The 288358-nt window shown below is 36.1% G+C and overlaps 2 protein-coding genes across 7 annotated transcripts; one reads left to right on the forward strand and one right to left on the reverse strand.

Moving 5' to 3' along the window:
- The first annotated feature begins 31710 nt into the window (after window positions 1-31710).
- Window positions 31711-163511, forward strand: ZC2HC1A (zinc finger C2HC-type containing 1A). 6 transcript variants are annotated; one of them, XM_056824130.1, is made up of 12 exons: window positions 31711-32021; window positions 56031-56089; window positions 56568-56684; window positions 111428-111504; window positions 112352-112468; window positions 117779-117920; window positions 126094-126242; window positions 133328-133427; window positions 134727-134826; window positions 150221-150337; window positions 153902-154012; window positions 160347-163511. In XM_056824130.1, exons 1-12 carry the CDS (start codon window positions 31972-31974, stop codon window positions 160507-160509), a joined length of 1302 nt encoding a protein of 433 aa, XP_056680108.1. In that variant the 5' UTR covers window positions 31711-31971; the 3' UTR covers window positions 160510-163511. The 6 variants fall into 6 exon arrangements, with proteins under 6 accessions (XP_056680108.1, XP_056680109.1, XP_056680111.1 ...); XM_056824131.1 differs by having other exon boundaries at window positions 31713-31769; XM_056824133.1 differs by having other exon boundaries at window positions 31748-31769; window positions 56535-56684.
- Window positions 163512-172913: 9402 nt separating this feature from the next.
- Window positions 172914-223691, reverse strand: IL7 (interleukin 7). Its single transcript, XM_007486920.3, has 6 exons — window positions 223505-223691; window positions 201771-201916; window positions 184361-184435; window positions 182869-183009; window positions 175634-175702; window positions 172914-174501 (listed from the first exon to the last, which is right to left on the reverse strand). Exons 1-6 carry the CDS (start codon window positions 223569-223571, stop codon window positions 174382-174384), a joined length of 618 nt encoding a protein of 205 aa, XP_007486982.1. The 5' UTR covers window positions 223572-223691; the 3' UTR covers window positions 172914-174381.
- Window positions 223692-288358: the final 64667 nt, after the last annotated feature.

The following is a 288358-nucleotide window of genomic DNA, read 5'->3' on the forward strand; positions in this document are numbered from 1 at the left end:
GTAGTGGATTAATTAGACCTATCAATGGCCACTAAATTTCCAGCTTAGTCAGGATAGATTTAATCAATGAAAAGATGGTAAAAAGAGAAAGGAAACAAAAATCTAAATGGGTAAACCTAAAATTCAGATTCAAACAAATTTTTATTTCAATATGTAGAAAGGAATTTGTGGGGTGGGGGGGTCACCATTTATTACTCCTTAGTATTATTTTTTTATAAACCACCTTTATTACTACAGAGTTTCATCTAGATTAAAGCAAGTATATAAACAGCCAGCTATAGGGATAGATTAGTAAGATTACTAGCCACTGAAAGTCATAATATATTTACAGGATGAAGGGGGTCAAATACAACGAGGGACAATTTTTTACATTTGTATAAGTTGTAAACAGAGAACTCCCACCTATGCTATAACAGGCTCAAGTCACATCATGGATATCAGTTATCCATTTAATAGCTCACGATCCCCCTCTAAAGAGTTTATTTTACCAAACTGCTAATGGAGACATTATTTCAAAGCAACAGACATTTAAATAACGAGATGTGTGATAAGAAAGATTTGTCAGCCTAAAGCCTACCACACCACTTGGGGACAGAAGGAGGGCAGGGATATGCTTTGTCCAGTACACACATGATGCTGGGAAAATTCATGCTTCCAATATAACAAAGCAGCTGGTGGTTTCTTTGCTGAGCCAGAATTCTCTTATTTCTGCTGCCTTTGGTGGACACATCCCATGTTTGATGTCTCCTGAGTACATATAACTATCTTCAGCTATGTAGACTCCACACCTCTGATGCCATCCTCAAGGGGAAGGACTCAGCTCTTTTTGCTATAAATTCTAGGTTATAGCCCAGGTTCTTGTAGCTGCCCTTGGCCAGAGACTTAGCAGAAAGCAGCAGAAGCCTTAAGACTAAGATTGCCCTTTTAGAGTAAAGGTTCACATCGTCTAGAAGTTAGTAACCCAGAGAAAGCACAATTTTCTAATGGGAGTGGAACATGGTGTGTGTATTTTTCAGTACAATCTGATAAGCTTGCCCAGAGCACATATGCCCATTAATTGCATCCATGGCTTTCTTTTGAATTCACTTCAAGTTATTTATATATTTCACATTGAAAAGCTCAGAATTAGCCTTAGATGTCTCTAACAGGAATGATGGAAAGATTTTATAGTGCCATCTTTTTTTCAAAATTAACATTACAAATTCACCTCAATGCATTGCAGTACATTTTTTTTTTTAAATCTACGTTGCAGAATCATGATCTCCCATCATCTCAAGATCCTATCCTGGGTTTATTGCTCTGGCTGCCATCCAATAATAGACCCCAGATTCGAAAAGAAAACCATTTCCTATTTAGCTGAAAGAGAAACCTGTTGTTAACACCAAAGAATTTAATTTTGATTCATTTAAAAACTGGTCCAGCACATAGATCTCAATTCTTTAGGACTCAGAGCAAGCACTTAACAAGTTGTGTGTGGTGAGCAAGACTTTTGTTTCCACAACTGAGATTTTATTTCTCACAGTGTTTGCTGTCCCAGAGATGATTCATTCTATGCAGATTCCTCCAATTATTCTGGTGAAGCAAATTGGAGGCCTGAGCACAGTGTGGGAGTTAAGGGTTCTGTGTAGTTCCCATTTTTAAATTATCAGGAGAAATTGAAGGTTTCAATTATTAGATAAACACCAATAAGTGGGAACTCCTAAAAATGTCTTAGTTAACTAATTTGTGGTGTTAGAAAACATATAATACATATAAAAAGTCATGGAAACATACTACTTGTGGCAGGAGTAGATCATCACCTATCAGCTCCTAGCTGCTTCTTTCAGAGATAGCCTTTGCAATTTGTCTGCTTCCAAGATAATATGTGTAAGTACCTAGAACACACATGTTGCGTACATAGAACTGAGTCAGGCAGACAAGGAATCCCAAAGCAAAAGTTGCACTTTTACAGAAAGAAATAGAAGCCATCAAACTGACATTAGATTTTCTTTTTTCTTCCCTTTACTATAGGAGTACTAGACTCTAATTTCTAAATGCATAAGACTGCTTGCTTCTTAGTATGTGCTTCAAATTTAGTCAAAGCATTAGCATTTATTTTTTTTTAACTATTGAGAGGAACACACTCCTGCCCCCATCCCATTAATCCATTAATAGATTCTCATTGTGAGAGAGGAGTCTTAACATCTTTGTTCTCAAGTGGCTTTTGGTACCATTAGGGAGATAAAGACATACATGTACACATATGTATGTATGATTATACACATGAGACTGAATAATGCAAGATAATATGTAAATATACCCGTTTTTAATTTTTTTTTAAACCCTAACCTTCTGTCTTAGTATCAGTTCTAAGACGAAAAGGTGGTAAGGGCTAGAAAATCAGGATTAAGTGACTTGCCCAGGGTCACACAGCTAGGAAGTAACTCAGATCAGATTTGAACCCAGGTCTTCCTGACTCCAGGCCTGAGATTAAAATTCAATAGTTACCCTTAGGAAAGATGTTTTCTTTCATCCTGAAATAGGATTCTACAGAGCCAGTCCTCCTCCTGGTCCATCAAATAATGGCAAAGAACATGGTTTAGAAAAGAACCCAAAGGTGGCTTCTGCATGCTTAGAATAAGATTATAATAGACTTCAAAAAATATAAACTTCAGGAACAACTTTCTCATGGACAACAGTAGTAATATAAACACATGAAGGCTCTGTTAATAATTCTGTTTTTGAAGAGAGAGAGAGAGGGAATCTGAGTTTGATTGGGGTAAGGATTTAGAAATCTAAAGAAAAAAGTCTAGAAGGAAGGTTGTGGACACTATCAAGAACTTACCAAGAAAAAGATAAAATAACCAACAAATATAACTAAAAGACAACTTCAAATTTAATGGTAAGACTCCACAAAGGATCATTTCTTTGCTGTACACTATATTCCCCTGGCAGTGTTTTGTATTCGAGGATTGGAGAAGATGATACAAGTGACCATAACCTGGAGATTGACTGAACAGGGCAAGTCAAAGTTCAAAGGGAATATAAGAAATTTGGAGTCTGGAAAGAGAATGCTAAAACACATAGTCTTCCATGTAGTCTAGCCCAAGGAAGAAAGGTATCCAGTACCTTTGCTTCTACTGCACATATTTTAAAAGACCACCATTTTTGAAATGGTAACTTTGGTGAACACAAACAGGATTGAACAGACCGTACTACCATAACCTTCTCTAAAAACTAAAAGCTGTTTTGCTTTTACACAGTTCAATTTTGAATCCAAGACATCTAACTACAGTAGTTGCTAGTTAATTTCTATTAGAATATATTTTTATGCTATAGCAGCAAAAATTCACTCTTATTCAACATTCCTTTAGTAGAGTGAAATGCCTGGATGGCCATCCCATAACATGTTTCGAATTTGGATGTCCCATGTCTCCATTTCAGTTCTCCTCTGGTGTTGTCTCATGGCATAGAGGTAATAGTGGAGGGAGAGGTGGGACTCCTGTCGACTCTTGTAGGGCAGGTTCTACGATGATGGAAAAAAACTAATACTTAGTTTCAGTTTCAGCCTTTAAATTTATAGAGATACCAACAAAAAGGATCTCCCCCCCCTTCATTAACTATCAGAGGAAAAGCCTGGATGTCAAGGATGAAAAAAGATCATGAGAAATAAGTGAAACTATATTTCCAAATAAGAGGCTTATTAAAAAAATTTATAGACCTACCATACTGTACTGAAAGCAAAAGAGACCTTCATTTGGAATGTTCTCTCTCTCTCTTTCTTTTACACACACACACACACACACACACACACACACACAAAGGGCTTAACTCAAAGCATACAAGGATGGAATCATGGAAAGAGAGGCAGATGGAACAAGAAGGCTGCACAAGGAGAGCACTTATCCCCATCCTCCAAATGGAGAATGAGGAAGAATAAGGAAGAGAGATTCAGTGAGAGATATTGACAGAACCTCAGAGTATGATATTCAAGATACATTTTGAGGATGTAATAATTGAATTAATATTTCTACCCAGATATATATTTTATAAAGTTTATTAGAAAGGATAGACAATCATAGTTTTAAATGTCATCATTCCTCTAAGTAACCTGCCCACAAAGTGCCTAGCCTCCCAGTTCCTTCCTCCTTCCCTTTTACCTGCCTGCTCTGTTCCCTTTCTTCTTTCTCCCCCCAAAAGCCTAAAGCCTTGACTTTTATTGACATACAGCACGTATAGGGACGCAAAACCTGGCACAACTGTTGTGTGAGGTCAGGCTACTCAGGAGAGGGAGGGAATGAACTTCCTTCACACAAGGAGACAAGTCTTGTGAGAGGCCACCCTCTGAATTTAGTCCATCTCATCAAATTCTCACCATTACACTCGGGTTTTGGGACTGCCAATCCTGGCTCCATCATCACTCCATGTGTCAGGGCAGCTCAGAAATGCTAAAGAGGAGCAGGCATCTTATAGGGAAATAACTTTGTTACCAACCACAACTCCCTCTGGATCATTTACAAATACAGTTCTAGCATAGCTCATGTCCTGTCTCCACAGCTGTGGGTTAAAGGGTCCTTAGTTGCAATACTACAAACACTTGGTAATAATGCATACTGGATAAAGGAAAACCTTTATTTCACCCCAAAGAAAGTATAGAAAGCATAAAGAGTCACTGCCTATAAACAATACAATTCCTGTCCTCCTATGCTGAGTAACAACTCTATTCCAGGAACCCATACTCCCCTCAGATTCATAGTATCCTGTGATTTGGATTTCCCTTGGAAGGAAAGTTGGCTTGGGGTTGCTTGTGAGGCAACTTCGCAACATTCGGATGAGCCCTACTTTTATCCATTCAGTCATTTTTCAGACATATGCAACTTTGTGACCTCATTTGAGGTTTTCTTGGCAAAGATCCTGGGGTGATTCGTCATTTCTTTCTCCAGCTCATTTTATATATGAAGAAACTGAGGCAAAAGAGTTAAGTGACTTGTCAAGGGTCACACAATTAACAAATGCCTCAGGTCAAAAGAGGAATCTTCTTGACTTCAGACCTGGCATGTCATCCACTGTGCCCCCTAGTTTCATTGAAAAGATCCACATTGTCATCTAGGCTTGCTGATGATAATACTTAAAAGTCTGTTGTTCATTAAAAAGAGACACTGATTAGTGGTTGATAGCTAACTCCTAATCTTATATGTCTCATTTTCACCTCCAAGACACATGCAGGCAACCAACTTTGTGATACTAAAAGCTTGAACTCCCTACCATGAAGGAAACCATGAAGGAAAAACATGCTTGGGTTTGCAAAAAAAGAAGAAAAGGCCACACCTAAATAATTCATAGCAGAGGACAAAAGAGTTCAGGACTTTTTTTCTTTATCATTCATAGTTTTAATTCCTTATTGTTCTTCACTTGTGGGAGCCACCTATATAATCCTATTCCCCCAAACAAACTGGAATTGCCCCCAAACTACCACATTTTTTAATAGAAAGCTGGAAGTCAGTAACTCCTACAGCTTCATGCTGTTTTTCTACTCCAGTAGGGTTTCTACTCTCCTGCTACATACTTCTAACTACCCTCTTTCCAAGATTAGGGTCAGCCATTCAGAGTATAAGAATTGCAGTTGCTTCTGCATATTCTAAATATTGCACACTACTGCCCTAGCAGCTTCCTTCCCCTTCCAGCTCTGAATATATGATGCCTGTAACTTCGGGATAGATTTGCTGTGGTTCTTAGAGTTCTTGAAGTGGAAAAGGGGGAGCTAGTGCCAATATACAGTTTCCCTGGAAGACCAAAATTGACTGGTGATAGGAAAGATGGAGAGAGCAAAGGGACCAACTTTTCCATTTATCCTTTTTTTATAGTGGCCAACACAAATGAATGGTGGCTCCAATCCACATCAGTCTGAGCAAAATTGCTCAACCACAGTCTAAAACAGTCCATGAGGATCAATTGATCTCCAAATAGTGATATAGAATCAAGGTTCCAAAGACTCACCACCCTGTAAAATCTTCAAGATGGTCAGGGAAATTCCCTTTTTCAACTTCCTGAAATTAAAAGCAGACTAGTATGTGGCATGAGAGAGATGCAAGGTCATATAGGGTGAGTAAGAATATGTCAGAGAGCTTAGCCTACTTTTGAGCAGTACCATTTGAGGTGGGTCTAGAAATAGGATTTCAACAAATAGTGAAGGAGGTGAGACTCCAATGTTAGAAATAGTCTGGATTAAGGATTAGAAGCAAGATTTATGTTCAGGGAAAGGTGAGTAGTTCAGCTTGACTGAAGCATAGAATATTTAGGAAACTAAAAAAAGATAATCCTACAAAGATAGATCAGGTTTTGAGCAATAGAATTTTACTGGGAAGCTCCAGAGAACCAATGAAGATATTTTAACAAGAAAGTGGGACTTCCCGTCAAGATGGTGGCTTAGAGGCAGCAAAAGTTCAGACCTCAGAAAACCCTTCCTTACCGATCACAAACTGAATGCTCCTAGGGCATCAAAATTCAAACTGAACAACAGGACAGACCCGGGGAACCCTCCTTCTGGACTTGGATCAAAAGGTACGCCCCCTGAAAGCCAGAATCCTAGATTACTTGGATATAAGGGGACGGCAGAAGGAAGGTCCCAGGACCCATTCCCCCAACCCAGAGCGCTGAGCCCACAGGGCCAGCTATTCTGAAGGATGCACCTTGAAAACAATATGGGCCAGTCTCGGGAGCACCCAACACAGATGGCAGGGAAACAGAGAGAGACAGGGGAAACCTGTAGCCCCCTGGCTGGGTCCTTCCATCTGAGTCGGTTCCTGCATCCATTTGAGCAGATTCCTGCTTCAGGGCACATTCAGTCCAACACAGCTGAACCTAATCCCATCAGGAGCCCTCAGAGCTTCTGAAAAGACAGAAACCTCAGGGCGTGCAAAGGGGTTGCTCCAAAGGGCAAAGGGCTTACCTTGAAAGTAACCTGGGCCAGTCTCAAGGCATCTAACACAGACTGCAGAACTGGTTTCCTTGCTTAGGGGCTCATTCAGCCCAACCCAGCTGAACTTAATCCCATCAGGAGCCCTCAGAGCTCAGGGAGGCCATGACCCCTTACCCCTTAGAGTGCATGGTCTTCCGAAAGAACAGAAACTTCAGGGATGGCAAAGGCATTGAGGTACCTTGCGGACAGTGCTGTGCCAGGCTCAGAGCATGGAAGTAAGGCAGTGGAGAAGCAACTGGAGGGAACTGAGAGCAGTAACACCCAAAACACTGGCAGGCAGGGGAGGGCAGTCTCTGGGCTTCCCCAGGAAGACAGAACAGCTGTGGAGAAAGGACAATCTTCCTGGGACTAAAGCTTCAGACCATCAGACAGATACATGAAGAGCCAGTCCTCCTCACTCAGATAGAAATGGCAAACTCCACAGAAGCACAAAAAACCCAAAATTCCAAAAAGAACAAGAAGAAGGGGGCGACTTTGGTCACATTTTATGGAGCAAAAATACAAAATACAGAGGAGATAGAAGAGAAAACACAAGCAAATGCTCTGAAACCCTCCAAAGGAAATGGAAACTCTCCACAAACTCTTGAAGAATTTGAATTGGAAATGATCAAAAATATGGAAGCCTTCTGGCAGGAAAAGTGGGAAATAATGCAAAAGGAAATCAACAATCTGAAACGCGAAAAAATGCAACTACAGAAACAGTGTGACCAAACTGAAAAGGAAAACCAGGCTTTAAAGGTCAGAATCAGGCAATTGGCAGACAATGATCTTGCAAAAGAGCAAGAATTAATAAAGCAAAGCCAAAAGACCAAGAAATTAGAAGAGAACATAAAATACCTCACTGACAAGGTGATAGACCTGGAATAGAGGAAGGAGAGACAATTTGAGAATAATTGGCCAGAACTAGCCAGAGAAAAGCCAGAAATAAATAATAATCTTGACCTCATAATAAAAGATATCATCAAAGAAAACTGCCCAGAGATTATAGAACAAGGGGGTAATACAGGCATTGAAAGAGTTCACAGAACACCCTCTACATTAAATACCCAAAAGACAACTCCCAGGAATGTAATTGCCAAATTCCAAAGCTTTCAAGCAAAAGAAAAAATCTTACAAGAAGCCAGAAAAAGAAGATTTAGATATAAATGAATGCCAATCAGGTTCACACAAGACCTTGCAATTTCCACTCTGAATTACCGTAAGGCATGGAACATGATTTTCAGAAAGGCAAGTGAGCTGGGTCTTCAACCAAGAATCAGCTATCGCTCAAAATTATCTATGTACTTCCAGGGTAAATTATGAGCATTCAACAAAATATAAGATTTCTAAGTTTTTGCAAAGAAAAGACCAGAGCTCTGTGGAAAGTTTGATACCAAAAAACAAAGAGCATGGAATACCTGAAAAGGTAAATATGAAGGAAAGGGAAAAGGAGAAAAATGTTATCTTTTTCTTTTATTCAAACTTTCTTCTATAATGACTACATTTATACCAATTTATATATATTAATATGTGTGGAAAATGTAATGTGTAACTCTCAAAAATTATATGTATCATTAGAGTAGTAAGAAGAATCATGCATAGGGTATGTTTGGAGCATCAAGATGATATGGAGAAAGAGGGGGATAGAAAGAAAAAGGGAAGGGGGAATTGTTGATGGTACTAAGATATACTCCAAAAAATAGGAAGGAAAAAAACTAAATAGAATAATCTTTTTCAAACAAAGACACACATGGGAAGGGGAGGGGAAGAAAACTCTTATAAGAAGGAGATGAAGAGAGTTTTCACTTAAACCTTACTCTCAGTGAAATCAACTCTGAGAGGGAAGAGCATTCAGATCCATTGGGATCTTGAATTCTATCTTATCCAACAGGGTAAGGGAGAAGGGAAAACCAAGGGGGGAGGAGGGGGGAGGGAACACAAAAAGGGAGGGAAGGAGAGGGGGGAGGGGGAGGGAACAAAAAGGGAGGGGCTAGAGAGGGAAAAATATCAAGGGAGGGGATTAGGGGAACTAATTTAAAGTAAATCACTGGCTTAAAAGGTTATAGCTAAAGAAGAAAGGTCAGAATTAGGGGAGTTTATCAAAATGCCAAGGAGTCCACAAGTGACAATCATAATTTTGAATGTGAATTTGATGAACTCACCCATAAAACATAGATGAATAACAGAATGGATTAGAATCCAAAACTCTACCATATGTTGTCTTCAAGAAACACACATGAGGTGGGTAGACACTCATAAGATCATAATTAAATGATGGAGTAAGACCTTCTGGGCCTCAACTGATAGAAAGAAGGCAAGAATTGCAATCATGATATCTGACAAGGCCAAAGCAAAAATAGAACTGATTAAAAAGAATAGGGAAGGTAATTATATTTTGTTAAAAGGGACTTTAGATAATGAGGAAATATCACTAATCAACATGTATGCACCAAATAGTATAGCACCCAAATTTCTAATGGAAAAACTAGGAGAATTAAAGGAAGAAATAGACAATAAAATGATTTTAGTGGGAGATTTGAACCAACCACTATCAAATTTAGATAAATCAAATAAAAAAATAAATAAGAAAGAGGTAAATGAAGGGAATGAAATCTTAGAAAAATTAGAGTTAATAGATATATGGAGAAAAATAAATAGGGACAATAGGAAAAACACCTTTTCAGCAGCACATGGCACATTCACAAAGATTGACCATACACTAGGTCACAGAAACATGGCATACAAATGCAGAAAAGCAGAAATAATAAATGCAGCCTTTTCAGATCACAAGGCAATAAAAATAATGATCAGTAATGGTACATGGAAAACCAAATCAAAAATTAATTGGAAATTAAATAATACGATACTCCAAAATCGGTTAGTTAGAGAAGAAATCATACAAACAATTAATAATTTCATCAAAGAAAATAACAATGGCGAGACATCCTTTCAAACCTCATGGGATGCAGCCAAAGCAGTAATCAGAGATAAATTCATATCTTTGAGTGCATATATTAACAAACTAGGGAGTGCAGAGATCAATCAACTGGAAATGCAAATAAAAAAAATTTGAAAGAGAACAAATTAAAAACCCCCAGAAGAAAACTAAACTAAAGATCCTAAAAATTAAGGGAGAAATTAATAAAATTGAAAGTGATAGAACTATTAAACTAATAAATAAGACTAGAAGCTGGTACTTTGAAAAAACAAACAAAATAGACAAGTACTGGTCAATCTAATTAAAAAAAGGAAAGAAGAAAAGCAAAGTAACAGCATCAAAGATGAAAAGGGGTACATCACCTCCAAAGAAGAGGAAATTAAGGAAATCATTAAAAACTATTTTGCTCAATTATATGGCAATAAATATACTAATCTAGGCGATATGGACAAATATATACAAAAATATAAACTGCCTAGACTAACAGAAGAAGAAATAGAATTCTTAAGTAATCCCATATCAGAAAATGAAATCCAACAGGCCATCAAAGAACTTCCTAAGAAAAAATCCCCAGAGCCTGATGGATTCACAAGTGAATTCTATCAAACATTCAAAGAACAGTTAATCCCAATACTATACAAACCATTTGACATAATAAGCAAAGAGGGAGTTCTACCAAACTCCTTTTATGACACAAACATGGTACTGATTCTAAAACCAGGCAGGTCAAAAACAAAGAAAGAAAATTATAGACCAATCTCCCTAATGAATATAGATGCAAAAATCTTAAATAGGATACCAGCAAAAAGACACCAACAAGTGATCAGAAGGGTCATCCACCATGATCAAGTAGGATTTATACCAGGGATGCAGGGCTGGTTCAATATCAGGAAAACCATCCACATAATTGACCATATCAACAAGCAAAGCAACAAAAATCACATGATTATTTCAATAGATGCAGAAAAAGCCTTTGATAAAATACAACATCCATTCCTATTAAAAACACTAGAAATCATAGGAATAGAAGGGTCGTTCCTAAAAATAAACAGTATATATCTAAAACCATTAGCTAATATCATCTGCCATGGGGATAAACTAAATCCATTCCCATTAAGATCAGGAGTGAAACAAGGATGCCCATTATCACCTCTATTATTTGACATTGTATTAGAAACACTAGCAGTAGCAATTAGAGAAGAAAAAGAAATTGAAGGCATTAAAATAGGCAAGGAGGAGACCAAGTTATTGCTCTTTGTGGATGACATGATGGTCTACTTAAAGAATCCTAGAGATTCAACCAAAGAGCTAATTGAAATAATCACCAACTTTAGCAAAGTCGTAAGATACAAAATAAACCCGCATAAGTCATCAGTATTTCTATATATTTCCAAAACAGCTCAGCAGCAAAAACTAGAAAGAAAAATCCCATTCAAAATCACCTTAGACAAAATAAAACACCTAGGAATGTATCTCTCAAGACAAACACAGGAACCATATGAACACAACTACAAAACAGTCTCCACACAACTAAAACTAGACTTGATGTGAATCTTGAAATTTCTCAGACTTGTGAATGTTAAAAATTTCCCCATCGGGGAATTTTCAATTGGAACAATTCCCTACTGGGAAGATTCCACATTTGGATGTGAGAACTCTACTTGGATCAGAAATGGGAGGACCTCTTCTCCACCCATACTTAGGACTGCTTTAGGGAAAAGACAAAAAAAACCCTTGCTAAACAATGAGGGTACTTGGGCCCATACTTATAGTGAGGCAAAAAGTTCTTTAAGCCATGCCTATTTTTAGAAGTAATACAAAGGGGTGCTAAGTACCTATTAAAGGTCAAGCAACTTGTAAACTTGCCAGGAGCAAAGAGGTGAAAACTTATTCAGAAGTTTTTTTCTGGTTCAAACTTACTAAAGGGATTAGTCAACGCAGCAGTGAATTCAGAATGGGTTGTCCTTTGGAAAATGTCTACTATGATTGGTAGATGTATGGACTTAGGGGAGGTGACATAAGAGAAAACCCCCTATATAAGAAAAAGCAGAATCTCTTATGAGAATCCTTTTGGAGAATCTCTTGAGAGAGGCTCTGGAGAAGGGAAGCTCTTGGAGGACAATCTCTAAGGAGGTCTCTCTGGAGCTCCTCTGAGGGGACTCTGTCCCTCTGGAGGCTCTTGAGAGAGGCCCTTTGAAACAGTCTCTGGCTGGAAAGCTCTTTGAGGAGGACTCTGGCTGGAACTCTCTCTGAGGGGACTCTGTCACTAGAATCCTTGCTTAGACAGACCTTGTGGTGAGTGATAAAAGACTGACTGACTGATCTCTCTCTCTTAAGACTCAGGTCTAGGCCATGTTGGCTTAAGACCCTTCATACTTATTTCCTTTTTCTCTCTTTCTCTCTTTTCTTTAATTCCTCATTGTATTATTAATTAAATTCTCTATAAAACCCAGTTGACTTGGGTATATTCATAATTGGGAATATTTCCCTGGTGACCACCTTATATTTGATTTAAAACCAAGACACTGTAGTGAAACATATTTTCTGTGGTCACAACTTTATTCACCCACTCTTATATCTATCACAATTTATATCTTCAACTATTTTACTCACTACAGTTTATGAACCTCAGCCTATTTTAACTGCCACAGTTTATGGTAGACACTCTTTTAAATGTTACACTTGAGCAACTGGCAAAACATTAACAGCTCATGGGTAGGACGAGCCAATATAATAAAAATGAACATCCTACCCAAACTTATTTATCTATTTAGTTCCATAGCCATTGAACTTCCAAAAAATTTCTTCACTGATTTAGAAAATAACATAACAAAGTTCATTTGGAAGAACAAAGCATCAAGGATATCTAGGGAAATCATGAAAAAAAAATACAAAGGAAGGGGGCCTTGCAGTCCCAGATCTCAAACTATATTACAAAGCAGCAGTCATCAAAACAATTTGGTAATGGCTAAGAGACAGAAAGTAGGATCAGTGGAATAGACTTGGGGCAAGTGACCTCAGCAAGACAGTATATGATAAACACAAAGATCCCAGCTTTTGGGACAAAAATCCACTATTTGATAAAAACTGCTGGGAAAATTGGAAGGCAGTGTGGGAGAGATTAGGTTTGAATCAACACCTCAAACCCTACCCCAAGATAAATTCAAAATGGGTGAATGACTTAAATCTAAAGAAGGAAACTATAAGTAAATTAGGCAAACACAGAATAGTATACATGTCAGACCTTTGGGAAGGGAAAGACTTTAAAACCAAGCAAGACTTAGAAAGAGTCACAAAATGTAAAATAAATAATTTAGACTACATCAAATTAAAAAGCTTTTGTACAAACAAAACCAATGTAACTAAAATCATAAGGGAAGCAACAAATAGGGAAACAATCTTCATAACAAAAACCTCTGACAAAGGTTTAATTACTCAAATTTACAAAGAGCTAAATCAATTGTACAAAAAAATGAAGCCATTCTCCAATTGATAAATGGGCAAGGGACATGAATAGGCAGTTTTCAGATAAAGAAATCAAAACTATTAATAAGCACATGAAAAAGTGCTCTACATCTCTTATAATCAGAGAGATGCAAATCAAAGTAACTCTGAGGTATCACCTCACACTTAGCAGATTGGCTAACATGACAGGAAAGGAAAGTAATGAATGCTGGAGGGGATGTGGCAAAGTGGGGACACTAATCCACTGCTGTTGGGGTTGTGAACTGATCCAACCATTCTGGAGGGCAATTTGGAACTATGCCCAAAGGGCAATAAAAGACTGTCTGCCCTTTGATCCAGCCACCGCACTCCTGGGTTTGTACCCCCAAAGAAATAATAAGGAAAAAGACTTGTACAAGAATATTCATAGCTGCACTCTTTGTGGTGGCCAAAAATTGGAAAATGAGGGGATGCCCATCAATTGGAGAATGGCTGAACAAATTGTGGTACATGTTGGTGATGGAATACTATTGTGCTAAAAGGAATAATAAAGTGGAGGAATTCCATGGAGACTGGAACGACCTCCAGGAAGTGATGCAGAGCGAGAGGAGCAGAACCAGGAGAACATTGTACACAGAGACTAATACACTGTGGTACAATCAAAGGTAATGGACTTCTCCTTAGGGTCAATGCAATGTCCCAGAACAATCTGCAAGGATCTAGGAGAAAAAACACTATCCACAAGCAGAGGACAAACTGTGGGAGTAAAAACACTGAGGAAAAGCAACTGCTTGACTACAGGGGTTGAGGAGACATGTCTGAGGAGAGACTCTAAATGAACACTCTAATGCAAATACCAACAACATGGAAATGGGTTCGAATCAAGAACACATGTGAAACCCAGTGGAATCGTGTGTCGGCTATGGGGAGAGGGGGGAGGAAAATAAAATGATCTTTGTCTCCAATGAATAATGTTTTGAAATGACCAAATAAAATATTGTTTAAAAAAAAAGAATTTGCAGGTTAAAAAAAAAAAGAAAGAAAGTGGCACAATTACAGCTGTGCATTAGGCAAATTAATGTGCCAGTAATTGTGTAAGATGGATTCAAATAAGGAGATAGTGGACATGGACTTATTTCAGATGAATGGAAGTGAAGAGCTAAATAATAGAGGCACATATGAGATCAGGCCTACATGTAGACTGCTTACAGAATATAATTTGAGGGTTGCCGTGAGCCTATCCCCCAACCCTGCCCAGTATTCTTGCCTTTCATATTACCTTTTCATCCTGTCTGATCTGAAATCCTGCCATCATTAATCTGGTCAGACAAGGACAAGAACAGAATATTGTCTCCATGGAAACACTGTTAAAATACAAGCATTACCTAGGCAGAGAACAGGAGATAGTTGTGTAACCTTCTCAAAAAGCCCTAACCAGTTTAGATTAGATTGCCAAATGATGCTGTCATTTTAAATATGGCTCAAGTTAAAAGGTACCTAAGAGATAAGATCTATATCTAAAAGGAGGTGGAGATAGGGCTGAGAGGAGGAAGGCTTTAAACATAGTAGAGGAGCTCAGAGTGGGTGGTGTAAGGTAGGAAAGGAACAGAAAAAGTTCTAGAAATTGGCATTTAGAGATTTTAGAGAACATTTGACCATTCTTGTTCTATAGAAGAGGCAATTGAAATTGAGAAGATGACTTGGTCAAGGTCTCACAGAGAGTAAGGAAGAGATTCAAGAGTTGAAACCAGGTTTTCTGATTCTAAAGCCTTTCTGTTATCTCATGCTGCCTTCTGTGCTTCTCTCAAAATTTTGCTTTGAGACCTGACTCTGGGTTGAGGATGTGTTTGCAGTCTCTTGGGTCTTTCTCAGATTGAACTTGCAGAAACAAGACTACTCAGACATAGAGCTACACTAAATGCCTTTAAAATGTTAATGTTTTGAGAACTTTTGGAATCCTGAAATTCACCTGATATGTTCGTTTTTCCACTTACTTTTGTATCATCTGGAAATTTGAGAAGTATCTCATCTATGCCTCTTTTTCCAAATCACTGATAAAATTGTGAAATAGCTCAGCTAGATCCTAAGAAGGAGGCAGCTAGATGGCTCAGTACCTAGAGTTCTGCACCTGGAGTAAGGGAGACCTGAGTTCACCTTCAGCCTCAGACACCTCCTAGCTGTGTGACCCTGGACCAGTAACTTAACTTCTGGTGGCCTGACAGAAGGATCCAGTGGGTACACTAGAGAAGGAAACAACAAACCGCTCCAATATCCTTGCCAAGAAAACACTATGGATTGCTTCGGTCAATGAGGTTATGAAGAATTAGACATGACTGAAAAACTGATCAACAACTACTATAAAGGCCCCAAATACAGATCCTCAGTCTATTCCATTAGAAACTTCCTCCCAAGCTGACATTAAAGTATTAACGATTCATGATTGTGTATGGCTAGCCAACAAAATCTAAGTAATGATATTTTGTATCTATTTTTCATGCTTTTTCTTTAAATATACCTATATTTGTATATGTTGTCCTATTAGAATATAGACTTCTAGAGCAGGGTCTTTCCCTTTTGTCTTTATATCCCAAGAATGCAGCATACTGCTTAGCATTCAATAGGTGTCTAATCAAAGCCTTCTGAAAAAATTTCTGGTTTATCATAACGCTAAATGTTCATTAATATTATTGTAATAATCACTATTATAACAAACATTCAATGCACCTATTTTCCCTGTTCTTTGGTTTATACTTTTTCCCCCCTCTTGATTATTCAAAATAGATGTTATTTGAAAAGACTTTATTTTTAAGGGCGTCTTTATCTTCATTGTTGAGCCTGCAGTGAAAATGAAATACAGCTTAGTAACACTGCACCAAATTGTTTCCATGGAAACAAATTTGACCTAAGGAAACTCATTACAATAGGCTCTCCAGGAGCCAATTCTCCATAGCAGCATGGAATGGAGAAGAAGAACAAAAGTTCTTAACTTGAGGTCCTTGAACTCATTGAGAGAGAGAGAAAACTGTTACATATTGGATTCTTTTGTTATCTCATGTATTTTGTTTTAGACCTTTAAAGACTTTTGGAGAAGGAGGGAGGTAAGAGAGAGGGAATGAGGGAGGGAGAAAGGAAAGTAGGGAAGGAGGAAAGGAAGGAAGGAGTATATTTATCAAATACCTACTATGTGTAGGTATATACACTGAGACATATACATAAATGAACCAGGCCCTGTGATAATCATTTAAAAAATATTACCCCAACTGATCCTTCCAACAACTCCTGGGAAATACATATTGTTATTATCCCAATTTTACAATTGAAGAAACTGAAGGAAATAGATTTAAGTGAATTGCCCAGAGTCACAGAAATAGGAAATGTCTGAGAATGGATTTGAACTTGGATCTTCCTGTCTCTAGGTCTAGCACAATATCCAGTATATCACCCAGGTGCCTTTAGAAGGATACTAGATATCCAAAAGGGTCCATGATGCAAAGAACACTAAGAGCTTCTGGATTAGTCTCGTATTTCTATAATACAAAGTAACATGATTTCACTAAAGAAAAAGACAAAAAAAGAGAAAGTGGACCAAAACCAGAAAGTATTTAGATGTGATTTCACTTTATTGGTTTAGTTTTCTTATTTTCAAGTCAAAAAGCATTTATGTCAATAAGTATTCCTTAAGCACACAATTACAAGATTCAGCAGGTACAAGAAATAATTTCTTTCACATCTATGAACAAAAAGCATTTCTAAGCATTAACCGTGTGCCAAAGCACTGTTTTAAGTGCTAAAAGGACAAATACAAAGCAAGAACGCCTTTAAGAAAGTTATTTCTAATACAGAATACAGCTCATTGAAGCCAAGTAGTGACAAGGAAGGGTGATTGTGGTGTGGGAGTTCCCAAAGATGGTGAGTGGAACAATAATAGGATGGGGGGCAGGACAGCAAATGGCTGAGGTTAAGATGAGGCAGCAGTGGACCCCAAGGAACTCAAGGCTCTATCACCTAGCTCTTCCTAGACCTTATATTCTAGTTTGGAGCGTGAAGCAGCAGAGACAGGTCTATATGATGCATGATTTATGTCCTTTCAGTGTAAGTGCACAGGCATATATAGGTATCTAATCTAAGGTTCTTGGATTCTTTGGTGAGAGGAAGAAAAGTGATTTCAGCAGCCATGCCGTCAGGGGTTCTGTCAGTGTTCTAGTTCCAAAAGGATCTAATGACTTGTGTTCTTATAGTACATGATGCTTCCAGCCTGACTCTTTCAAAGCTGGAATTTAATTTAATCGTGGAATTGCTAAGACCACTCAACAGATATGAATAGCATCAAACCTTTAGTGACCAGGCTAGACTATATTCTACCCAGATATAGATTGTTTTTAGCTCACTCAGAGCTATAACTAGGATAGGGCTAATTGAGCTGTAACAAGAAATTAAAAAAAAATACAACATTCCTCTCCCCAGTGTAGTAGGAAATATGCTCTCCCCTCTGCATGGTCCCTGGAGAAGTTGGGCTCAAACTTACAGTTCTTGCTACAAGATATTCTGCCCCCATCACCACCTTGATGTAGAAGAGGTACTTCCTGGCTCTGGGAGGGATGCTCTCCCTACCAAGCTTACTTCTGAGTGTAGTATAGCCAGCTGTCATGTCACTCTCCTGCTCAGATGCACTAGCTCTTTCCTGAGCTGTCTCAATAATGATAATGATGATGATGAAAATGATTTTTATGGTGTGTGTATATGGTGCTTACTCTATGTTAAGTACTTTATACACCTCATATAATCCTCATGACAACATTGGGAAGGAGGTATTATTATTATTATTATTCCCATTTTACAGTTGAGATAACTGAGGCAAAGGCAAAAATTAAGTTATTTGCCCAGTCACACAGCCAGTAAGTGTTGGAGGTCAGATATGAACTTGTCTTCCTAACTTTGGACCTAGATGCTTATCCACTTCACAAAGCTACCCTGCCAAGATGGTTTCTAGTAAGGGCTGCCTTCTTAGCCAACTTGAGTGTTCTGGTGACTGGCAGAGTCTGCTTTTGGTCCCAGCCTCAAGACCCTGATGACACTTTCACTTTTTAAAGTGTAAGGGGGAAAAGGTTTTTAGAAAAGGTTGGACTGGATTATTTAAGAATAGGGTCGCCAGGAATTTTTATGAAATTCCCAAAAAGGATTTATTTGAAATTTATTTACAAAATATAGAAAGAGTGAAGTAAGAAAATCAGAAAGAGGATAAGGTAAGATGTTTAGCCTGAGCACTAAGTAATTTGCTCCCAGCCCTGGCTCAACCCGGACAGGGAGAGTTAGTTCTTAGCTGGAGAGGCCTTGGCAAAGCCTAGGACCTGGAGATGTCTCTCCCAAGAGGTAGGTCTCTCCTGAGGTTGATCTCTTCAACATATCCAGGAAAGGAGTCAGCTTTTCACTCATCACGTGTCAGTCCAAAGGGAGAGATTTAAGAACAGTCGCACTAAGTCTCAGGTCCAGTAAGCAGATTCTTCACCAGCCTCCAACTCAAACTCAGAACTCCAGAAGAAGCCAAAGTCCTCTCTGAAGATCTCAGACAAAGATCTAAGACAAAACTCTCATGAATCTCAGATGCATTTCCTCCACAGGAAGTTGTAACTCCCTTTTAAAGACACTTTCTTTCACATCACTTCTTGTGCCTTCCTCCAATTTTTATGTCTACCAATCACAGTTGAACTGCCCAGGATTGCCCAGAGGGTAGTCAGTTTAATTCTGATTTGTGACTCACTATTGCACACATGGGTCACAGATGTTCCCACTAAATGTTTAAGTGGGATTTTTACACTTTTGGTGATTAAATCTAAAAATGGGCAGGGGAGTTAATTTAATTTTCAAAATCAGGGAGAATTAATTAATTTAATTATCACAATCAAGGGTGAGTTATATTTAATATTCACACAAGGCTCACAAAGTTCTACTCTGTTACATCTCTGGGTGCTCATTCGTTGAAGATAAAGAAAGAATAACTTCAGAAACAAGAAACAGAAATATCTTGTATTCACAGACAGACACATGGAGGTCTAGTGGGGTAGGATTCTCTCACCCAACAATTCTTAACAGTCCTTGCCTCACTCAATGCTTTGGGAGAAAGATTGATTATTCTCAAAACTTTTGTATACAAAGGCCCTTTTTGCTCAGCAGCTGACTAAAAGTATCTTGTGTCACCACAAGAGAAGGTGTCAGAAACATTTCAGAAGATACTTGAATGTACTCTGAAGTAGAGAGAAGGACTCCTTCATTATATACCTGGAAATAGGCTCACCAATTCTCCAAATGGGTAAGAAGAGTTGGAGACAAAGGTTTTAATCCAGAAATAAAATACAGGAATATTATACAAAGAAAGAAGGAGTTCAGGACTGGATCATCTGGGAGGGGCTGATGTGAAGATCATTCCAGCCATTGGGCTTGACTACCTGGGATACAATGGGAGAAGCTTCTAAGACAAAAGGGTACTCCATATTTGATCATTGGGAACTTTCAAAGTCTAAGAACAGATCAGTCTGGGACACCTGCTTCAGGCAAGTTCCCAAACAAACTCCAAAAGACCCAACACAAAGCACTTAAAGCTGTTAAGACCATCTGCCCTGTTTGAAGAAGGAGGGAATAGGGTAACCTTGTAAGAGAAATGGATGGGGTTTGGGGGAACCATCTTTTAGATATTAGATTTTAGATATTAGATATTAGAAAAAAAACGCTTAAAAATGACTCTTAATAACTTGAGAATAATATACTAATTTCACTCCACATAGTGCGGAAAGGGAGAAAGACCTTTCTTTTGGAAGGGTGATTGAAAGTGGTAGAAGTAAAATGTTATCAATAACTGCTAGATGGGACCAAAGAAGGTCCTGGAGAGAAACTGGACTTTTTTTGTCACCCAAACACAGTACTTGACCCATAGTACCTACTTAATAAATGCATGTTGCCTAATTAACAAAAGAGATGAAAATGTGTTGACTATTCTCTTAGCGTGCCACCTGGAGAAGTCTTATAAAAGAGAAATAATGCTCCCTCAGAAGAAATTCCAGCAGCAGAAGATGGCAACAAGCTCAGTTGAAATAGAGCAAATGATTGCAGATTACAGTCAGTAAATAATGATTTACTAAGTACTATTAATTGGGTTTGGGGGAGTCTCACAGTTTGCTCCTATCTCTTGAGAAATTGCCTTGGGAGAAGTCCCAGACTGACCTAATCTCTGACTAAACAATAAACTTTAAAGTACTTAATAATTCCAGTTCAGTGAGGACTAGTAGATATAATAAATTCTTAAGTACCCTTTTTGTCTTAGAAATTTCTCCCATTGTATCAGAGACCTCTCCCAGATAGCCCAGCCCCTGGTTTGAAGCATCCTTTTGTATCCATTGCAATTTAGGACACTCCCTAATATCCCAGCCTCCAGCTATAGCCTCTTTCCCAAGACTGCTTATAACCAGTCAGTGTATGTTTTCTGTCCTTAATTCCTCAAAAGGTGTGTAAGACCCCTATGTTCTATTATTCTTTGGAAAATCATCTTTGGCAGTGAATTTCCCAGAGATACTGTCCCCACAATCTCATAGCTTTGGTTCTGAGTGGTATTAAGTACTTAAGTACCAAATATTAATGACTGTCTTTTATCCTGATTAAAGATTTGTTTTTATGACTACTTTAGTGATTCCGTGTTTTTCAAAGTTGACATAAATGGAGGCCCCAGCAAGATTCAGAGTTAGGGCTGCCCAATTCACCTGCTAGCTGACTACAGGCATGTGGTACCCACAGGAACCCATTGAGTTCCAGTCCAGACTCAACTTAGCAGGCTGGCTGGATAAGTGGAAACTCTCAAACAATAAACTCAATCTCATGAATTTGGGGAAAGTGAATCTCTCTTTAATCAGGGGTTACTGGGTGAGGATGGTTTCATATAGATCCAAGTGATTCCCCTGTGGGGGACTGGGTCAGAGTACCATGTACCTGTAGGGGTTTGGATCATGGGTATGGAGAAAATTGGCCTAACAAAAAGTTTACAACTCTGACCTTAAGCATTTTTGGTCAAAATGGAATTCAGTTTCAGGCTAGCTGTGCAAACGTCATACTTATGTATGTGGGGTTTTTGTGTGTGTGTGTGTGTATGTTTTGTGTATGTATGTGAGTGAAGCAGCATCTCTCCCTTACTTTTACTCTATTGGAAGAAGGAGTGGGGTTGGTGTGGTTCAGATTAGATAAAATAGCAGTGAGAAAGAACCTGTGTGTAGAGATGGCTGAAACTTTTAACAGGAAGCTGAGCTGGAGTATTGGAGCCTAGGTTATTAAACTAGAGTGTTTAATCAAAGTTTTGGTAACTGCCTTGGATCAATTAAAATAGAGGAAAGTTCCTCATGGCATGAAATGTTGTAACTTAATGCTTTTAATGTTTGTAAATTCTTGGTGAAAAAGTTTCTCATAGAGGCTTGAGGACTTAAGTTCTGTATTTCTTCTATATTACTTCTGAAATCTGTCTATATTATATTTCTAATGTATTTCCCAGATGGACTTCTCTAATAATAACCTTAAAGGCTTGTGATTTACATATTAGCCACTAATGTCTAAAGTTGTACTGACAGTTGATTCCTCCCCAAAACCTAGTTAACAGTGTCTATTATGTTTCCAGCACCATTCTAAATGCCAGAAATACTATCAAAATATTAACTGTGAAAATAACTGTGGAGCAAAATCTGACTTAAAATCAGAGGAATTTATAGAGAGAAAAAAGTTAAGCATGCATGTGGGACTAAGTTTCTCCCAGAATAAGAAACCACACACTGAGGAGGCTGGGAGCAGGACTTTTAAAGGTTAAAACTATAAGCTAGAAGGGGTGATGGGCTCCTGATCAACTTGGGAAGATGTTGGAATGTCTAAACAGGAGCAGGGAATTAGGAACTCCTTTACATATCAGCACCAAATGTTGCTTTGTATATCAGCTGTTCGAGGGAAGATGTCTGCAAACATTATGACTTTCATTAAAAATCTAGTTGGGCATTTTCTGTTTAATTATTCTCATCAGGGTAGCCAAGAGCTTCTATAGCTGGATTTAGCTGAGGGAAGAGGTGAGGATTCATGATGATCATACTTTACATTATTATAATTCAAATATCCACAGTGGTTGCACCATATTATATTTCAAATATCTACAGTTAACAATAATAATTCATTTCTAAGAGATAAAGCTATATGAGATAACAACTATAAGAAAACACTAAAAGTGTCGGTAGTCTGAAGGGTGTTTCCTTTGCCACTAGTATTAGAATTCATGGAAAATTTTATATCTTTGTCTGGAGTTGGGAGGGGGTTGAGTCAGAAATGATGAGAAGCAACATGATACAGTAGAAAGAGAATTGGTTTACTATATATGATAACAGGTTATCGAGTCACATAACCATGTGTGGGTAGGAATTATTATTATCCTCATTTTATATGTGAGAAAATTGAAGCTGAGAGGTCTTTCTAGCTCAGCTATTTCTCCCAAGTGTATCTATTATAAGTCATAATGTTTCTGGGCCTCAGTTTCCACATTTGCAAAATGAAAGTTTGCACGAATTTAGGGTTAGGGTTAGGAATACTGTCTCTTGACATTAAACTATAAGTTGCAGAGAAATTGCTGATTTGCTCTGATAGAATGAATATCCTCATTTGGGAGTTCCTTATACCAATGAAATCACAAGTTTAGTTCTTAAACCTATTTTTTGCTATTTTCCTTGCTATTTTCTCCTAATTAATTTTTCCCATTTGGTTTATTGTTTCTGCCTAATCTGTTGGTAAAGAATGTGCTGTAGGATGTTCATGCTATATATGCATAACTGTAATTATCCCAAAATTCCTACACTGTGCTTAGGGAATAAAGGGTTCATGTAAGAACTATAGAAAATTTGCCCTGAAACATAAGATTAAATAAAATAGAGCATACTACCATAGCTACAATATTATAAGTGGTACATACAAGCCTGAGATGAAAATTCTCACTATAAAAGCTTAAAATAGGTCTTTCTAGCAACCTAAAACTACAACCAGGAATTGAAATATTAGGGTCCAGCTGAATTTAGCCAAACATCATTGACTGACAGAGAGCACAAATAGAATGTAGGAAAAAAAACAGCCAGTAATTATAACTTTTTGAATGTCAATGGAATGGATTCATCCATAAGAAGGAAACAAATAGTAGAATGTATCAAAAACTAAAACCCAACAAAATGTTATTTTACAAGAAAAACATTTAAAAATGAGAAATTCTCACAGATTAAAACTATAGGCCTGGGATAGAATAATCTTTACTTTAGCTGATACAAAAAAGCAGGTTTAACAATGATGATTTCAGACAAAGTTAAAGCTAAAATAGATTTAAATAAAAGAGATAAATGAGAAAACCATATTATGTTAAAAGGTACCATAGGTAATACAGCATGATCAATACTCAACCTATATGCACCAAATGTTATAGCATCCAAATTTTAAAGGAAAAGTTAAATGAGTTAAAGTAGAAAGAGATAGCAAAAGAGAAGTAGTGGGGCATTTCAACCTTCCCCTCTCAGAACTAGATAAATATAACTAGAAAATGAATAGGAAAGAAGCCAAGGAAATGAATAGAATCTTACAAAAGCCAATGATAGATATTTGGAGAACTATACAAGAAGGGAATTTATCTTTTTCCTCCATGGTACATACTACCTTTATAATAATTACTATATATCAGGGCAGAAAAGCTGAAATATTAAATATATCCTTTTCAGACCATGATGCAATAAAAATTTTATGTAATAATCAACCATAGAAACACACAGTAAAAATTAATTGTAGATTAAATAACTCATCTTTAAGAATGATTGGTTTGAAAAACAATTCATAGAAACAATGAATAATTTTATTTAAGAGAATGATAATAATGAGATAACATATCAAAACCTATGAGATACAGCAAAAATAGTAATTAGAAGAAAATTTATATCTCTAAATGCTTATGTCAATAAAATAAAGACCAGATCAGTGAATCAGGAATGCAATTTTTAAAAACTAGAAGATTAAATCAAAGCAATTATTGGGAATTATTTTCTTCAATTATATACCAACAAATTTAAGAATGTAAATAAAATGGAAGAATACCTTTTAAAAAATGGAAACTGCCTAGACTATCAGAAGAGGAAACAGAATACCTAAAATATCTATTTTAGAAAAAGAAAACCAACAATCCATAAATGAACTCCCAAAGGAAAAAGCATCAGAATCAGATGAATTTGTAAATTATTTCTATCAAACATTTAAATATTAGCTAATTCCAATACTTAATAATTTGAAATAAAAGAGAGTCCAACTAAATTGTTTTTATGAAACAAATATGATGCTGATACCTAAATTAGGAAAAAGAAAAACAGAAAAAAATTTAGAACTTATTTCATTAATGAATATGGATGCAAAAATCCTAAAGTAATAGCTAAGAGACTACAATATATTATAAAAATTATTCATTGTTATCAAATAGGACTTATATCAGGAATGCAGGCAATGGTTTAATATAAAGAAAACTTTCAACATAATCAATTATATCAATGATGAAAAACATATAATTATATCAATACATGCAGAAAAGGCTTTTGACAAAATACAATACTCATCCCTATTAAAAACACTTGAAAGCATAGGTATAAATGGATTTTTTCCCTTAAAAAATACAAAGAATGTAACTAAATCCATCAGCAAATATTATTCTTAATGAGGATGACCTAGAAGTCTTCCTAATAAGACCAGAAGTGAAATAAGAATGGTCATTATTACCAATATTATTGTATTAGATGTTACAAGACTATTATACTAAAAATGCAGACAATAGCAATTTAAGAGAAGAAAAAGAACTGAAGGAATCAGAATGGGCAAAGTGGTAATAAAACTATCTCCTTTTGCAGATGATATCATGGTATATGGGGAAAATCCTAGAGACTCATCTAAAAAGTTAGTTGAAAGCATCAGTAATTTTAGCAAAGTAGCAGTGTATAAAATAGAACCACATAACTCATCAGAATTTCTAAATATCATCAAAATCCTATAAGAAGAGACAAAAAGAGATATCCCATTTAAAATAACCATAGGGAGAATAAAATACCTGCAAGTATACCTGAACTACATGAACATAATTGCTAAACACTTTTTACATAAATAAAGTCATATTTGAATTAATGGACAAATATTCATTGTTCATGGGTGAACAGAACCAATATCATTAAAAATGGCAAACTTACCAAAACTAAGTACTATCCCAATTAAAGTACCAAAAACTTTTCTTAGTAAGCCAGAAAAAAATAATAATCAAATTTATTTGGAAGAAAAGGTCAAGAATATAGAAGGAATTCATGGAAAAAATGTAGAGGTTGAGCAGTATCAGATTATATTGTAATTATATATTATATTATAAAGCAGTAATTATGAAAACTATCTGGTATAAGGATCAGTGGAACAGAAAGAAATACAACAAATAGTAATATGAGATTATAGCAACTTTGTATATGACAAAAATTAAGTTTTGGGGAAAAGAATTCACTATTTGGTAAAATTGTTGCAAAAATCAGAAAGGTGTTTGACAGAAACTAGGTATAGACCAACATTTTACCCTGTTTACTAAGATAAGCTGAAAATGCATATATGGCCTAGACATAAAGGGAGATATCATAAGCAAATTAGAAGAAGAAGGATCATATTACCTATCAGATTTATGGATAGGAAAGGAATTTGTGAATAAACAAAAGAGAGATAATTTTGAGTTGTAAAATGGATTTCAATTACTTCATATTAGAAAGTTTTTATACAGATAAAACCAATATAGCCAACATTAGACAGAAAGCAGAAAATTGGGGAAAGAATTTTTTATAGACAATTTCTCAGGGAGAAGTCTCATCTCAACAACATAAAGAACTATGTCAAATTCATAAGAATATGATCCTTTCTCCAAATGATAAATGGTCAAAAAATATGAACAGACCATTTTGAATAAAGAAATCAAATCATATAGGCATATGAAAAATGTTCTAAATAATTACTAATTAGACAGATGCAAATTAAAATAACTGAGATAATATTTTATACTATCAGGTTAGCTAAAATAATGAATGAGCAAAATGATAAATGTTGGAATGGATGTGGGAAAATGGGGACACTGTTGGTGGAACTGTGAAATGATCCAAGCAGTTTGGAAAGCAATCTGGAATTATGCTCAAAAGAGTTATAAAACTGTGTACGCCCTTATCCCCCACAATATCACTGTTGGGTGTGTTTCCTAAGGAGATCAGGAAAAAAAAAAAGAACTTATATGTTCTAAAATATTTATAGCAGCTTTATGGTGGTAAATAACTGGAAATTGATGGGATGTCCATCAATTGAGAAATAACTGAGCAAGTTGGGGCATATAATTGTGATTTAATTTTTAAGAAAAGAATTTTACTTAGTGAAAGTTTTAAAGTCAATTTGCCCTATAGTAAAATAAAACTGCATTAAGAATTGTACAAATGTCTAAATCATTTGTGAAATTCAAGACATTTTAAAATAATTAAATCTTTCACAAATTTCAAATATCACAGTAAACACACACACACACACACACACACACACATATAATCTAAGACCAGTTCTATTACTTCTTTAGATCTTGATTTCATTATCTACAAAATGCAGAATTTGTACTAGATAATTTCAAAGGTTTCTACATCTGAAAACTTGCTGATTTTGTTTCTAGAAATTGTGATAATATTAAGCAATATGTATCTGCCTCCTGGTGGCCATCTTTAGTTCTGTAAGTAGATATAATTTCTATTTCTTGTTCTCAAATTTTTCTGATAAACTTAGACAAAGTTCTTCATATATGTTTTGTATTGGTCAGAGAATTTAAAAAGCAAACAGTGTCAACCAACAGGTGCATTATATCACTATAACTTTAATGGATCATCCATCAAGTAGTCATTCCCAGTACAATGCTGTACACAACCCATCTATGCCTTCTCAGTCCTATGAAACTCTTGTTCATGTTCTCCCATAAATCTTCCACAGACAGTACATTTGGTGTGTGTATGTGTGTGAATTTCTTCCAGGGAGAGTACTTTCAATATTACTACAATCTCCCTTTTATTATACTGGATTATCTGTCAATATATATCAGCTAATTTGAGTCCCAATGACTCTTCTCACCCACAATAAGAAATCACTTAATAAGTTTGACCTTAGTGTTAGAAGTCATCTAGTTCAACATATTCCTGACTCCTATTATGATTTCCAAGAAGTGGTCAGGTGGTGGCAGGATAACTTATTACCTAACCCATGAATTAGCCCTCTATTTTTGGAATACTTACTTTCCCTTGAAGTAAGCTGAAGTCTTCTTCTCTATATATTCTCCATATTAATCTCATCTCTTCCTTCTGAAGTCAAGGAAAATAAAAATAATCTATTTTCTACTTGAAGCCCTTTCAAATATTAATGCCTAACAAGCCACAAGTATCACCTGTTGCCCCTTTGCCTATTGTTCAGAAACTCATTTTGCTTCTCTCTCACTGGCTTTTAAAGGTCTGGTTGATCAGATAGATCTGCTTTAATTAGAAGACTTAAAAGTATTATTTCTCTTAGAGCAAATTAGTGTTGAATATTGGGGTGATTTCTTTAGAAAAAAATATTACCTCTTCTAGATTTTTGAAGCAAATACATTAAAAAGAAAAGGACTTTAAAAATTCTAATTTAAAAAATATGCTCTAAGGTTTATAAAATGTTTGAATGCAGATATTAGAGAAGCATTAGCAACCTAGTAGACAGGTTAGGATAATTAAATGGATTATATAACGAATATCCTGACCATATTCTTACGAGTGTATTGCTCAGGAGTTGGATTGTCTGTTCTCTAAAGTTTTTGAGTCTCCATTCTGGGATGTCCCCTACTTACTGTTAATTGCCATTGTTTAATGCCTTGGCTTCAGCTTTCTTTCCAACATTTTATTTTACCAATTACCTATAATAACAATTTTTAATTTATTTTTTTCTGAAACTGCGAGATCCAAATCATCCCTCCCCCTCCAAGAAATGTAAGCAATTGTATCTGGGTTATACATGCATTATCATGTTAAACATATGTCCATAATGGTCACTGTTATAAGATAATATTCAGATGAAACCAAAACCCCAAAATAAAAATACAAATAAACTAAAGTGAAAAATTGTTTGCTTTGGTCTTCATTCTGACCATCTCTTGCTCTGGAAGTGGATAGCATTCTTTGTCATAAGTTCTACAGAATTGACCTGAATCTTTGTATTGCTGAGAGTAGCCAAGTCTAAAAGTTGATCATTTTACAGTATTACTGTAACTATGTACAATGTTCTCCTGGTTCTGCTTAATTCACTCTGCATCGGTTCATGTAGGTATCTTCCAGCTTTTTTCTGAAATCATCCTGTCAGCATTTCTTATAGCACAAGAGTCTTCCATCAAAATCATAAACTTCAGTTTATTCAGCTATTCTCCAGTGGACAGACCTCCTTAATTTCCAATTCTTTATCACCTTTTGAAAAAAAAAAAGCTTCTACCAATATTTCTGTATAAATAGGTCCTTTTTCAAACCTTTTTTCCCTCTTTGAGATATAGATTTAATAGTGACATTACTGGATCAAAGGGTATGCACAGTTTTATAGACCTTTGGGCATAGTTCAAAATTGTCCTTGAGAAAAGTTGGATCAGTTCACTACTCCACCAACAACTCTTTAATGTCCAAATTTTGCCACATCTCTTCCAACATTTATAATTTTCCTTTACTGTCATATTGTCCAACCTGATAGGAGTGAGGTGGTACCACAGAGTTGCTTTAACTTGCATTACTCTAATTAAGACTGATTTAGAACAATTTTTCATATGATTTTTGATGACTTTTATTTCTTCATCTGAAAACTGCATGTTCACATATTTTGACAATTTGTCAACCAGGAAATGATTTGTATTCTTATAAATTTGACTTGGTTCTCTACATATTTGAGAAATTAGACCTTTAATCAGAGAAAACTGATACAAAATTTTTTCCCAGTTTTGTTGTTTCCATTCTAATCTTGGTTACATTTCTTGGTTTCAGTTAAACAATTAACATCAATTAGCTTTTACAAGCTAGCACTTCCTCCCTCTGTGCTTTGGGATAACACTTTGGGATAATGTGGGTGGGTGGGGGGAAGGGACTCACCGACAGCTTGAAATTGCAATCTGGGCATGTGAACTTGAAAACCTTTGCCAAAGCTGCCCTATACCATCTTGGTCCCTGAAGAGAGTAAACTCGCTTAATTTGGTTTCTACATAGCAAATTAAGTTCCAAAAACAGAATGTCTGATAGGCAGATAAGTCTACAAATTTATTACTACTGAATTGGGTCAACCAAGACATTTAGGACTTCAATCCTCACAGTCTAGCTTCCAGCAAATCCCAATAGAGACTCTAGATCCCATATTGTGGTGATTATCCTTTTTGACCTTTTAGAGAGTCATAGCACAGTGCCCAACACATAATAGGCACTTAATAAATGCTTATTGATTTATCAATTGAGGTCCAATCTCCTTTACTTACAATAGGGAGGAATAAATGTAGAGGAAAAGGACAGAGACTGTCCTTTACTGGTGGGTCACACACTGGCACCAGATGTGAAGGACCAGAGGCTTGTCCCCTTCATTATTGTTTCTCTCATTGGGATCAAAAAACAGATAAACAGACAGATTCTTACCTAGAACCTTTTAAATTCATTCAATAAGACCACAGACAAGTCACTATACTTCTCGGTGTCCCGAGTGGGCAGCATATTAAGAAGAAAAATTTCTACAGTGGGATTTCCTTGTACTAATGAAATCACAGGTTCATACACAAAAAGAAAAACAGAAGCTTTGAGATATTCTTTCTGAATAAAGACCCTATTTGTTTTCAAGTAAAACCTTCTAAGTAGTTTCAAACATGTTCTGATATGAAAACCACATTAGTTACTATATTTACTATAATGTAAATGCCATAGATGCTACTAAAATGCTAATTTCCTGATGGATAATTAATAAAATTATTCCAAGTAGTTGCCTAATTTGCTCCTCTAATAAAAGAAATAGAAATAACACTAAAATATTAGACTTCATTTTGTGAATAGGAATGTAATTGTTGCCTATGGACATCATATTGGCACTGTGTAGAAATTTATTTTTTATCTTGAATCATGTTCAGACAGAATGTAAAAATGTGTTTATGGCATGAATATGACCAAGCCTTAAATTTGACTTTTTTTTCAAAATGGTGTTTGTGAAATGAAGTGCAGCAAAGGAAAAGAGTCTATAGTTCATCTTTTGGTGAGTTTATAGCACTTAGGTCATGAAAATTAAGTGGAAACTTAAATAAAGGCCAGTGAAGAGAAAACTAGTGTCAGAGTCAGAAGGGCTAAGTGGCCAAGTCATGCTTCTGACATAAATGGTCATGTGACTTCAAACCCCCTAGACAACTACATGAATTTTATAGAACAGTTGCCTGTTGTCACTGGAAGGGAAATTTCTTCACCAAGAATTCTTCATATTGGCAATTTTCAAAATGTGGTTTGTGGACCCCTTAGGGCTCCCTGAGTCTCTTTCAGAGGGTCCTTGTGGTCAAAACTGTTTTCAAAATAACATTGGGACATTATTTATATATTAAAATACTTCTTACTTTTCCAACTACATGTATGAGGATGGATTTTCTTCTTATTCTTCAATCAAATTGAATTCAGAAGCAGATATGAGAATCCAGTGACTTTAATTAAACCAGATATTTAAAGATATTTGCAAAAATCTCTAAACCAATACTACTTACTCATTATTAGCTTTTTTTATTTTAGAAAATATAATTATTTTGATAAAAATATACCAGTCCTATTAACATGTTATGGGTTTTTCATTATTTTTAATGAATATTTTTAAATTTATCAATTTTAATCTCTAATACAATTAATATTGATAGCTAGAACCCACACCAACAAAAGCTTTTTGAGGTCTTCCCAAAAAAGTTAAATGGAAAAGGAATTTTCTGTGATTAAATGCCTTTTCTGAGAAAAAGGCAGCAAAGATGCTACACTTTGGCTGTCCTAAGAACAAACAAATGAATGACGACACTATATGAGACTTGTATGTTTTGAAATAACAGATTAACTAATCTGGCCAAAGTTTTCTGTCATTTTCTAGGTAAATAAATTAGTGAGTCAATTGGAAATGTATAATAAAAGTGCATTAACACATCTATTTTAAAACCTCTTTATTAGTCTCTATAGTATAGCACTTTTTAAACCAGAGTCCTAGAGAGAATACAGATAATGTAACTATATCTTTAAGAATCAAATGGAATATTGAGAAAAGTACTAGGATATGACAGTTTGTATTCAGTTGAAAATGACTTGCTATGAAATGCTTCTCTGGAGTTATGTGAGTGTTTTATATTAGATCTATGAGGATATATAATCTATTATGTATAGAAGACAAAAAGATAGGAAGTGAAGAGCAATTTCTTCCTTGTCAAATGCTTATGATAATTGCAATGTCATAAAGAATTTTTTTAAGAAGAATTCTATGAAGAGTGGGAGAAATTAACAGTTTACAGAGTATTCTGGAAAAATTATTTTCTGTGATGGCTGGCCATAGAGAGGACAAAGAATTGTTTCCTGACTATCATGTCAGGTAAGGAAATTTCACATTTGCTGCTCATTCTTCATAAGAATGTGACAATCTTAAGAGACCTTAATCAAAATCTGTGGTAAATTTAATAATGAAAGTATGTTTCTGGGAGTGAAGAAAATCATCTACTGCTAAGATGAATGCCTACGTGACTGTGGCTGACAATTATTCTCATGACCAAAATAGTGCAGATCATTACATGGTTTTGCTTTATTATTTATTTCAGTTGTCAGTTAATTATACTTGAGTAACTACTATTGACAATGAAAGTTTCTTTGTTTTCAGAATACTATCTAAAAATTGGGTAAGGGCCCAAGCCAACTAATTACTTAATTATTTAAAGATAAAAAATACAACTTAATAAATAACAAACTCTACACTCATTCCTCTGGAATGTCTTGGGGCTTGAGAAGTAAAATTAATCAACTAATCACTTGGAATGCTGAGAAGTACTCTATAGGTGAGGTTGGTCAAACTCCATAATAATTTGCTATAGTAGGTTCTTAGATTGATGGCATATAAAGCCTTTCCTTTCTCCTTTTTCCACAATTGCTAATAGCTTCTCCTGCTCTACTTACCTATTTACATCTTGTATCTTCCAGAAGAATATTAGCTCCTTGATGGCAGGGGCTATTTTTTTTTTAATTTTGTGTCTTTAACACTTGGCACATAACAGGCACTTAAATAAAAAGGCTTATTGAATTGAATTAAATCAATTACTTCAAAATTTCAGAAACAGAATTTCAGTGATAATACTATTTTATGGCAGATTACAAAAATTTCCCAGTGGAGGTGAGAATCTGGGAGCTGTTTAAATGATGAAAAAGTAAAGTATGGTACATATTTTATAGATAATGCTACAAGGAAGTGTGTCCCAGGTATAGATTATGACTTGGTGGAGATAATTGAGGTTATTCTAGTCTTTAATTTCCACCAATAGATAGTATATGGCTCCTAGATTAAGGAAGACCCATATGGCTATCTAGGAAGCATCTTGTTCCATGCTTTTTGTGGCACTCAAAATGGTCTGGTTTTTACTTATTGAAAACAAATTAGTGATGGCAATTTCTGTGGCTTTTAGTGTCAACAGTTGGTTTGGACAGAGTTGTATTTTTAGATTTAACCACCGGAAAATAATATTGTTTTAATGCAGTTGCCAGGAATTCATGATCTCCTTCATTACCTCCATTGCCATGTCCATCCATCTAGTTTTGCAGTCCATGAAATATGTTGGTAATCACAATACTCCATCAGATAGGCTAGCTATGACTAGTTCTTACTTGTCACTGAACTTATCCTATGCCTTACCCAAAGAGAAGAAACTGGATACTGCTTTGCTGCTGAAATAGCTTCTCTTTTTCAAATACTTACGTCAATGCTTGGGTTTAGAGCCTTTGAAAAGTCTTGAATCTGCACACATTGCACATATCAACATTCCAGAGAAAGAGGGCACAGAGGGATAGATTTCTACTCATCACAAAAATCCAAGGACTTGAATTGAGTTGACTTCTATTCCTAACAAACCCACATGTGGCGATATGTTGCTGGGATTCAAAACAGTCTGGCTATTCTTAACAAGATTTAAACTTGTATCCCAGCTGCCCCACAGTTGTCTGCTGTTGTTAAAAGAAATGACACCTCTTGGCATCTTCCAGTCCTAGTATACATATGAAAATCAAGTCAATGAACAGGATCCAAGGTCATCCCTTTTTTGCAACTTATAATAGAGCTAGAGGGCAGTCTGATGTACTGGTCTTAATATTGCTTTTGACTGTGGCCTTTATTAAGAATCACCACAAGAAGAAAAAATTATATCATATAAGAAGAAAAATAAATAACTGGAAATAGTAGGATTTGGGCAGGAAATCTCTATTCCAAGGACTACATATAGATGCAGCTCTAGTGGAGAAAGTGACCAAGGTCTTACACTGCCCAAGAAACTGGCTGCTTCAAAAGATCTGCTATCCTCATGTTGTGGGGAGCTTGAGATAAACCCCAGGTTCAGGACAGGCACCCTTTGAAAGAATGCAAGACTCCAAACTTAGCTTAAAAATAAAGAGAAATTTATTAAGTTGGTATAAATGTTGAAAGGTCTGGAGACACTGCCTCCTAGAGGAGGTGGATTCTGCGTTTTTTATATGCTTTTGACAACAGTTGCTATGTGACTAGAGAAGGGATGAAGATGGTATGAGGTTGGGCAGACATGGAAGATGTTTGTTACCTGATTGGGGCTAGAGTGATGTTTTGTGTCCCAAACACACAGGAGTTGGCTGGGCATAGTTTAGGGGGCAAAGTAGATGTCCTTAATTACAACCTGATGATATCAAAGCATAACTGGGAGATATATAGCTGTGTCCATCTCAAAATCTAATGAAGAATCCAAGGGGAATATTTCTATGGGAAGTCTTTCCTTATTGTGAGTCTCTGATGCCCAGAGTCTTTCCTCAGCAGTACAAGAATGCAAGGAAGGGAAGGAATTTTCCTATTCTCTGTTTGACCTGAAATGCTTCTGGAGTATGGGGTGTCTAAAGAGAAACCCAGGGTCCCATGCCACCCACAGTACTGTATAAATTGTATAAAAGGCATGCAAGGCAATTTTAGTGATTCAAGAATTGTACCTTGACATAAATGTCAGAGCTAATCTTCTATAGGTCAGGTCAACTATACCAGTTGTCAGGAACAGTGTGAGGGGAGGTCCAAGGTCTTGAAGAAGTCACATTGTATTCATTCCTATTCTTCAGACACCTTTTTATCCAGGTGACATAAAAGGAATATGGAAAACAGTCTCAAAGGGAAGAAGTAACCCCCCAAAACACATTCAGACTGAGAGTAGGAAAGTCAGGCAATGTGCCCCAAATAGGATGATTGTATGAATAAAAGATCCTCAGGTCTTTTTCAACACCTTCTGAAACTCTGCTGTTTCACTGAATCATTCATCAATAAAACCATCTGGTCCTAAAGCCTTGCAGGGTGCGCCCCCTGGAGTTAAAGGACCCATACTGATTATCCCACTGTGCCAAGAATGGCTCTGTGAGGAACTACAGTAACATTTGCAAATGTATCTTTATCTAACAGTCTACTAAAGTCAGAGTGAATGATTCCTCAGGGCTTATCCACACGTTGATTGTTTTTGTCCTTTGAGACCAAGAAACATTAATAATAATAATAATAATAATAATAATAATAATCCTTCAAATATCCCTTCCTTTTTTCTGACCCTGGTAATCTTATTCTTCCAGTTCAGAAGCCACAATCTCCATGGATCTTCCATGATTGAAATGCTCCCCCATCTTTCATGTACTTTGTGTGTGTATCTTTTTGACTCTGTGCATTGTGTCATACTCATGTATATGCTTTATCTCCTCAATTGAACTTTAATGTCCTTGTAAGTAAGGACTATATTGCTGGCTTTGGTGTGTCCTTCACACATTTTAACATAGCATTTTAAAATTTTATTAATTTTAAAGTATTTTTCCAAGGTTATAGGATTCATGTTGTCTCCCTCCCCTCTTCCCTCTCCCTCCTGGACCTGACAAGCAATTCTCTGGGTATTATCACATGTATTATCACTCAAACATATTTCCATATTATTCAATCTTGTAATAGTGTAGTTTTTTAAAACCAAAATCTCAAATCATATACCCAAACAAACAAGTGATAAACCATATAACATAGCATTTTAAAATAATTTATTAAATTAAATTTTAAAAAGGAGTCATGCCCCTACATAAGTCTTCGATTATCTAGCCTAAATATCATTAGCTTCTTAAACTCTAAAATGTGTTTCCCTTCCAAGAAGAGTCCAAACCATACAAGGTATGTGTTCCGAGAACTTCCCAGAGAGGAGGAAAAGTTGTTTGTGCTTTTGTTTGTGTTTGTGTTTGCTATTCATAAGGTATTATGAGGTCTTAACGTGTTTGAGTCTTTGTTTTTGTTTTGCTTTATTTATGGAATCCTGGTAAACCTTTTGGGTTTAATATGTATGTATTCCTGTAGGATGAAATAGAGCCTTTCCTATGTAAATATATAAATTGTTACCTTGAATATTTTTATAGGAACTGGGGGCCCTTTACTCACCTGAATGGGAGCAACAATGAACTATATATAGTTTTCTATGTATCTATTGATTTCGCAAAGAAATCTGAAGACAAAATAAGTCAAATAGTGTAATTCTTGGGATTACTCCCAAGACCGAACCCTATATGTGTAAATCCAGAGACTGGGATGTTGAATCATGGGTCATATCTGATAAGGGCTGCATTTTGGAGAATTATCTGAAAACACTTTCTTGGGATTTGGTATCTCACTCTTTTTCCTTTGGTCATTTTTTTTTAATGTTTAGACATCTATACTCTGGGGGAGGAAATCAGTTATTCATTACCCAAACTGAGGAAGTGTCATGATTTCAAAGGAGTCATAGAGATTTGTCAAAGGCATGAAGTATCTATAGACTATGCCTGATTTTATAAGAAATCATATATTTTAAACTCAAACTGTTAAAAAAAATAAACCATGATGAATTTTATCAAACCACAACATTTATGTTTATTTTTATTTAACCACTGTATCCCATTGTAACCTGGGCTTGTCTGAGGATGCCCAGTTTGCCTAACACTGAGATTGCAATTTCCTCTGCCAAGTGGGTGGGAGTAGCCTCTGTTGCCTGCTGGGCTGCCTGTGTCTTAAAACCAATGAGACACAATCGGTTGCTCTTTTCTCTCTCTCTCTTTCTGTCCTTTTTTCCTCTTTTTTTCCTGCTGCATCTAAAGGGTGATGGTCTATGCACAGCCTGGACACAGCAGATAAGAGTGACTGAAAAGAGAGAAAAAATGACTGACTGGCTCAGTCTCACTGATTTTAAAGATGCAGAGAGACTATCAAAGGAGGCTATTCCCACCTATGTGGCAAGGGACCTGTATGGTCTCCATACACAACAAACTGGGCATATTCAGACAAGGCTAGGTTACATTCTGTAAGCAGTATTGCAGGAATTGACACTAAAAGAGATTCACTTAGAAAAACAGAGAATAATTCATGGAATGTTCACAATGCATTAAATAACCAATTCTTTTTTGTTCTTGATAGTGTGGTAGTGGAAAGAATGATCAAATTAGAATAAGAAGGCATGGGTTCAATGCTGACATCTGCTAGTTACAACTTGTGTGATCTTTGGCAAGTCATTTCAATTCTAGAGCCTTAGTTCTCCCAACTGTAAATCAAAGAGATTGAACTAGAGAACATTTAAGGTCCTAAATTGAATTCCTGTCATTGGTTATCATAGTACTGATAATGATGGAATGGGGTAGCTAGTTGGTGCAACGGATAGTGTGCCAGGCCTGGAATCAGGAAGACCTGAATTCAAATCCAACTTCACACACTTACTAGTTGAGTGACTGTTTAAGTTATTTAATGCTGTTGGCTTCAGTTTCCTCATCTGTAAAATGAACTAGAGAAGGAAATGACAAACTACCCCAGAAACTTTATCAAGAAAAACCTGAAATGGGGTCACAAAGAGTTTGACACAATTGAAAATGACTGGAAACAATGATGGAATAGAAAGGAGATTGAAATGGGTCACATAATTTCTTTGGTATAGAGAAGTCCTAGGTGGGAAAAAAAATCTCACTTTACTAATAAAAATTGTAGAGAATTTCCTAGAATACTGGCTGGTTATGTGACTATAAGGGCTATAAGGATCACAGATAAAGGAGACTGAAATGGGTCATTTTCCTGGGACACGGGGCTCTTCTGGGCTTTCCCCCCCCCCTTATTTTTCCTGTGAAAAGTATGATATTTCCAATTCTAGTCATGCAATCTGTCTTCCTTGTTGCCCCTCCCATTAATCCTGAACTAAATCTAACTATAGATGGTTAAATGATTTGCCTACAGTCTTGCACCTAGAGTAGTAGGATTTGAACCAGGTCTTTCTAATTCCAAGTCCAATGCTCTATTATTACCCCAAATGGTTCAGAGTTGCAAGGTGTAAGGAAGTATATGACAATATATGAACCTGAGGTTTGAACCCTGTTTGAGATTTCAGGTAGAATCAGAAAAGGGCCATGCTGGACACCTAAATGGTTCAATGGATAAAGAGTCAGGTCTGAAAACAGGAAGTCATGGGTTCAAATCTGAGCTCAGACACTTCCTAAACATATGATCCTGGACATATCATGTGACCCTAGTTGCCTAGTTCTTATCACCATTCTGTTTTGGAACCAATACTTAGTATTGTTTCTTACAGAAAATTAAGGATTTTTTTAAATAGGAAAAAGAAAGGGACCATGCACTAAAGGCACTGGAGATTATGGGGGGGGGGGGGATTGAAATTCTAACAGTATAATTATAATAATTCCACTGGGAAAGAAAAGGAAAACACATTCAAAGAAAGCAATGTGCCTATAGAGAGAGATTATAAACTAGAAAAATACAAGAGAATGGGCATATAACCATCCTAAATACAAATGAATGTCACAGACTTTTAAATGTTATCAAAAACTATAAAGTGATTTGGGGTTTGAGGGAATTCCTACTGAAATTTAAAAAAAAAGATTTTGTCTTTGATTTTGTTTCAAGTTACATTGATAGCAAGAAGATGAACAAGGAAGGAAAAGTACACTGCTTTGAGCAAAGGATATAATATGAACCACACTCCAAGTTTCATTCACTTTATTTTTTTTAAATCCTTACCTTCCTCTCATTTGTATTGGCTCGAAGGGAGAAAATCAGTAAGGGCTAGGCAATGGGGGTTAAGTGACTTGCCCAGGTTCACACAGCTAGGAAGCATCTGAGACCAGATTTTAACCTAGGAACTCCCATCTCCAAATCTGGCTCTCTATCCACTGAACCACCTAACTGCCCCCACTTCATTTATTCTCAAGCCAGCCTGTATCCTTCATCAGTCTTTTCATAGGACGTCATAGGATTTAGAACTGGAAGAGAGAGTGGATATTATTTTGTCTAAACAACTTATTTTATAGATGTAGAAACTGAGGTCCAGAGATGTTTAGTGATTTGCCCAGTGTTGCACAGATTATTAGTGATAGAACCAGGATATAAACTCAGGAACACAGACTCTAGGTCCAATGTTCTTTCCACAGTGTTATCTTCTCTTGTTTCCAAACAGCTCTTACTTCTTTCACTTATTTACTATGCCAAGCTCCAAACATTTGCCTTTATTGTAAACTTTCTTTTGCTTTTGCATCTGGGTTCCCTCACTTTTCAGATGAAAGAACTGGGGTCCATGTAAGTATCAGAGAATGGATTTGAATCTCCAGGGTCCATGTTCTTATTTATTACTTTCTTGTATTATCCTCTAAATATAATTATTCTTTAAGGACTTCTTGGCCCTGTGTTCTTATATTCTTTTTTTTTACCTTCTGTCTTAGAATCCATACTAAATATTAGTTCCCAGTTAGGAAACTGGGGTTAAATGACTATGTTCTGTTATTCAAAGGATTATGTGTAAAAGTCAGCTGCAAGACCATGAAGTGGGAAGGATTCTATATATGTGTACTATATAATATAACTACAAGACTTGACCATGCCTGAGGACATGAGTCTTCTCCCTTCTTCACCCAATTCAATAAAGAGTAGTACCCAAAGACCCAGTGGCATACATCTAGAAATGCAGCAAAAATACCATCTTGCTTCTTCACCAATTAAAATACTGGGAATTAGATATACCCCAAATCAAACCATATTATAAACCACCAACCATCAAAACAATCTTGTACTAGCTAAGAAATAGAGTAGTGGACCAATGAACTAGATTAGGCATCCAAAATATAGTAGTGAATGGCCATAGTAACCTAGTGTTTGACAACCCCAAAGAGCCAAGCTTTTGGAAGAGGAACTCATTATTCAACAAAAATTACTGGGAAAACTGGGAAAACAATATTGCAGAAACAAGGACAGAATGATACCATATACAATGTAAAGTCAAAATGGATGCATAATTTAGAAATAAAGGGTGATATCAGAAACAAATTAGGAGAGCATAGAGTATTTTACCTGTCAGATCTATGGATAAGAAAAGAATTTCTGTCCAAACAAGATATAGAGAACATTATGAGATGTAAAATAAATAACTCTGGTTAGAGTAAACTTAAAGGGTTTTGCACAAACAAAACCAATGCAACTGAGATTAAAAGAGAAAAAATACTGGAAAATACTATAGTAAATGTCTCTGACAAAGGCCTCATTCCTCAAATATGTAGAAAATTGAGTCAAATTTATATGTATATAAAGCATTCCCCAATTAGCATATGGTCAAAGAATATGAACAGGCAATTGTCAGATGAAGAAACTAAAATTATCTTTAGTTTTGTGGAAAAAAGTCCCCAAATCACTAGAAAAATCACAATTAGAAAAATACAAATTAAAACAACTTTAATGGACCACCTCATACCTATCAGATTAGCTAATATGACAAAAAAAAAGGAAAATGATTAATGTTGGAGAAGATGTTGAAAAATTAGGACACTAATCCATTGTTGATAGAATTGGGAATCAATCCAACCATTGTTGTTGGTGTTTTTTTTAATCCTTACCTTCCACCTTAGAATCAATACTATTTATTGGTTCCAAGGCAGAAGAGTGGCAAGGGTTAGGCAATGGGGCTTAGGTGACTTGCCCAGGGTCACATGTTAGGGGTAAAATTTAGGGTTGTTGACTGAATATATGATATTAGTGGTTGCCAGGGATTAAAATTTAATCCCAATGAAATACTCAAGTCAGTTTGGGATTTTATGGTGGTTTAATTACAATAGATGGAAGAAATTAAGAAGAAGGAAAAGAATGAAAGGATATAAGATTTTCTCTGACCTGGCCTAAGCCAAGGGGATTCAGAGGCCTCAGCCAAGGGGCCTTCTCAAAAAATTAATCTAGCTTGGTTTCCAGCCACGAGGCCTCCTCCAAGATGAGGGGCCTCCTCGGAGGATAGTGCCTTTAGGAGGTCAAGGAAAGTCAGGTTTGTCACTCAACAAGACTGATTCAGGGAAGACACCTCACCTAAACCATGCTTACAGAGCTCCTCCCAGTCACTCCACTGCCAAGGCCACAAGCCTGCCAAACACCAGAGAGCAATCATGGAAAGTGACGAGAAATATATAGGCAGTTCTTTACATCACTTCCTGTGTCTCACATGTACCAATGGTGGGTTAAGCTTGGCTTAGCATAGCCCAGGGGGTCAGTCAATTGTTTCTGATTTATCATTTGCTAGCACATGATGGTCATAGGCTATCCTCCCTTACAGTTAATCCTTAAGTTGAGGTGCATACATTCCTTGTTTGCTAAAATGCTAAAGACTAAGCACAGTGGAGTAATTATAAAATTCACACACACAGCTAGGAAGTGTCTGAGGTCAGATTTGAACCTAGGACTTCCCATCTCTAGGCCTGGCTCTCAATCCACTGAGCCACCCAATTGCCCACCCCTCCCCCAACCATTCTGAAGAATAATTTGGAACCACTCTTTGATCCAGCAATACCACTACTAGGTATATATTCCAAAGAGATCAAAGATAAGAGAAAAGGACCTACTTATATACAAATATTTATAGCAGATCTTTGTGTGTGTGTTGGCAAAAAATTGGAAACTGAAGGTATGCCCATCAATTGGGGAATGACTGAACAAGTTGTGAAGACTGTTGTACCATAATAAATGGCAAAGAGGACCATCACAAAAAAACCTGAAAAGACTTGTATGAAGTGATGCAAAGTGAAGTGAGCAGAACAAGGAGAATGTAATAATAACAGCAGCAATGTACAATGAACAGCTGTGAATTGCAACCATTATCAGCAGTGCAAGGGGTGCAGGATAACTTTCATGAAGAAAAAGACTATCCAAAGTCATAGAAGACATCAACAGAGTCTAGATGCAGATTGAAGGATACTATTCTTCATGTTTTTTCTCCATGAATTTTTCTCTAGTATGATACATATCTTCTTTCACAAGATGATTAACATTGAAATAGGTATTGTATGATAACACATATATTACCTGTATCATCTGTCATTTGGGGGAGAGTGGAGAGATGGGAGGGAGAGAGAATATGATTTACAAAAAGTTAAAAACTCTTAAAATGTCAAAATTTCAAAAATAAAAATAAAACATTGTATAGAGTATTTAGACAGGGCAAAGGAAGGAAATGAGCAATATGTTAACATTTACTGTGTACAAGGCATTATTCAAAACACTTTTACAAGTACCATCTCATTTGATCCTCACAACAGTTCTGCAAGACAAGTGTTATTATTATTATTTCCCTCATTTTACAGTTAAATAAACTGAAACAAGTTAAAGGAATTCAAGAACACTTCCCTCTCACTCCTATCACCCACTTTCCTTTTCTTTTTTTTCTAATTTATTTTTTTTTATTAATATATTTTATTTGATCATTTCCAAGCATTATTCGTTAAAGACATAGATCATTTTCTTTTCCTCCCCCCCCACCCCCCATAGCCGACGCGTAAGTCCACTGGGCATTAGATGTTTTCTTGATTTGAACTCATTGCTTTGTTGATAGTATTTGCATTAGAGTGTTCATTTAGAGTCTATCCTCTGTCATGTCCCCTCAACCTCTGTATTCAGGCAGTTGCTTTTTCTCGGTGTTTCCACTCCCATAGTTTATCCTTTGCTTATGAATGGTGTTTTTTTCTCCTGGGTCCCTGCAAGTTGTTCAGGGACATTACACCGCCACTAATGGAGAAGTCCATTACGTTCGATTATACCACAGTGTATTAGTCTCTGTGTACAATGTTCTCCTGGTTCTGCTCCTCTCGCTCTGCATCACTTCCTGGAGGTTGTTCCAGTTTCCATGGAACTCCTCCACTTTATTATTCCTTTTAGCACAATAGTATTCCATCACCAACATATACCACAGTTTGTTCAGCCATTCCCCAATTGATGGGCATCCCCTCATTTTCCAGTTTTGGGCCACCACAAAGAGCGCAGCTATGAATATTTTTGTACAAGTCTTTGTGTCCATTATCTCTTTGGGGTACAGACCCAGCAGTGCTATGGCTGGGTCAAAGGGTAGATATTCTTTTAGCACCCTTTGGGCATAGTTCCAAATTGCCCTCCAGAATGGTTGGATCAGTTCACAGCTCCACCAGCAATGAATTAATGTCCCTATTTTGCCACATCCCCTCCAGCATTCATTACTTTCCTTTGCTGTTATGTTAGCCAATCTGCTAGGTGTGAGGTGATACCTCAGAGTTGTTTTGATTTGCATCTCTCTGATTATAAGAGATGTAGAACACTTCTTCATGTGCTTGTTAATAGTTTTGATTTCTTTATCTGAGAACTGCCTATCCATGTCCCTTGCCCATTTATCAATTGGAGAATGGCTTGATTTTTTGTACAATTGATTTAGCTCATTATAAATATGAGTAATTAAACCTTTGTCAGAGGTTTCTATGAAGATTTTTTCCCAATTTGTTGTTTCCCTTCTGATTTTAGTTATATTGGTTTTGTTTGTACAAAAGCTTTTTAGTTTGATGTAGTCAAAATTATTTATTTTACATTTTGTGATTCTTTCTATATCTTGCTTGGTTTTAAAGCCTTTCCCCTCCCAAAGGTCTGACATGTATACTATTCTGTGTTTACCCAATTTACTTATGGTTTCCTTCTTTATGTTTAAGTCACTCACCCATTTTGAATTTATCTTGGTGTAGGGTGTGAGGTGTTGATCTATTCCTAGTCTCTCCCACACTGTCTTCCAATTTTCCCAGCAGTTTTTATCGAATAGTGGATTTTTGTCCCAAAAGCTGGGATCTTTGGGTTTATCGTATACTGTCTTGCTGAGGTCGCTTTCCCCCAGTCTATTCCATTGATCTTCCTTTCTGTTTCTTAGCCAGTACCAAATTGTTTTGATGACTGCTGCTTTGTAATATAGTTTTAGGTCAGGGACTGCAAGGCCCCCATCATATGTGTTTTTTTTCATTATTTCCCTGGATATCCTTGATCTTTTGTTCTTCCAAATGAACTTTGTTATGGTTTTTTCTAAATCAGTGAAGAAGTATTTTGGTAGTTCAATGGGTATGGCACTAAATAGATAAATAAGTTTGGGTAGGATGGTCATTTTTATTATATTGGCTCGTCCTATCCATGAGCAGTGAATGTTTTTCCATTTGTTCAGGTCTAGTTTTAGTTGTGTGGCGAGTGTTTTGTAGTTGTGTTCATATAGTTCCTGTGTTTGTCTTGGGAGGTAGATTCCTAGGTATTTTATTTTGTCTAAGGTGATTTTGAATGGGATTTCTCTTTCTAGTTCTTGCTGCTGAGCTGTGTTGGAGATATATAGAAAAGCTGATGATTTATGTCCCACCTTTCCTTTTCAAAGAAAATTGTTAACTATCATATTAATAAGCTAGTTACTTTTAGTTACCTGGACTTTTCAGTAATTTGTCCTGAACCTAAAGATAGAGACTAGATTTATATGACTTAATGTATAATGGAACTCCCAGATCAGGATACTATCTCTACTAAAAACATGCCACCCCTTTTTATACAACATAATGTTTTTGAGTTGCCTAGAAAAACCTAAATGACTTATACAGGATCTCATAGCTAGTATGTCAGAAGCAGGAGCTCAAACCCCCAGGGTCTTCCTCACTTTGATAGACCCTCTTGCTTTGCACATTTTATTGTTGTTTGGTCATTTCAGTTGTGTTCAGCTCTTTGTGGCCCTATTTAGGACTTTCTTGGCAAAGACCCTAGAGTGGTTTGTCATTTCCTTCTCCAGCTCATCTTACAAATGAGAAAACTGAGGCCAACAGAGTTAAGCAACTTATCCAGGATCACACACCTAGTAGATGTCTGAGGTTAGATTTGAACTCACAAAGTCAAGTCTTCCTTATTCCAGACCTAGCACTCTATCCAATGCACCATCTAGCTCCCTTACCTTGCACATAGTCAGAGTTTAATAAATTCTTATTGGATGAATGAATGAATGAATGAATGAATGTGTTTACAACCAGGTCTATCTTTGCAACTGCCATTAAAGCAGGCCCTCAGGAACTCTCTGCTATTATCTTATTGCATACTAGTTGGGAGAATCTTGGAGAAAAACTGGTACAGCCTACACTAGAGGTTTGGGGGGGAAAGGCTAGAGAGGACATGCAGTACTGGGATGTTAGTTTTATCCAGATAAGGTGAACTAATAGGCATCATAGATAAAGGATTGAGTGATCAAAAAATCATAGCGCTATAGCTAGATGGACTTTAAAGACCATCATGTCTATCTGCCTCATTTTTACAGATTAGGAAACTGAGGCCAAGAAGGTGGGCTTGCCTATGGCATTCAGTGACTTTCCTATGCCATTCACCTAATAAGTGTTAGAATTTACACCCAGTTGCTCCTAGCTTGAAGTCTGGCACTCTGATCTACTATATCATAATACTTGTTAATTAGTCAATCAAAATTAATCAATTAATCAACACCTGACCAATTCTCATATTTTGTCCTAAATTTTTTACCTATAAGACTAAAATATTGTCTATGCCCAGGTAGCATGAATTAGTAGTGAGCATCTGTATGTTATATGGGCCTAGAGACAGGACCCACAGAATTCTTGTATTCTGTTGGTAGTTAAAACAATGAAAGGACTTTCTCTTTGCTCCAGATCATTATCTCAGGAGAACAAGGTCCTGTCAGTTCCTATTTGGATCAGATGGCTGGCATTACATAATCCAGCCTTTGTGTAAGTCTTAGGGAAAGTCATTCCACTCCTAGTACTGCAAGATTCATTGCCTAGAACAGATGTGTGTTGTCTTGGAGCCATATCTTCTAGCTGGAACTCAAGCTTTTCAAGACACTCCCCAGGGCCAGGACAAGTGGGATGTGTTTAATATGTTTGATTTTTAGCACCTTTCTTCCTCTGTTTTTCTTCTATTGCCATCATTTACTCACAAAAAGTGAGATTCATATAAATGAATACTATTTTGTTCAAATAATTCATTACCAAGTGTTGAGCATTGCAAGTCCTCTTCATTCATCTTCATTTTTCATTCATGATGATTATCTGCAGATAGAGGCTGTTGTCAGGAGTGAACCCAAAGCTTTTTCAGCATTGGAGAACTTAGAACCATAGATTTAGAGCTGGAAGAGATTTTGGAGGCTTTCTATGACCACTTTTTTATCTTACACATAAGGAAATAGAGGTTTAGTTAAGTGACATGACCAAAGATCTCACAGTAACTTGGAATTTGAATCCAAGCCCATGACTCTGCATCCAGCACTCTTTCCATAATATTCTATACCTCTCTAGTACTGTAAGAGCTTGTCCTTTCCAGGAATAGCCTTTGAGAATTGAGTTAGGTGGGGGAGTGGATGGAGCACTAGGCTAGAGTCATGAAAATTTAACTTCAAATCTGACCTCACATACTGACTATGTGACACTGAGCAAGGCTCTTAAGCTCTATCTTTCTCAGTTTCCTCATTTATAAGATGGAAATAACAATTGTGCCTACCTCCCTGGGTTATTGTGAAAGTAAAGTGAGATAACATTGGTAAACCATTTAACACAATGCTTGACAAATGTTAGTAGATCTTTCATTCCTTTAAACTTTCACCTTCTCAATCTCACAAAACTCTCCATTTACCTCCTTCCTCCCTGGTTCCCTTCAAGTTCCAAATGAATTCCTACCCTCTCCAGGAATCCTTTTCTAATCTTCTTAATATAAGTGTCTTCCTATTCCTTATTATTTCAAATTTAGTTGGATTATAGCTTGTTTTTACATAATTGATTACATGATGTGTCTGGCACATAGCAGGCAGTTAATAAATGCTCATAGAATTAATACATTATTGGTGGAGTTATGAATGGATCCAACCATTTTTGGAGGGCAATTTGGAACTATTCCCAAAGGGCACTAAAACTGTACATAACTTTTGATCCTGTAATACCACTACTAGGTCTGAATTCCAAATAGATAATTAAAAGGGGAAAGGACCTACTTGTACAAAAATATTTATAGTAGCTCTTTTTGTGGTGGCAAAGAACTGGACATTGAGGGGATGTCCATCAATTGGGGAATCAATGAACAAATTGTGCTATATGTTGGTGATGGAATATTCTCTTGCTAGAAGAAATGTAAGCAAGATGATTTCCGAAAAAGCTGGAAAGATTTGCAGGAACTGATGCAGAGTAAAATGAGCAGAACTGGGAAAACTTTTTAAACAGTAACAGCAATATTGTATGATGATCAATTGTGAAAGATATAGCTACTCTCAGCAATACGATGATCCAGGATAAAACTCATGACAAAGGATATCGTCCACCTCCAGATAAAGAACTGTTGGAGTCAGATGCAGATCAAAGCATGCTATCTTCCACATTAGTTTTTTTATGGTTTTATTTGGGGGTTTTGGTTTTATATGATTATTCTCTTATAGCAATGAACAATATAGAAGTATGTTTTGCATGATAATATATGTATAGCCCAGATCAAATTATTTATCAGCTGTGATATGTGGGAAGGAAGAGACAAAGGGAGACAATATGGGTCTTATTATTTTGGAAAATGTGGAAAATTGTTTCTAAGCTAATTACATGTTGCCAAAATATGAGTTTCTAGAGATGGTGAAGTTCAGAAAAGTGACCAGGTGGGAAATGATGGGGAGAATTCTCTGGGCAAGAGGGATCAGAAGTGTTATTTTCCTACACTCCAATCACGAGAGAGGAAATAGTTGTCTAGCATTATTCTTTAAAGATTTTCAAAAGTAGCCTACAAATCATATAAAAATCTTTTTCCTTCAAAGATTCTTTGGATGTAGCCAGCTGGTGTTTCTCTCTTTTCTAGTGTAATGGGGAAGTGTCCTAGAGGGCTGTAAGATGTTTTCATCCACCTAGGAACTCCTCAGGGCCAGTTAAGCACCAAGCCCTTTTGTTATAGAAACAAAGTTTATTTTAACAAAAGGGATAAGGGGAACTGGTAAATATGACCCTCTTTAAACTACCTCCATCCAGCTCCTAAGTCTCCTGGGAAAGGAGAGACTTCCTTTCTTCTTTAGGCCTTACCTATACTCCCTCATGCTATCTAAAACCCTTCTCCAGACTATCTGACTTATCCCTACTCTTCCCACCAGTAATTAATAAAAAAAGAAAGGTAAAAATGTCTAGGTTTGGCTGATGTACTAAGTAACTCAAAGTTATAAATGAAAAGCTTTGAATTACCTTAGCCAATAAGAATTCTGGTAGTTGGACCACTGTCAGATGAAGACTGGACTCAGAAAAATTAGTTTTTTCCAAGTAAATACTCTACCTGAATGCCAAAGAATTTTTCCACAAAAATCCTGATTTTCCAGGGAGAATCTCTTGGAGCAAAACTCCTCCTTCAGCTTGAAATAGTAAGCAGAGACAAAACCCACTCCAAGCTAAGATGAAATTCAAGAATGAAGTGAAGTTCAGTTATTTTCAGTTTTAGACTCCCACAATTCCTTTCTACCCAGAATCCTTTCCCAGAGCTTACCTCAAAATTCCCCAATTTCCACTAACCCTAGAAAACCAGTCTTATCCCTAATTTATATTCCTATACTAGGTTAGTGCTCCCTGTTGAGAAGAGATATAACTCATATATTTAAGGAAGGTTCTGCAGAACCTTCTTCTGCAGAACCTGTCTTCTTGCTGATATATCTCCAACTGCTTTTTTAATTGAAAATTTGCATTTAATTAATTAATTTAGAATATTTTTCTATGGTTACATGATTCATGTTCTTTCTCTCCCATCCCCTCCCCCCATAGTCAATATACAATTCCACTGGGTTTTACATGTATCATTGATCAAAATCTATTTCCATATTATTGATAATTACACTAGGGTGATCCTTTAGAGTCTACATCTCCAATTATATCCCCATCAACCCATGTGATCAAGCAGTTGTTTTTCTTCTGTGTTTCTACTCCCACAGATTTTCCTCTGAATGTGGATAGTGTTCTTTCTTGTAAATCCCTCACAGTTGTTCAGGATCACTGCATTGCCAGTAATGGAGAAGTCCATTATATTCGATTGTACCACAGTGTATCAGTCTCTCTGTATAATGTTCTCCTGGTTCTGCTCCTTTCACTCTGCATCAATTCCTGGAGGTTGTTCCAGTTCACATGGGGTTGCTCCAGTATATTATTCCTTTGAGCACAATAGTATTCCATCACCAACATATACCACAATTTGTTCAGCTATTCCCCAAGTGAAGGGCATCCCCTCATTTTCCAATTTTTTGAAACCACTAAGAGTGCAGCTATGGATATTCTTGTACAAGTCTTTTCCCTTATTATCTCTTTGGGGTACAAACCCAGCAGTGCTATGGCTAGATCAAAGGTCAGATAGTCTTTTAGTGCCCTTTGGGCATAGTTCCAAATAGCCACCCAGAATATTTGGATCAATTCACAACTCCACCAGCAGTGCATTAATGTTCCATCTTTGCCACATCCCCTCCAACATTCATTCCTTTCCTTTGCTGTCTTGTTAGCCAATCTACTAAGTGTGAGGTGATACCTCAGAGTTGTTTTGATTTGTATCTCTCTGATTATAAGAGATTTAGAATATTTTTTCATGTGCTTATTAATAGTTTTGATTTCTTTATCTGAAAATTGCCTATTTATGTCCCTTGCCCATTTATAAATTGGAGAATGTATTGATTTTTTGTACAATTGATTTAGCTCTTTATAAATTTGAGTAATTCGACCTTTGCCAGAGATTTTTGTTGTGAAGACTGTTTCCCAATTTGTTGCTTCCCTTCTAATTTTGGTTGCATTGGTTTTGTGTGTACAAAAAATTTTAATTTAATGTAATCAAAATTATTTATTTTACATTTTGTGATTTTTTCTCTCTCTTACTTTGTCTTAAATTCTTTCCTTTCCCAAATATCTCACATGTATACTATTCTGTGTTTACCTAATTTACTTATAATTTCCTTCTTTATATTCAAGTCATTCACCCATTCTGAGTTTATCTTGGTGTAGGGTGTGAGATGTTGATCCAACCCCAATCTCTCCCATACTGCCTTCCATTTTTCCCAGCAGTTTTTATCAAATAGTGAATTTTAGTACCAAAAGCTAGGGCCTTTGGGTTTATCATAGACTGTCTTGCTGAGGTCACATACCCTGAATCTATTCCATTGATCATCCTTTCTGTCTCTTAGCCAATACCATACTGTTTTGATGACTACTGCTTTTTAGTATACTTTGAGATCTGGGACTGCAAGGCCCTCTTCCTTCACATTTTTTTTTTCATTATTTCCCTGCATGTCATTGATCTTTTGTTCTTCCAAATGAACTTTGTCATTTTTTTTTCTAATTCAATAAAAAAGTTTTTTTGTAGTTCGATGGGTATGGCACTAAGTAAGTAAATAAGTTTGGGTAGGATGGTCTTTTTCTTTTCTAATTGCTACTGCTAGTGTTTCTAGTACAATGTTAAATAGTAGAGGTGATATCTTGTTTCACTCCTGATCTTATTGGGAGAGCATCTACTTTATCCCCATTGCAGTTTTCATGGAATTCTTCCAGTTTATTATTCCTTAGAGCACAAAAGTATTCCATCACCAACATGTACCACAATTTGTTTTTCCATTCCCCAATTGGAGGGCATTCCCTCATTTTCCAAGTTTTTACTACCACAAAGAGTGCAGCTATGAATATTTTGGTACAAGTATTATTATCTCTTTGAGGTACAAACCCAGCAGTGCTATGGCTGGATCAAAAGGAAGGCAGTTTTTTAGCGCCCTTTGGGCATAATCCCAAATTGCCATTGAAAATGCTGGATCAATTCACAGCTTCACTAGTAATGTATTAATGTCACAATTTTGGCCCATCCCCTCCAACATGTTAACCAATCTGCTAGGGGTGAGGTGGTACCTCAGAGTTGTTTTGATTTGCATTTCTCTAATTATAAGAGATCTAGAACACTTTTTCATGTGCTTGTTGATAGTTTTAATTTCTTTATCTAAAAATTGTCTATTCGTGTCCCTTTCCCATTTATCAATTGGTGAATGGCTTAATTTTTGTACATATGATTTAGCTCCTCATAAATTTGAGTAATTAGACCTTTTTTAGATGTTTTTCTTATGATTTTTTCCCCAATTTGTTGCTTCCCTCCTAATTTTGGTTGCATTGGTTTTGTTTGTACAAAAACTTTTTAATTTGATGTAATCAAAATTATTTATTTTATATTTTGTAATTTTTCTAACTCTTGCTTAGTCTTAACATCTTTCCTTTCCCAAAGATCTGACAAGTATACTATTCTGTGTTCACCTAATTTACTTATAATGTCCTTCTTTATAGTCAAGTCATTCTGAGTTGAAATCAATAAAACCAATCTCCCTAATGATTATAGATGCAAAAATCTTAAATAGGAAACTAGCAAAAAGACTCCAGCAAGTGATCAGAGGGGTCATCCACCATGATCAAGTAGGATTTATACCAGGGATGCAGGACTGGTTCAATATTAGGAAAACCATCCACATAATTGACCACATCAACAAGCAAACCAACAAGAACCACATCATTATCTCAATAGACGCAGAAAAAGCCTTTGTACAACACCCATTCCTATTAAAAACACTAGAAAGCATAGGAATAGAAGGGTCGTTCCTAAAAATAATAAACAGTATATATCTAAAACCATCAGCTAATATCATCTGCAATGGGGATAAACTAGATGCATTCCCAATAAGATCAGGAGTGAAACAAGGATTACCATTATCACCTCTACTATTTGACATTGTACTAGAAACACTAGCAGTAGCAATTAGAGAAGAAAAAGAAATTGAAGGCATTAAAATAGGCAAGGAGGAGACCAAGTTATCACTCTTTGCAGATGACATGATGGTCTACTTAAAGAATCCTAGAGATTCAACCAGAAAGCTAATTGAAATAATCAACAACTTTGGCAAAGTTGCAGGATACAAAATAAACCCACATAAGTCATCAGCATTTCTATATATCTCCAACACAGCTCAGCAGCAAAAACTAGAAAGAGAAATCCCATTCAAAATCACCTTAGACAAAATAAAATACCTAGGAATCTATCTCCCAAGACAAACACAGGAACTATATGAACACAACTACAAAACGGTCTCCCCACAACTATAACTAGACTTGAGCAATTGGGAAAACATTAACTGCTCATGGATAGGACGAGCCAATATAATAAAAATGAACATCCTACCCAAACTTATTTATCTATTTAGTGCCATACCCATTGAACTTCCAAAAAATTTCTTCACTGATTTAGAAAATAACATAACAAAGTTCATTTGGAAGAACAAAGCATCAAGGATATCTAGAGAAATCATGAAAAAAAAATTCAAAGGAAGGGGGCCTTGCAGTCCCAGATCTCAAACTATATTACAAAGCAGCAGTCATCAAAACAATCTGGTACTGGCTAAGAGACAGAAAGGAGGATCATTGGAATAGACATGGGGCAAGTGACCACAGCAAGACAGTATATGATAAATGCAAAGATCCCAGCTTTTCAGACAAAAATCCACTATTCGATAAAAACTGCTGGGAAAATTGGAAGGCAGTGTGGGAGAGATTAGGTTTGAATCAACACCTCAAACCCTACACCAAGATAAACTCAGAATGGGTGAATGACTTGAATATAAAGAAGGAAACTCTAAGTAAATTAGGCAAACACAGAATAGTATACATGTCAGACCTTTGGGAAGGGAAAGACTTTAAAACCAAGCAAGGCATAGAAAGAGTCAAAAAATGTAAAATAAATAATTTTGACTATGTCAAATTAAAAAGCTTTTGTACAAACAAAACCAATGTAACTAAAATCATAAGGGAAGCAACAAATTGGGAAACAATCTTCATAACAAAAACCACTGACAAAGGTTTAATTACTCAAATTTACAAAGAGCTAAAACAATTGTACAAAAAATCAAGCCATTCTCCAATTGATAAATGGGCACGGAAGATGAATAGGCAGTTCTCAGATAAAGAAATCAAAACTATTAACAAGCACATGAAGAAGTGTTCTACATCTCTTATAATCAGAGAGATGCAAATCAAAACAACTCTGAGGTATCACCTCACACCTAGCAGATTGGCTAACATTACAGCAAAGGAAAGTAATGAATGCTGGAGGGGATGTGGCAAAGTAGGGACATTAATTCATTGCTGGTGGAATTGTGAACTGATCCAACCATTCTGGAGGGCAATTTGGAACTATGCCCAAAGGGCGACAAAAGAATGTCTACCCTTTGATCCAGCCACAGCACTGCTGGGTCTGTACCCCGAAGAGATAATGGAGAAAAAGACTTATACAAGAATATTCATAGCTGCGCTCTTTGTGGTAGCCAAAAATTGGAAAATGAGGGGATGCCCATCAATTGGGGAATGGCTGAACAAATTGTGGTATATGTTGGTGATGGAATACTATTGTGCAAAAAGGAATAATAAAGTGGAGGAATTCCATGGAGACTGGAATGACCTCCAGGAAGTGATGCAGAGTGAGAGGAGCAGAACCAGGAGAACATTGTACACAGAGATTAATACACTGTGGTATAATCGAACATAATGGACTTCTCCATTAGTGGCGGTGTAATGTCCCTGAACTATCTGCAGGGATCTAGGAGAAAAAATGTTATTCATAAGCAGAGGATGAACTGTGGGAGTAGAAACACGGAGGAAAAGCAACTGCCTGACTACAGTGGTTGAGGGGACATGACAGAGGAGAGACTCTAAATGAACACTCTAATGCAAATATTAACAAAATGGCAATGTGTTCGAATCAAGAACACATGTGATACCCAGTGGAATCATGCATCGGCTCTGGGGGGTGAGGGGGGAGGAAAAGAAAATGATCTTTGTCTTTAATGAATAATGCTTGGAAATAATCAAATAAAATATTATAAAATTAAAAAAATAAATAAATACACTGAAGAAGTGATTCTTGTTGAAAAAAAAGAAATAAGTGTTTAGAATTTATTAGGGATTTTTCTAGAAAGCAAAATTATATTACTCAAATGCATTTTTCCTAGGTAAGAAATTGATGCTGTTACTCATTTTTGGTTGTAATCATGATTTTTTCCCCTTACTTTTTGGAATACTTGACATTTTATTTTATTTTATTTTATTTTATTTTATTTTATTTTATTTTATTTTTAAACCCTTACCTTCTATCTTAGAATCAATAATGTGTATAGTTCTAAGGCAGGAGAGCAGTAAGGGCTAGGCAGTGGGGGTTAAGTGACTTGCCCAGAGTCACACAGCTAGGAAATGTCTGAATCCAGATTTGAACCTAGGATTTCTTGTCTCTAATCCTGGCTCTCAATCCACTTAGCCACCAACCTGCTCCCATATTTGACCTTTTTAAAATGCCCTTTATTTAATTGTGTTTATCATTATAAAGTCTAACTGTCATAGGACCGTGGGCTTTCCATGTGGTTAACACAGAGATACCCATTAGTCTATTAGAATGTCAATGGAAAATTTCCAGTTTTTAAAATTACATATCAGAGGAGGCAACTGGGTAGCTCAGTGGATTGAGAGCCAGGTGTAGAGATGGGAGGTCCTAGGTTTAAATCTGTCCTCATACACTTCCCAGCTGTGTAACCCTGTGCAAGTCACTTGACCCCCATTGCCTAGTCCTTACCACTCTTCTGACTTGGAGCCAATACACAGTATTGACTCCAAGATGGACGGTAAGGGTTTAAAAAATTACATATCAGAAATGTTCATGTAAAAATTATTCAGAGCTACTTAATAAGTACATTGAGCTGTTCTTGACAGACCAGTAGCATCTGTAATACATGAACTCATTCATATTTTAGACACTCTGAAAAGATTATTTCAGTGACTTATTTTAATTAGTCACTCATATTTAATATTTTAGGTAATAGGGAGCCACTACAGTTTATTGACTAGGAGAGTGACATGGCTAGATCTGCACTTTATAAGATATGTTTGACATTTGAGTAAAGGATGAACTCTAGTGAGGAAAAGCTTGCTTCAGGGAGAAAAACAAGCAGGTTGTTGCAATAGTCCAGTGTGAGATGATGAAGGTCTGTACCAAGGGGTCAGCAGTGTCAGAGGTGCTATCAACCATGTTATACTGCCTTCCAATAGATTCACACACATATATAATGTTTTACATATATATATATATATGTATATATATACATGTATAATAAAAAGTCCTATTTTTTTCATAACTATTACATTTTGAAACCAACATATTATAATTTCATTTTTTTTCAATTTTTATTAATTACACAAATTTCAAATATGAAATTTAAAATATAGACATTAGGCTAAAAATGTAATTATTGTGAAGAAAATTAAGAAATATCAATGTTATATATTATAATATATTATGTAATATAATGTATATGTTAGGCTCAAAACATGATTATTAATTATAAAGAAAATATTGTTATGAATTATAATGTGTCATGTGAAATATAAAATATATTTGTTAGACTCAAGATATAATAATTACCTATGGCCACAATAGGGAAGAACATTAGTAAATTATTTAATCATTCTTCTGTTCAAAATTCAGAATCAAAGGTTAAATTTTAGTTTAATTCTCATTTTTTCTCCCTTAATCAAAAGTGTTTCCCTTGTATGGTCAAAAGTATCTTCTATTTAGAGTTATAGGGTCTAGGTTCTAATCTTTACTTCTCAGTGGGACCTTGAGCAAGTGACTCCACTTTTTTCCCCTCAGGGCCTTCATGTTTTTAAATTTGACATTTATAAAAAGATGATTGAACTCTAAGGTACCTTTCTACTCAAAAGTAAAACCTTCAAGTTGGTTAAATTTACATTTCCCTTTTACATACTATTATGGACATGATATGATGTGGAAAGTACATGGTTAGGTATATTTGAAATTGACCAAACAGCTGGAACCAAAGAATAATCATTAAAAGTTTATAGGGAATTTTCATTCCATATCATTAATGCATTAGGCTGTCACAAAATATTCTAATTGATTGAAATAAAGAGAATGTTACTCTACTCCAGAATGTTATTGTCACATTGTATAATACCTCTCCCTCCTCAGGAGAAGAGAAGGAGTAAATATCAAGAACTGCCTTCCCAGTATGTCATCACATGTGTCTAGTAAGTATATCATCACCAATATGTGAATAAAATAAGAAATTCCATTCAATGAATCCTGAGTCCAGTTCCTCCCTTAATATTAACTTTTAGCTAATTCCAACAGGATCACCACTAGGGGGAGGTCAAACACCATTTTGTTATCTTTTATTATGATCTTTCCTAAAACTATCTTGATCTTGTTATTGTTATATTTACTTTTAGACTGAGACTAATTCATTTAGTTAGCGTCAATAATTCCACAAGACTAAACAAGAATCAGCATTAGTGTAGGGGTGAGGGAGGAGTGGGAGGCGGGAGTGGAAAGGGAAGAGGGCAGGATGGGAGAATAGGAGGAAGAGATATAGAATATGTCAGTAACAGTCTGGAAAAATACAGGGAAGAAGAATGTGCTGTTTGGGGAGTGATATTTTCTGCGTTTACACTTTGGTCTTGTTGTTTATTTTAGAGTTGACCTGAAACATTGAATTTACTGCTTTAGGGGCTTCAGCTTCCTGGGATCACAAGATCACAGACTTAGAATCAAAAACCTTTACAGAGACCATGAAGTCCAACCCACTAATTTCAAAGAAGAGGAACCTAAGCTGGAGAGATTTAGGTAACTTGTCCAGAATCACTCAGCTAGTAAGTCTGGGACAAATCTGAACTCTGGACTTACTAATTCAAGCCTAGTATTCTGTCTACCCACTGTACCACCTGAAGAGTTGCATTAAATGATATTTAATGTTTCTTCCAAGTTAAAAATTCCATGATTCATTACATTAAGTTTAGTAAATTGATGTATAAAGATTAAATATAATTTTAGAAGGTTGTCTATAGTAATTACTGATCCTTCCCTACCCCCAATCCTTAGTTGTGGCTCCAAAAGACTCTCTGAAGTAATTCTTGCAAAAGTCCTATAAAATGTGGATAGAGGTCAAATCAATCTGAACTATGGGTTGTTTACTAGATTTGAAATGGGATTTTGTACCCTTTGAGATTACTCATTACACAAATTACTACAATTTTGAAAGGAAATGAAGCCAGTGACTGTTTACAGTGTTTGAACCTGAAATCTTGATTTTCCCAGCTACTGTTGCCCTCGCTCCAGAAACTATGTATACATATTTTGTTCATTACTGCTATATGTGTAAGCTGTCTGTACTGTTGGACTATAAGCTACTAAAAGGCAGAGGCTTTCTCATTTTTCTCTTTGTATTTTCAGTGCTTAGCTTAGCACTGGCAGATCCATACTAGGTGCTTCGAAAATGTTCTTCAATCAATTACCGATTGAATAATTCTAAGCAAATGAAAGTACAGGGAATGAATGCAAAACTGTTTTAAACATATCTGTTATGTTATTCCATAAAAATCAATATTGGACTAGTATTTTTATTTGCATTCTATCTTGAGAGGTTTTGCTAAAGTATAAGGATAGAAAGAAAAAAATTAATTTATGTGGCAATATTTACTCATCACATGAAGTTCTAGAGATAAAGTTTTCCATAATTGCCAATACAATAGTAACTAAAAATCAATTAATATTAATAAGTATATGTAATATCAGTAATAAATAGAAGAGCTAACTGAAAAATGATAGAAACAGTGCTTAATTTGTAGGGCTTCAGTTCAAACTCTGTTATTTGCTATTCATATGATGTTGGGTAAATCACTTAGCTTATAAGTCTTGAGTTTTCCCATCTATAAAATAAGGGAGTGCAACTAGAATATCTCTACAACTAGAATTCTTGTGATCTTGAACAAACCAAAGCTTATAGATACTTATATTCTTTCTTCTGAAGGTTTTGCCCTGCCAGATCTGTATGGATATCAGTCCCAACTCCTCACTACACAACACTTGACAACTTACACTTGCTGCTTTTTCATAAAGACTCAGATCTGAGATCATTGTTAGTCTTATTAATATGAAGGAAGTATGCTTGATCCAGCATAGCACTTCTCTGACTCTCACATCTTTTCCCAACTGGATGTGCTCTCTCCTTCTTTTTCATTAACTAACCTTAGTAATTTGCACCCTCTGCAGGAAAGGCGCTAGCATGGCATTGTATATCCTACATGTAAACATGCAGTAACTAGTGAATCTAATTAGAAAGCTGGAGATTCACTATGATACAGAAAAGGCTGGTACTAATGCCCAATGTACATGACGTGATCTTTGGAAGATATCCAAGATTTGAATGATCTTGGAAGTATACACCCCTTCTGGTAATTCATGATGGCAGAAAAACCTATTTTTTTTTTATTTTTTTGCTTCCTGGAACCCAACATTACCTAAACTAAATCCAAAAACCTATCAAAGTAACTTTCTTATAGATTTCAGCCTAACCTAACAGATTGGGTCCTGAAAAATTCTAACACATATCCTATGTTGGTCTTATAAGGAATTAACATGTTAAGTCCACTATTATTTCTTTGGGGGCTTTAGTTTCCTAGTGTCACAGGATCATAGATTTAGAGTCAAAGGACCCTTAGAAGCCATGAAGTCCAAGTGTTATGTATCATAGATAATCCTCATAAAGATTCTATATATGTGGGAGAGTATTTAAGATGAAATAATTTTCATAATAGTCTTTTAACAAACATTTACCACCAAATTAGTAGTGGATATTTAAGACCTTTCCAATAAGATCAATAAAGCAATGTCTATTTTCACTATTTTTATCTGATATAGAGCTAAAAATGTTAGCTAGTGCAATAAGGTAAGAAACATAGAGAGAATAAACACAGGGGAAGAGAAAACAAAATGATTACTTTTTGTAAATGATACATAGAGAACACTAAGAAGTCTGCTAAAATTTTTAATTGAACAATAAATTGAATAAATGAATAGGATATAAAATAAGCTCAATTGGATAATTAGCATTTCTTTATGTTTCTATAAAAATCAGCAGGGAGAAGTAGAAAGACAAATTCCATTTAAAATAACTACAATAATATATAAAATATTTAAAAGTCTACTTCTATACATTGGAATTATGTGGATACAATCACAATTTAAATCTATGTGGCAATAAAGATAATTAAATCATTGAAGAAATATGAAGTCATAGGTTAAGGCAAGTATATATAAATTACATTACTTCAGTTTCATACCAAAATGTCATAATACCATCAAATTAGCAAAGAATTTTGAGAGTCAAAGTGGTGGATCAGGTGGCTTCCCTTCCAAATAACTTTAAAATATCACCTTAAATCAAATTTTGGAGTATTGGAGCAAACAAAAGTTTGATAGAACATTTTTCTGACTTAAGAAAACTTAAAGACTTTGGCAGAAGAAATCTGCACTAGGGTAGAGTCCTGTCCAGAATTTATACATGCAGTAGTGACAAAACTGGCCACCGTATCTTCAGTAGCCCTCAGCCCAGAAATCAAAAGGGGAGATGACTGGTCAGAAAGAAATTACAAGGGACCCTTTGCTGGAAATGTGTAAATTTGTGCTTATTGGCAACTCTTTTGCCCTTATGCACTTCTGGGGCACCATCCCAAAGCAGAGAGGAGCACTGAGGGTTAGTTATAAGGGATCAGGAAATCAGTAACCATACCTCTCCCAGGATCATGCAACTTTAGAAGCCCCAAAACTTACAGGACCCCTCCTCTCAAATTCCCCAGGACTAGCTCTTAAAACAGCAATATGAAAAAGCCTGAAGCTTGGGATAATGGCCCCCGACCCCTAAATGAGCAGAGCCCAATTATAACATAAAATTCAAATTCAAAATGTAGGCTGAAAAAATGAGAAAATAACAAAATAAGAATATGATCATGAAAAGTAACTATAATGGCATAAAAGACCAAGATATAAACTCAAAAAAGAAGACAAAGTGAAAACAATTTTTTTAAAAAATCTCACCAAAAAATGTTGATTGGACCCAAGATCAATAAAGAGTGAAAGTGTTAAAGAAATAAGATAAATGGAGGAACAATTAGGAAAATAAATGGGTGACACAAGACACGAGACAAGAAAATAAATGGGTGACAAGAAAAATATGAAAAGAGAATTAGCTAGGGAAAAGAGGCACACAAATGCTAAATAAAATATTTTACAAAAATGAATTAGGCAAATTATAAAAGAGGTGCAAAAGTCAACTGAATAGAGGAACTTCTTAAAAATCAGAACTGGACTAAAGGAAAAAGAGGTACAAAAGCTCACTAAAGAAAACCATACTTTAAACATTAAAATTGGACAAGAAGAACTTAATGACTCCATGAGACAATAAGAAATAATCAAAGTCAAAAGAATGAAGAAAATGCAAGAAAATTTGAAATATCTCAGCAGAAAAATAATTGACTTGGGAAATATATCAAAGAGGAATAATGAAGGAATTATTAGATTACCTGGAAGTCATGATCAAATAAAGAACTTAGACATCATATTTCAAGAAATTATCAAGAACAATTGCTCTGATATTCTAGAACCAGAGGGTAAAATAGAAATGGAAAGAATCCCCCAATCATCTCCTGAAAAATATCCCTAAAGGATAACTTCAAGGAATATTATAGCCAAATTCTAGAACTCCCATGTCAAGGAGGAAAAATTGGAAGCTGCCAAAAAAAACTTCAATTATCATGGAGCTGGATAACATAAGATTTAGCAGCTTCTACATTAAAGGATCAGAGGACCTATAATATGATATTCCAAAGGGCAAAGAAACTAGAACTTAAACCAAGAATGAGCCAGCAAAACTGAGCATAACCCTTCAGGGGGGAAAATGAGTATTCAATGAAATAGAAGACTTTTAAATATTCCTAATGAAAAAACCAGAGCTGAATGGAAAAAAATGAGTTCTCAAATATAAGACTGAAGAGAAGAATAAAAAGGTAAACAGGAAGGAGAAATCAAAAGATATTCAATAATATTAAACTGTGCACATCCCTACGTGGGGAGATAATTCTTGTAACTCCAAAGAACTTTATCATTTTTAGGTCAGTTAGAAGGAGTATAGTACATAGGGTAAGGGTATGAGTTGAATATGATAGATGATATATTAAAAAAGGGAGAAAGATCTTCATGTACAAGTATATTTAAAGCAAGTCTTTTTGTGGAGGCAAACAATTGGAAAGTGAGATTATAACCATCAATTGGGGAATGGCTGAGCAAGTTATAATTTATTGTAATGGAATACTATTGTGCAGCAAAAACTGACGAGGAAGAATTCAGAAAAATCTGGAAAGACTTACATGAACTGAAGCAGAGTGAAATAGACAGAGCCAGGAGAATATTGTTCACAATGACAGGAAAACTGTATATACTTTTACAACTGTGAATAACTTATTCTCAGATATATAATAAACCAAAACTCTCCCAAAGTACTCATGATTTTAAAAATGTCATCTGCTTCTGGAGAAAAAGAATTTATAGAGTCTGAATCCAGACCAAAGCATTTTTTTCACTTTCTTTGTTAATTTTTGTTTTGTTTGAGTTTCCTTCCACTTAAGGATTAATACAGAAAAAATTTTTACAAGATCACACATGTGAAATCTATATTAGATTGCTTACCACCTCAATGGGGTGGGAGGGGAGAGAATTCAAGACTCAACATTCTTTTAAAAATGTTGGAAACTTTTTACATGTAATTGGGGGAAAATGAAATAAAAATTTAAAGAGAAATTTAAAAATAACCAATCAACCCATAAGCATCTATTAAACACCTACCATTTGTCAGGTCATGCCAGATGCTGAGGATACAAAGACATAAACATGAAATGTAATGGAGAAGGGGATTTTATAATGTACCTATCCTTAAGAGCATGTTCGTGGTTATCCGATTCACTCTCTCTGTGGACTTTAGAGAATGTCAGACATTCTGTAACTGATTCTTATTCACTATTTGCACTTTGCAAACTTTGAAGTGCTTTATGATGATGAAACGATGATGAAGATGCTAATGATGCCAGTTTTTTGATTGGCTGTGGAGCCTAAACTGGAGTACATCCAAAAGTCACTAAACTATCAAAGTGAATTTCTTAATCTTGTTTTTTTTCTTCTCTGGATGCTTTTGAGGACAGTCAATTCTGTTAGCTAAATTGAAATATTTATCATCATACCTTTTGCAGTATAGATAATGGTGCTCATTGCTGTGTCCTTAAATGAATTATCCTTTTAAGTTAATTTAGATAAAGTGTGTGACTATTATCATTATAAAGACAGAGAGTGAATTACATTCATTTAACTTATTTTCTTGTTGGGTTTTTTCTCACCATGTCTCCATTGACTAAATAAAGAAGATAATTTAAATAATTTTTTCAAGTTAAATTAAATCAGTTTTTATGAAGTGTCTGCCTATAATGTGCCTGGCAACTGCTAAGTGCTGGAGATGCAAAGGAAGGCAAAAAATTTCTGTTCTCAAAAAACTCAGCCTAATGAGAAATGTGAGATTCCTTTAGGGGGGGAAACACTAGCATTAAGGAGGTTCAGAAAAGGTTTTTTGAGAACGTTGTATTTTAGCTGCAAGATAGTCCTTGATTATTTAATTTACTTTGATTCTGGAGATGACTTCTAATATTTCTAAATTTTCAACCATTCTTTCATCATGTCTCCCAATGCAATGCAGAAGGGAAGGAAATGTGATGAGATGAGCTAAAGAGAAAGCAAGGAAGAAGAGGTTTTTATTTTCCAAATAAGGGGAGAAATAAATTTCTTGTCTAGTGGAAGAAATACATTTTAATACAATAAATTAAGATTTATGTGGTTGGGGATGTCCAATAGAGGCTTGGAATATGTGATTTTGGGGCTTTTCATGCAGAGGTCAGGGCTATACATGTATATTGTGAGTTCCCTACAATAAGGGGATAATTAAAGTTCTTGGAACAAATAATATCAATCTGAATGGGATAGCAGAGGAGAAAAATGATCAAAGGCAAATCTCGTGCGTTGAAAGTAGGAGAAAAATTAGAAGACATAGAGAAGATAAGAATGGTTATAGAGGCAGGAGAACTCGCATGGAGGAGGTCAGCTGCTACAGAAAACTCTAGAAAGATCAGAAATAAGAAAAGAATAGAATTCATTAATGACATTTGAAAGAAAGTGCTTGTTAAAATGGGGAAAAATTATAGAGGATGAATAGTGAGTGAGTGGTGACTCAATAGAGGTAATAAATGCTATTTGCTATTTAAGATGTTAAGCTATGAAAGAAATAACAACTAGAATTTTAACTTGAGGGTATAGTATATCAGAAGGAATTTATTTTTAGGATGCTGGAGATGCAAATATGTTTGTATGTATACAAGGAGTTATCCATCTCCCTCTGAGTCACATATACTTCCATTGGGAACAAGAGAACAACAAAGCTACAGAACCCTGAAAACGGTCCCAACAATGAAGGCAGGTTAAGATTTGTTTCTCTTTACCATTATATTCTTCTCTTATGAGTGATTTCACAGTTCTGTTGCTTCTCACCCACATTTCCAGGAGCTGTCCAGGGTCCTGATGGTTACTAGTGCTGTTGTGAGTTCTATATCATTGCACCTTGGTGTTTAACTTTCCTCAGGTAGAAGGCTCTATTAATTTTTTCTAGGTACCAGTTCTTGAATAGTTGAAACATTAAATTGGAACCCATTAGACTATAAGGATGAAGATTGTGAACTTCTTGGGGATAGGGACTATTTTTCTTTTCTTTATATTCCCAGCACTTAGTAAAGTGTCTGGTACACAGTAGTCATTTAAATGCTTGTTAACTTGATTTGATCTTTCCTGCTTCCAAGATATCAAGTAACTGAACTTTCTGTTATTTTACACCTGTCCCCTACAGCTTCCTCCTTCATATAAAGGCTCTCTTCAGGTGTCTAAGGTAATATCTTTTTTTTTTTTTTGACAAATTGAGATAGTTCATTACGGGCCTGTAGTGATTGTTGCTTTTTCTTGTTTAAAGTTGGATCATAATAAGCTAATAACTATTTGTTTCATTTTCCCCATCCCCATACTCCTGCCCCCCACCCATCAACATCAAGGTTCCTTGCTTTCTTCCTTCCATTAAATCTTTTAGTGTTTGTCTAGGCATTCTTGCTCACCTTCAATTCCTCTGTCTTTCTCTGGTATTTCAAGGTGTAACATATATTTTCTAGCTACAAATAGTTAAATATCTCCAAAGAAAAGTAAGGACAGAACTATAAAGGCAGAAACTTTATAGTATAAGTAAAACTCTGGTGTTTTGAAACCTGTATATTCTTGGAGGATTACCATATAATGAAAATCTCACCTTCAAACCTACTGAGAAAAATGAATCAGAGAAGTGAAAGTTATTTAAAATGCACTCAAACTATTCATATGGAAAGAGGGTCACTGACATAAATGCAAAGTAGTTTCTCTCTTTTCTTTAGTTGATGTGTTTAGAAATGGCCCAGAATAAAATCAAATTATATTGAGAAAATATTAAAGCATAAGTCTACAACCTACAACAAAATAGAAATAAATCATTATTCATTTGACAAGATTAGAGGGGCTTGACCTTTGGATAATGGCATTGTCACCACTCAGAAAATATTTTGCAATTGAGAAAATCAGTCATTACTATTGGGAGTTATAAACAAAACCAGCAAGCCATTCAGGAGTCTAGGAGGTGGGCAAAGGTGATTTATTGTCCTTTATCCTCATCAGCCAACAATGAAATGTCATTAGAGATATTAGATCAGTTGGGGACATATCATCCAACCAGGAATGAGACAAACCAAAGGTAAACAAGAATATAAGTAAGTATTCATGGGAAGAAGCAATTTCAAGGTGCATGGTCACTAGGAGCTAAGAAGAAAACTGACATTTGACAAAATAATACTATTAAAATAATAATTCATCTATGTAATACATATATGCATATATTGCTTCATGATTTAAAAAGTCCAAACTTCCAGGCAAGCATGGTGGCAGTCTAAATGTGGGTCACTTCCTCTCCCCAGCACACACCAACAAAGATTACCCAAAAAGATCTTAAAAATCATTTTCAGAAGAATGGAGGAACTGTACAGTAGGGCACAGCATTGAAGGTATGTGAGATTGGGGCTTTTCCAATCTATAAGGGGGTGAAAAAGCTTCCACCCAAACTCGAGATGATCCATCCTCCCACACCCCCACCTATGGAGCCAGAGCCAGCGCATGCCAAAATGAGCGAGTGAGGGGCACCTCTATAGTGAGCAAGGGGAAATTCTAGGTCCTTGGGAGCTGACTAGGACCTCTGGGGGCCTACCCCTGAAAGCATCTAGGCAGGAAACCCCAGCACACAAGGGAGTGCAGACCTTAGGTGCTCCGAGCCAGGGCCATCACCAGAAGCAGGGAGTGAGTGAGGAGCACCTCTAGAGTGACCAAGGGGCACTTCTAGGTCCTTGGGAGCTGACTAGGACCACTGGGGACCTAGCCCTGAAAGCAGCTAGACCAGAAACCCAGGGGGGCAGGAGAGTGCAGACCTTGAGCACCCCTGGGAAAGTAGCACAGAGAAGATCTGCAAAGGACAGCGGAGATTCAAGAGCTTGCCTCAGGCAAAATCCTTGCTCCTTAACTCCATACACAGAGAACTTGCCCAGGTCACTCAGAATTCTGACTAAAGAGGGAAGGAAAAGCATCCATGAAAATGGTGAATTATGCACAGGAGCCTCAATATCCTCCCCCCCCCCCCAAAAAAAAAGACCAGTAACCCTCGAAAGTTTTTATGGAGGAAAAAACCCCAGGCTACAGAGGAAATACTGGACGAAATTCAAACAAAGGCAAAACTTTCTTTAAAAAAAAACAAACAAAACAAAACAAAACAAAACAGAAATTGTCCACAAGCCCCGGAAGAATTTCAATTGGAGCTTATCAAAAAGATGGAAGCCTTCTGGTTACAGAAGTGGGAAATGGTTCAAAAAAATGAAGAGATCATAGTTGAATATCAAAAGGTTAAAGCAGAAAACCGAAAGATTATAACAGAAAAACAGGCTTGAAGGACCAGAATTGAGCAACTGGAAACCAATGATCTTGCAAAACAGCAAGATTTAATGAAGCAAAGTCAAAAGACTGACAAAATAGAAGAAAACATAAAATATCTCACTGACAAGATGACAGATCAGGAAAACAAAGGAAGGAGAGACAAAACGAGAATCATTGGTCTACCTGAAAATCCAGAAATAAAAAGAAACCTTGACACCATACTACAAGATATCATTCAAGAAAGCTGCCCTGATGTTCATGAACAAGGGGGAAAATAGACATTGAAAGAGTTCATAGAATACCCTCTAAACTAAATCCTCAAAAGACAACTTCCAGAAATATAATTGCCAAATTCCAGAGATTTCAAGCTAAGGAGAAAATTCCACAAGAAGCCAAAAAAGAGACGATTCAGATACCAAGGAGCGCCAATCAGGATCGCACAAGCCCTGGAAGCTTCCACACTAAAGGACTACAAGGCCTGGAACATGATATTCAAAAAAGCAAGAGAACTGGGCCTTCAACCAAGGATCACCTATACATCAAAATTGACTATATACTTCCAGGGGAAAGTATGGGCATTCAACAAAATGGAAGATTTCCAAGTACTTGTAAGGAAAAGACCAGAACTAAGTGGAAAGTTTGATATCCAAACACAAAAATCAAGAGAAACATGAAAAGTAAAATATGAAAAAAAGGAAAAGGAAAAAATGTTTTTTTTATTCAAACTCTCTTCTTTAAGGGCTACAATTAGATCAAATTATATTTATTAATATAGGGGAAAATGTTATTTGTAACTCTCAAAAATGATATTCACTATTATAGTAATTAGAAGAATCATTCACAGGAAGAGATTGGGGCATTAAGGGCTATAAGATGATATGCAAAAAATAATAATAAAAAGGGAAGGGGGAATCGAAGATGGCACCAAGAGATACTTGAAGAAATAAAATAAATAGAATAATCTTTGGTACCCAAAGATACATATGGGAAGGGGAGGGGAAGAATACTCTTATAAGAGGGAGAGGGAGAGAGTGCTAATAGGTAATAGTCAAACATTACTCTCAGTGAAATCAATTCTGAGAAGGAAGAGCATCTAGATCCATTGGGATTTTGAAGTCTATCTTATCCTACAGGTTAAGGAAAAAGGGAAAATGAAGGGGGAAGAAGGAAGGAAGTTCAAAAAAAGGGAGAGAAGCAGAGGGGGGAGGGAACTTAACAGACCCTAAAAAATCAAGAAGGGAACAAAAAGGGAGGGGCCAGAAAGGGAAGCATATCAAGGGAGGGGAATAGGGGGATTGACTAAAAGTAAACCACTGGGTTAAAAGGATATAGCAAAATAAGGAAGGAAAGAAGTAGAGGATATCAAAATGCTAGGGAATTCAAAAGTGACAAACATAACTTTGAATGTGAATGGGATGAACTCACCCATAAAACGTAGAAGAATAGGAGAGTGGATTAGAATCCAGAATCCTACCATATGTTGTCTACAAGAAACACACATGACATGAGTAGATACAAGATCAGAATTAAAGGGTGGAGTAAGACCTATCGGGCCTCAACTGACAGAAAGAAGGCAGGAGTTGCAATCATGATATCTGAGAAAGCCAAAGTAAAAATAGACCTGATTAAAAGGGATAGGGAAGGTAAATACATCCTGATAAAAGGGAGTGTAGATAATGAGGAAATATCACTAGTCAACAAGTATGCACCAAATGGTATAGCACCCAAATTTCTAATGGAAAAAGTAGTAGAATTGAAAGATAGTACAACTATACTAGTGGGAGACCTGAAACTACCACTATTAAATTTAGATAAATCAAAAAATAAATGAGGTAAAAGAGATGAATGAAATCTTAGAAAAATTAGAGTTAATAGATATATGGAGAAAAATAAATAGGGACAATAGGAAAAACACCTTTTCAGCAGCATATGCCTCATTCACAAAGATTGACCAAATACTGGGTCATAAAAACATGGCATACAACTGCAGAAAAGCAGAAATAATAAATGCAACCTTTTCAGATCATAAGGTAATAAAAATAATGATCAGTAAGGGTATATAGAGAGCCAAATCAAAAATTTATTGGAAATTAAATATGATTCTCCAAAATCGGCTAGTTAGAGAACAAATCATAGAAATAATTAATAATTTCATTGAAGAAAATGACGATGATGAGACATCCTTTCAGACTCTGTGGGATGTAGCCAAAGAAGTACCCAAGGGATAATTTATATCCTTGAGTTCATATATTAACAAATTAGGTAGGGCAGAGGCCAATGAATTGGACATGCAAATCAAAAAACTCGAAAGCGAACAAATTAAAAAGCCCCAGAAGAAAACCAAATTAGAGATCCTAAAAATTGAGGGAGAAATTAATAAAATCAAAACTGAGAGAACTATTGAACTAATAAATAAGACTAGAAGCTGGTATTTTGAAAAAACAAAATAGACAAAGTATTGGTCAAGCTAATAAAAAAGAGGAAAGAAGAAAACCAAATTAACAGTATCATGGATGGAAAGGGAGAACTCACTTCCAATGAAGAGGAAATTAAGGCAATCATAAAAAACTATTTTGCCCAATTATATGGCAATAAATGTGCCAATCTAGGTGATATGGATGAATATTTACAAAAACATAAATTGCCTATATTAACAGAAGAAGAAATAGAATTCTTAAATAATCCACTATCAGAGAAAGAATTTGAAGAGGCCATCAAAGAACTACCCAAGAAAAAATCCCCATGGCCTGATGGATTCACAAGTGAATTCTATCAAACATTCAAAGAACAGCTAATCCAAATACTATACAAACTATTTGACATAATAAGCAAAGAGGGGATTCTACCAAATTCATTTTATGACACAAATATGGTACTGATCCCAAAGCCAGGCAGGCCAAAAACAGAGAAAGAAAACTACAGACCAAGCTCCTTAATGAACATAGATGCAAAAATCCAACAGGATACTAGCAAAAAGACTCCTGCAAGTCATCACGAGGGTTATTCACCATGATCAGGTGGGATTTATACCAGGAATGCAAATATGGTTCAATATCAGGAAAACCATCCATATAATTGACCATATCCACAAGCAAAGCAACAAAAATCACATGATTATCTCAATAGATACAGAAAAAGCCTTTGACAAAATACAACACTCATTCCCATTGAAAACCCTAGAAAGAATAGGAATAAAAGGCTCTTTCCTAAAAATAATAAACAGTATCTATCTAAAACTATCAGCCAACATCATCTGCAATGGGGATAAACTAGATGCATTCCCAATAAGATCAGGAGTGAAACAAGGATGCCCACTATCACCTCTATTATTTGACATTGTACTAGAAACACTAGCAGTAGCAATTAGAGAAGAAAAAGAAATTGAAGGTATTAAAATTGGCAATGAGGAGATCAAGTTACCACTCTTTGTGGGTGACATGATGGTCTACTTAAAGAATCCTAGAAAATCAACTAAAAAGCTAGTGGAAATAATCAACAACTTTAGCAAAGTTGCAGGATACAATATAAACCCGCATAATTCATCAGCATTTCTATGTATCTCCAATACATCTCAGCAGCAGGTATTAGAAAGAGAAATTCCATTCAAAATCACCTTAGACAACATAAAATACTTAGGAATCTATCTGCCAAGACAAACACAGGAACTATATGAACACAACTACAAAACACTTTTCATACAACTAAAACTAGATTTGAGCAATTCGAAAAACATTATTTGCTCATGGGTAGGTCAAGGTAACATAATAACAATGACCATCCTACCCAAACTTCTCTATTTAGTGCCATGCCCATTAAACTTCCAAAAAACTTTTTTACTGGATTAGAAAAAAACCATAACAAAGTTCATTTGGAAGAAAAAAGGATCAAGGATATCCAGGGAAATCATGAAAAAAAAAATCAAAGGAAGGTGTCCTTGCAGTCCGAGATCTCAAACTATTTTATAAAGCAGTGGTCATCAAAACAACTTGGTACTGGCTAAGAGACAGAAAGGAGGATCAGTGGAATAGACTTGGGATAAGTGACCTCAGCACGACAGTCTATGACAAGCCCAAAGATCCCAGCTTTGGGGACAAAAACAGACTATTTGATAAAAACTGCTTGGAAATTGGATGAGAATGTGGGAGAGATTAGGTTTGGATCTACACCTCACATCCTACACCAAGATAAACACAATAGATGAATGACTTGAACGTAAAGAAGGAAACAATAAGTAAATTATGTGAAAACAGAATAGTATACATTGGGAAGGGAAAGATTTTAAAACCAAGCAAGTCTTAGAAAGAATCACAAAATGTAAAATAAATAATTTTGACTACATCAAATTAAAAAGGTTTTGTACAAACAAAACCAATGTAACCAAAATCAGAAGGGAAATATCAAACTGGGAAACAATCTTCATAACAAAAACCTCTGACAAAGGTTTAATTACTCAAATTTATAAAGAGCTAAATCAATTGTACAAAAAAACCAAGCCATTCTCCGATTGATAAATGGGCAAAGGACACAAATAGGCAGTTTTCAGTTAAAGAAATCAAGACTATTAATAAGTACATGAAAAAGTGTTCTAAATCTCTTATAATAAGAGAAATGCAAATCAAAACAACTCAAGGTATCACCTCACACCTAGCAGATTGGCTAACATGACAGCAAAGGAAAGTAATGAATGCTGGAGGGGATGTGACAAAGTCGGGACATTAATTCATTGCTGGTGGAGTTGTGAATTGATCCAACCATTCTGGAGGGCAATTTGGAATTATGCCCAAAGGGTGCTAAAAGAATGTCTGCCCTTTGATCCAGCCATAGCACTGCTCAGTTTGTACCCCAAAGAGATAATAAGGAAAAAGAGCTGTACAAGAATGTTCATAGCTGCGCTCTTTGTGGTGGCAAAAATCTGGAAAATGAGGGGATGCCCTTCAATTGGGGAATGGCTGAACAAATTGTGGTATATGTTGGTGATGGAATACTACTGTACTCAAAGGAATAACAAAGTGGAGGAATTCCATGGAGACTGGAACAACATCCAGGAAGTGATGCAGAGGGAAAGGAGCAGAAAGGTTTCGATCAAGGACCTATGTGATACTCAATGGAATCGGCTTTGGGAGGGGTGGTTGGAGGGCAGGGAGGAAAAGAAATTGATTTTTATATCCAAGGAATAATGTTTGAAATTGACCAAATAAAAATAATGTTTAAAAAAAGATTTAAAAAGTCCTTTATATACTAAGAGGTCCTATCATTAATTGTAAATTGAAACTGACAGAGCTTAAGTGATTTCTTGGGTTCACAGAACTGATACAGTTCTGAAACAGGATTCAAATTTAGATCTTGAATCCAAGTAAAGCAGTATATGTACTATACTAGCTGCCTCTAGCAATAGAAAAAGATCCTGGGTACTCAGCTGAGTGATTCAACAAGCAGAAATCTTAAATCTAACTGAATCTATATGAGTAATTTCCAAAGAGAGAAAGGGCTTCTAGGCCATTCGGTACCAGGAGCTTCATGTTAACCCTTTATCATATATATCTTCATGTGCCTCATTTCAATTATACTCTGTTTGAGTCCACTCTTTCCATGGACTCTATGTACTTTTGAGGCCATGCAGAAAGAGAGGAGCTAAACTGATGGCCAGAGATTGTAAGAGCAGGTTGCAAAGGAAAAGATGGAACATGGAAGAAGAGATGCTTGACGGGCAATAACAGTTGATAGCAGAGGATCATGGGAGAGAAGAAAGGACCCAGCTGAGAGGAACTCTGGGTTTTTGGAGTTAGGATCTTAAGGTGAGCGAAGCATCTTACCTTACTAGAGATTTGCCAAGAGCCTTAGTGAAGGATTTCCAAGTGACTAGCCCCAGGACTTCTCCTGAAGAGTGTTCCTACATCATAGTATCTCGGATAACATCTATCAAGTGTCAGGTCTCTTCCGACCCAAGGGTTTCGGACTCTCGATCAGAGAGCTAAACCCTTTCTCAGCCTATTGCATCTGCTCTGCTTATTCCACGGCCCTTCTAGTATTAAATTTAGTGTGAGAGATAGCAGGAAGGGGAGGTGAAATTCTGGACTCTCTTTGCAACGACCAGAACTAACAACATCTTGGGACTTAGAAAAATAGGGACCCCGATATCTTCAAACCAACTCCTCACTTTCCTAATATCCATTATCTATTAAACCACTCAATTCACAGTCAGATATTTGAAAGAGAATTATTCAAAGGAGCTTTGGGGGAGCTACGCACTGAAGTAGTGAACAGCCATTACTAGGGCTGATTGAGACCCCACCCCTGCTGAGTCAGCAGACTTCAGGCAGGCGGCTTATCTTCCTGACCGGTTAGTGCACATGAATTTGGGGGTCCATCTTTCATCAACCGACAGGGGAGACTTCCCTTTGTAATGGAGAAATTATTTGAGGATGATAAAGGGAACAGGATTTAGGAGAGGATAGCTGATGTTTAGGGTTGGCTCAGAGGAGAGGGGGTTTGAAGATTTTCCCCCTTCTGCCTTCCCTCCTTATCTATGGCTGCTCTCCCAGATTTGCTCTTGTCCCTCTTGTTCCCCCTCCACTACTGGAGAACAAAGGGTTTCTTCTTAGGAAGATGTCTCTCCCCTTGATCTGTTCACTCACACAATTCACAGCTTGGGGGAAAAATAATTACTGTAATGTCAACTCTATCAGGGTAATACAAAGGAATAACTGGCAGGGGAAGAATGAGAAAGGAAAGGGGGAAAAGGGGGTCCCTGTCTCTATCTATTTTAAACCCTTTTCCCTCCCTCCTTGAGTTTGGGAGGAACTCAGGCTTTGGCAGCCTGAGCCTGCTGAGAGATAGTCCGGTTGGGTGACCCTGCCTTTGGCCCCTTGGCCACAGTTCAGACCCAGGGCAACAGGAGCTGAGGTCAAGTCTGACAGATTCAAAATGCCTTTCTCAGGTTTCTCTTCAATAGTCTTTTTTCAATTGGGAAATGTTGGGGGGAAAGATTTCCAGTCACAAGCAAGAAAAAGTGGGTAACCCTCAGGAGAAAACCGCTTATTCAACTTTCTCTCTCCAACTTCTCCAAACTGAGACCAACTGCTCTTCAGAAGGGAACTTTCTCTTCCTCAAGATTCCATCCTCCTGGGGCCCCTCCCCCATGAGGAGATCAAATCCACACACTCTTCAACCTGGCACTTTTCTTTAGTGCCACTCTCTGTCACACCTTCAACTCCTCATCACCTATTTATCTCAGGGGAACCACATATTCCGGAGTTCCACCCTTTATATCAGTCTAGGAAGAGTGTGTGTTAGAGAAAAGTTGGCGTCACTTCATCAAGACTTCTCCCTTTCAACACCTCACCTGCTCAAAATTGTAGCTTCCTCTAGCTCCTCCAGACCATCAAATACCATCACCAAGAATAATCATTACAAGCTATTATATGAAATAGGTGAGAGACTCAAGTATAAATATGTAGAATAATAGAAGCATACCTTTCAGTTGGAAGAGATCTTAGAAGATATTAACAAATTCTTTCATGGGAAATGGCTTATTTATACATGAAACTGCCCATCTGTTTAAAAAAAAAAAAAGCAAAGGGAGCCCATTCAATTATAGAGAAAAGTTTTATTTGGAACATTAAAAAAGTCAAACTAAACTGTTGGTTCTAAAACTTTTAAGACAAATGTTGTTTGATTATTAAAGTAGAAATTAATTTCATTGTTTTAAATATCTAGAATCAAGTTATTTGAACTAAAACCATAGATTATAGAAATAGATTTAGAAAGGACCTTAAAGGCAAACTAATCTAATCCTCTCACCTCATTTTATAGATGAGAAAACTGATTAGGTTAGATGAAAGATTTAGTATCACATACCAAGTATGGGGCAGAACCAGGATATAAATATAGGTCTTCTGACTCCAAGTCCAATGTTCCTTCCATTTTTTTTTTGGTGCTGCATATGCAATATGTTCAGTTTGTTGATGTTCTTATCAGCTGGCATTTTTTCATTACAGAAGTGAATCTTTAACACAATGTAAAAATGTATTCATTAGTACATATATGCATGTAGACACACACACACACATATATGCAATCTGTAGAAATTTCTTTCAAATTCATGGTCTCTATTTATTTTTATTTTGTTTTCCCAACCAAAAATTATTTTGACATCTTTTAAAAAAATCTTCTATAACTTTTAGTAAGTACTGTGTATATTATATGCTCTCTAAAGTGCCCATTAGATGAATGGAAAAATAAATTAATGGATGAATCAATAAAATAATCAGCTCTTTACTTTTATATATGTACACATATATTCAATAAAGCCTTATGTCAAAGAATTTCTTATCATTTCCTAGACAACCTCCAACCATACCAGCTAGACTGTGATTCTCTTCATCTGCTCCAAGGAAGTGGGATTTGTGGCACTGGTGTCCTGGGATTGAGATTATTTTTCACCTTATCTTTCCTGCAATGAGGTCACCACACAACTTTTCATCCACACAGCTTTACAAATAAAGCTACCTTGGGCATCCTTAGCTATTCCATTTATTTCCAACTCTAGTTGCCCCTACATACCATCTTCCCCTATTAAAATGCTCCTTGAGGGTAATGCCTGTCTTGCTTGCTTGTCTTTATACCCCAGAGTTTAGCATAGTGTCTGACACAATAAGGGCTTAATAAGTGTTTTTTTTTTCTTCATTCACTTTTAAGAATCTTAAATTCAATTCTGTAGAGGCAGCATGTTGAGTGCAGAGTTCTGAACTTAAGAATTACAAAACCTGTATTAAAATTCTAGTTCTATATTTACTACTTATCTAACTTAGGGCAACTTACTCTCTGGACCTAAATTTTCTCATTCACAAAATGAGAGGATTGGGCTGAATGATCTCAAAGATCCCTTCTAAATCTGAATCTCTTAATGCTATGATCCTATTACTACATGGAGTACAAAATGTTGTTCTAACCATAAATCAATCATCTTTGTCTTATACAATATTATGGTTACTTCTTTTTCCTATGAATAATGGCAGAATTTAGGTCATTGATATAGATATAGATATAGATATATATACTAAATGACTACATATATATATATGTTACCTACAAACACACACACACACACACACACATATATATATTAATACTAGTAGGAAAGAACTTCTAAATTTTATAACCTTATCAAATTTATTATTATGGCATCAACTCCTCTACTTAATACACTAGACTGACTTTTCAAATTGCCAAAAAAGTTTTTAAGTACGACTAAGTGAAGAGAACATTAAGTAAGAAAAAAAAAATCAGTGTGTGTGTGTGTGTGTGTGTGTGTGTGTGTGTGTGTGTGTGTGTGTGTGTGTTGGGGGTTGTGGACTGCTAAGCCCTTCTGAAATTTCAGGAGATGTGTGTGAGTATCTATTTGCATTGAGGTAGAGTAAAGACTGATGCAGAACAGGCAAGTCAAACCGTCTGCTCTGTTTCCGTTGCTAAGGGATCAAGGAAATAGTAGGAAGGATAGAAAGAAACAAAAGGAAAGCAACGAACAGAAAAGGGTATTCAACATTTGCTTCCCTAGAGAAAAAAAAAAAAGGACTATTTTTAAAATAGTCCTATTTAAGGCAGAGGAAATTGCGTTCATCTCAATCTTTCAAATCTCTCTTCTAAATCCTGTTCATTTCAATGCTCTGTGTATCCTCAAATCTGCAAGTCCAGAAGTCTATAGCATACTAGTTCCCTGGGTTTCAGGAGTGTGAAGGATTTTACTCCACTCTATTGTGCCAGTCCAGCTTTGCCTGGAATTCATACTCTGGAGAGAAGAAAAAAGTTGCAAGAGATAAAGTTTCATTAAGTTTTAGTTCCTAGATTCCTATAAGCAAGACAAAATTCTGTGGTCTGGTGACATTAAAGCAGTCTTCCAGAAACTGTGGGATGTTTCTTTGAAAAGTGAAAAAGTTAAGAGAATTATCTTGGCATTTCTAAAATATGTGATGTGTGGCTTGCTATAGACATAACCTTTCTATGAGCCAAGGATAGTTATCGAGGTGAACTAAAAATACAACTGATTTCAGATAATGTCTCGGATAATGGTTTTGGTTTTCATTTTCACAGAGTGAAATGTATGTATGTACATACTGTACATACTGTCACAGTATGTATGTACATACTGTACATACAAAGGCTCCTGTGAAGAATTTCACAAGGTTTCAGATTAGAGTCTGTACATCTAACTTTTTGATTCATTTCTGTTTTCTAGAACTATAATGTTAGGCAATCAAAAAAAAAGGAGTAGGCCAATAATGTCCTTTTAGGGAATGTCTGGGTTAGGTAAAGAAAAAAATAAATGAAGTTTATTATGAAGCAGAGAACATTCCTTTCTAGTTAAAAGTTTATTGTTCCTCTGGTGTGTTGAATGTCCTGGAAAAGTTTTACATTTTAAAGTTTTTTTCTGAATTTCAAAAAATGAAAAAATATTTAATCTGCCATTTCTGACCTATATTGGCCTTCCTTACTAAGGCCATTGAAAACATGGAAACTAAGATATCATCCAAATTCTTAACATGAAGACTTATCATTCATGAATACCCATAACTCTGGGAATTAATCTCATATACTATATGCCAACATATCACACTTTAAATCTCATCTGAACTACTGAAGATATGAAGCTTTTTATTTTAATTTTTAAGTTTTACTCATCTTTTTTATAATCTATAAGTTGTCTCTTCAAAAGTTGTTGGTTATTTAATGACTTTGCCTACCTCCTCTTTTCTTTTCTTGACTTTCCTATTTCTGTTAATGTTATCACCATTTTCTCAGTGACTCAGGTAAAAAAACAACTTTGTCTTCATTTTTTTTACCTTTATCTCTCCTTTTCTATTGATATGTAATCCAATTCCAAGTCCTATTTAGTCTTCCTTTGAAATGAACTTTTCATTCCTACTGCCATTACTGTAGTACAAACTCATATTTCATTCCTATACTTTGGCAATATTTTCTTAATTACATTGTTTGATTCCCATCTCCCTTCCTAATCAAGCTACTGTGTACCATCACAAGATTGATTTTCCTAAAACACTATTTTTGTCATCTATGCTCAAAAACTGTTGATTGCTGTCCAACCTACCTTTCCAATCTTATTTCTCATTGTTCCCCAATGCTTCTTTCCAGTCAAACTGTTCTCTGCCCTGTCCTGTACTAGTCATGCTTATTCTAGCTCCCTCTCATTGCTGGTGCTGTGAACTGCCATGGACATCTTCCACTTCCAACTTTTTTTCTATTACATCCTTTCCAAGCTTTAAAGTTTTATTTCCTTTATTCGATCTTAGGCCAGTGTCCCTTTCCATTTTCACTTATAGGTTGTACCACTCTATTTGGCACTGTTTTATATTCTTTTTTTAAAGTCCTTATATCCCATCTCAGAGTTAATATTGTTTATAATAGTTCCAAGGTAGAAGGAGAAGTAAGGGCTAGGCAATGGGTATTAAATGAATTGCCCGGGGTCACACAGCTAGGACATGTCAGAGACCAGATTTGACCTGAATTTGAATCTCTAGACCTGGGTCTCAATCTACTGAGCTACCTAGTTGCACCTGTATTGATTTAGAATCTTGAACCCTAGAGACTACATTTCCCACAATCCCCTTTTCCTTTTCCTGTGTCATGATATTGATTGGGGTTTTTAGTTTCAGTTTTGATGAGGCTATGAGCTCTCTCCCAGAAGCTCTCTCTCTCTGGCTAGAGCAGTGTGGAGCTAGGAGCAGCTGGGTTTTTTTCTCTGGTTTTACTTTTCCCTTTGCTCTAAGTTGATTTTTAATAAATACTATTAAAATAATACTTGGAGTATAAGATATTTATTTTAATTTTTACAAGCCCTATATTGTTCTTTAATTGTTTTATCTTCCCAATAGATTTTAAGCTTTAAATTAGAAACTATCCCATAATTTCTTCATATACTCTAAAGGTTACAGCATAAAACTCTGAAATCCTGTGTCTTCCATGGATCTTTCATGCACTATACCAATCCAAAATACTCTCTCCTCTGAACTCGGAGTTCTTTGGGGGTACTTCACTCTAGTACCTACCTCTTGTTTTATTCTCTTACTCTATTATTTAACGCATGTTGTTTTAACTTTTTCTTTGTGTATGATTTATCTAACCCCACTCAGATTATAGACTCCTTGAAATCAGGGACTCATTTTTTATGTGCAATTAGGTGGTATAGTAAATAGAGCCTGGAGTGAGGAAGACCTGAGTTTAAATTCAGCCAAACTTAACTAGCTATGTGATCCTGGGCAAGTCATATGCTTTTTGCCTTAGTTTTCTTATCTATAAAATGAGGACCTTCCAAAATAAAATAGCACCTATCTAGCATTATTATTGTGAAATTTAAATGAAGTAATAATTATACAGTGCTTAGCATTAGGGCCTGTCACACAGTACATCTCTATAAATGTCAGTTATTATTATTAACTCTATATAAATATAACATATACATGCACACAAACACACATATCTGTACTTACATATAAATTTTAGAGCAGAGGTGTCAAACTTAGGGCTTATTTCTGTCCCCAACACCGCCCCTCCCCCAGTGAAGCTGGAACTAAATTAAGATGTCATTGGAAAAATACTTAACATAATTAGTAAAAAAATAGATATAGATATACATATATATTATAGCAAAGAGTGATAATGTGATTTTCTAAGTCAATATGTAGTCTGAAAGGATAATTATGTATGGTTTAGTTCCCACCCCCCTTTCTATTTGAGTTTGGCTGCAGTATTGCTTGGCATTCCACCTCTTCATCATCCTCTGCCTCTCTGATTTGAGGATAAGCCTATGAACTCCAAAACTCCTTTTAAGAAAAAAGTCTAGCTCAGACATTTCTCCTTATTTCTAACCTACTGTATTACTTAAGGACTTCTCTGATTGACTACTCCTCTATGCCACTGCTCAGTATTTTATCCAGCCATCACCTTTTCTTTTCAGTTTCCTTATGAATTGTCTTCCTCCATTAGATTGTAAATTCCTTGAGGATAAGAACTATCTTTTTTCATATTTATTCCCAGTGTTTATTTGTGGTAAATAATAGGTGCTTAATAAATGTTTATTGATTAATTGATTGATCAATTAATAATTTAGTCCTTCAAAACATCTTAGATTTCCTAAGTATCTTCAGCTCTTTCCACTGAGTCATAAAGCATCTAAACACACCCTTGCAGTTCAATAAATAGTTCCATTAGTTTCTGTGATTAAACAACAACAAAACAATCACTTGGTGATGTTTTTTTCTTCCTCCAACCTTTGCTAAACTGGTTCTTATGTGATAATCAACAAGCTAGTATTTATAGTAGGACCTGTTAGAGCTTGTATTCCATTTGACAATGCTTTCAATAATCCAGGATTGAACACAATTGAACACAAGAAAGAAAGAAAGAAAGAAAGAAAGAAAGAAAGAAAGAAAGAAAGAAAGAAAGAAAGAAAGAAAGAAAGAAAGAAAGAAAGAAAGAGAAAGCAAGAAAGGAAGGAAGGAAGGAAGGAAGAAAGGAAGGAAGGAAGGAAGGAAGGAAGGAAGGAAGGACGAAAAGGAAGAAAAGGAAGAAAGGAAGAGAACATTTATTAAGTGCTTACTATTTACCAGGTACTAAACTATCCTAAAGTGGGTATGCTTGTGAAGGCAGTGGCTTTCTCTTCAAAGGAGAGATTCAAGTGGTTGTTGAATGACTACTTGTTGGGGACATGGTCAAGGAAATTTCTGTTCAGGTACCAATTGATTGAAATGGTCTCATAGGTACTTTCTAAAGCTGAGGTCCCCTGAATGCTGTCTGACAGTGACGATATTAAGGATTTTGGTTTTTGCATTTGTAGCACACATAAAGTTCTTATTGTTCTGTATAAATGAGAGAAAGTAGGCAAAGTGAAATCAGTTAATCATAATATAATAGATTATGTTAGTCAGCCAGAATTTTTACAGATATTCATAAGGATTACACAAAGACACTGCCAGAACCCTAAGGGAATTCTGAATCATTTATGAAATATTTAAAGTTATGATCAGATTACTTGTAGCAAATGTTTAATTGTTTTCTTTTTTTAAAAAAAAAGGTTGGCATTCCTTGTGATCATTATAGTAATTTGCTACACTAATATTTTGGATTAGTCAGAGCATGACTTTACTTTAAAAACCATGCCAAATAACAGAGTTCATATTGAAAGCAGACTTTGAAAGGATTTTTACTCAATATTTGTTGATAATTCCTGGGCTGCTAAGAACCATTATGTTGTACCCACTTCCAAGACTCTGCCTCTTGGAAACAGAAATCAAATACTATCTCTGAAGTCCTGTGACAAAATTAAGTGAATAAATACATCAAATGGAGCACTATGAAAGATTAGTTCATGGACAACACCCACTTCTAAGCCAAAGGAGAGAAACAGGAAAGTTATTTAAAAGCATCAGCCATTAGAATCTGTTTGCAAACATTTTAGCATCAGCAAGCAACTGTAAAAAATGCTTAGGTCTGTTTAATGGCCCGTACCACTAATTATGTGTATCCACACAATAGCAACAACAGCTTCTTTTCATTCTTCTTAGTCAGTTTAAAAGGCAAAATCAAGCATGCAATTATTCTATTTGCAATTAGCAAATATTTATAGAGTAAATAGTGAGCATAGCTACTTTTTTTGTTCCTAGAAATGGTTACAGCTGCTGCAATTATAGTAAACTAAGGCAGCCAGATAGTATAGACTGAGTGCTAGACTCGGTGTCAAGAAGACCTGAGTTCAAAATTGGGACACTAATGCACTGCTGGTGGAATTGTGAATTGGTTCAACCATTCTGGAGGACAATTTGGATTATGTGAAAATGGCTTTAAATGAATGCCTACAGAGGAATAGATTTCCTTTGACCTTGGTATAAATCCTCAAGCACTAAAAAAAATTTTATAGCATAATCATTGCCTTTTCTTTTTCTAAGCATTATCATCACCAGCTAATATTTATACTTTAGGAAACTCCAAACAATCATACACTCTTAGAACAAACACTTATAATTGGAAGGTAGGATCAAAGGATATTAGAGCTGAAAGGGACCTCAGAGAATTGCATTCATTCTTAATGGTCCTCAAGTATAAGCTACATAAATGAGAAAGGGGGGCAGGGGAACAGGATGAGAAGTAATTATGTGAAATAATTCCTTTTCTTTCATTTCTTTGAGTAGAGGAGGAGGTTCAAGGGAGATGGAGAGGTTGGACTGGAGGGATTGGATTGACCTGAGATAAAAGGTTGGACTAGATGATATTTAAAGTCCTCTGAAACTATAAGAGGGTAGCTAGGTGACACAGTGGATAAAGTCTTGATATCAGGAATACTCATCTTTCTCAGTTCAATTCTGGCCTCAGACACTTAATAGTTGTATGTCCCTGGGCAAGTAACTTAAACTTGTTTGCCTCAATTCCTCATCTGTAAAATGAGTTGAAGAAGGAAATGGCAAATCATGCCAAGTATCCTTGCTAAGAAAACTCTAAATGGGGTCACATATTGTTGGACACAATTGAAATGGCTCAACAACAAAAAAGCCATATGAAAATCTAGAAACTGAGATGTACATTCTTCTAAATGAGTTCTGATGGCCTTATCTCTGGAAATGGTCATCTGTGAGTCCTTAACCAAAGTTTGCTGCAGGTTCTCTCACTTTCTTATTCTCCCAACTAAAAGTAATTTTTCTTTCCTCAGCTTTTCTGTGCATTTAACATGTGGAAAATTAATATTGAATTGGGATTTTATTTTTGAGAAATAATTTTCTCTTTAGCACTTTGCCCCCTCCCCAAAATCAACTTGATTTTAAAACTACAAAACAGTCTCTCCCTCTTTTTTTGGTCTAGATCTTTTAGAGGGAGGGTAGAGACCTCTTTGGCTGTGGGTGAGAACTGTTAGTTATGAATTCAGGTAGGCAGCTACCATGTTTGGATTCATGAGCTCATTGGGGCAGTTTTACAGTGAGTCTCTTGTTGTCCCTATAATGCCTCCCATCTTGTGTTGAAAGAGTTTTGGTTTCTGATTTCACTTCCTGTGCACCTGTTTTTCAATCAAAAATATTTTAGATGCCCTGAGGAGGGGTTCTGTGATGATATAAGAAGGGGTAAACATCAGTCTGCTCAACAGGAAGTAAGACTTTTTTGGCTTGCTCAGCTTTCCTACCTAGGTGCATGTCTGCTTACTTGTTCCTCTTGCTTTATATGCCATCTGTCCCTACTGTTGAGGGTGCCTGCTAGCTAGTTAGGAATCTTGAGTGGTCATTAATACATTAATATTTAAAACATTTAAAATATGGCTTCAAGAGCATTTCATTTGTTAAACATTTTATGATTTCTTTTCCTATCTTATCTTCCTTTGTAACACCTTTGAAGGCAGAGACTCATTATAGAATGATATATTTAGAGTTAAAAGGGACCTTAGAGATTATCAAGTATTAAAAGTATTATCATATTAAAAATGAGGAAACTGAGGCTTAGAGAAGTTAAGTGGCACGTCAGGAGTAGTAGGTTTTGGAGGCAAGATTTGAACTAAGATCTTCCCAACTCCAAGTTCAGCACACTATCTATCTGCTGCTTCTCATACTATAAATGTAAAGATAAGTTACTATGTCACAGTTAACTGGTCATAGTAGGTTCTTGATACTTTTTAAATTAAAGTATTTGTTGAATTGTCCATCTTTTTTTCTCCAGTTCTTTCTATAGTGCTTGCTGGCATGCAGTGCTTTTACTAAATATCTATTAAATGAATGGATGGATGGACCTCCAAATTTGGAGCAAACATTAGAGAATGATGAGCTCCTTAGGTTAGGAATTTCTGTGAGCCAAATTGGGAAGTGTTTTCTTTCCTTGAGCCAGGAATGAGGGCAAGATTTAAAGGGACAATGGTACGTATGGGATGAAAGCATAGGTTAATTATTCAAACAGACTACTTTAGGAAGAAGAGAACTGCCTAATATAGAATTCGGTAGATTTTTTACCTTCACACTGGAAGCTAGGTATTAGGGTGGATGGAATGCTTCACCCAGAGTCAGAAAAGCCTGAGTTTGAAATGGCCTTAGACATCCCATCTTTGTTGCATTAGGCAAATCCTTTAATTTCAGATTGCCTCAGTTTCCCCATTTGTAAAATTAGGATAATAATAGCACCTATGTCCCATGGTTATTATGAGGATAAAATGATACATTTGCTTTTCAAATCTTTAAAGGGCTACAGAAATGCTTTTTATTATCTATATTTGTAGTTTGAATTATCCTATAACATTATTTTAAATTTGCATGTTTTCTTTCCCTTATAAATAAACTCTAAAAGATATAGTATTGTTGAGAATATAAAGAATCTAGGACTAGGAAGAGGAATCTCTGTATATTAAAATCCTAGGGCCCCTGGAAATGTTGGAAGTGAAAGGAGGCAGGTATCTGAAGATTCAATTTTGGTAAGTTATTAAACCCTACTTGCGTCAAGTCAACTAATATTTATTAAGTGACTGCTAAGTACTAGATAATGCTAAACTAGATAGCTAAATGCTATTACTCGAAGATACAAAGAAAGACAAACAGTTCCTTCCTTCAAGGAGTTCAACTTTTAATGGGGGAAACTATAGAAACAACTATGTATAAACAAGATGTAATGGGCAAAGAGGAGGCAATCTCAGAGGGAAGACATTTACAGTAAGAGTCCTTCAGAAAGGGCCCTAGGGGGATTTAAGAAGAGACATTAAGAAAGTTAGGAGGCAGAGATGAGGATGGAGAGTACTCTAAGCATAGAGAACAGTCAGTAAAAAGTCACGAATTTGGAAGATGCAGTGAGGTGTGTGAGGAATAGTAGGCACACCAGTGTTCCTGGATAAGAGTGATGGAGGGAGTAAAGTATAAAAAGACTGAAAAGGTAGGAGGGGGACAGGTTACAAAGGGGTTTAAAACCCAACAGATGATTTTATACTTAATCCTAGAAGAAACAGGGAACAATAGGAGTTTGAGTTGTGGGAGCAGGGTGTAGTAACATGGTCAAACCTAAACTTTAGGAAGATCTCTCTAGCAACTTAATGGAGCCAGGGAGACCAAGTAACTTGGCTGAGTTCCTTAAGTTAGGGTTTGGGAATTGAGAACATTTAGTGGGAAATAAAAGAAAGAAGACCTAAAAGATAAAAGAAAAGTGTTAGGACATTGACTATGGGTCAATGGGGCTGGAAACCCAAATCTGGGCCCTTTTATCTTTTACTGTGTTATCTAAGTTTGTTTGTTTTTTAACACTTTCACCTTAAGTAGGAGTTTATTAACCATTTTGCATTAGACATTCATCCTATTTCCATAGGGCTGCTATTTACAAATGTATGAGAAAAGATAATGGCATCAATAACAAAAGGACTTAAAATTCATTGAGGTCTTTCTATGGAAACAATGCTTTTCCAGGTACTATGTCTCCAGTACAAAGTCCCATGAGCCCACAGTATTTTAATGAAGGAAATGAAATGCATACAAAAAGTAAATAGTATAAAGAATATAAAAGTACTACAGAAATTCTATTGAATCACAGAACCACAAAGATGGAAGGGATCTCAGAGGCCACTGGATCCAACTGATACTTGAATATGAATCCACTCTATCACATCATTAAGTAGTGAGTGATCTCACAGCCTTCATTTGCCCTCCAGTGCCAGCAAACCTCCCAACTTTCTGAAGCAATCTAGTAACACTTTGGGGAAGTTCTAAGTGATGGGAACTTTTCCTTAAGTAGAATATAGATCTGCCTTTTGGCATCTTCCACATAATGTTCCTAGATTTGCCCTCTGGTTCCACGAAGTACAGGTATACTCTTCCCCCCTCAAAAAAAAAAAAACAACAACCTACCAAATATTTGAAGAGGGCTATCATATGCAGCCCCCCTACTGCATGTGTCTTCTCCTTTAAAAATCCCCCAAAAGCCATATTAGGCATATAACATTAGTCAGAGAATATCTATGTAATAGCAAGCAGTTTAAATTAATTGAAAGCACTACAATTTTGAAAATGCTTACTACTCCGATTTCTCCAACCTCTACTGAATGTAACTGTGGCTTCAAAGCATTACCAGCAATGTCCTTCCAAGATTCATGTCCCATGAAGACCTCCAGTGATGAAGTTTTTACTCTCTGAGAAAACCCATTCCATTTTTACATAGTTCTATTTGCTAAGAAGTTTTCCCTATATATCAAGTCTAAATTCACATCTTTGCACCTTTAAAGGAGGCAGAGTCAAGATGTTTATAACATCCTGTTCATCCCTTCCAATTATATCTATTTTAGCCCCAACTCTGTTAGACATCATGACTGCTACCCCTCCTTTTTCTGGATCAGCTGAGGAAAAGCATATTCTCCTCCAACCCCACTTTCAGTGTTTCTCCTGTAAACAACACATTGTTGGGTTGTGATTTTTGATCCTTTCTGCTATTCATTTTCTTCCCCTATGTGAATTCTTCCCATTACACCCATTGTCATAGTTTCTGGCTGTGGCTCTTCACTATTTGTACTCCTCTTCCTTCTTTTTCACCATATCCCTCCTCAGATGTCCAGCTTCCTTTGACCAATACCTTTCCAATTCACAACCCTTCCAATAAATCTTCCCTTATCCTTTCCCCTTGCCATCCTAGTTCTGAAGTGGTTCACCTTTCCCAATGTTTTTCCTTTGTCCTTTAAAATTTTTTTTATTTTTTTAGAATATTTTCCCATGGTTAGGTGATTCATGATTTACACACACACACACACACACACACACACACACACACACACACACACACACACACACACTTTCACCTTCCCCCTACTGAATCTGACAAGTAGATTCACTGGGTTATACTTGTATCATTGTTCAAAACCTATTTCAATGCTATTCATATTTGTAGTATATCTTTTAACATCAAAACCCTAATAATATCCCCATCGAACTATGTGACGGATCATATGTTTTTCTTCCGCATTTCTGCTCCCACAGTTCTTTCTCTGGATGTGGATAGGGTTCTTTCTCATAAATTCCTCTAGATTGTCTTGGGTCATTGCATTGCTGCCAGTAGAGAAGTCCATTACATTAGATTGTGCCACAGTATATATCAGTCTCTGTGTACAATGTTCTCCTGGTTCTGCTCCTTTCACTCTGCTTCAATTCCTGGAGGTTGTTCCAGTTCACATGGAATTCCTCCAGTTCATTATTCCTTTCAGCACAATAGTATTCCATCACCAATATATACCACAATTTGTTCAGCCATTCCCCAATTGAAGGGCATCCCCTCATTTTCCAATATTTGGCCACCACAAAGAGCGCAGCTATGAATATTCTTGTACAAGTCTTTTTCCTTATTATCTCTTTGGGGTACAAACCCAGCAGTGCTATGGCTGGATCAAAGGGCAGACAGTCTTTTATTGCCCTTTGGGCATAGTTCCAAATTACCCTCCAGAATGGTAGGATCAATTCACATCTCCACTAGCAATGCATTAATGTCCCAACTTTGCCACATCCCCTCCAGCATTCATTACTTTCCTCTACTGTCATATGGGCCAATCTACTAGGTATAAGGTGGTACCTCAGAGTTGTTTTGATTTGCATTTCTCTAATCAGGAGGGATTTAGAACACTTTTTTTTCATGTGCTTATTGATCCTTTGGATTTCCTCATCTGAAAACTGTCTATTCATGTTCCTTGACCATTTGTCAATTGTCTCCCTTGCCCTTATTCTATCCTTCTTTCCAAAAATCCCTTCCTTAGCCTCACAACTATGCCTTCCTACTTCTCAAAGAATTCTCTTCTAAAAATCCCTTCCTTATATTGTTCTAAGAGTCCTTCTCTATCTCCTCACATCTTGATAGGTGCTCCCCTCCCCAATCCCTCTCTTATTCCATCTCTCTTCAAAGGTCTTTGTTTGCTAGCAGCAAAGCCTGAGCTCTTGCCCTCAGGGCCTAGCACCCATAGACTTTGAGGTATCAACTCCTTCAATCCTCAACTGTGGGCCAGTGGGGTCTCCAGAGGCAAAGTTTCAGCAAACCCCACTATTCCCAGGGCCCTCAGCCTGAGGATTCCAGTGGTATCCTCTGTGCTGCAGGTAAACAAAGTGAGCTTTCTAATCCTGTCCCCAGGGGGGTTACCCTTTTGATTCAACTGGTTGCTCTTTTCCTGTCCCCAGAGTCAGAGGTGGGTGGGCTGGAGGCCAGGAAAGTCTCCCTAGGTTTCCTAAACTATTTGGCTTTTCTCTCAATTTCTGTCTGTTTTTGTTGCTTTTAGCTTTGATTCAATGGATTTATTTTTGGTTGTTTGTGTGAAGTATTAGGAGGGGAGAAAGCTTCACACCCTACTTCTCCATCTTCCCACTATGAATTCCTGTTTGGACTTTTCGCTGTCCCCACTGGTACGCATAGGGCCTTGATTTAGTGTAGGCTTTCACAGTGGCTCTTAGAGACCACACTCCCATCTGTTCCCTCCCATGTCAAGGAAGAGTGTCTTCCAGGTCTTAAAATTCAAAGCATTCTTGAGTTAGGTGGACCAGGTGGCTTCTCAATATGAGAACTGTAGCATATTGGTGGTGATTCAGGTTTCTGAAAATTGAATTTTGTATTTAATTCTGGCTTGGGATTTTATATAGTTGTGCCTTTCCTCACTTTGGGTAGACCTTACTCCAACCATGATACCCTGATGGGAGTGCTGTAGCTAATTCTTGATTTTTTCAGTGAATTGTAAAGAGAGAAAGATGGAAGACAGGAAGGAAGAAAGGAAAGAAACAGCAATTTATGAAGTGCCTACCATGTGCCAGACACTATGCTAAGCACTACATATATTATCCTTGAAACAAGTCTTTGAGGTAGATGTTATTACTATCCTCCATTTTATACATGAGGAAACTATGGAATACAGAGATTAAGAGACCGGCCCAGGGTCATACAACTAGTAAATGCCCAAGGCCATATTTGAAGATATGTCTCCTTGATTCTAGGCCTAATACTCTATCCACCCTGTCTTCTAGCAATGGCATCCCAGACAGTTGGATGTAGTACTTTTCCTGGATATTTAAGGGATAGGGAAACAAAGACTGGATTACACTAATATCCTTCTATCCAAGATGGCCAGGAGAAGATGAAGTAGGTTGATCTGGGTCCCAGGTGTTGTATTTCTATTATTGTATTTTTTATAATCAATAAACATGTATTAAGTGTCTACTATATGCCAAGCACTATGCTAAGTGATGACGCTACAGAAAGAGGCAAAAGCCAGTTTCTATCCTTTAGGAGCTTACAATTGAATGGGGAGACAACATGCAAACAAATATAACCAAAGCCAGCTTTATACAAGATAAAGAAAATAATTAACAGAAGGAAGGATTGAAATTGAGAGGAATAGGTGAAAGTTTCTGAAAGAAAATATAGCTTTAGATGGGAACTGAAGAAAGTCAGGGAGATCAGTTTGAAAAGGAGGTGTTCTAAAAAAATAACAACCCCCCCCCACTGTTTCAATGTATATGACTCCAAAATAGAGATGTGTAGCTTTCTTCTCTCTCCTGACCTCCAGGTTTCATCACCAGTTGCTGGTTGGACATCTCCACTTAAGTGTTCCACAGGCATCTCAAATTGAACATTATCTTTTCCCTCAAATCTATCCCTCTCCTAAACTTCCTTATTTCCTAGCAATTAGCACAATTTCTGTCACAAAGTAAGAGATTAATTTTTTTTTTTAATTTAGCCTAGTAGGATCTCATGGAAAAAGACTGTACATGAAGGAAATGCTTTAGTAGAAGGAATATACATACTGAAAAAGTTGCAGATTCCTCAAAGTGTCAGTAAGAATCTGAATTTGCATATATTACTAGTGAAATCAAGTAAATGGAAACATTGCTACCTGATGAAATCTGGGAATACTAAGAATAGGTGTACCAACAACTTAAAAGTAAGATTTGCCAGGATTTATTCAAATATCTATCAATTGCCAGATGATGATTTAAAAAAAAGACTAGAGAAAATAACTTTATCACACTCCAAATCAAATTATCAAGATTATTAGGTACAAATACTATCCATTTTTTTCATGCCAAGCCAGAATTATCTGTTGATATCTTCTTGTAATGGGCTGCTGGGTGGCACATTGGAGTGCCAAGCTTGGAGTCAGGAAGGTTCATCTGCCTGAGTTCAAATCTGGCTTCAGACACTTAAATAGCTGGGTAACCTTGGGCAAGTCACTTAACCTGGTTTTCCTCAGTTCTTCATCCATAAAATGAACTGGAAAAAGAAATGGCAAACTACTCCTGAATCTTTGCCAGGAAAAATCCAAATGGGGTCATGAAGAGTCAGACACAACTAAAATATCTTAACAACACAATTCCCCATGTGATTCAGAATGGAAAGAATGTGTTATTTGGAGTCAGAGGACCCAAGTTCAAATGCCTAGACTTATTATTTATTAAATGTGACCTTGGTCCAAGTTATTAACCATAAGAATCTACTTCTTTTGTAAAACAAGAGTTGATTAGATGAAACTATATCTATGATCCTATGACCCTGCCAGTAAGGGTCTTCTATTAAGCCCCTACAGTTGCATTCAGATCAGTGTCCAGGCTTTGAGGTTCTGGGGCAAAAGTTTTTGCTGCTGCCTCTAAGCTATTTTTAGTCTAAGGATGCTAAAATTCCAAACGTGGAAGAAATAATCTGTTAGAAATGAGCCTGACTTAGATAAACAGTTGGAATTGTTTTTTATCTTTGGTCCAGAAATCATTGACAAATATGTTCAGGAAAGGTCTAAGAAAACTGCTTCACTAGCGTCTGGAACAATCACAAAATGACCTCACGGCTAGATTCTGAGGTTACACTTAATATAACATACACATTTTATAGGAGGAAAATACACTAAGATACTAATAAAAATGGAAGCTATATGCAAATTCAGAACCTCTTTTGCCATGTGTGGTGTTTAGAATATGACTAGAAATCAGGAGCCTATTTCCTTTGCTACTTTCCACTTGGTTCCAATGGTTCACTTCTCTGCAACTCAAGTTCCTCTTTTTTTTTTTTTAACATGTTAAGTTTTTAAGAAATCTGTTTCATTCCTTTTGGCTATGGGCAGAGTACGAGATTACATGGCAAAATGTAGGGTCAGGTGGGTATAAGGATGGTGCCAGGTTTGTTTAAGTTTTCTAGATGGATGGGAGGCAGAAGGACAGTCTTAAGTGGTAAAAATCTAGAGAAGCAATAGAAATTGCTGGAGAGCAGGTGTGAGAGCAGATGATTTAGAGATGCAGAGGATGCATGCTGTGCTGGGTTTGTTGGTGGGAGGGGAAGCTGTGTGGAGGGCAGGAGGAGATAAGTGTGTCCAGGAGAAAGGGAGGCAGGTGTAACTCTGGTGCATGATGTTGGGTAAATGCCTTTGAAGGGTAGAAGTAGAAAATGGAATGGATGACCACACAGATGAGGCGGATGGCGGGGTGTTCTTGGAGGGGCAGAAAAGGTAGTTGGGGTCCTAGAGCCCAAGGGACTGTGAATCACAACTGCACTTGAGAGACAAGACGGGATGAAGAGAGGGCTAGGGCTGGGGGCTGGGACGTGGTCCTCCTCCTCTCCCCACCTCCTTTCTTCCTCCCCCGCCCTTCTTCAAAGCCGGAGCCCCTCTCCCTCCTCCTCGGAGGAAGTTCCTGAGCCAATGGGAGCATGGGATGTTAGCGGGTGGGAGGCGGCGGCTGCGTTGCTACAGCAGGAGCCAGGGGCGGCGGCGGCAGCAGCGGGGCAGGAGAGCTGGAGCGGGAGGAGTCGGAGCCCGAGAGCCGGAGCCGGTGGCGCCATGGAGGGGCAGGGAGGTGGGTGAGGGAGCGAGCAGGGTGGAAACATTAGCCCAAGTCCTGAGGGCCCTGGTGCCTGGGGGCTCGGGAGGCGGGGCCCTGGGCACCCTTGGCCTCTGGGGTGGGCAGTAGGGTAAGCCCAGGAGCTTGGGGGCTGCGCGGGGCGGGCCAGTGGCCCTACCTCCTCCCGGCCCCGCCCCGGAGCCCCTGCCCTGGGAGTTGGGGGTGGGGGTGGGGGCTGGGGCGCCGGGGGCATTCTCCGCGGGGATTTGTGCTGCTGTCCTTCTACCCAGGACGCGTGCCGTGAGTTCTACCTGTCCATCTTTCTGGCTCTTGGCAATTTCAGCCTCTAGTCGCCTCTGTTTGTTTTCTTTAACCCCTCCCCCCTTTGTCTTCCACACACCCCCCTTTTCCCTTTCCCGTTCGGACTCCCATGGGGCGTGGCTCCACCTTCTACCTTTTGCTTGGGTCGTTTTGTTATTAAAACTATATTAAAAAAACTTATACTAATCGGCGGAATTTTACCCCCTTCCCCCACTCCCCCGGGCCCCGGATGTCCGAATGTCATGGAAGAACCCTTGCCCAGAGTTGGTGGCGGGTCCGAGATGACAGAGGGCGGTATGAACCTGGAGCGTGTGCTCGCTTTCGGAACTGAGTGTGCCCGCTGGTGGTGGCCGATTTGGGTACCCTTTCCATTTTTTCCTTTTCTGCCGCTTGTTATTTTGACTTGTTCTTCCAACGCCCCCCCCCCACCCCCCCAGTCGAAAACGGAAAAGTTGGGTTTTTCGGAGATTCTGAGCAGCTTTACTGTTGACTTTTAAAAGGTGTTAGAACCCTTGAGGCAGTGGGGACTGAAAGGGCCCTCTGGTCTCTTCCTAGTAATGGTTTCTGTCTAGTTTAGCATTAATTCTGGGAGAGTTAAGTGTGAACCTGGGAATTGTATTTAGGGTATTGCCCCATCTTAAAAAAGGGGGAAATACTTTATGATGTGAAATGGAGAGCAAAATGATATTTCTCCTTGAATGCTCAGTCAGCCAAAGGGCTATTAAAACGGAAATCTAAGTTATTTTGATTTTTTTCTTCCAAGATCAGTTTTCCATTAAATCTAACAGCTTCATGGCTTTTTCTCCATAAACTGCCTTGACAATGATCACATCTATGCCAGATACATGTATAATATAAAAACTTTAAAGAAGAACGCAGACAATATTAAAAACAAAGTAGTTTTGTTTTTTATCTTCAAACTAAATTCCAATTGTGACTGAAAGATCACATTAGGACTTAGCTATCAAGTTCTAGGGTACTTTTTTGTGTTTTGTGTTTCATTGACAGATCTCTTAACTCAGTTTCTGTGTCTGAAATAGAGGATGCTAGTATAGGTCATCACTTCTAAGATACTAAACATTTTATGAAGAGATGACTTAAGAATTTATTTTGTGTGGTTTGAAAATTATTTGAATTTGTATAATATTGACTTACTAAATTACTTTAGTATCTATCCTTTAAAGAGAGCACAACTCCACTATAACAGCTCAAACTACAACTTTGGTCCTTTGAAAGATTTCTGATTTCACTTGTCCAGGCTCTTGCTTCACTGACAGAGATATTACTAGATCATTTAATGAATTGCTTTGCCACACCCACCACTTCATCAATAGTGCCCAGTCTTCTGGTGAGCTTAGTTAGCTGTTTCTCAGAGGGAAGACACACTTTTCCATCCTTGTAAGACATTTCAGAGCTTATAGCCATCGCTTTCACTTTTGGATTACACCCCAGTCATGAGGCATTGGGATAGGCTTTTATTTAGTTATAATTTGACCCAAAATAGAATGTGTTTGATGCGTACCTTACAGGTTTGCTTATTACTTAAGTACTTGAGTACATTTTTCCCCAAATGGATAATATAAAGAGTTTGCTTTTAATTTGATTTTACTTATTTACAAAATACTAATGTTTTTGTGACAATTTTTCATGTCATAGTAATATTATTTGTGTAATGAGCATAATTTGATTTTTTCTCATTGAGAATTGGGTAGGATAAGTATTCTTAAGCTAAGTACCATAGTGGGTAGATGTTTCCTATTTTTGAGCTCACAGTCTAATGGAGGACAAATCAGCTATTTGACAATTGTGCAAGTCACATCCTCCATTTCTTAGATTTTTCAATAAAAAGGTGGGGAAGAGGAATAATAGTAGCATCTACCTTCCAGGGTTGTTGTGAGGATCAAATAACATAATATTTGTCAGGAACAGTGCCCAGCACATAATAGGTGATTAATAAAATGGTGGTTTCTTTCCTTCTTATGCCTGGATGATGCTATCTTAATCTGAGACTTGTGTCATAACAATTAGGCTTGGAAAGCCCGAGTTCAGTTTTATATAACTTATTAGCTCTGTAACCTTGGAAAAATAATTTAACTTCTCTAAACCTCACTATCTTTAATTATAGTATGAGGATCATTATAATGCCTGATATACTTGTGCTAATACCTATGAACATACTATGGCATGAAGCCCAAATGAGATAATAAATGTAAAGTACTTTGTAACTGAAAATAACTCTACATGGTAAATATTAGCTGTTATTTTTATGGTTTGCTTACATAAAATTATTACCTATTTTGATACTTGTTTACTCTTTATTTTACTTAAAATTGTATTTAAAGGATGATGCTACTGTATAAAACACTATTTGATTTTTTTTTTTAATCAAAGAAAGGTTAGGAAGATAATCGTATGAAATTATCTGTAAAAGATGTTACTTTGGTCTCTCTTTCCTTGTGAGATTATAAACCATGCTAAAAGCTTTTAGTACAATGCTTAGGAAGCAGTAAGCACTGTATAAAATGATTATTCCCTCCCCCCGCCATTATTTTGGAACTACAAATATTAAATACCACTTAAAAAGACCAAACAAACAAAAAAAAAGCCAGCAAGATTGCATTATAGAAAACTGTGATACTCTTGTTGAGCAAGTTTTTCTTCTTAGAAAGCTTCCAGCGGAAAACTAGGGATATGAATAGCCAGACAAATCTCAGAAGTGGTCAGTATATAAGTATTTATGTCCTCAAAAAGTTCTAGCATAGATAATTGTATAAAATGTTAGTAATTCTGATTATCTGAGTGTTAGTTCTCTACCACAATATGTGTTATTATTTGTAGTTAAGCCAGGCTTCTTGACCCTCCTGGATTGTCCATTCAAAGAGTTGAGCTGGGAAGAGTTAGGGTAGTAACACAAAGGACTCTTCTAAGTCTGTATCTGTCTTTTCAGTGTTTCTCAGCCTGCATCACAAAACTAAGATCAGCTATTCGAAATAATTTGCATGCCAGATTCCCTCTATCAATAGTTAACTAGAACTTTACCTTTAAAAAAAAAGTCATTTTTTTTTAATGATGAACATGAGCACAGAAGAATCATGTTATAATGCAAAGATATCTTCATTTAGAGTTAGGAGACATGTATTCCAGTCAAGTTGCAGTTAGTGCTTTCACCAATTAGTCATGTAACCTTGGGCAAATACTGGAAGCCTCAGATTCTTCACTTATAAAATTATATGCTTTGATTAGAGAACTTCTGTGGTTCCTTCTACCTCTGAAATACTATACTTTTATTGAAGTGATGAGGAATTTATGATATTGAGCTTTTGCTGACCCCGTTCCCTTTCATCCATGACTTATTTGTATCACTTGAAATTTAGCAATTTTTCCAGAGGGATTACCCACTCTTAGTCTTAACACATATACAACCTCAAACTATCCTTCCTATCTTTGATCTTCTGTTTTTCCACAGACTCAAGGGTCATTGAGAGGCATTGGACCCCTAATCTGATTTTGCTGAGATCTAAGTTGCCAGATAAATAGATGATAGGAAACTCTCAGTTGCCTGGCAACTTGATGGAGGTACTCAGTGCTTAGTGATTTGGGTTTATGCTATTTCATTTCTTTCCTTTTCCCCTTCAAGAACTTTGACCTGCTCTATTTAAGAATTGGGCCAGTTGAATTCTCCTTAGACAACCTGGTGGCCTCTGAATGTAGTATAGACACACTCCATTGCTTAGCCCAATGCAGTTTAGAACTCTTGAACTCAAGAAGAGAAAGCCTTAGCCTTCCTAGTGGCAGGTATATACCACCATGCATAGCTGTTCTTGATCGTTAAAGCTTTTTTCTTAAGTGTAGACTATAATTTTTAAAGTTTTAGAGATCAGTATTTTCCTTTACATTTTTAAAGTATTTCAGGAAAACTTAAAACACAAGTTTTCATGTGGTTAACAACAGTGGTGCTAATCATGGTAAATGAAGTAGTTAGGATAAATTCATATTAACTCACATTTTTGAGCTTGCTTTTTTGAAAATTTTCTAATGTTAATGATACATTGGTAATTCTATCCTTTCATTTGTTAGGTGAGTGCTAATCTTATGTCCATTATTCCTCACTTTATAAAAGAATTATTTTTTCCTCAGTTTTTTAGGAGAATCCTCCAATTGTATCAATGTAGGATTGTGGATACCTAATGAGATTTATACTGCAATATAATACTGTGAATTCTCTCCTGCCCTATGAGGTTTACCTAACTTTTTATTTTTGATAATATTTTATTTTTCCTCAATTAAATGTAATAATTTTTAAACTTTGATTTAAAAAAAATTTTTGAGTTTTAGATTCTCTCCCTGTTTTTCTTTCCCACTGAGATGGTATGTGATCCAATATAGATTTTCCATATGTACACTCATGTAAAAACATTTTTTCATATTAATCCTTTTGTGGAAGAAAACTTGAATTAAAAAATGAAGAAACTACTTTGGTTTGAATTCAGACTCCATCAGTTCATTCTCTGGAAGTCAATGGCATTTTTGTCATGAGTCATTTTGAGGTTGTCTTGGATCATTGTGTTGCTGATAGTAAATAAGTTATTCACTCTTATTCATTGTTAAATAATTGCTCTTAATGTGTACAATTCTCAGTTTGTGTAAGCTTTTCCAAATCCTCTGGATTGACATTTCTTATAGCACAAAAACTTAGTCATTTCCCAATTGGTAGACATCCTCTCATTTTCCAAGTCTTTGTCATCACAAAAAGAGCTGCTATAGATACATATAGGTCCTTTATTTTTAAATCTTTGGGATGCAGACATAGTAATGGTATTGTTGGGTCAAAAGAATGTATTTGATTTTATATCCATTTGGTCAGAGATTCAAATTATTTCCCAGAGTGGTTGAATCAGTTCACAATTTGCCCAACAGTACTTTAGTACCTCAATTTTCCCACATCCCTTCCAAGTTTTGTCATTTTATTTGTTGTAATAGCACATAGGATAGGTGCAAGGTAGTACTTCAGAGTTGAGCATTTTTTCACATGACTAGATAGCTTTAATTATTTTGAGAACTTCCTTGTCCATATCCTTTGACCATTTGCCATTTGGGGAGTGACTTGTATACATTTGACTTATTTTTGTATGTATTTGAGAAACGAAGCTTTTATTAGAGAGTTGTAAAAATATTTTTCACCATTATGATTACTGTGTATCATCCTATCCAAGTGATGGTGAACCTATGACAGATAAGCCAAAGATGGCATGCAGAACTCTCTCTGTGAACATGCGCCTCCCTAAATCCCACCTTTTCTCTCCCTCTTACCCCCTAGATTGTTACTAGAAAGGTAGGAGCTGCTTCCTTCCCCCTCTCCACTGCTTCTGACAACATTTTTTCATATCATCTGTCCCTTTGCCCATCAGCCCAATGGGAGTGCACAGTGGGTATGGTGCATAGCTCATAGGTGGCAGAGATGGAGGGGAATAGAGTGCTTGAGCCACTCCCCTCCCACTTTGTGCACTGACTGAGGACATTCCTCACTCAAGCATATATATGAACTCAAGGATATAAAATTTCCCTACTGCTTTGGCTGCATCCCATAGATTCTGAAAGGGTGTCACCTCATTGTCATTTTCTTCAACGAAATTATTGTTTCTATGATTTGTTCTATAACTAACTCATTTTGGAGAATCATATTATTTAATTTCCAATTAATTTTTGATTTGGCTCACCATGTTCCCTTACTGATCATTGTTTTTATTGCGTTATGATCTGAAAAGGTTGCATTTATTTCTGCTTTTCTGCATTTTTGCCAAATTTTTATGACCTAGTAAATGATCATTCTTTGTGAATGTATCATTCCTTTTTGTTCCTATTTATTTTTCTCCTTATATCGATTAGCTCTAATTTTTCTAAGATTTCATTCATATCTTTTACCTCTTTCTTATTTATTTTTTTATTTGATTCATCTAAATTTGATAGTGGTAGGTTTAGGTCTTCCACTAATATAGTTTTACTATCTATTTCCTCCTTCAATTCCACTAGTTTCTCCTTTAGAAATTTGGATGCAATACCATTTGGTGCATACATGTTGATTACTGATATTTCCTCATTATCTAAACTCTCTTTCATCAGGATGTATTTACCTTCCCTATCCATTTTAATCAGATCTATTTTTACTTTGACCTTGTCAGAGATCATGATTGCAACTCCTGCCTTCTTTCTATCAGTTGAGGCCCAATAGATTTTGCTCCAACTTTTAATTCTAACCTTGTGAGTATCTACCTGTCTCAGGTGTGTTTCTTTCTTTATTTTTTTTAAGTTATATTTTATTTGATCATTTCCAAGCATTATTCGTTAAAGACATAGATCATTTGCTTTTCCTCCCCCCCACCCCCCCACCCCCCATAGCCGACACGCAAATCCACTGGGCATTACATGTTTTCTTGATTTGAACCCATTGCCATGTTGATAATATTTGCATTAGAGTCTTCATTTAGAGTCTCTCCTCTGTCATGTCCCCTCAACTGCTGTATTCAGGCAGTTGCTTTTCCTCGGTGTTTCCACTCCCATAGTTTATCCTTTGCTTATGAATAGTGTTTTTTTCTCCTAGATCCCTGCAAATTGTTCAGGGACATTACACCGCCACTAATGGAGAAGTCCATTACGTTCGATTATACCACAGTGTATTAGTCTCTGTGTACAATGTTCTCCTGGTTCTGCTCCTCTTGCTCTGCATCACTTCCTGGAGGTTGTTCCTCAGGTGTGTTTCTTGTAGACAACATATGATAGGATTTTGGATTCTAATCCACTCTCCTATTTGTTTTCATTTTATGGGTGAGTTCAAAGTTATGATTGTCACTTGTGTATTCCTCAGAATTTTAATATCCTCTCCTAATTCTGCTGTTTCTTCTTTTGCTATATCCTTTTATAGCAGAGGTTTACTTTTAATCAATCTCCCTAATCCCCTCCCTTAATATGCTTTCCTTTCTGGTCCTTCCCTTTTTGTTACCTTCTTGTTTTTTTAGGGTCTGTTAAGTTCCCTCCCCCTTCTGCTTCCCTCCCTTTTAGTACTCCCTTCCCCCTAGTCCCCTTGGTTTTCCCTTCTCACTTTCCCTGTAAGATAAGATAGAATTCAAGACCCCAATGGATCTAATTGCTCTTCCTTCTCAGAATTGATTTCAGAGAGTAAAGTTTAAGTATTAGCTATTAGCACTCCCTTCCTTTCCTTATAAGAGTATTCTTCCCCTCCCCTTCCCATGTGTATCTTTGTGTAATAAAGATTATTCTATTTATTTTATTTCTTCAAGTATCTCTTGGTGCCATCTTCGATTCCCCCCTACCTTTTTATTATTATTTTTTGCATATCATCTTATAGCCCTTAATGCCCCAATCTCTTCCTGTGAATGATTTGTCTAATAACTATGATAGTGAATATAATTTTTGAGAGTTACAAATAACATTTCCCCCTATATTAATAAATATAATTTGATCGAATTGTAGCCCTTAAAGAAGAGAGTTTGAATAAAAAAAACATTTTTCTCCTTTTCCTCTTTTTCATATTTAACTTTTCATGTTTCTCTTGATTTTTGTGTTTGGATATCAAACTTTCCACTTAGTTCTGGTCTTTTCCTTACAAGTACTTGGAAATATTCCATTTTGTTGAATGCCCATACTTTCCCCTGGAAATATATAGTCAATTTAGATGTATAGGTGATTCTTGGTTGAAGACCCAGTTCTCTTGCTTTTTTGAATATCATGTTCCAGGCCTTGTGGTCCATTAGTGTGGAAGCTTCCAGGGCTTGTGCGATCCTGATTGGTGCTCCTTGGTATCTGAATTGTCTCTTTTTGGCTTCTTGTGGAATTTTCTCCTTAGCTTGAAATCTCTGGAATTTGGCAATTATATTTCTAGAAGTTGTCTTTTGAGGATTTAGTTTAGAGGGTATTCTATGAACTCTTTCAATGTCTATTTTCCCCCTTGTTCATGAACATCAGGGCAGCTTTCTTGGATGATTTCTTGTAGTATGATGTAAAGATTTCTGTTTATTTCTGGCTTTTTAGTTAGACCAATGATTCTCAAATTGTCTCTCCTTGCAGTGTTTTCCTGATATGTCATCTTGTCAGTGAGATATTTTGTTTTCTTCTATTTTGTCAGTCTTTTGACTTTGCTTTATTAATTCTTTCTGTTTTGCAAGATCATTGTCTTCCAGTTGCCTAATTCTGGTCCTTAAAGACTGGTTTTCTTTTCAGTTTGGTCTATCCTGCTTTTCGTGACTTCCAGCTTTTTCTCCAATTGGGAGTTCTTGTCTTTTAAACTATTATTTTCTCTTTCAAGTATTTCCCATTTTTCTTGCCAGAAGACTTCCATCTTTTTGATAAGCTCCAATTTAAATTCTTCAAGAGCTTGTGGACAGTTTCCATTTTTTGGAAGGTTTTGGGTTTATCTGAATTTCCTCCTCTGTTTCCTCTGGGTTTTTCCTCCTATAAGATTTAAAATGGTTGAAGGCCTTAAACTGTAACAGTTAAAAGAGTGATGTTGTAAACTGTAGTGAGTTAAAATGGTGGAAGATATAAATTGTGATAGATATAAGAGAGGGTGAGTAAATTTAACCTCAGAAAAATATGTTTAACTACAGAGTCTTTGTTTTTAAATCAAATATAAGGTGGTTGCCAGGGAAATATTCCCAATTATTCAAATACCCAAGTCAACTGGGTTTTATAGAGATTTTAATTAATACAAATGTGGAATGAAAGAAAAGAGAGAAAGAGAGAAAAAGGAAATAAGTATGAAGCGCCTTAAGCCAACATGGCCTAGACCTGAGTCTTAAGAAAGAGAGATCAGTCAGTCAGTCTTTTAACACTCACCACAAGGTCTGCCTAAGCAAGGATTCTAGTGATACCAGGCCAGCATTATCTCAGCTGCTTTCACCAGCTCCCTTCTCCATCTGAATGTTTCAGAATGAACTCCTCAATCTGAATGTTTCAGAATGACTTCTCAATCTGAATGTTTCAGAATGACCTCCTCAATCTGAATGTTTCATATATGACCTCCAGCTCTTCTCTGAGCTCTTAGTTTTAAGGGCAAAATCTCCTATGTCACCTCCCCTAAGTTCTTCCATCTACCAATCACTGTAGATGTTTTCCAAAAGACAGCCCATTTTGAATTCACAGCTGAGTAGATTAATCTCTTTAGTAAGTCAGAAAAAAATGCTGCTGTGTTGACTAATTTCATTAAGAGAAAACCTCTGAGTAAGTTTTCACCTTTTAGGTCTAAGTAGTTTACAAGTTGCCCCACCTTTATAGGCACCTAGCATCCCATTGTATCAATTCCAAAAACAGGCATGGCTCAAAGAACTCCTTTCCGTTATAAGTATGGGTTTCAACTACTTTCATTGTTTAGCAAGGAGTTTTCTGCCCTAAATCAGTCTTAAGTAGGGGTGGAGTAGGGATACTCCCATAGCAAGGAGTTTTCACATTCAAGTAGAGTTCTCACTATCTGATAGGGAATTATTTCAAGTAGGGAATTAGAGGATTCCTCAATGTGGAGTAAAATTTTTAACATTCATAAGTCTGTGAAATTTTAAGGTTTACACTCCATAAAAAAAAATTTTTTTTTGTCTTTTGAGGTAGTCAGTGTCGTTGGGTGCTGAGGAGAGGAAGAGTCGTGCCTCTAGACTGCTGCCATGTTTACTGGAAAGAGTTCCAGATAGTTGTAATTATTATTGCTTAATAATACAACTTAAAATCTGGTACTGCTAGACTTTATTCCTTTATATTTTTCCATTAATTCCTTTGATATTCTGGATCTTTTATTCTTCCAAATGAATTTTATTATCATTTTTTCTAACTCCATGAAATAATATTTTTGGTGATTTAATTGGGATAGTGTTTAATAAGTAGATTAGTTTAGGTGGGATTATCATTTTAATTATATTTACTGTCCATCCATAAACAATTAATATTTCTCTATATAGATCTGACTGTATTTGTATAAAAAGTATTTTATAATTATTCATGTAGTTTTTGGGTTTTCTTTGGCAGGTATACTCCCAGGTATTTTATTCTAACTATGGTTATTTTAAATGGAGTATATCTTTCTATTTTTTCTTGCTGGGCTTTACCACTAATGCATAAAAATGCTGATGATTTGTGTGGATTTATTTTACATCCTGCGACTTTGCCAAAATTATTGATAGTTTAAACTAAATTTTTAGTTGAATTTCTTGGATTTTCTACATATACTATTATGTAATCAGCATACAGAGATAGTTTTTTTACATCTTTACCCTTTCTGATTCCTTCCATTTCTTCTTCTCTTATTATTATTGATGGCACTTCTAATATTATATTAAATGATATTGGCGATAATGGGCATCCATGTTTCACTCCTGATCTTATTGGGAAGGCTTCTAGCTTTCCCCCATTACAGATAATACTTGCTGAAGGTCTTAGGTGGATACTTCTATCATGTTAAGAAAATGTCATTTATACCTATGCTTTCTTGTGATTTTAATAGGAATGAATTGTTTTTTGTTAAGGGTTTTTTTTTTGCATGTATTTATAAAGTAATGGTTTTCATTACTTTTTTGTTGATATTGTGAATTATGTTGATAATTTTCCTTATGTTAAATTGTCCCTGCATTCCTGATATAAACATGCCTATCTTTCCCCCTGAAGGATTATACTTAGTTTTGCTTAGTGGGTGATTCTTGGTTATAGTCCTAGCTCCTTTGTCCTCTGGGATATCATATTCTAGGCCCTTTGATCCTTTAATGCAGAAACTGCCAAGTCTTGTGCTATCCTGATTTTGTCCACAATATTTGAGTTGTTTCTTTTTGGTTGCTTGCAATAGTTTCTCCTTGACCTAGGAATTCTGGAATTTTGCTATATTCTTGAGATTCTGAATTTTGGAATTTTCAGGAGGTGATCAATAGATTATTTGTATTTCTATTTTACCCTGTTGTTTTAGACTATCTAGTCAGTTTTCCTTGGTAATTTCTTAAACATGGTATCTAGGCCTTTTTTTTTTTTAATCATGATTTTTAGATAGTCCAGCAATTCTTAAATCATTTCTCCTGGATTTGTTTTTCAGGTCATTTGTTTTTCCAGTGATATATTTCAATTTTTTTTCTTTTATTGTTTTTCATATAGTCATTAGCTTCTATTTGCTGAATTTGAGTTTTTATTTTTATTAATTTTTAAAATTCAAAGATATTTTATTTTTGCCATTACATGTAATAGCTTTCAATATAGGTTTTCCAAAATTATAAGATCCAAACCATCTCCTTCTTGTTAAATTTATGGTTTGAATGAATATTTAATTGGTTTGCCAGGGATTTAATTTCTAAATCCCAAAAATGATTTACTAAAGTAAAATGGAATTTATGGTAGTTTATTTTTACAATAGAGGGAAGATATTAAGGAGGAGAGAAAGGGGGGGTGGAGAGGAGAGAGGGGAGAGAAGCCAGGTAGAAATTCTAAGGCCCCAGCCAGGGGAAAGGAGTCTCAAGACAATGGACCTTTCATGGAGTCTTATGCCTCCAGAAAGCGCAAGGAAGGAAGTCAGCCTTTTATACTCACCACATTGTCAGTTTAATCTGCAGATTCTTTTATCACCCTCAACTCCAGAAGGCTCCACTCCAAGTGTGTCTCTTTCAAACTCTCAGAAGACCAACCATCAACAACTCCCAGAACACTAACCTCCCTCAGGCTCTTGTCTCTTGTTTTTAAAGACCTTTTTTTCTTGCATCACTTTCCCCAAGTCCATATCTACTAATCATAGCTGACACTCTGCTCTAGGACTGCCCAGAAGGCAGTTAGTTGATTCTAATTCATTACCTACTAATGCACAGGTGGGTCACAGATCTCCCACTTCATGATTAAGTGGGATATTTACACCCTTGGTTATCAGATCTAACATGGGCAGATCTTCCCACTCAACTTCAAGTATTGTGCTTACATTTCTGGGGATTAAATCAACAGAAAGATAGGAGATTATAATTCAATTTTCACAATCAAGGAAGAGCTAAGTACCTTCATTGTTACAGTCAGAGAAGAGCCTAATCCATTCTACACATTCTCTTTCCCCACTTGGAGATGGTAAACAATTTGATGTGAACCAAACATAGTATTATATAAAACACGCTTCCCTATTGGTTATTATTGTATGGGCACATTCATAAAAAACCAAAACCCCAGAATACACCACTGTGAAAGATACTATACTTAGATCTACATCTCTCTGAAGCAACACTTCTTTCTCTGGAGATAGATAGCATTTCCTGTCATGAGTCTTTCAGAATTGTCTTAGATCATTGCATTGCTGAGAGTAGCCAAGTTTTCACAGTTCAGTCATTGTTAATATTGCTATTACTGTTTGCAGTATTCTGCTTGTTTACCTCTGCATCAGTTTATACAAATATTTCCAACTTTATCTGAAATCATCTCGTTTATCATTTCTTGTAGTACAATAGTATTCCATCACCAATATGTACCACAATTTGTTCAACCATTCCCCTATTGATGAACATCCTCTTGGTTTCCAAATCTTTGCCACTATACAAAGAGCTGCTATAAATATTTTTGAACAAGTAGGTCTTTTCTTTTTTCTATGATCTCTTTGGGATATATACCCAGTAGTGGAATTATAGGATCAAAGGGTAAATAAATACATAGTTTTATAGCCCTTTGGTCATAGTTTCAAATTGCCCTCCAGAATGGTTAGATCAGTTCACAAGTGTACCAATAATGCATTAGTGACCCAATTTTGCCATCTCCCCATTATCTCTTTACTGTCATATTAGCCAATCTGATAGATATGAGATGGTACCTCAGCTTTATTTTAATTTGCATTTCTCTAATGTTGAGAGTGATTTAGAACATTTTTATTATGATTATTGATAGCTTTGTTTTTTATCTGAAAATTGCTTGTTAATATCCTTTGACCATTTCTCACCAATTCTAATTTTTTAAGATACATTTTCTTCCTTGAGCTTTTGTTCTTCCTTTTCCATCAGTCAATTCTACTCCCCCCCCTTAAAATTTTATTTTCATACAAAAAACACTCCCATATTGGGCATTGTTGTAAGGGCAAAGTCATACATAATCAACAATCCAAAATAAAACCATCAGCACATTAATTTTTTTTAAATATATTTTATTTGATCATTTCCAAGCATTATTCGTTAAAGACATAGATCATTTTCTTTTCCTCCCAGCACATTAATTTTATAGACAACTCCAACAGTTCTTTCTCTGGAGGAAGAGAACTGTTCCTATCATAAGTCTTTCAAGATTGTTCCAGATCATTACACTGGTGAGTAGCCAGATTTTCACAGATAATCATCATTCAATATTGTTGTTACCATGTACAATGTTCTCCCAGGTCTGATTATTTTACTCTGCATCAGTGCCTACAGACCTTTGCAGTCTTTTCTGAAATCATCTTGCTTATAGCATAATAGTACTGCATCACCAACATGTACCACAATTTGTTTAGCCATTCCCCGATTCATGGACATCCCCATCATTTCTAATTCTTTGCCACCACAAAAAGAGTTGCTATAAATATTTTTGTATGAGTAGGTCCCCTCCCCTTTTTATTCTCTCTTTGGGATACATTCCTGGTAGTGGCACTATCAGATCACAGAGTATCCACAGTTTTATAGTCCTTTGGTCATGGGTTCTAATCTAATCCAGAATGGTTGCATCAGTTCACAACTCCACTGACAATGCATTAGTGTCCCAATTTTTCCACATCCCTTCCAGCATTTACTCACTTTCCTTTACTGCCATATTGGCCTATCTGATAGGTGTGAGGTGGTACCTCAGCATTGTTTTAATTTACATTATACTTTTTTTTGAGTTCTTTTCTTTAGTGAATATTTGTACCTCTTTTTCTGTGTGGCCAATTCTGCCTTTTAAACAGTTCTTCTCTTCAGTGATTTTAAAATATCTTTTCCTATTTGGCCAATTCTGCTTTTTAAGGAGTTCTTTTCAGTAGATTTTTGTGTATTCCCAATTGGCTGTCTTTTTGTCTCTCTACATTTTATTTCTTACACTTATCTACCTTTCCCCAAATCCCTTCTTTGTCCCCCAACTGGGCTCTCCTCCTACTTGATTTCCTTATCCCCTCACTGTGTAAGAGAGAATTTTCAAGGCAAGAATGCAAGACAGAAAGCTGAGGACAGAAGAGTTGTCAATCAAAAGGAACATTCCATTTGGAATGTTACCAGGAAAAACATTTGGAGCCAAGCCAGTGGCTGAACTTACTTCTGACCTAGGCTGAGAAGTTTGTGGCTTCTGGAGCTGGAGGAGAGGATTATGAGCTAAGTTTTAGCTACTTGTGGCTGATGGTAAAGACCCTGAAGCTTTTGCTGACTGACTGATATTTACCGGGCTGGTTAAGAGAAGAAGAAGAAAGAAGAAATCCTATTGTCCTCATACCTCCCTGACAGACTCTGTGTCACAGTTGTGACAGAACTGTCATTTCTCCAATACACTCAAAACCAAGGCTCCTTGTATAGACTAGGGAACCCTCTCTCTCTTACCTTAACCTCTACCCTTGTCCTATCTTCCCCAAATAAACCCTCTTGAGAAACTAAGAGAAAAGAGTGTTTCCTCTGAAATCTCATAGTTTACCCTGAGTGAATTGAAGGAGAAGGGGGGGAGGGGAAGCTAAAGGCTTCAGAAGAGGGGAGGAAACAGGAGGCATTGAGGGAGGAGGGTAGGAAAAATCTTTCATCCATTAGCCAGCTAGTGTTGATCAATAAGACACCCTCAGAAGTATCTCTCTATTACAAGTAACTCTCTGTTACAATTAAGTATCTCTCTATTAAATCAACCAGCCTCTATTTTTTAATAAGTAGGCCTCTGTGGTACTCTTCCATCCCTCTTCTTATCCATTTACTCTTTTCTGTGAAGCCATCCTTCCTTCTTTTATTCCCTTATCATCAAGGGGAATTGAAGTCCCTCCCTCATTTCATCCTCCTTCCATCTTATTTCTTTGTATGTTAAGAAAATTTTTACCTTTCTATAATTGTGTATATTTTCTCTTCATCCCTGGTCTTATAAGAGATGGGTTCTAGTACTACCAGCCCTTCATCCCCTTGACCCCTTCTCCATGGCAGTTATTCTACTCATTTCTCCTTTGAATGAGACAGCCATTTCACCCTGCCTTGTCCTGATTAATTTCACTACTTTTTTGGCTCATCCTAGTCTATTCCCTCAACCTTGAGTCTTCCATCCATATATAATTCTTCAAAATACTCAGGCAATGAAGCCATTCTCAGGGGCCATAGATAACATTTTTCCAGACTAGACTCAAATAATTTGATGTTTTAAGTTGCTTATGATTAGATTTTTTCTCTTTTATAATTATATTCCTCTTTGCTGAATAAGTTATTTTTGTTTGTAAGCCCACTTGTTTTGTTCTGAGAAATTCTGAGTTCCAATCTTGTGTTCTTTTTTTATACTATAGCTGCTAAGTCTTGTGTTATTCCAACTGTAGCTCTATAACAAACATTTAAGTTTTTTTTTCTTTTTTTCTTTTAGAATTTTCTCCTAAACTTGGGAGCTACAGAACGTAGCAATCACGTTCCTATGCATTTTCAGTGATTCTTTCTATTTCTATTTTGTCCTCTGATGCTAGACTTTCTGGGCAGTTTTTTTTTTGATGATTTCTTGGAGTGTGGTGTCTAAACTCATTTTGATCTTAATTTTCTGCGTGTCCAACTATAATATTTTGGTTTTCTTTGATTGTTTTTGTGATGTTTCATATTCTCTTCTATTATTTGATTCTTTTGATTTTGCTTTATTATTTTTTGTTTTCTTAGGACATCATTAGCTTCTCCTCATCTGATTTGAGTTCTTAATTCATTATTTACTTCCACAATTTTCTGGAACTCTTTCCATTTGGGTGATCTTTCTTTCATACATTTCTTGCATTTATCTTATTTTTTCTTCCAAAATTTCCTTTACTTGTTCCATTTGGTTTTTGAAATCATTTTAAAGCTCTCCCAAAAGCTCTTTATGAGCTTATGGACATTTATTGTATTTCTTTTCTGTTTTTGAAGTGCTTTTATTTTGCTGTTCTCTGAGTTTGAGCTGAGATAATCTGTGTCCCCCTAATAACCATCATTAGTTGAGTTCTTTATCCATTGATTGCTAGTTCTTATTTATTTTTAAAATAATAGTGGCCAGGCCACTTAGACTTTTTGTTTGTTTGTTTCTATTTTTTGGAGTCCTAGAGTTCCAATTAAGTTGATGTATATTTTCTCCGGTTTCAGAAATTTTTGTGTTTTTTTTTTCTTGGTGCTTTTTAATTATTGCAATTTTTATAGTCCAGAATTTAGTGAGCTGCTCAGTTTTCCCTCTTCCCAGCCCCCAAGGACATTTTTTGCATATCTTACCCCTCTGTCCAGCCACCCAAAACAAGTACTTCCTCAACTCACTTTCTCTCTAGTAATGTGAGGGAGGCTCATGGACAGCTTGAATTTGTCCTCTAGGCACTTGAAAATCTTTATGAATGTTTCTTTAAAGCATGGTGCTTGCTGACTCCAAGGTGTCTACTCCTTCAATCTCTAGCTGTGAGTTAGCCATGATATATTCTCAGCAGATGCTACAGTAGACACAGGCTGTTACCAGAGCCCTCCACCTATCAGATTCAGGTTCCAGTGGTAAACTCAGGGATTCATTTCAGCATAAAAGGTGAGGTTGCTAATCTTGCCCTCTGGAGCTGCTTTTAGCATTTTTTTCTGTTTGTTGTGTTCCATCCAGGGCCTACAGCTGCATGACAGAGGCCATTGAAGTTAGAAACTTTTTTTTCTTAGTTTTCCTTGGCTGTTCAACTTCATTCTAGAATCCTATGTTTTGCTGCTTCTAGCGTTAATTTTATGAAGTTATTTTTGGTTATTTGTGGGGGGGGGGTTTAGCAGGGCAGGAAAACTTCACTCCCTTCTCTACCATTGCCTCGCAGTGTAGCCTGCCTATTCTTTTTTTAATGTATTATTTTTCTTCAGTATTTTGTGTTTCTTTTACAAAGCTTTTAACTCTTTCCTTATGATTTTCCTGAATCTTTTTTATTTCTTTTCCCAATTTTTCTTCTGCCTCTCATTTGATTTTTAAAATCCTTTTTGAACTCCTCCAGTAATCTGTTGTTCTTGATACCAATTCCCATTTTTATTGGAGACTTTAGGTGCAGTGAGGCAGAATTGATTTTATTATTTTCCCTGTCACCGAAATAACTTTTTATGTTGAGTTTGTTTGCTCATTTTCCTACCTTTGTCTTTTCTTTTTTTTTTAAACCCTTACCTTCCATCTTGGAATCAATACTATGTATTGGTTCCAAGGCAGAAGAGAGGTAAGGGCTAGGCAGTGGGGGTCAAGTGACTTGCTCAGGGTCACGCAGCTAAGAAGTGTCTGAGGCCAGATTTGAACCTAGGACCTCCTCTGTCTCTAAGCCTGGCTCTCAATCCACTGAGCAACCCAGCTGCCCCCTGTCCATTCTTTTAACTTAAAAAAACCCTACTATTAATTAAAACTGGGCTTTGATCCTATAGTGAAGGGATCACTGTTTCAAACTTCAGTTCTTTGTATACCTTGCTTTCAGAATAGCTCTGGGGATCTATACATTTTCAGTTCTTCTAAGGACTATGATCTAAGGAGGGTTATGTTTAACATTATCCAGGCTTGTAGTCTGATTTATGAAGAACCACAAGCAGTCTTTTCTGCCCTTGACCAGAGTCCCCTACCCCTCGGTGTCCACAACTGCTGGTGTCTGCTATTCCTTCTTGCCCTGTGATTGTGATCTGGATCTAAATATGAACAATGTGACAAAGAGTCTTGTACTTAGAGCCAGAAAAGGAACCCTTGTAATCTCTTTCTGACCATTTTCCCCTTATTCATTGTTGCTAAGAACTCCAGAAGCCATCACCTCTGATTCATTACTGAGGTGAGACCTGCCTTGGTATCTTGCTCAGTGCTCTACTCTCACCAGGATGCAATAGACCCCTCCTTCTTAGGTTGTCTGGCCATGAAAATTTGTTTCACTCCATCTTTGTGGGTTCTACTGCTCCAGAATTTATTTTGAGACCTGATGTCACAGTTGTTTGGAGGGTAATTTGGTAGAGAACAGGCTGGTACATTACCTTTGTTCCATTTTGGCTCTGTGCCCCCCGCCCCCTTCGACCCACTACTCGACAGGAATTATCAGACCTGGTGCAGAAAAAAAAAAGTTGTGGAGGTTTTTTTTTGCTTATCTATCTCTCTCTGATCATTCTTGTCATCATTCTTGTCCTAGCTGATTTTTTTCTAAGATAAACCATAATTATGTGGTAGTTCTGGATTCTGTAGAACTCAAGAGTTTGCTCATGAGTAAAGTAGAATGATTATTACTCACTGGTATGCTGACTAGTGCACTATTGAGTACTTAACTCTCATTGGGACATTAATTCTCACTGTCTAGTCCATGTATAAAGTTAGAGTTACTCTCACTTTAAATTTCATCACTCTTGAGATGTACTTCAAGTAGAGCTTGCCATTCTTTTCATGTCTTAGTTTATTTAGTCCAAGTGATCACTGCTCACACATATACTTAGAATTCTATTGAATGAGAAATCTGGGTAGACTCTGGCCTTTTCATATCAAACTTGCAAAAATAACCTGTTTGGAATTTATATGTGGGAATAGTTAGTGGGGCATAGTGACTAGAATGTCACCCTCAAATCCAGGAAGACTTAGATTCAAGTTCTTGGTACATATATTGCCTGTATGATACTTAATCTTTTAGTATTTGAGACAACTCTCAGAAAATTGTAAATTGCAGAGAAAGTACTGATCTGCATGGTAGAGGGAATTTTCTCATTCATACCAATGAAATCACAGAACCAGACTCTATCTCTGTTACGCATTTATACTACATTTTTAAGTAGAATTTTTGCTTTTGAGAATTTAATGGTGATTGTTATTACCTTTTTTTTGTAGCTAGGGGGAGGATAGGATATAAGGAATACACGAAAACCAAGTTTAAGAGATTATATGACAGGTTGTATTTCATTGGTCATCATTATGCTGACATTGTAGTTCATCAGTTCCACTTCAAGATAAAACAATCAGCAGTTGCCTCAGCTTTCTGGATTGTTAATGGAGTTAGTTGATCCAGGTAGTTGAAGTTACTCTCCCCAAATAACCTAGCCTTTGCTATTGGAGAAGGAGGAACCAGGCAGAGCTTATAACTTGGCTTTTGTATTATATGCTGCTTAACTTTTGCCCTACTGGACTTAATAAGTCTTTTGTGATAGATGTGCCACCACACGTTTAAAAAAAATAGAGCATTGAAGTAGTAGGGAGATTAGAAGCAAATGTAATTCTTTGTTTATTGCATTTTAATTTAGACCAGTGGTTATTACTTGGTTCCACCGGATTTTGGGGAACTCATTAGATCCCTTAAAAAGAGTCATTTTGTCATATTTATACTTTTTTAAAATTAAAATTTAATATGAATGTTATAGTTAGTGACACTTTACAGTTCAACTAATTTTCATATAACAAGCAAAGAAAAACATGTTAATAAATATATATTAAAAGATATATGAGAAAATGGAAAATTTCATTTTATCCTTTTATAGAATGAGTTTTTAAAAAATAAATGACAGGAATAAAGTTAGGTTGTATGGTTAGATACTGTAGTTCTAGTATAGGATGAACATTATTGTTACAGGTAACAGTTGGAGCAATAAAATAAAATTTGAGGTGCCTAGGCATATGTTACATTGTAGATTATTTTCTGAGTGTTGAAATAATGTTTAGAGATCAGTTTCTTTACATTTTATGATGTAAAATAATTATAAATGTAAATATATATTGCATGGGTATCTATTCAGGTTTTCTTTAAAACAAAATACCAGTATCTTAAATATACATTATAGCACCAGATCCCAGTTCCAAGGTTACTATTTTTAAATAAGTACTTTTGGAAATTGCTTTTATAGGGTATTGTTTATTTTGTTTTAATTATTCTGGTGCACAGTCCTGAAAGGGAATGTGTTTCATAGTCCAATTTAATTCTACTTATAATTTGGGGGCATTTTAAGATCTGAGAATTTTTGGCTTATTAGTCAAGTACAAGTCTTTGCTATCTCCTTTAAAAAAATAACCATAAGTTAATGTAAGTTGAAGAAAATTATGTTTAGAGAGATTAATTTTATTGTCTTTGAAATCTTGTGAATTTTTAACAATTTTGTATTGTATACTCTGACCCCAGATATTAATTTATAAATAGAATTTTAAAGTTACATAGTTTAATTTGTGAACTAAAAAAATGAAAATTATTCATTGATTTTTTTCTTTTAGAAAATGGAAGTGTAGTACAAATTGGAGAATTGTTGCCATGCAAGATCTGTGGAAGAACCTTCTTTCCAGTTGCCTTAGTGAGTCCAGTGATTATTTGCCTATTTTATCTACATTTATTGGGTCAGAAATGTGTTGGAATCTGCAGTGGTGGAGGGAGTATCTTTATGTTGATAAGACCCTTCATCCATTGCAGTTCTATACCAATTTATATGGAAGCTATCTGGCCACTTGTCAATGATGGTTTAATATATATTCATTTTACAAGTACAGGTTAAAATTGCATTCTGAGATTCTTTGATACTGAAAATTTTGTAGAGTTCTTCAATTTATCAATTCATTATGGCCAAATTATCATGTTAGACCTTTAATATCACTTTCTTGACTATCATTTAGGTTGGCAAATACTTATAATTTTTTGCAGCCCTCACTAAAAATGGCTTAATACTTTTATTCCAACTTCCATTTCATTCACTGAGTTTCTTGTTTTTAAAGTATAATAATGAGAGCTTGAGCAGGAAGAACTACAATGGAAAGTATATCAAAGAGAAACTTATAATATTGGCAACATCTGTGGGGTTAATGAAAGGAGAAATACAAATGGCAAGAAATACTAATGTAATCTGTTTGTAACTTAGTCTGTTAAGGCCATATGAAATTGAATAAGAAAAAAATCTCCTCTATACATTTTACATTAGTAGTAATAAAAATGATTAAATTTGGGGTTTCACTAAAATTTAAAATATATGCATTCATTATCAGTACTCACCATTGTCAGATTTTAACATAAGGTTTGGTTTCATGGGAGTTATAAATACATTGTTCTTGGAGATTTGTTTTTTAAAATAACTTAGACTCAAAACTTTATATTATACCTTCTTATTGCAAAGAAAATGATATAATATATTTTCTTCTTTCTTCTAACAGAAAAAGCATGGTCCAATTTGTCAGAAAACTGCTACCAAAAAACGGAAAGCCTTTGATTCAAGCAGGCAGAGGGCTGAAGGGACTGATATTCCAACAGTAAAACCACTTAAACCTCGGGTAAATATATAAACTTGGCAATAATACCTACTCAGAAAGACAACACATTCCAAAATGTTTATCCAGTATTATACTGATCATGTAAATGTTTATATCCACAACCATGGGCTTCCTAAATCCAGTGTCTGGTGAATGTTTTTTTCGTAGAAAGCCATCTCTCAGACTCAGGCTTTAAATGGTACTTTTTTGCTCTGTCTTGGAAAGAAGTAAAATGTCCTTTAAAACTCTTCCTTTAATTTTTTAATGACCTTAAATTCATCTTCATGTAGGGAAAAATTAAGTGACATAGGCATATTTTTTAAGAATGAAACACTTTTTCTGGGATATGAAGAGTATGCTTTAAGATTATATCAGTCATTTCCAGTCAAGATTACAAAGTGAACAGGAACAGAACAACCCAATTCCCACATGTATGCCATAAAAGGTAAATGAAGAATTTCCATGCCAAGAAGTAATTAAGATATAAAGGAAGATGCTACACTCAGTACATTTCATCTAGCCTAAGTTGGCAGAAGGGGACATCCAAAATCCTGCAGGTATTAAAAATGAGGCACAGCAAGAGCAACTCATCTGGGATTAGTTCATTAAAGCATAGGGAAGCTTTCAGCCTTCCAACAACTTTGGAGTACTCCAACCAGGAAGTCTCCACATACTCAAGTCTACCCTGGACACAAAGATTTAGAAGGCAGGCTAGAGTGGCCCCTCAGTAAAGAGGATCCAGGATGATTTATCCAGCTGAGCTGCTATCATGTTTATACTCTCTTAAGTTTATACACTTTAGAAGCTTGGAAGGTATGTAGAGAGTTGATAGCTATCCCCTGATACATTTGAAGAAGTCATTGTTTGATACTGAGATGATACTAGCAAGCGTGGGCCTATCAATTCTTTTTGTAGAAGAGAAGAGCCAATGGCAAGGCCTCAGACAGTACTGTTTGGGAATAAATGGTTCTACTACCATATCCAAATATCCAAAGAGAAATCATGAAAAAAAAATCTCAAATTATGGAAGTAAAGTTGGACATATGAACAAACTAAAGAAGATGCTGATGATAAAGGCATTTTGTGGATATATACAAGTTTAGGAAACAAACTTAGAGAAAGAGAAACTATATAGGAATATCATGGCCAGAAGTTCTAGTAGGATTCATTAAAGAAATTTTAGAAATAGGAATATTGTAAATGAAAAAAGACAATAAAGGAAAGAATTGAAAATCTTATCCAAGTAACAGACACCCCAAAACTTAAACTAGATTTGATAGAAGTCAGTGACTCTATCAGACAATAGAAAATGTGACAAATGAAATCAAAGAAAATATAGAGAAAGTCCTATCAAAAACATCAGATGACCTAGAAAAATAAGCATTGGCTCCCAAGATAACAACAACAACAAAAGCCTAGATGCCATATTTTAATAAATCAGAATGAAAATTACACAGATAGAGAAGAGAAACTAGAAATGACCCTAAAATAAAAATTCCAAGCAATGTCAAACCAAAACCCAGAGTTTGCAGGTTTAAAGAAAAAAGAATTTTAAGAAACCATAAAAAACTCACATAGCAAAGAACCACAATCAGTATTACATAACTTGGTAGCTACCACTATAAAGAAAAGGAGTGCTTGGGCTTACGACCAAAAATTACATCACAAATATTTAGTATCCTCTTGGCAGGGGAAAAATGTATCTTTAATATTATAAAAGACTTCTAGAAATTCCTGATGAAAAGACTGGGACTGAAAAGGATCTTTGAGATATGAACACATGAGTGAATAGAAACCTAAGTTAAATACTTTGGAGCACTTGGATGGGTATGTATTATCTTTTAAACCCTTATTTTCTTCAAGAATCATACAGAGCCTGGATTTGTTCTGTTTTAATGGTCGTGATTTAATTTAAAAAAAGGGGGATGTGGAGGATAAAAAAATACATATGAGATGAGGGGAGTGGGAAGGAGGTGTGAAATTATTTTGCATAATTGGAATGTTCCAGAAAAACTTTATAAACATGGAGAGAAGAGATGGGAGAAGTGGACATCACATGAACTTTTTTTTGAATTTGAAATGGGAAGGTTGGACATTCCCATAGAGTATGATTTTTTTTTTAATTCAAATTCAGTAGAGAAATTGGTGGAAGCAGAAGGGATTGGGGTACTTCCATTGTTCAGTCTTTCAGCCATGTCTAGTTCTTGGTGATCCCATGGATCATGGCTTGCCAATGCTTTGGTTTGCCATTTCCTTTTCTAGAAGATTAAGACAGACCAGTTAAGAGACTTGCTTAAAACAAAGCTAGTAAATTTCTGAGGCTAGATTTGAATTCAAGCCTTCCTTACTCTAAGTCTAGCTAGACACCTAGCTGCCTCAAGTGTTTAACTGGGAGGAATTAGTCACCAGTAAAATAAAGCTCAGCTTTGGATGATTGATTGTGAAGTGAGGATTAAAGGGAAAGAAAGAAATGGCAAAATACTATGATTGGTATATACTCAAGGTGAAGAAGAGAGGGAAATAGAGTAGAAACATTTTTTTGTTAATATTGAGAACATTATTACTAACTTCTTTGTCAAGAGTGGAATGAGATATGGAGAAGCAAAAGTATAAGAAAGTAAAATGGAAAGACAAAACAATTGATAATCATCACTGTATCAATGGGATGAATTCACTTGCAAGATAATAAAGGATAGATAGCTCATTGAAAGTAGAATCTAATAATATGTTGTATACGAGAAACAGATTTATATGGAATTAAATAAGGGTCTGGAGCACCATTTATTATGCTTTAAATAAACTCACAAAAACAGGAATAGTGATCATCTCAGACAAAGCACAATAAAAATATGATTAAAAGGAAGGTGGAAAAATACAAACCTGAATATTGAGGAAATGTTAATTGCTCATGTTTGGGATGTGCCATAATGATAAAAAATTACAATGTCTAATTAATTAATTATTTAGTGCCATCACAGTCAAACTACCCAAGAATTATAGAGCCAGAAAAAACAACAATTAATCTACAAGAAAAAAAGGTTAAGAATACCAAGGAAAATTATGAAAATGAAGAAGAAAATCCAGCAGTACCTGATCTCAAACTTCTTTACAGCAGTCATCATCCAAACTCTTTGGTAATGGTGAAACAATAGAAAAATTGGTTAGTGGAATAGATTAGGTAAAGCAAAAGATCCTAGTAATTTAATTAATTAGTAAATCCAAAGTCCAGTGGATGGAGCACTGGGCCTGGAATCAGAAAGATCTGAGTTCAAATGTGACAAGTCATTTAACCTCTATTTGCTTCAGTTTCCTCAACTGTAAAATGGGGATAATAATGGAAACTTCCTACAGGGCTTTTGTGAGGTTTAGATGAGATAACTGTAAAATGCTTTGCACAATGCCTAGTCCATCATAATGGTTATATAAAAGTTAGTGTGGAGAAAGTGGAGTAGTGTTCCTCCTCTCCTTCCTCAAGTAATGCGTCATTGCTTAACAAAAATTAGTGGGAAAGCAGGAAATACAGTTTTGTAGAAATTAAGATTAGATCTATACCTCACATCATATACCAAGATAAATGAAAGCATGCATTTAAATACATGAGTTTAGAAAAATCAGAGGAGGATGGAAGGAAATTTTTGTAACTAGGAAGTAGGAGAAGAATACATGAATGAACAAGAGAGAGGATCACAGAGAGGAAATGTCCTGTTTTGAATATATAAGATTGAAAATTTTTTTGCACAAATTAGATTAATGTAGTAAAAATCAGAAGGGAAACAATTATCATGGGGGAAAATTTTCCTGGAGATCTCTGATAAAAAAGAACAATATATCTTAAATATTACCCAGTATAATTCTCAGAGGAAGGACATTAGGCTGTCAAACAACCATATGAAAAAATTATCCAAATCATTAATAATTAGAAAAATGCAAATTAAATTAACTCATTTTCATTTTATATAAGATAGGTAAAGATGATTTAAAAGAAAATGACAAATTATTGGAGGAGTTATGGGAAGACAATAGCATACATTGTTTCAATTTTGGTGTAACTGAGAATCCAATCTTTCTGGAAAGCAAAAAGTCCCTAAATTCTAAATTATACATGCATTTTTTTTCTTCTAACATTTGCTGTCCTAATGAGGACAACAAATGAAATAATAAACCATTGAGTGCTCAGTCCTACTCATTTTTTGTATCAGCATGCAATTCACCTGTTGCTATACAGTGGTTTAGAAATAACATGCCAGCAATTTGACCTTTCAAATAAAATAGGTTCCTTTGAAACGTAGATATTGTGAGCTGTGGTAAGGTAATGCCTAACTGCTTGTGTACAGTTGAGAAAGCAGCAGAAAGCATTGAATGGTTGATAAAGGCAATTTCACTAGATAGTATGAAATGCCCATAGAGACAAATTTGACTTGAAGAAAAAGTCTGACTGCCTGTACTTTTAAAAAATATTTCATTCGTTTACAAGTTTGTATATTAAAATGACCCAAACTTTTTTTTTGCTTCAGATTTTTTTTGAAATTTTTAATTAATTTAGAATATTTTTCCATGGTTACAAGATTCTTGTTCTTTCTCTCCCTTATTCCCACTTCCCTCCCATAGCCGATGCACAATTCCACTGGGTTTTACATGTGCTATTGATCAAGAACTATTTCCATATTATTGATATTTGCACTAGCATGATCATTTAGAGTCTATATCCCCAATCATATCCCCATCAACCGATGTGATCAAGGAGTTGTTTTTCTTCTGTGTTTCTATTCCCACAATTCTTCCTCTCAATGTGGATAGTGTTCTTTCTCATAGATCTCTCAGAATTGTCCTGGATCATTGCATTGCTTCTAGTAGAGAAGTCAAAATGACCCAAACTTTTGCAAAGATCTTGCCTTTTGATTTGGACAAAAAGAATATAATCTCTCTATTGCTCTTTGTAAATACACACCCATAAATATGCATATCTATAATATTTGATGTTTCAGGCAAAAGGAAAATGGTTAATTTTTTTCTCAATTCAATGTCTTATTAAATATTTAAAATACAGTATTTGTGTGTTATGTTCATTTATAGATGTAGGGTAAAAAGTTGCCATATCAACAATTTATACAGAGTGTCTCAAATGTATTAGTAGAGTTTTAAATTATTAGGAGCTTAAAACTCCTCAGACTTTTGGGACACCCTCTTTTTCAAGTTGTTTGTTTTTCTCACTTCAAGCTATGAAAATATTTCAATTAGACAATGTTGAAAATGAAATGAAGTTACCAATCATTTTCATTTTTGTACAAAACTTATTTTTTTGGTTATTCATTCTTAATTTTTTTTTTCTAGCCAGAACCTCCAAAGAAACAGTCTAATTGGAGAAGAAAACATGAAGAATTCATTGCCACCATAAGGGCAGCTAAAGGGCTTGATCAGGCACTTAAAGAGGGCGGCAAACTTCCACCACCACCTCCACCTTCTTATGATCCTGGTATATAATATTGATGAGACATATGTTAATAAGAGGGGTATATTGAAAGAGAACCATTTACATGTTTTAATAGTATTACATTTTCAATGTGATGGTCATGGCCTGATAAATCATAATTTTTAGCTCAAAAGAACAGCCTGATTTTAGAGATTCAGCATGTAAATGTACAATTTAAAATTTTCAGCATTTTAGTTTTAGCTTTAAACATTTTGAATTTCTGCCAAACTACTAAAGATAAATACTTCAATTTCTTTAACTATGGATTTAAAGCTATTTTTTCTAAAATGTGATCAATTACATGTGTGCATACATGCCCTGTTTTTTCAGAATGAATATAGAAAGATATTTCATATTTTACTTTTAAAAGTTAAAAACATCATGGAAAAATTTCATTTGTGATTAGCATTTGTTCATATAATACTTTTATTTGAAATGTTAATAGCCCAAATTTTATTTATCTTCCACAGTGAAATATATATCACTTGCCTTCTTTTATTTTGTATCAGTCTCTATAATCTCTTGATAAAAACTTCATCCTAAATTTTGTAATACTTTAAGAATCTAAAAAAAGCCAGTGAAGTGAAGTTTCTATTTTGTTATTTGATAAGGCATGTTGACATAGCAAGTTTGCTATTAAAGTTTTAACTCATGTCCACATAGTGGTTTACCTTCTAGCATGGATCTTTGTAATAGCTTCTTAGAGAATCTAGATTGTCTGAAGAGGTTTTACCCATGGAATCAAGTTACTCAGTAGTTCCCTAATGTTTTCTGGGTATGTGCAAGCAGGGTACAAGTATACCCACATAATCTGGAATTTTAAGTAGGATTTCACGGTTCCATTAGGGCTTGGTTAAACTGAAAAACAGTTAAATTACCATGGAGGTCCATTTAGAAGAACAGAATGAAAAGTCCAGGAATTGTAAACCTTAAAATTTCACAGACTTATGAATGTTAAAAATTTTACTCCACATTGAGGAATCCTCCAATTCCCTACTTGAAATAATTCCCTACCAGATAGTGAGAACTCTACTTGAATGTGAAAACTACTTGCTATGGGAGGATCTCTACCCCATCCCTACTTGGGACTGCTTTAGGGGAGAAAACTCCTTGCTATGGGAGTACCTCTATTCCACCCGTACTTAAGAATGCTTTAGGGCAGAAAACTCCTTGCTAAACAAAGAAAGTACTTGGATCTATGCTTATGGTGGGGCAAGGAGTTCTTTGAGCCAGGCCTGTTTTTAGAATTGATACAATGGGATGCTAGGTACCTAAAAGGGTCGGGCAAGTTTTCTCTTGATGAGATTAGCTGACTCAGCTGTGTTTTCTCTCCTTCAGACTTACTGAGGAGATTGGTCGACTTAGCAGGAATTTAGATGGGTAGTCCTTTGGAAAGCGTCTACAGTGATTGTTAGATGTAGGGACTTAGGGGAGATGACATGGGAGAAAAACCCCTATATAAGAAAAAGCAGAATCTCTTGAGGATATCCCTTTGGAGGAATTCCTTTTGGAGGATCTCTGATGAGGACCGCTTGGGAAGAATCTCTTGAGAGAGGCTCTGGAGAAGGGAAGCTCTTGGAGGACAATCTCTAAGGAGGTCTCGCTGGAGCTCCTCTAAGGGGACTCTGTCCCTCTGGAGGTCTGGAGAGAGGCCCTTTGGAACAGTCTCTGGCTGGAAGGCTCTCTGGTGAAGTCAGCTGAGATGGAGCTGGCCTGGTGTCACTAGAATCCTTGTTTAGGCAGACCTTGTGGTGAGTGTTAAAAGACTGACTGAATGATTCTCTCTCTTAAGACTCAGGTCTAGGCCATATTGGCTTGAGGCCCTTCATAATTATTCCTTTCCTACTCTTTCTCTAATTCCACATTATATTATTAATTAAAAATCTCTATAAAACCCAGTTGACTTGGGGATTTGAATAATTGGGAATATTTCCCTGGTGACCACCTTATATTTGATTTAAAACCAAGACACTGTAGTGAAACATATTTTCTGCGGTCAAATTTACTCACCCTCTCTTATATCTATCACAATTTATATCTTCCACTATTTTAATCACTACAGTTTAAGACCTCAACCATTTTAAATCTCACAGAATTGTTGCAGGGGGGCTCAGTTTGGGATCAAAAGGCACAGCAAAATCGACAGATTCCAGATTTCAGAGCATACTTGTCAAGTATGTGATAATTCTTCACTTAATGAATTGTAACGTTAGTTCTTATATGTTTGTGCCACTTACATCTACTATTAAGTCAAAGATGAACATTTGTAGTGGCAATTCTGAGCCTCTAGACATGTTTCCCTTACTATGCTGTTCCTTTCACCTGGGATGACAGGTTTGATAAGAAATACTGTGCAGGCAGAAGGATTGGTTAGGTCAAGTGGGAAGAATGGTTCAGATTCTTAATTGGTTCTTATTTATATTTGAGCTATAAGCCTCCTAGTCCTACTACTACAACATTTATTGAAAATATTCCTTCATTATCTGTTACTGGTAGAGCTGTTTTTAGAGGTGGGGAATTGTCACTTTTGCCTTTTGGACCAATGACCACTGAAAGACATATGAGTTCTGAATCTCTTAGGTTCATGAAGGTTCAGTCAAAGGGCTACCTATTATGTTATTAGGAAGGGCTTTCTTTCAATTTCTAGTAGTGTTATCCAGTGTGAAAATTGATAGCCATATATTATCTCTGATATACTGGTATTTGCTTGAAATTAGTAGTTGTGGTCAGTAGCCTGAAGAGTAATGTATATGATGGAAAGAGTACTGGGTATGGAACCAGGAGAAACTGGGCTCTGAATTCCATCTCTGAAATTTTGGTTTATCTTGGAAAATCAGTTTAGTTCTTTGAGCCTCAGTTTTCTTCCTCATCTATAACATGGGGATTAATAACTGAAATAGTAGTAGGTTATTGTGGAGCTCAAAGAAGATAATGTTATGCATATTTCTTTGAAAACCTTAATATACTGTAGAAATGTTAGCTATTTTTTTTCTGATGTAGGCCACCTATCTTTAGTTACTGTTTGACTATAAGGACTGGTTTGAAGCTTAATAGGTGCTTAGAAGCTGTGGTTTGAGACATATTACATGTGTTTGGAAGGAAGCATGCATTTAAGTATTGAAATATAAGTCAACAGTGGAGAAAGTGGATTAACTTTGATGATAGGCATTCTGGTGCCAGTGTGAAATTAGTTTACTCAGTCTGATCCTCACTTTGTAGAATGCTACAGTTTACCTTGATATAAGTATATGGGGGAAGAATAGGGGAAAAGGGCTGTCCAGAAGTTTGAAATGAATTGTGGACTTTAGTCAGAAATAAGGTGAGTGGAAGGTATGAAACTGAAATCTATAAAAGATACTCTCATTTTATTAGTGACCTAACTAGGTTTATGAAGCATCCTCCATGCCACTTGGCATCAGAGAAGTTTTATTGTATTAGGACTGCACATTAATCTTATTGCTAAATATGTCAACCTATGTGCAGACAGTATGAAAAGATGGAATGGGAATAGCATATCATGTGCTACACTCAAGAAGAAGTATAGCTTTACAACATTGACATACATATGACCCATGACTGATCCATTATAATAGAATGCATTATATTTTATATGAAATAGCCTTCCTATCCTTTCTAGTTCAAGAAGAACATTCATTAGAGTGGTACCGCTTAAGAGATGAGTGTTCCCTTTGAATGACTCAGGAGGACCTAGGAAAAAATGTTCCATTGCTATTTGTCCTGATAAATGAGTTTGATAATTCCTGACTGACAGTTCACTGATTAAAACTCCTAGGGGGAAAGGAATTGCCCCTTCCCTACATCCTTGAACTATACTATAGGAGCAGACCAATTATAAGCTGTGGCATCTTAGGATATAGCAGATTTAGAAACTAAGTATCCACTGGGTCACTCCAATCCACTCGCCATCCAAAACGGGCCCAGACAGTTTGCACATTTTACAATGTGAGTCGTCTTAGAGATCCATCGTATTTGCAAACATTCCAGTCCTGCCTGGACGACAAGCTGTCTGCCAAGGGACCACTCACTGGAAGCTCAACCGAGAAATGGAACCAGTTCAGAGATGCAGTGAAAGAAACATCAAAGGCAGTCCTAGGCCCCAAACAACACAACCACCAGGACTGGTTCGATGAGAACAGTACTGCTATTGAAGACCTATTGAGCAAAAAGAACAAAGCCTTTATGGAGTGGCAAAAAAACCCCAAAACTCTGCTCCTAAAAAGGACAGATTCAAGTCTCTCCAAGCCACGGCACAGCATGAGATCAGGAAGATGCAAGACCGATGGTGGGGAAAAAAAGGCAGAAGAAATCCAGCGTTTTGCTGATATGAAAAACTACAAACAATTTTTCAGTGCCCTCAAGACTGTCTATGGGCCATTAAAACCCACCACCACTCCCTTGCTATCCTCTGATGGTGACACTCTCATAAAAGATAAAAAAGGCATCAGCAACAAGTGGAAAGAACACTTCAGTCAGCTTCTCAACCGACTCTCTTCAGTCGACCAAAGCGCCCTTGACCAGATCCCCCAAAACTGCACCATTGAACGACTTGATGTCCCTCCTTCAATAGAGGAAGTCCAAAAAGCCATTAAACAAATGAGTGCAGGCAAGGCACCCGGTAAAGACGGGATCCCAACCGAGGTGTACAAGGCCTTAAATGGAAAGGTGCTCCAGGCATTCCACATAGTGCTGACCAGCATATGGGAAGAGGAAGACATGCCCCCAGAACTCAGAGATGCCTCCATCGTAGTCCTATACAAGAACAAAGGCTCACGAAGCCTGTGACAACTACAGAGGCATCTCACTACTCTCCACTGCTGGAAAGATCCTCACCCGTATTATACTCAACAGACTCCTGTCATCTCTTTCAGAGAAGAACCTGCCTGAATCACAATGTGGCTTCCGACCAGATCGCAGCACCATCAACATGGTCTTCACGGTGAGGTAAATGCAGGAAAAATGCCTTGAGCAGAACCTAAGTCTCTACATTGTCTTCATAGACCTGACAAAGGCATTCGACACAGTGAACAGGGACACATTGTGGGTGATCCTCAGCAAGCTCGGTTGCCCAGCAAAATTCGTCAAACTGATCCAGCTCTTTCGTGTCGACATGACAGGGGAAGTCCTATCTGGTGGAGAGACTTCTGATCGCTTCATCCATGAGGCTACCTATTCTCGATATTGTGGAAGTCATAAAATTCAGCCTTTGCTTGATAGGTAGTGAAGTTTGTGGGGCAGGATTTTGAGAAATATTCAGATCTTAAAAACAAAAATAAAGCTATAGGCAATGCCTATGCTTTCTGGAGAATTTCTTAAGTGGGCTATTCAGGCAGGCTCAATGTGTGGAAAGTCCAATTGCTACTTAGGTTAAGAAATTTTGAATTTTAATATAAAATGACCACAGGCTGCGCAGTTTCCATTTTGAGTTATTCCATGCAGAACCAGAGCATAGTGTTTAGTTTTTTGGCAGGATATTTCATTCTGTGGCACTTTTCCAGGAGGTAGTGAAATACTTCATTCTAAACTGTTCATTGACTTTTTCATTTATTTAAAGAAAAATTTAGATTAAATAGTACATACATTTAGACAATATAGATCTGAAGTGGTGCACTTCATATCCCATACTAATTAAATCCATAGTAATATGCTTAAAATTTTTTTAATTTAAATTTTATTTTCAGTTCAAAATTATCTCCCTCCCCCAACATTGAGAAGACAAGAAAAATAAAATGAATTATGAATAAGGAATAAGCTTTCAAAGTGGGATGGTGATATATTGCAAAACTCTTCACAGATTTTAATATTTTGCTCATCTGCCAACAATAGAGAAACTGGCCTAGGTATAAGTATCAACATCTAAAGGAAGTTTTTTACTATCCTAGACCATCTTTTGATTTGGAACAGGGAATAAGCAGCAAGAATATGGGGTTACATCATTGGTTTTACCACCTATATTACTTTCATTACTCCCATTTTCATTTATCCTCAACTCATTTGCAATTATATCACACTCATTCCTTGATTCATTCTCATGTGTTCCCTGGGTTAACCTTTATAAGACAGTATTCTTACTCTGGTCACCCTTTACAACCTCGTTCAACGGCTGAGAGGGCGACGCAGCAAAGCACTGTGGAGTGCTTAGGGCATGTTGGAGCACAAAGGACAACACGGCCATCCAATGCAGCTGAGGAAGTCTCCAGGTGTAACGACTTTTCATGCCACTGGACCCAGGCTTCCAACGCCGAGAGAGTGGGACTGTCTTTGTGCATCGACTTTTCCACTTAAATCTCCTTCACGCACAAGTGTTTTTGTGCACACTCATCTACGTCACAGATGAAAGCGCACAAAGACAATCGTCATCCTCGGTTACCGAGAGACTATACCGAGAGACCACTACTATACTAAACTGTTCATTAAGAAAGACTAGTTGTAAACAAGTTGTCTTTTGTCATTGTGGGGTGGGACTTTGATTTTATTAACCAGAAATTCTGAAAAGGGTTGCCAGGTCAAGTGGTAGGAGTTAGTTAAAAGTCCCATGATGGTATTGATTTATCAAAGAGCTGATGATAGATAAGAAGGACTAAGGTGGAGATTATGAGTAAAAAGGTCTTCTTAAGCTTGAATCCTGAGACTAGCAATTAGGAACACTTGGATATATAGTATGAGAGGGGGGGAAAAAAGTAAGGTTGATATACTGTTAAGCATTAACTTAAAGAATTTCAGGATAGACTCTTTTTTTCTAGTTTTTGAGAATGCCACTTACCTAGGGTGAATGCAGGACTTGGGCAGCTCAGGACTATTAATTTTGCTTCTCTTTCCTTTACTTTCACAAAGTTAGTTTTTAGTTTTTTGATGCTTGAGAAATGATTAGAATTATCAGAAAACCTGGGTTCAAATATTGGTTTAGCCACTGATTAACAGAACAACCTCTGGCAAGTTCTTTGAATTCTTTTCCTCATCTGTAAGCTAGATGATGATAATACTTGTGTTGCCACTCATGAGATAATGTATGCAAGCACTTTATAAGTCATTAGCTGTTAATTAAATGTAAACTATTAGTATTCTTACCACCCTTATAATGGTAAGGAGATCAAAGGTAGGGAATTGGTTTTATAGCAAGAACTATCACATCTTGAGGCCTTATTGAAGGCTGCCTTTTCATTATTAGGGGCTCTAGTCCTGTCCTACAGAGGAAGAATACTTTGAGGCAATACTTTGAGGCCATGCATTTGGATCCTCTAAAGGAGATATTCCCTACCCCAAAGGAAACTTGCTCTGGACTCATTTCTAGATTTAAAGGCAATTAATTTCTGTGCCATCCAGAGTCAGGTGACTAATTTAGGTAAATCTTAGTGATATATATTTGTTCTTGGGATAACTTTTTGTTTTTATATATTAGAAATACCACTGTTTCTTATTTCCTTTGGCTGTAAGTGAACCCTGCTCTTTATTACAATTGTGTCTATGAAATCTCTTTGTTATATATTTTAATATAATTATTTCATTAGGAAATTGTATCATATATACCCCATCTAATGTATTTTGGTGCCTTAGCACAGAGAAATCATATGAAAAGTTGAGAAAATTATTTTTGTTGAAAATATTTTTTCCTGTTGAACTAAGCTGTGTCATATTCAGACCCTTATTTTTTAAACATGATACGTCAATATAATGAATATTCCAAGTATAATCCTCAAGTTAATTATCCCACAGAATTTTTCATTTTCATCCAACGAAAGAATATGAGAAATAAAGAAAAAGTACCTTTTCTTTATCCATACCATAGTACTGTGAGGATTCTTTATCTTCTTTTTATTCCTCTCTATCCCCTTCTCCTCTTAGCTGAGGTGGAGGGGAAATGCTAGCATTCAGCAGTTATCTGATCCAAAGTCCTCCTTTTTGGGGACAGGCATGACTTGCCTGCTAAAAAATCAAATTATGAAGAAGCTAGTAATTTATAACTTAGATTTTCCTACTCACCTTTAAAATATTAATTATTATGAAGATTTTTGTGTATTTATGTCTGTGTACTTATGTATTTTGTATGAATATATGTATGTATTGGTGTACACATACACATATAATGTATATATAAACAGCTATGAATTTCACACCTATACAGTAGTATTAATCTGGTTTTGTATTTCTATTTTTTTAGATTACATTCAGTGTCCATATTGCCAGAGGAGATTCAATGAGAATGCAGCCGACAGACATATTAATTTCTGTAAGGAACAAGCTGCTCGTATTAGTAATAAAGGCAAATTTTCTACTGATACTAAAGGAAAGTCAACCTCTCGAGCACAGGTAAAATGTTTTGTGTTAAACCATTTCTAGATAGATAGGAAAGACAACATACAGTTGAAAGTTGTAAGCTTTTATATTCCAGAAGACATTTAAATAGAAATTGGATTAAATTAATTTAAGAAAATTGATACTGTGATTTAGGAGAAGTGGAACTGGCCCATGACTCTAAGGATCCTTTCAACTCTAAAAGTCTGATTCTAAGTATTTTTAAAGTTATAATGACAAAAGAAAAAAATGATTGAGAGGAGAAAGATTTAGAAGAAAAATAAAGTAGAATGTTAACAATAACAATTTCAGAGTTGAAAGAGTAAAGTAAGCATGTAGCTCAAAGAGCCCCTCACTACAACACACCCAACAAGTACTTGTCTGGAGAAGAGAACTCATTGTCTTATGTTTAAGGAGCAAAAATAATGGGGTTTATTTCTTTTGGTATTTGTGCACAGAGCTCATTTGGGAGATTTATAAGTTTACCCATGCAAGAATGCATGCTACCAATTTGCCTTTATTAAAAGAAAAAAAACTTAGTAAAAACCCACTGTCATGGAAATAAGTTATATAAATGAATTTGTTATTATGGGGAAAGAAGCCCATTTATTTATAGAATTATTTATAGAAAACTTCTAAACAAAATAAATGTAGCATCCCATTTACATAAATAGTGATAAAGATAAGCACACTATGTGACAAATGACCTATTTTGGACAAAATAGTTACATTTGGATAATTTGGAACCAGGTGATGAGTATGTGAAGGAAGCCAGATAATGTATAATTTCTCTCAGTTTTGATAAATGAGCTTTATTTCAAATTGACATTTTTTATATCAATCTTGCAACTGTTCGATCACAGCCACAAATGCCTGACTCACTTTCCATATCTGATAAGATTTAAACTCTAAATCTCATAACTCTGTCACCTCCATTCTTGACCTTTTCTCTGCCTGCACTTTAGTAGTGCATATAAACAAAGAACATGTGCATATAAATTGAAGATGTATATAACTGGAGTGGGAAAACCAGATTTTGCTGCATAGTAAAACTAATTTTCCTCCAATTAAATACAACAAACATTTATGCTAGGTGCTAGGAAAAATATAAAGTTTAGATAAGAATGTCATTGCTCTCAATAAGTCACCACTTCAAGACATCTTCTAGTCTCACCCTGAATGCTGATCCCCCTCACAAACTGCCTATTGGACATTTTGAAGTGGACATTCCATAAACATCTCAAATTCAACATGACCAAAGCACAGCTCATTGTTTCAGTATAACATTTCTGTTTTGTACTGTGTTGTTACGTGATTTTAAGTTATAATTTTAAAAGATTTCTAGTTTTCTTAGTGTGATTTTAATTATGTCTTGGGGGCCAGCATTCTTTCCTTATGGAAATTTTCTATAAATTTATAATATAATTCAGTAGGGAAAATAATACTTTGTACATGATTTTGTTTTTTATCCAACTTTTCATTACATAGAGAAATAATGACATACTAAAAAGAATACTGGATTTTGAAATGAGACAGATTGCTCAGTTCAAATATTGTTAATTGTTATCATTGACTCTTAGTTTTCTCGCCTGTAAAATATAGATGATAATATTTGTAACATCTATTTCATAAGGCTATTGTTAGGAAAGCACTTTATAAATAATAAAGTGGTTTAAAGCTATATTTTTTTTCTCAAAAAGGCAAATTCTTACATAGACAACACAAGGAGCTCTTAAAAACAACTTGAAAATGACTTTCTATACCTCGTTGTATAGTGGAAGTAGTACACAAATGGATATTTTAATATTGGAGTTTGAATCATGACTGCTAGCAGTTCATTATGTGGAAAACTACTTATTTTTTTCATTCACGAAATGATCCTGTTGAATTATGTTTCCAAAAGATCTTACCTTTTCTTTCTCTGCATTTTTTGGCTCTATTGAATTACTTCTCCTTTGCTGTTGTTTAAGAATCTCTATAATGTCAAAGCATACTATCTTCTACATTAGTTTATTTATGGTTTTATTTTATGGTTTTAATTTTATATGAGTATTCTCTTATAATAGTGACCAATGTGGAAGTATGTTTTGTATGATAATACATTTATGATCTCAGGTCAAATTGCTTACTGTGAATCTTAAAACTACTCAGACTGTACCTTAGAAGATTTAGTTTATAGCTGTTCCCTTATTGTAACAATGGAGATACTTGGTCTAACAAGAATCAGAAATATATTGGGAACTTTTAAAATTACTCCATCCTAATTAGTCATACCTTAGGGGAAGATAAAAATTGTAAACTCCTGATTAAACAATGAAGGTACTTAACTCATACCTTATAGTGAAGCTGGGACCTTAAGCTAGATCTCTTTTTAGATCTAATACAAAAAGGTGTTAAGTACCTGTAAAGGTTAAATTAATCACAAAAAGGTCAAGTGATTTACAAAAGGCAAGCTTAACAAAGAGGTGTGAAGTATTCAGAATATATAATCTAACCAGAGAAGGTGTGAACTAAAGAGTGGTGAAAACTAAAAATGGACAGTCTTGGGGAAAAAAGCGTCTACTGTGATTGGTAGATGTGAAAATTTAGGGGAGGTGACATGAGAGAAAATTTTCTTTAAAAGGAAGGGTAAAAAGTAAGTTCAGGCTAATTGAGTTCAGTTAGGAATTGAATTAGATTCTGAACTAAGTTCAGGAAATTGAGTTGAGTGGAGGACTGGAACCCAGCTTGGAGATGGTCTCCTGATGAGTAAGAAGACTGACTCTTCTTTCCCTTAGGCTTAGGGAGGCCACTTTGGCCAAGGCCTTTAACTACTGCTTGACTCAGCCTGAGCCAGAGCAGCAGATTAGATTAATTCATTCTCTCTCTCTCTCTCTCTCTCTCTCTCTCTCTCTCTCTCTCTCTCTCTCTCTCTCTCTCTCTCTCTCTCTTTCTCTCTCTCTCTCTCTCTCCCTCTCTCCCCCTCTCCTCCTCTTCTCCCTCTCCCTCTCTCCTTCCCTTAATTCCTTCATTTATATTAATTAAAATCTCCATAAATCCCCAGCTGACTTGGGTATTTTTCATATTTGGGAATTTCCCATGGTGACCACTTATTTAGATTTTAAGTCAAAACACTAAAATTATCCTTACATTACTAACTCTGAGGAGGAAGGGGGTGGGGAGACGTTTTGGATCTTATAATTTTGGAAAACTTATATTAAAAATTGTTATTACACGTAATTGGGAAAATATAACATTTGATTTTTAAAAAAGAATTTTCATCATACAGTTAATTTCATACTGTAGGACCACTTAACGAAATTCTTCTCTATTTTTCTGTTCCACATAAGTCTAATATCTCATCTTCCTCTCCAGATTCTCTTAGTTCATTGTGGTACCTGTTATCAACAAGACCAGGAATGACAGTGTGGTGCAGGGGGAAAGATCACTGACTGGAAGAAGTGAGCCCAAGCTCAAACTTACTTCTGACAATACTTGTGTGCTTGTGCAAGTCACTTCCTTGATCTTAATTTCTTTCTTCATCTGTAAAATGATGAGATTGGGCTAGATAACCATTGAAATCTCTTCTAGCTCTAGGACTATAAACTAATTATCTCCCTTTCTTTAAAAGAATTTAAATTTATTTTTAACTTTGACTTTTTGAAAAATTTGAGCTCCAAATTCTCTCCTTATCTCTTGCCTCTCCCCTACCCTTTGAGAAAGCAGACAATATGATATCAGTTGTACATGTGAAGTCATGCAAAATATTTTCATATTAGCTGTGGTTTTTTTAGCCAAACCCTCCCTCCCCAATAAAAATCAAGAAACATAAAGGAAGTGAAACAATTATACTTCAGTCTGCAATCAGAATTCTTCAGTTCTCTCTCTGGAGTTTTTCATTATGAATCCTTTGGAATTGACTTGCATCATTGTCTTGATCAAAGTAGCGGAGTCATTCATAGTTAATCACTACTCACAATAGTGCTATTACTGTGTATAGTGTTCTGGTTCTATTCTCTTCATTTTGCATCAGTTCATATAAGACTTACCAGGTATTTCTGATTTCATCCTGTCCACCATTTCTTCTAGCACAGTAGTCTTCCATCATAATCGTTTATCACAACTTGTTCAGCCATTTCCTAATTAATCATCATTCCCTCAATTTCCATTTCTTTGCCACCACAAAAAGTGTTGCTATAAGTATTTTTGTACAAAAAAGGCCTTTTTCCTTTAAAAAAAAACTGGAACACAGACCTAGTATTGATATTGCTGGCTTAAAAAGGATGTTCATAATTTTACAGCCCTTTGGATGCAGTTCCGAATTTCACATCCTCTCCAGCATTTGCCATTTTCCTCCCCATCTGATAGGTGTGACGTGAAGCTAATGAGGAAGGGCATATACTTCCCTAGATTGCTGCTTAGGCAAGGAAGAGCCAAGGTCTTGACCGGCTAGTGGTGACTTTAGGCAGCTTCAGTCTTTATGATGGGATGAAAATGTATCCGACACCTCATTCTGAAGATTATAAATGAGAGTATAGAAGCCACCCTGTTTTTCTCCCTACTCTAGTTCTCTTTATTCTTTGTCATTAGGACAAGCAAACCAGGCAAATTGAAGTCAGGGGTTCATCCTCTAATACATGATTTGTGATTCTTCCTGTATCTGAAAATAAGCATTTTGGAAAGTTATAATTTGCAGTATTAAAAACAACAACAACTTTAATTCGTTGTTTTAATTTCCATTTCTCTAATAGTAATTTAGAGCATTTTTTCACGTGAATATCGACAGCTTTGATTTCTTCTGAAAAACTACCTATTCATATCCTCTGACCTTTTATCAATTGGGGAATGGCCCTTATTTTTATAAATTTGGCTCAATTCTTTGTATATTTGAGAAATGAGGCCTTTATCAGAAATACTTACTGTAGGCCTGCATTGCTGTTATTTGTACAAAAACTGTTAATTTCATGTAATCAAACTGATCCATTTTACTTCTTGTATTCCTCTCTGTCTCTTCTTTGATCATAAATTCTTCCTTTATCCATGGATCCGACCAGTACATTTCCCCATGTTTACGTATTGTACTAGAGAGGGAAACTAGGTGAATTGTAGTGGTGGAATTTAAAGATGTTGCTCCAGGAAGTAAGCAAAAGAAAGAGGCTAAATCTTGGACCTCTCCCCTCCACTACTTCCTGTTCTTCCTTCCCAACTGTCTTGATGGAGATTTTCTTACAGATGGTAAGTTATAATTTTCCCACTAATAACCAAACCTACAAACTAGTTCTTTTAACTAAAGGATCTATTTATTTTTGGGGAGAAGGAGATAAGGGTGAGTTTAGGAAGGAGGGGGAAAAAAAAAGGATGTCCCTAATTAGATCTTAGTTATAACATTGATAAAGGTTTTGAAAAAATAAGTTTCTTCAGCAAAAATAAAGTATTTTCTCAGAGGAAAAAATGGCAATAACTCTGCCAGGGTCTCTTCTGGGCACGACTGAATATCTCTTTAGCTCATAGCCATGGCCAGTGACGAGATGAAGGGGTCTATCCTCCACCTTTGGGCACAAGCAGAAAAGTGAATTCCCAGGCAGCTAGAGTCCCAACTGCCTCTCTCTCAAACTTCCATTGGAACTGTTTCTCTCCCCTCCTCTGATGATTTGTGTGTTCCAAATGATCTGAACTCTCCTTGCTTTGCAGATCCAATTTTTTGTCTTTGCCCAAATTTCTTCAATCACACTATTATGATATCATCCTTTATATAAAAATCATTTATTGATTTTGATTTTATCTTGGTACATTACAAGATGATGGTCTATTTTTAGTTTCTTCCAAACCATTTTCTAGTTTTTGCAGCAATATTTGTCAAATGATGAATTTGAAATCTGGTATTTCATATTTACTTTTCATGAATGCCCTTGATATTCTTGACCTTTTGTTTTTCCAGATTAGTTTTGTTACTAGGTTTTTTTCTGGTACTATAAAATAATTCTTCACTAGTTTCTTTGGTATGGCATTGAAAAGAAAATTAATTTAGGTAGAATTCTAATTTTTATTTTATTGGCTTAACCTATTCATAAACAAATATTTCTCTACTTGTTTAGTTTTGTCTTTATTTGTTGAAATTCATTATTCTGTTCATATAATCTTTGGGTTTGTCTTGGCATGTAGACTCCTAAGAAATGTCTGTAGTTATTTTAAATGGAGTTTTTCTTTCTATCTCTTCCTGCTGGGATTTGTTGGTAGTATATTGCTGATGATTTATGTGGGTTTGTTTTATATCCTGCAACCTTACTAAAGTATTAATTGTTTCGACTAGTTTTTTAGTTGATTCTCTAGGATTTTCTAAATATGTTGTCATATCATCTGCAAAGAATAATAGTTTTGTTTCCTCATTGCCTATTTTTTATTTCATTTCTTTTTTCTTGTCTTATTATTGTAGCTAGCATTTCTGAGACCATATTCTGTACTGCATGAATTCAGACAATTCTAAACTGTTAGGAACTGTATAATCAGCATATCTTGGACAAGGTTATTTGTTTATGAGTGCTTGGAATTTTGAGATCCATCACCTATGAAAGTTTTCTATTTATTTATATCTATCTAATAAAAAGTCATCATTGGGTAGCTTAGAGTATAGTGAGCCAGGCCTAGAGATGGGAGGTCTTGTGATCAGATGTGGTCTCAGATAACTTCCTAGCTAGGTGACCCTGGGCAAGTCACTTAACCTTTATTAACTAGACCTTACCACTCTTCTGCTTTGGATTGCTTTACTTAGTATTTATTATAAGACAAAAGGTGTAAGAGTCTAAATTAATAGTTATCATGATAGTTCATTGATTTGGTTAAATAGTCATCATAATGATTCATTCACTGTTTGGTTGAATGTTAGGTTTTAATTAGTTTTGATTGAATGTTAGTTTTTAAAATGTAGTAAAAATCTGTTACTCCGTGTTTCTAGTCTGTCTATATTGCTTGATACCTGGATTTTGAAGTAATTTACTACTCTTAAAAAGTTATTGCATATAAAATTAAAATAGAAAAATATGCAGTTAAAGGAGAACATTTTTCTAAGAAAAATTTGTTCCTAATTATCACAAAAAGTTCCTAATTTATTTTCTTTATTTTAGTACAAGCCGCCTGCCTTTAAAAAGACAAATTCTCCAGGAACAGTACCTTCAGCATCATCACGCTTACCACAGCCAAGTAACATTAGCAAGTCTGTCGTAGGTATGAAGTACCATAAATTCCATAGGTATTTTCCAAATATTTACCAGGATAAGACATGAAGGTAGTGTGATGCTACAACAAAGTAAATTAAAGAAGTCATATTTGACTCAAAAGTTGCTGAGATTTAAAAAAAGTAATGTTATGTAAAATATTCAATAAGATTATATTTCAGGCTTCTGAATCTCAGTTATTTTTGCCTCTTAGTAATTGCTTTAAATGTTTCTTGACTCAGCTTAGAGCAAAGACCCAAGTTCAGAGGTTTGCAAGAAATTGATAGTTGGGAAACTAGTTATAAACATGAGTTTTATTCCTTTTTGCTATAGTAAGCAGGCAATTGAACAAAGAATATATACTTTATGACAGTACAGACAACATTTGGTGCTACACAAAATATACCCAGAATTGGGGGTGGGGTGGGGGAGAGAGGAATGGAGACATATATTTTGCAAAGATTTACATGAGAGGTATACATTCAGAATGGGGTCTGCGTAGGGAAGTTTTATATCTTATGGATGAGCTTATTTGGAAATACCAGACTTGAGTAGGAGTTTCTCAATTGGGAGCAGAAATTTGATCAGGGTTTCAGCTGGTAATTGGGGGACCCCAAGAATGGGGATTCACACTACGGCTGCTATAGTAAACCTGGAGTCTTGTCCAAATGCAACAATGATAATTTACATGTTTGATTCAGGATCAGAATGGGTCAGATAATAGGTACAAATTGTCATTGCTTATATATTTATGGTCATTAGGAACACTTGAGCTCAGTGACTTCATATTAGAGCTTATCATTTATTATAACATCACAGAATATATATTTTTAAAAATCATAATTGCCATAGGAATGCTCTTTAGCTCTCACTTCTGTTGTTATTATTGCTACTTTTTATCCAAAACAATGAAAACAACAAAACCTCAAATGGTTCCTGATCTTTTGACTGTGATGCCACTTATAAAGGTCTACTGTACCTTAGAGCATTTTTGGTTACCTTGAAAGGTCTTTTTTACTGTCTCATGTAGTCCTATGATAATGCTTCATTAAATATTATGGAATTAGGCATTTGTGAACATTCCTTTTTTGTAACTGAATAATGAAATCAGCAAAAATTATCATGAGATTATGGAATGACTTTTGATCTCTGAGAATTTCTTGCCATTTTAAATTTTCTCTACAAGTTGCAGTTCTGCTTTATTCTTGCCTAAGAAATTATTGCCAAAATAGTCTTTTAAAGAGATGCAGCAGAACATTTTCATACATTCCTAGTAAAGACTAATGTTAATTTTTATTTTTATTGAAAGCTGTACCTTCAAGTAAAGGGTCTTCTGTCAGTGGCTCTTTTGGAAGCAAACTTCAGAACTTATCTCCCTCTCATAAAGGAGTAGCAGCTCCACATTCAGGGTAAGTTTATATTCAGATTAATCCAGGTCATTGCTGCTACATTAAAATTATTTTGTTTAAAATTTTGAGGTTAGATAAGATTTTAGTGTATAAGAATCCTTCCTTACTGCTGGTAGGGTTTCTATAATGGTGTGGGTTTAAAAAAAATGACTTTCTTTAATCACCCTTAATTTATTTTAGAAAAATGAAGTTAACACCATGGAAATTTCATCCATAACTATTATCAGGAAAACAAATAGATGTTTTTTGTTGTTTTTTTTACCAGAAAGGGATTTTGAACTCTTTAAATGAATTTGGCCTTTTTTCATAGCTCAAAAATTAAGAGGTTGTTATATGGTGCTTTCAAATGAGTATTCCTGCTTATGACTTGTACAAATGATGATAATAATAGCATTTATATAGCTCTTTAAGGTTTGCAAAGTCCTTTACATACATTATCATATTTGAACCTGACACTGGTTAAATTGATCAATAGGTTAGCCAAATTTCTAAATTTTCTTAGTGTTTAAGTGACAAAGGACAAGATTACTTTTTATACTCTGTGACCCCTGTGGAGTTAATAGATCCAATGAGGTGTCTTTTCTTCATGTGTAGAGAGGTAGTATATCTTTTGCAGGTATAGTCAGTTAGCATGGTATTGGTTCTTTGTGGACTACTTCTCTTACCTTCTCTACCTTTGATTTTGTTGCATGTAATTAGATACTGAAATGTATTTTCCCAATGAGTAAATTAGTAAATGTTTAAGTATAGGTGAAATAGTACTTTTCACACTCTATTTCAGTTCCATTAAGAGTTTAATAAGCTTTTTTAGGACAGTTTGATGGCATAGTAGAAAGAATGTTGGGCCTGAAGTCAAGAATACCCAAATTCAAATCTATCCCCAGACACTTATTTGCTGTGTGACCTTGGGCAAGTCACTTCTGTTGTCTTCAGTTTCTTCAACTATGAAATTATGATGATAATATCACCTGTCCCCAAGGGTTGTTGTAAGGATCAGTGAGATACTATTCATAAAGTGCTTAGCACAGTGCCTAAAACATAGTAGGTGCTTCTATTATTACTATTATTATAATGATGATGATGATGACTTGGCTTAGGCAGATAATTAAGACACCATTTATAGCACTTATTTAGGAGACTGTATTCAGAATATCAGACAAACAACTTGAAACAACATGATTTTTATGAATCGAGGCTTCAAACAAGATATTTTAAAACAGAGCTTCTATCGAGATTTAAAATAGCATTTCATAGGCATACTGTCAATTACTGATTCCCTCTATAGCTGAATTATTCATACTCTGAAATAGATGGAGTAAGGTGGGTCTGTTAGATTCCATCTTGCCTCACTTTACATTGATCACTTGGTTCTGGACCATAGTTATAAATCTAGTATCAGAATGCCTTACTGATTTGGGATTCCAAGGTTATTAACTGCTATTTGGAAAAAGATTGCAAATTTGGTCTAAATAGCTTTCAAACCAGAACCATTGACACAATTAATTGTGGGTTAACTTTTGGATATCCAGTTAATATAAAGTTAAATTACTAAAACATAATATCAACTGAATGGCTACTGAACTAATTTTTAAAAAGAAATAGCACATGTGAACATTATGTATTATGTTTATTTGACCAGCTAACACTACTTAAAATAATTAAAAACAAACAAACAACCTTTTACCTTTTGTCTTAGAAAACTAGTTATTGGTTCCAAGACAGAAGGACATTAAGGGTTAGGCAATTGGGGCTAAGTGAATTGCCCAGGATCACATAGCTAGTAAGTATCTGAGATCAGATTTGCCTAGTAGCTGCTTCAGCTACAAATAAACAAATGTCCTTGGAGAGTGATCTGCCACCGACAAACTTACCTTTGTGCTTGTAAGATATGAATTAATTATAGATAGGTGTATAGTTGCATTGGTGATAGAGGACCTGTGACAAAGAGTACAATGAGAAACCCAGTGGAAAATATTTTTTTGTTTCAAGAAAATTATTATCTCTAATCCTTGGGGATCCTTAAAGAAGGTTGAAACGTAGAGTTCTAAAATAAACTGAAGTTAATCATGGTTTTTGAGTAGAGAGATATTGCCAACATTTGAATTGGGTAATGTGGTACCAAGAATCATTTTTCTTTTCTTTTTTAAACAAAATGAATCATATATCAATTTTATGTATTAGAATGTCAAATATCAAAGATTAACTTTTAGTCAAGTACTGTGTAAAACTATAATTTTTACTTATGGTCTTACCTGTTCAACAAAAGGCAGGTGCAGAATTTTCTTTACTTAAGAAAAGCAATTAAAAAAATTATCATTTACCTTCAGCATGGTACAAGAACAAACAAGTTTCTATAGTCTTTATTTCCATTTCCTATAAATAGAAATGCACATCATTACCCAACTTCATAAAGTCATGAATACAAACCATTGTGGACCATTTTCGCTTCTTCAGCTAACCTAAAACCTGGAGTTTCAAAGACCTTGGTGTTTAGCTATATATCTGGAAGGTCAGGACTGGGGCTCTGTGTCCAGGGGCTAACTTTTGGGCTTGAAAACTGACAAGTTAGGGTTTAAGCAGTTGGTGAAATGAGACGCAGAAGTGGAGATGATATAGACAAATACAAAGATTCAGAGAACCAGTGAATACAGCTCTAACTGCAGAGGGAAGAGAAAGGCATTATTTATATAGGGCTTACTATGGCCTAAGCACTGTGCCAAGCACTTTATAATTATCTCATTTGTTCCTCACAGCAACTTTGCTAGGTAAGTGTTATTCACCTCTCTACAGCTGAGACAGAAGTTACTTGCCCATTGTTAATATATATCTGAGGCCAGATTTGAACTCATGTTTTTCTGATTCCAGACCCAGGATTCTGTCTACTATACCACCAGCTGGACCACAAAATTTCACCTTTCACTTCTTATATTAGATCTCTTTACTGTCATGTATCCAAATCCAAATCCAAATCCTTTGATTGTGTATAAATTTTTCAGTCTTTAGTAAACTTGATTGAGTGAAAGATTCCTATTAGAAATAGTCACCTTTTTGTGAAAGCATTTTCTTGAATCTCTTCCTTATGAATACTTTGTCTATCTAAAAGGGAAAAAAAATCACTAGCCCTTTTTAGATATACTGCTGATGTCAGTGTTTGCTTTTAATTTCAGTAAATATTTACTGTTTAATGATAAAATGACAGTTGATATGTTATATAAAGTTGCTATAAAGTACATTTCTGTTGAGTCTAATTTTCCTGTTGAGATTATTTATAACTATTAAACAAAAAAATCTTTGGTCATATATTAGCAACAAAATGCACTTATTTGGAGGGATTGTATCCTGATGTAATTTTTTTTTAACAGTAGCTCTGAAGGATAACAATGAAGTAGTACTTTAGATAAGTTTTCAACATTTGTTCACCGTAAAGCAAGATGTCTAATAATTAGTTTTTGGTGCTGCAGTAGCACAAAGGAAACTAGAATTTTTTTTATGGAATATAAAATTCTAAATTCAGGTTTTAACCTTTATTATTTAGAGATGTGGAAAACTGATTTTGTGAGTTATCAATTTCGAATTACTCTTCTCTATATCAAACTTTAAAGACACTCTTAAGACTTAATGACTAATAAATTTTCAATGTACTATAAAGTTATTTTCCACTGAGACTGACTTGTGGATAAGTTGGAAATTGCTAAATTGATATTCCTATTGTTTAGATCTAGACTTGTTATTTTGCTGACCAGCTCTTGCCTTTAGAATAAATAGAAATTCTTCTGTTTGGCATTCAAGTTTTTTAATAATCTGCCTTTAGTCTAACCCTTCAGATTTATTATTATTACTCTTCTAGTACACTCTTTGTTCTAGCCAAACTGTACTCTTTGCTGTGCCCATTTCTTATCTCCAGATTATCTCCAGTTATCCTTAAATCTTTTCAGTGTGTAATGTAGGGACACAAGGGAATAAGGAAGAAGGAGGGAGAGAGGGAAATGGAGAGAGAGGATGAAGAGATTGTTCTTCCCCTCTCTTTCTTTGGGGGGGAGATAGCCAAGTCCTGTCTCCTTGACACAGGTAGTATGTCTCCTCAGAGAATGGTTCTGGGAGATGGAGGACAAGAACTAGAGGGAGAAGCCCTAATAAGATGACACACTGCCCCCTTTAAGGTCCAGTGTCTTTTTGAAAGGCAAGATGAATTCTTCTGCCTCTGGGTTCCTCAGGGACACCAACTTGCCAGTTCCCTTCTGGATCCTGTGCCTATACCACGGAGAGATGTTTATTCCTTGGGTTTTTCAGTTTGGATCACTGGGATCCAGAGGTTAACCCTGCTTTTGGGGAGAGGTATGACCTCTTCAGTCCCCTTTATTATTGCTAGAAACTGACCCATAACTAATTCTAGAGTAACACATTTATTGGGTTCAAACAGGGAAGGAGTGGTAAGGGGTATCAAGTAGGGAAAATGGGAGTACAGGAGGCCCTGCACTTGTCCTCTCTGGCAAATTGACCCTCCAAAGTTTAGGGGGGTTCAAGGCTTTCTCTGCCTCGATCCCTCTTCTTGGCTGCTGTCAGTTGATCTCTACTCCTAAGCTGATTAGCTTTAAATACAGGAGTCCAGGAACAAAAAGGGAGAGAGACAGAGAGGGAGAAGGGAGATCCTTGAAAAGGATCTCTGTGGAAGGCTTTCCACAGTATCCATTGATAGCTTTTGATTATAGTTATTTGGAGTTGAGTGAGAGGTATCCAGGGGTTCAGGAACAGATAGTTGATCTCCAGAGAGACAGCTTCTTTCCAGCCTAGGAGATATGCTTCTTCCCACCAGCTCCCAGCTGAAAGAAGTGTGAAGTGAGGTGGTCAGTTGCCCTTCTCAGCTTCTCATTCTCTTCTGGAACCTTAAGTTTTCTTCTTCTTCTTCCTCCCCTACTCTTTTTGCAACTGTCTCTGTCAAAGACTATTCTCTGCTTGATGTGGACTATCTCTCTTCCTATCTTACAGGAACTCAGTTCAAATGCTACTTCTTGCCAAAGACAACTTCTAACCATTACCATGTTCTCCCCTCTATTGGTGTATCCCTGAGATTGCATTGCATATATTTTTATATTTACATACTTATGCATGTTGTTGTTTTCCCCAGTAGGATGTAAGCTTGTTGGTGGAAGGGAATTTTTGTTCTTTCATCTCTAGTAACTAGCATAGTGCCCCTTATATAGAGGGTACTTAATAAATGGTCCTAATTAATCACAGAATCACACAATTTGAGAGAAGGGACCTCAGCAGCTTTCTAATTCAATCTCCACAACAATGTAAGCTGCTTTATAGGAAACCATCCATCTTCTGATTGAAGACTTCCAAGAAGGTAGAAGCTACCACTTTTCAAAGCAACTTATTCCACAACTTTGATTTTTAAAATTTTTACTTATGTCAAACTTAAATTTGTCTCTGCATCTCCTGCCCATTATTCTTAGTCCTGCCTTTTGGCCCCTTAGGGCTCCTCTTCATGATAGCCTTTCATATATTATCATGTCAAGTCAACTAGCATTTATTGATTACTCTAGGGATACCAGGAAAGTCAAAACAAAAGTCCTCAAAGACCTTACATTGTTATGGGGGATATCAACATGTCAACAATTAAAGTACATCCAGAATATATACAGAGTTGATGGAAGCCATTTTGAGAGGGCAAAGCAGCTATGGGAAACCAGGAAAGGCCTCCTGCAATAGATGATATTTGAACTGAGTTTTGAAAGAAATCCAGAAAGCCAAGAGATGCAAGAGTAAAGGGCAGAACATTTTAGGATTTGGAGGATAACTCTCAAAAGCACAGAGATAAGAGAGTATATTGTAAGGAGAACTCTAATAGATAGTATTATTGTCATATGGAGTTCATGGAGAAAAATATGAGAAGACTGGAAGGGGCAATGAGAAAAAGAGCTTTAAATGATAATGGAGTTTATAGTTTGTCCTGAAGGCAATGAGCTGTTGGAGCACAGTGAGTAGGGCAGGAAGATAAAAGTTAGTAGTGACATGGTCAGACTTAAGACAGTTGTGGTAATCCAGGTGAAAGGTTATGAGGGCCTGAACTGGGTAGTGGATCTGATAGAGAAGAGGGAGATAAACACTCTCTTGCCCCCACTCAAGGTTTGAAGTGATGCGATTTGGCAATGGATTGGATATATATTACAAGTAAGAATAAGAATTCAAGGATGACAACCTGGGTGACTATGAAGATAATAATACCCTCAACAATAATTAGTTGTTCATTGTACATGAAGAGAACCAAAATAATATCACTGGGTGATGTCTTTTCATTTGTTCATAAATTGGATTTAAGTGAGGCTAAGCTACACAAAATTGTAGGCCTTAATCTCTCTTCCACTCATATAAGTCCAGTGGTAAGACAAAAAGTCAAGGTGAGTAGTGATGACTTGAGATACAGTGAATGATCTTGGATTCTTCGATGTCTAACTAAGCTCTAAGCACTTCACATTGCCTGCTTCTGCTCTCTTTATGGACTTTGGAACAAATTGTTCTCATCCTCCCCTTCCAGTGGGGGAAGTCTTTGCATGCCTAAAGTAGACACCCCATTAATTCACTTATGGATTTGAGGCCCATTGATTACCCTCAAGCTGGTTTAGTCAGTCTACCAAGACAGTTTACCAGGGTGTGGTAGCTGTGCATACAATACCTTTTTAGAACCACAAGTGAGAACTGGGTGGCAGTTGGATACCAAAGGAAGTGTCCTTTGAAAGGTCTTGAAAAGGGCTTGGCAAGCCCTCAAACCAGAGGTACTAGTCTTCCCTGAACACCTTGAACACCCTAACCTCAACAATCATAATGAAGTTCAGAAGAGGGGAGGTTTGGGAAGGAAAGATAGTACATTCTGTTTTGGTTTGGTTATGTTGAGTTTGAGTTGACTACAAGACATCTATTTTGAGATAGCAGAAATGACAATAGGTAATACAAGACTAAGATCTGGGAATTATTTTTGTGAAAGCTGATGAGTTCACTAAGAAATATAACATAGAGCAGAGAGATAGTATAGATCTCTTTATCTGTCTAGCGAAGCCTATGAATAATGTTTTTAAATGAACAAATTAAAATACATAAAATTTAAAGTTATTAAAAAAACATTTTTAAAGAAAGTACCAGAGACCCCAAGTTAAGAACTCTCATTATAGAATGAAAAGAAAAGAAGGCCAAAAGCCTTGGGAATATCTAGTTATTGGGCATGATATGAATGAAGAACCAGAAAAAAGAGATCAAGGAGTGATCAGTGAGATAGGAGAATCAGGAGAGAACAGCTTCAGGAAAACCTAAGAGGAGAGGATATCCAGGCAGAATAGACAATCAACAGTGTCAAGTACTGTTGAACCTAAGAACAGATCTCTGGAATACTCCCCTGGAGAATTCTTAACCTCTTGGTGTTGAACTAATAATTATTATTATTTGAAACTGTCCATCCAAACAGTTTTAAATTCATCTGATTATATTAGAGGCAGCTAGATGTTGAAATGGCCAAAATGCTGAGTGTGAAGAATCAGGAAGCATCGAGTATTATATCTGGCTTCAGACATGAATCAATCTGTGACTGCAAGGCACTTAATTTCTGTCTGCCTGTTTCCTCAACTGTGAGATAGTTATAATAGTAGGACCTTTCTCCTAAGTTTGTTGTAGGGATAAAATTATATGTTATTTATAAAATGTTTAGCAAAGTGCCTGACAAAGTAGGGGTTTGGTGTTTTTTTCCCCGTTATCTAACTTGTATTTCTCCTCCTTTGTAACATTATAATAAACCAATTTGTTCAAAGCTCTGCTGAAACCCAAGTAAATTCTATCCCCAGTATTCTCATCTAGTTTTGTAGTACTTTCAAAAAAGGGAAATGGAATTATTTCATGTGCCATGTCCTTTTTTTTTTTAAACTAAGTTTTTTTTTTTTCAATGAACAAAGATGGATTTTCTTTCTCAGTTTTCCCTATCTTCCCCATCTGGTTAAAAGAAAAACAAAACTTTTAAGAATTATATGCATGAGTCAATCCAAATAAATTTTTGCATTGGCCATGTATAAAGTATATGTGTCTCATTCTGCATCCTGAATCCATCACCTGTTTGACAGGAAAGAAATAGTATCAGCCCTATGGGATCATACACTACATTGATCAGTGTTGTGAAGGCTTTCAAAATTGTTGTTACAGTGCTATTGTTATTGTATGAATTTTTTGCCTTGTGCAAGGCCTGTTTTTGATGAAGCAATGCTGGAATTTTGTAATCACTACTTCCTTTTTCTTGATGAGTGCCAACCAATTCTTTAATGATCTATTCTATAATTTTTCCAGGAATGGAAGTCAAGCTCATTGGCCTATAGTTTTGCATGTTCTGTCTTTTTTCCTTCTCCAAATCAGATGAATATTTTAATTTCATCAGTCTTATGATATCTCTCCTATTTTCCATGATCTTTAAATTATCATTGACAGAGCCCAAACAGTCACATTTGCCATTTATTTCAGGGCCCAAAGATCTGGACCAGTTGACTAAAATTTATCAAGGGCAGCTATATGCTCTTTTACTTCTTACTTTGGAATCTGCTCCCTATTAGAGATTTTTCTTTTATCATTTCCATTGTAAAGATCATTCTCCTTTGCAGAGAAAATTAATAATAAGACTTATAGTAGTAGTACTACTGTCATTTATATAAAACTTTTCTAGTTTAAAGATTCATCATATATACTGTCTCATTTGATCCTTACAACAATCCTGTTAGGCAGATGCTGTTAATATCTCCATTTTACTAATGAGGAAACTGTGCCATAGAGATCAACTCTTGGCTTCTCATCATTTATTAACCCTTTGAAATTTGCTCTCTCAGAATCTAGATACATGTCAAACAATGCACAGATTTCCTCTTCTTTATCACAAACTCTAAATTTCTTCATTTAAATTTCCAGTTATTTTCTCCTGGCAACCATTTTTTTCTTTGTTAGTGAGGATTAGGTAAAAAAAAATAGAAATTCCCATTGTTAGTCTACTTTTTGAATTATAAAAGTGTCATTAAGGTAGTGGAGTATTTATTAGTTGTTTTCCTTTGGGAGAAAGGTCCAGTACATGTCTGGATAATTGAAGTCCTCTATTCCTGTTATATCATGCCTCTGTTCCAAAGTTATTTTTTCCCATACTTTTTATCTATTTGCTTTTTTCTGGCTAGGTGGTCTATAGTATAATGTAGAGCCAAAGTTATTTCTCTTTTTCTTGACATTTGTTATAAAAGAAATGATGAAGGGAATAGTTTCAGAAAACCTGGAAATAATTGTATGAATTGATACAAAACAAAGTGAGTAGAATTGGGAGAACAATTTATATAGTAACAAGTTATATATCAGTATTATCCAGATAATCAATTTCCAAAACTCAGTAATGTAAAAAATAGACTCGAATACAGGACTACAATCCCCATGAGCCTTTGCTCCACTTCCCCAGAATGCCTTGTAATCTCACGGAATTCTGAGGTGGGCGAGATTGAGAAGGGATTTAAGCTGATTGCAAAGGCTTTTGTGGTCTCTCGGCTCTTTTTGGACTTCCGTTTTGGAGCAGGCTCGTCTCTTGCGTGATGTGAGGTTATTTTGTCTAGGCCTCTGGCCTAGGCACATGTTTCTTACTTGTATATTCTTTAATCTTTAGCCTTTAATAAACCTCTAAAAAATATAATACTCCTTGCAGAGAGAAACTAATTTCTACCTGCCTCAGTCTCCCCATCTCCCCTAAAATTTTAACTGTTACAGTAACTGATCAATATAATGACCAACCACTCAAATACTTTCTATCAATTTACCCTATTCAGCTTCTTGGATTTCTTCACATTTCCTGAATTAATTTTTATCTTCTGTATTCCTTGCTTTCAGTGGACAAAAGTAAAAAAGAAACACACCTGTGCCCCTATGGTCTTCAGTTTATTGCTCAAGATTTCATAATCACTGACAATACTTTCTAGGTTCCTTCTGGAAGTATAATTTTTGCTCCTATGAATCACCATAAGTTGGTAATTGCTATCCATTTTTTATGTCTTCAGGGAGTTCTCTATTATATCTTAGATACATGGCCTATCATGGCAAAAGAGCTCCCTTATTGTTACCAGATCAAACAAAATAGCTGCTTCAGTACCTCAAAGGAAGGAATTACCAAACTACTATTCTCTATTGCCTTTTTTTTTTTAAACTTAAGCCACATAGAAGATTTCTTACCAATAGGTGGCTCCACCATAATATTCTTGCTAGGACCAGAACCTTCTTCCTTTTTTAGAAAATCCAGTAGGCATCTATGAGACTGGGCTTCTTTTCCTCCTCCCGGCCACTTAAAGGTCTTAAGACCCGAACTTTTGTGGCTAGGAGAGGAGGTTCCCAGAAGGAGGACATTGTAGGGAAGGTGAGCTATTTTTTGTGCTGAGTGAGCTTTGCTCTAGAAATGAATGACTTCCAGAGATCTAACGCCCAAGGCCAGGAGCAAGGCCGTGAGTGTGTCCCCTGCTGCCCAGAGGAATGCCAGGCTTCCTTAAATTCCATCTCTGGGGAGTGTAAGGTCAGACTCTTGGGATGAGGAAAAATGGAGTGGGGAAAGAGGCACTACAAAGACAGATGGTCAAATGTCCTGATTTTCAGAAAAAGAACAGATTCTGCCTACTGCGAGTCCCCGAGTTGGGCATCGATTCCAGGGAGAATTTGAGAATGGATCCTTAAAGACATGGTTTTTTAACAAATTTTCATTGGTAAAGAAGGGAAGAAATGATTGTAAAGAACCACCAGGACTTCAAGAAAACTGCTGACCTCAAAGCACCCATGTGACCTTCCCAAGAACAGTCAATGTTGTGTGAAAGTTTAAATTCAGATACTAGTGTGGAAGTTTCAGAAACTGTGATGAAAATGGAGAGACATTGATGTCCTCAGAAAAATCAAGAACACGGAAAAGAACCCAGTAAACAGAACCAGGAAGTGGCTCTAGCAGTTGGAGAGCCTAAAAAATGACAATAGAGGAGGGACAAGAAATATCTAATCTCTAATATCACTGCAAGGTATTCCTAATAAAGAACATGTTGCTGGAGAATTCATTGGGCAGTAGATTGTGAAAGGCAAGTTAATGAAAGAAAAATATTGTATTTGACTGAAATAGTTGAGTAAAACTAAAGCATAAGAGAGAAATTTTGTATTTGTCATAGCCTTAGGTACAGATCAGGAAGGCAAAAGTAAAACAATACAAGTGGATTCTGCCTTCTTGGAAACAGAAAAGAAGCACTTCACAATTCTAGGTGCCAACTAATGGGTACAAGAGTTTTGCCCCTAATATGTTTGGTGGTGCTTTTCAAGTTATTCTGACTGCTAGTGGTCTGCCGAGAAAGAAGAGTTTAAAAATGGATTAAAAATGGAAAAAGGACAGACAAAAGAATATGTTATGCTGGAAAAAAAATTCCAGCAGATGTAAAATGCTTAATAGTGCTTATTAATAGCACGGATAACCCCAAAATAAATTGGAGTAACAGAATGTATGAAGAATGTCTTTTTTTAAGTTGTTTTCACTCCCCAAAAGGACATTCATCTCATATCCAGCTCAGGATGGACTGGTATAAACCTCAAAGAGAAACCAAATTTTTGTCCTTAGCAAATATTTATTTACCATTTTATTCCATATCTGGAGAATTTATGAAAGTTCAACAGATAATTGATGGACCGTCCTGGAAAAGCTGAAATTACTTTCAGGTTTAAACTTACACTTAGCTAAACAAAAGGACACAATTCACCAGATACAATCTGCTCAAGGCTGTGTGCAGAAAGACTGTCTTATTTCTGGTGTGTAAAATGTGTCTTTTTTATTCCTTCAAATATTTGTTTTATTAAAGTTACCAAGTATTTCCCTTCCTTCCCCTCTCTGGAAAAAAAAAATGAAAGAAAAAATCCAACTCTACCCTCTTAAGGTAGAGCCCAAGATCTGCTTTTAAACATTAATTGTCCTTTTTCCTTTTTATCTTCCATTCTTTATCATTTTGTCAAGGGTTGTCACCTTCATTATACTCAGGACTCTTAATTATCCATTGAAGCCAACTTCTGTTTCCTTTGGAAACCTTTCATTCTTATTAAAATCCTGGTGTGTTGGAGAGGCATACTTTAAGTTTCTTTACTTTTTTCAGGAGAGAAATTTGTGTTGTAACAAAGATAACAGTCAATAGGCTATGACAGAAATAGAAATATACACTAAGCAGATACCTAGATTTATTGATTAAAGAGCTGTAAGAAAAAGTTTCTGGGTTATTCAGAGTATGCATATTCCAACCAACTTTCCATGAAAACAAAAGAAAGGTGTCATGGAATTTCCCAGCATGCTTATATGTACCCTGAAGAGCAAGTTGCTTAGCTTATGACCCTATTTTGCTAAGTACCATGTAGATCGTTTTTTTTTGCTTATAATGATAGAAAATTATGAATACCATTGATGTAGATGTGCCCTTAATTGATATCAGGTTAAAATTATAGAGTTTTTAATAGTATCTTTAAAGTTTATAATTAAAATTTATATGATCAGGGATTATTTAACTTGAAATCTAAAATAATTTTCAAATATAAATTTATTAATATTCACAGATAAGCCTGTGATACCAATGATCAACTTTCATATTTTTGCTACCCAGAATGGGCATGTTAATATTTTTATATAATCAAAAGTATTACCCAAGATTCCATGGATCTTATAGTCACAGTGTTTATAGTTCCCTTAGCTGCTTACTTCCAAACTGCTTTCCACAATGGTGTACTGATTCGCATTCACAACAGTGGAACAATAGTGCTTCAGTGTGCTTTTTTCTCTATTCCCTCTAACATTGACTTTCCATCCTTTGCCATGATTTTTGCCTATTTACTTATTGTGAGCTGAAGCTTCAGGGTTGTTTTGATTTACGTTTTTCTTATTAGTGATTTAGAGTATTCTTTCATTTCATTGTTAATTGTTTACATTAAAAATAATTCTTTGTTCATAGCCTTTATCATTCTAACTGGAATAACTTTTACATATATATACATATACATATATATGCATATATAAATTTCTGTTACTAATCTATATATCTTAAGTACCAAGCCGTCATCCAAGAAATTTGATGCAAAGATTTTTTTCCCATTTGATTGATACTTCTTATCCTAGATAAACATCAGGAATTTTAAAGATTAAAAAAGAACACTTTTTTTGACAGTCTTTTAATGATTTATTTCCAAACTATTTTTGTTACATATGCCATTTACTGTTAGCTTTTATTAATTTACTTATTAAATTCACAAGATTTTTGTTTTTGTCAGTGGGTGTTCACCCCTCAATCAATGAACATTGCAGCTTCTTCATGCTTTAGACTGTTGCTGTGGATAAAAAAAAATAATTGCCTCATAATCAACTTTTTGGTAAGGAGCCTTTCTAGTCTAGTCCTCAGGCAAAAATTAAACAGCTTAATTCTAGGCTTGTATGCAGAATCTTTTTGCATGTGAAATAGGTGAGTATGATGGATAGATGGGGTTGTAATCTTGATGGTTTCACTGTTTAGTATGTTTTTCAGCAACTAGACTTCAGGCCTGTGAAGCAACTTACAAGGTTAAATGATATATGAATTTTGTTGTTAAACAGTAATGTATGTTTATTTATAATAAGGTAAAGAGAAATGTAGAGGGCCAGGGGAAAGCTGTCTCTAAACTTAATAATCTTGTTTCTCCACCCCAAACCCTACTACATGTCCTCATGGACTATCTTCATAGATCTGTAGGCTACACTATTCCTAATCTGCATCACTCTACAATAGGGGTCCTCAAACTTTTTACATAGGGGTCCAGTTCACTATCCCTCAGACCATTGGAGGGCTGGACTATGAAAAACAAAACAAAACTATGAACAAATCTATCTGGGATAGCAGGCGCTGCAGTGCTGGGCCTGTCACACCTGGTACAGGCCCATCACTGCCACCACTATACCAGGCAACAGTCTACATAGTGTGGAATCCCCTCCCCCAGATCGCCATAGTGTGGAATCCCCTCCCCCAGATCGCCGCTCATCATGCCCATGTCTTCCATTGTGCAGCCACATAATCCTTTGCATGGTGCCTCTTTCTCATTCAGTTACCCTCAGAACAAGGTGCCACACAAAGGATTATGACACCGGAAGTAGTACTGTAAGTGAGTGATGCCGTGCTTTGTAGCCACCACCACATACAGTGCTCCTCTCACTGACCGGATAAATGACCTCAGGGGGCCACATTTGGCCCTTGGACCATAGTTTGGGGACCCTTGCTCTACAAATTAAACTAATCTGATCTACTAGTCCACAATTATTTATAGACCAGTAAACAGTTTATCAGGATGAGATAGCTAGAACAGTGATGAGTTCACCCTTACAGGTCAGAGGCCAAGGGCCAAGATGACTGGCCTGTTGTCAAATGGCAGTTTACTGGGTCTTGGCAGCTCCAACACACACAGAGACAGGATCACACAGAAATATAGAAACTCACAGGATCTCAGGAGATGGTAACTGGATACAGGGATAGAAATGATCTCACGAATATCTCAATGACAGGAAATAATGTTTTTTCTTATCACCTAATTTTTCTCCTCTCAAAATCACCTTTCTAATAGTAGTTTCCATAAGAGACATCCCATAAGTCCATCATACTTTAGATAAATTGTATGGAATCAGGCCATTTACCTTCTTACTAGTTAATCTAGTAGTAAAGAAGTAAAATTGTAGAGTCAAAGTGATGAGGTTTTTACCTCATTTTTACCTCAAATGCATACATTTATCAGAAAATGCAAATAAGGCATTTAATTTAAGAAGGTAATAAATATGAATGATTTTTAAAAGTGCTAAAATGATACAGAAGGGAAATTTTAGATCAGAATTTTGACTGTAACAAGTCCAGGGTTCTTACCTAGTTTCACTAATTTGTTTTAAATCCTAAGGCAGTTGTTTTAGGTGCTAGTTTTCCTGCCTCCTCTCCCTGAGTTGTTTGCCTTATTCTACTACATTAATCATTTAGGATAATTGTTCCTAGTTAGGATAATCTTGTTCCTAGTGATTATGAAGTAGTTTTTGACATTTATTGTGGCCTTGTGCCAAAATTCTGCATTGTCATATGGAAAATCTAAATAGAATTTCTGGGTCTAATAGTGCTTGTTGAGTAAATTCAAATTCTGTGAATGTCTGTAGTCTGTACATAACTGCACAAAGTTGTTTTTCCCTGGAGTCTCTTAATGTACTTAGCAAATTGGGAGGAAAAGGAAAGAAAGCACTCAAATGAGGAAGATTAAAGTCTAATTTTGTATAAAATTTGTGAATTACTTAAAATAGCAAACACTAGCAATCTCCTTATGGGTACCCCTTTATATATTTTAATAGTAAGATGGACAAGTTAGGCCCACCACTTCGAACTGGAAGAGATGTGCAAAGGTTGTATGAAAATGATACAAAATCAGACAGTGCCATCAAAAGAAATGAGTTATTGCCCATTAACAAGTAAGTATTTGCGACTCAGTTTGGTTAATCTTTCAGTTGTATCCTTAAAGGACTAAAATGTTAGGCTACCCTATATCTTTTAAAATATAGAAAGCATATTTATTTTAAGAACTATATATTTGCTGATGGTTTAAAATATTAATAGAAACATATCCTTTTAAAAAGTTTCTATTAAGTTTTTACATTATCCTAAATAAAACTCTTTTGGCTTAACACCTCTTAATCTGATTATTTAAAACCAGTATTGTATTAAAATATTTTCTTTTGGTTATGATTTTAAAAGCATTTGCAAAAATCTGTAAGAAACAAACTTTTCATTGTTCTAAATCTTTGATTAAAGCCAGTGTACAAGTAGAACAGAGGAGGTATATCTATGCTAGCTATATTCCTAGCTATATATATATATATATACATGTATGTATATATATAGCTATATATATGTATTATATATAGCTATATGCTAGCTATATTATATATTCATTATTATATAATGAAGTTAGGAAAAACTTTTCTCTGGAAGACTTGGAGACTGGAATTTTGTAGTGACACCCAAATTGGAATAAATAAGACTTCAGGATCATAATTTGCTATTTAAAGATCCCGAATATATCCTAAGCCAAGCATACTTAACTTACATAATAATAGTAATAATGAGTCACATTTGTATTGTGATTTAAGGTTTACAAAATATTCCTCTAAAAAACATTTTTAGACAATATAGGTGAAGAAATTTTCAGACCTTAAAAGAACTGTGTAAATGTAGGAATGATAATGATGATGTCATAGAAAGACCTTTGGGTTTGGAGTTAGTGGCTTTTGTCTAGATCCCAGTCTGGTTATTTTTTGCATAATTCTCTGGACTTTAGTTTCCTCATCTGTAAGATCTGAGGTGGGGATAGTAAGATTCCATCCAGCCTTGCCATCTTTTAAAAAAAAAAGACACAAAAAGATGGCTAAGAAGGAAGGCTATGTACATTATGCCACTTCCCATAATCTATTTATTAATTCTTCTAATTATTAACATAGCAGATAGCATCTGATGCTATTAAGGTAGTAGAATTTCCGACCCCAAAATGATTGTCTTCAATTATTTTTTAAGTCTTTCTAAAGTATGTTTTTGATGCAGAAATAGTGACTGACATTGAGTAAGAAAAATTTATTTGTAAATAGCATCTTGGGGTCAAGATACTCTAGTACTGATCAAGAAAAAAACTCTTATCTACTTGGAATTCATATAAATTTTTCCCATATTCTGAAAAGGTTCAACTTTTTTATGCATTTTAAGATTGGACCTCTGGAACATTTAAACATTCTTAATGATTGAACTACAGTAATTTGTCACTACTTTTTGTCCTGTAAAGGTGATATGAGCCAAGTTTAAAGGGACTACGTTTTTAAAAATTCCAGAGAGAACTTCTGGAAAGGCTCTGCTCTTCATTGTCATTGAATATGATCTTTTTGTCCTCTATTATAGGTGTCTGATATAATTTAGAAGAATAATTCCTAAAAAGGACATACAGTAATAATGTAGTAGATTTCAAGAGGTGCTGAATAGAAATGAGGTAGAAGAACTTTAATCTCATGGATAAATCTTGCCCTTGGTATCTAATATGGATGCTATGGATGTCTTTAAGGGTGACCATAGCAGTGACAGCTTGAACAAGGCATTACTTTAACCTCCAGATCCTGTGGTGTGCATCTTCAGTTTTCCTGTTGAGCTTTAGAAACAACAATTTAAAAGGGAGGTTTCCCAAAGCAGTCTCTCTAACATAAATCATTGATATGGCAATTTAAAGCTTTTAGGGATAGGCTCTTCCTTTTCCTCTTCTCCTATGTAACTTGTTGTGAGAGAACCATTAATTTAACTGAATGTTTTGACATTAATGATTATCTTATCCATCCTGACCATTTAAACATATATTTGTTCTTATGTTAAACTTATATATCAATCCCCTGCAATTGGATAACTTGGAATGGGTGACTTTAAACAAAACTCTGGATAATGTGGTATTCACCAAATTCTCTTAAAAACTCTACTTAGAAGCATGAAATTCAACAAACTAAATCCTAGTTTTTAACATCTTAATTTCCATTTCCTTTACTCACAGTGCAACTACTAGCAATAATAAAATGAGTTATGTTGTTATTATTTGTGTGTTGGGGCAGCTAGACCTGTGTTTTCATAGGGAATTCCAGGTGTGGAAACTTGCTCCACACATGCAGATCAGTAACTTGTCTGCTCTTAATTGTAGAGAGTTGCCTGGAACCTTGAGAAAGTTAAATTGTGTGCTCAGTCACATACTTTAGTATGTCAGGTAGTAAAAATGATATAGTGGAATGAACAGAGATTCACATCCTGTGCCTGAAACTACCTGTGTGACTTTGGACATGTTACTTAATTTCCTTGGGCTCCAGTTTTTCTTCTCTGAATTATGGGTGCCCAACTTTATGACTCTAGAGGTCCTTTGCAGCTCTAGATCTACAATCATATGTGCCTCAGAGGCATGATTTGGACTCAAGTTTTCTTGACTTTAAGGGCAGCCCCCTAGCCACTACACTGTACTGCCTCTCATGTTATATAAGTAAATTACACAGCAAAATTATTTTACAAATGTAAATCATGTCAACAAGAATTTATGAACAAACATTTTTTAAGCAGTTGCTACACTTCAGGCATTGTACTAAGTGCTGGGAAAAGAAATAAAAGCAAAGATAGTCCCTGCCCTCAAGGAGCTTATATTCTAATAGGAGTCTGAAAACCATTGGTTGGGGTAGGGGTCGGGGGAGAGAAAGATACTAGAGCAAGGGTATGGTGAAGAAAGAAGTCTAGAAAGTATATCATCCTTGAAGAAGAAAGAAGGGAATAATGGCTGATCTAGATCCCTCCTTAAAATAGAGATTTGGGGGAGAAACTAACAAATCTAGAAGGGGCCACAGGGGCAGAGGAATCTTCCATGGTGAGAAAGATGTTGGGGATTGGTAGCACAATGTTAAAATTTTATTTATCGGAGGTAGGTCATAATTCTTATTTTCACATTTATATCTATAGAGCATTTTACAGTTATTTGATCCTTATCCTAATTTGATCCTTAAAAACCTTGGAGGGAGAGGTAATGCTAAGAATATCTTCATACTACAGCTGAGGAAACTAAGACCTAGAAGTAGTTCAGTGAACTGCTGAAAGTTATACAACCTATTACATTAGTGGAGCTGGAATTCAAACTCAGGGCTTGGCACTCTCAAAGGAATGTTCTTACTGTAATTCTACCTTACTTCAGGATGATCTAAAGCTTATTTAAAATCTCTAAGAAAATGATCGAATCCTATTTTAATTTCACATTAAATATTTTTCACATTTAAAAAATAATTTGTATCTTTAACATGATTGTAAAGTGTGCATTAATTTTGTCAGTATCCTCTAACATCATAGTTCAATGTGGTTCTCAGCTTTTATTTCACTCAAATACTTGAAAGTAGTTATTTTTTCACAATTAAATTTTTGCAGTTGTACACAATGTGCTAATCATTTATGTCTTTTTCCATCTACCCTATTCTTTCTATTAGAGGTAGCACGAAAGCGCGAGCTTCGACACCACCTAGTTTGGCAAGAAATTCTATACCAAGTGTGTTACCAAACAAGAGAAAAACTTATAATGCTGATAGTTATACAAACAGGTAAGTTTAACAACACAATCCTATTAAATAGAAATTAAAAAAATATTTTTCAAAGTGTTATGTGAAAGGACATGTAATTTTTATTTTTTAAGTTTTTACTTTCTATCTTGGAATCAATGCTAAATATGAGTTCCAAGGCAGAATAACATTAAGGACTAGGTGCTTGGAATTAAGTGACTTACCCAGGGTCACCTCCATCAATTTACAGGGACATCCTCCATCAATTTACAGTTCTTTGTTACTACAAAAAATTCTGCTATAAGTATTTTTGGACACATTTCCTTTTTCCCTGATCACCTTAGGAAACACACCTAATATAGTGGTATTTCTAGGTCAGAGGGCATATATAATTTTATAACTTTGGGGGGATAATTCCAGATTTTCTCCAAAATGTTTGAAAAAGTTCACAATTCAGTCCTAGAGACGGGAGGTCCTAGGTTCAAATCTGGCCTCAGCCACTTCCCAGCTGTGTGACCCTGGGCAAGTCACTTGACCCCCATTGCCTAGCCCCTTACCACTCTTCTGCCTTGGAGCCAATACACAGTATTGACTCCAAGACGGAAGGTAAGGGTTTAAAAAAAGAAAAAGAAAAAGTTCACAATTACACTGATGATGTATAAGCATCTCCATTTTTCCACATCCCCTCCAACATTTGTCATTTTGCTCTTTTATCATCATAGCCAGTCTTATAGGTGTACAGTGTTATCTGAGAGTTGTTTTGATGTGCATATCTCTAAATTAGTAATGATTTAGAGCATTTTTACATATTATCATATATGGCTTTGATTTCTTCATCCAAAAATCATCCATATTTCTTGATCAGATCTCAACTGGGGAATGTTCCATATTCTTATAAATTTGATAGAATTCTCTATATTTCAGATATGAGAACTCTAAGAAATTGTCTTTAAAATTGTTTTCCCCAGTTCTCTGTTTTCCTTATTTTGGCTACATTAGTTTTATTTATACAAAGCTGTTTAAATTTAACATAATTAAAAGTATTCATATTGTGCCTTCAATGTTATTTCTTGTTTTTTCATTGTTTTATCTTACTTCTAAATCTGATAGTTAATATGGCTTTATGCCTAGGTCATGCATCCATTTTGATCTTCTCTTAGTACACAGAGTATTTTTCTATACCTGGTTTCTGCCAAACTCTTTTCCAGTTTTCCCAGTAATTTTTATCAAATAATGAATTCTTATCCCTAAAATTTGGATTTTTACTTTTGTCTAATGAAACAATTACTATAGTCTTTTATAACTGTTTGTTTTATGAATGTTCTGTTCCACTGATCTAGCTTTTTATTTCTTATCCAGTACCAGATAGTTTTGGTAATTGATACTTAATAATACCATTTAAAATTTGGTACTGCCACCCATCCTTCCTTTACATTTTTATCTTAATCATTTTTGTTTTTATTTTTTATAGTTCAATAAAATAATTTTTTTTTTATAATTTGGGATGGCATTGAATAAGTAGATTAGGTAGGATTGACCTTGTAATTATATTGGCTCTACCCATCCATGAACAATTACTATTTCTCCAAATATTGACATTTGACTATGTAAAAGGTGTTTTTTTAAATTATATTCAGGTAGTTCCTGGGTTTGTTTTGGCAGATATGCCTCCAGATATTTTATTCTGATTATGGTTAATATTTTAAATGGGGTACCTATCTCTTCTTGCAGGTCTTTCTTAGTGATATATAGAAGTGATGATTTATGAGTTTGTTTTATGTCCTGCTAATTAATCAATAAAATTATTGATGATTTCAACCAACTTTTTAATTGAATCTCTAGGATTTTCCATGTATACCATTAAATTGTCTGCAAAAGAGATGCCTATCCCTTGGTGCTCTTTAACCATCTCTGGGCCATCTCTGGGCTAACCTTCCTGCCTTGCCTTGTTGATAATTATTAAGTCATTCACAGTTAATCACCATACACTATTGTTACTGTACACAACATTCTCCTGGTTCTGCTCATTTTGCTTTGCATCACTTCATATAAGTCTTTCCAGGTTTTTTTTGTGATCATCTGTTTATCATTTCTTATGACACAATAGTATTCTGTTATAACCATATATGAAAACTTGTGCAACCATTCCCCAATTGATAGACTTCCCTTCAGTTTCCAGTTCTTTGTGGCCACAAAAAAAGCTGCTGTAAATATTTTTGTACAGTTAAGTTCTTTTCCACTCCCTTTAATCTCTTTGGGATACAGACCTTGTAGAAAGAAGTATTGCTGAATCAAAAGTTATGCAGTTTGATGACACTTTGGCTATAGTTCCAGATTACTCTCCAGAATGGTTGATTAGTTTGCCACTCCACCATCAGTATATCAGTGTCCTGACTTTTCCACATTCTCCTTATCCTTCCCTTATCTTTCTCCTTGCCCTCTTTTCTCTTAATCTCTTTCCCATTCTAAGAGTCCCTTCCTTATCCTATCCCTTCATCCTCCTATTTCACTATAAGTTAAGACCTCTACCTTTCTAGTTGTCATAGGTTATTCCTTCCTTAATCAAGATCTGATGTGAATAGAGTTCTAACTCTACTGGCCTTCTTGTTTCCTCCCTTTTACTGCAATACTTCTTCTACTCACATCTCTTTTTTTATGAAATACTTGTTCCGTTTTACCTCTTCCTACTCTATGTTACTATTTTTTGGCTCCTTTCATTATATTCAATTCTACCTCAAGCCTTCTGACTATATAAATATAAATATACATACATACATACACACACACATATATTCTTTCAAACTAAGCAGAGAGATACTAGCCTTAAGGGTTACAAATAATGTTTTCCCATATAACAAGCAAGGAGTTTTACTTTGTTAAATCTCTTACAATTGGTCTTTCATTTTTATCTCTTTAGCATTCTTAAAGATCATATTTTCTGCTGAGTTCTTGGAGTTTCCAAGCTATTCCAAGAATAAATTTACTTCATTAAATATCTACTTTTTTTTGGTTGTATAATTATGCTGAGCTTTGTATGTTTCTGCATTGTAAAACCAGTTCCTTTGCTCTTTGTAATATTGTGTTCCATGACATTTAAAAATTTTTTTAAGGCTACTAAGTCTTGTGTTATGCTGATTATAGTTCTACAATATTAATTTTTTTTCCCTGGTGGCTTGTGGTATTTTCTCTTTAGCTTGGGAGCTACAAAACTTTGCAGTAATGTTCCTTTGAGTTTTCATCTTGGGTCCTCTTTTAGGTGGTGATTGGTGGATTCTTTCAATTTCTATTTTACACCATAGTTCTAAAACTTCTTATTTTTCCTTTTCCTTAATAAATTTTATTTTATTTTTTTTAAACCCTTACCTTCCATCTTGGAGTCAATACTGTGCATTGGCTCTAAGGCAGAAGAGTGGTAAGGGCTAGGCAATGGGGGTCAAGTGACTTGCCCAGGGTCACACAGCTGGGAAGTGGCTGAGGCCAGATTTGAACCTAGGACCTCCCATCTCTAGGCCTGGCTCTCAATGCACTGAGCTACCCAGCTGCCCCCTTTAATAAATTTTAGATGTATACTGTCTAAACTTTTTTTTGATCAGAACTTTCTGGTAGTTCAGCAATTTTTATATTATCTCTTTTTTATCTATTTTTCAGGTCATTTGTTTTTGTAATAAGATCATTCATATTCTCTTCTTTTTTATTTTTATTTTGTTTTATTTCTATTCTTAGGAAGTCTTTTCCTTCTTGCATAATTCTAATTTTTAATGAGTTTTTTTTCCTTTGGTAAGTTTTTGGACCTATATTTCCAGTTGGTTGACCTTTCATAATTTTCTTGATTTTTCTTTCATTATTCTTATTTTTCCCTTCTAATTTTTCCTCTACCTCTGTCATTTTTTAAAGTCTTTTTTAAAGCTTTTCTAAAAACTCTTTTTTGGACCTGTGACCATTTGACATATTGGTTTTTTTTCTTAACTGAAACATTTTTTTTAATTGAATTTTATTTTTAATTCTACATTATCTTCCCTTACTCTTAAGAAGGCAAGACGTACAAAAATCCTTTACAGATATCAAGTGATGGAAAAAAAATCTTCATTAGTCATATTCTAGGAGAAAGAAACAAAAACAATAAATAGAGAAATTATGCCTTAGTCTGCACTCTGAATCCATCAATTCTCCATCTGGTTTACTAACAGTTTTTATCATGAGTACATAGGAACTGTGGTCATTATCATTGTATTGTAGCTTTCTCAGTTGATTTTTATGGTGATATTCCTTTTTTTTTAAAAAAATAGGATTTATCCACAAATTGACATTTTAGAAGTAGACATTTTAATTGTCTACTCCCTTCTGAATTTGATTTCAGGTCTTTTCTATCCCTGTAGAAACTATGGTTGAATTCTTTCTTTTTTGCTTACTCATTTTTTTAGAAAAAATCACTGGCTAGTTGACTTGCTTATTAGCTTTCTGCTGGAGTCAGGCACTATTCCAAGGATATGGGATATGAACATATGTCTCAGGTTTCAAGCTTTTGGTGCTCTTAGGTCTTTTTTTTTTTAACCCTTATCTGGGATCCCAGGCTTTAGTTTCAGGAGAGAAGAGCAAAGAGCAAGAATACCTGAATGAATGCAGTTGCTGAGAACATAGGTTCCTGCTAGTCAGAGTCTCTCCTAGGACAACAGAGTGCAGACATAAAGGAGACCTAACACTTGCAGCCACCATGGAACTGCAGGGGGTAAAAGCACTTACTTGCAGTGGCAGCTGTCTAAGGGCCCCAAGTGTTTACCTTTCAATCAGGTTAGACTGAAGAGGACAATGTGGAATCAAACTGGTTCACCTGAGGGTCAAGATGAGGATGAGTGTGTAGCTAGTATAGGAAACAATCAAGGAGTGAAGCTAGTGGAAGTTACGGTGTAGACAAAGAGCAACATGTGGGGCTACAAGGAAAATGAAGAGGTGCAGTGATGATAATAATCAGATAAAGCAATTTGAGTTCAGGTACATGGAAGTGTTGCATTGGTGAGCTATGGTAAGATCAAGGATAACAGCATTTTTATGTGTGGCTGAAGTGAGGTAGTGAAGATCATCAGGATTGAGTCACTTGAGGGACTGAAAGGTTAGGGTGTTAAAGAGTCAGTACATGTACTGAAGTTTCCTAGTATGGGGACAGAAATTGAGGAAAAGAGACTGTGAGCCAGGTGTTGAACTAATCGAGGGAGAAGGAGAGTATCCTGAAGGTCAGTAGAAAACTGCTACCAGAATTTTGATTGTGGAGGACATGTGGCTTGAGTGAGCTTTAAATGAGTATTACTGAGGTTACTGGTTGATGGTGGTAGGGAGCAAAAAGTATTCCTATTTCCCCACGTTGACCGGTGAGTTTGGAGGATTGGGTGAAAGGTAGCTACGGTTTCACTGAGAGCCAGTAGATGGAAGGAATGGGAATGAAAGAATTGGAAGCAAGTTTCTTACCTATGGAACAGGCCCTCCTGAGGGATTGGGGGTGTTGAGGGGGAATAGGGTTTGAATAATGACTATTGACTTCAGAATCTCTGGGTTGTGGCAGAGTATGATCAGGGAAGTGTTTATTAATTATTATGGGGAAATTGCATTTTTAGTATCCATCGTGTTATTCAATTTCCTGCTTTTGTTCATGTAGCTACTTATATGATGTTTGAGAGCGGTCATCACAATTGTTTCTGTGCTATTAGATGGAGCAAGATACTTAAAGAATGCTATGATACAGATAGTGACAAGTGAACTTTTTTTTACTATAATAAACAAAAGATTATATGCCAAGTAGGGTATTTTATTACTTGAAAAAAATATTCCTAGTGATTTACAGGCTGAGCTGGATGGCCCCTAATTGGTCTGGAAACTCTGAGTTCTTGATTCTATGACTCTGTTGTTGGACTTATGGTGCATCACCAGTATCACTATTTGCTAAATGTCTGACTTTTTATATAGTTAAACTTTAATGATAGGGCCTTGAACCCCTACATGGTATACTTTCAACACAATCTTTACATGTTTTATGTGATTGGTACCAGTTTCCTTCCAGTTTGGTGTGTTAATGTTTATCACATATTTGGTAATTTGGTAGGTTTAGCTATGAATATTATTATAGGTATTTATTAAATATGGATTCAACTATATTTTCATAGCACAGTGCTATAATATTTTGATGTTGAAAGGAGCTAACAAGTTTGTCTTCTGTGTAATGAGCTGCTATTTTTATATGGACTAAAAGACAGGATATTTTTTTAAAAGCCATAATCCTGAGCAAGAAGTAGATACTATATAACTATTTTGGTTGGGGTTTTTTAATGCTATTTGAATATCACTGACATAATAGATTTTGTATTTCTAATGTTCTTTATCACTTTAGGTCAGATGTAGATTATTCATCTGTCAATGGAGGAAGCTTTAAAGGCAATGAAGGAAATTCATCTGGACAGTTATCAAAATTCTGCCATGAATGTGGAACTAGATATCCAGTGGAATGGGCGAAATTCTGCTGTGAATGTGGCATTCGAAGGATGGTTCTATGAACATGAATCAAAAAGTAAAAGAAAGACCCAAGCCCAGAGTTCTATAGAGATACTGCTTCATGGAAACTTAGAGCACTTCTCCAGTTATTTCATGCTACAAATATGCAAACATAGTAATTTTTTTTAGTGCAATCCTTTTTGGCTGAATAATTTATATATAGATTTTGTACATACTATGTGTAAATAATAAATATCAGGTGCCCACAAATGTGTCATTTAGGAAAATATTCTTTCAGCTTGATATATTTTCAAGTGGACACATGTTAATTTATAGATAGTAACTTTCATTTTGTTTGTTAAAAGCACATTATCCCAAGGTAGCCTAAACTTACCTCTTTGAAATTTTGACTTTCAGAAGATAAGTAAACATGTTATTTTAATTTAATCTTACCTTTTAAAAGGTTATGGGATCATAGATTTAGATCTAGCAGGCATTTCCATGGCCATTTAGTTCAATTCTTATTTACATGAGGAAATCAAGGCCCAGGAATTTTGCAAATTGCCTGAGATTGTGTCAGACATAATACATTATTTTCCTTTAATTTTGTACTCAAAAAAAATTTCTTTGGCTAAAGTCTTATCGGAGCACATTCCCTTTTTTGTTATTGTAATTAATTTAATAATATTTATTAAAATAGATAAACATAGACCTATGTGGCCCATTTCTTAGACATATAACAAAACAACATGATTTAAAACATACATGTGCATTCTTTGGAAAAGTAAGTGAAATTTCCTTTTGAGAGGCTTATTTACAACTAAAAGAATGATCAAAATTGAAAATAAAGAATTTTGCAGCTGTTTTCAAGATAAGGATTTTTATTCCCAAATGGCCCATGAAAGTACTTATTAATGTCATCTTTCTTTTTTGTTCCCAATTGTGACTTCAGCTTATTTTGGTTTTCTGCCTCTTCTTTGTCTTCATACTTGAGAAGAAATTTTAAATAAAAATTTGATTTTTGTGCATTTAGAAACTGTAAATATACATTGTTTCTCCATAAGGAATATGAAATCATAACTTGATTTTAACAAATTTCCAATAGATACCTAGATTTTTTTTTAGTATTTCACACAAAAATATGTAACAGATTTTATAGGAATCCAGTTTGTCTGATAGTACAAATTCAGGATCCTTCCATCAAGCAATTATCAAGAATTTATGTTTGCTAGGAACTATCCTAAAAGCTAGTGGTACTGAGAAAAAGAAAAAGTCTGTCCCTAAATATCTTGCATTCTAATGGGAGAAACAATATATATGTCAGAACATAAGATAAAGGAATGTATGAATTATAGAAAGTTATGAATGGGGGTATACATTGTCATTCAGCCACCATTAAGTAAAATTATCCTTTGTTATATATATATGTGATTCAGATCTAATTTTTCCAGTAGGGTTCAGTTTAGTAATGCTAGTCCACATTTTATAAATCAATAATTAACCATAAAAATTAAGATTTTACTGTGTAGTCATCTATCATGGAAGGCTTTTTTAACATTCTAGTTTAGTTATATGTCAGAAATTCATTAATGATCTAATTGTGCCTTCCCCACTACTTAATTATCTCCAGTTATTGTTTGTAAATCATTGTCACCAATAACATATGGTAGTTATTAGGTTCCTGAAAGCCTCTACTGGAAGTGATATAGCTTATGCTGCTATTTTTAGCATTCTTAACAGTATTTTTAGTCCATTCAAATTTATGAAAACTAAATTTTACTATAAAATGGATAGAGCTAATTACAAACAAAATTTTGGTGTATATGAGATTAGATTTGGGCTATTTGGTGTTAAATTGCCCTACTCTTGGGAATTAAGATGGAAATTTCTAGAAGTCTTAGGGGGGGTGTTTCAAAAATGTAGTTCTGTTTAACCTTTATGACTTTTTTGCTCAGTTTGAAAGGTTTATAAAGGAGCAAAGGGAACAGGAATCATTCAATTCACCAATAAACCTTTCATGAATTTCATTACCTGTTTTTATACACGTATAGGGCTAATTACATGGAAAAGTTGGCATTTATTAAAATATATTGAACTGATCTCAAAAAATGATCACTATCCAGTAATTAGATTAGGATTTAAGATTTACATTTTAGAATTAAATTTTGACCAGTTTCTATTCTGTTCTTCTGTTCTTAATATAGGTTGTTCTAACCCAAATTAAGAAGATTCAAGAGGCAGCTTGGCATAGTGAAAAGAGTGCTGGACTTGAAGTCAGGAAACCTGAGTTCAAAGTCGGCCTCAAACACTTATAGGCTGTGTGACTCTGGGCAAGTCACTTAACCTCAGTCAGCCTCAGTTCCCTCATCTGCAAAATAGGGATTATAATGCTTGCACTTTCTACCTCACAGAGTAGTGAGGAAAGCACTGTGCAAATCATAAAGCTGTGTAAATGTAAGTTATCAAAGTTTGAACTTGGTGGTTTTCTTCCTTTTTTTAGTCACAGAAATTTCTCTGCACACAAAATTTCTCTGCACACAAATGTAGAGCTAAATGGGTTAAATCAGATAGACTGGCATATGTGTTTCTCATAATGAATTCTATAGTAACAAATAAATGTCTAAATGTAATGCATGGGGAAATGATTCGATAAGGAATTTTTTGTTTTGAAATCCAAAGAGCTTATTATGAACTGTGAGGAGATAAAATATATTTATGAATTATGAAACATGTCATGACAATGTATTTATATTCATTTTAGAATTTCTGTAATTATATGCATATATTACTCTCAGTTTGATTTATTGTGCAATACCCTACTTCAGTTTTTCAGAAACTATCTTATAGCTATGCACCATTTATTTTGTTTTTATTTATTTTTGTAATGTGTTTTCCAGTGCTGTAGCATAGATAATGAATTTAAGCTTGAACTACAAATGTACAATTCCTTTCTGAAATTTATTAGTTTAAGTAAGATTAAGATAACTTGTCTATTGTCCACTGTAACTTTTTATAAATAATGTATGATGTGTTTGACCTCCTGTAATAAAGATATGAAACAGCATCTTATTTTTTCAATCACTTTCATAAATATGTATGTCAACACATTGGTATACAGAAAAAAAAATTTGAAGTACGTATTCTAACAGGAAAAATAATTTTTAAAAGCCAGTTGTTTTGAGTGATCATAGATTTTTGAAATTGAAATGATTTTAACATCACAAAGATTGACACAATTTTAAAGAATGTATTGGCACTCTTGATTAATCAGTTAATAGAAACATAGCAACATTCTATTGAAAGTAATGTTTTGGAGTATAAAAAGATAAAGTATGGCTAATAAACTTTGCTTGAATTGGGGAAGTTAGTAATAAAGGCCTGGTGAAAACTAAAAATCAGAATTGTCTTAGCTCATTTCAGACTTTCCCTACCTAAATGTAAATCTAATACAGATGGGATTATGATCTGCCTAGAGAGAAATTACCCACACCAATGATATAAATCCTAAAAGTAAATAGATTCAGTTCTTTATTATTAAATTAAGACATTTGTTAAAAATATGATTGAAATAATCATACACAATTTTTGCTGAATGACCCCGAGTTCTACCCAAATGCCACATATATATATATATATATATATATATATATATATATATATATCCCCCTCATCAATGATATTGACCTAGAGTTCTCCTTTATCCTTGGCATCAAGCCAGTAAGCATTTATTAAGTGCCTACTCTGTTATGTAAAAAGAAAGGCAAAAAAAGCCCTTGCTTTTAAGGAAGTCACAGTTGACTAAGAGAGTATGTGAAGATGACATGCATACATATATGTATAAATGAAGCATGTGATAATTTGGAAATAATCTCTGAGGAAAGTCCCTAATAATAAATGAAAACAAGAAAAGCTACTAGAAAGTGTGAGATTTTAACTGAGATTTGAAGTCAGGAAGCTAGTAGGAGGTAGAGATGAAGATATTCTAGGAACAGGAGCTGTCCATGAAAATTCATGGAGTGAGGAGCTTCATGGCAATAAAGGAGGACAGTGGTCACTTGATTGTATTATCTAAGATGGGGAGCAAGATCTAAGAATATTAGAGGAAACAGTCAAGTTTTACAGTTTTAAAAACCAAATGGATCAACATTACGTTTCATCCCAAAAGGAATAGGGATTTGTTGACTAGGGGGTAGAGGAGTTTGTGATATGGTCATGCTACCTCACACTTTATATTAGGCTGTTTAAACTGGGAAATGAGATTTTTTTTAACAGAAGCTCAAGTACAGAGATCTTTAGGTTACTTTTGTTACTGTTTAGAAAGGAAGGTGTATTCCTCTTGAATTGGTCAATATGGATAGTAAAAGAACCACTTGGTGTGTCTGTGTGCATGAAATAGGTCTGTAAGCTGACTGACATTGTGGGATTTGTGGTTCAAAGGGACATGAATTTCCCTTTCTGTCTTTAAGTAATGATACTATTTCAGTTTTTGTGCCAGAAGACAACATTTAATCATCTTTGAGAGTTCCTAAAGTAACACGCACGGCCCAGGAATAGAAGGATTGGGGAATTTTTAAAGAGCAGATCAATATCAGCAGTGTGGGATAGTATCTCCTGTCCTACTCATGAATTATGTTTAGCAGAAATGGTAAAAAATCAGAGGTGCAGGAGCCACAGGTGAAAAGAAAGACTGAAAGAAGGAAGTAAAAACAGGGGTTGAGCTGTGGCAAAGAAGGAAGGTCAAGGCCATCAGCCTCCTACAGACATGGTGGTGCAGAAGACTCACCAACTATTGGCTGTACCTACTTAGTACCCAAAAAAGGTCTGTTCTTTCTCCAGATTTCCCTCTTTGTGAATATCTAGTTTCAGACATAGTAACATGCTCTGCTTGCTAATTTTGCCTAACATTTCCTGCATCCTGACTTTTACTTCTAGCATATAGAAGCCAGGGGGTAGAGTGTAGATAAATATACATTTGAATTCAGTCTAGAGAGTCAAACCTCTCGCTAAATGCTGGGAATTTTCTAACTGGAAATTCTGAGCTAATACATTTTTTTCTTGTTTTTCATTTGATATGAATTCCATAACATAGCAGAGGAATGGCTGGTTGAATCTTGGTGTTCATTATATTGTACCCGTTTTTTTTTTTAAAGTGAGCTATTGTAATATGATGTGGTTAATTAAATCTTCAAAGATTACGGGGAGTATAGAGGAGAAGGCAGTAACAGGCACCCAAGCACAAGACACCCATATGTACCTTTCATAGCAACACTCACATCTGCTGACACAGCTGTTGATTTAAGTAAAACAATGCACACTGACATTTTTATTTGCTTATTATCAAGTTTAGTTCTTAGCAAGAATGAGCAAGCTTTGGCCTTCCGGACATGTAGCAAATATATCCCTAGGACTTTCTCTTCAAGGGATTCTCTTATGAGGATAAAATTGCAGTTGAAAATCTCCTTCCTCAAGTCTTGGACCAGAGAAAGAAGTGATTCCCTTAGGTCATTGTCTTAGAAGGAAGAAAAAGCTTTGAAAATAGTTGTTGAGTTTTCAGCATGAGACTCAAGGCTCGTGAGATGAGTGAGCAGTTAAATTTAAAGGGATAGAAAAAACATCCCCTTTATAAATATTCTCCTAATGTATATAATAAAGAAATAGAAGAAAACAGAAGAGTCAAACCATCTATCAAATTTGGGGAGAAGAGATTTTGAAGACTAATGCAGGAACTGAAAACTAAAAGGAGAAGGTATCCTAAGAGGGATGGGAAACTCTCAAGAATGAGGATCTAATAACACAAAGAGAAACAATTCCAATAAGGGAAGTAGATGAGGTTGGTGGAATCTTCCTTGTGTAAATTCTTGTCACATGGCATCTGTTGCTTCAGAAGTCTAGAGACCTCTACCTGGGAACAGAGAACTTATAGTGGGACATGCTGCTGCTTTGACCAAGGAAATTTGTGCGTGGATAAATTTCTAGTAATGTTAAAGTAGGTATAGGGATCTGTTTATTAATGTTCTTTTAGTTGTCTTTTTTAAAAAAAAAACCCTTGCCTTCCATCTTGGAATTATTACTATGTATTGGTTCTAAAGCAGAGGAGTTTGAAGGGCTAGGCAGTGGAAGTTAACTTTAGTTGTCTTTTAAAATACAGTAATGAAATCCAATATTTTCCCCCATATCTTTGGTAATTTCTCCTCTTCAGCTACTTTGAGAATCAACTCAAGGACCTCAAAATAGTTCAAACCAACATGAACCTGCACTTTGAAAATGCTCAGTCTGATTGATTTCTCCATTTTTGTCCTGTTCAGTTGGCCTCTTCCAGGATTGTGATGTTAAAAGTCTCAATATGTTCTCAGCTATTCCTGATGGTGAAAGGAGTTTAATAAAATCTTTGTAAATCTTTTTTCTCTCTCCTAATTTTTTGTCCTCCTTCCAATTTTATTCTTGAGTTCCAAGGATTACTTTGCTTAGGTTTCTCATCAAATTTTCTTTAAACTGGTTTTTGTCTCCAATGTTCCAATACCATATGAGTAGCATCAGAAGTAGTGAGATAGCCTTGTAGCACACATTCTGTAACATTTACAAATTCGATTCTAGCAGTAGTGGCAGGATACTTCATGCATTATATAGGGTGAAAAGCTTTGACTGAGGAAAGCTAATTACTCCCTCATCATTATAACTTTATTCTCACTTCTGTGGCAACTGCTCTGTCTCTTAATGATCTTCTGGGTCTCCAAGCAAGGTTTATTTCTTGAAATGGGCTCCCTTTGTTTTTTCTGCCTTTGTTTCCATTGGTAGCATAAAAATGTGCCACCTTCCTGAAATCTCCTGTCTTCTTTAACTTGAATTCTCTCTCATTAGACTCTTCTTGAAATTGCATTATTTCTCATTTACTCTTCTTCCCTCCCTTAGGAAGAAGAGGAACTGAATATTCAGTCAAAGTCTCTTAGTTTTCAGAAGGATCAGAGATAAGTACTGGTGAATTTTAGTTATTTTCTTCCCCTCAGCTGGAAATTTTATAGTCTCTTGAAAAGTCAGGTATAGCATATTTGATATATGGAATTATACACTCTCTTAAAAAAAAGATAAAGGGGGGAAGTTTTGTGCCCAAATGGGAAGTTTGTACTTTCAGTATGGAGAGGGGAAAAGAGAGGAGAATCCCCTTCCACAAAGCAGGGTACAGGGGAGACAACAGATGTAACGGGTTGGCTCAGAGGAGAGGGGGTTTGAAGATTTCCCCCCTTCTGCCTTCCCTCCTTAGCTAAAGCTGCTCTCCCCAATTGGCTCTTGTCCCTCTTGTCCCCTCTCCACTACTCGAGACCAAAAGGTCTCCCCTTGATCTGTTCACTCACACTCAGCTTGGGGAACAGATAACTTTTAATGTTAGCTCAATCAGGTAATACAAAAGGAATAACAGGCAGGAAAGAATGGGAAAAGGAATGTGGGAAAAGGGCTCCCTGTATCTACACCCTTTTCCTTCCTCCTCGAGTTTGGGGGGAACTCAGGCCTTGGCAGCCTGAGCCCCCTGAGAGGAAGTCAGGTTGACTCACTCTTGTGCAACAGGAGCTGAGGTAAAGTCTGCTCAGGTTTCTCTTCAGAAAGTTCCTTTAATTGGAAAGTGTTGGGGGGGAAGGATTTCCAGTCACCAGCAGCAAAAGTGGGTAACCCTCAGTAGAAAGATTTATCCACCTCTCCCGACTGAGAGCCTCACTGCTCTCTCCCCGCCAGAGACTTCTCCCCCCAGAATTCCAAACCTGGGGCCCCTCCCCCATTGAGGTGATCAATTTCATATATTCTTCAGCCTGGCACTCTCTCACTAGTGCCAGCCTCTGTCACAACATGAGCATCAAAATGAATATTAGCACTTAATATAATAAAAATGATTAATCCAGAATTCTGGGTAATAATCTCAAGATATCGGCAACAAAGATGTAAGATAAATGCAAAACACACAGCTTTAAACATACATTGCACATGTTAATGATTTAAAATAAAATACAATATACAATGATTTAAAAAAAGTGGAATTCATGCTATATCCTTTGAACTTAATAATTTTTTTCCTCAATGAATACATCTTGTTCATTTCTAATGACAGTGATATCAATAGCAATTCTACCCTTATTGGTTATGGAATATACATTTTTGGGGGGAGCAAGATGAGGAACTGTATATTTATCCTTTCTCTTTGGCAATATAGTTCAGTGACTAAATTTTAATTCAGAGTAACACCCTGAACCACAATGAATAATATTGAAACAAATGAGGCATAGTGTATTGATCTGTCCTTCCCACTACCATCCTCCCAATTAAAGGGAAAAAATTAAATAATAAAGCCTTCAATATATAGTTACAACATCCCACAAAAACAATTTCCCATAGTAATCTTGCCTGAAAATATGTCTCTTCATCTTCTGGAGATGAGTAGCATATTTTATCTTTTTTCTTTTGAACTTGTACATAATTTTGTTGATTAGAGTTCTAAAGATTTTCAGCTTCAAAGTTGGTTTACTCTATAGCAATATTATTGTATAAATCACTCTCCCACTTGTACTTGTTTTTCCTTGTATCAGTTTATGAAATCTCAAAAGTTGCCCTAACTTGCATTTTAAAGTGATTATGGATTTAGAACATTTATTTCATATGGTTCTTGATGATTTGGAAGTAAAAATATTAATAATCACACAAAAGTAATAATAGGGCCAGCTACCTGGTTTTGAGAAGATCTGATTTCAAATCTGACATCTATTGGGAAAAGGCTCCTAGTGTTACACATAGCCTTTACTTCTTTATTTGCCACTATAGCTTCAATCTCATTGGTCTCTGGGACAGTATGTCTGTATTGACATGAGCCCACCCTAGTTGGTATCATATCCTGAATATATAATTATCCAATACTGCTAATGATCAGTATTTAACTTGATTGGTAAGAGTGTAAGTCAGTAAATTAGTCAGTCTCCACTTGCAACTTCCTTCCATCCTCTCAGTCCTTAAACTTCTCAGTGATAGTCCACTGAAAATCCAAGAATTGCCTTTTGTTTATAGTATAATAAGTCTTACTGTCATTCAGGTCTCTGCTGGTAAATGTGACTCATTTGTGATGGTGACCAGCAGTCTCTTGAAAGGAGCTTTTTCCCATGTCCTCTCAGCTAGATTCCCTAGGAAGGACAAAAAGCTTGTTTGCATCTGCATAGTCCAACACTACTGAATTGTGAGATAGTTGGACAAGTCTTTGAAAACTTGTTCACATCGTCTTCCCTCCTGCCCTCCCTCCTTCCTTCCTGAAGAAATTATCAGAAGATGAGAAGATGAGCTTACCTCCCAGTATTTTGATTCAGTTACACACACACACATACATCAACATGCCCACACTGCCATTTTAACTTCCTGTATAATAGAGCACAGGACATTCAAAGAATAATAGCAGAACATCAACCTATCCCAGGATCATTTTTATCTGAACAGCATAGAACTAGGATGAAAAGAATGAGATAATAGAAAAAATAATGATAAATATTACTTTAAATTTTACAAAGTGCTTTATATACATTTCCTCATTTTTCTATTAGGCATCCAATTTGAAATTACCTTTCCTGTGACATTATCTTAAAATGAAATTTTACTCTACTTTGCATAAGCAATTTTTATAATGTGCAGTGATGGAATCAATGCAGACCTTATCAGTGCAGATACTTCCTCTACTGGTGTAGATTGTGACCCACCCATGCCTTGATGCACCCTCTGCAGAATTATTTTCCACGCTCTTTTAGAGATTCTTCCAATAAATTGGAAACTTTCCCCTAGATTATAAAATGCTCTGGCAGGTTGCTAGGTGCCTCTGGTGCTCACTATATCATTGGTCCACCTTCTTTTGCATTCACAAATGTTCTTAATAGTGTAATTCATGTCACTTCTTAAACACAATGCAGACCAGGCGATACTCTGAAGTTGCCGTGCCTCTGGTTGTGCTTTGGTTGATATATTAATTCTTATGAAATCCTGGTTGGACATGAGTCATAACCTTCTGACATCACCAGATGTTAAAAACAGAGAGGGTTGGGTAGTGAGACTTGAAATCATTGAACATGCTGCAGGAAATCTGCAGATGCAAGCCAGTCTTCTCCCTTCTTCCTCCTTTTCAATACTGGGCTCAGTTGAGCTCAGTCATCAACAGGCAGGGCTTCTTACAGAGTGCCCGGCGCTGAACTTAGTGCTGGACATAGTAAGGCATGAGGAAAGTATTCCAATGGAGGACAAAAAACAGAAAAGACAGCTGGTGGGGGTGGGAAGAGAAGGCATAAAAGGAAGGCGTGGAGGCTGGAGAAAAACGAAGACACGGCTGGGCTGGACATCTTTAAAATGGAGTTTCCTGGAGAAAGAAAGAACCAGTGAGGCTTCAGGGGTACTTCTAACGTGTGAGGGCCAGGGCTGAAGTGAGCTTCCACAGTGTGCAAAGGTTTCTATGGCCTGGTAAAGTCCGTCTAGTCCAAAGTGCAGCCTGAAGAGACATCGAACTCATAATTCAATAAATATTCGGTCCACACTGGAGGGGAGAGAAAGAAATGTGACAGAACAATACAAGCTATGGCGATCAAGCGATAAATGGAGTTCCCTCCACAAACGCCGCATGGATCAGAGGTGATGCCAATGCCAGGCTTCCCCTGGCCCCGGCTCAGGGCAGAACAGGAGACCCCTTCAGCCCGCAGGTTGTCAGAGAGGGAAGGAGATGGTGAAAGCGTTCACGCTGCTCCGCCGGCGCCTCCACGGCACTGACTCCCCCGACCACTGAGGGCCGGCCAGGCTGAGTTTCTATAGCACAAACCCCAAACACTCCACTCAAAAACCCCCAACAAAACAAACCTCGGAGGCAACACTAAATGTTGTGAATAACTAGACAAATGAAAGAATCTTGGTGATCAAAACTGTCATCCAGGAGGCAGAAGCTGGTTAGTAAAAAGGAAGAAGTTGCAGGGAGAGCATTCCGGGCAGTACGAATTGCATGACCAAAAGCATACGGCAGGAAGAAGAAGCAGGAACATTCATTTAGAGATGGAATATCAGAAATCACTTCATCCCCCCCCCTTTTTTTTTTATCAAAGAAGACACAGAGATCCAAAGACATTAAGTGACATGGCCCAAGGCACTTAGGTAGGAAAATAGAGCTGAAACAGGAACCCAATGTGTTCTGATTTCCCATCCGAGTGATCTTTCCACAATGCTAGTGTTTGGTTGAGTTGTGAAAAAATAAGATTGCATTTAATATTTTTATCTCTTTAAGCATAAACCAAGCAATCACACATAATTAGGTAAGGAACTGCAACTATGATTTTAGAAAGAGTTCGACACAATTAGAAAACGGTGTGTAAGATATCATGTATAATAACATTCATCCTAGTAGTAGATACAGCAAGAATTAGTTGGGTGTTTCCCAGCGGTGTGACCCTGGGCAAGTCACTTGACTCCGATTGCTTAGCCCTTACCACTCTTCTGCCTTGGAGCCATTACACAGTATTGACTCCAAGATGGAAGGTAAGGGTTTTAAAAAAAAAGAATTAGTTTGGTGTGAGAATTTATAGCTTCCAATAAAAATAAAGCCTTCTGCTTCCAACTTTGGAATGTGGAGTGAACAGTTCGAGTTGTTGGATACTAAGATGAACGGGTACAACCTTGGAGTCAGTAGTAAAAGTTAGGAATTTATTACAAGGTCATTGTGGCACTTGCTTTTGCAAGGATTTATATTCACTTATACGTTACTCAGAGTCTATCTTTAAATATAGTGTAATCTTTATTTATAAATAGTTTTTTATATTTTATATTATTTTATTATTCTGTATTCTATATTATGTATAAATTTATTTTTATTTGTATATATTTTTATTTTATTATATATAGTTATCTTTAAATATAGTGAGTTAAGTCTGATTATATCAGTCTATTATTTGTAGTATCAATTAGTGATGACTGAAAATTGTATCCTGATCAGATTCATTTCCATATTTTCTGTTATTGTTACTCTCCTACTGTAATGATGAATGGTGTGCTTGTGACATACCCTGAACCATCCATTCTAGAACTTGGGATATATAGAAAAGGCCTTGATCTTTGTCAATCCTTCTCATGCCCAAATAAAGTCTTAACTGGTGCTAACTCACCAGAAAGGCATGGGCAAACGGGGGCTGTCTTAAACCTTTTATAGGAATTTACTAAGTCTCTTAACAAATATTTCCTAAACTTTAGTAACATATTCCATACGTTTAGATTTGTTAATCACTTATGTTAATTGGCCGTCAAAAGTTGGTCAAAACCCCCCAGATTTTTGTTCATCTAAACAAGGCCTTTGCCACAGGCTGGGTGTGGTGAGACCTCCAGCTCTACTTTCCCACATTAAAGTTGGATCTTCAATTTGGGATGATGGCTCAGATATTTTTATTTTTTATTTATTTATTTTTAAACCCTTACCTTCCATCTTGGAGTCAATACTGTGTATTGGCTCCAAGGCAGAAGAGTGGTAAGGGCTAGGCAATGGGGGTCAAGTGACTTGCCCAGGGTCACACAGCTGGGAAGTGGCTGAGGCCAGATTTGAACCTAGGACCTCCCGTCTCTAGGCCTGGCTCTCAATCCACTGAGCTACCCAGACTGCCCCCAGATATTTTTATTTTTAAACAGTTGGCATGTCCTCTTTCATCATTATGTGATTTGGTGCCATGAAAAGACATATTTGATTAGAGTGGAAAGGTATGGACTGGAGAGTGGTGGAAGATTAAAGCTGGATCAATTTTATTTCCTTTCTTGTAAAAAAATGACAATCATAGAAAATAAATTATTATACTATATTATTGCATATGCCTTTTATTAACAAAAGAATAATGTTTTAAAAGTAATAAAGTTACAAGTAAGAATCTATCAAAATATATTTATAAACAGATATATTGTCAAAATTAAATATGCACATATCATTAATAAAATGTCAACATATATTATTCTCTGAAAAAATACTCATCATATCAAGGTTATTTAAATTTTGCTTTGTACAAGAAGGTCAAAAATAATTTTTCACTGAGGCAAAAACTACTCTGTCTGACAACTTGTACTTTTCCCTTTTCTTAACATTCCTAGCATTACTTTTCTAAACACATTGCATCTCTCAGGGGAATGTAAGCTCCTATGAGGCAGGGACTGTGTTTAGTTTTTCTTGAACAAATGATGCCGTCACCAAATGCTTTTTGAATTGAATTGATTTGACGCTGACATTTCATCAAGTTGTTCTCTCTCTGTAGACAATTTCTACTTCATGGAGCTCTTTGGCTCGTGGCTCTTCTGCATCATTGCTTCCTTTTTTTAAAAAGCATCTTCCTGTTCTCATGGGCATTTATTAGCATCCCACTATCAGATGTGAAGCATGTTTTCTAGCCCTTAAGATGCCTTTTTTCTCACTCAGTACAGTATACTGACAGCAGACGGGTCATTGGAATTGTTTATAGTGAAAGAAACTAACTGTTGGTTGGGAATCCTGCTGTACTTTTCTACATTGCACAAAATGTATTATACTAGTTCTTTGTCCAAAGTTTTCAGCAGAACAATAAAAAACGAACCCCAAACCACTCCCTATGACTTATTGCAATGGAGAACACAGAGGGTGCAGTATTTTACCATTCTGCAAGTGTCATCCATTTCAGGATAAAGGCAGAGGTGTGCATGTCCAGGTAGTTATCTTTATTGTGGATTGTCCTCTTTACTGTCATTGGGTTGTTTCTGTCCACTAATACCAGCTGTGGAGCTGAATAGAATTCACCATCGCTGGCTTACAGTGCCATAGATTTGCCAAGATAAATACAGTACCTTCAGGCATGAAGATAGATCAGTGTGAACAGGTAAACACTCAGGGAATGCAAGTGACAGTTCATCAAATTGTGGGGCTTCTGTGCCATACAGTTATTTCAGTCACCATTGGAAGTCATCAAAAATTTTCTCCAGCAATTCTTAACATCCGATACCATCTTTTTAATTAAGCATTTACACTTTCTTTCCTTTTTTTGTTCCTTTGCAGATTTTTCTCCCTATAATGACAAACAAAAATTTCTATAGCTCTTATCTTCAGGTGAAACATAATTAAATTATTTGTTGTTCATTTGCTTTGGTCATGTTCAATTCTTTGTGACTTCATTTGGGGTTTTCTTGGCAAATATATTGGAGTGATTTATCATTTCCTTCTCCAGCTCATTTTGCAGATGAGGAAATTGAGGCAAGCAAGGTGAAGTGACTTGCTCAATTTCACATAGCTAGTAAGTATCTGAGGCCAGATTTGAACTCAGGAAGATAAATCTTGCTGGCTCCAGGCCTGGCACTCTTATCTACTGCATTGGCTAGCTATCCATGATTAATGCATACACACATATTTATTTCAAATATTTCTTTCTCCTCAATTTGTATAGGCAGGTAGGTGGTGCAGTTGGAATAAGGAAAGCATATGCTTCCATCCTATCTCAGATACTTAATAGCTGTGTGATGGGGTGCAAGTACTTAATCTGTCTCAGCCTTACTTTCTCACTTGTAAAATGGGATATAGAACCTATCCCCCAGGGTTTTTATGAGGGTCAAATGATACTTCTATATCTTTTTTTTGTTTGTTTAAAAAGTTTTTACTTCTATCTGTTGTTTTTATGTCACTCTCTGCAAAACTTTGCAAAAGAGAATGATAGATAATTACATGCCATATCATTTCATAAGTCACTGAAAACCTTATCTCTAAATGTATCCTACTCCCTCTCACCAGAGAATCAAGATTTTCAGATAACATTTATAAAGAGCTGAGCAAAACTCAGTGTACCATCGGAATGCTAGTTAGCATTTTTGTCTTTATATTCCTAGTAACAATAATAGCTGCATTATTATTTTAATTAGCATAATACCTTGCACATAATAAAGACATGGAATAGGAATAGGGACTAGTATTGTGATCTCATTGATACTGGGAGCTCCCAGGTGAGGCAATTAACTCCCTTTTCCTTTGCAACTTTAAAAAAATTTCAAGTTTCAAAATGGTGTAGTTTAAAAAAGGCCTCTCATCTTCTTTATAAAGTCATATAAAATTGTTTATTAATTATGCACCCAAAAACAAAGTCAAAGAGAAACAAAGGCATAACTTTCTTTTGAGAAACTAGGATGAAAATAAGGATATTAACTTTTTACCGGGTTCTTGTTGGGGTCGTTTTCAACAAAAAAGCAGGGTCCTCCTGCCTTTTTCTCTGTTCCATTCACCTAGGGGAGAAAAATGTGTCACAGTTAAGTTGTTATACAGGTTGTTTTTTATATAAAATTTTAACAGAAAGTGGTAATGACTTGGGTAAATAAATGAGAAAAAGGGGCCTTTTTAAATGAGGGATGTTTTTTAGTCATGAATAAAAACAACAGGGAATACTTTATGAATCATACACAGAAAAAGAGAAGGAGAAACATGGGCATGGATTGCTCTCCATAGGGAGTGTGAAATAAGGTAAAAACAATGGATTTGGAATCAGAGGACCAGGTTTCAAATCCCATTTCTGTCATTACTGACTTATGTGACCTTGGGAAGGTCTATTGACCTCTTTGGTACTCTGTTTCCTCAATCAAAGAATGGGGGATGGAGAAGGTTAGACTATATGGCTTCTGAGGGCTTAAATCTAGGATCTGAGGAAGGAGGCTGAATAGAAAAGAAGATCATCTTATGGAGCTCTTGGTAGGAGAGATTTCACTAACAGAATGGTTTCTTCCTGTCTTTGTTTCTGCTTTTTTTTTCTTTCTCCTTTAAAAAAGAAAAACAAAACCAAAATATGCCAGAGTCAAAATTTTAAACTTGATTTTTTTGGGTTGATTTTTCTCTTTCAATGATAAGAATGACACCTAAGGTTAGTTTAGGTTGTAGTCCTGATGACAGAATGCTAACTTAAGTGGCTCATTATCCCCTCCAGGACCAAATAAAAAAGCTTTCTGTTTGGCATTCAAAGCTCTTCATAATCTGGTCCCCCTCTGTCCTTTCTAGTCTCCTTACACCTCACTCTCCAACATACACACTTTGATCCAATGATACTTGGCTCCTTGCTCTTCCATGAACAACATGCATCATTTATTGGTTCTTAACATTCTGTCAGGCTAAAATCCCACTTTCCTCAAGACTTCCCCAACGCCTCTTAATTCCAATGCCTTCCTTCTTGTAATTATTTCTCTTATTTAATAATTATTTCTAATTAATTATGTTGTTTGCTTTGTACATATTTGTTTGTGGGTTGTCTTCTCCCATTAAATTGTAAGTTTCTTGTTTTTTCCTCTTTTTGTATCTCCCCTGTTTAACACAGTGCCTGGTACATAGTAAACTCAACAAATGTTGATTGATGGATGTTGGCAATAGGTCAGGGAAGAGGAGTAGGTATGAGAGGAACTTAGTCTTTGGACATACTCATCCCACTATTATTTAATGACAGTAATCAGTGAATTATTTTTTGATCGTCCCTGATCTGTTAAGTATCATGAAAGGTATGACAGGTACTTCCTATGAACAGAAGAAGTATAAATCTCTGGTTAGAAACCAATTGGAGTTCAGTTAGAGAGGCAACTCTAAGTGACAAAATCAGAAAACAATTCCAGAATGGTTTCTGGATATTTTCTTCCCAGCTAAATTATTACCTAAATTTTATTTTTATTTTTGGTAGCTTTTAAAAATGTGATTTAGGGGCTAGTGAGGTGGCATAGTGGATAGAGTGCCAGGCCTGCAGTTGGGAGGACTTGGGTTCAGTTCAGAGAACAGACACTTCCTCATTGGACCTGGGCAAGTCACTTTATCTCTGGTTTCCTAGTCCTTGTTGCTCTTCTGTCACAGAACTGATCCTAAGATAAAAGTTTTTTAAATGCAATTTACTTTTCCATTTTATCTTTCTTGATTTTGTTACTATCATATAGGGATAGTTGAGAGTTTTGTGGATTTATTTTGTGTCCTACTTTAATGAATGCTTCAGTTAGTTTATTTGCTGAAGTTGTGAGCTTTCTAAGCTATCATTTGAGAACATTAACAGTTTAGTTATCATTTTGCCACTCAGATTTCTGAGCATGTGATTTCAAGAACAAGTGGTCCTACAAGAATAGAGAAGTGTACTGACTCTCAAAAAGGAAACAACATGGACCTACTAATTACAAGCTAATGAGAATGACTTTTATTCCTGGCAAAATTCTGGGAAATACTATTAAAAGGATGATTAGTGCACATGTAGAAAAGGAAGTAGTGACCTTGTTTCCTCAAGAACAGGTTGTACTAGACTAACTTCATTGACTTTTTAAAGATTATTAGACAGTTTATATTTTAGCAAGTCATCAAGAAGTTTCTTGAGCTATACTTCTGGATAAAATGAAGAGGTATGGGCAAGGTGTCTATACAGTTAGTTGGATTCACAATCTGTTAAATGTTCAGGTCTAAGCAATAGTCATTCACATGTCAATGATAACTTGAAAAGAGTTTTCTAATGGAGTGTCTCAGGAACTCCATGATCCTATGATGCTAATATGTCCATCAATAACTTGGGTAAATGAAGAGATGATCTGTTTGTTAGATTTGCAGATGACAGGAAGCTAGAAATGACAATGAACAATGATAACAGAGTTAGGATCTGAAAAAAATGACAAGCTATAATGAATTAAAATTAAATTGAATTGATATGAATGTAAAATCTAATAAAAAACCAACTTCACATACAAGATGGAGACATGTTTCTGGTTAAAAGTTCATATGTAAACTATTTGGAAGTTTTAGCAGTTAGCAATCTTCTTACAAGTAAACATCAAGAACAAAAACCTTAATTTAACCTTATTTATATTAAAATGGCAGAAGCACAAGAAATAATAAAGAAGTGATACTTCCATTGTTTACTAATCTTATCAAACCATAGCTGTAGTTCTGTGCCTCACAAAAATAAGATTTGACTCTGGAGCAACAGGCTGCTTCTGACACTGACAACTTATATGGCTTTAGGTAAGTCATTTTATACTGTTAGCCCAGTTTTAGCAAGCAGAGGGAGCCAGCTCACAAGAGATAGATGGGATGCCTTCTCCAGAAAAAAATATCTCTTACCTGTGTCTGCTGTACTTTCCAAGATAGTCTTCTGAGACTATACTGCTCTGAAGTCGCAGTATGATGGGTGGCCCTGCTAGTTACCTGCTAGCACCATGGCCAGCGCCATGTTATCATTAGAAACTAACAATTCTTTGGAGAGCAGTAAAACTTCTGGTTCTAAGAGGTATTTTAAAATAAGTTTATAACAAAGAAATAATTCTACTAAAGAAAGAAAACAGGAATTTTTCAAAGGGTTCAATGTGGATACACAGAAAATTTACCAACAAAATAGATTTTTATAAAAGATATATACAGAATATGAGAATATGAGCAGAAGACAAGACATGACTCAGAAAAGGCCTGGATTTGTTTAAGGTGATGGAACTGATGAAAACAGACAACAGGAAGAAAATGGAAGCTACTTCATTATTAATATGTTTCTGTTCCCTGTACCAATGAAAATGACTTTCGCATTAAAAAGAAAAAAATTGGTTTATTAGGAGGTAGTGCCCAAAATAAGTAAAAAAAAAAAGATGGATAGCAAGAACTTGCATTCCTTTGATGAATTTAAGTCATGAATTCAGAAGCCTATTATCCCCCTTTGCCTAGAACTAACTACATCTTTGAACTGAACTACAATCTTTGAAAGAACCAGCGGATATAACTGCTCAGATGGTGTTGATAATATTTAATATATTCATGATATTTGGAAGATTATGGAGAAAAGAAGAATTATCACAGGACTAGAAAAGGTCAAATGTTTTTTATTTTTAAAAAATGTATAGAAAATTGAATATGTAAGCTGCAGGTCAGGGAGTTAGATTCTTGAATATTAATGATGGTTGGTTTTCACACACAAATGTAAGTGTGTGTGAAATATAACATTTCACACACACACATATACCTATTCCCCAATTGATAGGTGTCCAAAGATATGGACAAATAGTTTGTAGAAGAAAAAAATGATAGCCATATGGAAGATTGCCATAAATCACTAATAATAAGAGAAATAACAAAATAATTCTCAGATTTTGCTTCACTACAGTGAGGTTGATATAAGATGGACATAATCAAAGTTGGAAGGATTATAGGAAGATAGGTACATATTGGTGAAGCAGTGAATTAGTACAAATCATTCCTGAAAACAATTTGTGATTAGGCGACTAATACCCTTTGACCCAAAGAGATCCTGCTATGCTTATTGGAAGTTCAAGTACTGGAAGAAAGGTCCTCTATAAACACACACACACACACACACACACACACACACACACATCATAGTAGCATTTTTTTTTTGCACTGGCACAAAACTGGAAACAAAGCAAATGTAAATTTATAAAATAAATTGATGTTCCTGAATGTAATGGGAGATTACTGTAACTTAAAAATGATGAATATGAACAATTCGAAGAAGCATGGAAAGACATATGAACTGACACAAATTGAAGGATACAAATGTGGGAAATAATGTACACAACATCACTGCTAATCTAAGTGGAAAAAAACAGGAAAAAATGAAGTTGAATTCTGGGTAATTTCAAAACAGAGTTGAGCCTAAAGAAGAGATGAACAAACAATATTCTTTTCCCTCTGCAAAAGACATAGGAGCAAAGATGTGATATTCCATTAGATTTAGCCGCCATGTTGATTTAATTTGCAGAGCTGATTCTTCCCCTCTTTCTTTTTTGCTCTCTGTTATAAGAGATGACTTTCTAGAAAGGTGAGTGGAAGGGTATTTCTGATGGAAAAGTGATATAATCACAGCTTTTTAAAAATAAAGATATCATTAGAGAATGTTTCAAAGAAGAAGTGGTGATCACAGAGAACCTTCTTGGTGTGTGAGGGAAAAATAGCTCCATCCCACCATGGCATCCCAATGGTAGATGTAATGTCATATCTAATGGTCTGGCTGGCCTGGTGTCAGCTTGAACATCGGGGTGTGATGTTGCTATGGAGGGAGGAGCTAGTGGAATTTAAAAGATTGTGGGGAAGAGAAGCTCTCTTTATTTCTGTTCTTGAATGGACTAAACTCCCTGAGCTATGGCGGGAAGAACATATAGGCCTTAAACTAGATAAATGGAGACTCTATAATCAGGTTAATCTTTCCTTAAGAGAAATCTATCTATATCTCTCTGTCTCTTCTCACCTTCTCATTTTATTAAACACTTGAAACTCTGGCTGGGTCCCTATTTCAATCATAATAATGGTTTTATCTGGAAAAGATCATGTTTGACTAAACTTATTTCCTTTATTGATAATTATTAAATGGGTTGAAAAGGAGTCTGGTGTAGATATGTTTACTTAGATTTTAGAAAATTATTTGATGAAATATCTTGTGCTTTTCTTGGGGAAAACATAGAGATGGGACAGCTAGGTAGCACAGTGGAAAGAGGACCACTTTTGGAGTTGGGAGGGCCTGCATTCAAATCTGGTCTTAGATACTTCCTGGCTGTGTATTCATGAGCAAGTCATCTAATACCAGATGTCTAGCCCTTCCTGCTCTTCTTCTTTAGAATTGATACTGAGACAGAGAGAAGGGCTTTAAACAAACAAAAAAACCCATAGACATTGGCTACTTATATACAGCTAGGTGGATGGAACTAGTTTAATGGATAGGCCCAAAGAACAGTTATCAATCATTCCACATGAACTTACCGGAAGGTGCCAGTGAGAGGTCCACAAAATCTGTACTTAGACTTCAGTTATTTAGCACATTTAAATTGTTTAGATAATATCATAGATGCCATCCTTTACCAAAATTGCAGGCAAAGGAAATATGACCATCAGGATCCAAAAATATCTTGACAAATTGGAACATGGGATTGAATTGAATAAGATAAAGTTTTAATAGGGATAAATGTGAAATTCTACACTTATTTTCAAGAGAATGACTTCATAAATACAAGATGGCAGTTTTAGTGGATGGAAATGAATCACTGTTGATATCTGGCAGCCAAAAATTCTGATGTGATTTTTGGCTCAATGAACAGAGACGTTTCCAGGAATAAGGAAGTGATAAACAAATTCTACTCTGCCATGGTCACAAAATGTCTGGAATACCACATTAATTTCTTAAACTAGAGTTTAAGAAGGACATTAATCAACTGAAGGGCATCCAGAGGAAGATTATCAGAATGTCAAAAAGCCTCAAATCCACCACCTATTAGGATCTGCTCAAAGAAATGAATGTGAAGTAAAGCCATGGGGGTGAGGCAGGATGAGGCATGACAGCTATCTGTCTTCAAGATCTTGGGGAAAGAGAGATTAGACTTGTTCTATTTTGCCCCAGAAAGCAGAACTACAAACAAGCAGAAAAGATGGATTGACTGAAGAGAAGGAAAATACAAAGAGATCCATATAGGACTGATGTCAATAAGAAACTTTCTAACAATTAAATCTCTCTAAAGGCAAGATCCTCAGTCACTGAAAGTCCCTAAGCAAATGAGGCACCATCACTTGAGTTGGTTTGTATTAAGCATTTATTTTCATTATGGGTTGGAATAGATAAACCTTTGAGGTATTTTCCAACATGGATAATCCACGATTCTGTGAATCTGTTGTACATTCATCTCCCAAGACAGCTAGGATAGAAATAGAAGGGCAAAGAAGGTGTCAACACAATGAAACCTTTCCTCAGATTTTATGAAACATATTGTTTTCTGAACTCAAGTAATGCCAGTTAAAATACATTTTACACACACAATATATTTTCATGCAATGTTTGTTGGCCTCACATAAAAAATCTTTATCTAACACACCCAAATCATATCATAGAAGAGTTACAAATTTCTGAAACTTGAAAGAAACATTTCCTAAAAAATTTCAAAACAATGGGAAAAATTATCAAAAGTTGTTGGTGAGGATTATCAAGTAAAATGATCGTAATTGAGTAGAGAGGAGTAAATAAGATTAGTGACAAAGAAGCATTTAGGAAACCAGGAAAAATGAGTTTCACAGACCTATTCAATTGTTTTTGAGCTGAACACTAAAGAAATAAAGAAATAATAATAAAAATAACACATGTAGATGATAGTATCAAACCTTGCAAAAATGTTATATATATATATATCTATCTATATATATCTATACTTTTAGCATCACAATAACTCCTGGAGGGACATAATATAGGCATAACATTTTATATATATTTCCATTTAAAGATGGGGAAACTGAGTCTCAAAGACATTAAGTGATGCCAAAGTCAGAATATCAATCTGTGTTACTCTGATTCCCAGCCAGCATTCTATTTACTGTCACATGCACAATGATCGTGGATCTTTAGACTTAGAGTATGGTAGCAGGGGCAGGTTATTTTGTTAATAAAAACAAATATTACTCAACTTACCTCATCACATTTGCATCCCTTCAGTATCCCTAATGCATGATGTGAATATACTTCTAAGGAATGACTTAGGTTCTCAGGGATGTTATTAGCCTTCACAAGTTGCTTCAACTTACATGTTACATGAACTATAAATGTAACTTCCTATTAAAGAGAAAATGCAGAAGTTCTGTCATTCAGTTCAGATCCTGGGAAGTTTTCAGCTCCACTAAAGACTGTGAAGCCCAAAGCTACAGCATCAATAATGGCTTCCTCCCACTTTCATTCTTTATTCCAATAACACATGTAACTCCTAAAGCTACCCGTCCAGTAGACCACATTAGGGTGCCCTTCCAAACTGATTAGACAATTGCAGAATACCTGTACAACTTTTCTTATTAAATTTCCTTAATTTAAAGTGTTTTTGGTCAACCTGAATTATCAAATGGCAGGATTATTATTCATTTTTAAAAGATAGTAGTCAAAAGAAGATTTTGGGAAGCAGTGACAGCTGAAGAGATAAATTGTTTCTACCTACTGAGTTTGGATTCCCCTCTTCTTCCAAGTAAGTAGCTTCATTCTTTTCCCTCTCCTATTTCTAAGCTTCCTAATATATTGGTAGTAGTTTTTCAACAATGAAGTATTAGTGCAAAGAAATGTAAATAAAGTTGTTAAAATTTTTATTCAGGTAACTTTATAAAAATATGTATAAATATCATGCAGGATATATGAAGTGAACCCAGTAATGCTGATTTGGAAAAAAAACCCGCATGAAAAATGACTGCTTTCTAAACAACATGAACTGCTGGAGATTTTTAAAAGATTACTATCCTACCAACTAGAGGAAACAATGGTTTTAAAATTAGCTAATGTTGAGAGAAAAATGTTCACAAACAGACATCTGAGCTAAACTTATGAAATTTATATACAGGTAACTGCAATAATATTGCTAATAATAATTGATGATGATAACAACAAATTCATATAATTATAAGGCATTTTACCTATATTATCTTATTTTAGCCTCACAACAACCCTGTGAAGTAGGTGTTATATTATCTCCATTTTTATAGATGAGGAAACCAATACAGAGATGGTAAGTGACTTGCCTATAGTCACACAGATAGAAAGTATAAGAGGCAGGATTTGAACTCAGGTCTTCTTCACTCCAATTCCAGTAAATCCTCTATCTGCTATCACATGCTGTTCTCACAAGTATGGACTAAAGGATAAGGCACGCTTCTTTGTTGGCATTTTCAGGTGAGATATTGTAACTAGAGGTACAACCAACAAAATCTCCACATTGCAAATAGAAGACTACTTATAAATTTGAATTGTGTCTATTGCGTTTTTAGACCAAATTGTAGGAATTATGTATCACAAACTATACATTCCATAAATCTTACTAAGTAAATTGCCTGATAAGGCTAATGTACCAAAAAAAATAAGCAAAAGAAAGAGAAATCTCTAGAGAACTAAGTCAGAAGGACAAGCTCTGAAAAAAATATTCATTTACCTTATCATCACATGTGTGATTTTTTAATGAACTATATTCTTTACTCGAGCAATTGGCAAAATTAATTGCTTTCTCCTGTAACAAATCATATAGAAATGGCATGGTTAACATGGAAAATTTCCAATTTGTTGTAGTTAAAATAATAATTTACCACTACAATTTTAAAGCTCTACTTTTAAGGCAAATGTTTACCATAGGTTTAGCATAGACCTAATATGCACATATACAGTGGAACCATCAGTTGGGTGAAACATGTGAAGAGGTGCTTATGGTGGCCATGGTAAGACAGAGATATGGAAGCTTTAAATTTTAGAACCAATACTGAGAGGAAACCTTCGAGTTGCAATTATAGGAATTTGGACTAGAATTAAAAAACTTTCTGCCCATGAGGGTAGTTGAGCAAGGATTTGATGGATTACCTCTCTGGCATACTTAAAAAAATACACAAAATAATTGGTCTGAGATGTAGGAGAATATATAGAGATGATTTTAGAAGTCATATGTCCACTTCTAAAGGTGATAGTTTCAGGAAATGCAGGCTTAAAATGAAGAAGGGATTTGTTAGAATGTCAAATCAAATCATCAAACTTTTATTATGGGTCTTCTATGTACCAGGAATTTTGCTAAGCAATGGGGATATAAAAAGACAGTCAAAAAAAATGGTTCCCTACTCTCTATGAGCTCAGGCTAATGGGGGAGACTACTTGCAAACAATTATTCACAAACAGACAAAAGTTACAGACAGGTTAAATGGAAGATAATAACTGATAGCACTTATCTCATGCCAGGAGGATAACAAAGTGCTTTACATATATTAACTCATTTGATACTCATGAAAACTTATTTTACACAATAGGAAACTGAGGCTTTCGAGAAGTTAAGTGACTTGCCTAATATTCAAACTCAGGTCTTCCTAGGTTCTATCTAGCTGCTACAGGGAGGGAAAGCATGAAATAGTGATATTAGGAAGATATTTCACTGTAAGGAGTGATTTATTTTTACACAGGTCTGCACTCACTTTGTGCAGCAAATTGGATGCATTGCTATTGATGCAGACTATTTAGCATAGCTCTCAAGGGGAGGGCTTCTGGAGAATTCTGTTCATTGAACAAATATGCTCAAATGCCTACTACGAACCAAGTACAGTGGTACCTGGACACACGAGTTTAATTCATTTCATGACCAAGCTCATAACTCAATTTACTCGTGTCAAATCAAATTTCTCCATTTAAATGAATGGAAATGCAATTAATCCATTCTGGTGCCCCAAAAAGACATGGAATTTTTGTTTTATATGTTTTTAAATACAAAAATGTACATTACAAATAACAAATATATTTAAAGATAATAAGAAAGAATGTAAAGAAATACACTTGCCTATAAAATGTTATTTACTTTTTTTTTTACTTTTTTATTTACTATTTAGTAAATAAATAATTTTTTTTTACTTTTTTATTTACTTTTTTTTGCTTGAAGGTCAAGCAAAGATGCTGGCAGAGGTTTTCATTTTGTACTATCGCTTAACATAACTTACTCTCTACACACCTAATGCTACATTTAAATGCAAAATTGACCTCACACATTACTTATGATATATAACTTTATTGCTAAACTTAATTGCTATTTTTTAAATTTTACTTAATTATTATCATTTTCTTCATTGAATTTTGGCTGTTTTGCAACACTTTTCTTGATTTCACTTAGAGGCTGTTTCAACAAAAACCTTTCTTTGGAAGTTTGTTTCTTCCTCCCTTTCAGAACATTTTGATAATGAGTGAAACAAATGTTGTTATACAGCTCCAATACACGACCTGCTGCAACTTTTTCTGTATGTGTCTTTTCAATAAACTGTTAAAATTTCCTCAGCAATTCCTTAATCTCTCTTGTACTGAATACTTCATTCATCTCAGGCTCCTCCCATGGGCTCATGGTTCACATATCTATTCGTGACGTAAAGCAAAAAATCCCCATCATGACTGCTGGTATCTCAAATTGTTCATGCCTTAAGGTGCTCAGGTATCAAGGCACCACTGTACTATGTTAGATGCAAGGAACATAGAGACAAAAATGAAATCCTCCCTGTTCTCAAAGAGCTTGTTTATTAGTACAGTAGAAATAAGGCTTGGGACGGTAGACAGAACATACATATAAGGTAAATGCAAGATCATTTGTGGAATGAGAGATCCACAAAATCTCCAGAGTTGGAATGGGAGTTAGATGCCATCTTGTAAACATCCTTATGGACAACAATCCCCTCCAGTGGTCATGCACTTTTTGTTAAAGACTTCCAATAAGAGAGACTTCCAGAAGTAGTCTATTCCAATTTTGGGTAGTTCTACTTTTAGGAAGTTTTTCCTTTTATTGCTCCTGAAGAAAGCAACAACATCAGCATTTGTGGGTAAGTAAAGGAGGGGATAATGGAAGTCTTCATGGATGAGTCTTGCCTTTCTCTTTCTAATCCTCAATCTCTTTTTGTCCAATGTTTCCTTCTCAATAACCTCAAAGATGTTCAGATTTCCATGAGCCTTTAGACAAAAAATAATCCTATATAATCTCCTCCTTTTTCACATCCAAACTCTTTGACAAAGATACACATGTGTTCTCTACTCCCTCATCTCTTCTTCATATTATGACCCTTTCCAATCTAACTTCTAATCTGCAACTACTTTTTCCAAGACTATTAGTGGCTTTCCATATTCTTCATCTTTCTTGACCATTTTGAGAAACAAATACTCTTTCAGTTGTGTGAGTGAGTGAGTGTGTGTGAGAGAAACAAAGAGAGAGAGGCACAGATAGACTGACAGACAGAAGCTGAGGTTTCTTGGCTCCTTTCCTACCTATTTTTACCATTCCCTTTCAGTCATTTTTTTTTTGTTGAATCTTCATCCTGCCTCCTTTGTCTGGCTGTACTACAGGGTTCCATACCCTATTATTCTACCCCCCCTCCACCTTTCTCATCTCTATACCTATCACTCCCAAATCTAGATATTGTTTATACATTTGTCTCTGTACTTCTACCCTGTATCACCAACTACTTTCTAGATAACTCCACTGAACAATCCATATTGATTAATCAAAAAAAGTCTTTATTAAGCCCCTGTTTTTATCACTGCGCTGGGTACAAAAAAATGAAACAACTCTAACTCACAAGGGGCTTAAATTCCAATTGGAGAAACAAAAAATATATTGTATAAAATGAATAAATACAATATACAAAATAGTTAAACATAAGCAATTCAAACACAAAATTTAAAAACAAGATTGTGGTTTCCTTACTCATATTTCTTCATTTTGCAAATGTTTTTATTGGTCTACCTGTTTCCAGTATCTCCCTTTTTCCAGTCCACATTCCACAGGGTTGATAAATTGATATTTTTATAGGGTGGCACTGTCTCCTCAAGAAACTTCAGTAGCTCTCTATTGCCTCTAAGATAAAATAAAAATTCTCTTTGGCATTGAAAAGCCTTCACAATCTGGCGCCAACCTATCTATCCAGATGAATTGCATTTTGCTTGCTTCCCTTCTTATTAAATTTATATCATACTCCATTTACCCTCTGCCTTCCCTGTAGTGCTTTCCCTCCTTATTCCCACCTGGGAATAAATAGGTTTCCTCAAGGCTTGGTTTAGAGGATAGTGAGGCAGTTCAGTGGATAGAGAACCAGGCTAGGACTGGAGATGGGAAGTTCTGGGTTCAAATCTGATCTCAGACACTTCCTAGCTATGTAATCTTGGACAAATCACAACTCCAATTGCCTAGCCCTTACTGTTCTTCTGCCTTAGAATAGATACTTAATATTGATTCTAAGACAGAAGAAAACGACTTAAAAAAAACACTGCTTAAGTGCCACTTTTTACAGAAGGTCTTTCCTTATTCCTCACTCTGCACATTTTTTAGTACTTTGATCTTCCAAGAAGACTTTGTATTTCCTTTATATAGTGTATATATTTATCTAAGTACAAGCCATTTTTACTCAGTAGAATATAAGCTCATTTTGGCAGGTCCTATTTTGTTTTTTGGTTAGCGCCCAACACATAGTAGATGTTTGAGGAATTGATTTGAATTGTGGAGACAGTGTCTGACATAAGTCTTTAAGAAAGATAAGGACTCAATAAAAGCAAAGTTGAGGATCAGCATATGCAAACACATGGAGGTATGGGATGGAATGAAAACATCAGGAAATAGCAAGTCGTCCTTTTTGTCTAGAGTATGAAATGCATAAAGGAGATTAATGTAAGATAAATCTGTAAGTTGAAATAAGGTTACCCAGGACCTGATATTCCAGGCTAAAATATTTTATCTTAAGTTGATAACGATTCCACTGAAGATTTGTGTGTAGAGGAGTAACATGATCAGGCTTGAATTTTAGAAAAATAATTTTGTGTGATGCATAGTTTAGAGAGAAGAGACACTTAAAGCAGGGAGACCAACTGGTAAATTGTTATAGCGGTCATACAAGAGGTGATAAGAGCCTGATCCAAACTCACTGTTAGCCATGTGAATAGACAGAAGGGGATGGATGCGAGAGATGCCTTGGAGGTAGAATTGATATGACTAGCCAACTGACTGTATATGAGGAAGGAAGGGAAGAATTGTATATAATTACAAAGTTATGGACTTGTATCACTGAGAAGATTATTCTGGAATGTGTTGGTCTGCATAGTCACTGATATCCCTCCTAACTGTAAAATCATATGATTCTGCTCAATTCGATAAGATTTCTGTATAGATAATAGAGTTCTCTCTGTGTGTGTACATAAATGCATATATGTATATGACCATACACAGATATACATATTTCACCCTTGTGTAGAGATAATTAAATATATTAGAATTGGTGAAATATAAAACTAAGGCAAAGAGTCTATAAAGAGAAAATGGTTTAGGAAGAGCCTAAGAGAATCAGATCCTGGGAGAAGGAGGCATCTTAGTAGTCATCTAGTCCAAAAAGTAGTTTGACATGAATCGACTGTAGAGTCTATCTGATCATATAATCATCTGGATTTTGCTTGAAGGACCTCCAGTGCTATTTCACTTTTAGGTAGCTCTTATTATTAAGAAGACATTCCTTACTTCAAGCCTAATCATGCTTCTTTGAAACATCCACTCATTACCACTAGTTCTTTTCTTTGGGAACATGCAAAATAATATGTCTTCCAGATAACTTATCATAGTTCTCATTCCTTCCACAAGTCTTCTCATTGGTTCCTTTGATTGAACTTCATCTTACATGACCTTAGGGCTCTTCAATATCCTATTTGCTCTATCACGGCCACCCTTCAGTCTCAGGTTGTTCCCTAAAAGGTAGGTTCAAAACTGAACAGAGAACTTCAAAGACCGTTTGTCCAGCACAGAAAACAGCAGGAATATCACCTTCCTACTCCTAGAGGTTATTTATACCTCTCATAATGTAGTCCATCATGGCATTAACTACTTTGATTGCTATATGATACCATCCATATTGAGCTTAAAATCCACCAGGAAACTACTTGTTTAGCCACATTTCTATTGCTTACTGGTGAAATGTATTTTTGAATTCCAAGGAAAATCTGTGAGTCATCCTGTTAATCTGTAACTTCCATTTGGATTCTGATTTTCTTTAGTAAAATAATGGCCTTATTGGTGTGGTTCATCTCTTCTAAAATTTTTCATTTGTTGGTCATTGGACAAAAAAATAATTAGATGTTTATAGATGTTCACCAAGCTGTGGTTTTTAGCACCCTCTAACCTTTTATTTGATAATCTATCCCTGTCATTGTAGCAATTAACCTACTTCTGATGGCCCTCCCTGATCCTAGTCTTGGACAATAGACCTAGTCTATCTCTGAGAACATACTCAAAGATTTTTCCCTTTAATAGAACCTTCCAGAGCTTGTGCTTTGTTGGCATAGCTTTTGAGAACATAGGTACAATGACATATGTGCAGCTAAGGATTTAGAAACATACACACACATGCAGATACATAGAGCAGGTTCATTTTTGTGAAAAGTATATATATATATATATATATATATATATATATATATATACATATATATATATATATATAAAACGAAGATTAAATTTAACTCCATGATTACAACAAAGAAATTAATGAAATCTCCCCTGATTGTAAAGATTAAATTGTAACCCCTGACAATTTTTAGAACACCCTACTTAAAGTAGAGTATGGAGAGCTCCACATTTTTAGATCTAATCACCAAAAGTATAAACATCCCATTTAATGATTGAGTGGGAAGTCTATGACCCATGTGTGCAATAGTGGGTGACAAATCAGAATTGGCTGACTGCCTTCTGGGCAGTCCTAGAGCAGTGTCAACTGTGATTGATAGATGTAAAATTAGGAGAAGGCACAGGAAGTGACACAAGAGAAAATGTCTTTAAAAGGGAGTGACAGCTTCCTGAAGGAGTTCAATTCTTCATGCTTTAGAGTTGAGGCTGGTGAAGAAGAGCAGAAGGATTGGTTGACTGGACCTGAGACCCTGTTCCTTTAGACTGACACATGGTGAGTGAAGAGCTGACTCAACTTCTGGATATTCAGAAGAGACTAACCTCAGGAGAGACCTATCCTCTAGAGAGAGATTCCCTGCATCCCCAGGGCCTCGGCTACAATGGCCAAAGCCCCTTCAGTTAAGAACTAACTCTCCCTTCCCAGGGGCCAGGAGTAAATTACTTAGTGTTTAGGCTAGACATCTTCCTTTATCCTCTCTTTGATTTCTTACTTCACTCTTTCTGCATTTTGTAAATAAATTGTAAATAAAATCTCTTTGGAATTAATTAAATTTTTGGTGACCACTCTTAAATAATCAAGTCCAACCCTTTTAAAATTAACCCCATTATTTCCCCCTTACTATATATATATATATATATGTATATATATATATATATATATATCCTGTGCAAAGGAATGGAGATTAATGTGGTAGACTCAGAGTCCAAACCAAAGACCAGGTCTTCCTTTGGTCTTCTCAGTTATAGAAACAATTTATGTAACAGCAATATATAGGCACTAGTGTTTCCCAAGTAATAAAGGAAAATCATTTAGCTCCATTGAATATTTCCCTCCTTTCCTTCTACCTCAGACATTGAAAAGAGAGAGAAAAGATGTCACCTGTTCCCACCACTCTAAGAGAGTAACTGCCAACTCACTCAGAGTAACAGTCACACCCAGACAGAGTAACTGACACTCCCAGAGATCAACTGCCACAGAAAAAACATTAAACTGTCAATATTTGAAACTGACACTGTCTCAGATCTGCTTCAAACTCTAATTCTTTCTCAAGCCAGCTTCTCGACTTCTTATCTCTAAATGAATATAACAAGACCTAGTTTATAATATCATCCTTATAGTGTGGCGTGTTATATGTTAAAAATAGCAAGAATAGGGTCACATAAGTGGATCAGTAGATAGAGAACCAGGCCTAAAAGCAAAGACCCTGAGTTCAAATCTGGCCTCAGACCCTTTCTAGCTGTGTAATCTTGGGCAAGTGACTTAATTCCAATTGCCTAGCCCTTTCTGCTCTTCTGCCTTAGAACTAATTCTAAGACAGAAGGTCAGAATTTTAAAAAAATAAGAAAAAGAACAGCAAGAATAACAATTTGACAATTTAGTAGAATTTCACGAAGGAGGCTTGATTGAAGAAACTGGGTATGTTTAACCTTGAAAAGTAAAGCCTCAAAAGGAACATGATAGATGTCTTCAAGTATTCAAAGCGCTATCATATGGAAAAGGGATTAGACTTACTCTGTTTGACTGTAGAGGGTAGAACCAAAAACAATAAGTAGGAGCAAATTTTGGCTAGAATTCAGGAAAATGGACTGAAATCATCAGGAAGTGTTGAGTTTCATCCCTTGAAGGTCAGCAAGTGGAGGCTAGATGATTACTTGTCAGGTATGTTATTGTGGGGATCCCTTTTGTAAATGACTGCTGAGTTACCCTTCAACTCTGAAATTCTGTGATTCTCAGACTGTGAACCTGAGTGACTATAAAGATAGTGTTGTCCTTGACATAAATAAGAAAGAGAAGAAGAGGAGTGAGTTTGGAGGGAATGATAAATTTGATTTTTGGATGTGTTTTGTTTGAGATGCCTGGGGTCAATTCTGTTTGAAACAAGATGGCTATATGAGACTAGAATTTAAGAGAATGACTGAGGTTGGGTAGGGAGTCACCTGCATTGATATGGAAATTAAACCTGTGGGAACTGAAGAAAACACTATGAGAGAGATGGACAGATAGACAAGAGAAAAAGGGAAGTACAGTATATCCAAAGTTAGAGAATGATAATGAGGAATGGTCACATATATAGGTATACCAAGACAAAGAAGCGTGGCAAAAAAATCCAAGGGAGAAAATGGCCAACAGTATAAAATGTTGCAGAGAGATTAAGAAGGATAAAGACTAAAAGAGCTTCATCAGATTTAGTGATCTATAGATGACTCACAAATTTGGAGAAAGTTATTTAAGCTAACTGATGAAGTTGGAAGCCAAAATGTAAAAGCTTGAGAAAAGACTAATAATATATATTATTCTAGCTTTCAAATTCTATGATTCCATGATAATGTTCCATACCAGGAATTCTTAATGTAGGGTCAATGAAATTGTTTTGAAACATATTTTGAGACTCTAGTTTCACTGTAATTAGTTTCTTTCATCATCCCATTTTATTTTATACATTTGAAAGCATTATTCTAAGATGAGGTCCATATTACTTAAGGAGCCCACATCACATGAAAAAGGTAAAGAATCCTTAGCCCAGGCAAAACAGACATTTAATAATGTGTGTCAGTGCTGTCTCTAAGCATCTTCTCTCAACTCTTATCTTAGTTCTTGTCTTTATTGTAGAATACCACAATAATGCCACAGTTCATAACAAAACCCATCACATCAAAATCACAGCCTTGAAGTCATTTGGCTAAGATTGTCATATGAACTTTCCTCTGCCTGTGCTTTACTCAACATTCTCATCTAAATTAAAATTGATTTATATAAGCCCCAAAGAGTAGATTTTGGTTTCCTTGATCCCATGACTTTCTTCTCATATTCTGTACTATATATATGTATATATATATAAAACATGTTTATACACACATATATGTGTATATATATTTTATATATGTCCACATTAGAAACACTGAATCATGCATCTTTACAGCTTGAAGGATCCTATGAGATCATCTAATCTAAATTTCTTTCTTTTATAATTACTTGCATTAACTTTGACATTCTCTACTAAAAGTTAAACTCTTTTACAAAAGGGAATGCATTTGTTTATTTTTGCACTTCTAATAATTCCTGGCCCAGTATTTAATAAGCACTCATTTAATGTTGATAAAATATCTATTTAATGAATGAATGAGCAATGGTGGGGAACTTGGAAAAGGATTGGCTCCATGGCCTAGGTTATATGTTCAGTAAATATTTTTCCTCCCTTCCTTGCTCCCCTTTCTACTTTACTCCCTCCCAAATGAGGATTGAAATGTGATTCTTGAGACAATACTTCATTAGATCCATTTGCATGGTTACTCCCTGCAATAGCATAGCATTGGTATCAAACTCAAATGGAAACAAGCTGGAGAGGGCCAAGCCACACATAAGGATCCTTTTAGCCATATATTGAGTTAGAAAACTACATAATAATTTTATAGCATGTGTGATATGTGTCTTCTGTCATGGCATGAGAATATATTACATAAAAGCACTGGTATATCAGACCATTTACTGTCTCAAGGAAGGAGAGAAGGAAGAGAGAGAATCTGAATCACAAAATGTCAAAAATTGTTTCTACATATAACTGAAAAAAATAAAAGAAAGTGTAGAAAATGACATAGTAATACAATCTATGTTCTATTGTACTTTTACTTATTTTGTTGAATATTTCTTAATTATATTTTAAACTGGTTCCATGTTTGTCACTTCTGATGTTGATCACAACCCAGCCTCACCTTCTCATCCTATTCAGTTCTTGCTCCTGTCTTCTGGCAAATCTACACAATGGGTCTACCTAAAGCAGGGGTAGGGGGTGGGGTGGAGTGGGGACTCTTCTAGATTGTTTAACATGTCTTTTACTAATGTGACACCTATTCTGTTTGCTAGTTTCCCTTCTTACTAGATGACTGCCCCATCTCCCTTTCTAAGAACACATTTCCATTTTAATACCCTTTGGTTGCTACTCTTGGTATTAATTAATCAAGAGCATTTATCAAGTTCCAGTTATGTATAAAAGTTTGCTGTGAAGGAAAAAGCAAATCAGAGTCTACCCTCAAGGAACTTGCATTCTAATACTATTCTAATTCTATGTAATGATTATATATATATTTCTAATATATTCTAATTCTAATTCTAATAAATACTCATGGGCAATATGCTCCAGTAGCCTACAGGCAAGCTCCATACATCTCTTCCTTTGAGCTATCCACATCATGTGCTTCTTTGAAGCCTATGGCATTGATTGATTTATTTACAGTCCCAGGATCACAGGGAACATCATTATGAGAATAACTTAACATGCAAGTGTAGAGGGGAGGTAGTTCCTTTTTACCAATCTCCCCAACCTTTGGCCACATCTCCCCACTCCCAGAGTAGAAGCAGTCACAGAAAGCCAAAGGCAGCTAAGAAAAGTACTGACGTATTCATGTGATGCCCTGTGTCCATGTTATGAAATGTGAAAATTTCACTGATTGAATTGGAAGTGGGGTTAGAGGACTGGTTGAGTGAAGATTGGCCAGGACCATTAAGTCCTTTAGAGAGCTAAGCCTGCGAGCCCTGGGATCATTTAGTATGATTTGAGTGTAAAAGAGTATCCAGGCTCAAAGCAGCTTTGTGGAATGAGACCCCTGAGCTTATACCAGAAGGACACGGGCAGAGGGTGTTTGGAAGAGGGGAGACGTGCTCCCCCTACCCTGCCAAAACATCTAGCAGTGGAGCTACCCACAGAGTACGAGACCCACTATCCAGGATTTTGAGTCCATTAATTTGAATAAGCCAGGAGCTTTATAAGAGATACATGGTCTTCAGACAGACAGACATTGGGAGGCAGGGACTCAAAGGAGGTATCAGTTTGAAGGACTATGACTCTTAGCTGCAAAGAAAAAGAGCAAGCCATAGATTCAAGAGGAAACTAACTCTGGAAATGGAGTGTGGGGCTACAGAGGGAAGCAAACTCAGTGAGGCTAGTTGACCAGCCCCCTGAGCAGAACAGCTGGACTCAGTGAGGAGGCGGCAAGAACTTGGTAAGGAGAGAAATGATTTGCTACCCCAGAGCCACACATGAGATGCCCTGGATACATGGGCATTCTACATGTGTGCTTCACTACAGCTCTAAGTTTGTGCCAACTCTTCTCATGGGCACTGGGTATATTTGTGTCAAAATGTCCCAGATTTATGGGAGAATGCTTTGCAGCTACTATTTTTACTATGCCATCTTATTTAATGACTTTCCTTTGAGCTACTTTGAATTTTCTGGCAGACCATAAAATGTATTCTCACCAGCCAGAGCTTATAAGCTACAGTTTTAAGAGTTACCATGCTCAGGGTGCCCTAGGATGTGGGAGTCGTGGCCACCCACTAGAGACCCAACCCATGAGTGTATGTTGTGGAGAACAATCTTAGGAAGTAAGTGCTACACAAGTTAATTTGTCAAGTAACTTTTGCTATTTAAAAGCCAAACTGGCTTCTTACTTTAGTATTTTAATACCTTGGGCAAAGCACTTTATCTATTTGGTAGCTCCTTTATTTTTTCTCAGTAAAATTTTGGAGTTCTCCTAAATTGCCTCCAATGACTGATAGATTTAAATAATGAGATCTAAAATCTTTGAACAGTAAAGAACACAGAGTTTTCCCCCCATCCAATACAAAAATGATGTTTTCAAAGTTGTGTTTGGGAAGAAAGTATATGCATTTAATGGTTTGGTGCAGAACTGTGTTTCTGTTGCTAAACTGAAAGAAGTGACATAGCTAACAAAATCCTACCCTTCATTGCTTTGTAAGAGTGTTATGTTTTCTTAGAGGTGCCACATGGAGGGATGACTAGAGTGTTGTTAAACTTGTGGTTAGGAAAACCCAAGTTTGACATTAGATTCAGATATTCATTGTCTGTGGGACCCTGGGGAAATGGCTTAACCTCTCTCAGACTCAGTTTTCTCATCTATAAAATGGGGATAATGTATCACCTACCCCATAGGGTTGTTTTAAGATCAAATCAGATAACATAGTAAAGAGTTCTATAACCAATCTTAAAGTTATCATAATATAAATGTCAGTTGTTATTATTGTTGGATATCATCATCTACTATTATTAAATATATCTATGTAAATAGGATCTATATTTGGCACTGTCACATGACTGTCAATCTGATATGCTTCTTTTCTAAGAGGGAAATTCTGCTTATTTACAATCCATTATGGTAGATTTTAGCAATATTCTATTCTTTTTTTATTTTTTGCCATGGCGTCACTCAGATCATAGTTCTTCCCTTCAGTGTTTTCTGTTGATTGCCTCCCTCTAGCCTTCTATAGTACTCGTCATATAATTTATCTAATTTTACCATCTTTTGTTTGTTAGTGTTGCTCCATGTATTAATTGGGCTTTCTGCCAGCTATAAGCAATTAGAAGGCTCAGATCAGACAATATTTTTCTTTATCCTTCACAGTGCCTTACTAGAGAGCCAAACTGTAATAAGCACTACTCATTCCATTTTGGGGAATGATTAACTCATTTGTTTTGTGAATAAGTATTAGGTTGATATTTACTTTCTTTGAAAGGGAGTAAAAGCCATATCTTGCCATTGACCCTATTGAAGCAGCACCCTCCAGACTAGACCCTTTTGGAACAGCAGCCTCCATATCAGATTTCTAGAGATGATGCCTCTTCTATGGGGAGTTATTCTATTCAGTGTCTCAGCTTCTCTCTGGGGCTGAGCTGCCATGACTGGTGAATGCTCATGAGGGCAAACATGAAGACACTCTCCACTGACTTACCTAGTTGGCTCCACACCATTCTTAATACCTTATCTACTGAGGGCATCTTGTCCTCTATCTTGCCTCATCTCTACCTTTAACTTTTTACCTCCTATTCAGAGAAGAGCAGTAATCAAAATACTACTATTGCTCTGGGAGAAAGGTAATACTTGCTCTGATTCCTGTAGAGTTGGCTAGATGGAGCAGTGAATAGAGCTCCTATCCTGGAGTCAGAAAGACCTGTGTTCAAATTTGACCTCAGACACTTGCTAGCTGACCCTATACAAGTCACTTAACCCTGTTTAGACAGCAAGGTGGTGAGAATGCTGGCCATGAATGCAGGAAGTCTCATCTTCCTAAGTTCAAATTTGCTCTGAGATTCTTATTAGCTATGTTTACCTGGGCAAGTCACTTAACTGATTGCCTCAATTCCTCATCTGTAAAATAAACTGGAAAAGGAAATGTCATACTACTTTGGTATCTTTGCCAAGTTACAAAGAGTTGGACACAACTGAAATGACTGAACAATGAATTCCTATGACTTCTTACCCAAAGGTCCCTTCCCAAGTCACCATTCCTATAAATGTATTATTTCCTTCTGTTATAAAATAAGCTATTTGAGGATAAGAACAATCTCAATTTTGCATTTACATTCCCAATGCATGTAGTAGGTACCTTAATAAATGTTTTTTCCTTCCATTCATTCATTTATTTCACCCTGTTGCCTCATTTATTATATTATTGATGGAGTAAGACTATAAAAATGCAAAGCTATATTTCCATTTACCAGTGTTTTAATTACTTTAAAGGCTCTAAATCTCTGCACATCTTATATCTCTGACTTTATTGGGAACTTCACTTTCTATTTAATCACCTATGTCTTCTTTATTTCTGTCGATGGTAGAAATAGTTTTTTTACATAATCCAGTCTTAAAGCTCTTGACAATACACCCTCTCTGTGTGTCTGTCTCTCTCTTCTTCATTTCCCATCCCTTTCCCCCAAGTTCAACCAGTCATATCAATTCTTCCATTATAGAGTCTTTCCTGTTCATCTGTTTCTTTTGGTTTACAACACTATCACACTAGCCTCATGTACAGCAAATGCAATAGATTCCTAATGGAGCTTCGGACATAGTTTATGCTTAATAACTATTGGTTGAATTTGTCATGGGATTGTGCTTTCTTACTTGTTCTTATCCTTTCTACTAAGAGTCAATCAATTAGCCAATTCATCAAACCAATCAAGCATTTATTGCATTCTGTGTTCTAGGCTCTATGCTAGGTCTCACGAAAATGAAACAATCTCTGTTCTCAGGAGGGGAGGGGGATAAAAAGGGAGAATAAAAAAGGTTCATAGATAAGAATAAAGGACACTTGGATGGTGTCATGGATAAGGAAGCACAAAGAACTTGGGGGATTGATAGTTTAGTAATCTTGGGCAAGTCACTTACTCTCTTTGGGTCTCTGCTAAGAGGAAGGGGTTGAATTCAGTGGTGCCTATGGAGCTTTCCAGGTCTAAAATCTATGCTCCCATGAGGGAATAGAGATTTCTTGAAAGTTGTGGCATTCAGTTTGAGAGAATTCTAGGGCTTCCAAGAAGTAGAGATTAAGAAGAAAAATATTCCAGGTGAAGGACAGCCTGTGCAATGTAATGGACTGTAAATAAACAGAATTTCCCTCTTAGAAAATAAAATGAAAAAAAAAAGAAAATAAAATGTCAGATTTACATTCATGTTACAGTATCAAATATAGATAATATTTATACTAATATGTCTAATAATAATAGATGATGATAGTAGATGCATGTAAGGTCTCATGAGTAGTAATCCAAAGCTATCCTCCATGAGTCTTTCTTTTGCTTTTTGAGTCACTGCCATTTTGATTTTTCTAAGATCATGGTATTTCATGGTTCAAAGCCATACTGCATTTAGGTGAGCATTGACCTTCAAAGGAGGGAACTTTTGTGGTAGGAGGAGCTCAGAATATTTGAGAGCAAAGGGCAGTTTCTCAGGTGTAATCCTGGCCAACTGCCACTAAAGCCCAACTCTGGTGACTCACAGTCCTATGGAACTGACCTTCTGTCCTCAAAGGCTTAGCATTTTCTGGAATACTTTGCCAAGCAGAAAAGGCTTTTGAGTATGGGCCCAGTGATGGATAGTTATTTCTTTAGTCCAGGAAGCAAGATAAATAATTTCAAAGAAGCTCATTACTTCAAGATGATAAAATTTTCAATCATGACAACTCTTGATGACCATCTACCAAGTTGGGATCCCCATTACAGAATGGGGATGAACATACCATCAAAGTCACAGATTCCTGAACTATTGAAGGAGATATGGGCTTCCCCCTTCTATTAAATTCTGTGCAAAGCTCATTCCTCATTTTCAGTGGTAGCTCTAGATTTAATGGAAAGGGATTTAGTAATATTCTGAGGCTTCATGAAATTAAGACCATTCTAACTGAAACTTTTAAAATCACCAGAGTAAGTCCACTGACATGTTCAGTGAATCCTCTATGGAGAATTTATGACACTGAGGAGAATTATACAGTCAATCAAAACATTCAATCAACAAAAATGGATTAAATGCCTGCTTTGTACCATCAATGTTCTAAGTACTATGGATACAAAAACAAAAATGAAATAGTTTCTGCCCTTAAGGAACTTACTTTCTACTGAAGGATACAGCATGTAATAATAATAAATTGGTTTTGAGAAGCACACTAGAATTGAGGGGATATTGGGAATATTTTGTGTAGGATGTAGTTTATGAGCTGAATCTTGAGGGAAATTTCAGATTCTGAGGAAGGGATATATGTGAGAGATAGGATACATTGCACAGACATGAGGAGCGGTCAGTGTAAAGGGCCAGAGAAGGGAGAAGAAGCACTTTATAGAACAGACCAAAAAAGATAGGTGATGAGACCCTGAATTTGCCATTTGTGTAAATGGTGAAGGGGGAGATATTTGAAAGAGATTGTGAAGATAGAAATGACAAGATTTGGCAGCTGCCTGGATGTGGGAATAAATGAGAATGAAGAATCGAGAATGAAAATGAGGTTACAGACCTGAATGATTGACAGGATACTGGTGCTCTTGAGAATAATAGAGAAATTCAGAAAAATGGTTAATTTTTGGAGAAAATGTTCTACTTTGGATATAGTGATTACCTTTGGAACAATTGGTTTGAAATGTTCAATAAACAGGCGGAGATGTGTGATTAGAACCTAGGAGATAGACTGGAACTAGATATATTGGCTTGGAAGCCATTTGAATAGAGATGGAATTTGAAGCTAGAGGCACTCAGAGAAGGAAGAGAAAAAAAGGGGAGAGGGCATAGGACTGAGCCTTGGGATACAACTAGTTAGCAAGATGTAGTTATTTCATATGCAAAAGAAAGTGAAGAATGGTCAGAAAGAAAGAAGGAAGAACCATTAAAGAACAGTGTATGGAAACCCAGAGAGGATAGAAGAGAAAGATAAAAATATAGGCAACAGAAAGGACAAGAATGGTTAGAATTGACAATTTAAGATGCATGGAAGACTAATGAAATCTGTAACACTGAAAGAAGAGATAGTACCCAAACCAATGAGAACATAGACCCACTGAAATGGTAAAGAATAAAATCCATACACCCCTAGACTTTGCTTTCCTCCTTTGATTTACTTTGTGTATGGGCACATTTGGAAACCATTGAAGCTGCTAACCTGCCACATGGCTTGGATTAGAAGGGAGCTACAAACTCTTCCAGGGAGATGGAAGACCACTGGACCTTACCAAATATTTTGCCATTGTTTCCTAGTGTTCTGTAAACTTTATCAACTACCCTGTCTCTAAACTATTGATATAATTTGAACCACCCTTGCATTTAGGTTTTCTGGACCTTCCCATCTATCCTACTATGAATTTTATTTTCTGTTATCATTCTTAATTAGAATGTGAGCTCCTTGAGAGTAGAAACTGCCCCACTTTTAAAATTTGTATTTACAGTGCTTTGCAGATAGTAATATATTTTCATTCATCCATTCATATATCCATCCATTCACTCATCTGTGATACTGTGATGTTATTCAAGCAACATTAGAAATTCAAAGAAGCAAAGGATTCATTGGTTAAATGAAAGTAACAACATTCATCTGCCTAAAAAAGAATTTACTCACTATTGCCAACTTATGAGGCAGTGTTGAATAGTGGACAGAGTTGGCCTTCAAGATAGGAGCTAGAGCTTTTATCTTCTAATTCTAAATTACTTTTCATAACAAAAGAATGGGACAATCCTGAAAAATAAAAAGGCTCAATTCACATTTCATTACTAACAGCAATTCTAACCTATGTCCTATATATAAATATTTCACTTTCTTGCAAAGGAATATACATATCCACATTTTTAATGTCTGGGGAAAATTTTTAAAATCATCAACAAACAAAAGTTTTAAGAAGACAAAACAATTACATACCAATATCTCAATGCCTTCATGTAAGAGATGGATATAATCTTTCATTATTATTGTTTTATTTTTTTCTTCAATTTCACAATCAGAAGAAGTTACTGGTAACAGAACAAGGATCAGTGGAGGAATTCCAAAGATAGACCTAAAAAAAACTAAATTCAACATCAAATAAGAACTTTAAGTGTCATAGGCCAATTTTTACATTCTATAAAGTGAAACACATGATGCAGCATTACATAATTCAAGTGGAATTTATTTCTGATAAATAAAAATCCATCTTTATTGGTAGAGATCATAAAGTTCTCTTTACAAACTAACCCATTCTTGTGAATAGGACTGCCCTTTTGGAATGTGGCTTTCTTTCACTGCAGTTGGATAGATGTGATTTACTCAGAATACTTTGAGTAGGAGTGATAGCAGTGAGGCAATCAAAGATTTTCTTGGAATCCAGTGCCTATCTGGAATTGAAGGACACATTCTAGGAATGGGATGCTAGCTTAAGTCTTTTTAGGTTTTATTTGACATATATAAATATATGTGCATGTACATACACAGGTGCATGTATATTAACATGCAACATGTCTATACACACAACGTATATTCTGTATTTATTGGAAGACTTATATAAAAAATAATAGCTAACATTTACATAATGCTTGCTATGTGCCAGGGACTTTGCTAAGCACTTTACAATTATTATCTCATCTTCACAAGAACTCTAGCACTAAGTGCTATTATTTTACAGTTGAGGAAATTAAGGCAAGCAGAGGTTAAGTGACTTCCCAGGTCATATACATGATAAATGTCTGAGGTTTGATTTGAACTCAGGTCTTCCTGACTCCAAGTGTTATATTCTATCCACTGAGGAACACAAATTATTTGTTAAAAACATAAATAAGTCTTTAAAAATTTCTCTAAGTATTGAGGAAAAAAATCAACTTTTCTGGTTGCTTTAAAACTTTTTTTGGGGGTAATATTGCTTATTACTGACTTTCACGGTATATTTAGTTTGCTATTAAAATGTGGAAATGCATAACTAACTTTGTGGCCTTCTGGACTTGTTGAAAGTTTAGACCCCATCATTCATTCTTATCCCATAAACAGGGCAAGGCTTAGCTTTTGTCCTTTCTCATTAGCGTTGAGCTCTTTAAGTCAGAACCTTGGGGAAATTATGTTGCTGGACCTTGTGACACTGACTAATATTTAAAAGGACCTGCTTCGAAGTCATCTTCTACAGTCTTTACCCAAAACATGAGTTTTCTTTACAACAATCCTCCTAAGGTGTCATCTACTCTATGTCTGAGCACTCCAGTTAAACACAGTTCATTATTTCATGAGGTAGCTCACTTAATTTCTGGATAGCTCTGTTATCAACTTCTTCCTTTCATTGGGCTAACAGGATTCTTCATTTTATCTTCTGTGCTTGTAATATGGTGATCTGTCAACTATCGGTCCATGCCAGACAGTGCATAATTCCTGCCAGTCTTATTTTGCTAAGTATTTGGTAGTTACTCAATTTTTGTAGCCTTCAGTGATAAGTTGCAAAATCTCTACTGATTTTTCTTTGCCTAATTTCATTGATTAATAAATTTGGGCTAATTAAAGATTATAAGATTTTTCCGGTGGCAATTACCTGATTTTTGATGTTACTATAAACATCCCTGTTTCTAAAAACTTCCTAACATGATTTAACCATTTTAGATGCCTCTTGGTCAACTTATGGTTGTCTAAATTTATGTGGCTATCACCTGGGAGGGCTTTTTGATTCCATTCTCGATCTCAAATGCTTCTGCCCAGAAGTAAACTAGCTGTGATTACTTTTGAAAAATTCACTTATACATGCCTAATGACAGCTTTTAGTATTGCTTAATGAGTTGATATCTGTGTGTGCCAAAGGCGTTTCTGTAGGCTTTTGACCTGTTTATTATGCACTATGAGCATTATCAGTAGTCTTCTTTTTTGGTGAAGAAGTGTTAACTTTTGGAGAGTCAGCTGATGTGGGTGATGTTTCAATAATATTGTGCAGATTTTTGGTGAGGAGGACAAAAAGCAGATTTTTTTTCATATCTCTTATGATCTATTTTACTATTCCAAATAAATGCATTAATGCTGGTATTACAAGGTATTATTTTCTTTAAATGTCTTCTTCCCATTAAGCTTTCCATGGGGTTTTCTTGACAAAGATACTGGAGTGGTTTGCCATTTCCTCCTCCAGTGGATTATCTGTAATAATGTGGAATGTGATAATAGTTTATTATTTCCATTTTAATAGGGAACAATATTTAAGTAAAAGAAATAACATGTCAATAGCACAATTTCAAATATGCTATTGGTATGGTTAGCAGGATAGAGGCTATTTCTTAAACCCCTACTCTACCCAGCAGCTGGAATTATTTATAGTTTAGGATTAAACTCAGGGTTATTTTCATTGAAATATATTTATAGGGTCATAGATCATGAGCTGGACAGAACCTTAGAGGTCATTTAATCTAACCTTTTCCTTTTAGAGATGAAGAAGCTAAGTCCCAGACAGCTAAAGTCCAATGCCAAAAATGACAAAGGTGTTATCTGAACTTGGGTTGTCTGTTTCCAAATAGAGTGACCTTTCCCTTTCACTATTCTACCATCTGTGTGGAGCCAGGGAAGTCATTCACCCTCTCTATTCCATAGGATACAATAGGAAAAATAATAATTGAATTACAAATTTCTCAGAATTTCTAGAAAAAGGGCAGCTAGGTGGCTCAGTGGGCTGAGATCCAGGCCTAGAGACAGAAGGTCCTAGGTTCAAATTTGGCCTCAGACACTTCCTAATTGTGTGACCCTGGGCAAGTCACTTAAACCCCATTGGCTAGCCCTTCTTGCTCTTCTGCCTTAGAACTAGTACTCAGTATTGATTTAAAGACGGAAAGTAAGGGTTTAAAAAAAAAGAATTGCTAGAAAAAAATCACTCTGTAAAGTTTTTATGTTATTAGTGCTGCTATTATTCATGCCCTGGGCTCTGTTTGGCAATTTTTATCCTCTTTTGAATTCACTACATCTTCTGAAGGTGGTGGTATCTCTGTCACAAAGGTATATAAAGTAGAAAGAAATACTACCACAATCTTGAATTGTTCCCAGAAGGTTATAAAACTGTGTAACAATATCATATGATGATCAACTGTGAATGACAACTATTTTTAACAAATATTTTAAACTTGCCTTTAAAAAAGGCAAGAATCCAGGACAACTCTCCAAGGGACTTATGACAAAAGGAACAGATGGAGTCTGAATGCATACTCTTCTTTACTTTATTTTCTCCATGAGTTTTTCTCTAGTGAAAGCAATATGTCTCTGGTTCATCACATGATAAACAAGGAAATATGTATTATATAATAATATGTTTGACTTATATAATACTGACTACTTTCTGAGGGAGGGATGGGAAAGGGAAAAAAGAATGAGATTTTTGAACAGATAATGTGGGAACTTTGTTTCTCTTGGGTAAGCATATTTATCATAATTTATTTTATATATATAACAAATCATGTGTTATATCATGTGTTATGTTATATATATATATATATATATATATATATATATATATATATAATTATACAGCTATGCTTTAAAAAACCTGTGTATACTCTTGGAATCAGCAATACAACTGTTAGGTCTATTTCCCAAGGTTTTCAGGGAAAAAGGAAAAAAATATAGTCTAAAAAATTTATGGCAGCTTTTTTTTTGTCATGGCAAAGAACTGGAAATTGAGGGGATGCCCATCAACTGGGGAATGGCTGAACAAACCATGGCATATGATTATGATAGAATACTACTGTACTGTAAAAATGACTAGCAAGTTAATTTCAAAAAACATGGAAAGACCTATAAAAATCATGAAGAGTGAAACCAGCAGAACTAAGAGGATACATACATATATATATATAACTATAAAATTAATATTTGAATAATTTGCAAATGTTCACCTCCAGAGTAAGAATTGATAAGTAGAAACATACAAGACATAGTTTCATATGTACATTTATTTTTTTGTGAAATTAATACCTTCTCTAGTGTGGAGAGGAGAAAGAGGGGCAGAGATACCCAGGGATCTTAGTGGATCCATCATACAAATAAAATAATAATGATTTTTAAAAAGAAATACTACCATCTGTAGTAAATGCTACTATGAAGTGCCATATAGTCAGTGTCCTTGGAATAAGGTATGATTCTATAAAAGAGTGGGACAGAGGAGGGAAAAGAAGAGGAAAAGAATAAACAAGAAGGGAAGGTAGATTCTGAATCCTTTCCAAATCAATATCAATGAACATCTATTGAACATGAATCCTATTTTTTTCTGATTTGGGGTATGCTGTCATCCTTGTAACCCCAGGGGATTAACTATTAACTAATAAAGTTATTGAGACAGTTTCCCAAACACATGACAGTATAGCATTTTTCCTTATATATTCACTTCTAAAACATTATTGAAAGTGTCCTGAGAATAAGTTAGTGTCACACTATTGCAAATTAGGTATTCCTGTTTTTTTTTAAACTCTAAAGAAATTAGGCTGGATAGATAAATAGGAGAGAAAGGAGTCTAATATCTTAACTTCATACCTTGATCTTTATGGAACTTGGACACTTTAGATCTGTCCTATTATTAATAAACAAATTAATCCAATATAGAAGATGTGACCCCTTGTAAGGTACCTGGACTTCAGGGGTTGAATAACTTGTTTTGTTTCATTTTGTTTTTATAGGGATATTATATCTGTATCTGATAATATTATTCCATGCCTCAAAGACTTTCAATGATTCCTCAATGCCTTGTGAATACAGTCTAAAATCATTAGTGAATGTCAAGATCTTCCAAAGTTTGCCTCTAATCTACAGTTTAGTATTTCCTCTTACTATTTCAGGGCAGCTGGGTAGCAAAGGGGAATAGAGTGTTTTCTTCTGTTTCCTCATCTAAAAAATAAGCTAGAGGGGGCAGCTGGGTAGCTCAGTGGATTAAGAGCCAGTCCTAGAGACGGGAGGTCCTAGGTTCAAATCTGGCCTCAGCCACTTCCTAGCTGTGTGACCCTGGGCAAGTCACTTGACCCCCATTGCCTAGCCCTTACCACTCTTCTGCCTTGGAGCCAATACACAGTATTGACTCCAAGACGGAAGGTAAGGGTTTAAAAAAAAAGCTAGAGAAGGAAATGGCAAACCACTGCATTATCTTTTCCAAGCAAACTCCAAATGGGGTCCCAGAATCAGCTATAACTGAAAACTAAATGAATAAAAATAACTACACACTATTTTGTCACTTTACATTTCATCAGTCTTATTAGAGTACTTATAGGCAACAACTATACCTTATTTCTATTTTCCCTCAGGGCTTAATGCAAAGCACTGAAAAAATCTTAAATTTTCTGTGAATAAATGAATGGACAGAGCCCCAACTATGAACCACTAGTTGTGAGGGCCATTGTGCCTTACTAGTTTTAGGACCATAAAACCAAAGCTGTAAAGCTAGAAAGGACCTGGGTTTATAGTATCAGAGACATAGATCTGAAGGGTCCTCTTTATTTTACAGAGATTAAATGAGTTGTCTGTGTTTACATGGTATGTTTCTGAAGTGAAGCAGGGTTTTAATCTAGGTTTTTCTGATTCCTAATGTCATTCTCTCTTCTTTACACAATGCTGCCTCTGATCATAGGCTTAGGAACAGAAGATATCTTAGAGGTGATCTAATTCAATTCTTCACTTTACAGATATGGAATGAAAGGTTTAGAGAGGTTGAGGAATATACAAATATCCTTTCCACATTCCTGGGGTTAGGGAATAACTGAATATGCATTATGTCTTTTTTGAGGTTAAAATAAATGAAAAGTTAAAGTTTGTGAAAAGAACATGAAAACCAGTGGATGTTACACGAAGGATAGAAATGTAGATATTTGTTTTAAATTGTTAAATTAAAATTGTACTAACTCATACATGCATATAAGGGATTGTAAACATCCCATAAAGGGAAAAATTTCAGAGCTCTGGTATGAAGAGAACCAAAAAGTTGTACACAGATTTTCCAGATGTCAGGGGTGCCATGCCCCTAATTCCCATGATGTGTAAGGAACATCTGTATGTGTGTGTGTACGTATGCATGTGTGTGTGTGTGTGTGTGTGTGTGTGTGTGTGTGTGTAGGATATGGATATATGAGTATATATATATCTATATTACATATAGATATATATTAGGGTTATTAGGGTCAGAATTTGAATAAGTTCCCCTGACTTCAAAAGCCAGTGTTATTTCCATGGTAACAGCCTATCTGATCAAAGTTATACATCAACACTTTACACTTTTGTTTCAACCTTGGGAGTGACAATAGACAACAAAGATTGATAGTAAGTTCAGAAATATAGAGCTAGAAAAGACTTTGAAGGTAATCTAGTTTTCCCTTTTCATTTTATAGATGAAAAAACTGAGACCCTGACAGGCTAAGTGATTTGTCCAAGGTCATACAAATATGAAGTGGAAAAACTGATTTGAGCCCTTGGTCCTCCGATGCCAAATTTGGCATTCCTTCCATATCATGCAGCTTCTTATAAAGACTGTTATTACATATTTAGTTTTCAGTGAAGCTGAAAGTAACTTCTACAGTGTGGTTCGGCAGGTTTTCTAACACTTTACTCCTACACCTTGACTTAGGAAAAGATGGCAAGGTTATTTCTCCAGGCTGGACAAATTCCCATAAAGGACAATATTTGGCAGACTTTTCAGGCTTTAAAATTCCTGCCTTCTCCTTCTTGATAGCCTTCCTCTTCCTCCTTCTCTTATTCCTCCTCATCCCCCCTTCATTTGTAATAGAGCAAAACCTTGACGTTACTACACATATCTCAGGTTAAACACCCCAATAGACTTTAGGTAGCACAAGCCTACTGAGAATTCTCAGCTATTCCTCCACAAGAGGTGTGCTGAAACACATGAACAGGCAAGGGAGATTCCTGTGCATCTTATTTAGTAGTCTGCAGTAGTTTTTGGCTGTGACCTAAATGGATAAAAATGAATCATGGCCATGTCTCTGATCTTGAAGGATGGATAAGAACTGACTGTTGACTACCTCTCCTCTCCAGGACTACCCCTTACTAAGATTACATTCAGATGATGGGTTTCCCAAAGTAAAGGTGGACTTCCTAACTGACATGGTTTCACCAGGATATTACAGGGAATTTTTATCTTCTGTAGAGGAGAAATTTCATTTAATAAAAAAAATAAATTATTTCTTTTTAATGAATATCTGTTGTCACTCTTCCTTATGAGTGAATCCCTCCCTTTCAACTTTTCTTATATTTACTTATCTATGTAACTGTAATATGCCCCCCCAAATGAATGTTTCTTGAGGCCAGGGGTATTTTTTTTTCATTTTTGTCTGCACAGAGAGCCAGCCCCTAACCCCATATGTCTTACACATAGCAGATACTTAATATCTGCATGTTGAATTGAATAGATTGAAACTGAATCAGTTCCTTTCATGGCACTCTCCCACAGATAATGAAACTCAAAAATTTTGTTACCATAATTCTGAAAATGTTAACATTAAAATCAAACAGTTCAGCATTGTTCAATTAGTTATTGTGTTTGGAGGCATTGCTGGACTGACTACTACAAAGATAGTAGCACATAGTCTTTACAATTCATATTATAGAATGAGAATTTGCAAAGTATGGCCCACAGACCATATCTGTCCAGACACATTTTTGTATGACCAGTGAACTAAGAATGATTTTTACATTTATAAATGAAGTTTTATTGTACTTAAAAGTATAAAAAACATTCTCAGCTAGTGGGTCAAACAAAACCTGATGGAGCGCCCTTTGGCTCTCAGGTCTTAGTTTATCAACCCTTGCTAGAAAAGACTACCAATTTATGATCACTAATGGCCATCGTCAATTATGCATAGTCATGTAACAGGTATGACTCTATGGAAATGTGTGGCAATAAAAATACTGAACCGGGAGTCAGGAAACAGAGGTTCTATTTCCTGGCGCTTTCATTAATTATTTATATGAACTTGAGTGAATCCTTTCCCTTCTTGAAGCCTCAGTTTCTTCATCTGTAAAATGCAAAGAATATACATTGAGAGTATAAAGGATCTTTAAAGGGCATTTAATTCAATTTTGTCATTTAAAAAATAAAATGATATGAAGAGTAGTGAAATTAACTTGTTCAAGGTAATATGGTGTGGAAATGCTCCTGACTCTAACGCATCTGTTTTCCATAACCTACCTTGTCCAGATGCACTGAACACAGAGGAAGCCTGTTTGTAGAAAAGAGTCAATCAGAACCCTGCAGTGAGCCAGAAGTCTTGGTTCACTCTCAGACACTTTCACAGTGTTCATTGGTTGACTTTGCTGAGCTATCCATCACAAACACTACTTGAAATAGTCTTAAAACACTCTTATGGTTAGTTTTTGTTTCCAAAAATCCTTAAACATGCTACTTCTGTGTTCTACCTATTCCTGTCCACTCTTCACTCCCAACTCCTCCCCAAACCAAACTTTTGTGGTTTGCCAATATAAATTGTTTGCACCTTTCACAGGCTGTGGGGGCTTTGTTCTGGATGTCTTCCTCACTCAGCATATTTATTTAATTATTGTCTCTTTTCATAAATAATTTTTTAGCTTAAGCGGGACTTCTCTGTATTTGAGGGATGGGCTTTTCATGCTTATCATTTTTGTGTAGTTGGCCAAACAATAGATAGCAAGTGAGGGGCAGGATTCAAACCACCATTCATTGTCTCTAAAGTCAATGCCCATTTCTACTGAATGATATTGCCTCCCCATAACTTAGGCTAGATGATGCTTAATGTCTCTTATAGCTCTGACATTCTTTGGGAGCAGCTATACATGGAGAAGAGCTATCTTTTTTCACAAGAAAACAGAAAATTTTCCTTTCATTTCCTCTGGTGTTCATTAGTCACAAAAGTGCTAAGTCAATCATCAAGCAACAAGGATATTAGCATTGTCCTGGGGGAAATGATTTTTTTTTAAAGAGCTCTAATACCTGGATCTTGTCCTCAAGAAGAAAATTGTTTTTTAGGGAGAAAAGCAAACACACATTGAATAAATAAAGGAAGAAAAAACTTGGATTAAGTGCTTAATTGTATGATGCATATGGTAAATGGTCTAGGGGGCTAGGAAAATATACAGAATTCCTGGAGCAAAGGTTTTTCATCTGACAGTCCTGGATCTCTAATATTGGTTCAAGTATAGAAGTCTATAAATTTGTATGAAAAAAGTTGACATATTTATTTTTACTAATATAATTTTTCTGACGTTGCCAGTTATCAGAAAACTTAGAGTTAGACTTCCAGGTAAACATGGCAGCAAGACTTGTCCTCTCCTCAGCACCCACTGATATAGACTACCTAAAAAGAGCAAAAAACCCAAATTCATAAGAATGAAGGGACTCTACAGCAGGGCACAGCATTGAAGGTATGTGGGATTTGGGCATTTCCACACTATAAGGGGGTGAAAAAGCTCCCACCAAAATACAAGCTGATCTACCTTCCCTAACCCCACCTATGGAGCCAGAGTCAGAGCCAGTGTGCGCCAGAATCAGCGAGTTAGTGAGTAAGGGGCACCTCTAGGTCCTTGGGAGCTGACTATGACCACCAAAGGCCTATCCCTGAGAGTACCTACACCTGAAACCACAGCAGGCTGAAGAGCGCAGACCGTGGGCATTTGTGGGAAGATAGCACAGAGAAGGGCAGCAAACAGCAGAAGTTGCAGAGATTTGAGAGCTTGCCTCAGGCAAAAACCTTGCTCTTTAACTCTATACACAGAGAGCCTGCCCATCTCACTCAGATTTCTGACTAAAGAGGGAAGGAAAAACCTCCACAGTGATGGCAAATCGTGCCCAGGAGCAACAACCTTCCTCCATTAAAAAAGAAAAAAAAACAAAATAAAACAAGAAGAGGGGGTTGGCCCTGGAAAATTTTTATGGAGGAAAAACTCAGGCTACAGAGGAAATAGAGGAAGAAATTCAAATAAACCTAAAACCTTCCAAAAAAATGGAAAATTTCTACAAGCTCTTGAAGAATTTAAATTAGAGCTTATCAAAAAGATAGAAGCCTTCTGGCAACAAAAGTGGGAAATAGTTCAAAGAGAAAAATAACAGTTTAAGGACAATAATTCCCAATTGGAGAAACAGTTGTGTAAAATGGAAATTTGAACCCTAGGATTCAATCCCCATAAGTCCTTGGTATTTCCCAGAATTCCCTATAATTTCACCTCAGTCTCCACCTGGGCGAGATCACAACTAGCATTTAACCTGGCAGTAATGCCTACCTCACACTCTCCTATACTCTTCAATGCTCTCTTCTCGGCCTTTGCAAGATGTAGTAAGTAAGTTTTGAATGGGCTAATCAGCCCCTAGGCATGTGGTTTCTTATTTTGAATTTTCTTTATTCCTTTATTTTCTAATAATCCTTAATAAACCTCTTAAAATATAATATTTTTATTACTAGAGACTAATTTAATTATTATAGCTGGAAGCCACAAAAAGCAGATTAGACCAAACTGAGAAGGAAAACCAGTCTTTAAAGACCAGAATTAGGCAATTGGAAGACAATAAACTTGCAAAACAGCAAGAATTAATAAAGCAAAGTCAAAGACTGACAAAATAGAAGAAAAATATAAAATATCTCACTGACAAGATGGCAGATCAGGAAAACAGAGCAAGGAGGGACAATTTGAGAATCACTGATCTACTTGAGAAGCCAGAAATAAACAGAAATCTTGATATCATACTATAAGAAATCATCCAAGGAAACTACCCTGATGTTCTTGAACAAGGGGGCAAAATAGACATTGAAAGAGTACATAGAACACCCTCTACACTAAATACTTAAAAGACAACTTCCAGGAATGTAATTGCCAAATTCCAGAGCTTTCAAGCTAAGGAGAAAATTCTACAAGAAGCCAAAAAGAGACAATTCAGATACCAAGGAGACCAATCAAGATCACACAAGACCTGGCAGTTTCCACACTAAAGAACCGCAAGGTTTGGAACATGATATTCAGAAAGGCAAGAGAATTGTGTCTTCAACCAAGGGTCACCTATCCATCAAAAATGACTATATACTTTCAGGAGAAAGTATGGGCATTCAACAAATAGAAGACTTCCAAGTATTTGTAAAGAAAAGACCAGAACTAAGTGGAAATTCTGATATCCAAACACAAAGATCAAGGTAAACAAGGTAAAGAAAAGGTAAACAAGATAGAGAGGGAAAGGGGGAAAATGTTTTTATTCAAACTTTCTTCTTTAAGGGCTACAATTAGATCAAATTATACATATATATGTTAATATATGGGGGAAATGTTATTTGTAACTCAAAAATTATATTCACTATTATAGTTATTAGACAAATCATTCACAGAAAGAGATTGGGGCATTAAGGGCTATAAGATGATATGCAAAAAAAAATAAAAAGGGAGTAAGGGAATCAAAGATGGCACCAAGAGATACTTGAAGAAATAAAATAAATAGGATAATCATTTTCACACAAAGATACACATGGGAAGGGGAGGGGAAGAATATGCTTATAAGAAGGCAAAGAAGAGAGTGCTAATAGGTAATACGTAAACTTTACTCTCAGTGAAATCAATTCTGAGAGGGATGAGCATCTAGATCCATTGGGGTATTGAATTTTATCTTATCCTACAGGGAAAGTGAGAAGGGAAAACTAAGGGGGTTAGGGGAGAGGGAGTACAAAAAAGGGAGGGAAAGGGATGGTGGAGGGAACTTAACAGATCCTAAAAAAACAAGAAGGGAACAAAAAAGGAGGGACCAGAAAGGGAAGCATATTAAGGGAGGGGATTAGGGGGACTGATTAAAAGTAAACCACTCATTTAAAAGGATATAGCAAAAGAAGAAATGGCAGAATTAGGAGAGGATATCAAAATGCTGGGGAATACACAAATCATAACTTTAAACTCACCCATAAAATGAAAACAAATAGGATAGTGGATTAGAATCCAAAATCATACCATATGTTGTCTACAAGAACACACTCGAGGCAGGTAGATATTCACAAGGTTAGAATTAAAGGTTGGAGAAAAACCTATTGGGACTCAACTGATAGAAAGAAGGCAGGAGTTACAATCATGATATCTGACAAAGCCAAAGTAAAAATAGATTGGATTAAAAGGGATAGGGAAGGTAAATACACCCTAAAAAAAGGGTGTATAGAGAATGAGGAAATATCAGTAATCAACTTTTATGCACCAAATGACATAGCATCCAAATTTCTAAAGGAGAAACTAGTGGAATTGAAGGAGAGGAAAAAAAAAGTAAAACTATACTAGTGGGAGACCTGAACCTACCATTATCAAATTTAGATAAATCAAATAAAAAATAAATAAGAAAGAGGTAAAAGATGTGAAACAATTAATAATTTCATTGAAGAAAATGACAATGATGAGACATCCTATCAAAATCTATGGGATGCAGCTAAAGCAGTACTCAGGGGAAAATTTGTATCCTTGAGTTCATATATGAACAAATTAGGGAGGGCAGAGGTCAATGAATTGGACATGCAAATCAAAAAACATGAAAGCAAACAAATTAAAAATCTCCAGAAGAAAATTAAATTAGAGATCCTAAAAATTAAGGGATAAATTAATAAAATTGAAAGTGAAAAACTATTGAACTAATAAATAAGACCAGACGCTGGTATTTTGAAAAAAAACAAACAAAATAGAAAAAGTACTAGTCAATCTAATAAAAAAGGAAAGAAGGAAACCAAATTAATAGTATCATAGATGAAAGGGGAGACCTCACCTCCAATGAAGAGGAAATTAAGGCAATCGTTAAAAACTATTTTGCCCAATTATATTGCAATGAATATGCCAATCTAGGAGATATGGATGAATATTTACAAAAATATAAATTGCCTAGCTTAACAGAAGAAGAAATAGAATACCTAAATAACCCCATATCAGAAAAAGAAATTGAACAAGCTATCAAAGAAATCCCTATGAAAAAATCCCCAGGGCCTGATGGATTCACAAGTGAATTCTATCAAACATTTAAAAATGAAAAAAGCTAATCCCAATATTATACAAACTATTTGACATGAGAAGCAAAGAGGGAGTTCTACCAAATTCCTTTCATGACACAAATATGGTACTGATTCCAAAGCCAGGCAGGTCAAAAATGGAGATCTAAAACTATAGACCAACCTCCTTAATGAACATAGTTGAAAAAATCTTAAATAGGATACTAGCAAAAAGACTCCAGCAAGTCATCATGAGGGTTATTCACTATGATCAGGTGGGATTTATACCAGGAATGCAAGGATGGTTCAATATTAGGAATACCATCCACAAAATTGACCATATCAACAAGGAAACCAACAGAAATCACATGATTATCTCAATAGATGCAGAAAAAGCTTTTTACAAAGTACAACACTCATTCCTATTGAAAACACTAGAAAGTATAGGAATAGAATCATCTTTCCTAAAAATAATAAACATTATTTATCTAAAACCATTAACCAACACATCATCTGCAATGGGAATACACTAGATGCATTCCCAATAAGATCAGGAGTGAAACAAGGATGCCCATTATGACTGCTATTATTTAACATTGTACTAGAAGCACTAGCTGTAGCAATTAGAGAAGAAAAAGAAATTGAAGGTATTAAAAATTGCAACTAACAGACCAAGCTATCACTCTTTGAGGATGATGTGATGGTCTACTTAAAGAATCCTAGAGAATCACCTAAAAAAACTAGTGGAAATAATCAACAACTTAGCAAAGTTGCAGGTTACAAAATAAACCCACATAACTCATGAGCATTTCTATGTATCTCCAACAAATCTCAGCAGCAAGAATTATAAAGAGAAATTCCATTTAAAATCACCTCAGACAGTATAAAATACTTAGGAATCTATCTGCCAAGACAAACACAGGAACTATATGAACACAACTACAAAACACTTTCCACATAATTAAAACTAGATCTAAACAATTGGAAAAACATTAATTGCTCATGGGTAGGACAAGGTAACATGATAATAATGACCATCCTACCCAAACTTATTTACTTATTTAGTGCCATACCTATCTAACTACCAAAGAACATTTTTTTACTGAATTAGAAAAAACCAAAACAAAGTTCATTTGTAAGAACAAAAGATCAAGGGTATCCAGGGAAATAATGAAAAAGAATGCAAAGGAAGGTGGCCTTGCAGTCCCAGATCTCAAACTATACTATAAAGCAGTGGTCATCAAAGCAATATGATACTGATTAAGAGACAGAAAGGAGGATCAGTGGAATAGACGGGTTAAGTGACCTCAGCAAGACAGTCTATGACAAGCCCAAAGATCCCAGCTTTTGGGACAAAAATCCCCTATTTGATAAAAACTTCTGGGAAAATTGGAAGACAGTGTGGAAGAGATTAGGTTTGGATCAACACCTCATACCCTACACCAAGATAAACTCAGAATGGGTGAATGACTTGAACACAAAGAAGGAAACTATAAGCAAATTAGGTGAACAAAGAATAGTATACATGTCAGACCTTTGGGAAACTGAAGATTTTAAAACCAAGCAAGACTTAGAAAAAGTCACAAAATGTAAAATCAATAATTTTGATTACATCAAATTAAAATGTTTTCATACAAACAAAACCAATGCAACCAAAATTAGAAAGGAAGTAACAGATTGGGAAGCAATCTTCATAATGAAAACCTCTGACAAAGTTCTAATTACTCAAATTTACAAATAGCTAAATCAATTGTACAAAAAATCAAGCCATTCTCCAATTGATAAATGGGCAAGGGACATGCAGAGGCAATTTTCAGTTAATGAAATCAAAACTATTAATAAACAGCTGGAAATGTATTCTAAATCTCTTATAATGAGAGAGATGCAAATCAAAACAACTCTGAGGTATCACCTCACACATAGCAGATTGGCTAACATGACAGTAAAGGAAAATAATGAATGCTGGAGGTGATGTGCCAAAGTGGGGACATTAATGTGATGCTGGTAGAGTTGTGAATTGATCCAACCATTCTGGAGGACAATTTGGAACTATGCCAAAAGGGCACTAAAAGACTGTCTGCCCTTTGATCCAGCCATAACACTGCTGGGTTTGTACCCCAAAGAGATAATAAGAAAAAAGACTTGTGCAAGAATATTCATAGCTGCACTCTTTGTGGTGGCAAAATTTGGAAAATGAGGGGATGCCCTTCAATTGGGGAATGGCTGAACAAATTGTGGTTCATGTTGGTGATGGAATACTATTGTGCTCAAAGGAATAATAAAGTGGAGGAATTCCATGGAGACTGGAACAACCTCCAGGAAGTGATGCAGAGCGAAAGGAGCAGAACCAGAACATTGTACACAGAGACTGATACACTGTGGTATAATTGAATGTAATGGACTTCTTTTCTCCATTAGTGGCAATGCAGTGATCCTGAACAACCCAGAGGAATCTACAAGAAAAACCACTATCCACATTCAGAGGAAAACCTGTGGGAGTAGAAACACCAAAGAAAAAATAACTGCTTGATCACATGGGTTGAGGGGGATATGATTGGGGATATAAACCCTAAGGGAATATCCTAGTGTAAATGTCAGCAGCATAGAAATAGGTTCTGATCAAGGACACAAGTAATACCCAAAGAAATTGCTCATCAGCTTCTGGGAGGGTGGGTGGAGAGGAGGGAGGGAAATAATGTGAATATTGTAACCAAGGAACAATGTTTGAATTTGACCAAATAAAATTAAAAAAAAAATTAAGGCAAAAATAAAAAGAAAACTTAGAGTTAAAAGGCTACTGCATCTACTCCCATCATTGTATATATAAGGAAACTCTGCACAGGGAGACTGAATGACTTGCCCATGATTACATAGCTTATAAAGGTAGTGTCTGAGGTAGGATCTGAACTCAGGTCTTTCTGACTTCAGGCCCAGATTCCTATCCACTAAATTGTGGTAGCCTTCAGGTCCTCTAATATTCTAACCATGACTCTTTGTTCTGTACCATTGTCCCAGAGTGCTGATGGTTCTTCTCATTTTCTAGCCTTCCACTTTAACTACCCACTGACATTTAACTAGGAGCTGTCCTTTGTCCCGAAACATATTATGAAACATGTCCTTTACATTCTATCCCTCTGCAAGGACTACATTTTTTTAAAACTAATACAAGGTGCTTAACATGCTCAGAGCTAACAGAATAGAAAATCCTTTAGATTTGTGGTTTTATACTTTGCTATTCTAAAATTTTCTACTTTGTTGAACAGTCCATGGAAGAAATGTATTTGCCATGGTGCAGTTCACCAAGGCTAATTTCTATTGTTAGCATCTTTCAATGTGGTTTCCCCCATGGAGAGCTTTTTCTTCATCCCCTCCCATCTACTCTCCATAGGCCCAGGGCAGTTTTAGAGATTTGACATTGAGATGTCTTGAAAGGGTTGTTTATAACTGAAATGATTCCTCTCTATTTCTTTTTCATCACTGTTTGCTTCTATGGTACATCATTGTGAATATAAAGCCATATTGGATTAAAAAAGTTTTCTTTCTTATTTTCCATGTCTGGTACTAGGATTTCATATACTAAAGAACAAAGGAATAAGAAGATTGGGATGCTATGTGTGAAGTCACAGCAATATGGACCTGGAACTAGAAGAAACCTCAGAGGCCATCTAGTCCAGCCTTTTCATTTTACTACTGAGGAAACTGAGGCCTAGCAAGCTGAAGTGACTTTCCCAACATATTGTGGCAGAGGTGTTATTTGAACCCAAGGCTACTAACTTCAGGATCAGCATTCTTTATCAAAATTCCTATAGGAATGCTTCAGCATGGTGTCATCTCTCCAAAGCTGTTGGCTGAGCACAAGCTGGGGCAGGCCTTATCAAGATGAAAAGGATTTCAGACTGGTTCCAGGGTGGACTATGGTCAAATGCTCAACCTTGTTAAAGTTTAGATTGGCTCAGAAGGTTGGCTACTAGATAATGAAATTCTCAGCAACTCATTGAACTGTCTACCTGGGCAAAGAGGAGTAGGTATCTGCTTTGGTGGAGGTAATACTCACAGCAATGAAATCACAAACTTCTTCTACACTAAAGAATGACATCTCCCAAACTGAAGAAGGTTAAATTAGTCTCATTTAAATTAGTTAAATTAGCTAAAAAATACTTGTGTAGTTTTTATAAAAACTTAAATATGTACCTTTTACAGGCAGTACCTCATGGCTGGAATACATTCCTTTCTCACCTGTGCCTCTATAAATCCTTAGTTTTCCACAAGGCTCAATCCAAATTTTACTTTTTACATGAAACTTACCCTGATTTTCCCTTTCACTATCTCCCTTAGTCCTACTAATCAATTCCTTTTTGTGACGCTTTCTTTATACCAGAAAAGTCTAAATGTTTTCCGTTTCTTTTATGGGATGTTATAGTACCTTATTGTAATATCTGGGTTAAATATTTGGACATAGATGATATGTTCTGAGTTTCTGATTTTTTTTCTATTTCTGTGACTTCCACAAAACTCCCCTAAAATTCCCATTTAACTTCTTAGGGTGATCCATGATACAATAAGGAAAGTCCAGATGTGGAAGAGATACCTGTACTTATCTGTGTTTGTGTTGTTTCTCCCCCACTAACATGGAAGCTCCTTGAAGGCAGGTAGTATTTATTTTCTTTTTCATTTTTTGTCTTTATTTTTCTATGGTCCAGCCCAGTGCCTTGCACATAGTAGGCACTTAATAAATGAATTTAATTAAATCAAGAAAATACAAGCCAATGAGCTATCTGTGGTAATGGCACAAAATAAATATGAATAAATGAAATGTAGAAATTACTTTCAAATATAATTTGTTTCACAGTTTCAAGTTTCTCTTTAATCTGTTTTTACTTATGAAGCCAAGTATTCAGATTTGAACTGTAATGTCATTATCTGCTAGAAGTAGAAACAAAACAAATAATAAACTTTCCAAAAGGTGAGAAATTATAGAAGAAAAGTTCATGAATTTTATGTAACTGAAAGATCTGATGTTCCTAAATAATCGAGATTTAACAATATAGAAGAAAATCATAGAAAATATAAGAAAGGATTAAGGTATACAAACTGGGAGAGTACAGGATAATATGTAGGAGTTGGATTTTGAAGGCTAACATCAATAAAAATTGTTTTTAAATCTGAGGTTGATTTAGAGTGATTGCTGAGCCCTTTTGGTCATAACTTTCAAAAGACAGCATTTAAGGCTTTCAAAAGACAGTATTTAAGAAAAGAAAGAAAAAAGAAAAGAGAAGTTGATCCATTCCTTAGATCCATATACCCAATATGGAGAGGGTTTTTTTAAAAGATCTGAATTTAAGAACACTTTGGAAGACCAAGCAAATAAAGGGCCTGTTTGTTGTTATTCAGTTGTGGCTTTTCTTGGCAAAGTTACTGGATTGGCTTGCCATTTCATTTCCTTCTCCAGTTCATTTTACAGATAAAGAACTGAGGTAAACAGAGTTAAGTGACTTGCCCAGGGTCACACAGCCAGTAAGTGTCTGAGGCTAGATTTAACCTCATGAAGATGAGTTTTCCTGATTCAGAGCCCAGTTAGTGCTCTACCTACTAGCTGTGCAAAAGGCTTGTTAGAAGTATATAGAATAAGATTGTCTGTCAAAATTGTTAATTTATTACAAACTATTATCTTAAAAGGGACTTTTATAATTCTTGCAGTTTAATTCTCTCCTAAGAATGCTTAATATACTACAAATTGGATCTCAATGTACACATTTGAAGTATGATCAGAGAGCATGGAATCCCCAATTTGGGGGAAATAGACAAGGATTAAAAAAGGAAAGAAAAAATAAAAATGTCTACAATTAACTTTAAACACAAGCAAATTCATTAGGATAAAATATCTGGAACAATAGTTAAAAGTCCCTGCTTTCTGGATATTAATGGGAGAGGTGTAGTTAGCTGGCTTAAGCAGCTGGCCTAGAGTCATAAAAACTCCTTTTTCTGAGTTAAAATCCAGATTCAGATATTTACTGGCCAGGTGACCTGGGCAAGTCAGAAAACTCTATTTGCCTCAGTTTCCTAACCTATAAAATGGGCTGGAAAAGGAAATGTCAAACCACTCTCATATCTTTGCCAAAAAAAAAAAAACAAAAAAAAACACCTCAAGTGGGGTCACAAAGAGTTGGACCTGACTGAAACAGCTAAATAATAATGGTACATTATATTTGTTGCTATTGTCATTGAAAAAGTTCACATGATAAAAATGACTACTTGAAACATAAAAATCAAAGAAAATACTTTTTGTTCCTACTCTAAATATTTTTTAAATTCTATTTATAACAAAAGGAGAGAAAGAATAGACTTTTAGAGTGTTATGTCCTATTAAGTTCTGTCTGGCTAAGTCCTATTTGTTCATTGTGAGACTGTTACAGATATGTTACATCATAGGAAGAGAAGACTGATACTGTTTGATTCCATACCCACCCTCATTTTCATTTTGCTTGTTCTATTATTCATCTCTGACATTGATTCAGTTAATTAAATGGCAAAAATACAGACAGCAATGAAAAATTTGTTGGAGGGAAGGGTGGTTGGTAAGTCATTCATGTTGAGATTGGCTTAAAAGCTTTAAATACTTCTAACTACATACTACTCTTATCCATCTACTTTATTAAAAACTTAATGATTGCATATGGCCCATCTTCAACACACACACAAAAAGAAAGAGAAAAGATTTTCAATAAGCCAAACAAAATATCTTGATCTCTAGTTAATATCTATCTGCCCAGTGTTAGAGAAGCATATGCTGGCTAAGCCTCTTATTTCTTATTACATTTGCTTTCAGTGAATAATACTTCATAAATATTCTTCAAATAACGTTATTCTATGTTTTGACACATCTGTGATATGTGAGCATGGGTATATTGAGAGAGATTCCTTCCAACTATAAAATTATAGCATTCTCTGAAATAATCCTTTTTTAACTTCCTTATACAAGTAAAATCATCTAAGTTACTGTGGGAGGTTGTATTTTGTGTGGCATTATGAATAGCTCTTTCCTATTATCATTTCCAGTTCTCTATGTCCCTTCCAGTTTCAGTGTCCCTGTATTTCAGTGTCCCTGTCTTCCTTTCCAGTTCCTCCTCCATCACCCACCCCCATTTTTTGGGTAGCATAATTACATATCCTCAAGTTACTCTCTCCCCTTGGTTTTCCCCCTTCTATCTCCCAAGTTAAAAAAAAAAAGAAACAAATGTTAAGTTGCAAACTATTCCTAAATCATAAGGGCAAGCATGGTAGTTGGCATTGAAAATAATTTATTCCTGAGATTATTCCCCTCATCAGGCATATGATTTTTCTTATCCTTAAAAAAATCCTTTAAGAATATTTGACTTATTACAAATTTGGTTAATATGTCTATTTTTACAACAAAAGTCAGTCACAAATGGCATGGGGGTCAGCCAAATGAAAATTCTTACTAAGGATTTGGGAATAAGGCTGAAAACTGAGGTTATGATGAACTTTTAATTCATTTAAGAAAAGAAAATCCTACTAGGCTCCATATTTTGGATGAATATTTATCCCACACTCCCCTATTTAAGGCTCCCAAACAGTTTCCTTTTCCCCTAAAATATATACCTACCTTTTGTCACTGGATGGTTTGATGCTGTCCTTTTAATCCACACAGTTTGTAACATCAGAGAGGGTGAAATTTTGAACTAAAGGACCAACCGGGAAAGAAGGCTGATCCATGTCTGCGTTCTGTCGGTTTCCTTCATCCTCTCCTTTGAGGGAGGCGGCACTTAAATCTATTCCACTCTCTGCTTTTGTGTTCCTTTCACCTTGCTTTCTCCCCTGCCCTTTCTCCTGTAGGTGCCATAAAGCTATGGGCCCTTTGTACTGTCCATGACAGCTGTCAACAGAAATGAGCCAGCCTGGCCTCTTTCCTTGCCAGTTTTATACAGCCTCCTCCTAACTCTTCAATCCATTCTTATTTCCAGCGGAGAGTGTAAAATTCTGAATTTCATTCATGCCTAACTCTGTCTCCAAAGAAGAACTATAGGGAAAACCAGAAATTGCATGATTCTACTCTCACTGAAAACTTCGTGACTGGGTTCCGGGCAGCAAGAGCCAAGTACAGCCCCAATCGGGAAAATCACAATTCCACTAAGGGAAAAACCCGGGATTTTCCAGAGACCTGCCAGAATGGGGTTTAAAAGGGCGCTTTGGGGCAGCTATGCTTTCATTTGAGCTAAGAAGCTGAGGAAAAAAGCTGCAGTAGCCCGCCCCGCGCGTCGGATGCCAGTAGGAAAGTAAGCAGGCATGGACAGAGGCAGGAGACTGGTTTGGTTGGGTGTCTGGTTTCGGGATCGGATATTGCGCTAGGAGAAGACGATGGTCTTCAAGGTAAATCAAATACTAGACTAGAGGCTAACCCTGCTGAGGGGGCGGGGGCGCTCAAGGCTCCCTCCCGGCAGAAGGAGCAGGCTGCAGGAGGGCGCAGCTTCCAGCCTGTCCTTTGCTGCCCTCCCGGGGAGGCGCGGCCCCAGGTGCAAGAGGCTGCACCTCGCATGCACACCCGCCTGTAGAGCTTGCGGGCGAGAAGGGGGGAGAGGCTAGACTGTCAGAGAGTGCAAAGTGCGAGGTGGGGGCAGCGAAAGAAAATCATAGCGTAGGGGTTGCGCAGAGCTGCCCGGCGACCCCAGGTGCATGGGACGCAGTACCTGTCACGCTTACCATGGAACATGGTCTGCGTGCTCTGCAGTAGCCAGCTGCGGTCATGTTGGCGGCAGCAGAGTCTCATGGCCCATGGTGGCTGCCTGCCTCCGCCTCCGCCTCCTCCTCCGCCGAGGTTCACGGGAGTGTGCACTGGGCCAGACGGGCTCAACAGCTGGCTTGTCTCACCAACGCCGCGCCCGCCGCTTCATCCATCCCCGGGGGGCGGTGCACGCCACAAGCGGGCTTCGGGCTTCGCTTGCTTTTTCCGTGACTTCCGTGTGCCGGGCCAGCGGTCTACTTTCAGTTTCTACTTGGGGCTTGTTCTGAGGGAGTAAACTTCGGGTTCATCCTTAGGACGCCTTTCTCCTGACCCGCTCCCTTCTCTCTTACACTCTCCCCTCTCTTGCACCAAGAGTCTTTCCCGCGTGGCCCGAGCAACTTCTGGCGTCTTTCCAAGCGACTAACGCAAGGAGAAATTATTGACATTGGAAAGTGATGGCTCCGTTATGAATCAGAGCGATCCGGGTCAATCTTTCCAGATGACCTCTATCACATGAAATGCTAGGAGGCTATGGACTTAAGGTATCTATTTTCCCTGTGACCAAGGAAACTATTTTCACAGCATGCAAGGGTGGGATCCCAAGTGGTAGCGACATCAACTTTACCAAAGCTGATGCTTTGGGAATTCCCAAGCTTTCCAGTAAAAAGGGAAGGTTGGGTAGAATTGCATGACTGAAACTGGTTACACCCTCTTCTCCCAACCCTTAAACTATATCACATTTTATGCTGAGTTCTGTATGTGGATCCACTAATTTAGTTCTAGTGGTTTAGAAAGAGTTTGGTCTCATCTAAAATATATGAGTATCTTTGGACCAAGACTCTTAGTCCAAAATAAAGTGAAGAATAGAGGCAACTCTCTCAAATATAAATTTATCTGAATTAATTTTAATTAAATAGCTGGAATATTTCTTCTTCTTTGACTATTGAAGCTCTTTAATATTACCTACATTTCCAAAACGAACATATCCCCGCCTTCCATCCCAGAGTTTTATCTCCTATAACAAAGAATTTTTAAAAAGTGGTGTGTGTAGGAGTGGAGGAAGAACAGTTCAACAAAACTAACCAAGAGAGTGAAAAACTCAGGCTCATACAATGTTCATCACCCATAGTTGACTGAGTTAAAAAGAAATGTAAAAAAAGATGGAAGCTAGGGCAAATAACAGAGAACAAATAGAACAGAATAGCATGATCCTGTAGGAATAATGTTTAGGTTTCTAACACTCAGAACCAGCTAAGGCTAGTAAGGGAAACTATGGATAACCGGATAACAGAACAATTTTTTTAAAAGGAAAAGATGTATTGGAAAGAGCTTCAGAAAAGAATAGTATCACTTTTGAAGGTGGATAGGATGATGACACTGAATGGAAGTTGAGTTGGCAAGTGGGCAGAGGAAAATGAAGAAAGTAGTAGAGGATCTCAGGATTATGCTATTTGAGAATCTGATGAAAGAGCTGAGGAAATTGATTCTGGAGAACAGAAGGTAGGGTAGATATAATAACTGTCTTCAAATATTTGAAGGATTGTCATGTGGAAGAGGGATTAACCTTGATTATTTTGGCTCCAGGAGGGCTGGAGCCTCAAGAGCAGTATGCAAAATTTGGCAGAGATTAATTTAGACTCAATGTCAGTTAAAACCCTCATGACTTCCTAATAATTAGAACTAACTCTAAGTGAAATGAATGAAATCTTTTAGGGGATAGTAGATTCTTACTTTTGGGGTGTTTATAAGTAGATTAGATGATTACATAGTGGATATAATGCAGAAGGGAACCTGGTTTGAGTTCAAGTTTGTAGGCTTGTTTGATCTCTTAGTGGCAATATTGGTATTTTCTTGCTCAGTTACATTGTTATTTTTAGGTATGTCTTGTTGTGTGTTAATATTTTTGCAACTTTGTTTCTCCTCAGTTAGTTGCTTAATCATTTGCTTTAGTTGTGTCATCTCCTCCCTCATAGCTAAAATCATCACTGCCATTTCATTGTCTTTTGCTTTCCCCCCATAAATTAGATGCACACCTTTTTTTCAGGCCATAGTATAATTGGATTAAGGAGAATAATACTCCAGCATATGTGGGAATGAATGAAATCAAGTGATCATACTAATCTTCAGTCATTGAAAACTTTCATAGATGTTAAGCAAAAAATAAATATAATCTGGAATCTTGGACAAAAAATAAGTTGTAAACCATATAAAAGAAATGTCCAATCAAGGCTGTATAACCCATAGCAAATGATTTCTTTGCTGTCTTGTATCTTGCAAAGCTATTTGCAAAGGGAAAAAAAATATTTTTTAATTCTGGCCCTTTAAGAGTCACCTCCTCCCTTCAAAAGGATTGGTTTCTTATTGGCTATGGTGTTGCTAGACAGATTAGCTGTACTCAAAACTGATCTCAAAATGGCTGCTTACTACAGTCACACAGGCTTTGAAATGTATGTAGGCCCAATTTCTGTGAAACTTTTTTGACACCTCCAACTGCCTTCTTTTCCCCCAATTTTTGGCAAAATAGGCTGGAAATCCTAGCTGGATCACCAAAACTGTAATATTTAAAGGAATTGTTCCAGGATTTAAGAGGTACAGGGGATAAGGAAGGCTTTGTAATAGGGAATGGAGGGGTTGAAGGGAGAGAGTGAATATGGCTGCTGGTGAAGTAAAAACCAGATACCCCCTTCTGAGAGGCTATCTTTGAAATTGGGGTTCCCGAGAAATGGGCCACCTATGATAACCTGAGGTGGTGTCTTCTCTATTGATTGATGTTGAAGATACCCCAGAGTAGGTAAACACAGACCCACCTGAGGGTCAAGCCTCTCCTCAGACCAAGGTCACCCAGCAGCGGTCCAATAAGGAGCATTTATGGTTGAATGGCAGTCCTTAGGTTCAGCTCCCTCTATGTCCCCTGAAATGATAGTCCTCTTATCTGACTGCGGTTATTTAAATAAAGATGAATTTTAATAACAAGTGTGGATTGGGGAGGTATCAGGGAAGAGGGAATCAGGATTTCCCTAGATTGGTTTTGAGTCTCTCTCAGCTTTTGAGCTGAGGCCAGGCCTTGAAGGCTGGTGAAGGGTTTCTTTTATTCCTATCTATGCTAATCTGTGCTAGTTTTCTTAAGTTCAAAGTCTTAGCAGTAGACAGCTAGAGGAAGAAAAGGTTCTGACTTTCAGAGCTGGGTGGGCCTGTCTATTCAGACTGATACCCCTAAAGACTGACCTTACAGTTCAAACTGCTCCCCTTCAATCCTTTTGTTTGATGATATGATCACAGGAATCCAGGTAGAACACACAGTTAGGGAAACCAGGAATAGAGGTACTTCTATCCCGACACTGGGAGAGAGGCTCCTTCCAGTCCGAGGGCCAGGAAAGAGAAAGAGTGTCACAAGAGCAACTGTCACTCCAAGTCCCCTCCCCCCACCATCATTCTTGTCAATATCTTCTCTCTAACATTCCAACTGCCATTTGTTCCACCTGAGTGGCAGAAAGTCCAGAACTTGATTCATTTTTCCTTTCCTAAAGTTGGACTAGATCAGTGATGGCAAACCTATGGCACTTGTGCCAAAAGTACAAAAAGACATACAAAACCTCTGTGGGAATGCTTTCAGTCACCTGCCGGAGTTCATTACTAGAAAGCCAAAGGGACTAGGGGCAGAGCTGTTCCCCTCTCCTTCTCCATGCACCTGAAGACATTCCTCACTTCACCTACCCCTCTGCCTAGAAGCTCAGTGGGAACACTTCCTCCTTCCCCTGTCTGGGGTAAGGTGCTGGGGCTGGGGGAGAGAAGAAGGGAATGTCACATGTGGCATGAGGGTGTGGTACAAAGAGCAACCTGTTGAGTCTATGGTGAAGGTGATTCCCATGGGGGTGGTGGGGGTGGTGGTGGTAGGAAGGAGCTAGGTTAAAGGAGAGCATAGCTCACAGTGTGGCACATAGCTGAAGGAGAGTGGAGTGCTTGAGTCATTGTCCTCCCCCTCTCGACACATGTCTCTCATCACCTGCCCCCCTACTCAGAAACTCAATGGAAGCACTTTCTCCCTTTCCTATCTGGAGTAAGAGGTGGGGGTTGGGGACTAGATAGGAGTGGGTTGGTTTTGGGTAGGGGTATGGCATGGCACCCAGTCTCTAAAAGGTTCGCCATCACTGGACTGGATATTTAATGAAGTTAATGAAGTCCATTGTAGCTCTGAAGTTTAGTGCTCTATTAGGTTGGATGATTTAAACACTTAATTCAAAGAAGGTGATTAACTTATACTTGTGGGCAAAACAAGAATGAAGAAATAGGTGTAGAAGGAGAGACTAGTAGAATTAACATGGATGTTCCTTGGAGTATAAGAAGGGTTGGTAGTGAAAGTGATGGTACATAAATGTAAGTTGCCTTCAGAAGATGATATAGTACAAATATTTGGCATGAAATATTCCCCCTTAATCTGAGATGAACTCTTTATACACATAGGATCCATAGTGACAGTCATTCTAAAGTAGAATAAAATCAAAATACTATAAATTTGTAGAGAACACATGTAGCAAGGGAATACCTCCCACTCCTGGCCCTAGAAGTCCTTTTGCAGGGAGTGGCATCTTAACTAGACTAGTCATCTGATGTTGGACCAGGCTACTTTTCCACTGGGTTGGGCTACTCTACTGCTGCTGGTAATATTCCCCCACTTTTTTTTTTTTAGAGGAAGGGAAGTTGTCAGCAGTTTCCCTGATTTTGCAGTGCAAACAAGCTACAAAGATTGGTCTGGGCTCATCTGGGTTCAATTATCTCAAGATTACTACTCAGTCACCTCCTGAATTCTGTGGCTACTGCTTTTGGTTCTGTTGGACTTTGCTTCTGATAGATCTGGGATCTCCTGGCTTCTAATTTTGATAGAGAAAATGCACCATTCCAAACTTTCTTTAAGTTCCCAAAGGAAAGGAAGACTCTGAGAAGAAGCCAACATGTAGAAGAAATTCAATCATGTCCCTATTTCCAGCTTACTACACAAGATACTTTGGGGAACTTCCCCTTGGGTGAGATCTGAGATTCTCAGTTGAGCTGGGTTGTCTTACTTTCAATAGGAGAGCTCTTTAACACCAAGCAATTCAGAGTTATATATATATATATATATATATATATATATATATATATATATATATATATATATACTTTATCTGATTTCTGCTTTTCTATCAATTTGGGCTTATTTGCTACTTGTCAGGTGTGTTCATTGTGGAACCAGAATTCAGTGGGAAAGAGATCAAGCCTTGGGTATTTAGTTTGGGCCCCTTCTTTCTCATCAAGGGACGGGAACCAAAGAGTGTCTCTTCAACTTCAAAATTACTTTCTCTAGACTGACAATATTTAGACAGATAGAATTCTAGTCTGGTATCCCTGCCCCCTCTCTCTAAGAAGAAATGAGTGGTCAGTTTCTAGCCCCAACCTCTTGGCTCATGTGTGTCCTCCCTCTCTTGCAAGAATCCAAGTATCTTTTAGGAGAGGGTAGAGTAGAAGACATTATTGATATCTAATTTTGTCTCTCTGTAAGCCACATCTAGACATACAGTTGTCAACTCAACCTCCATGGGGAAGAAGGATACCCCTACATACTATCCACCTACACAAAGAAAGGCATCAAGCAGTTTCTGTTTTCAGGGAGCCCAAAGTCTAATGGGGATCCAAATGAAATCTCTATCTCACAGCCAGCATCCATAAACAGAGATAAGAGTTTAATTTGAAATCTTAGGAGATGTTTTTGTATCCAACAGAGGATTCCCAAGGTTTCCTGTCAATAGAGTTGGATGCCTCATTTGCTCCTAGATTGTTGGTACAGGTGACACTTTTAAAATCTTTTTAAAAGAAAGAAGTGCAGTAATAGCTTGATTGTCCTAGAAAATCTGTCTTGTGAGTGGGAAATTTGCCATCCTGTATAGTAGAGGTCATCCAATGTGAATTGCTACAACTTCTTGTTTTTGTGAGTGAATTTCTGATATCCAGTTTTAGGAATGATGGGTCCCTGAAATAGACTCCTGAAGCTGACACCCTTTACTCAGTTTTGCACAGTCCTCAAAACACAAATTATCTTCTTTGACATGTTACTGGAAAGTAATTACAAAATATTTGAAATTTCTAATGAAAGCTGTGATGAAAACTGACATATAATAAATTCTGACATTAGAATTCTATCAGAGGGGATGCAATTAGGTGACTCAGTGGTTTGTGAGCCAGGAGGTCCTGGATTCAAATATGACCTCAGACAATTCCTAGTTTTATGGCACTGGGAAAGTCACTTAACTCTAATTGCCTCTCCCTCACTCTCTTCTGCCTTGAAACAAATACTTAGTATTGATTCTAAAACAAAAGGTAAGGATTTTTTATAAAAAAAAAGAATTATTTCTGGGACTTAGTGATTAATGATACAGGATGATATGGAAGAAGTATATTTTCAGTTGTGTGGGTACTACCTGCAATTTTTCTGGTTTTCTAGTTTTCACAGGGTCATTTCTAGTAGTTATTAACCTAAAGTTTGGGAATATGCTACACCTGTATAACTGTTTGTGTATCTGTATATCCTTCAAATTTATATCTGTAATTCTTTATATCTATATTGCATGCCTATATATCAATATATCTATATACCTTTAATATATACCTTAATCATATAACCATATATCTGTATATATCATGTGTGTATTTATATATAACAGGAATATATAATTACATTTATGTGTTTAGATCTTTTAAATGTATAGATATTCATATATTATCTATCTACATATCATACATAAATATATAGCTTTGTTTAATGTAATTCACATGATTCATATATGACACATGGCATATATAGAACATGTGGGGGTATATGGCATGTATACCATCTCAGCATATCATGTGTTATGTATGTGACCAAAGCATGTAGCACACATAGCACTGCACTGACATAAGACATATATATATATAGATGAAGTTGCATTTTGATACAAGTCTATCTTTTTAATCTATACCTTTTATTTTATGTTTTTAAAAGTATTATTCTAAGAAGAGGCCCATAGGCTTTGCCAGACTGACAAAAGAGTTCATGATATATACCCAAAGCTTAAGAACTCATGATATTGTCTAATCTGCTCATTTTACATGAAAGGAAAGTGGACTTTCTTGGATAGGGTGAGATGAAAAACTGGGTCACTTGTTGGGCAGGTAATCTTCAGATGAAGAAGCATTTATCTTAATTTATCTTAATCTTAAGTAAGCAGGTCCATTCACAGAACCATATTCTGTTGTGATCTGATGGCATAATTTCCAAGAATGGAAAAGTATGAATTGTGGCATCTTTTTCATTTCTGGCCATAGAACCTCTCAAGATGCCTCCTTCAGGGTGGTAAGGGCTAGGCAATGAGGATTAAGTGACTTGCCCAGAGTCACACAGCTAGGAAGTGTCTGAGGCCAGATTTGAACCCAGGACCTCCTGTCCCTAGGCCTACCTCTCAATCTACTGAACCACCTCATTAACCCCAGGAGCTAACTGTTAAAGGAAGAGAGGAGCTCTTCATGACAGATTAAGGAGGAGTGAATATCAAACTTACAAGATGGTTAGTGTAAAAGAGTGGAGATGGAAAATGGAGGACCAGAGAAAAGGGCAGTTTGACTGGCTGAAAGAATCCAGATCTCTTATATAAAAACATCCAATGAACCTAGAAAGATAGTTTGAGACAAAGTTCTAATAAGCTTTAAAATGTAAACAGAGGAATTTATTATTTGTCCTACACAGAAAAAGAAGCCATGGGAATCAGTTCAATAAGGAAGTAATATGGTCAGATCTGGGGCTCAGGGAAAATTAGTTTGGTAGCAGTGTGTAGAATAGACTGGAACACAATGAAACTTGAGCCAGGGAGACTTATCAGGAGGCTGTTGCCATTATCTAGTTGAAAAGTGATGAAGGCTTGGGTGAGAAGCGGTCAGATGTAAGAGATACTGTAGAGTTATCAGGGGCAGGATTTGACAACTGATTGCATCTGTGGGGTGCAGAAGAATGAAAAATAAGGGGAAAAAATCATGTTCAAAACCTTGAAGCCCAGAAGAATGGTGGTGAGAGAAGAGATAATTTTCAAGGAGATACAATGAATTCTGTCTGGGACATATAGAGCTTGAGATGTCTTTAGGATATTGAATTTGAAATGCCTAATAAGCAAATGATGATGGGAGACTAAATCTGAATGTATAGATCTTTAGTAGTATGAACCCCCGAGACCTAACTTTCTACTTGGGCAGTCACTATTTACAAAGATATAAATATTCCATAGAAGAATTCAAAATCTTATTAATAAATGTTCTGCTGTTCAGTAGGTTCCTAGCTGGTTCCATTTAGTTTCAGAGTTTATTTGTGTGAAAAGGCCATTGAATTGAAAGCCAGAGGACTGAGTTCTAGATCAAACTCTGCCAATAAGTATCTATGTGTTCTTAGGCAGGTGACTAATCTTTTCTTGGCCTCACTTTCTCTGCAAAATTAGGAAACTGAACTAGGTCTCCAAAGTTTCTCCCATCTTGTTGATTCTAATAAATTACCAGTTGTTTGGAATGGAGGATGTATCCTCCCATTGAAAAAATGTAGAGCATTATAAATGTTTTAGGGTGATATGATAATATAGAATGAGTTATAAAATTCATCTTGATGTGTAACCTGTAACCTAGTGATTTAATTGCTAGGACTTTATCTTAAAATAGCACAATAGCTAAATGCTTCATAGATATGTTCATGTTCATGTTTTATAAAAACATCCCTGACTACTTTATAGATGTGTGACCTTGAACAAGTCACCTACCTTTTCTTAGTTTCACTTTCTTCATCTAGAAAATAATGGGTTTGGACTAGAATACCTCCCTTTCATGTCTAAATCTATGATCCTATCATTCATTTGTATCAATAGAAACTAGAAACAACCATTGTGCCCAGTAATTGGGGAGCAGTTAAATAAACTATAGGATGGAGTATTGCAATAGCAAAGAAATGATAAATATGAAGAATATATGAAAATATAGAAAGACATACATAGTGAGGTAAGTCAACAAAAAGATAAATCTATACATACCCACCATGAACTAACTATCTGTGTCCATGTATATCTGTGTTTGTGTATGCATCTGTATATTGCTATCTAGTGATCTAGTTATCTAATATGTGCATGCAAAACACCAAAGGCAATACAACTTCAGACAGCCATGGAAGAGAACAAACACTTTTTTGTTTGTTTATTGTCTATTAATTTGGATTTACTTAGTCATAGGTTTGATAGATAAAATTTGATGTTAGGTTGTATTACTTGTGCTTTATGATATTCTTTATTACTTCATGTTTATTAAGTCTATATTGAGTCAAATCGCTGCTCTTTGAATATCTATTCTGCAACATCTATTCATGGCTTGTTTTCTGATGCTCACAAGTTAACATGCCATACGGCAAAGATTTTCTTGATTAAAAAGATCAAAAATGTTTTAGTGCTATTTTAGCACTGTTTTCCAATCTAACTGTTGTTTGATTCTTTTTCTCTTTGTCACTGATAAAAAATTATTTTCACAATTCCTCTCTATGTTGAGACTTGAACAAGTAACTGATTTTCTCACTGGTCTAAGTATACATTGTGGCAGCTTCTAGAGGAAACGTGTAACCAAAAATCCCCTAAAAACTGGATTTGGAAAAGAAATGATCTGTGAAGCATTTAGCTATTCTAATGATAAATGCTACATTAATTTAGCAGCCCTAGACTGAGTATCATCTTGCTAAAATGTTACAGAAATGTATTTGTCTATGGAAGGAAATTTCTGGAGTGGAGGGACAGGGGAAGTTATATAACTAGATTGGGAAAGTACATGGACAAATATGATGAAAATAGAGTAGGTGATAAAAGGTAAATAGAACCCATTGCCAAAAAGCAAGTCATCAAATCAGAGGCCCCTGAAATAATAGACTGCTTCAATTCCCCTCTGCTCATCAAAATGTTCCCCAAGTAGAGAATCTGAAGGGCAGTAGCAATGCCCTAGAAATGGCCTAGTGATTTACAACCACTGAGATTTCCTTAATCTTCATTGTTTCTGCATTTTCTCCTATTGATAAAGACACCCCCATCAGATTATTTCTTTTGTAATTCTCTAATATACTTTTATACATTATTGCTATTTGTATCTATGTTATATCCTTCTCTTAGACTGTCCGTTCTCTGCAGTGGATGGGATTGTATTTTACCTAATCATATGGACCCAGTGCCCAGCACAGTGCTCTCTACAAATAACTTGTGATTTTTTTTTCATTGAAAGGCCAGTCCTTCCTGGTACAAACATGGCTATAGTCAGATTCTAGAAGGACTCATAAAATAGATGCCATTCAGGAGGAATAGCTTTTTTTCACACTGAAGTTAGACATAGAATAAACTAACTCCCTCAATAACAGTAGAAATAATTAGGATGTATTCCTTTAAAATAGCTGGGGGGAAATCCTTTACCTATTTACCCAAGTATTTATTTTATGAATAAATTACTTCTGAAGCTATTCTGGGCTCCATCTAATCATACAAGCTTTGACTTGTGCTTGCACAAAAATGCTGCTCCTGCTCCTATAGAGATGTTAGTGCTGCCAACCACTAGTTGGCATGGACTGATATGAGATATGTCTCAAGTATGTCCAATTTGACGAATATTTTAAATCACATTTATTTGTGTCAGGGCATCCTTATTGAAACATAAATGGCTCTCACATTTCATTTTTGACTATCTTCTTAGAAAGGAATCAAAATCAATGTGCAAAGAATGAACACAGGAATAAAAAAGCATTTATTAAACATTTAATGTGTGTAAAGCACTGGAATATAAATAGAAATGAAGAAAACAGTCCCTAAAGACCCTTAGGTTATAATCAAATAATCCAATAAACATTTATTAAGTACTTTCCATGTTCCAGGCACTGTCCAAAGTGCTGAGGATACAATGAATACAAAGAAGACAGTCCCTGCCCTTAAGGAACTTATAAAACAAAAAGGGATGTTTCTAGACCCTTCCTACCTGTGTGACCCTGTGCAGGTTACTTAATCTTCATTGCCTAGCTCTTACTACTCTTCTGCCTTGAAAGCAATACACAGGATAGATTCCAAGATGGAAGGTAAGGTAGGTAAGGTAAGGAAGATGGATAGATAGATAGATAGATAGATAGATAGATAGATAGATAGATAGATAGATAGATAGATAGATAGATAGATAGATAACACACAAAAGAGGCAGGGGAAGGGGAGGAAAGGGACACCAGAAGGTACCTGATGGGGAGAGAATCTTGTTCAATGGTTTTTAAATCAGGCAGAGCAAGAGAAGCAAAATGGAGTTAGTTCAGTCTAGTTTCAAGGAAGGCCTTGGAAGAAGTTTGGTACTCAGTCCTATATCTCTCCTATCAGAAGGGAGGCAGCATGAGTCAGGGCTTGAGTTAATGGATGGTGGTGACTTTAGAAGTGATGAGCTTATTGTAGAAGGTGCATCTTGTTCTATGGAGATGAAACCTAGCAAGGCAGCAAAGGCAAATCCAAATGTTATGCATCTTTTAAAATAGCATTTCCTTTAATAAAGCAGTTTTGGAACTACAATGTTAAAATGGAAATATATGTTTCAAAAGCTATAAAACAACAGCATCTGTTTCTGATGTTGAACCCTTTTACTGTGCCAAGCATATTAATGGATCTTTCTTTCCTGGGTCTTATGGGGTGATGGCTACTAAGAAGACAGTCACTGAAGAACCTATGGAGGCAGATGCCACAAGGCATCTCCACAAGGATTGGTCTCCTGGATGGTAGCTATAGGGGCCAACTGGAGATAGAATTTGTGGTCGTAGAGACTCTGCTTTTCTCAGGCCTCTAGGCCATGAGTTATATCCATTTATATCTGAGAAGATGTTGATGTTGAGAATGATGGTTTGACTTATCTGGCACATGCTGCCTTCTTTCTTTCCCTCAGGATACCGTACTGCTCCAGCTAGGATAGTTTGACTGCCATGTTGGCTGTTATTTTCTATTCCTTTTTTTGCTATACTTTTGACTTTCAGAACTTCAACTTTACACCTTGTCTGCAGCTTCATTCTGGAGCATTATCTCCTGTAGCCTTTTCACTCTGGACATCTCTCTTCTATGCCTCTATCATGGATAACTTTAATCTATTTGTGACTGTGCTTCTGTTTTTTCTGGATTTCAGTGCTATACCTTGTCTGTGATACCACTTTAGAATGATTATCATCCCCTGAAGCCTTCTTACTCTGTATCATACCTCTGCTTTGCCAGCCTTCTTTTCCTACTGTTAAGTTTCTCTTGGAGTCTACATTCTGGATAACTTCATTCCATTCCTGACTATGCTCCTGATTTTCTAAAGAATATCTTCCTTCACTGGTATTTTCCATCCCCTTACTTTTAATCAGCATTGCCTTCAATTAAATCAATTAGATTGTAAACAACTTGAAGGCAGAGACTGTCTTTTTTATATCCTTAGTGCTTAGCACAGTGTCTGGCACATAATTAGGGCTTAAGAAATGCTAGTTTATTATGAATAATAAATTAGATTTATTGCAGTGACGAGGTACCTTTCTCAAACAATAATTAGACTTTCCAGTATGTATGTTAAATCTTGGGCTACTGAAGTAATGGCACCACTACATGGTACCATAGAAAAAGGTATATTTCTAGGCACTGAAGGGATATGTTCATTTGCTGCCACAAGAACATGATAAAAAGTCTCTTAGAAGCATAGAGAGATTTTGGGTATATCCCTGAGTGACACACTCTGCTGAATGGGACCAACCTCTAAAACTACTTACCTGTGTGACTGTTGGCAAGCCATTTAATCTGTGCTTCAGTTTTCTCATTTGTAAAACCAACCAAGACAGTTTGTCAAGATAACGAAAGAACCTGATTTTATGATGCAGGCAATGAGGAGAGTGGAACCTAAGAGCTCATGACTTTTTCAAAGATCAAAATGTTGAGTAATTTGCTTTGGGATTCCAGAGGGGGAAAATGCAATGTGGGGGAAAATTCAGTTGAATATCTATTCAATCACTTTTATTTATAGCTCCCTTCTTAATAAATATAAATATGTTATACAGAAAAGATTTTATTCTCATTTCCTTGATTTAAAAAATAGTACTGTTCAAACACTAAAAATCACAAGTTTATAATCCTTATTCTATTATTTAATGTTTTCTTTCCAACACAGCATTCCTTTTTATCACTAATACTTGTTTCCAAATCCTTCAGAATCAAATAAATGTCATTTATCTAATTGTTACATTATTCAATTCTATCAAAATATTTATTTCGATTCACAGAAAATTTTCAAATTCCTAAAGGAGTCATTATGTTTGGGATTTTTTTTATGCTAGAGGGACAGTAGAAAAGGAGCAGAAAAATCTAATAATCCTCACTGATATCAGTTTTCTCTAGCAATTGAAATATTTAGTCTTTGTCCACTAAAGACAAATGTATCTTGCTGTATTGAGTTATTTGAGACATTTCCTTATTTCATTTTGACAGCCTAAGTGGCTTGTAATGTGAACCCAGTAAGAGGGTTCTAACAACAGAGACTATTGCAAATGTTTTTATGAGAAATGAATCCCATGAGGTGACTGTATACATTTCACTCCATATTTCCAGTGGGATAGTACCGATGACCATATTTTACATAATTATAACTTAAAAGTTAGCTTCTTAAGGAGAATTCTTATAGGAATACATCTTCTAATACTTTTTTCTTGTATAAGTTTGGTTTTTAAGTGTGAAATTTAAAACCAAGTCTACAGATTTTTTTTCTGGATAGGTATAAAGAAAACAACAACAAACTGGTATTTACATAGAACTTTAAATTTTGCAAAATGATAAAATATAAATTTTGCAAAATGCTTTATATAACACTATTTTATACTTATAATAGTTCTCTGAGGTAGGTACTATTATTATCCCCATTTTATAGCTGAGGAAACTGAGACAGACAATATTTAAGTGACTTGCTCAAGGTGATATAGGTAATATTTGCAGATTTGGAACTAGTCTTCTTGATTTTAAGTCTAGAACTCTCTCCATTAGATGACCTAGTTGCCAACTAATAAAAATGGAACTGGAAGATTATTGAGACCCACAGAAGCTTTATATCTGGAAAGGGATACATAGGGAATACAGGATGAGTATGCTTCTTAGTAATTTTTCTCCATTTTGACATACCTGCTTCTTGACCTCAGTTTTTACCCTGGATTTCTTCCGGTTTGTAGGCCCTTAATAAATACATCTTTATTGGAATTCATCTTCTCAAATCCTATTCTTTCCCTTCTACTCTGAAATCTTCATAGGGGATTTTAATTCTATACAGCAAATGTGTATTAAGGGTTTGTTATATGCAGGGTATTGAGTTAGGTATGTTGGGGAAAACTATGAATGATAGCTCCTGTTCTCAAAGAACTTAGAATCTAGTAGGTGATAAGAGAAGGCTACAAATAATTAGAATACTAGGCAGTAAATATCCTAAGAAAGATTACCAATAAACTCAATAGAATCCAGGAATTAGGAAGGATTTCATATCTGGGGATCAAGAAAAACTGAATGAAGAAGGCAGCACTTGAAAGAGACCTTCACAGGTGGGTAGCCTTCATTTCTGTCAGTAGAGGTGGTAGGGCAGGCTGTCCTAGTTGAAAAATTCCAGGAAAAAAGATAAAGATCAATATTAACTTAGCATTTGGTATATTGAGCTGATAAACAGTTCAACTAGAGCACAAAGTATAGACAGGAGAGAAGAGAGGTGGGGAAAGGCTAGAATGAGAAATTAGGATCATTTTGAAGAAGGTCTTGAATATCTGACTGAGGTATTGAGACTATTTGGTGAGTCATATGGAATGACTGAAGGTATTTTAGAAATAAATTGATAGGATCATAGTCATAAATAGTCTGTGCTGGCAAGTTGGAAAATAAGATTTTTTTTTTCCTGTGACTTTTGTTGTTGTTGTTTCTCTGAGACTCTTCCAAGATGTGCTATCAGCATGCAAAATTATCTGGAAACCTGCCTTTCTTGGATTGATAAGACTAGTTCAAACAAACAGTGCATGCTTCCAGCTATGGCCCTCAGGAGGCACACACATCTACATGGTAGTAGTCTACCAGTGGTGGAGAGTTGTTCTGATCAAGATAAAGACCATATGATGGTCATTGTCAGAACTAGTGCAGTAATAAATGATACTATTAATTTGATGAAAAAGGCTTTTTGAGGGCCAAATGTCTACAGATGTCTGTGTGTATATCATCTACTGGGTGAGAGCAAGAAAATCTAGTTAACTTTGTGGTCTGGCCTTCTATCAGATGGAACTCCCTCTTAACTCTGCACTTTGGTGAATCATCAAATACATATGGGCAAAACTTCAAAGGAAGGAAGATTGTCTTTATTATTCTCTGACTTACTTTTTCCATCTTCTGCCATGTCAAGACAGGATTCCCCCTTCACAACTTAGGCTCTTGGTACTCTTACTGTATTTTCTCCCTGTTCCAAACCACCCACACGAGCCTCCTTTTTCCTAGGACTTCATGTTCCAAACTGACTTCACATGCCTTTCCCCCATACTTTGTCACCATCAAAACTCTCCTTCCAGCTGTTTTAGTTTATCCCAGTTAAGCCCAAAGAGAGCAATCCTATCACTTGAATACATGTTACACTATAAAAGTTTAGGAGGAAAGCATTTTAATTTGTCTTTTATCAGAATGAGTAGGGTCTGGTTTGAAGGATAAAGTAAAAACAATTTATAAATGAGTTTTCAATTTTTAAAAAAAGCTCTATTAAGACCAATTAAACCTAGACTATCTACCTCTCCTCTTCCTTTCTTTCCAGATCTGTACACATGTATATGTATATGTATATATGTCTGCATGGGAAACATTTCTTTGCTGATACTCTTTATTTTGTTTCTCCTTTGCAGTTTATTATATATACACACAATCACTGATGGATAAACTGTCTCATCTATCTAACTGCAAGTCATAATAATGAGAGCAGCATTCTTCATCCACTTGGTTTTTCCTGAGGCCACTTTCTTTTGTTTTGTTATATAAGTCATACAAGGAGTTCTGCTAAGTTCTAAGTTTGGTGGGTTGCAATACAGTTTTTGGAATAAATACAATTTTTTTTGCCTTAGTCTTCATAACTGAACACTGCTCATACTGATAAGAAGAGAAATTAGAATTCTTTCCTGTTAAGCCTTTATATTCTACTGCATAGGTTTGTAATAAGATTACTTTCTTTGGGCTTAATTGGGATAACTTTATTCAAGTAGAATGAGAGTTGTGATGAGAAGTTATGGGGAGAGAGGCATGTCAGATGAGTTTGGAGCACCGAGTTCTGATGAGGACCTACACCAGGGTTGTGGCAAAGTGAGAGGAGAGAAAAGCACAAAAAACACATGTTTGAAAACTGTTGCAAAGGCAACATATTGGATACTGTGAACAGCCAGGAAAAAAAAATGAAAGCACCCAAGAGCTACAGTCAGAATCACAAGTCATTTAGCAGCCACCACTATAAAGAGATAACCTTGATAACTTAACCATGTTCCAGAATGCAAATGACAGAGGGCAAGAATAGTTTATCTAGAAAAACTGAGTATAAACTTATAGAAGGGAAAATGAACCTTAAATGAACTTTCAGGTATGCCTGGTAGAAAGATCAGAACTGAATGGGAACTTTGAAGTTATCACACAAGTTAAAAGAAACAAAAAGCAAACAAACAACCATAATGAACTAATAAGGATAAACTGCTTACATTCAAATATGAGGAGATGATGCATGTATCTCTTCTGAACTCTATTATCAATAGAGATCTTAGAGGGAGTTATTAAGATAAGGTCAAGTGAAACTAACTTGCTATGACAATAATATTATCAATTGGTCTATATATAATATATAGCTTAACTATCATTGTTGGGATTGATGTGGGTTGTTTTAGTTGTGTCCAACTCTTTGTGACCTTAATTGAGGTTTACTTGGCAAAAATACTAGAATTTTTTCCTACGCCAGCTCATTTTGCAGATGAGGAAATTGAGGCAAACAAGTTTAAGTGACTTATTCAGGGTCACACAGCTAGTAAATATCTGGGGCTAGATTTGAACTCAGGAAGATGAGTTTTCCTGATTCCAGACTAGGTGCTCTTTTTACCAAACCATCTAGCTGCCCAAGCTTACCTATAAGCATTAGCCTATCTATCAATCAATCTGTCTGTCTGTTTTTCTGTCTATGTCTATCTGTCTATATATCTATAATTTCAAACAGATGCTGCTATAGCATAAGATATAAAATGTAATCAAATGAAGTTAACATCAAAACCATAAGCAAATATACTCAAACATTCAGTAATTAGCATGAGCAGCAATGAACATGGATTTACATGCAAACCACATTTCACATGATTAATGTGATAGTCAGGTAGATGTATACTTCATTTCCTCAGGTTAATTTCCAACATTACATAGTCTACTATCTGGTCTGATAAGGGATTCCATTTGGTGGAGGTGAGGTGGGAGTTCATTCTAGCCACAGGGGATAGCAAGTACAAAGATGGGAAGTAGAGTGATATGTTTAATGAATAGAGATAATTCCAGTTCAGTTGGGCTATACAATGGGGAAAGGCAAATAATTTAAAAAAGAAGGTACAAATATAGACTGAGTCTAGATTGTGAAAGACTTTTAAAAGCTAAACAGAAGAGTTAATATTTGATCTCAGAAAAAATGGGGAATTCTAGAGTTTATTGAGTAGGGAACTTAGTTATATTCTCAGGCTTGTATTTAAAAGTCACTTTGTCAACCACATAGAGGATTAGTTGGAGTAACGAGAGACTTAAAGCAGGCAGATCATTAAGGGAGCTATTTAAATAGTCAAGGAAAAAGGTGATCAAGGCCTAATCTAAGGTATTTGCTGTGTGAGTAGTAAGTAGGTGATTGATGTAATGCTCTGATGGTAAAAATGGCAAGATTTGGCAGTTTAATTAAATATATACGATGAATGAGGAGTCAAGGATAATACGTATTATGTTTATGAATCTGGAAGACTGGAAGAATAGTTGTGCCCTTAACAGAAATAAAGAGATTAGGTATATAGGTATAGGGGTGATTTTTTTGAGGGGGAAGGATAGTAATTTTAACTTGGGAATGAGTTTGAGAAATCTCTGGACCATGAAATTTAAAATGTATAATAGGTGGATGGTAACTTGAAACTCGAGAGTCAGGAGAGAGACTGGTGTTGGATATATAGTTATGGGATTCATCTTTGCCAAGAGTATATTTAAATTCAAGGAATCTGTCATCTCTCACCAAATGAGAGAGTTTAAAGAGAGAAAAGAGGGCTCAGGTTAGCTTCTTGGAGCACACCTACAATTAGGGGCTATGATAGGGATGATGTTCAGCAAAAAAGACTCAAAAGGAGGAGTTAAATCAATAGGAGGAGAACTAGGAGAAACTACTGTCACAAAAAGAGAGAAAAGTATGTGTATAGGAGAATAGAATGATCAATAGTGTCAAATACTATCAAGAGATCCAGAATGATAAGAACTATAAAAAGACCATTAGATTTGCTGATAAAAGAGATTATTGGTAACTTTGACTTTTTTATTTTTTCATTGAGCAATATTTTCTCTTTATTTATTTCCTCCTACTTCCTTTCCTCCCTTCCTACCAAGCAAAAAGAAAAGGAAGGGAAAAATACCCTGGTAAATATGCTTAGTCAAGAAAATAAATTTCCCTATTGGCTATGTCCAAAAGTGAAATTATCATTCTGTATTGAGTCCATTATCTCTCTCTCACGGGTAGTTAGAGTACTTCATATTTGATCCTGTTATCATGGTTTGTCATTATATTCCTTAGAATTCTCACATCTTTCAAAGCTGTTTTTCCTTACAATGTTACTGTTACTTTAAAAATTGCTCTGGTTCTGCTTTTTTTTTTTCCTGAATGTTTTTATAAATCTCAGATTTTTTCTGAAACAGTCCATTTTGACATTTCTTATGATGTAATAACATTCTATTATGTCAAAAAATAATGACTTGTTTAGTCATTTCACAATAGAAAGGTACTTTTTTAGTTTCTAGTGTTTTTTTTTTTTTGCTCTTGTACAAAATGTCTCCTAAAATATTTTTTGTGCATATTTTTCTTTTTCCTCTTTTTTTTTTTTTGATCTCTTACTGTGTCAAAGAGTATGCATGGTTGAGTGACTTTTGGAACATAGTTTGGAATTGCCTTTCAGAATGTATATAGAGTGCTGCACTTGGCGGTAGGAAGTCCTGAAATTAATTGATATCTCAGCTACTTATTAGCTGTGTGATCCTGGGACAGTCACTTAACCTTTCTCAAATTCTGTTTCCTCTTTCTAAAGTAGAGACAATAAAGCATCTCCCTTGTAGAATTATTTTCAGGATCAAGTGAGGCAGCATTTTGCAAACATGTTCTTTAAAGTGATATTATTATAAATAATATAATTATTACTATTCTTTCTCTTCCATATTTCATGCTCTATAAAGATGCCAAAATGATATTTTTGAGCTCTAAATTTGACCATATAACTCCTTGCTCAATAACTTCCAATTATTCCCTGTTATTTCCAGGATCAAATATTTTGGATCTTGCACAACATAGTTCCATAACCTCCATGGTTCTTGGTCTTCTATGTATCCTTGACTTTTGTATATTTTAATCCAATAAGACTGATCACTCTTGTTGCTCCTCACATCTGCCATCTCTTTGCCCTTTTACTTGCAATGTTTCCTGTGTCTGGGATATATTTTCTTCTCAGAATCCCTAGTTTCCTTCAAAACTTAGCTCAAGTTGTAAGGATGATATTAGAAAATAAGCATTGTTCTATTAGTTTAGGGATAAGAAATAAAGTGGCTGGCTAGAGAAAGAACTGGAGTTCAAAGCAAAGCCGAGAGAGAATGTTGATTTCAGATGTTGACAGTCATAACCATTTTTCTGTGTCAATTACTCTCTCTGGCAGTTAGGAGTTAGTCTCTGGTAGCTGGCAGAGACACACACTTAGAGACTAGCTCTCAGGGCTGGAGCAGGTAACATCTTTGCCTCTCTCTCTGTCTGAGGGAAAGATCTAAAGGAGCTCAGTGTTTTCTTTTCCCAACTTGGGATATACTATTGACTATCTATTGTGGTTTTATAGATTGTTTAACTCTGAGAAGACCAAAGAATAACTTGGTCTTTGGTTGGGACTGAGCCTATTACTCAGAGTCCTGACTGGATTCTTGTTGAGACTCAACCAGCTAGCCTTTGCTATTTTGTAATTTGAAGGTGAAGTTAAGATTTATCATGATAAGTGTGATAGTTTTTATTTAGATTGTATACATTTGGGTTAGTCAGATCAAGGAGGATTAGTGTAGACTGTGAAACACAGGAGAAGCAGTTCCTTGTGGGACATTGGAGTTTATTTGGGTGGATTTAGAATCCCTTAGAATTAGAAATGCTTTATTTATCCATATATATTTCAATAAATACTTTATGTTTATAATAAGAGTCTCTTTAGCGTCCTTGCTCCTGGCCCTGAAGGGAAGTTCGCATTTGAACTTTACTTCATCACTGAGAATACTTTTGATTACTTCTATCAAAAGTATCTGAAAATATCCAAACAGTTTTAAACAGTTTTGAACCTATATTGGAACAGTTTTTGAACAGTTTTGAACAATTTTTCCATCTAAGTATTTTATTTTTATAACTCGCCAATTTTATTTTTACAAAGTACTGTTTTCTATGGGAAGCTTTCCCTCATTTCCCAGCTGCTAGTGCTTTCCGATTTCTTATTACCTTGTATTTATTTTGCTTATTTATGTATCTTCTTATTGTCTCTCTGATAAGCTTCTTGAGGGTAAATATTTTTTGTTTTTGTCCTTTGTACTGCTAGGACTTAGTACAGTGCCTTACACAGAGTAATAATAATAGCTATCATTTATATAGCCTTGCTATATAACATGCTACAAAACTATTGATATTCACAGTGCTGTTTCTGTTAGAGAGACAAAGATGGATTTTCTTAGTTTGTTCTTTCTTCCTTAACTGTATATCATTGAGGTTAGTTAACACTATCATTCCTTTGAAATCAATTGTGCAGTGTTTGGCCAAGTAACAATTTAGATGCCAATAGTTCTCCTGAGGAATAACAGATAGCTTCCAAAGGTTAAGACCAAACTTTGTAACTAGCCATAGAAGGAAAACTATTTTGAAAAAGAGGGTATCCGGGATGCTTGTTTCATAGTGTTCTTTCCCAACAGAATGGTCCTGCAATATAAAACCAATTGAAATGGAAGGTAATTTATGTTAGGAAAGAACAACTTATTTGTCTTGTACAAAGCTAGCATAAAATCTAAACTGTAGACTATATTTTTAAAAAGTAACAACCTTCTTTAGAATAGTGATTCTTATAATTTTTTGACGTGGATCCATTTAACAATCTGAGGAAACCTAATACTATGTAATTTTTCATCTACATTTATAATTGGAAGAAATTCACATTTTTGTTAGAAGTTAGTAAAAATAAAGATGAATTTTTTTCCCATCCAAATTCATGGCCCTTCTGCAATTTATCCATAGTTCTCTGACAGGGGGATCTAGGGAACCCAGGTTTAAAGTCCTGGTCTAGAGTTAACAACTACAAAAATAATATGGTTGTGTGAATAATACTGAATATGGAATCAGAGGGCTGGGGTTCAAATCCTGCCTCTGATGCTTATAACCTACCTAATTTTGGACAAGACATTTAATCTTTCTCAGCCTTGATTTCATCAGTTATAAAAAGAGAGGTTTGAATTATAAGACCACTGAGATAGCTCTAAGTCTCTGATACTATGATAATTCAGCAATAATGAAGATCTTCCCAGAATATAATCAACTATGTTTGCTGACAAAAAGCAAAAAAGCAAATGCTAAGAAAATACAAATAGGAACCTATCAGCAAATCAAAGTTGCTTAAGGAACTGAGGGAATTAGGCAATGCTTACAGAAATGTCAGCTCTCAACAGATTAAATTGTAAGAAAATAACCCCCCAAACTTAAGTATATATTCATTTGTAGGATTCTCTTTTACTATTAATGTCTGAGAGATAACTGTGAGCATATATTTACATATCAAAGGAGTCAAAGGGTAGTATCAATTTAAATCAAGAATGTTAACTTGCTGATTTTACATATATAGGGTCCAGACACTTGATTAGGGTCACCTCAGTGTTCATTTAAACTCAGGCACTGATATTCACAGTAAGAGTGCCAAGCACTGTGCTAAGTGCTTAATAATTATCTCATTCAATTCTCACAACAGTTCTGTAGTGTTCTATTTTTCTATTCTTCCTTTTTCTGGGGCGACCCTACTGGTGAAGTATAAGAAAATTTGTTCCCAGGAGCAGTAGAGAATGGAGGGGCTGTTGCTCCCAAAAGATGTTATTATCCTCATTTTACAGATGAATAAACTGAGGCAAATAGAGATTAAGTACATTAACTATGGTCACATAGGTAATAAGTGTCTGCAGTCAAATTTGAACTCCTGTTATCTTGACTCTATGTCCAACACTCTATCCATTATGCTGCCTAGCTGTCATGATACATTTTGGACCCAAGATCCCAAATATGTTTAGATGGGATTCAATCTAGGGAATCCTGTCTTCCATTGGAAAATTTAGGCTTTCTTTTCTCATATTCATTGCTTCCTTAAATTCTTTACCTCATGAGCGCCTGGGATTAATTTTTCTTATGTCTCATACCTAGGGCATCTCCAGAAAGGGGGGGTGGTAGAAAAAGAGTCATGTGAATTGCTTATGGGATAGGTAATTTATTCTTAAACTACTTAAGGAATTGAATGCTATACATGGAGTAGTTACAAGCACACATTAACTGAAGTAGATTCAGTTGATAACTAATAACTCTTATGGTAGAATGATTAGTAAATTTGCTCACAATGTAAGATAATTTGAGGCATTGCAGATCCGGCATTTTATATTTCCCTTGTCTCTGCCCAATTACTACCAGAGCCTCTTCTGATCTTTGCATTCAGCCACTTCTACAGTCAAGGGCTTTGGCTGCTACCACAGAAAACCATTTCATTGTTTCCATTCTGGTAGAGGTTGTCATCCAACAGTTATGGTCTCTCAGATCTTTCTAATTCACTAGGTTAACCTCCTAGTCTTCAAAAATCCACCTTAAGGTTGTTGCTCAATCACTTACCTAGAAAAGGAAAGAAAAAATAGGTAGTTCTTAATTGCTTATCATGGGTGTGTGGGCAGAGCTTGGGCTAAATGAGAACTGGGGTTGAGGAATGGGATCAGCAGCCACTTTCCCACAAGAACCTAAGAACAGATTGATACAGTCCTTTAGGATTTAAAGTCAGAAAGGTGCACTGAATGAGGAGGTGGCCACTTTCTTTTCTATCTCTACTGAATCATCAGCTGATACTTTGCAGCTCTGCAACCAGCATGGGGACTTAACTCATGGTTCAGGCTATTCAATGACAAGTTATCATGATTGTAAGTAGCCCACACCTCCCTTGGCTTCTAAGTGATCACCTGAGCATCCTCTCTGATGGAATCAAGGAGGAATTAAAGGAAGGACTCTTAAGCCTATGATTTTATCAGGGTGGAAAGCTTTTCTACCAATGTTGATTAGAATTTCTTTGCAATTTGGTTTTAAAGAGTAGACTAGAGACACAGAGAGAGGTTAAGTGACTGACTTACTCAGATTCACACATCCCAGATTTGGCAGAAGTGAGACTTCCACCCAGATCTTCCTGATTGGGAGGCCAGCTCTATATCCTTTTTGCCACACCATTATGGTAATAATATAGGTGCAAAGAAGTGCTAAAATGCCCAATAGTATGTCAATAACCCTGTGTTTACTAATACTGTGCCATCATACTGCAAACTCAGGGAGGTTCTGGTAAGTTTGGATTCCTTTGGTTGTACTATTTATTTTAAACCACCTTCCCCTCTTCCATCTGGTCCACATAAATAATAAGCAATTTTAGTAAATGATCTGTTAAAATCTAGGTAATATCATCTATATGATTCCTCAGATTTTTACTAACAAAAAAAGAAAATTAGGTCAATTTGGCAGGACCTAAATTTTAGCAAAGAATTTGACAAAGTTTTTCTCGTTATACTTGAGAAAAAGATGGAAAGGTATGACGTAGATGATGCATATGGAACATGGCTTCAGTGGTATACAAGTAGTATTGTAATTGGTTGAAACAGTGGTTGAAATTGCCAGACTTAAATAGTAATCATTAATGCTTTTGGTGTCAGGTAAGAAGGAAGTATCTTTTGTGGCAATCCAGGGATCTGTCCTTAATTTCTGTTGTTATTAACACCTTTACACAAGATAAGATACTTAGCCTTCTTGGGCTCCTAGGAAACTTTCTAGGAAATAAGAGCTAGAAAAAAATTTTGACTTGCCTTGATGGAAGATGTTTCCCCCCCAAGGGTGTTCTATGTATTAGGGAAATTAACCAGCCAGTCTACTTCCCTATTTCCTATCAAAGACTTGAAACAGTAAATTAAGCACTGCACTAGAAATCAGAGGAATTTTTCTCAGATACTTGCTAGCTATGTGGTTATGGGCAAACCATCAAGTGTCTCTCAACCTTTATGTCCTTATTCATAGAATGGTAATAAGAGCACAAGATTATTTTAAGGTTCAAAGGGAACAAGATATGCAGAATGTTGTTGTTTAGTTCTGTCCAGTTCTTTGTAATTTCATTTGGAGTTTTCTTGACAAAGATATTGGAGTGATTTGCCATTTCCTTCTCTAATTCACTTTACAGATGAGTAAACTGAGGCAAAAAGGGTGAAGGGACTTGCTAAGGGTCACCCAGGTAGTAAGTGCCCAAGTCTAGATTTGAACTCAGGAAGATGAGCCTTCCTGATTCCAAGTCTAGCACTCTTGTTTTTTTTTTTTTTCACCACTTAGCTGCCCATATGCAAAGTATTCAGTGCTTACAAACATAAACTATTATTACTATAAAGTATATTTCTTAAATTTGGTGATACAACATTTGGGAGAGTCATTCATTTAATTACAGAAGCATGATCTAAGAATTCAATCTTTATGAATTAATATACTGAATAGAATCTAACAAGAATGAATTTTAATAGGAATGAATGTAAAATGTAATACTTAGGTTAAAAGAATCAACTTCATGAATGCACAAGTATAAAATGGGGGGGACATGGTCAGAGCAAAATTCATCTAAAGAGACTTTAGGGATTTCAATGGATGGTAAGCTTGATATAAGTCTAATGAGTTTCATATGGTAAACAAAAAAGCAAATATATTATAAGAAAAAAATCTTTTTCCTTCCTTCCTACCATGTATTTAAGCAATAGTTAACCTACTTGCCCAGTATGTTGTAGGGGGATTCTTCAAGTAATGATTGAATTCAGTGTCCTCTGAAGTCCCTTACAATTCTGACATTATGTTATTCTATAGTGATTTCTACCTTTGGTTTTTGGCTTATCACTTAAAAGAGAACAATTCAGTTATCAAAATGAATTTACTTATTTAGTTAAACAAATCAAACTATTAAAGGTATCCTTTATAGAGTTAGAAAAAAGAAGTGTTTCTTTGGGAGGAAAAAAAGATCTAGAATTCAAGGGAAATATTTTTTTTTAAGTAGGAAGAGAGGGGGAATGGCATTCTGAGACTTTTAACTCTATAATAAAGCAGCAGACATTAATGTCTGATTAAAAAATAAGATGGGGGAGAATGAGAAACTTAATAACTCAGAGTTCAATAAAGCTGAAATATAAATTAACTGGGAAAGAATTGGTCTGGTAAAATAATTTGATAAGAACTTTCAGGCAGTCTAGAAAAAATTAGTCTTAGACCAACATTTTATGCCATATTCCACAATAAATTCAAAATGTATATAGGACTTAAGTGTTAAAGATCATTCCATAAAAAGAAGAGAAGCAAATTATTTGCCTTTCAGAGATCTGGAAAAGGATTATATAATGAAGCAAGTGAAACAGGCAATTAAAAACAATGAAATGGATAATTTTAAGTATGATATATTCAAAAGCTTTTCCAAAGACAAAAATCATTACATCAAGAATAAGAATAGAAGTGATCAACTGGGAAAAATTTTTTTGAATAAGATTTCTTGGATAAGGATGTGCTATCCAAGATATATGGAAAGCTAACAGAAATATCTGACTGTAAGCCATTACCCTTTAGAAGGTGAGCTCATTGTGGGCAAGGGCCATGTCTATCTTTCTATCCTTAGGGTTATTTAGTGCAGTATCTGGGACAATAGTAAGTTCTCAATAACTGCCTATTGCCTGACTTAAAGCATGAAAACGAAGATTCATGAAAAAAATTACATGAATTGATGCAGGGAGAAGTAAACAAAGTCAGAAAAACAATATTCTCCATGATTTCAACAGTATAAGAGGAAAGAACAACTTCTATAAACATAGAAACTGAATATTGGAAAATGGTAAAGAATAAGCTTGTTCACAAAGAAGATACTTCCCTCATTCTTTTGTAGAGGTGGACAGCAAGTGGATGTGAAATGTGGCATGTAATGTCAAGAGTTTTTCAATGTGTTTATTGATTCATCCTCTTTTTCCTTAAGAATGTTTTGTTACAAGGGGGTGGTTCTCTGGGTGAATAGAAGAGAGGCATATTGGGGAATGTCTAGATAATGAAAAAATAAAAAATACCAAAATTTGATTGAAAATAATTTAGAAAGTGAAGAAAGAAGTTATTCCTTTTTGAGTTATAGTTTTCCATCTCTTATAATAAGTATACTATAATTTATATGTAAAGAGGAAATTATAAGGATTACTGAGTTCATACCTGCTAATTAGTCTGAACTCTGAAATTTAAACACTAGAAACGCAATGATCTCATCTCTTGTATTTGAAAGCTCAAAAGATCTGTGATTTTATTAAGGTGAAGTACTCTTGTCATGGAAACTCTTTCCATGAACACATATTACAACACATCTGCAATTGAATGAAGAAGTCCTAGTGAGTGACTTGAAACACAGAGAGCTTAAGTAATTTGTTGGAAGTCACACAGCTAGTATATGTCAGAGGTGGAATTTTGAATGTTGGTCTTCTAAAATGCAAGTGTTGTTCTCAATCCACTTTGCCCTAGTACTCTGCTTAAGAACTTAAGTCCCTGAAAGTTTTTTGTTCTTACAATACTTCAGTTGTTCAAAGAAGTTTGATTTCATTTTTGACACTTCTTCCTACATCAAGGCAAAACACAACTCCTTATTGCCTTTGACAATAGTTGATAGCTGAAGGGGATAAAAAAAATCTTTCACTTCTACAGCCAAGATGACGCATTGGAATAAGACTTGGAACACATGCAGGATTACAATGAAAAGAAATAGTTTACTGATCCCATAATTGCTAGTGTGTCCTCTCTCTATTTATCTTGGATTTATTCTGAATATGAATACAGTCCAGGGTTTAAACCTGGAGCATTTGCTTAAGTCCCTCCTTCTTGATGAAGAACATGATTACTCAAAATGTGTATAAGGGAGAGATGTAGTAAGAGTTTGCAGCTTCCAGAGAGGACATGGACACAAGTAGGCTACTGAAGAGGCCCCAGGAGAGAGAAAAAGATGTTGGGGAAAGGCAAACTTGTAGAGGAGCTGACACCTTAATTAATCATTTATGAATCCACATGTAGTGTGTACCTACACAAAACACATCTGTATATACATATATGTACATGTGTATATAAACATATATGCATATTTGTATAATATTTTATCCTTTAATAGAATGTAATTGGGGGAAAGTAATTTTCCCTTTTTTGTGGGGAGAGGAATTTTTATTCCCAGTGCTTAGCATATTTTCTGCTATATAGCACATGTTTAATTGATACTTGTTGATTGATTGATACTTACATTAAAGGACAATGAAAAAGAAAATGATGTATTTTCTACTTGCGACCACTTAAGGAGGATCACAGAGAGCCAAACCGGTCATCTTTCCTATCTCCCACATAACCTTTTAAACTCTTTGGGAAAGAGAAACATTTAGAATTCACTGTGTGGATGTATATGTAGAGGGGGGAAGAATGGAGTAACAGACTTCTTTCATTTCCAAGAAATGTCCCACTAACTTAATACTTGTCTCCCCTGCCTTCTAACCTCTAGCTCTTCTATGGGACACCATTAGAAGTTCTGAGTTAGTTCCCTCTAACAAGATATCCCATTTCTTTTCATATAGGGCTATCAATTGAGGCTTTCATTAAAAACAAAACAAAACAAACAAACAAAAAAACCCATTAAAAATACTTGGCATCCTGTGTAATTTCAACCAGAGGTCAAAATTAGGGAGCAGAGAGCAGCTGGTCTCCCTCTCTTTTCCTGATCTCCAATTAAGGTATTAAAATCTTCAATCTGCTTTCTAGAGAAGTTTCAGATAGTCCCTCAAGGATACAGAGAAGAGAAATCTTTTCTCTGTTTAATTATTTGATTGTAGGTCTTTTGGATGAAAGTGGTGGTGGTTAAACTTTCATTTGTCCCTAGATGGCAAGACTTTCTAAATGAAAGATACAATAGGGGTAGATTTTTGTTTCACTATAAGAAAACATTCTGGGGTGTGCCACTTTTCTGGAGTAGCTTGTTAACTTTTGAGAATGAATACTTATACTTTCAAAATCTTGAAAAGCTACATGTCTGGACTTGATTAATTATTTTGTTGATTATCTGAACTTAAGAAAATAATGAACAAAATGTTAATAATGTGGATAAAATTTTAAAAGATGTTTGGGCACATTTTTGGGAGGGCTAGTTATTGAACTTTTACCCACATACCCTTGACAGAGTAGTAGAAGCAAGTAGTACAAGTAGTAGTAGTAGTAGTAGTAGTAGTAGTAGTAGTAGCAGCAGCAGCAGCAGTAACATATTTGTATATATTGCCTACTATGTGCCAAGACACTGTGCTAAGCACTTTTATAAATGTCTCATTTATTTCTCACAACAACTCTAGGAAGTAGGTATTATCATTCTCATTTTTCATTTGGAGAAACTGAGGCAGTAGTTAAATGATTTATTCAAGGTTCCTGAGGTAAGTTTCTGAGGCCATATTTCAAATCAGTTATTTCCATCTTCAGGTCCAATATTTTATCTATTGTGTCACTGAACTGTTTTTTTTTCCAAAAATGGTATAGACCAGCTCAAGAGGAAATGGGCTCGGCATCCCAGAAAGCTTCTAGTAAAGACTACATGGCTATTCGTTGGAGATTTCTATTTAGATAGTATGAACTTTTTGAACTCAGTAGTCCCTTTCAACTTTGACTCTGCTACTGTGATTCTGGATGTGGAATTTATCCATGGGATAGGAATTTGGGCAGAAGTAGTTATAAAGTGAGTCACTCTTTACTGAAAGGGTCATTCTAAACTTTAAAGTTTACTTTTTGCATAATGGGGAACAACAACAAAATTAAATCCCTCTAACCCATACAAAGATTCAGAGGATTTCTCTCTTTAAATTTATGATAATCCCAGACCTACAATCATAGAACTATATATTTAAAGAACTATATATTTAAAGTGATAAAGGACCCTATTCTAACCTGTTCATCTTACAGATGAAGAAACTGAGGAAAAAGAGAAGCAATTGCCTATGTGCCTATTTAATAAGCATTAAAGTCAGAATTTTAAATTGAGTCCTCAACTTCAAATATTTCTTTATTTCCACTTCACCACTGCACCCCAATAGAATTAGGAAGACTAATAATTACTAAGAGCAAAGTATAGCATTTTTCATTTTTTAAGAAATGAACTTTATCATAGTCTATTAAATTATTCAACTGTTAGAAATGACATGATTTTTCTTGTAGTCTTTTCTTGTGATGCCGTGGAAAGAACAGTGTTCTTTCTGAATGTTAAGTGTTATCTGTGTGCTAAGAGATGAAGATGTAGCTCTGTCTCTTCCCCAGACCTCCTGTAGAGAATCTGGCAGGGCAGGATCCCTTTCTGTGTATCAGATTCCTCATACATATAGTGAAGGGGTCCTGATAACTGTTTTGTACAATTCCTTCTAGTTCTAAAATTCTGCTTATGGAATACAAACAACAGTTTATTCAACAGAACCACTAGAGGGTGCCCCAATGATTCTTGGATTCTAAAAGGAAAAACAAATTGAATAGAAAAAAAAAACCTATGCATTGAATTGTTGAACAGTAATCAACAGTTCTAGCAGCAAGTATTTCATAATTCCAAGGGATCAAAGATCAATCTCTTGCCCATGTTACATAAAACAGACTTTCAATTTGGTTATTATCATCAATGACTGCCATTAAAGATAATGAAATAAAAACAATCAATTAGAATTTATTAAGCCTTGTCATGTGGCAGGCATTGGTCAAACCACTTATGTACATCTTAAAGAGTGCCTTTTTTTCCCCCTTCATTTTGGCAGCTCAAAGTATTATATGTGTTGTGAACCTAATCAGCCCGTTTATATAGAGGACACCACTATCAGATAATTTTTCTTGAACCAGGTTCCTACCTGGAGAAAGGACACCCTGGGAATAACTGGTAATCTGGAAAGGACTCATCTTCCACAATTATGGTCAGATTGTGGAGAAGGGGGCTCCCCACATTCTGGGGACTTTTGTTTTCTCCCAAAGTCATGTTCTCCTTTGCTTTGTAAATTTTGCCAAATTCCAGAGCTCTAGAATTGGGAAGTAGGATCAGGTCCAAAGCTGACCTATGCTGGAGAGACTTCAGGGATTCCATGCTCTCATAGTTGTTTTTCTGTACCAAAGAGGGCAAAATATGTCCCCCAAACTAAGAATTCTCTATTTTCTCTCAATCATTGTGGTCTGTCTTTAGAACTTTGGGATGAATGAGAAATGTGGGTGTTTCAAATAGGACAAGATGGAGGTGTGTGTATTTGGAGAAAAAGCCAGCTCCCCAACCCTACTTAACCTCCCTAAGAGCCCCACTGCCATCTCATTCCCATGCCTTTTCTTTCCATTTAATATTTGACATTTACCATAATTTCCCTCACAACAACTCTTCTGGGGTAAATAATTCCATTTTTCAGAGAAGGACATGGGACCAGTCCATGATGGTGAACTTATGGCACACATGCCAAAGATGGCACACAGAGAGCTCTCTGGGTATGTGACTGCCCCCCCCCTTCTTCAGAGTTTGCTACTATAAAGGCAGAGGGACTTAGGTGGAGCTGCTCACCTCTCCCTCTCCACTGTGACCAGTGACATTTTTTCACATTCCCGCCTCTCTGCCCAACAGCCCAATGGGGGAGCTCAGAGGATAAGGTGGGCAGCTCACAGACTGCAGAGCTGGAGGGGATCAGAGCACTTGGGTCACTTCCCTCCCCCTTTCTACACCGGCTGAGGACATTCCTCACTTCACACTGTCCCTGGCCAGATATTTAGAATGTATTTGAACCACAATTTAACTTTTCTTTCCCTTGAATCCAGCTCTGATACTCTTTCCACGGTTTCTCATCATATTTATTCATAAGATCTAAAATCAGTGTCAAAGATATAGAACTAGGAGGGACCGCAAAGACTATTTAGTCAATTCCTTATATTTTATAGTTGAGAACCAGGGTAATTGTTATTTGACTATGGATACCGTCTGAGGTAGGATTTGAATCTTGGGTCTCCAATTCTAAGGCAGTTCTTTCAATGGTCAACTATTTTAAAAAAAAGAACAAATTAAAAAAAATAATGCATAGATGAATAAGTTCTGGTATATGGTTATTATGGAACATTATTTTTGCTATAAAAAAAGAAGAGGGATAGTTTCAGAAAAATTAAGGAAACATATGAATTATGAAATGAAGTGAGCAGAACCAGGAGAATATTATGCATAGCAACAGTAATAGTGTAATAACAATAAGCTAGTCTACAGCAATTTTTTTTAAACCTTTACCTTCCATCTTAGAATCAATACAGGGTATTGGTTCTAAGGCAGAAGAGTGATAAGGGCTAGGCAATGGGAGTTAAGTGACTTGCCCAGGGTCACACAGCTCGGAAGTATCTGAGGCCAGATTTGAACCCAGGACCTCCCATGTCTGGGCCTGGCTTTCAATCCATTGAGCCACTCAGCTGCCTCCTCTACAGCAATTCTAAAGGACTCATGATGAAAAATGCTATTCAATACCAGAGGGAGAACTGATGAACTTTGACTGCAGACTGAAGAATATTTTTTCACTCTATTTCTCTTGTTTCTTTTCAACATGGAAATATGGAAATATTTGCAACAAGAAATATGTTGTGTTTGACTTCACATATATAATGAGTAACATCTTACATTTCTTCTCAATGAATAGGGGGAGAAGCTATTAATAGGAAGAGAATTTGAGACTCAAATAAAAATAATGTTAATAAATAAATATAATTCTTTAAAAAAGAAAACAAATAGGAAAGTATGCTAACTGCCCTGCTAAAAATATTTACACATATGTCTGGTTGTTTAGACCACAGGGACATGATCAAGTCATCACTTGTCTGACAACAGTTTAAGGTATATTTAAAAGTTCAATTATATTTAAGTGGCTTGAAATGTTGATTATCCACAGGAATTTTCGTGTGGAAAAACATTTATCATGATGTTTTAATCCCTGCTCAGCATCACATAAATGAGCTTTAGTGTTCTAGTGTTGAGAAGAAAAGCAAAGTCTTTGATTCCAGCAGCAAACCTATGAGGCAGGTAGAATAAGTGTTATCATTCCCTATTTTAAAGATGATGACCTAAGGCTGAAGGAAATTAAATAACTTATGTTTACACAGAATATCAAATGATAGAATTGGAATTAGAATTCAAATTGCCCAAATGGTGGTGTAGAAGGAAGAAAAATAAGAGGTTGGTAAAAACTGGTCTTTCTGCAAAGGCAGAATGTTGTTTCAGTTTGTAGTCGTATATTTAATCCTCAATAAATCAATTACTGGACAGTTCTAAAAACCTACTCATTTCATATCAGTGTAAGTTCCCCATTTCCTTAAACTCCCTCTGCTTCAGGTTGCTGAAAGACAACATTAATACATGGGGTGAGAAGCTTATTAGAAATACAATGAAGCCCTTGGTAAAGAAAAACTACCCGATTATTCTATTTCATGTATTATAAACCCCTTGTTATTATAGCTCTACATTTAGAAATATTTGGATGCTAATAACTCCAGGCTATGTACATAATTGAAAAGCCTTATGCAAATAGAATCACAAATTAAATACATAAAAATTCTAATGTTGACTTACACTCATCTACCCACCTTAATTTGTGCCCAGTACAAGAATGGGTCTTTAATAAGCGATCTGTTTAGAAGAAGAATATAGCATTAAAAAATAAATTTAAATGAGCTCTTTTATCCTCTTTGAGTTTAGGAAGGTACAAGAAACATGACCTCTAAGGTACTATAAAGATTGGATTTAGCTATCTACTGATTGTAACAATGAAGATACTTAGCTCTTCCTGTATTGGGAAGATTGAATTGTAATCCACAATCTATTTTTAGATTTTAATCCCCAAAAAGGTGGTAACTCAGTATTTTGAGTAGATCTACCCATTTTAACTACAAAAAGGTGTTAAGTAACTACAAAAGGTGAACTAACCAAAAAAAAAAAGTGTTAAGTAACCCAAAAAGATATAATCTAATCAAAGAAGGTGTGAAATAAAGAGTGGGCAGTCCTGGAGAAAAGCATCTGCTGTGATTGGTATATATGAAACTTCAGGGAGGTAACACAAGAGAAAAAGATCTTTAAAAAGAGAACCAGACTTCCGGGTAAACATGGCTGCAGAGTAGACCTGGCTGGCTTCCTCTCCTCAGACCCAATGACACAGACGACCTCAAAATACCCCCCACAAAACAAAAACAACCATCCTCATAAGAACAGAGAGACCCTACACTAAGGTGCAGCACTGAAGGTAGGTGGGACTTCAGCATTTCCACAATATAAGGGAACAAAAAGCTGACCCACCCTCCCCCCTACCCACCACGCCGAGGGAGCCAGAGTTTAAGTTGGCACTGGCCAGAATCAACAAGTGAGGGAGGGGTACCCCAGGACTGAACAATGGGCAGCCCCAGGTTTGGGGACCTGAGTAAGATCACCAAGAACCCCCCTCATGTGAGTAGTAAAACCCCAAACCCTGACAGGTAGGCAGGGGGAACTCAGATCACAGGTGCCCAGAACTAGCATGCTATAATCAACGGGTTTGCAAAGGGATCCTCTGAAGTGATCAAGGGGCACCCATAGGTCTTGGGAGTTAACTAAAAACACCAAAGACCCACACCTGAGAGCAGTAACACCCAAAAAGCCAGCACAAAGATTCACATGGGAAGGGGAGGGGAAGAATTCTCCTATAAGAAGGAGAGGAAGAGAGTTTTTACTTAAACCTTACTCTCAGTGAAATCAACTATGAGAGGGAAGAGAATCTAGATCCATTGGGATCTTGAATTCTATCTTATCCAATAGGGTAAGGGAGAAGGGAAAATCAAGGAGGAGAGGGGTGGAGGGAACACAAAAAAGGAGGGAAGGAGAGGGGGAGGGGAAGGGAACAAAAAGGGAGGGACTAGAAAGGGAAGCATATCAATGGAGGGGACTAGGGGAACAGATTTAAAGTAAATCACTGGTTTAAAAGGTTATAGCTAATGAAGAAAGGTCAGAATTAGGGGAGGATATCAAAATGCCAGGGAATCAACAAGTGACAATCATAACTTTGAACGTAAATGGGATGAACTCACCCATAAAATGTAGATGAATAGCAGAATGGATTAGAATCCAAAACCCTACCATATGTTGTCTTCAAGAAACACACATGATGTGGGTAGATACTGATAAGGTCAGAATTAAAGGATGGAGTAAGACCTTTTGGGCCTCAACTGATAGAAAGAAGGCAGGATTTGCAATCATGATATTTGACAAAGCCAAAGTAAAAATAGACCTGAGTAAAAGGGATAGGGAAGGTAAATATATGTTGTTAAAAGGGACTATAGACAATGAGGAAATATCACTAATCAACATGTATGCACCAAATGGTATAGCACCCAAATTTCGAATGGAGAAACTAGGAGAATTGAAAGAGGAAATAAGATAGTAAAATCATATTAGTGGGAGATCTGAACCAGCCACTATCAAATTTAAATAAATCAAATAAAAAAATAAATAAGAAAGAGGTAAGGAAGTGAATGAAATCTTAGAAAAATTAGAGTTAATAGACATATGGAGAAAAATAAATAGGGACAAAAAGGAATACACCTTCTTCTCAGCACCACATGGAACATTCACAAAGATTGGCCATACACTAGGTCACAGAAATATGGCATACAAAAGCAGAAATAATAAATGCAGCCTTTTCAGATCACAAGGCAATAAAAATAATAATCAGTAAAGGTACATGTAGAGCCAAATCAAAAATTAATTGGACATTAAATAATATGATACTCCAAAATCGGTTAGAGAACAAATCATAGAAACAATTAATAATTTCATTGAGGAAAATGACAATGGTGAGACATCCTTTCAAACCTTATGGGATACAGCCAAAGCAATATTCAGAGGAAAATTCATATCCCTGAGTGCATATATTAACAAACTAGGGAGGGCAGAGATCAATCAATTGGAAATGCAAATAAAAAAACTTGAAAGTGAACAAATTAAAAAACCCCAGAAGAAAACCAAACTAGAGATCCTAAAAACTAAGGGAGAAATTAATAAAACCGAAAGTGATAGAACTATTGTACTAATAAATAAGACTAGAAGCTGGTACTTTGAGAAGACAAACAAAATAGACAAAGTACTGGTCAATCTAATTAAAAAAAGGAAAGAAGAAAAGCAAATTAACAGCATCAAAGATGAAAAGGGGGAACTCACCTCCAATGAAGAGGAAATTAAGGCAATCATTAAAAACTACTTTGCCCAATTATATGGCAATAAATATACCAATCTAGGTGATATAGATGAATATTTGAAAATATAAATTGCCTAGACTAACAGAAGAAGAAATAGAATTCTTAAATAATCCCAAATCAGAAAAATAAATCCAACAGGCTATCACAGAACTCCTTAAGAAAAAAAATCCCCAGGGCCTGATGGATTCACCTGTGAATTCTATCAAACATTCAGAGAACAGTTAACCCCAATACTATACAAACTATTTGACATAATAAGCAAAGAGGGAGTTCTACCAAACTCCTTTTACGACACAAACATGGTACTGATTCCAAAACCAGGCAGGTCAAAAACAGAGAAAGAAAACTATAGACCAATCTCCCTAATGAATATAGATGCAAAAATTTTAAATAGGATACTAGCAAAAAGACTCCAGCAAGTGATCAGAAGGATCATTCACCATGATCAAGTAGGATTCATACCAGGGATGCAGGGCTGGTTCAACATTAGGAAAACCATCCACATAATTGACCATATCAACAAGCAAACCAATAAAAATCATATGATTATCTCAATAGATGCAGAAAAAGCCTTTGATAAAATACAACACCCATTCCTATTAAAAACACTACAAAGCATAGGAATAGAAGGGCCTTTCCTAAAAATAATAAACAGTATATATCTAAAAACATAAGCTAATATCATCTGCAATGGGGATAAACTAGATGCATTCCCAATAAGATCAGGAGTGAAACAAGTATGCCCATTATCACCTGTACTATTTAACATCGTACTAGACACTAGCAGTAGCAATTAGAGAAGAAAAAGAAATCGAAGGCATTAAAATAGTCAAGGATGAGACCAAGTTATCACTCTTTGTGGATGATATGATGGTCTACTGAAAGAATCCTAGAGAGTCAACCAAAAAGCTAGTGAAAATAATTAACAACTTTAGCAAAGTTGCAGGATACAAAATAAACCCACATTAGTCATCAGCATTTCTATATATTTCCAACACAGCTCAGCAGCAAGAATTAGAAAGAGAAATCCCATTCAAAATCACCTTAGACAAAATAAAATACTTAGGAATCTATCTGCCAAGACAAACACAGGAACTATATGAACACACCTACAAAACACTCTCCACACAACTAAAACTAGACCTGAGCAATTGGAAAAACATTAACTGCTCATGGATAGGACGAGTCAATATAATAAAAATGACCATCTTACCCAAACTTATTTATCTATTTAGTGTCATACCCATTGAACTTCCAAATTTGTTTTTACTGAATTAGAGAAAACCATAACAAAGTTCATTTGGAAGAATAAAGGATCAAGGATATCCAGGAAAATAATTTAAAAAAATACAAAGGAAAGTGGCCTTGTAGTCCTAGATCTCAAACTCTATTATAAAGCAGTGGTCATCAAAACAATTTGGTACTAGCTAAGGGGCAGAAAGGAGGATCAGTGGAATATAGACATGGGGTAAGTGACATCAGCAAGACAGTATATGACAAACCTATAGACCCCAGCTTCTGGGACAAAAACCCACTATTTGACATAAACTGCTGTGAAAACTGGAAAACAGTGTGGGAGAGACTAGGCTTGGATCAACACCTCACACCCTACACCAAGATAAATTCAGAATGGGTGAGACTTGAACATAAAGAAGGAAACTATAAGCAAATTAGGTGAACACAGAGTAGTATACATGTCAGACCTGTGGGAAGGGAAAGACTTTAAGACCAAGCAAGACATAGAAAGAGTCACAAAATGTAAAATAAATAATTTTGACTACATCAAATTAAAATTTTCTGTACAAACAAAACCAATGTAACCAAAATGAGAAGGGAAGCAACAAATTGGGAAACAATCTTCATAACAAAAACCTCTGACAAAGGTCTAATTACTCATATTTATAAAGAGCTAAATCAATTGTACAAAAAAATCAAGCCATTCTCCAATTGATAAATGGGCAAGGGACATGAACAGGCAGTTTTCAGCCAAAGAAATGAAAACTATTAATAAGCACATGAAAAAGTGCTCTAAATCTCTTATAATCAGAGAGATGCAAATGAAAACAACTCTGAGGTATCACCTTACATCTAGCAGATTGGCTAACATGACAGCAAAGGAAAGTAATGAATGCTGGAGGGGATGTGGCAAAGTAGGGATATTAATTCATTGCTGGTGGAGTTGTGAATTGATCCAACCATTCTGGAGGGCAATTTGGAACTATGCCCAAAGGGCAATAAAAGACTGTATGCCGTTTGATCCAGCCATAGCACTGCTGGGTTTGTACCCCAAAGAGATAATATGGAAAAAGATTTGTACAAGAATATTCATAGCTGCGCTCTTTATGGTGGCCAAAACTTGGAAAATGAGGGGATGCCCTTCAATTGGGGAATGGCTAAACAAATTGTGGTATATGTTGGTGATGGAATACTACTGTGCTAAAAGGAATAATAAAGTGGAGGAATTCCATGGAGACTGGAACAACCTCCAAGAAGTGATGTAGAGCGAAAGGAGCAGAACCAGGAAAACATTGTACACAGAGACTGAAACACTGTGGTACAATCGAAGGTAATGGACTTCTCCATTCGTGTCAATACAACATCCCTGAACATTCTGTAGGGACCTAGAAGAAAAAACAGTAGCCACAAGCAGAGGACAAATTGAGGGAGTAAAAACACCGAAAAAAAGCAATTGCTTGACTGCAGGGGTTGAGCGGATATGACTGAGGAGAGACTCTAAATGAACACCTAAATGAAAATACCAACAACATGAAAATGAGTTCGAATCAAGGACACATGCGATACCCAGTGGAATAGTGCATCAGCTATGGGAGGGGTGGTGGGAGGGGAAGGGAGGAAAAGAAAATTATCTTTGTTTCCAATGATTAATGTGTGAAAATGACCAAATAAAATAATGTTTAAAAAAAATAAAAAGAGAACCAGAGGCCAGAAGAATATATTCGATTTGAGATTCGAGTTAGATGGAAGAACTCTGACTCAGAGTTGGACTGGAGGACAGACACTTGAGGAGAGACTGGAAGAGGAACTCGACCCTGGAGGAGCTCATGCAGGAGACCTCAGACTGCTTTCCTTTTAAATGGTCACTGTTGGTGAGTGAAAGGCTGACTTAGTAACCCTGCCTTTCTCTGAGGTAATGACCCATCATCTTGAGACTATTTCCCTCTGATTGGGGCCTTAAAATTTCTACCAGGCTCAGAGGAAGCTGGGGTTGCCTCTCTCATTCCTTAATATTTTCCCTCTATTGTAAATAAAACTACCATAAATTACATTTTACTTTAGTAATTCATTTTGGGGTTTAGAAATTAAATCCCTGGTGACCACATAATAAAACCACCATTGTAAATATTCACAGTCCAACCACAATTAAAATTTAACAGTACCAAGAGGAGAAAATCCTCCTTGGATATTCTCCCACATGTTCTTGAAGACAATGAACTACAAAGCTACAGAAAAAAGCAGCTTTTTAACAGCTTCTTAAAAAGCAGGCCGGGAAAAATGTAAAAGTAATTCAGTATTCAGATAGTAAATGATATAGATTGCCTGTATTCCCATTTGAATTCCCAACTGAATATCTGAAAATTCAAAAATCTGAAAAATAAATTAAGCCTCTTTCAAATGGAAAGAACTGGGCTCAATGGGGAAAAGTTCCAGGATGGTCCAAATTTCTATCTAGTTTATTAAAAAATTAATTGATTTATTTAGAATATTTTCCCATGGTTACATGATTCCTGATTTTTCCCACACCTCTTTCCTACCCCCTCCCAGAGCTGACAAGCAATTCCACTGGGTTTTACCTGCATCATCGTTCAAAACCTAATTCCATGTTATTCATATTTGCAATAGAGTGATCATTTAAAGCCCAAACCCCCAATCATTTCTCCTTCAAACACATGAATGATCATATATTTTTCTTCTGCATTTCTATTTCTACAGTTCATTCTCTAGATGTGGATAGCATTCTTTCTCATATGTTCCTCTGGATTGTCCTGAGTTATTACATTGCTGCTAGTAGAAAAGTCTGTTATATTTGATTGTGCCACAGTGTCAGTGTATCAGTTTCTGTATACAATGTTCTTGTCCAGTTTTAAGTAAGTAATATTTAAGACTTTATTAAAACTTTTGGGGCACACTGTATGGGGAGGCAAATTTTGCCTAGATATAAGGAAAAACATCAAAACAATTAGTTTTCCAAAAGAAGTATGGAGTTAATGATATAATGTACATAAAGGATTTAGCAGTCTTAAAATACTATCTATACTATATATTGGCAATGGTGATTATTATGATGATGATCCTTATGACTTAAGGTCTTCAAACCCAGGAGTAGTATTCACCAGCTGGCGTGTTGTAGTCTAGAACTACAGATTCCTGATCTGTTGAAGTGGATGACTTTTGAGATTCCATAGTTCTAGGATTCAATGCCTCCCATGAGTCTCTGTCATACATTTGAAGTAAGTGTTCCTTAAAAAGTCACACACACAAACTATTTGACATAATAAGCAAAGACGGAGTTCTACCAAACTCCTTTTATGACACAAACATGGTACTGATTCCAAAACCAGGCAGGTCAAAAACAGAGAAAGAAAACTATAGACCAATCTCCCTAATGAACATAGATGCAAAAATCTTAAATAGGATACTAGCAAAAAGACTCCAGCAAGTGATCAGAAGGGTCATCCACCATGATCAAGTAGGATTTATACCAGGGATGCAGGGCTGGTTCAATATTAGGAAAACCATCCACATAATCGACCATATCAACAAGCAAACCAACAAAAATCACATGATTATTTCAATAGACGCAGAAAAAGCCTTTGATAAAATACAACACCCATTCCTATTGAAAACACTACAAAGCATAGGAATAGGAGGGTCATTCATAAAAATAATAAATAGTATATATCTAAAACCATCAGCCAATATCATCTGCAATGGGGATAAACTAGATGCATTCCCAATAAGATCAGGAGTGAAATAAGGATGCCCATTATCACCTCTACTATTTGACATTGTACTAGAAACACTAGCAGTAGCAATTAGAGAAGAAAAAGAAATTGAAGGCATCAAAGTAGGCAAGGAGGAGACCAAGTTATCACTCTTTGCAGATGACATGATGGTCTACTTAAAGAATCCTAGAGATTCAACCAAAAAGCTAATTGAAATAATCAACAACTTTAGCAAAGTTGCAGGATACAAAATAAACCCACACAAGTCATCAGCATTTCTATACATCTCCAACACAGCTCAGCAGCAAAAACTAGAAAGAGAAATCCCAATAAAAATCACCTCAGACAAAATAAATTACCTAGGAATCTGTCTCCCGAGACAAACACAGGAACTATATGAACACACCTACAAAACACTCTCCACACAACTAAAACTAGACTTGAGCAATTGGAAAAACATTAACTGCTCATGGATAGGACGAGCCAATATAATAAAAATGACCATCCTACCCAAACTTATTTATCTATTTAGTGCCATACCCATTGAACTCCCAAAAAGTTTCTTTACTGATTTAGAAAAAACCATAACAAAGTTCATTTGGAATAACAAAGGATCAAGAATATCCAGGGAAATAATGAAAAAAACCACAAATGATGGGGGCTTTGCAGTCCCAGATCTCAAACTATATTACAAAGCAGCTGTCATCAAAACAATTTGGTACTGGCTAAGAGACAGAAAGGAGGATCAGTGGAATTGACATGGGGCAAGCAACCTCAGCAAGACAGTATATGATAAACCCAAAGATCCCAGCTTTTGGGACAAAAATCCACTATTCAATAAAAACTGTTGGGAAAATTGGAAGAATGTGTGGGAGAGATTAGGAATTGATCAACACCTCACACCCGACACCAAGATAAATTCAAAATGGGTAACTGACTTAAACATAAAGAAGGAAACCATAAGTAAATTGGGTAAACACAGAATAGTATACATGTCAGACCTTTGGGAAGGGAAATACTTTAAAACCAAGCAAGACATAGAAAGAGTCAAAAAATGTAAAATAAATAATTTCGACTACATCAAATTAAAAAGCTTTTGTACAAACAAAACCAATGTAACCAAAATGAGAAGGGAAACAACAAATTGGGAAAAAATCTTCATAGAAACCTCTGACAAAGGTTTAATTACTCAAATTTACAAAGAGCTAAATCAATTGTACAAAAAATCAAGCCATTCTCCAATTGGTAAATGGTCAAGGGACATGGATAGGCAGTTCTCAGATAAAGAAATCAAAACTATTAATAAGCACATGAAAAAGTGCTCTAAATCTCTTATAATCAGAGAGATGCAAATCAAAACAACTCTGAGGTATCACCTCACATCTAGAAGATTGGCTAACATGACAGCAAAGGAAAGTAATGAATGCTGGAGGGGATGTGGCAAAGTAGGGACATTAATTCATTGCTGGTGGAGTTGTGAACTGATCCAACCATTCTGGAGGGCAATTTGGAACTATGCCCAAAGGGCAATAAAAGAATGTCTACCCTTTGACCCAGCCATAGCACTGCTGGGTTTGTACCCCAAAGACATGATGGGGAAAAAGACTTGTACAAGAATATTCATAGCTGCGCTCTTTGTGGTGACCAAAACTTGGAAAATGAGGGGATGCCCTTCAATTGGGGAATGGCTAAACAAAATGTGGTATATGTTGGTGATGGAATACTATTGTGCAACAAGGAATAATAAAGTGGAGGAATTCCATGGAGACTTGAACGACCTCCAGAAAGTGATGCAGAGCGAGAGGAGCAGAACCAGGAGAACATTGTACACAGATTTTAATACACTGTGGTACAATTGAATATAATGGACTTCTCCATTAGTGGCGGTGTAATGTCCCTGAACAATCTTCAGGGATCTAGGAGAAAAAACACTATCCATAAGCAGAGGACAAACTGTGGGAGTAGAAACACGGAGGAAAAGCAACTGCCTGACTACAGTGGTTGAGGGGACATGACAGAGGAGAGACTCTAAACGAGCACTCTAATGTAAATACTAACAACATGGCAATGGGTTTGAATCAAGAACACATGTGATACCCAGTGGAATCATGCTCGGCTATGGGGGTTGGGGGTGAGGAAAAGAAAATGATCTTTGTCTTTAATGAATAATGCATGGAAATGATCAAATAAAATATTATTTAAATGTATAATATGATAAAAAAGAAAAAAAGCTCAAGGTAGCAAATTCAAAAAAATAAGTCACACACAAAGAAAGATGTAGCAATAGACATTACTGAGCTTGTTATAGAAAATATTTCATGTCTTTTCAATTTCTGTCTTTTTGCTGCATTTCAAAACTTATCCTTAAATTTCCTTAGGATGATTTTTCGTAATGAGTCTCTTCCTAGGCTTTAAAAAAAAGCTTATTTTACCCTCTACTTTTTGATATTTTATGAGGTAATATTTTCATGTTGACAGCCTTTTCCTTTATCTTTTCCATTCATCAATCAATCAATCAACAAGAAAGAAACATTTAACTTAGTGCCTGCAATGTGACTGGCACTGACTAGGCACTGAGGATACAAATATATAATGAAACAATTCATACTTTTAAGGAATTTTCATTATAACTGGGGACTGAGAAAGGACACAATGAAGTATAAAAATGAATACCACCAGTTAAAGCTGCCTCAATTTTGTGCCATATTTTATCTTATTTTTGTTCTTTTTTCTATTTTAGTACTAATTTTGATTTTTCTTCTAAGTAACTATAATGGTCAGTTGTTTTCTTTAAATATAAACAGGAGATAACAAGCACTTATATAAATGTAATCAAAGTGCAAATTAAAAAGAAGATAATTTGGGGGAGTAGATAATAGTATCTGAGTGATCAAGAAAGATCTCATATAATGTGTTCCCTAGAATAGCTTACTCAATATACAAAAAAATTATATTTCAACTTAAATATTTTCAGTTTTTTCCCTTTTCTGCTCCTTCCATCTTCTGGCTGTCTTTGAGACCTGGATAGTTCTTAAGGACACAGCCTCCTTGACTGCCTTGTTTAGCACTATTTATACTTTCACTCATTCTCCATACATCACTGGTCAAGGTTGGGGAGTTAGAATACTCTGCTTCTTCTAGGTTTTCCCCCTATCCCTATCACTTAGAAACCTTTACTCATTTGAGGTTCATGTAATCCAAAACTACTACCCAAACAGATCTTGGTAGCTGTTGTCTACTTTCCCCTTCTTTCCTTAATTAGATCAGTATTTGACCCACAATCATTTCTCTCCAACTTCTGCTTTCATATTAAAAAAAAAAAAGATAAATACTGATACTCCCTTAAACAGTTTAACTTCCAAACTCTTCAACTTCATCATTTCTCATGATCTACTCCTCCACCCTAATTTAGTCACATGCAGAGATGGTCATACCCTTAACCTTTTCATTACATATAAATGCACCACTTCCAAATTAATGAATTCCCTTTTTGGTAATAATCTATTTGCATTCCACTCTGCCTTGTAACTCCAAACTATGTTCTTTGTCCACAGTGCAACCTCTAATCTTTTAAACCCTCATTTCTCTCTAAGACCATTACTCATGTACTAGTTTATCCTCTTCCTTTTCCCATTTTGACTCCTTGGTGAACTAGTTAAACTCTAAACTGTCTTATTCTTGAGTTCCTTGCCCCCTACCCTTATCATGTCTCCAGTTGGTATCTTGCCAAGCCTCAGTCTTGGTTCATTCCCACCATTCACTGTTTTCATTCTATGCAATGTCAGTAAATGAAAATGAACAAAATCACACAGCTGTTCTGACTGAGTCCATTGCAAATTTATGTTATATAACCTCAACTGATCCCTTATTGCTATTAGGCAATCCTTGTGCACCTCCCAAATTAACTCACTATCTTACTAAAGTGACTCAACTTTTTCATTTCTCCTCAAAACCCTTGTGATTTCCCTTCCCCTTTCCCTCTCAGCTCAGATGGTTGCCTCATTTTACTGAAGAAAAATTGAAGCCATTCAAGAAGAATATCCTCCTTTCTTCTGTCCTTCTCACTAACACTCTCATGCCTTCTTCCACTATTTCCTTTTTCATCCCTTTCTCACAGGAAACGATGGCCCTACTCCTTGCTAAGAATATCCTATCTACATACCAAAATATCTCATTCCATCCCTCCCCCTTCTCCAACAGATTACCTATTCTATAATCCCTATTCTCCGTTATATTCAGTCTCTCTTTTCACTATAAGTATGCCCATGTCTCCCCATCCTCAAAAAATTCTCATGATCCATCCATTTCTGCTACTGACCTGTATCTATCATACTTATTGTTTTGAAACTTCTTGATAAGGTTGTCTACAATAGTTATTTCTACTTTCTCTCTTCTTAATCTCTTCTTGATTCTTTATAATCTCGTTTCCAACTTCATCTTTCAACTGAAATAGCTTTCTAATATTACAGATGATCTTGTAATTTCCAATCCAGTGTCCTTTTTTGCAATGTTTCTCCTTCCTGACCTCTCTGCAGCATTTGACACTGTTGATCAACATCTTCTTGACATTCTCTTCCTTCTATGGTTTCACTACATTATTCTCCTGGCCATTTCCTATTTATTTGACCACTCCTTAGTTTCCTTTGCTGGATCTTCATCTGCCTCATGCCATTTTTACTATGATTATCCTGTAGAATTCTGTAATAGGTCCCCTTCTCTTATCCTTTTATATCATATTTGGTGTTCTTATCAGCTTCCATTGATTCAGTTATCATCTCTAGGCTTATGACTGGAGGTAGAGCTAAGATAGCAGGAACCTTCTGAATCTCCTTCCAACCAATCATTACAAAGCATCTCAAAAGGACAGAACTAAAAATCAGATGAGTAAAGGAGCTCATCCACTGGATGCAGCCTTAAAGGTAGGCAGTGTTTGGGGATTCCCAGGCTATAAGGGTGTGAAACTGTACTTATCAAAGTGCAAGCTGATAACCCCACCACCACAATACCTACCAACTTCTCAAGGGCTGGATGAAAGCACCATAGACTTACCCCTGAGGACAGTGCAAGGCCTGGGCAGTGAGACTTGAGACCCAAGGCTGAAGAGCACAGAGCCTGGGTGGTAGAGCATGGAACTTGAGATAAGGCTGGTCACAGCTGAGGCAGCAGGGGCTGGAAAGATAGCCTCAGGGCAAAATGCTTTAAAGTTTGCTATACAAAGAACATTATATTACCTGCCCCCAATTCTGAATGGGAAGGTCAGATACTACCAAGGCAAAGCCCTTGGAGACAAAAGCTAAGAAAACAATCAACATGCAGAAACCATAATCCACTAGAAGCAAAAGGAATAAGCAGCAGCAAAAAAAAAGCTCTTGACCTTGGATAATTTCTTTGGAGGAAAAGAACAAAATATAGAAGCAATAGCAGAGAGTGACAAACAACCAAACACATCCAAACTTTCAAAAAAAAATGGAAACTGGTCTAGGCTGATGATTCCCAAATCTACTTAGTCAGCCCTAGTCTCTCTACTGACTTTCAGTCTCACATTTCCAACTATTTATTAGATATCTAGCACTAGAAGTTCCTTAGACATCTTAAAGTTAACATGTCCAACATTGAACTTACAATTTTTCTCCCAACCCTTCCTCCTTCCAAATTTCCCTGTTATTGTCAATGATACCACTGTTTTATTAGACACAGGCTCACAACTTAGATGTCATCATCGACATCTCACTCTCTTTCATCCCCCCCTCCACAACCAATCTGTTGTTAAGATAAATTGATTTACCTTTGTAACAGCTCTTGAACTAGCCTCCTTCTCTCCTATGCCATTGCTACTAACCCACTTCAGGCCTTCATTTTCTTATTATTGAAATAGCCTTCTGGTTGGTCTCCCTCCTACAAATCTCTCCCTATTTCAGTCCATCCTCTACTCAGCTGCCAGAGTGATTTACCTAAAGGTTTTGTCCAACAATATTACCTCCCTACTCAATAAGCTCCCTTTCACCTCCAGAGTCAGGTATAAAATAATCTGTTGACATTCAAAGCCATTAATAATCTTAACCCACTCCCTGACCCTGTATTTTTTGATCCAATGACACTGACATCATTTCTGTTCTTTGAACAACAAGATACACCCTCTAATTATGAGGATTTTTGTTAGCTGTTTCCCATGCCTGGCCCTCCTGCTCATCTCTGACCCTTATCTTCTCTGGTTTCCTTTAAGCTTCAACCAAAATATCACCTTTTACAGGAAACCTTTCCTAGTCCCTCTTAATTATTTCCCTCTGTTCATTATTTTTTGTTTATCCTGTATATATCTTATTTGTACATAGATGTTTGCATATTGATGCTTCCATTAGATTATGAGTTCCTGAAGGACAAGGACTCTCTTTTGTCTATCTTTGAATCCCCAGTTCTTAGAATTGTGCCTAGCACACAATAAATGTTCACTGATTCTAAAAGATGGTGCTTTATCTGAGCTTTTAGGGAAAACTGGTAATATATGAAATGGAGATCAAGATGCAGGGCATCCCAGACAAGGGAGAGATAGCATATGAAAAGTCATGGAAATAAGAGATGAATGAATGAATGAATGAATGAATGAATAAATGCAGGAAAAAAGCACTTATTAGATATTTAAAATGGGCCAAAGACTGTGCTACACAATGACAATATAAAAGTTAAAGCAAGACATTCTTTCCCCTCTAGGAGCTTATAGTTTAACAGAAGACAAATTAGAGGAGAAGTCACTAGGGAAGAGAATTTTGTTCTGATAAAGTGTGGAGGGTGCCAGTCCAGTTGGTGAGGTGCAGGTTATTGGTGGAGGGTAGATGATGAAATGGTCTGGATGGAGGGTTGGATACTTGCATAGGATGTAGAGCCTAAAGAGAGTCCGTATTTTAGTGTCAGGTCCAGGATATACTGGCTAAGTGGGTTAATTTGTATTCATTCAGTAACCAATTAACCAGATTGGACCCTAGAGTGGAAGTTCCAAAAATGAGAGAATTAATCTATTCAGGAATAGAAACATGGCTTTAGAAAGAGTTTGGCAGTCCAGATCAGAAGTATTGAGTATGCAGCACAGTAAGAAGGCAAATTTACCTGTACCACAGAGTTTTGAGAGGGAATAATGTACAATAAGCCTGAAAAGGAAGGTTGGCATCACATTGTGAAGGGATTTACATATCAATCAAAGGAGAGTTTGTATTTGGTCCTAAGATATTAAGGAGTTAGATGAAAATGGATTGGAAAGGGGAGAATTTGAGATAGGAAGACCAATTAAAAGGCTGTTTCAATAATGTAGACAAGAGGGAATAGAGGTTTGAATTAATATTGTGGTCATTCAAGTGGAGAGAAGTGGATGAATGTGAAAGATGTAGAGGAGGGAGCATCAAAAGAAAAGGCCATTAAATAGGTATGTGGGGTACTTGAGAGTTAAGAGTTGGTTGACTTTGGGATTATGATCGTGGTTGACCAGAAGGCTGGTGGTGTCCTTGACAAAAATAGGCAGGTTAAAGATAGAGGTGGGTTTGGGGAAAAAAAGAATATGAATTCTCTTTTGTATATACATAGTTTAAGATAGGAACAGCTAGGTGGTTCAGTGGATAGAGCACTGGATTTATAATCAGAAAGATTCATCTTTGTGAGTTCAAATCTAACCTTGGACACATACTAATGATGTGACTCTAGTCAAGTCACTTAACCCTCATCTGTAAAAAATGAGCTGGAGAAGGAGAGGACAAACTAATCCAGTGTCTTTGCCAAGAAAATTCCAAAATGGAGTCATGAAGAGTCAAAAACAACTGACACTACAAAACAACAACAATTTAAGATGGCTATGACACATCTAATTTTAAATGTCCAATAGATAATGTTACTGGAACTTTGAAGACAAATTATAGCAGAATATGTCAGTAGCTGTAGCCACTCATACCTGATTATTTCCCTATTTTTCTGTGTCCTCATACTTGAGTAATTATTTAAATTGCCAAGTTGGAAGTTATAAAAAATATATATATTTTTCCATTTAGTACTGGATGCTACCTTCTGCTACCAACCTCATGGACATATGGGTTACATCAGAAGATTGCTGGTGAATGTATGGGAGTTTTCCCAGTAACTACAATCTAGCTCACATCTCTTGAACTAGATCTCTACATGTACTATTCCTGTAGCCTTTTCTCTCTAGAACTGGCAATTGCAATTGGTCCCAGACGCTACATATATCTAGGGATATGGCCTAGAACATGTTAAAAATTTACCAAAGTAGACATTTTCCACTATCTTTCCTACAAGAATCCATTTCTCACATTTGGGAATTTGTGCTTCATAAACTAGAGATATTGCCTTCATCAATTGGAAAGAGGGCTTTTTGTGGTTGAAGAATTTAAAAATGAGGACATTGATGAGATTGTCATAGTTTTTTCAGTAATTTCTTTTGATTTCAAATGCCTCTCTAAATTAGTCATTGTGTGATAGCCCTGGCACTAATCATACCTACATATTCCAAAGAGGTTTAATAATGGATATTCTTTGAGGCTGACTAGAGATGGGAGTAGAATACTGTGGACATATAAATCTATGTCCACTTTGAGGTGTTATAGTTTGGTGTAATAATGGGACAGGTCTAAAGATGTCTTCCCAGCTCACATATTTTCAGTAACAGTTCCATCTCTGGCCTGTGTTAGAGACTATTTTTCCTTTTCAAGTATTCCAAGAAGGTGATTGGTAGAAAACAAGGTATTATTTGGTACTTAAAGTTTGGATCCTATGCTTTACGATCTTTTAGCATGTTAATTGGTTGAAGGAAATTGTATGAAATTGGAATGTTTTCCATTTTACTCAAGATTAGCTAACAAGGAGAGTCTTATCTATGATACCAGTTGCTATGGAGATGTTTGGGCCCAGATGGACCCTTACATATGAAACTATAATTGGAGAAAGAGGAGAAAGCATTTTCAGTTTTTTTTATGGAGAAAAGAAAAATAAAACAAGAAATAATTAATGTTTGTAGTATGCCAGTCAATTGATACAATCATGAATCTTCAGTTCTATCTGTTAAATGCCTTGGACAGTGCTTGGAAAATGGTATTGGTTATTCTCTCAGAATGGGGATTAAATACTTTATGGGAACTCTTTTTTTTTTTTGCAACAATCCTCATTTTATTTGAATCAAACACAGCAACTAAATTCAGAAAAGGAAGTATAAATTGATATAAAATAAAAATATGTCAACATTCCAAAATCTGAATGATAAACCAAAGAGGTTAGCACTAGATATCTGCTTTGAATTTATATGCATTAGAATTACAATTTATATGGATAGAAATAAACAAGACAAGCAGAGAGTAAGTTGTTTTTCAAATGTACATAGAATGCTCACAAAAATTAATCTCAAACTAGCCTGTAAATTAAGCCAACAAATTATAAAAGGCAGCTATGATATATGCTATATTATTAAATTACAATAATTCAGAAGTTGTAAAAGAAAATAACACTACTAAATAAAACCAATCCACACAGATACATTCTAGTAAAATAAAATACTAATTACCTAAGATAATATCAATTACCAAAACTGACAAAAGGAACTTTTTTCATCATAACATCTTTATCTGATCACATGTGCCATTAGTCCTCATCTTCATTTATCCACTACACTGTTTGGCTGCCAATCTCTTATCTCTTTCTTTAGCAATGGTGAGAGGAATGCCTTTCCCTCAGGGTAGAGGAATCCACAGCTTCTTACCTTTGGCAATAACAAATATTTTTGAAAGCCTAGTGGCAAAGCTATTGCCATTTGCATTCTTCACATGGACTAAATCAAAAGATCCTTAGAGCTTCTCCCTGTTGGCCACCATGCCAACCTGACCCAAGTTAGCACTACTGATCTTTCCAGTGTCTAAATTAATCTGGACAGTGTCATTCACTTTGCTTAGAGGATGTGGATAATGGATCATATGGGCATCATGGGTGACCAGATTAAAAAATCTCAAAGCCTTTTCCCCCTTAGGAGTCTATATATGAATCATAACTCGGATTATACATAAGAGAGAGAATCAACTTCCAATACAAAAAGATCTTAACTAAAAGAGATTTCAAATAATATTACTACTAAAAAATAGACATTTGTGTAAGTTTGTATGTATATATTTTCTAATAAGGAAAATGATTTCCTTTTCTGAGAATGAAGTTGTCTAGCATTTGCAGTTACAAAACTCAAAGAAGCAAACATACATATAATGAGAAAATGTAATAGAAACCACAAGACTTTATGAAATGAATACAACAGTCAAAGTTTAACAAGCTCCAATAACTTCCTATTCATAGGATTCAACAGTTTATTTTTCTTAGTGACCAGAGTGATTTATTGAGGTGACTAAACAAACAAAAACCCAGGAGCATAGCATTTTTGTTTTAAACAAAAACTATTAAATAAAAAAACAAGCTGCAAAATTAGCATTACTGTTGTCAGTCCTCTCTTTCTTCTCTCCTCCCAGCCAATAGAAGGGGAGAGAAAATAAGGAAAAAGCATTTGGCAGTTTTGAGAGCCTGCTGAGATTTCCTTGGCAACTGTTTTGAGGTAATACAGGGCTGGGGAAGGAGCTGGACTTGACTCCAATTGGTACATAGCACATACATCTCTAGTTTTGAATCCCCTCCCAGGGGATCTATTTCCACGTTGCTTTTTCCTGTTTGTTTTTAGCTTGTGGCATTCCAAGGCTCCATGAAGCTTCCCTGTTCCACAAAAGAGGTCTCCTTTCACACTTCACTCTACTATGTTTGGCTCCAGTAGCAGCACTGCCAAGTATGTACCAAGATACTCCTTCAGTTAAGTAGCTCAAATGGAGTCTGGGTGGGTATTCCTTTTCTACCCCAAACCTTTGTGGCAGTCTCTCTAAAGGTGAAGGAAACAGAAATGTGAAGACTGAGAAATGTCTCCCCACATACATTTCCTGCTTTGCCCATGGCCTATTAATCCATTACATCTCAGTAATTTCTGGGAGACATTAGAAAAGTCCTGACTTATATGCAATATAGGTTGCATAATCATAGGATCTCAGAGTTGGCCTCAAAGATCATCATTTTCAACTCCTCTCTGATCAAGAAACTCTTCTATAACACCCATGACATTTTGTGTATATATGTATATGTGTATATATTGTGTGTCTGTATCCAAATGCTTATGGATGTCTCAAGCTAGCTGTCTCATAGAAAACTTAATTCTAACATATCCAAAACCGAATTCATTATCTTTCTCCTCAAACCCTCCACTGGCCCATTTGACTATATGGGGACTGTATGGTATTTAAAGTTCTATCAATTGTTTATTTTTCTTTGGGCAAAATATGACTCTGAACTGGATTCAAATTTTCCTCAAATTCCAATAACTTAGATATATGAATAAATTGAACACAAAGTCTCCCAGTAGTGTTAGAGTACCCAAGAAGAACAATGTATTTTTCAGAAAACTCCATCCCTAAGTAGAGAATCCCAGCATAATTCCTTTTTAAATTCCCTCTTGATTTCCTATTTTTTATTCTCTAGCAGCTGTCTTTAAAATCTTGAGCAAAGGTATTTAAGATGATTTTAGGCTAAATTTGATTAGGAGGCTACAGAAATTTTCACCTTGATAAATGGGGAATAAATGAATGAGTGAAAAAGCATTATTAAATGCTTACTATGGACAAAGCACTGTACACATTAAACTTCACTAAGAAGCATCACTGTTGATGTTCTCTCTGAATCGACATGCTTGTATTATATAAATTGGATTTCCAACATTCATTAATTTTCATATTTTCTCTAGGCCATTCCCCCCCATGTTACTGACCAGATATATTTGTTTTTCCACCTTCTGGAGTGTTTACCTTGTGTTCTCAAGAATCTTACATGATAGTCACACTACATTAGTCACATATTTTCCCATAAAAGCTGCTCCTTTGTACTCTAATGAAATACATCCGCAAAATATAAGATGGATTTGAAAAATAAGGCCTTTTCACAGAAGCAGAGGCAATTATTCCTTATTAGGCCATAACTGGGTTTTTGTTCCTTGTCCCTAAGGTTGAGATTAGACATTGCTACCCCTCTTTTCATAATTAAATAAAAGACCTTATGTGCAGTTTTTTCTTTTTTTCCTGAAGTACACCAGGATGCCTTCTGGGATTTATAAGCTATTTGTTGATTCAAGCAGAAAAAAATCTGCCAACATATTAATAATTACTTTCTACTTCCTGGCAAAATCTTAGAGAAATATAATCAATGTTTACTTGAGAAAATACAAAGCAGAGCTGCCCCCCTTGGACTTCCCTTTTATGTGCCCTATGTAGTTGGCAGCATCATCATCATTCAGGGTATCCCTTGTAACTGTGATCAGAAAAAAAAAATCTTCTCAGTGTTTATTTCATTAAATCCTAATTCTGAGACAAAAAGTACATAGCATGGATACCTTAAAGGCTACCTTGCAAACAAGTGGGCTTATGTGTCAAACTGTTGAATAAACCCTACAAAGTTGCTTCAGACATGAGTAGGACAACTAGATGACAGTTAATTTGACAAAGTGTGCTGGAAGTAATGTCCCCTTACCTGTACCAAAAGCCTTTGTTAGAGAAATATCAGCACCTAGGTCTTTTCCTTTCTCTTTCTTTAACCCTTACCTTCTGTCTTAAAATTGATAGCATTGTATAAAATACTTAGGAATCTATCTGCGAGGCAATCACAGGAACAATATGAACACAACTAAAAACACTCTCCACACAATTAAAAATAGATCTAAATAACTGGAAAAACATTAACTGCTCATGGGTAGTGTGAAAGGAGATTTTGAGAAATGTAAGGTAAGGAAGAGAGATTCCAGCCTGATTGACAGATGGGCCGGAGAAGCAGTGGGGGAAAGGGAGAGAATGCTGTGAATTCTGAGAATTGCCTGGAACTTTGAAGCTAACTGACAGGAGGAGGCACTTCCAGCCTGGGAAGTGAAGAGGAAGGTGGTTTTCTGGGAGTGGAAGCCAAGAGCCCTTCCAGCTGAGACCTGTCTTTCTTCTGGGACCTCCCCAAAATACCTCTACTGAGACTCAACCATCATCTATCTGTGTGCTTCTCAACAGGGATTTTATCGGACTCATTCTGGTTTTGAGCCACTTGATTCATTTCCCTTGTTCTCTCTCCCTTATTTACCCCCTCTTGAACTGAATTTAGGATTTAGTTAAGCATAAGTGTAGGAGACGAAACAGTTGGTGGAGAACGAGGCCAGGGCACAAAAGACTTTGGCCTCCAGACATTTAAAAGCCAACCTGCTATTGGGGGCAACCTTTAGGGCTCCCCTTCATCCACTTTCCTTTCCCCCTCACACCTTTGCCATTATCTACCCCAAATAACCTCAATAAATCCTTTTGGAAATATTTAGACTCTGGGTTTGAGTTTGTTTCAGGGATCAAGCAAGGAGATTAGATTCTCACAAGGAGGGAGTTGATTCCAACCCCTAAGACTCTATCTCTGACCAAGGAAGCCATCACTCTTTCCTTGGCAATTGGTCATATGTAAACCCTTGGTGGCTGGCAGTTGATGCCCCTGGGAGGTGGGAAATACAAGAGGTCATTTTGTCTCACAGGGACAGTTCTGACCACAGGGGCCATAACTTTGAGGGAGACACAGTGCCACCTCATTGATCACACCCCTCTCCTGCCTCCTGTCCTCCATCTCCCAGATAACATCCCTGTGGAGTCATTCCCTTTTCAAGGAGACAGGACCTGGCTTATCTTTCCCCAGAAGTAGTGGAGGAGAAAACCCAATCCCTTCAGCCTCCTTTCCCCTCTCGCCTCTCTCTCCTTCCACTCATTTCCTCCATTACAGAAGGCAACATGATCACAAGGAGAGTGTCATAGAATTCTGTGAAGCAAGAATGATAGGGGTTAACTGTGTTAGAATCTTGGAGGAGAGAGGGATGCTGGGATTCCAATGGCCAGCCAGAGGTGTTGTTCCTTGACTCTGGAGGGACAACCAACTCCCATACCCCTGCTCCAACCCTTGGAAAGTGGAAATCATTCCTGAAACAGATTTTAACAAGAGTCTGAAAACCGCTGAGACTTGTAACTCTCCTACGACTCTGTGAAGAACAAGATCTGAGAGGGAGCTGATCAGACTCTTCAGTTTGCCTTTTGGGGGGGGGGTCATCCCCAGGGTACACTTGATCGCTCCTGAGGCCTGACTTCATTTCTATTCAATCTACAATCTAGAGACTTGTTCCTAAGTGGGTTTAGCCTAGGTTTAGCTAAGAATAGAGGTTAAATATCAAGTATATTCAGCGTAACCTCAACTTTGGGTGAGGAGTGAAGAGACTTTCCATCAAAGTCAGATGGTGTGGAAATAAGTTAGTTTTATTAGAGATAAGGAATAATCCACAACCCACTTTTCTCATTCCCATACCCAGTTATCAATGTTATTAATCCTGGTTATCTCAGAGAAGCAGTTAGTTACTGGCCTGAGGCAGAGAGGGTGGCCATTTTTGCTCTCTGGCTTTGAAGAGAATATCCTGTCTTACCAGATTCTACAAAATCCTGGCCACACGTTTATGTCATTCTTACAGGGGCTCTCTTCACCTTAACAGTAGGATGAGCTAACATAATAAAAATGACAATCCTACCCAAATTAATATACTTATTCAGTGCCATACCTATCAAACTACCAAGAAACTTTTTTACTGAATTAGAAAAAAATTACAACAAAGTTCATTTGGAAGAATAAAAGATCATGAATATCAAGGAAAATAAAGAAAAAAATGGGAAGGAGGGGGGCCTAGCAGTACCAGTTCTTAAACTGTACTATAAAGCAGTGGTCATCAAAACAATGTGATACTGGCTAAGAGATAGATGGGAGGATCAGTGGAATAGACTTGGGGTAAATGACCTCAGCAAGATCGTGTACAATAAACCAAAGACCCTGGCTTTGGGGACAAGAACTCATTATTTGACAAAAACTGATGGGAAAATTGGAAAACAGTATGAGAGAGACTAGGTTTAGATCAACATCTCACACCCTATACCAAGATAAATTCAGAATTGGTGAATGACTTAAATATAAAGAAGGAAACTATAAGTAAATTAGGTGAACATAGAATAGTTTACCTGTCAAATCTATGGGAAAGGAAAATTTCAAGACCAAGCAAGAGATAGAGAATATTACAAAATGTAAAATGAATATTTTTGATTACATTAAACACACGAAAAGGTGTTTTAAATCTCTTATAATTAGAGAAATGCAAATCAAAACAAATCTGAGGTACTACCTCACATCTAGCAGATTGACTAATATGATGGTAAAAGAAAATAATAAATGTTAGATGGGATATGGCAAAATTGGGACATTAATGCTTTGCTGCGGGAGTTGGGAATTGATCCAACCATTCTGGAAGGCAATTTGGAACTATGCCCAAAGGACTTTAAAAGACTGCCTGCCCTTTGATCCAGACATAGCACTGCTGGGCTTGTACCCCAAAGAGATAATAAGGAAAAAGACTTGTACAAGAATATTCATAGCTCCGCTTTGTGGTGGCAAAAACTTGGAAAATGAGGGGATGCCCTTCAATTGGAGAATGGTTGAACAAATTGTGGTATCCGTTGGTGATGGAATACTATTGTGCTAAAAGGAATAATAAAGTGGAGGAATTCCATGTGAACTGGAACGACCTCCAGAAAGTGATGCAGAGTGAGAGGAGCAGAACCAGGAGAACATTGTACACAGAGACTGATACACTGTGGCATAATTGAATATAATATGCTTCTCCATTAGAGGCAATGCATTGATCCTGAACAACTCGGAGGAATTTATAAGAAAGAACACTATCCACATTCAGAGAAAGAACCCTGGGAGCTGAAACACAGAAGGAAAACAATTGCTTTGATCACATGGGTCTATGGGGATATGATTGGGGGTATAGACTAATATCAGGGGTCCCCAAACTATGGCCCATGGGCCACATGTGGCCTCCTGAGGCCATGAATCTGGCCCCCAACACACTTCCAGAAATGGCACCTCTTTCACTGGTGGTCAGTGAGAGGATGCACTGTATGTGGCAGCACCATAAAGTGCAGCATTGGTTATGTACAGTACTACTTTCGGTGATATAATTCTTTGCATGGTGCCTTAGAACGAGGCACCGCGCAAAGGATTATGTGACTGCATAATGGAAGATGTCAGCATGGTGAGCGGCAATCTGGGGGAGGGGATTCTGCATTGTGTATACTGCTGCCCGGTTAGGGTTAGGGTTAGAGTTAGGGTTAGGGTTAGAGTTAGATTTTTATAGTCTGGTTCTCTAACTGTCTGAGGGACAAAGAACTGGCCCCCTATATAAAAAGTTTGGGGACCCCTGCTCTAAATGATCACCCTAGTGCAAATGTTAATAATATGGAAATAGGTCTGGATCAATGACACATGTAAAACCCAGTGGAATTGCTCGTTGGCTATGGGGGTGGGTGGGAGGAGAGGAACGAAAGAATATAAATCATATAACCATGGAAAAATATTCCAAATTAATTAATTAAATAAATAAACTTAAAAAAAAAGGAATTGATAGCATTGGTTTCAAGGCAGAAGAACAGTAAGGGCTAGGCAATTGAGGTTAAGTGATTTGGTTTGGGTCACACAGCTCACAGCTAGGAAGTACGTGAGGCCAGATTTGAACCCAGGATTTCCTGTCCCTAGGCCTGACTCTCTATCCACTGAGTCACCCAGCTGCAGCAAATACTTAATCTTTTCCCAAAGGAAGTTAATCACCTACAGATGTTTATAAAGAAGGCTTTGAGAATTTGCTTGCTTCATATTTATTTAGAAAAATCCTAAGATGCTTTGCCCCAAAGTGAGGGGAATAGCAGTGTCCCACAAAATATTGTTCCTGTATCTACCCTGACCCAATAGCTATTATCCAAGGATGCAATCTCTGTGATGAAGGAATCCCCCATTTCCATCAGCACCAATACTGACCAACTGCTACTGATGAATTGATAAGACCAAGAGCTCAAGGGATAACAGAAACCCCTTAAAGCATCATCCTGACTCCATCTTTATTGTTTTTCAATCATTTCAATCTTGTCGAATTCTTCATGACCCTATTTGGGATTCTCTTAGCAAAGATACTGGAGTGCTTTGTCATTTTCTTTTACAGTTTATTTTGCAGATGATGAAACTTAGGTAACTAGGGTTTAGCAATTTGCCCAGGGTCATATAGCTAATAAGTGTCTGAGACCAGATTTGAACTCAGGTTTTCCTGACTTCATGTCAGGCACTCTATCCTTTGTGTCACCTAGCAGGGAGCAACCTTTGTATTACCATAGCTAATGAAGACTTGTAAAGGAAAGTTCTTAATCCGCAAATCTTTAGTACTGTCATGTGATTCAACGTATCAATGGAAATGACACTAAAGAAGATACATTTCTGTCTTCTTTGCCACTGCACCGACAACTGGGTCTCTTCTTTTGATTGGCAATTGAAACCTTGTATCTCTACTGTCTTCTCCTTACACTGTAAACCTTTTGTAAGCAGGGGTTGTTTTTTTTTTTTATTTGCATATCTAGCACTTTACCACAATGCTTTGCATATAGTAAGCACTATAGAAATGATTTTTTGTCTATTCATTCACTCAAGCGAGTAAAAAGAAAATTATTTCAGAGAAACACATATTAATAATTAAATTTGTTACATTGGTGGTTTTCAAAGCATGAGCCTAGACCTGGCCCCAAGTAGGAGCATGTGCAGAAATAATTAGGAGATGGGAAGATGAGTCAAATCCTACTCCACTTTGGTAGCAGATAATGGAGCTCACATTCTTTTTCTTTTTCTTTTTTTACTTTTTAAACATTATTTTATTTGGTTATTTACAAACATTATTCATTGGAAACAATGATCGCTATCTTTTCCTCCCCCTGCCACCCTCCCACCACTTCTCCCATAGCCAGTGCACAATTCAGTTTCACATGTGTTCTTGGTTTGAACCCATTTCCATGTTGTTGGTATTTGCACTAGAGTGTTCATTTAGAGTCTCTCCTCAGTCATTTCCTTTCAGCCCCTGTAGTCAAGCAGTTGCTTTTCCTCGGTGTTTTTACTCCCACAGTTTATCCTCTGCTTGTGGATAGTGTTGGATAGTGTTTTTTAGATCCCTGCAGATTGTTCAGAGACATTGCATTGTCCCTAGTAGAGGAGTCCATCACCTTCGATTGTACCACAATGTATCAGTCTCTGTGTACAATGTTTTCCTGGTTCTGCTCCTTTCGCTCTGCATCACTTCCTGGAGGTTGTTCTAGTCTCCGTGGAATTCCTCCACTTTATTATTCCTTTTAGCACAATAGTATTCCATCACCAACATATACCACAATTTGTTCAGCCATTCCCCAATTGAAGGGCATCCCCTCATTTTCCAATTTTTGGCCACCACAAAGAGCACAGCTATGAATATTCTTGTACAAGTCTTTTTCCTTATTATCTCTTGGGGGTATAAACCCAGCAGTGCTATGGCTGGGTCAAAGGGCAGACAGTCTTTTATCACCCTTTGGGCATAGTTCCAAATTGCCCTCCAGGATGGTTGCATCAATTCACAACTCCACCAGCAATGAATTAATGCCCCTACTTTGCTGCATCCCCTCCAGCATTCATTACTTTTCATAGCTGTCATGTTAGCCAATCTGCTAGGTATGAGGTGATACCTCAGAGTTGTTTTGATTTGCATCTCTCTGATTATAAGAGATGTAGAGCACTTTTTCATGTGTTTATTAATAGTTGTCATTTCTTTGGCTGAGAACTGCCTATCCATGTCCCTTGACCATTTATCAATTGGAGAATGGCTTGATTTTTTGTACAGTTGATTTAGCTCTTTGTAAATTTGAGTAATTAAACCTTTGTCAGAGGTTTTTATGAAGATTGCTTCCCAATTTGTTGCTTTCCTTCTGATTTTAGTTACATTGGTTTTGTTTGTACAAAAGCTTTTTAATTTGATGTAGTCGAAATTATTTATTTTACATTTTGTGACTCTTTCTATGTTTTGCTTGGTTTTAAAGTCTTTCCCTTCCCAAAGGTCTGAGATATATATTATTCTGTGTTTACCTAATTTACTTATAGTTTCCTTCTTTATGTTCATGTCAGTCACCCATTTTGAATTTATCTTGGTGTAGGGTGTGAGGTGTTGATCCAAGCCTAGTCTCTCCCACACTGTCTTCCAGTTTTCCCAGCAGTTTTTATCGAATAGTGGATTTTTGACCCAAAAGCTGGGATCTTTGGGTTTATTATATATTGTCTTGCTGAGGTCACTTGCCCCAAGTCTATTCCACTGATCCTCCTTTCTGTCTCTTAGCCAGTACCAAATTGTTTTGATGACTGCTGCTTTGTAATATAGTTTGAGATCTGGGACTGCAAGGCCCCCTTCCTTTTTATTTTTTTTTCATTATTTCCCTGGATATCCTTGATCCTTTGTTATTCCAAATGAACTTTGTTATGGTTTTTTCTAAATCAGTAAAGAATTTTTTTGGAAATTCTATGGGAATGGCACTAAATAGATAGATAAGTTTGGGTAGGATGGTCATTTGTACTATATTGGCTCGTCCTACCCATGAGCAGTTAATGCTTTTCCAATTGCTCAAGTCTAGTTTTAGATGTGTGGAGAGTGTTTTGTAGTTGTGTTCATATAGTTCCTGTGTTTGTCTCGGGAGATAGATTCCTAGGTAATTTATTTTGTCTGAGGTGATTTTTATTGGGATTTCTCTTTCTAGTTTTTGTTGCTGAACTATGTTGGAGATGTATAGAAATGCTGATGACTTGTGTGGGTTTATTTTGTATCCTGCAACTTTGCTAAAGTTGTTGATTATTTCAATTAGCTTTTTGGTTGAATCTCTAGGATTCTTTAAGTAGATCATCATGTCATCTGCAAAGAGTGATAGCTTAGTCTCCTCCTTGCCTATTTTGATGCCTTCAATTTCTTTTTCTTCTCTAATTGCTACTGCTAGTGTTTCTAGTACAATGTCAAATAGTAGAGGTGATAATGGTAATCCTTGTTTTCCATGTACCATTACTGATCATTATTTTTATTGCCTTGTGATCTGAAAAGGCTGCATTTATTATTTCTGCTTTTCTGCATTTGTATGCCATGTTTCTGTGACCTAGTGTATGGTCAATCTTTGTGAATGTGCCATGTGGTGCTGAGAAGAAGGTGTATTCCTTTTTGTCCCTATTTATTTTCCTCCATATGTCTATTAACTCTAATTTTTCTAAGATTTCATTCACTTCTTTTACCTCTTTCTCATTTATTTTTTGATTTGATTTATCTAAATTTGATAATGGTTGGTTCAAATCTCCCACTAATATTGTTTTACTGTCTATTTCTTCCTTCAATTCTCCTAGTTTCTCCATTAGATTTGGGTGCTATATTATTTTGTGTGTACATGTTGATTAGTGATATTTCCTCATCATCTAAAGTCCCTTTTAACAAAATATAATTACCTTCCCTATCCTCTTTAATCAGATCTATTTTTGCTTTGGCTTTATCAGATATCATGATTGCAACTCCTGCCTTCTTTCTACCAGTTGAGGCCCAGAAGGTCTTACTCCATCCTTTAATTCTGACCTTGTGGGTGTGTACCTGCCTCATGTGTGTTTCTTGAAGACAACATATGGTAGGGTTTTGGATTCTAACCCATTCTGAGATTCGTCTACATTTTATGGGTGAGTTCATCCCATTCACGTTTAAAGTTATGATTGTGACTTGTGAATTCTCTGGCATTTTGATATCCTTCCCTAATTCTTACCTTTCTTCTTTAGCTCTAACCTTTTAATCCAGTGATTTACTTTAAATCAGTCCCCCTTGTCCCCTCCCTTGATGTTTCCCTTTCTAGCCCTTCCCCTTTTGTTCCCTCCCCTACCCCTTCTCCCTCCCTTTTCGTGTTCCCTCTCCCCCTCCCCCCCTTGGTTTTCCCTTCTCCCTACCCTTGTTGGGTAAGATAGAATTCAAGATCCCAATGGATCTGGATGTTTTTCCCTCTCAGAGTTGATTTCCCTGAAAGTAAGGTTTAAGTAAAAATTATCTTCCTCTCCTTCTTATAGGAGTTTTCTTCCCCTCCCCTTCCCATGTGAATCTTTGTGTGAGAAAGATTATTCTATTTGGTCTTTCTTTTCCCCCTATTTACACATTACATTTTCCATATATTAATATATATAGATTGATATAAATGTAGTCCTTATAGAAGAGAGTTTGAATAAATTAAAAGATATCAATTTTCTCCTTTTCCCTTTCCTTCATATTTACCTTTTCAGGTATTCCATGCTCTTTGTTTTTCGATATCTAACTTTCCACAGAGCTCTGGTCTTTTCTTTGCAAAAACTTGGAAATCTTCTATTTTGTTGAATGCCCATACTTTCCCTGGAAGTATATATTCAGTTTTGCTGGATAGCTGATTCTTGGTTGAAGACCCAGCTCTCTTGCCTTTCTGAAAATCATGTCCCATGCCTTACGATCATTCAGAGTGGAACTTGCAAGGTCTTGTGTGACCCTGATTGGCATTCCTTTATATCTATGTTGTCTTTTTCTGGCTTCTTGTAGGATTTTTTTTGTGCTTGAAAGCTTTGGAATTTGGCAATTAAATTCCTGGGAGTTGTCTTTTGAGGATTTAATGTAGAGGGTGTTCTGTGAGCTCTTTCAGTGGCTGTATTTCCTCCTTGTTCTAGAATCTCTGGGCAATTTTCTTTGATTATATCTTGTATTACGATGTCAAGTTTGCTGTTTATTTCTGGATTTTCTGGTAGTTAAATTATTCTTAAATTATCTCTTTTTCCTCTATTTTCCAAGTCTATCACCTTGTAGGTGAGATATTTTATGTTCTCTTCTAATTTCTTGATCTTTTGGCTTTGGTTTATTGATTCTTGCTCTTTTACCTGCTCGTTGTCTTTGAGTTGCCTAATTCTGACCTTTAAACCTGGTTTTCCTTTTCAGTTTGGTCAAACTGGTTTTGTAGTTGCGTGAAATTCTTTTGCATTAATTCCCACTTTTCCTTCCAGAAGGCTTCCATCTTTTTGATCATTTTCGACTCAAATTCTTCAAAAGTTTGTGGAGAGTTTCCATTTCCTTTGGAAGGTTTCGGCGCATTTGCTTGTGTTTCTTCTTCTATCTCCTCTGTATTTTGTATTTTTGCTCCATAAAATGTGTCCAAAGTTGCCCCCTTCTTGTTTTTCTTGTTGTTTTGAGGCTTTTTTGCTTCTCTGCTCTTTGCCATCTCTATCTGAGTGAGGGGGGCTGGCTCTTCTGTTATCTGTCTGGTGTTCAGTGGCTTTAGCCCCAGGCAAATTGTCTGTCTTCCCCAGGAAGCCTGGAATTTCTGGTGTTTTGGTGTTACTACCCTCCTCAGTTCCCTCCCGATGCTTCTCTGTGGCCTTACTTCTATGCTCTGCGCCTGGCTTGACACTCTCAGATGTATTTCAATGCCTTTGCTGGCCAGAGGAGCCTGCACTCTGAGGGGGAGGGGCCATGGCTTCCAGGAGCTCCAAGGGCTGGTGATAGGATTAACCTCAGACTGAGTATGCCCTGAGGCAGGGACCTTCGGTGAGACTCAGATGGAAGGATCTGGTCAGGGGGCTACAGGCTCCCCCCGTCTCTCTCTGTTTCCCTCCTGTCTGGGTGCCCCCTCGACTGGCTCAGGTTGTTTTCAGGATGAGGCCTTCAGAATAGCTGGCTCCCGAGGCCCTTTTGCCTGCCCTGAGGTTCTTGCTGCTGCCTCGGATTCAGTGCTCTGGGTTGGGGGATGGGTCCTGGGACCTTCCTTTTGCCTACCCCTTAGATCCAAGTGATCTCAGGTTCTAAATTTTGGGGGGCCATACCTTTTGATCCAGGTCCAGTAGGAATGTTCCCGGGTCTATTCTGTTGTTTGTTTTGAATTTCGGTGCCCTAGGAGCATTCAGTTTGAGATCGGTAAGGAAGGGTTTCTGGAGCTCTGAACTTTAGCTTTCTCTAAGCTGCCATCTTGACCCTGGAAGTCCCCTGGAACTCACTTTCAACATGATCACTCCTATTCTTACCCCCAATCATCTCTCCTTTCTTCCCTTCCTCTCCTCTTCTATTGTGATAGCCAATACAGGCAATTCTAATCTATTCATTACTCAGACACTGATATGTGTAGCTGGGTTCTAGCTCTCTTCCCTCCAACACACCCACTTACTCACCAGATCACTAAGTGGATGATGTGGGTGGTCCTCTCAATCCTTTTTTATTTGGTAAAGGATAGAGTGAGTTACACAGGATGAGTAGGTATGGATGGCTTTTGAGCTGCACCTCAAACCCATCCTACTTTGGACCTTCCCTTTTCTTATTACAATCAATTGCACCCCATCCTTCTAGTCACCCAGGTGTTATCCTAGAAAAGTGCTTAGTATGGTGCCTGGCATAGTTACTTATTAAATGCTTATTCTTCCCTTTTCTTATTCTCTATCCCACATATACCAGCAGCTACCAGATTTTATCATTGACTTTTCTAGGATTTCTCTTGCATATGTCCTTTTCTTTCCATTCACATAGCTACCACTCTAGTTCAGGACCTTATTATATCTCTATAAGATTTTTACAATACACTGCTAACTGGTCCATGAATCTCAAGTGTCTCCTCTCTCAATTCACCCTCTATATAGCTGGATAGTGATTTTGCTAAAATACAGGTCTGACCATGTTACTCTTCAGTTTCTTCAGTTATAAAAATGGTGGAAATAATGCTGTTGTTAATCCTTCATTTTCAGAGTACAAATGACATCATGGAATGATGTCTTGACTTGAGCATGAGTTTTGAGTGAGGGAAAGTTGCACAAAGTCATCACCTCACTTTCTTTTCCAGAGTCATCAAAGTCCAGTGGCAAGACAAAAGTCAAGATGATTGGTGATGGTCAGGAATACAGTGGATGACTTTGGCATCTTTGCTGTCTGATTATGGCCAGTGGAAC

The sequence above is a fragment of the Monodelphis domestica genome, chromosome 3 (assembly GCF_027887165.1).
Source record: "Monodelphis domestica isolate mMonDom1 chromosome 3, mMonDom1.pri, whole genome shotgun sequence".
Taxonomy (NCBI): domain Eukaryota; kingdom Metazoa; phylum Chordata; class Mammalia; order Didelphimorphia; family Didelphidae; genus Monodelphis; species Monodelphis domestica.

Coding starts and splice junctions, on each gene's coding strand:
- IL7 (XM_007486920.3), bottom strand. CDS start 223,571: ATGAGACTCTGCTGCCGCCAACATGACCGCAGCTGGCTACTGCAGAGC. Junction 184,436..201,770: donor ATGAAGGCATTGAGATATTG/GTATGTAATTGT, acceptor GATTTGTTACAG/GAGAAAGCAATTAATTTTGC. Junction 174,502..175,633: donor ACGACCCCAACAAGAACCCG/GTAAAAAGTTAA, acceptor TTGTCATTATAG/GGAGAAAAATCTGCAAAGGA.
- ZC2HC1A (XM_056824128.1), top strand. CDS start 90,505: ATGAAGAGAGGGCTAGGGCTGGGGGCTGGGACGTGGTCCTCCTCCTCT. Junction 111,505..112,351: donor CCTTCTTTCCAGTTGCCTTA/GTGAGTCCAGTG, acceptor TTCTTCTAACAG/AAAAAGCATGGTCCAATTTG. Junction 117,921..126,093: donor TCCACCTTCTTATGATCCTG/GTATATAATATT, acceptor CTATTTTTTTAG/ATTACATTCAGTGTCCATAT.